The sequence below is a fragment of the Doryrhamphus excisus genome, linkage group LG5 (assembly GCF_037039965.1).
Source record: "Doryrhamphus excisus strain RoL-2023G ecotype Guam linkage group LG5, RoL_Dexc_Guam_v1.1, whole genome shotgun sequence".
NCBI lineage: Eukaryota > Metazoa > Chordata > Actinopteri > Syngnathiformes > Syngnathidae > Doryrhamphus > Doryrhamphus excisus.
In genome coordinates, this window is record NC_136361.1 from 14,577,601 (window position 1) to 14,865,958 (window position 288,358).

General features: G+C 40.5%; 14 protein-coding genes and 1 long non-coding RNA gene across 23 annotated transcripts; 7 read left to right on the top strand and 8 right to left on the bottom strand.

Annotated features, from left to right (window-relative positions):
- The first annotated feature begins 25,261 nt into the window (after window positions 1-25,261).
- rspo1 (R-spondin 1) lies at window positions 25,262-41,598 on the top strand. The gene is made up of 5 exons (XM_078790770.1): window positions 25,262-25,407; window positions 28,944-29,138; window positions 30,747-30,890; window positions 34,275-34,472; window positions 40,573-41,598. Exons 1-5 carry the CDS (start codon window positions 25,311-25,313, stop codon window positions 40,704-40,706), a joined length of 768 nt encoding a protein of 255 aa, XP_078646896.1. The 5' UTR covers window positions 25,262-25,310; the 3' UTR covers window positions 40,707-41,598.
- A 2,260-nt stretch (window positions 41,599-43,858) lies between these two features.
- On the top strand, window positions 43,859-55,812 carry gnl2 (G protein nucleolar 2). The gene is made up of 16 exons (XM_058053152.2): window positions 43,859-44,093; window positions 49,824-49,908; window positions 49,995-50,089; window positions 50,474-50,613; window positions 51,248-51,432; window positions 51,538-51,604; window positions 51,917-52,075; window positions 52,162-52,275; window positions 52,347-52,475; window positions 52,579-52,683; window positions 52,804-52,962; window positions 53,709-53,816; window positions 53,895-54,343; window positions 54,411-54,490; window positions 54,985-55,061; window positions 55,144-55,812. Exons 1-16 carry the CDS (start codon window positions 44,030-44,032, stop codon window positions 55,291-55,293), a joined length of 2,166 nt encoding a protein of 721 aa, XP_057909135.2. The 5' UTR covers window positions 43,859-44,029; the 3' UTR covers window positions 55,294-55,812.
- dnali1 (dynein, axonemal, light intermediate chain 1) lies at window positions 55,514-57,258 on the bottom strand. Its single transcript, XM_058053153.2, has 5 exons — window positions 57,136-57,258; window positions 56,655-56,782; window positions 56,420-56,589; window positions 55,832-56,010; window positions 55,514-55,721 (listed from the first exon to the last, which is right to left on the bottom strand). The coding sequence occupies exons 1-5, from the start codon at window positions 57,214-57,216 to the stop codon at window positions 55,539-55,541; spliced, it is 741 nt and encodes a 246-aa protein (XP_057909136.2). The 5' UTR covers window positions 57,217-57,258; the 3' UTR covers window positions 55,514-55,538.
- A 267-nt stretch (window positions 57,259-57,525) lies between these two features.
- snip1 (Smad nuclear interacting protein) lies at window positions 57,526-60,439 on the top strand. Its single transcript, XM_058053395.2, has 4 exons — window positions 57,526-57,822; window positions 58,494-58,587; window positions 59,388-59,929; window positions 60,011-60,439. Exons 1-4 carry the CDS (start codon window positions 57,677-57,679, stop codon window positions 60,288-60,290), a joined length of 1,062 nt encoding a protein of 353 aa, XP_057909378.2. The 5' UTR covers window positions 57,526-57,676; the 3' UTR covers window positions 60,291-60,439.
- A 1,057-nt stretch (window positions 60,440-61,496) lies between these two features.
- Window positions 61,497-90,660, top strand: LOC131105074 (mitogen-activated protein kinase kinase kinase 5). 2 transcript variants are annotated; one of them, XM_058052813.2, is made up of 28 exons: window positions 61,497-61,952; window positions 62,167-62,306; window positions 63,381-63,568; window positions 63,688-63,856; window positions 64,738-64,844; window positions 64,939-65,109; window positions 65,181-65,293; window positions 65,552-65,711; window positions 65,776-65,926; window positions 66,191-66,295; window positions 66,668-66,720; window positions 68,055-68,150; window positions 68,488-68,572; window positions 69,056-69,189; window positions 69,263-69,390; window positions 69,549-69,685; window positions 69,765-69,870; window positions 69,943-70,100; window positions 70,168-70,366; window positions 70,467-70,632; window positions 71,386-71,551; window positions 71,684-71,869; window positions 71,943-72,048; window positions 72,120-72,333; window positions 72,404-72,510; window positions 89,299-89,393; window positions 89,464-89,540; window positions 89,701-90,660. In XM_058052813.2, exons 1-28 carry the CDS (start codon window positions 61,601-61,603, stop codon window positions 89,795-89,797), a joined length of 3,966 nt encoding a protein of 1,321 aa, XP_057908796.2. In that variant the 5' UTR covers window positions 61,497-61,600; the 3' UTR covers window positions 89,798-90,660. The 2 variants fall into 2 exon arrangements, with proteins under 2 accessions (XP_057908796.2, XP_057908797.2); XM_058052814.2 differs by having other exon boundaries at window positions 66,671-66,720.
- Window positions 89,059-188,548, bottom strand: LOC131105079 (uncharacterized). Of its 2 annotated transcripts, none has more exons than XR_013627407.1 (10): window positions 188,406-188,548; window positions 170,494-170,655; window positions 110,559-110,677; window positions 110,326-110,476; window positions 108,766-108,851; window positions 99,318-99,378; window positions 95,434-95,502; window positions 91,351-91,449; window positions 89,460-89,568; window positions 89,059-89,382 (listed from the first exon to the last, which is right to left on the bottom strand). It is a non-coding gene; the product is annotated as an uncharacterized LOC131105079 (long non-coding RNA). The 2 variants fall into 2 exon arrangements; XR_013627406.1 differs by having other exon boundaries at window positions 110,548-110,677.
- map7d1a (MAP7 domain containing 1a) lies at window positions 97,032-122,104 on the top strand. Of its 3 annotated transcripts, XM_058052818.2 has the most exons (19): window positions 97,032-97,335; window positions 105,487-105,681; window positions 108,309-108,377; window positions 108,732-108,752; window positions 110,352-110,515; window positions 110,607-110,706; window positions 111,321-111,425; window positions 112,127-112,249; window positions 112,325-112,470; window positions 112,540-112,670; window positions 114,533-114,771; window positions 114,859-115,117; window positions 116,044-116,224; window positions 116,882-116,986; window positions 118,793-118,843; window positions 118,915-118,963; window positions 120,295-120,385; window positions 120,494-120,717; window positions 121,579-122,104. In XM_058052818.2, exons 1-19 carry the CDS (start codon window positions 97,305-97,307, stop codon window positions 121,587-121,589), a joined length of 2,295 nt encoding a protein of 764 aa, XP_057908801.2. In that variant the 5' UTR covers window positions 97,032-97,304; the 3' UTR covers window positions 121,590-122,104. The 3 variants fall into 3 exon arrangements, with proteins under 3 accessions (XP_057908801.2, XP_078646898.1, XP_078646899.1); XM_078790772.1 differs by lacking the exon at window positions 108,732-108,752 and having other exon boundaries at window positions 112,127-112,470; XM_078790773.1 differs by lacking the exons at window positions 108,732-108,752; window positions 111,321-111,425 and having other exon boundaries at window positions 112,127-112,470.
- Window positions 162,436-172,454, top strand: thrap3a (thyroid hormone receptor associated protein 3a). The gene is made up of 10 exons (XM_078790771.1): window positions 162,436-162,652; window positions 164,813-165,721; window positions 165,803-166,426; window positions 167,595-167,767; window positions 169,025-169,136; window positions 169,416-169,500; window positions 170,243-170,424; window positions 170,510-170,684; window positions 170,757-170,897; window positions 170,963-172,454. Exons 1-10 carry the CDS (start codon window positions 162,504-162,506, stop codon window positions 171,170-171,172), a joined length of 2,760 nt encoding a protein of 919 aa, XP_078646897.1. The 5' UTR covers window positions 162,436-162,503; the 3' UTR covers window positions 171,173-172,454.
- Window positions 174,432-187,614, top strand: sh3d21 (SH3 domain containing 21). Its single transcript, XM_058052821.2, has 17 exons — window positions 174,432-174,584; window positions 177,325-177,482; window positions 177,568-177,625; window positions 178,941-179,050; window positions 179,309-179,399; window positions 179,477-179,538; window positions 179,621-179,660; window positions 180,734-180,828; window positions 181,157-181,258; window positions 181,451-181,502; window positions 183,993-184,043; window positions 184,243-184,360; window positions 184,782-184,947; window positions 185,948-186,016; window positions 186,116-186,312; window positions 187,030-187,093; window positions 187,177-187,614. Exons 1-17 carry the CDS (start codon window positions 174,581-174,583, stop codon window positions 187,207-187,209), a joined length of 1,470 nt encoding a protein of 489 aa, XP_057908804.2. The 5' UTR covers window positions 174,432-174,580; the 3' UTR covers window positions 187,210-187,614.
- Window positions 188,549-188,554: 6 nt separating the features above from the next.
- eva1ba (eva-1 homolog Ba (C. elegans)) lies at window positions 188,555-204,586 on the bottom strand. Of its 2 annotated transcripts, XM_058052822.2 has the most exons (4): window positions 204,321-204,586; window positions 192,574-192,720; window positions 190,421-190,510; window positions 188,555-189,796 (listed from the first exon to the last, which is right to left on the bottom strand). In XM_058052822.2, exons 3-4 carry the CDS (start codon window positions 190,485-190,487, stop codon window positions 189,366-189,368), a joined length of 498 nt encoding a protein of 165 aa, XP_057908805.2. In that variant the 5' UTR covers window positions 190,488-190,510; window positions 192,574-192,720; window positions 204,321-204,586; the 3' UTR covers window positions 188,555-189,365. The 2 variants fall into 2 exon arrangements, with proteins under 2 accessions (XP_057908805.2, XP_078646900.1); XM_078790774.1 differs by lacking the exons at window positions 192,574-192,720; window positions 204,321-204,586 and adding an exon at window positions 192,382-192,400.
- A 26,265-nt stretch (window positions 204,587-230,851) lies between these two features.
- stk40 (serine/threonine kinase 40) lies at window positions 230,852-247,789 on the bottom strand. Of its 2 annotated transcripts, none has more exons than XM_058053824.2 (11): window positions 247,555-247,789; window positions 243,320-243,446; window positions 242,858-242,943; window positions 241,816-241,959; window positions 240,456-240,680; window positions 239,812-239,864; window positions 237,507-237,622; window positions 235,530-235,674; window positions 235,293-235,412; window positions 235,069-235,153; window positions 230,852-233,818 (listed from the first exon to the last, which is right to left on the bottom strand). In XM_058053824.2, exons 2-11 carry the CDS (start codon window positions 243,435-243,437, stop codon window positions 233,600-233,602), a joined length of 1,311 nt encoding a protein of 436 aa, XP_057909807.1. In that variant the 5' UTR covers window positions 243,438-243,446; window positions 247,555-247,789; the 3' UTR covers window positions 230,852-233,599. The 2 variants fall into 2 exon arrangements, with proteins under 2 accessions (XP_057909807.1, XP_057909808.1); XM_058053825.2 differs by lacking the exon at window positions 247,555-247,789 and adding an exon at window positions 243,565-243,990.
- Window positions 247,790-251,246: 3,457 nt separating this feature from the next.
- oscp1b (organic solute carrier partner 1b) lies at window positions 251,247-257,396 on the bottom strand. Its single transcript, XM_058053199.2, has 10 exons — window positions 257,115-257,396; window positions 256,208-256,362; window positions 255,081-255,248; window positions 254,874-254,954; window positions 254,685-254,788; window positions 253,080-253,208; window positions 252,929-252,998; window positions 252,715-252,857; window positions 252,568-252,631; window positions 251,247-251,484 (listed from the first exon to the last, which is right to left on the bottom strand). The coding sequence occupies exons 1-10, from the start codon at window positions 257,224-257,226 to the stop codon at window positions 251,356-251,358; spliced, it is 1,155 nt and encodes a 384-aa protein (XP_057909182.1). The 5' UTR covers window positions 257,227-257,396; the 3' UTR covers window positions 251,247-251,355.
- A 373-nt stretch (window positions 257,397-257,769) lies between these two features.
- On the bottom strand, window positions 257,770-260,005 carry LOC131105437 (cornifelin homolog). 3 transcript variants are annotated; one of them, XM_058053554.2, is made up of 4 exons: window positions 259,975-260,005; window positions 258,593-258,718; window positions 258,380-258,516; window positions 257,770-258,198 (listed from the first exon to the last, which is right to left on the bottom strand). In XM_058053554.2, exons 2-4 carry the CDS (start codon window positions 258,702-258,704, stop codon window positions 258,100-258,102), a joined length of 348 nt encoding a protein of 115 aa, XP_057909537.2. In that variant the 5' UTR covers window positions 258,705-258,718; window positions 259,975-260,005; the 3' UTR covers window positions 257,770-258,099. The 3 variants fall into 3 exon arrangements, with proteins under 3 accessions (XP_057909537.2, XP_078646901.1, XP_057909536.2); XM_078790775.1 differs by lacking the exon at window positions 259,975-260,005 and adding an exon at window positions 258,818-258,952; XM_058053553.2 differs by lacking the exon at window positions 259,975-260,005 and adding an exon at window positions 258,903-258,922.
- A 221-nt stretch (window positions 260,006-260,226) lies between these two features.
- On the bottom strand, window positions 260,227-264,703 carry mrps15 (mitochondrial ribosomal protein S15). The gene is made up of 8 exons (XM_058053418.2): window positions 264,437-264,703; window positions 263,829-263,897; window positions 263,658-263,733; window positions 263,340-263,388; window positions 261,831-261,915; window positions 261,664-261,722; window positions 261,173-261,364; window positions 260,227-260,435 (listed from the first exon to the last, which is right to left on the bottom strand). The coding sequence occupies exons 1-8, from the start codon at window positions 264,576-264,578 to the stop codon at window positions 260,319-260,321; spliced, it is 789 nt and encodes a 262-aa protein (XP_057909401.2). The 5' UTR covers window positions 264,579-264,703; the 3' UTR covers window positions 260,227-260,318.
- A 265-nt stretch (window positions 264,704-264,968) lies between these two features.
- csf3r (colony stimulating factor 3 receptor) lies at window positions 264,969-282,326 on the bottom strand. The gene is made up of 17 exons (XM_058053261.2): window positions 282,207-282,326; window positions 278,295-278,347; window positions 276,581-276,658; window positions 276,185-276,481; window positions 275,945-276,077; window positions 275,680-275,846; window positions 274,448-274,608; window positions 274,216-274,366; window positions 273,159-273,241; window positions 272,884-273,091; window positions 272,613-272,801; window positions 271,325-271,426; window positions 269,987-270,133; window positions 269,777-269,917; window positions 269,610-269,706; window positions 269,459-269,537; window positions 264,969-266,399 (listed from the first exon to the last, which is right to left on the bottom strand). The coding sequence occupies exons 3-17, from the start codon at window positions 276,648-276,650 to the stop codon at window positions 265,914-265,916; spliced, it is 2,511 nt and encodes an 836-aa protein (XP_057909244.2). The 5' UTR covers window positions 276,651-276,658; window positions 278,295-278,347; window positions 282,207-282,326; the 3' UTR covers window positions 264,969-265,913.
- Between the last annotated feature and the right edge of the window lie 6,032 nt (window positions 282,327-288,358).

The window sequence follows — 288,358 nt, forward strand, 5'->3', positions numbered from 1 at the left end:
TTTTTTCTTTGGAAGGGCAAACAAAGCTTTCTAGTTCTTCCAGAATCTGCACCTATTCAGCTGTATTTCTTTGGATTTCGGTCTTCCCACGAAAACGGTCTGTTTTACTGTATTCCAGCCATGGCCCGCCTACAGGCACCAACGCTGTGGTCACACTTGTGAGTGCTTAAAAGGACTTTTGATTTGTGCCGCTAGCTGCTAACGGTATAAAAGTTGATAATAAACGCTGATGTATCTTTTTAAAATGTCAACTTTTAACATAGAGAGCTTATCTGGCTTACAGCCACGCCCATATAAGGAAGTCCGCTCCTCTGTGACATCACAAAAGGATGCACGTCTTTTGCAACTGAGTGTTGCAAAAGACGCAAACCTCATTATCTGAAACTTTGGCATCGTTTAACATGAGAATACAACATTCTAACTACATTTATAGGTCAGAAAAGTGGAAAAAGCATAGCAGGTTGCCCTTTAAATATGTTAGCAACATACTTAAATTGATTTTACTATGCAAATGCTAAAACAATAGCTAATAGCATCATGACTAGCATGAAAATGAGCAAAGAAGTGTTCCATAAAACTGTATTGAACTATTTTTTTTTTTACTGAGATATAGTCCTATGCTACCTTGCAAACTCAAAAAACACTCACGCATTCCAGCAGTACCTATAAACCGCCACTAGGTGACTCTTTGCTTTGCTTGTCCATTACAGGTATCTTCAAATGGTGAGTAGTTTGCTTTATATTAGTTTATTATATGCTGAGTTTTCGCAGAAATGAATGTAAATAAATGTTTTATGATGGACACAGTTTGACCCTGGAACAGATGAATGCGCTTACATTATTTCCTGTAATAACGATTTAGTGCGTTGATGCTTGCATACAGGAGGTATTTGTGTATTTTCTGCGACAACAAGCTCATATAAGTGTCTAAACACACACACACACTGCCATGTTTATGCTTAGTCAACTGTTTTACCACCTTCATGGAGTACACACACAGAATAACAGATACACGCTCCTGTTGGTAAAACTCCCCGCCGCCCTCTCAGATTTTTTCACCAAAAAAGGAAATGGAAAACTCATAGCTGCTTGGGGTGGGGGGGGGGGTGAGTGTGGGAGAGAGGAAGGAGGATGTTCACATCTGGAGTTGCTCCACGACACTTTCAGCAAGGGCAGGGGGCGGGGGGGTCAGGAACAGCAGCGTTCGTCCGCCATTTTTGGGATTATTGACAGGAGGCCGGCAGGGTCAGCAAGGACAGATGCTAATGTTAGCATGCAGGGCTAACATTACTGCAGTTTAGTAGCAAATGGATCACAGTGACATCACACTTTTCCACGGAGTTAATGCCTTTAACTTTTTTCAATGTTTTATTTTTATTTGATAGATTGACATCTCGACTGCACGGTGGTCAAGTGGTTAGCGCGCAGACCTCACAGCTAGAAGACCCGAGTTCAATTCCACCCTCAGCCATCTCTGTGTGGAGTTTGCATGTTCTCCCCGTGCATGCGTGGGTTTTTTCCGGGTACTCCGGTTTCCTCCCACATTCCAAAAACATGCTAGGTTAATTGGTGACTCCAAATTGTCCATAGGTATGAATGTGAGTGTGAATGGTTGTTTGTCTATATGTGCCCTGTGATTGGCTGGCGACCAGTCCAGGGTGTACCCCGCCTCTCGCCTGAAGACAGAGAAAATGAATGAATGAATGAAGACTAACATCTCTACTCAAAGTCAATTTGTGAAAGGTTATGGGAAAAAGTTGATGGAGTGCTACTAAATATCAAGAAAGTGAACAAAACTACAAAAATAATAGATCATGGTGCAATTTTCCAAGGATTATTATTCCATAGCAAAGTATTAATTACCTTTTAATAATTATTTTGAATGATATATAGGTACTTTATCCAGATCATGCCCATATGTTTCCTGGTTGCATTTATCATCCCAGTTCAAGGTAAGAATAATGACTTTAAATTAGGGATGTCCGGATCCGGTCTTCAGGATCGGGATCGGTGTCTGATCTGAAGAAAACACAAGACCAAAACGCAACATTAATATGCAGACATGTCCGCAGTGTACAATAGTGAATTTAGTTTCACGTTGGATATTAGGCTCCGTAGCTACAGCGGTAGTTCCCCTTCACTTCACTGCAGATCATCAATTATTTATTGGGTTGTATATCATATAACCGAGCGGGTGAGTATTACCATAATGTGAAGGGAGTCGGAACTGCAGGAGGCACGCTTATTAATATTTTCATGCCATTTATCTCATCAACTGACCTCAACACATACAACAATACTTCCGGCCTTCAAAAAACATGGACAACCTACTTTAAATTGTTTGAATTCAAGTTAAAATATTCAGCTGTCACTTTCAAGTACGCTGGTTTCTGTCAGAAAACCTTCTTTATTACTACAATGGTCTCAAATATCTATTTGTGGTTATGTTCTGTGATGGTTTATTACTGCACTTAAATATTACTGTGCAATCAAAAGGTCACACTATAGTTTGTGTGGCTGATCATTGTTCAATTAATACATGTATAGCTCCCTCTTGTGGTCAAATATTTTAGTTACATTGCAGCACGGGTATAATCTGCATGTATTCTGTGCACAGTCTAATGTACTACTGTATACTTGTCACCAGGTACTGTCATTTGATGAAAGGACTTATTGTACTTACATTACAATATTGTGGTACAACCTTCAACTGCAATACCTTTATATTTCTGTGTTATTTTGGAAAATACTTTAACCCTCCCACCCAAAAAACTGCAGAATTGTTAAAAGTGTGGAATATAACTTCAACACATTGTGGACTTTTAACAACTTCTTAGGAATTTCTGGCCGTGCGCTTCTGAATATTTCCGAAAGAGGGCAGCAGAAACACACTTTATTGTTCTCAAATGGGGCTTGTCGATTAAAAAAAAAAAGAAACACTATACATACATTGAGGTAATGAAGTACTTGATCCTGGAGTAAAATTGCCTCCCTACAAATATGACATTTTACCAGTCCATTCATTCATTCATTCATTTTCTACCGCTTATCCTCATGTTACAATGTATTCTAATAGGAGTGTATACAATGCCATGGACACCACCCTTTTATTTAATATATTTTCACCTTTTGTTGACTTAATTACATGTTAAAACCAATGCAATGTAGGTAGAAATATGTTATGTAATTACATATTACTCAGCTTTTAACCAGCAAAATAAATGGACTTTGTTTTTTTAATATTCTGCAGGTCAATAAAAAAATGCACTGAGGGCACTACAGTGGCCCCGAGGTCGGACTTTGGACACCGCTGCTTGTTACGCAATGTGCACGTTTAGCAGCCTTACTTTTATTCATTTCTGAAAACAAACCATCCGTCACCCTTGACCCCAAACTAGAGTTACCCAATGTTTAAATAGTCAGCGTTAATGAGTGACATCACCAAAGGTCTTGATAACAAAACCAGACTATTCACGATTATTAATGCAGACGATATTGTGAGCAAGTGGAAAAATGTCCTTAATGGCTTGCAGAGCATGCGATCATGATCACACTGTGAGCCAGGCCTGGTGTTTGCAAAAAGAAAACATTTCAATATGGATTATTCCCTCAGCAAGTCCTCCGGGTGAACTTGGATTTGGATTTTTTTTTTTTTTTTTGCTTGATAGGAATGACAAAAAGCATCGGGAAATTGTATGAATAGTATAAACAGTCATAATTTAAAATGACGTTAATGGAACAACGTTACAGGTTTGTGTAACAATAAAGTGCAGCCCTGAGCTCATCTCCACGGCAACCAAGCACTACCATAGCACACTCGAGAAAGCCTTAAAAAGTCAATGTGAAGGCTCAAAAACGATAATAGAATCATAAAAGGACGCCTGCACATGTGCTATCATAGTTTTAAATTGTGAACATATAGGTCTGCAACCCGCGGCTCTGGAACCGCATACAGCTCTTTAGCCTCTTTATTTGGTTTATTCATCCACGTACAGTCTTCCCTCGCTACATCTTGGTTCAAACACCGCACCCTCTCTTTATTGGGATTTTCACATAATTAATTACAAAATTACATTTATTAGTATTTTAAAAAAATGCATATTTAAGCAAATAAGAGTTGTCAAGTATAAAAAAGGGTAAATGAAGTAATTAAATGGACTAAAATACAAATACACTGAGAAAAAGCATTTTAGTTAAGTACATTGGCCATTAGGGTACACCCTGGACTGGTGGCCAGCCAATCACAGGGCACATATAGACAAACAACCATTCACACTCACATTCATACCTATGGAAATGGACTCTCCGAGTGGTGGTTGGAGAAGAGGAAGGCCAATGTTGTCTGGTGAGTCAACTCTGAGAAATCATGAAGATGTTCAACTATGTATTTTGCTTGCTGGCTTCCTTTGACATTGTGCCAACTTAATGTAATAGTAATGGTAATGGTTTTATTTCATTTGAACATGCATCAGATTACAATTGAATGCATCACATAATCAGTTCACAGTTCCACATGTCCAAAAGGAGTAGGAAGAAGCAAAGCTTATTAAATCCTACCCCTCCATCTGGTACTTTTACAATCAGTTACTGTTTCATTTGTTCACTTCCTGCTTTCATAATATAGTTTAAGTTTTTAAGTGTCAATATAGTGATATGTATAGCACATCATGACTGGTTCAAGACTCTTCATCCTTGTATTTAGCAAACATCAACTGCTTGTATTGTTTCTTGAATTGGCTCATCGTTGTGCATTGTTTGAGGGTCTTACTCAATCCATTCCATAGTTTGATTCCACATACTGAAATGCTATGGCTTTTTAATGTAGTCCTAGCATATAAGTGTTTCAAATGTAGTTCTTCCCTGAGATCATATTTCTCCTCTCTTGTAGAGAAGTATTGGATGACATTTTTAAGTAATTGGTTATTTTTAGCCTTATGCATTATTTTAGCTGTTTGAAGATGAACTATATCAGCAAGTTGAAGTATTTGTGATTTTAGAAATAAGGAGTTGGTATGTTCTCTGTAGGCGGCATTATGAATATATATATCATTATCATTGCACACGGGGTATGTTATAGTACATACTGTATTTTTCAAATTTCAGAAAAAAAAAACACATCTCTTCAGCAAGTTCAGCAACAAATGGTAACTCTGAATGTGTTTTTTTATTTGGCTTTTACATGCCTTTTTGACACTAAAAACAGCTAAAAAAAATCATATACAGTAGCATGTGTAAATAGTATAAGTAACCACCGGAGTCTGTAATTAACGTCTGTAATTATTTGTGATTTTAGAAATAAGGAGTTAGTATGTTCTCTGTAAGCGGCATTATGAATTATCCTTACTGACCTTTTTTTTTTGCATTTTAGTGAGTGAAGATTGCTCTTGTAGTTATTACCCCATATTTCCACACAATAAGTAAGATATGGTAGAACGAGAGAGAGCAATAAAGAGTGTGGAGTGATTTCATTCTGTTGATCCAAAATCGGCGTAAGAAACATTTCCAAGATATGCCTTAAGATATGCCTTTATTCGTCCCTCAGTGGGGAAATTTGTAAGCTGGTATATTTAGAGAAAGACAGAAAGGCACACTATAAAGTTTGCAAGCCTATCATTAATATAAGAAGATGGCCGCCTTGTTGCCTCAGTGGGTTAAATGATGTCTTAACAAGCCAGCATGGTGTGTGTTCATTGTCAATAATCGTAATGTAAACAGCAAGTTCAACTTCGGGCTTCCCGCCAACCACTCTTTCCAATTGAATGGACCCAGTGTTCGCCAGCCCCCTTAACCCCCCCGCCTCTATAACTGCTGCCATCTCAGCGAGGCGGCTTGTCTTTAGCGTCTTCTATCTGCTGCCCCTTCAATTAGATAAGGACAACAGAGAGGCGCCTTGGCAGGGAGGTGGGTGTTATGGCAAGGCTGCGAGCTGCCACTGCTGAGGTCATGCCTTTTAAGGGAAGTGAGGCACGGCTGCCCCCCCCCCCCCAAGAACCCAGAAACACAAGCGATTAGGTTGGCTGATCTGTCCAAGGTTTACAGGCTGGTGAGGATCAAACGCTCCTGGGAGACCACCTGGAACCTCTCTTGGCAGCAAGAGCCGGCCTGCGGAGGGTTGAGGGGCTCTGGGAAAAGCCACTGTGCCTCATCTCTCTGTGAGAACTCTCCTTTTTTGCATCCGTGCCGCATTCATGTGAAGATGAGTGACCAAGATGAGGAAATGGTTCAAATCCCAAGCATCTGGGTTGGTCTAGACCTCCCACGAAAGATACTGGAGACAACCAACCACTTTACTACTAACCAAGTAAACTACCTTTAGTTTCTGATGTAAACTCTGACCTCAGACATTTCAATTGTTGCATATTTACTATTTTTCAATGATTTTAAATACATGTTCAATAGTAAAGTATAATAGAAATATGTTGTCCAAAATCCTGCCTTAATGCTGGAACTTAGTATTTTAATAAGCCTTGCTGTGAACACACCATTTTGTGTGTCTGTAGCTTTAATGCTAATGAGCTGAGGGTGTGATTCCACTTTTTATATATAGTCATCCATTCATTCATTTTCTACCGCTTATCCTCACGAGGGTCGCGGGGGTGCTGGAGCCTATCCCAGTTGTCTTCAAGCGAGAGGCGGGGTACACCCTGGACTGGTCGGCAGCCAATCACTGGGCACGTACAGACAAACAACCATTCACACTCACATTCATACCTATGGACAATTTGGAGTCGCCAATTAACCTAGCATGTTTTTGGAATGTGGAAGGAAACCGGAGTACCCGGAAAAAAGACACGCATGCACGGGGAGAACATGCAAACTCCACACAGAGATGGCCGAGGGTGGGATTGAACTCGAGTGAGGTCTGCACGCTAACCACTAGACCGCCGTGCAGCCCTATAGTCATCCAGTTTTTCAAAAATTAATTAACAATAGGAGTATAGAATAATAGGAGTGTAACGGGTGACTGTAGGGTTGTTATTTCATCTCCACAGGGCTCTAATAATGTTTTTTTAAAAATCCATATTTAGAGAGTCCTAAACAGGTTGCTGTAACGACAAAACATTCTATTTATTCATACTGAATCCTAATAATAAATGAATTGCTGTGTTTCACGTGACGTCACATCCTGTAGTTCCTGGCCCCACGAGATAGGGGAGGCAATGCATATTCGTAACTATAAGTCATGTAAAGTCAGAGCAAAAATCGTTCAAAGTATCACAGTTGATGCAAATGCCTATTGGTAATGTGGGGGCGGGCTCATCTACCTAGGCGCCAGTCAAAGACAGAAGAATTTTTTCCTTCACTACATCATAAAAATCCATGAGCATTTTTACTGTTAAAACTAAAAAGTCACTTTTGCACATAAACACATTTTTAAATGTCTTAGGCATGGACAAACACGGTATACTTTAAACCAGTTGTTTGTTATGTACAGGTTATTTTCCTAGCCTGCGTTCTACCCTCCGCAACTATCCAGCATTACATCACAGCACAAACCACTTTGACAATTCTTTTTATGACTTTCCATCTTACAAATGTAACTTCAGGCCAACCGGCATATTCAAACTACCCCTGGTGGACCACTTTCCACGGCCATTTTATTTTCACCACCGATTCTGAGGTAGGTGCTTTTTGAGTGCCTTGCCAGAAGAAGTTTGAGGCCAATCGGTGCGCTTTTCAGAATTGACCAAAAGTTGGAAAACGTTACGGACTCTTGCGGCACCTGGCTGAAAATAATGCTTCCTTCCATGGAAAACTGACTAATGGTGAAAACAAGGCATGGTAAAGCGCTGTCAAGGTCAAGTGTAAGTCATTTCAAGCTAATTTTCAACCATACTGAAGGTGGTTTTGAAAGCCAAATGTGTGTCATCTTTGTGGACAATGACCTTTCCTGTTATTATTCCTCCAGATGTTTTCATGGAAAGCACTGATATTAATATCTGGATAAAAACAAAAAAAAATGACAGAACAGTGGAACGTGGGTTTTCATCTTTAATCTGAGTTACAGTTTCCATTAAAATACACAAAATGACAGCAGTTAATGAGGAACGAACCTACCTAACACTACCCTTTACTCATTAGTTCCTCAGTAACTGCTCTAAATGTATGAGCCTTAGTTCGTCAGTAACTACTGTATTTTGTGTACCTTATTGTAACGTAAGACCTTAATCCGTCCAAGGGCTGAAGATACCCAAAAAGCAATCTTTTTCATAATAAATACTATAGGCTAATGTAAATCCAATAAGCCTATTCCAGACACACAAAATATAAACATAAAATACTATAATTCATAAGATGAATAATAGTTTTACTTCCAAAATACATTCATTCATTCATTTTCTACCGCTTTTTCCTCACGAGGGTCGCGGAGGTTGCTGGAGCCTATCCCAGCTGTCTTTGGGCGAGAGGCGGGGTACACCCTGGAGTGGTCGCCAGCCAATCACAGGGCACATATAGACAAACAACCATTCACACTCACATTCATACCTATACATACAATTTGGAGTCGCCAATTAACCTAGCATGTTTTTGCAATGTGGGAGGAAACCGGAGTACCCGGAGAAAACCCACGCATGCACGAGGAGAACATGCAAACTCCAAGGGTGGAATTGAACTCGAGTCTCCTAGCTGTTAGGTCTGCGCGCTAACCACTAGACCACCGTGCCGCCCACTCCATATTTTATGATTACTAAATATACACATATACTCACACACACTAAAAATGATTAATTGATTTCCTGGATGGCATCTGTCTATACTGTCCTAACTATAGGAACTACTGCACCATTCTTCCCAGAGATAGAATTGCTAATGTGTGGATGCTGTGTTTGGGCACTCGATTCTACCGATGAGTTTGTGAGGCTCACCATTTGGCAGTACAAAAACCAGCACATACTGTATTTTTTTAAGCAATAATTTTCATTGAAAACCGTGGCTGACGAAAACCAAGGTTCCACTCGATGTGCCTCTTCTTTAAGCTGGACCTGAGCCGAGAAGAAGAACAACAACTGAACAATAACAAGATTTGGCTCTGAGGCGTCCTCTGCCAACTACAACACTCTTAAGGGTTAGCCAGAGGACAGATAATTTTAGACCGGCTACCCTCAAATTCCCTTTTTTGTTTCTTGATGGATCAGTCATCTAACGGTGGTCTCTCTCTATCTGGGCAGAAGGATTTGGCAACTCTAAGACTGTCTCTGCCGGGTCCCATAAATTTTACTATTGCTGATGTTGATCTGTCCTTTCTTTCCCTGAATACGTCCGCCCGCAGAACCGGCAAGACGCTTGCCTAGTAATGTTGCGTTAAACGTAGGCGCAAATTACAAACTCAGGAACATTCCATCATATGTGCACCATTAAGTTTGGTGTTCATGTATATGAGATTTGTCAGATCATATTTTCTGATCCTGCAATACAGGATAATTCTGACAAATAACAACCATTCAGCAAATTTGTATTTAGGGGTTAAGTGGAACGGTTCTATTGAGAGTCAAACTATTTATTGAACTTTATTGACTCTATTTATTGAACCATCTCTAAAAGAGTCGTTTCAGATGGTTTCAAATCAGGGGCCAGATTGGACATCTGCTCCTAGCTGGAGTACAGACAAAAAAACAAAAGCTTAACTTACAAATGTGTTTGGGTAGTTGTCAAAGCGTGCGCAAGATGCTTTCCAACTCACACCGAAACGCAATTTAAAGCAGGAATGGCAATGTATTATTATTCGTACTTGGATGACACACTCAGACGCAAAAGCTCTTTCGACCCCTTCACATTTCACTTGGCATTTTCCATTTGTTGCTAAAACCCAGGACAGTTACTTGATGTTCTGTATAAGGAGTGCTGAGTACTGCAATTTGGGAAGGGAAATGAAGTTGGGCAACTTTGAGATTCAATCGTCTAGGGTCAGGATGACTGTGTTGCCATTGGACGGTGGGAGTACTGTGACAAAATCCAAGGCCACATAGGACCACGGGCAGGAGGGGACGGGAAACGGGCGCAGAAACCGTGCTGACGCCTGGTGGGAGGCCTTATTTCTTATTTCCGATCTGAGGATAGGCCACCAGATGCATTGGGAAAGGAGGAAGATTGTGTGAGTTACACCGGAATGGCAGGCGAGTTTGGAACTGGGGCCCCAGGAGAGGACCTCAGAACAGAGTTTTGGAATGACATACAGGCGACCAGATAGGCAACTTTGTCCTTGAGGGCCTCTGTCACCTGACTTTCGATGTCCCACTGTAACATCTGGGACTGTCTCCTTCTGAACATTCTCCGAGGGGGGAGAATAGAATCTAGACCAGGGGTCTCAAACTCAATTTACCTGGGGGCCACTGGAGCTAGGGTCTGGGCAAGGCTGGGCCGCATCAGGTTTTCAAAAAAAAAAAAACGCATTTATTAAAAACGGAAAAATATACAAACTTTTTCAGTGCTTTGGTTCCGATTTTCTACAATAAAAGCTCTGATAAAACATTCCACTGTTCTCAAATATCTTAATTTTTATTTTTCTGCACAAAATAAGATGAAAAATAAATAAACAAATCAAGAATAAAGAAAATCAATCAATCAGTAATAAATAAATATAATAATAATAATAAAACGGCAAATAATAAAAACTTAAGAAACCACATATAGTTGGTGGGTAGACAAATAATTTTTTTCAGATTAAAATGAACAAAGCATTATTAGAGCCCTGTAGACATGACAAAACACGACTATAGTCACATTTATACTCTTTTTATTTACAACATATTACACAACTGCAGGGTCTTGAGACACATGCTAACTCGCAAACAAGAGATCTAGCGACCTAAACGGTAGCCTTCAAGTTATTTCCTTTAAACTTAAATAGCCAAAAACTTACCACTTCCACACGGATAGGGAGGATAACTATTAACAGTTATTTAACCTTTAACATGAACATTAATCAAACGTAATAATTTTTTCTGGGTACATGATACCATACAGCGTTCATATCAAACTTGCGCGGGCCGCACTAACATTAAACTTTCATATCAAGGCAGGGGCCTCAAACTAGTGTCCTGCGGGCCTCATTTGGGAGGTTTGAGACCCCTGATCTAGACAAAGCCTCTGACTTGCCATTTGAGAGCCTGGGTGGAAGACAGCAAGAAGTCGGCAACAAGCAGGATGCTATGTTTGGGCACTCAATGTTGTACGATAAGACGGTTTACAAATTACGGGGCAAAATTTAGGCAAAATGTTTATTGAAAAACCAACCTTGTATTGTATCATCATTGTTTATTTGTCTCACTGCCAGCCTTCAACCCTCAAATGTTAAAAAAAAACTATGTGTCCACTTGAGTGAACAGTGCGCAAAGTTTGTTTTTCTAGAGACGTTCACCTCTCACTTCGTAGTTGCTGATGAACTCATTAACCACTGGCTGGAAGAAAAAAAAACATACAGTGACGGATTTGTCGGTGAAAGGAGGCCAGCCTGCTTCACACGGCCGAGGATGTTTCCTGATGATTAACACCCTGGACAGCTCCAAAACATGTGTGGGAGGACAATCATGGTCGTGAGTAAGGTAAACAATATCTCTCAGGGAGGAGAAGCATGTCTATATGTTAAAAAAAAATGAAAGAGTAGAATAAACGTTGTAGAAACAATCTTGTAGTCACACAGCGTATATAAAAAGTAATCTGTCCCATGACAACTCTTTTTTTTTAAATACAACAGACTTGTTGATTTAGCTGTGATTGAGTTGTACCTCTTCATTCAGTTACTTTAGTTGTTTTAATTGCATGGAAGATAAATTGAACAAAAGTCAACTGACAATTCACCTGACATTGAAGCCAGGTCAGATAGTGCATGATATGCTGCTGCTGCATTAAGACACACAGTGTTGTTGTTGTGCTGATCATGCTCTGTTCTGATTAGGATTGCACATGAAGCATCGATGGGAACCTGCTCTGATGTTCCAATTCTCTCGGAATCGTTCATGTGATCAGCCAGCAGCACAACACCAAATAAGAAGGGTGACACAAACCGACAAGAAGCACTTGTGTTCATCTATTTCAACCACAGTGTGTGACAGTGCTTGCTAATTTGGCTGAAATTGTCCATAAAGGAGGATTGTGCAAAGGAGGATGCACCACTCACAGGATTAAACACCTCCGGATTCACTGTGTACAGAGAATGCCCCGTTTATGATGTGCTACTGAACTTCTTTCAACCAATCAGGTAAGCAAAACAATAAATTACGTCAATCTTATACTAACATTGAAGCACCAAACAAATTATACTTTATACTGTGAATAAGGTATATGAATACGGAATACCAGCCAGGAAGTTGACCAGACTCTATGTCAGGGGTCTCAAATACGCGGCCCGCGGGCCAAATGTGGCCCACAGGACACTAGTTTGAGGCCCCCGCCTTGATATGAAAGTTTAATGTTAGTGCGGCCCGCGCAAGTTTGATATGGATGCTGTATGGTATCATGTACCCAGAAAAAATTATTACGTTTGATTAATGTTCATTTTAAAGGTTAAATAACTGTTAATAGTTATCCTCCCTATCCGTGTGGAAGTGGTAAGTTTTTGGCTATTTAAGTTTAAAGGAAATAACTTGAAGGCTACCGTTTAGATCGCTAGCTCTCTAGTTTGCGAGTTAGCATGTGTCTCAAGACCCTGCAGTTGCGCAATATGTTGTAAATAAAAAGAGTATAAATGTGACTATAGTCGTGTTTTGTCATGTCTACAGGGCTCTAATAATGCTTTGTTCATTTTAATCTGAAAAAAATAATTTGTCTACCCACCAACTCTATGTGGTTTCTCAAGTTTTTATTATTTGCCGTTTAGTATTATTATATTTATTTATTTATTACTGATTGATTGATTTTCTTTATTCTTGATTTGTTTATTTATTTTTCATCTTATTTTGTGTGGAAAAATAAAAATTTAAATATTTGAGAACAGTGGAATGTTTTATCAGAGCTTTTCTTGTAGAAAATCGGAACCAAAGCAAAGTTTATTCATTTTTCTGTTTTTAATAAATGTGTTTTTTTTTTTTTTTTTAACCTGATGCGGCCCAGTCTCACCCAGACCCGAGCTCCAGTGGCCCCCAAGTAAATTGAGTTTGAGACCCCAGCTCTATGTTAAGTGTTACTCCATCAACTTCCTCAACACAGGTTAGTCTCACTAACTCACTCCCATGGTTAAGTTAGACTGAGTCTATTCTGCATCACCAACACATTGGAAGTGTTTTTTAGAAGCTTTTTAAAAATACAAATCATTTGTGAACATCCATCCATCTATTTTCTATGCCGCCTTTCCACTGGCTTGCAGCCACACCCATATAAGTCCACTCGTCTGTGACATCACAAAGGGGCAGTTTTATGACGCCTTTTCAAATCGAGCGTTTTCAGCCATCCCAAACTTCTTTCAGGGCTCACTTCCAAATGCGCAAACCTCATTATCTGAAACTTTGGCATCGTTTAACACGATTTATAGGTCAGAAAAGTGGAAAAAGCACAATAAGGCCCCTTTAAGCCGCTTTTCATTTTAAGATAAGGGTTTTCCCTGTACTAACAGCTAGTCCCCTCTTCTCCATATTTTATGTTGTCCATCTATTTGTCTTTAAGACTTTGCTCCACCTGGTCTGAGTGAGCATTGGCCAAAACCCCTGAAAATAAAATCTCTCTCAATACAAATCGTGAGGATCAAACCACAGATGAGTCATTGAAAGTAAATAAAATGCCTCTTACTAAAATACTGACTGCTGCGTTACGTCATTTTTTCAGTCTTGTGGTTTTGAGGACACTGGCTTACGATACATATTTATTATATAAAGCTTAAGTGGTTTTGACGTGGACATGATGGAGTCTCATAGCGTTGACTGCAACATTTAAGGGGCAAACGGCGAGGGGTCACGGTAAGTAAGGTGATACTCAACCTTGTGTACTTGAGGACCTTAATATGGCAAACACATGTTGGCTGCAGCCAGCACTTCTGGGGATGTTGTCGGAAATGGGATCAATCTTGTTTTCCAGGGAAAAGTAAAGCTACAAACACATCTACTATTCACTTCATGGTATAGTGTTTTATGATTTGGGGTTGAATAATGACGTTGAATAATTGTGGTAATGTGCTGTCTGTGTGATGTTTGTGACAAGATTTAGTGTAAAGGTAACCATAGGGGTGTTATTTCATTTCTACAGGGCTCTAATAATGTTAAAGATTTAGAAAGTCGTAAACAGGTATTCTAACTATAAAAACGATAAACATATTCATTTTTTTAACATTGTTTCCTACTTCGCTTAATCCAAAAAGTTCACCAGCTATTTCAGACTGACTCATTGTCTGACTCATTGTCTTTAAAGCATCCATCTTTTGGCACATTATAATAAAAATGGTGCTGTTTTTTTTGACAATTATAGCCGTGTTCATTGCAGGTTTATTAAAAAAAATGAGAGATTTATGCATTCACAGAATCAGATATTGGGTAGAGTTGAAAAAAAAAAACGGAGATACGTAAGTGTATCCTGGATGTTTCTGTTTTTGGCAACGGATTTATTTTGGCAGCTTAGCTTTTGTTATCCAAGCAGAATGGATGCCTCGTCTCACTCGTAGCAGATGTCTGGCCACCAGATGGAGGTCTTGGCTCTAGCACTCGGTCAGCTCCTGGTAGCTGTGGACTGGATTCAGGACATTTGTTCCAGGTGGCGTACGGATGAGCGTTCAGTGTTGGCACAAGATGGAGAATGTCCCACTGACTGGAATAAGTGGCAGTTGTTGAAGACCATGTGGAGTCATCCAGATCTTGACTAGTGGAACAGGTTCCTCCAATGACACCTGTGTCAAGAGGGTTTTCACGATGAGATCTTTATAACCACATTGTCCCGATCAAACAGATATTTATGGTACTATGGGGGCGGCACAGCGGTCTAGAGGTTAGCGCGCAGACCTCACAGCTAGGAGACCAGGGTTCAATTCCACCCTCGGAGTTTGCATGTTCTCCCCGTGTACTCCGGTTTCCTCCCACATTCCAAAAACATGCTAGGTTAATTGGCAACTCCAAATTGTCCATAGGCATGAATGTGAGTGTGAATGGTTGTTTGTCTATATGTGCCCTGTGATTGGCTGGCGACCAGTCCAGGGTGTACCCCGCCTCTCGCCCGAAGACAGCTGGGAAAAGCGGTAGAAAATGGATGAATGACTGGTTGTCTGGGCCTTAGTAGAGTCCTTTCTTCTTCGCAGAGCGTTACCATCCACAGGACTCAAGTTAGTCATGTTCTTCTTTCCGGAGCTACTTCTTGAAGTAAATCCCAGTCTTGAGATTTTAAAACTTTACAGAGGACTGCAATTTTTTTCTGTCCTACATGGCGTGTCCCCAGATATTTCCTTGTCAGCACTCTCAATTATGATTCTGATCTGTTCATTTAAGCTGATACGGTTGTTAACACAACCACATATTGTCCTGACTGTATTTTTTGTTATAGGGTTGTCTTATATTTGGGTTGTATAAGAAAGGTCCTCTCGAAACAGAGGAGGAGGTTTGCGCGATCATTGTCTGCTTACAGTAATGTCCAGTTTCACCTCCAAAGTTTGTTTCATTCACTAACGAGCTGTATTATCATTATTCAGGTGAACCATCAGCCATGATGGACAACCACCACAACGGGGGTCTCAAACAGGGCTCTCAAACTCAATTTACTTGGGGGCCACTGGAGTTAGGGCAGGGGTGGGCAAACTACGGCCCGGGGGCCACATCCGGCCCGCCAAGTGTTTGAATACGGCCCGCCCAATCTTTCCAAAGTATTTCATTTAAACTCAACATACAACCTGGCATCATGGCCTGAGCCAACCTTTTGATGGTTTTATCAATTTCGTTTTTTGACATGGTCTGTTGTTTACAAAGTGTTCCTGAAAAAAGGGACACAAGCACATAATAATAATAATAATAATTATTATTATTATTATTATTATTAGATTATTATAATTATTATTAGAACTACTATTATTATAATTATTATATTAATGCTAATTGTTATATTAATTATATAATATTATTGTTATATTTGCATATTTTACATAATAATATAATAATTATTATTTTAATTTTATTGTAATTATAATATTTTATTATTTTTAAAATATTTAAATATAAATATAAACTGATAAATAATAATAGCAGATTGCATGACAATTTTACAGATACAATAATACCAGGTGGACTGTTACGTGTAAAATATATAGTTTGTCGGTGAAAGGAGGGCCAGCATGCCCCCCCCGTAAATTTTGTCATATCAATGCGGCCCGCGAGTCAAAAAGTTTGCCCACCCCTGGGTTAGGGTTTGGGTGAGACTGGGCCACATCAGGTTTTCAAAAAAAAAAAAAAACGCATTTATTAAAAACAGAAAAATATACAAAAATTTTCACTGCTTTGGTTCCGATTTTCTACAATAAAAGCTCTGATAAAACATTCCACTGTTTTCAAATATCTTAATTTTTATTTTTCTGCACAAAATAAGATGAAAAATAAACAAATCAAGAATAAAGAAAATCAATCAATCAGTAATAAATATAATAATAATAATAATAATAAAACAGCAAATAATAAAAACTTAAGAAACCACATAGTTGGTGGGTAGAGAAATTATTTTTTTCAGATTAAAATTAAAACAAAGCATTATTAGAGCCCTGTAGACATGACAAAACACGACTATAGTCACATTTATACTTTTTTTATTTACAACATATTGCGCAACTGCAGGGTCTTGAGACACATGCTAACTTGCAAACTAGAGAGCTAGCGACCTAAACGGTAGCCTCCAAGTTATTTCCTTTAAACTTAAAAAGCCAAAAACTTACCACTTCCACACGGATAGGGAGGATAACTATTAACAGTTATTTAACCTTTAACATGAACATTAATCAAACGTAATCATTTTTTCTGGGTACATGATACCATACAGCATCCATATCAAACTTGCGCGGGCCGCACTAACATTAAACTTTCATATCAAGGCGGGGGCCTCAAACTAGTGTCCTGCGGACCACATTTGGCCCACGGGCTGCGTGTTTGAGACCCCTGCACTAGATTGTCACGATGGTGTTAACGTGTCTGACTCCAGATGTCTACCAATGACAACCAGGGAAGGAATGCTTCACAGTGTCCAGCAGGTCACTTAACGTCTGTCTCCTCGTTTTCCCAGGAAGCACGGCTGCAGCGGGGAAGAAGCCACAGGTGCTTCGGTGTCACGTCCAATTAGACGGTCACCATCACCGACATGCTTAACCAACGATGAACAGACTGAGACCTCTCGTCACTCATACAGCCGCTATGTCTCTGTGGGGAGAGTGGAGCCTCGTGAGGAGCAATGCAAGGTAGCGTAGTAGAAATTAGGAGGGAAACAGATGCTTGCAAAGCCAAATTCCATACTGTGGGAATATTAATATGCAAGGTGAGCCCAAGTATGCACAATTTATTTGAAAGTGGCAGCAACATAAAAGAAAACAAAACGAACAAACATATCCATCTGACCTAGTTTTCCCATCTGGGAAAAAGAAACTACACATCGAGAAGCAGAGCCTTTGTTCTGACAGTCAACACTAACTGAGACTTTTGGGCAGCAAATTTAATACAAACAGAACAGTGCAAAATGGTGTGCTCTCATAGAAAGTTATCGAAAAAATGCTACTCTTCACTACAGTTAAAAAGCCAGCATTTGGTTTTAATTTTTTTTTGACAATAATATTATATATTGTTATTTTTTTAAAACTAAATAATACATTCAACTTGCAAGCCAGTTTGTATGTTCATTCATTTTCTACCGCTTTTCCTCACGAGGGGGGTGCTGGAGCCTATCCCAGCTGTTTTCGGGCGTGAGGCGGGGTACACCCTGGACTGGTCGCCAGCCAATCCCAGGGCACATATAGACAAACAACCATTCACACTCACATTCATACCTATGGACAATTTGGAGTCGCCAATTAACCTAGCATGTTTTTGGAATGTGGGAGGAAACCGGAGTACCCGGAGAAATCCTATGCACGGGGAGAACATGCAAACTCCACACAGAGATGGTCAAGGGTGGAATTGAACCGTGGTCTCCTAGCTGTGAGGTCTGCGCGCTAGTTCGTATGTTAAAAGTTGAAATACTTGGAAAGCAACTGGCGGGCCGGATTCAAACGCTTGTGGGTCGTATGTGGCCCCTGGACTGTAGTTTACCCACCCTTTTTCTACATGTTGCTGATAGTAACACCTCAGCCTGTTATGCAAGAAATGATGACTTTAATACCACACTTACATGCATAAGCATCTAACAGCTGACTGACTTTAGTTTAGGGCTCCCCCCGGGCTGGTTACTGGCAGACAGTGGATATCCTCCATGACTTAACGGGCTGTAAAATTGATGGAAACAAGCTAGAAAAGACCCCAGAAGCACCACTTTGTCTCTTAAAATGTCAGCTGCCATGTATCACGCATGTCCTCCAACACTGACAAAAGTCCACCGAAGGCATATAATGACATATTAAACCTTCTCATACAACGACTGTGTGCCTGCTGGGCTCAGTCTATGTTTCTGTCATCGCAGGCATTACAATGCTTGGCTGGCAACCACAAAGATCCTTAAAGATTCTGTTTTGGAGACAAGAGGTAATAACAAACAGGCCGTGTTCAAAATAAATCTATCATCGGGAGCAGTAGTTTTTCATGCAGCAGGCTGATAAATGTCACATTGTGAAATAATTAACCCCCACTTAGATAAAAGCTGGTCAATCTCTGCAACAAGTGATTCTGTTATTTTTTGCCAAACAGGCATTAAAGGTTACACATTGAACCTGACTTTTTAATGATGATTGAACAGTAATGTGTCCCTAGTGTCTTTTTATGAGCACCAAACATGAGAAATATCTATCATCACTCTTTGCTCCACTTTTGAAAGAAGAGGCACTGAAATGTTTGCTTTTGAAGCCATGGACATGATACCGCCTCATGCTAACCTAGCATGATGTTAGCACTGTAGCTCACAAAGCTATGCTAGTGCTGCTAACGTTTGTGTCCCACTCCTTAAAGCAGGGGTCTCAAACACGCGGCCCGCAGGCCAAATGTGGCCCGCAGGACACTAGTTTGAGGCCCCCGCCTTGATATGAAAGTTTAATGTTAGTGCAGCCCGCGCAAGTTTGATATGGATGCTGTATGGTATCATGTACCCAGAAAAAATTATTACGTTTGATTAATGTTCATGTTAAAGGTTAAATAACTGTTAATAGTTATCCTCCCTATCTGTGTGGAAGTGGTAAGTTTTTGGCTATTTAAGTTTAAAGGAAATAACTTGAAGGCTACCGTTTAGGTCGCTAGCTCTCTAGTTTGCGAGTTAGCATGTGTCTCAAGACCCTGCAGTTGCGCAATATGTTGTAAATAAAAAGAGTATAAATGTGACTATAGTCGTGTTTTGTCATGTCTACAGGGCTCTAATAATGCTTTGTTCATTTTAATCTGAAAAAAATAATTTGTCTACCCACCAACTATATGTGGTTTCTTAAGTTTTTATTATTTGCCGTTTTATTATTATTATTATATTTATTTATTTATTACTGATTGATTGATTTTCTTTATTCTAGATTTGTTTATTTTTTTCTTTTGTGTAGAAAAATAAAAAGTAAGATATTTGAGAACAGTGGAATGTTTTATCAAAGCTTTTATTGTAGAAAATTGGAACCAAAGCGAAGTTTTTTTTATTTTTTTTTGTTTTTAATAAATGCGTTTTTTTTGTTTTTTTTGGAAAACCTGATGCGGCCCAGTCCCACCCAGACCCTAGCTCCAGTGGCCCCCAAGTAAATTGAGTTTGAGACCCCTGCCTTAAAGTATTATTGTTGGTTAGTATGTGATACTGTCAAGCTCTGCTTTTCGCAGGGATTACATTCCAGCAAATGGCATAAATCTACGAGGAGTAAAGTCCCCCTCGCCCAAAACCTTTGTTTGCTTGACACTCACCTCCAATTTGCAATGAGTAATTATTAATTTAGATTTTGTTTCAGAACACTCCCCTTCTCTTATCAATATGCCTCAGACACATAAAACACATTTTAGGGTATAAAATGTATTGGTACTCACATCTAGATGAACAGATGAAATCGCAGTCACATTAAAGAAGTGCTAATATATGTTTCACGTTTGCATCTCACAGCAACTGCCACGTATCCTCACAATGGTTGCGGGCGAGCTGGAGCCTATCCCAACTGTCTTCGGGCGAGAGGCGGGGTACACCCTGGACTGGTCGCCAGCCAATCACAGGGCACATATAGACAAACAACCATTCACACTCACATTCATACCTATGGACAATTTGGAGTCACCAATTAACCTAGCATGTTTTTGGAATGTGGGAGGAAACCGGAGTACCCGGAGAAAACCCACGCATGCACAGGGAGAACATGCAAACTCCACACAGAGATGGCCGAGGGTGGAATTGAACTCGGGTCTCGTAGCTGTGTGGCCTGCGCGCTAACCACTCTTCCGGATTGGTACATGTATACTGACATTTTACCTGTATTATTACATAAATAACGGGCAGCAAGGTGGACTAGTGGTTAGCGTGCAGACCTCACAGCTAGGAGACCAGGGTTCAATTCCACCCTCGGCCATCTCTGTGTGGAGTTTGCATGTTCTCCCCATGCATGTGTTGGTTTTCTCCGGGTACTCCGGTTTCCTCCCACATTCCAAAAACATGCTAGGTTAATTGGCCACTCCAAATTGTCCATAGGTATGAATGTGAGTGTGAATGGTTGTTTGTCTATATGTGCCCTGTGATTGGCTGGCGACCAGTCCAGGGTGTACCCCACCTCTCGCCCGAAGACAGCTGGGATAGGCTCCAGCAACCCCCGCGACCGTCATGAGGAAAAGCGGTAGAAAATAAATATAAATGACTACCGACTTAGGCTGAGTGAAAAGTATTTTCTGTGGAAAAAAACTGCAAATTTCACAAATGTGCTGGTATATATGGTGACACTTAAGTTAAGTTGTTCAGTGCTGTGTTAAAGTGTATCGGTAAAAAGTGGCACTTCAGTAATGTAGTTTACATGTATACAAGCATTCTTAGCAGTATAGTCAAGTCAAATGTTGACGTACAAGTATTAGTATTTATGCTTACAGGGGTCCAGTGCAGTTCTCTGCTATGTGGGTGCAGACTTTTTGTGGGCGTGGCTTCCATTGCTCCTGGCAGCAGAGAGCATTGGATGCAAATATCACAGCTAACAGTCCACTTGTAACAGTTGGAGGCTGCAGTGCTCCAACCTGGATTTAAAAAGTTAATACTTTTCATTAACTCCAATGGGAATATATTGTTTTTTAACTTCTTTTTTTGTTTAAATTGGAGTATTTCCTTATTGTTTGACTGCTTCTGGAAAAAAAAAACTCAAAAATTTCCATTGATGGCAGAGTTTCTGGCAGCTGTTTAATCAGTGAAAGGATTTTCTTTCCTTAAAGACGCCACCGATCTGCAGTGGACATTGATACAAAGGTGAGCTGATCCATTATTCAGACTTGTTAAACTTGGATAACTTATATTAAGTATTGGTATTTGATTTTGCTAACTATGCCAGTGTGCCTAATGTTGAGGCAAGTGAGGGTTAAAGATTAAAGGGGGAACGGGTGGGTGTATCGGGGTGGTGTATCATGTCGCGGCTCTGTCTTCATACAGCATTATTACACTTGAAGAAATGTCATCATTGGGACTTTTAAAATAAATTTGAACAATTTAACCTGACTGGATTTGACTCCAATGTAGAACATCACTGAAAACAAAGCAGGTAGGAAAGGTCTAAAGTCAGACTCAAATAAATTAGCAATAAATTCCATTACTGATTCTATGGTTATCATCACATCTTTTTTTTTGCCCTCATTGGCACCCTTCTGTGCATTATGTTATTAGAATGAAGTCAAAATATTATAGGGATAAATTCATAATGACAAAAAAATATATACAAGAAAGTTGAAAAAGTTAAAAATAAAAAAACATCAGTAATTTAATTAGAATAATGTAATTAAAGTTAAAGAATGTTGTATTCTAACACGAAAACAAGTCATGAATTTATGAGAATAAAGTCATAATGTTATGAGGAAAAATAATGTCATTTTGTAGCACACAGTTGAAATATTAAAAAAAGAAAATGTTATTTTTTAGTCTGTATATTATGAATAGTCATACCGTACATATTCACTGTCAAATACGATGAGACACAAACAAAACAAAATAAAAATGTCATTTTTAGAAAATTAGAATGGGTAAAAATTGTATAGGAATAAATAGAAAATATAATGGGAATCAACCCATAAAAATAAAAAAATGAAAAAAAATGAAAATAAAAAATCTAATCTAAATAATTCTTAGTATAACTACGTGTGTTGCTTCATAAAATATTAAAGTGGCCCTTACATTTTTTTCATTTTTTTATTGTGTGGCCCTCCTTGGAAAAAGTTTGGACTTATACTTTCAATCACCGGCGCCGCCAGGAATTCCGGGCATCATAACCCCCCCCCCCCTGCTAATCATAGCATTATTATTTAACCTACAGTATTTACTTGGAATTTTTTCCCTTTTACAGCTCCCCTGCTTTCAGTATATTTACAGTATCCGCATGGATAGAAAGCTGTTATATTACAAAATACAATCTATAACCAAATACACAAATTAAAAAAGGAAGAATGTTCAAAATCTGGCAAGAAAAGTGGAGTTTTGTAATGGAACCAATGTTTTTGTAAAAGTGCTCTCTAAAGTTGCAAGAGGATTGCATCAGAGGATTAACTCCATGAATATGATTTGATTTTTCTTTGGCTTTTTGCATCTTTTTGGAAACACTAATCCAAAAGCTGCCCACACGGCAGCCTTTCAGGGATTACGTCACCTGTGGCAGGTTGCCCTAAAACCGCTTTTTAATGACCCGGTGAAAAAAAAAAAAATGCAAAATTTTCATCACTTAAAAGAAGAAGAAAGGACATGTCCTTGGAAAACAGGGCATTTGGTCACCCATTGAATTGCCTCAGTACTTGAATAATTGATGGATCACACTTGGATTTTACAAAGGAGGCAATTTAATCCGCAAGGCTGTGTTTCATAGCCGTAAAGGCTTGCCGGTGCACCCTTAACACGAAAGAGCCTTTTTTTACTGTCACATAAATGAACACACGAAAGTTGACCTCATTCATTGAAGTCATCCAACCTGGAGGTCGTCGGACGTAATTGCTCGTCCCGAGCTGCCTCTGAGCAAAGTGTGTAACGTCGGCATTATAAAAGGGTTTTTTTGGCACGTGTGTTGTGTTATTCAGCTGTTGTTCCCAGCGATCCAAGCGTGTGCTGATTGCCAATTATCTGTCTTTCATGGACGAAACAGGTTCTGCACAGTGGAAGGCTTTCATTGACTTAGTTTTTTTTCTAATTGAAAACTACCATTTGGAGAAGCTACAGTACTCTGTTAGTTCATAATGAATAAAAAATGTTTAACTAATTCCATGTGTCACCATTTTTAATTTGACAATCAAATTGCCTGAGTCACTGTTAGCATTTATTGTAAAAATTAATAGTCGAGAAAGTCAGGAAATTGTGCTATTTTGAATATACCTGAAATCAGGGGTAGTACTTTTAAAATGATAAACTCCCAAAGATCAAATGTCTCCTACAACTATCGAAAATATTCATTCATTCATTCATTTTCTACCGCTTTTTCTCACAGGGGTGGTGGGGGTGCTGGAACCTATCCCAGCTGTCTTTGGGGCGAGAGGTGGGGTACACCCTGGACTGGTGGCCAGCCAATCACAGGGCACATATAGACAAACAACCATTCACACTCACATTCATACCTATGGACAATTTGGAGTCGCCAATTAACCTAGCATATCAATAAAAAATAAATAATATAAATGTCAAACACAGGAAGTGTAAATTTACTGAATATTATCAGTAATTGTTGAGACATGGCGATCGGGTTGGATTCTATAATTGTTGCTTCTTCCTACTCCTTTTTGAACTCTTGAATTGTGCAAAGAATATAAGGATGCGATGTACACCCTGGACTGGTGGCCAGCCAATCACAGGGCACATATAGACAAACAACCATTCACACTCACATTCATACCTATGGACAATTTGGAGTCACCAATTAACCTAGCATGTTTTTGGAATGTGGGAGGAAACCGGAGTACCCGGTTGCACGAGGAGAACATGAAAGATCCACACAGAGATGGCGAAGGGTGGAATTGAACCCTGGTCCCCTAGCTGTGAGTTCTGCGTGCTAACCACTCGTCCGCCGTGCCGCCTCGAAAATATACACATTTACTATATTTATAACAGTACAAGTATTTATGTAGGCCGTATGGTGGGCAAGTGGTTGGCATCGAGGCCACACAGTCAGGAGATCGGGAAGGCCTGGGAATCTCCTCTTAGTCGTGCGTACGTTACTTTTCTCCCGGTTGTCCGGTTTCCTCCCACATTCCAAAAACATGCTAGGTTAATTGGCGACTCTAAATTGTCCATAGGTATGAATATGAGTGTGAATGGTTGTTTGTCTATATGTGCCCTGTGATTGGCTGGCGACCAGTCCAGGGTGTATTATTTTGTTATATGAAATTATCAGCGGTATTCAACAAGAAGAGCATCCGGAATTTAAAGGGCTCAAGTCAAAAATCAGTATGCGGATCAATAAGATCCACTGTGGCGACTCCGTAATCAGGAAAAAAGCCGAAAGAAACGAACAAATTATGGACTCCAAATTGTCCATAGGTATGAATGTGAGTGTGAATGGTTGTTTGTCTATATCTGTCCTGTGATTGGCTGGCGACCAGTCCAGGGTGTACCCCGCTTCTCGCCCACTTTCTCATGCATTACAAACCATTATGAAAAAATAACTTTTTATATGTAATAATAGCCTCTTCTCTCTGTCCTATGCAGGTTTTAGCACAAAGCTACAACATGCAAGCCCTTATTGGAGTTAATAAGATGCACTTGTGAGCTTTGATGATAAAAGAGAAGCCTCCCCAGCAGATTCATGGGTTGAAACGCCAAACGACCTCCATCTACATTTTTCTCTTCAGTAAAACCCAATTCATCTACAACAATACTACCACCAAAGTCCATGGCTTGTCTTGCACCATGTTCACCTGGACCTGCCGCTTCATCGACTGGTCAATGCAGCAACCTCTAGAGTGAAACCCAAAAACAAAAAGCAAGAGCATAGACAAAGCAGCGATCTTCCATCAGTCTCAGCAAAAGTCGATCACAGGATAGGCTACTTGACGGTCACCACCTTCCTCGTCCACAACGGACCCTGCATAGCCAGGAAGCCAACAAGGACTATGCAGCTGGGACTGGTGGCTTTGGCAATGTTGTTCCTCAGCTCCATAGGTCACACCGATGTGGTCAAGCCCTCCAAGGCCAGAAGGCAGAGACGGGGTGAGTAGGTTTTGATAACCTTCTTTGGATTGTTTTTGACTGAATTAGACTCATTCATTCATTCATTTTCTACCGCTTTTTCCTCACGAGGGTCGCGGGGGTGCTGGAGCCTATCCTAGCTGTCTTTGGGCGGGTACACCCTGGACTGGTCGCCAGGCAATCACAGGGCACATATAGACAAACAACCATTCACACTCACATTCATACCTATGGACAATTTGGAGTCACCAATTAACCTAGCATGTTTTTGGAATGTGGGAGGAAACCGGAGTACCCGGAGAAAACCCACGCATGCACGGGGAGAACATGCAAACTCCACACAGAGATGGCCAAGGGTGGAATTGAACCCTGGTCTCCTAGCTGTGAGGTCTGCGCGCTAACCACTAGACCGCCGTGCCGCCCCCTGAATTAGACTATCTTTGAAAAATCTGTTTATTCTATTATTCAATTGAAAAGTGAAAGTGAAACACACCAGTCTTGTCCACCAGAACTTCCACTGGCTTCCTGGCCAATACTGTATACATTATAAAATCCTGCTACTCACTTTGCTACTCACTTACTCACAACCTGACTCCCTTTTATCTCACTGACCTCCTCGATGGTTGCCTTCGCTCCTCTGGCGCCAACCTCCTGTCCCCATCCTCAATGGCCATGCACCGTACCTTGGGAAACACAGCCTTTGGATTGTAGAATTGCTTTCAGATCAATCTGAGTTCCATTTGGAGGTTGGAATGCCTACTGTGTTGTGAATTTTTTACAGTAGAACATAGAACGTAATTTTAGGGGCAGATAGTTTGAAAAATTGCTTAATGGTAGAATTGCTTTTCCACATTATATTATTGAATCTTGCGATAATTATAGATTTGATTTGTATGTATTGAAGAAAAATGTGCTATGGTTTATGCCATACTGCGATACAAGGTGTAGTTTCCTTTTCCTTTTACCTATTTGTACCATATGGGAAGATCCACGATCGGGCTTCACCCCCTCGTGACAGCCTTCTTAGTTTTCGTCTTTTCGTCTTTTCCTCTGTTCCTCGTTCGTGCCCTTATTTTGAATTATTTCCTGTGTTGGTCTGTCCTGTGTTCTGTCACTTTTACTTTCTCTTCTACGTGCACCTGTTTGTAATTTGTTGATTGTATTTAGTTCAGCCGGTGCGTCTTCCTTTTGTCGGTTCATTGTCTTGTGTTGAGTTTGCCATTCTAGTGCGCCATGCTGCTGCATAGTGGAAATAAATACATTTTTACCTGCATTTGGGTCCTAATCTCTGCATCCTGGGGTCGAAACTTAAAACTCTCAAGCTGCACCGTGACAAAGGGTTTCTTATAAGATGTCTGCATTATTCCAGAAGGTTGTGTATTGGCAAGGAGCGAAGACCTGGTTATTTTTTAGAAATTCCCACCAAACTGTCACAGAGGTGCTAATCCAGTATTTATACTTTTAAAGCAATTTTTTCCCGCGTCTCGTAACCTCATGCAAGATTACAGCATCACGTGTCTGCGTGCACACCACAAAAATGTGAATTAAATGTCATTTTCTGTCAGGTATTCACTGTTACGACCTCATAATAGCAAAGACAAAAAAGGCCTCTCGTAGAACGCCATTGCTGCTGAGTTTGGACACAGTAAGACAACTTTTTAAAAGATCCTGAGGGTTACGCTACAAAAAAAGTCAAGTGGTAGACCCAAAAAATGTTTTACTGGCCATGAGCCTGATGATCCAACTGGCTGTCCTTCAAGACACGGAACAATGCTCTACCCAAATGAAGGCCGTTACTGGTGCCGAGTGCTGTTCAATAGCCATCTCACGGCATCTGTGAGAGAAGGGTTTTAAGAAGAAAAATTGTCCTCAAAGGCCTCATCTCCTACAACGGCACAAAACTGCCCATTTGGAAATATCACAAGAGTACTAAACATGGGAAATTAAAGGTGGAGGAAAGTTTTATTCTCACATGAGTAAAAAATGTAACCTTACTAACGTTACTGGCAATGACAAGGAGATCCCACCTGATATGTTTTCCACATGATACAATGGAGGAGCTGCCATCAAGACCTGGGGTGTTTTTTCCTTCAATGGAACAATAGAGCTTCAGGTTGTGCAGGGGCGTCAAACGGCAGAGATGTTGCAATGGGCAACCCTCATGACTGAAGGCCCTTGTCTGTGTGTAATGCAGTAAATTGCTTACTCCGAAATGTTTTTGTCTCATTCTCATTTATTCTTTTTTTTTATTTTGATGCTCTACTTCAGGGGTCTCAAACTCAATTTACTTGGGGGCCACTGGAGTAAACCACTGGACCAAACCACTGGACCAAACTTCGCTTTGGTTCCAATTTTCTACAAGAAAAGCTCTGATAAAACATTCCACTGTTCTCAAATATCTTACTTTTTATTTTTCTACACAAAATAAGATGAAAAATAAATAAACAAAACAAGAATAAAGAAAATCAATCAATCAGTAATAAATAAATAAATATAATAATAATAATACAACTGTAAATAAGAAAAACTTAAGAAACCACATATAGTTGGTGGGTAGACAAATTATTTTTTTCAGATTAAAATTAATTAGACATGACAAAACACGACTATAGTCACATTTATACTCTTTTTATTTACAACATATTGCACAACTGCAGGGTCTTGAGACACATGCTAACTCGCAAACTAGAGAGCTAGCAACCTAAATGGTAGCCTTCAAGTTATTTCCTTTAAACTTAAATAGCCAAAAACTTACCACTTCCACACGGATAAGGAGGATAACTATTAACAGTTATTTAACCTTTAACATGAACATTAATCAAACGTAATAATTTTTTCTGGGTACATGATACCATACAGCATCCATATCAAACTTGCGCGGGCCGCACTAACATTAAACTTTCATATCAAGGCGGGGGCCTCAAACTCGTGTCCTGCTGGCCACATTTGGCCTGCGGGCCGCGTGTTTGAGACCCCTGCTCTACTTGGAACCTCAGGATCCAACAGTGCAAAATGTGAATTCTTGCAATTCTTCAGATTTTGAAGACTTTTGATCAAGAATGTACAGTGAAACAACTGACCATTCATGATACGATGCATCCTACTCCCAAAGAAAAAGTCCATTGGGAGGTTGCCTACAGCCACAGTTGTTCATGCCAATGTTTTTTGACCCTGCACTTATTAGAAACCATGGTGATTATTTACTTTTGTAGACTGTGCACCCGGTGCAACAAAATCAGGGAAAAGAAAAACATTCCTTAACTAAAATTAGCATCGATCTCCTACAGAACATCGAAATCACAAATACCCTAAAGATGGATTTTGTCATACTTTTGTTTAAAAATGGCACCTTAGCTACGGTCTTCCTGCATGCCAAAGACACCCCCAATCCGACCTGTGTGTTTTTATAGCTCAATATGTGGGAATGCCAGTAAAATATCAAGGCAAACAAATCTCCTTGTTAAAGTCTTTCATATCTTTCTGGAAACAATTTCTTTCCTTTTATTTGATGTTGTTGACAAAATGACCTAATTTCTCTTGTGTGCGTTTCTCCATAGTTAGCAGCGAGATGCTGCCATCTTGCCCCAAAGGTTGTGAGCGTTGCTCCGACTACAATGGCTGCATCAAGTGCCAGCCCAAGCTCTTCATCTACTTGGAGCGCAACGACATCCGTCAAGTGGGCGTGTGCCTGGCCTCCTGCCCAATGGGATACTTTGGCATGAGGAACCCGGAAGGCAACAACAGATGTACCCGTGAGGTTTTACTTTACTGTGTGTTTGTTGCCAGTAATTCAGTAAATCCAGTGGGTTTATTCGTCAAATGTCATATTGTTATTGTAAGAAACTCTCCGTTTATCTACAAAAAGTTTGTTATGAAGGCAGCATTCCCGTACTTTGTAGCGGAGGAGAGCCAGCATCCTCAGTCTGTAGTCTGGTTTTGCTTATGTCTGGGCAAGCAGCAGAGGACTGGAACAATATCATGAAACAAAACGCATTGTAGTTTTGAAGATGGTGTCTGTGTTTTTCAATTTGGTCATCACATGCAGGAATTTGTAGAGGCCCAATCCATGTTGGTTTTACTGTTAATTATTACTAGTACTTCTTACTTATAATCCTTATTATCATTTTTAATGATCCTGAGTAGCAATAGTATGATTATTATTACTAATAATCAGTGTTATTTATCTAGATATAATAATAATGACAACAAAATATAGTATGGAGTTTGCATGTTCTCCCCTTGCGTGCATGGGTTTTCTCTGGGTATTCCGGTTTCTTCCCATATCACAAAAATATGCATGTTAACCTAACATGCATTTATTGGTATGCCCATAAGTATGTAATGTGAGTGTGAATGGTTGTTTTAGATGGTGGGATAGGCTCCAGCATGCTCCCATGACCCTAGTGAGGATAAGCAGCATAGAAAATGGGTGGATAGAAGAATAGTATGAAAAATAATATGGATAATAATAATAATAATAATAATAATAATAATAATAATAATAATAATAATAATAATAATAATAATAATAATAATAATAATAATAATATGAGTAATGAGTAATGGGGTTTTTTTCGTACTTCAATATTTTTTTCCAACAGTGCCATTATGTTAAAAATACTGTTGTTTCTTATGTGTAACGTACGCACATGTACTTTTTAGTCTGTGTTAACAGGGAGTTAGAAAAATATGACTTTATAATTACAAACTCATTTGGACAGAGTTTAATATTTATAAAATCAGATTGTTCTCTATGGAGATTATTTGTAATGTTTAATGTCTCTAATGTGTTTAGTTAATGTCATATGTCTTTTTTAATGAGAGACGACACTAGGGGTTTACTTTCACATGGGAATGCGTTTAGAATTTAAATTTCATCAAATGTTTTTTGGGAATGTGGGGGTGTGTTTAGATCCTCTGTCATTTTGGCAAGGAACCACACGCAGTCGATGCTCTTTTAGGTCTGCACACGCAAAAGATGCCAAGAAAACTGCCAACTGGCCCGGAGAAGACAACAGATTCCCAACTTGAGCTGCTGTTTTTCTGGAAAACAACAGTACATTCCGATATTAACACCATAATAAGGGAACTACCCCCCCCCCCCCCATACACACCCACTCAAGTGATGTTTTAAATTAGACAAATGTCAACAAGTTGTTTGTCGAAGGAGCTGGACACACTGGCTCTTCTCGTTCACACCAAAATACAAACACGTGTGTCACACATGTTGTTAGGGGGCTGTAATTCATTGAAGTGTTGCTCACTAACTAAACGGTCAAAGCTGCTTTTAGCCGCCAGTGAGTTCAAATGGTGGACGAGTGACATCATGTCATCCACGTTCTTCTCTTTGTGTCTTCCAGAATGTAAGATAGACAACTGCGACGCCTGCTTCAACCGCAATTTTTGCACAAAATGTAAGGAGGGCTTATACTCCCACAGCGGACGATGTTATGTCAGCTGCCCGGCTGGCCAGAGCACCGCCAACGACACCATGGAGTGTGTGGGTAAGGCACCTTTGACTTTTAAAATGATCCACTGCATCACACTTGCTACACAAGGTGCATTCATGAGGCAAATTGTATCATTCTTGAGTATGCTCAGGACCACCCCTCGTAGGGCCCACGATTCATGTGGGAGGGTCCCATTTGTTGTGAGGCATAAGTCAGCCACTTGTCAGTTAGTGATGGTGTAATGATACAGCTGCTGCCTCTCATGGTAGAATGTGTGGGTTTGATTACAACCTAAGACATTTTTTGAAATGTGTTATTTTGCAAGCTGCACGACGGTCGAGTGGTTAGCGCGCAGACCTCTCAGCTAGGACCCCAGTTCAATCCCACCCTCGGTCATCTCTGTGTGGATTGTTCTCCCCGTGCGTGCGTGGGTTCGGTTTCCTCCCACATTCCAAAAACATGCTAGGTTAATTGGCAACACCAAATTGTCCATAGGTATGAATGTGAGTGTGAATGGTTGTTTGTCTATACAGTGAAGAAAATAAGTATTTGAACACCCTGCTATTTTGCTATTTCTCCCACTTAGAAATCATGGAGGGGTCTGAAATTTTCATCGTAGGTGCATGTCCACTGTGAGAGAGATAAACTAAAAAGAAAAATCCAGAAATCACAATGCATGATTTTTTAACAATTTATTTGTGTGATACAGCTGCTAATAAGTATTTGAACACCTGAGAAAATGAATGTTAATATTTGGTACAGTAGCCTTTGTTTGCTATTACAGAGGTCAAACGTTTCCTGTAGTTTTTCACCAGGTTTGCACACACTGCAGGAGGGATCTTGGCCCACTCCTCCACACAGATCTTCTCTAGATCAGTCAGGTTTCTGGGCTGTCGCTGAGAAACACGGAGTTTGAGCTCCCTCCAAAGATTTTCGATTGGGTTCAGGTCTGGAGACTGGCTGGGCCATGCTAGAACCTTGATATGCTTCTTACGGAGCCACTCCTTGGTTTTCCTGGCTGTGTGCTTCGGGTCGTTGTCGTGTTGGAAGACCCAGCCACGACCCATCTTCAGTGCTCTGACAGAGGGAAGGAGGTTGTTCCCCAAAATCTCACAATACACGGCCCCAGTCATCCTCTCTTTAATGCAGTGCACTCGTCCTGTCCCATGTGCAGAAAAACACCCCCAAAGCATGATGCTACCACCCCCATGCTTCACAGTAGGGATGGTGTTCTTCGGATTGTACTCTTCATTCTTCTTCCTCCAAACACGCTTATTGGAATTATGACCAAAAAGTTCTATTTTGGTCTCATCTGACCATAAAACTTTCTCCCATGACTCCTCTGTATCATCCAAATGGTCATATGCAAACTTAAGACGGGCCTTGACATGTGCTGGTTTAAGCAGGGGAACCTTTCGTGCCATGCATGATTTCACATCATGACGTCTTAGTGTATTGTACCTACAGTAACCTTGGAAACGGTGGTCCCAGCTCTTTTCAGGTCATTGACCAAGTCCTGTCGTGTAGTTCTGGGCTGATTCCTCACCTTTCTTAGAATCATTGAGACCCCACGAGGTGATATCTTGCATGGGGCTCCACTCCGATTGAGATTGACCGTCATGTTTAGCTTCTTCCATTTTCTAATGATAGCTCCAACAGTGGACCTTTTTTCACCAAGCTGCTTGGTAATTGCTCCGTAGCCCTTTCCAGCCTTGTGGAGGTGTACAATTTTGTCTCTGGTGTCTTTGGACAGCTCTTTGGTCTTCGCCATGTTACAAGTTAAAGTCTTACTGATTGTATGGGGTGGACAGGTGTCTTTATGCAGCTAACGACCTCAAACAGGTGCATCTGATTCAGGATGATACATGGAGTGCAGGTGGACTTCTAATGGGCAGACTAACAGGTCTTTCAGGGTCAGAATTCTAGATGATACACAGGTGTTCAAATACTTATTTGCAGCTGTATCACACAAATAAATTGTTAAAAAATCATGCATTGTGATTTCTGGATTTTTCTTTTTAGTTTATCTCTCTCACAGTGGACATGCACCTACGATGAAAATTTCAGACCCCTCCATGATTTCTAAGTGGGAGAAATAGCAAAATAGCAGGGTGTTCAAATACTTATTTTCTTCCCTGTATGTGCCCTGTGATTGGCTGGCGACCAGTCCAGGGTGTACTCCGCCTCTCGCCCAAAGACAGCTGGGATAGGCTCCAGCACCCCCCGCAACCCACGTGAGGATAAGCGGTAGAAAATGAATGAATGTTATTTTGCAGTAAAGATCATTTATTAAAGGGGACCTATTATGCTTTTTCCACTTTTCTAACCTATAAATGTTAGAATGTTGTAATATCGTGTTAAACGATGCAAAAGTTTCAGATAATGAAGTTTAAGTATTTGGAAGTGAAACCTTTAAGTTATGGATGGCTCTGAACACTCAGTTTCACAAAGTTTTTCCTAACACCGACTCACTGTGATGTCACAGTGAGCCAGACCTCCTTTTATGGGCATGCCTGGGTTCGAGCTGTACATGTGTGTGTGCATGCCGTGGGTGGAATAAATTAAAACAGACAATTTTTTAAATCCAAGGAAGTACAGCTGGAATAGGTGCAGATTCTGGAAGACCTAGAAAGCTTTCTGCGTGGGTTATTGTGTGTAGCTGCTCTATATGAGTCCACATCTCAATACAAAGCATTCTGGATGTACTGCAGCTGTTTTACCTACAGTTTGTATTGCCGCGTTCAAGAGTGGTACAGCTCTTGTGGGCCTTGCATGGTTACTCAGACATGAGCACGCCTTCTTCCTTTTTTCCAGGAAACTTAGCCTGTTAATTTCCATAAATTCAAACAAAATTATTGCAGTGCTATCCACGGTTGGCGATATGGACGAGTGACTGCATGAGCTTTCAACCTGGACACATATACTGAAAGTCATGGATGCTCCTGCCAATGATGATAAATAACCCACGAGGTCAGGAAAGGTGCAGTAATGCATGGTTTTATGATGAAGTGATGGTGCATATACCGTAATTGCGCTGAAGTCCAAAAAAATGCTGTTTTTCCTGGAGTGGTTGGAAAAAGCAATCATGTGTCTTTAAATAATGGTATCTCTTGAGACAAATTGTAGGGACTTTCTTAGTGTCTGTCTTTCTCACTTCCTGTTCCTGCCAATCCGGTCCATTCTCCGCTGTGTGGGGCAGTTGCCAAATGAAACAGAAGACTATACAAATGTTTTAGGGACAAAGATGAGTCTTTCTGCTGAGCAACAAGAGATGTGATTAAAAAATGAAAAATCAAAGCAATTGTGTTTGCTAGCTCGCTCAATTGACAGTCGTTAAGTGCAATGTCAAACTTAACTTGAATAGCCATGTTTATTCCTCATGAATGCATTTCAATGACTCATTGACTTTACAGGAACGTATTACTGTTTTCCATGCAGAATGTGAAATGGCCGAGTGGAGCCAGTGGGGGTCATGCACCAAGAAGAACAAAACATGCGGTTTTAAAAAAGGGACGCAGTCTCGGGTGCGGCAGCCTCACAATCCTGTCACCTACTTGGCGGGGCGTCCTTCTCAGAGGTGTGCAGCGCAGACTGAAAGGAGGAAATGCACGGTGGCCAAGATGCCCTGTGTGAGAGGTAAACACATGTTCCACACAATAACAACTTGTAGAACAGTGATTCCCATTCACTGTTTTTACCTAATTGGTCAGAAATTGGCGGCACGGCGGTCGAGTTGTTAGCGCGCAGACCTCACAGCTAGGAGACCAGGGTTCAATTCCCCCCTCGGCCATCTCTGTGTGGAGTTTACATGTTCTCTGGGTACTCCGGTTTCCTCCCACATTCCAAAAACATGCTAGGTTAATTGGTGACTCCAAATTGTCCATAGGTATGAATGTGAGTGTGAATGGTTGTTTGTCTATATGTGCCCTGTGATTGGCTGGCCACCAGTCTAGGGTGCACCCCGCCTCTGAATGAATGAATGGTCAGAAATTCTAACTCATTTATTCCTTTGTTCAGCTATATTTGCCAGTGATGTATAGTGACATGCAAATCAATTAAATGTACTTCTACTTTATGACCATTCATACAACAGAATACGTGTAAAATATGTGCTTTGGCTCGGTAAAGGTTGTGACCCACTGTTGCAGAACATTGTATACCTTCACAGGTCAATGCAGTGCAATGAATTTCTAGTATTTTGGTTACCTTATTTAGCTCAGTGGAAGTGCAAACCATGAGGAACACCTCTTAGTAGGATGAAGTGGAGTTGTACAACCACAACAATAAACATATTGTCCAATGAACTCCTTTCTGAAGTGAGCTTGAATTCCCAGTCGTGAGTCACTAAATCTGCGTGCTGATTGGGTTTGGTTTGGCCAAGCTTGCCAAAAGGATTCCGATGCTCTTGATTTCTCAGCGTGTAAACAATAAACTCGGTGGATTGTGCCAAGAATCATGAGGGAAGCAGAGCTGGACACGAATCATGCATGGCGCGAGAGAACATTCAGTTGTCTCAGTTGCATACCTGCCATTTATCGTCTATATTCACCTGTTATCAGCTTTACTTGCAGCCTATTCATACCTGTCAGTCCTCCAGTTAGCTTCCCCTTCTTGTCTTACTTTTACCCGTCATTCCCGTCAGCTTCCTGTTTAGTTTTGTACAAACCTCCAGCACTGCTTGGATCATGAACTTATTGTTGTGCGACCCTCAATGGGCAATGCTTTCCAAGAGATATATATTTGGCAGATATGTCTGGTACAACGCTCAATGCTAATCATAAAGCACAACTGGAAAATCAACGAAGCGTGGCATAAACAGGCTTTAAAGCTTTCATCTGAACAATTTAGTGGGACAACAATCTAATATTGTGCAAACGTTAATGACTGGAGAGATGTTGCAACAGGTTTGCCTGCATAAACAATAACCAGGGTTTGCATAATCATAACGACATTTACATTTAAGGGCATGGTTTAAATCAGCGGTCTCAAACATGCGGCCCGCGGGCCAAATGTGGCCCGCAGGACACTACTTTGAGGCCCCCCCCTTGATATGAAAGTTTAATGTTAGTGCGGCCCGCGCAAGTTTGATATGGATGCTGTATGGTATCATGTACCTAGAAAAAATTATTACGTTTGATTAATCTTCATGTTAAAGGTTAAATAACTGTTAATAGTTATCCTCCCTATCCGTGTGGAAGTGGTAAGTTTTTGGCTTTTTTAAGTTTAAAGGAATTACTTGGAGGCTACCGTTTAGGTCGCTAGATCCCTAGTTTGCGAGTTAGCATGTGTCTCAAGACCCTGCAGTTGCGCAATATGTTGTAAATAAAAAAAGTATAAATGTGACTATAGTCGTGTTTTGTCATGTCTACAGGGCTCTAATAATGCTTTGTTCATTTTAATCGGAAAAAAATAATTTGTCTACCCACCAACTATATGTGGTTTCTTAAGTTTTTATTATTTGCTGTTTTATTATTATTATTATTATAATTATTTATTACTGATTGATTTTCTTTATTCTTGATTTGTTTATTTATTTTTCATCTTATTTTGTGCAGAAAAATAAAAATTAAGATCTTTGAGAACAGTGGAATGTTTTATCAGAGCTTTTATTGTAGAAAATCGGAACCAAAGCACTGAAAAAGTTTGTATATTTTTCTGTTTTTAATAAATGCCTTTTTTTTGAAAACCTGATGTGGCCTAGTCTCACCCAGACCCGAGCTCCAGTGGCCCGCAAGTAAATTGAGTTTGAGACCCCGGTTTAAATCATTCTGGGTACCGTAACAAGTAATGTAACAAGGGAAAGTCTAAAACTGATTAGCTTTCATTATTTTTTTTCTTGAAACTATAACCTACTATGTTATTATACTACATGATATTATGTAAGAGAGCTCACTCACTGCATTGGTTCAGCACCGAGACGTTTCATAGAACAACGGCAAACAGAGTGAGTCCTCTTGTCAGTCATGTGGTCTCTGTGGGGGAGGTGGGGCTCCTAGCATAAACAAAACAAAAGAGTAATGCAGGTGAAAAGCCAGAATTTCAAGAAATGCTGCATATGATTGACAGACTGTGAGAAAATACATGTCACAAAATTCCGCAACTTTACAGAGTAAAAGATGACATATTAAAGGAATTATGGCATTATTATGATATTTTGTTATGATTCTATATTATCATAACAGTGGTTTATTATGAAGCAGAGATTTACTTCTCTTGCACGGCTTATTAAATGGTGCAGGTGTACCTAATGCTCCAAATGTGATAACCCTTCCATGGAGCAAAGTCAGCTGTTCAGTAAACGGCCACAGCAGGCCCCGTTTTTGAGAAATGAGACGTTCACCTTGGAAAGAATTCCAGTGTGGGGTCGGGAGAACAATTAGCAGTGAAATATTATAAACCCACTCATAAAAACTTCGAAGTGGTTGGCCAGGATGAGGTGTGGGGCGTCCGCTGATGAGAAAAATGACGTCCTTCTTGAGCTTCATGAGGACACACTGCTGCCAAAATGCACAAGAGTGTGGGTGGGGGGGCTGCTGGTGCCCTGAGAGTGATGATGGAGCAGTTGGGGATTGATTGTGGGAGTCATCAGGCTGTGGTATAGCACACCGAGGGCAGGGCTTGTATAACAATGTGTGATTTAGTGCTGTACACATCACCCACACCGCCTTTTGTGAGGTTCCTCTAAGGAGTCTCACGCAAAAACTTCTCTGGACGCCTCATTGCATTTGTCAGGCGGAATTGTTTGGACTGGATGGAGAGGAGGTGCAATCAAGGCAGTCATAAATGGATGGAGATGTAATTAAATCCTTACACAAGAAACCATCACATCCTCCATTAGCATGCATCTACTACCGTTTTCTTGATTTGAATGATGACTTATGTTGTTTTTGGTGACATATGAGTCACTTTGTCAATTGTTTAAAGTTTCAGCATGAAAATGAAAACGCGACGGCGCCCGTTGACCTTTGTGTTGTCTTGTCGACGACATGCTGAACACTGTCCAGCCCTTGTGCGCGTGTGTGCTCCTTTAGCCAAGTTCATAACAAACATCCGTCAGTGTATAGCTAACTAGCCCGCCTAGCATAAACAAAACGGACTACTTTTGAGTGCAGCCTGAGTAATAGACGTCTGTTCATTTCCACTTTCTTCGCGGGGTCGATATGTGACGGGTTAGCTTAGCTTGTGATTGTTGCTGCAAAAATGCATGCTACTTGAGATGTTTGCTCATTATTAATGGTCCCATATTATAGCATTTGTCACCAATGTACAATGGTTGAAGTTGAATGTGTGTTGTTCAAAATCTAGCCTTGATTTAGACCAGGGGTCTCAAACACGTGGCTCGCGGGCCAAATGTGGCCCGCAGGACACTAGTTTGAGGCCCCCGCCTTGATATGAAAGTTTAATGTTAGTGCGGCCCGCGCAAGTTTGATATGGATGTTGTATGGTATCATGTACCCAGAAAAAATTATTACGTTTGATTAATGTTCATGTTAAAGGTTAAATAACTGTTAATAGTTATCCTCCCTATCCGTGTGGAAGTGGTAAGTCTTTTAAGTTTAAAGGCTATTTAAGTTTAAAGGAAATAACTTGGAGGCTACCGTTTAGGTTGCTAGCACTCTAGTTTGCGAGTTAGCATGTGTCTCAAGACCCTGCAGTTGCGCAATATGTTGTAAATAAAAAAAGTATAAATGTGACTATAGTCGTGTTTTGTCATGTCTACAGGGCTCTAATAATGCTTTGATCATTTTAATCTGAAAAAAATAATTTGTCTACTCACCAACTATATGTGGTTTCTTAAGTTTTTATTATTTGCCGTTTTATTTATTATAAAATAAATATATAATATATATATAATATTTATATATTATTTATATATTTATTATTTATATAATATTTTATTATTATTATTATTATATTTATTTATTTATTACTGATTGATTGATTTTCTTTATTCTTGATTTGTTTACTTATTTTTCATCTTATTTTGTGTAGAAAAATAAAAAGTAAGAACCAAAGTTTTTTTTTATTTTTTTGTTTTCAATAAATGCGTTTTTTTTTGGGGGGGGGGGAAACCTGATGCGGCCCAGTCTCACCCAGACCCAAGCTCTAGTGGCCCCCAAGTAAATTGAGTTTGAGACCCCTGATTTAGACAGTTTAAAAGTGTACATTATGTTGTCTTGCGTGTATGTGTCTTTAATGCTAATGCGCTCCAACAGTGTGCGTCTCTACAAAGTGCTATTTTGCACTTTATTCACTTTTTAGATACATAGGCATCCCTCGTTTTTCACCATTAATTGGTTCCAGACCCAAACACGACCAGTCAATTTCAATTTCATAAAATATTTTTGTAACGCATAAAGCCCAGTGAATATGCAATAACACCCTTAGTTATCTTTGCAATTGTTTTGTAGATATAATAATAGAAATTATGATTTAGACTTAAATAAGATAACGTGCTTCGTGGTGGCAATTGTGTAATGTTACTGACACCTAGAGACCAGTATAGTATGTACAGTATGAGTTCATATACAGTATGCAGTGCATAATCACACAGGAGCTGCTGTCGGCCACTTTCTACATTACTAATCTGCTGCTAGCACATTGGCTAACAGTCAACTCTAGCTACTAGCAGACATCACACACATTACTTCCCAGGCCCTGCTTATGTACATATGCCTATATTTTTACTAATAATAGACTCACAAAACTGCAACCATTTATTAATTAAAAAAAATTTTTTTAATGGCGATAGAATGAGGGAACGAGGGACGAGGGATGACTGCACACTGTGATTCTGGACGAAATAGGTGCCATAAATCACATACAATACATAGTAACGCGACACTAGCATAGCTATGTCAGCTACAATGCTAACATTCAACTCACACAGCAACATCATGCTAGGCTAGCCTTGGATAGGGCTGTCAAAAATAACACAGTAATTAATTATTTCATTCATTTTTCTGTGTAACTAACAAATGCGCACTAGAGCAAACACATCTCTCAATTATAACCTGAACACATCAACAATGGATGTATCTCCACTCACACCCGTCACAGCCTCATTCTCATTACAAGAACATGCGATGCATTCAGGCACACTCCCAAATCACACTCACAAATCGCAATAACAGCATTGTAATGTGTGTATGTGTATATGTAAATAAACAGGAAGATGAAGAAAAACTTCTTCTTATCAATCTTCAATAACTTTGTGAGTCTTAATTTTGATGTACAATTATCTACATTTAAGTATACTAGAAAATACAAAGAAAACAAGTAAATGTACCTTAAGTTACGTGATGTCTTTGAATCATTATAACACGGTTGGAAGCCTGCTTTTTTCTTTATAATGTTGTCCTATACACAAGGTGAGCTCTACTTCCTAGCAGCAGGTCAGAGAAGGTATCATGTCCATGCGGTAAGGGTTTTTTTCCTTCATGATATCATGAAAAGCCACAACTTGTTCTTTCAAAGTGGAGCAAACAAGAGAGGGAGATTTTTCTCACGTTTGGTGCTCATAAACAGGCTCTAGAGACACATTAGAAAAAAATAGGTGTACCTTTAATGTGCATTGCTAGTAATAACAATACTGCCAAAAGGGCTGCTAATAGTTTCCTAAGGCTGTATTTACAATCTTTAGTAGGCTTATTAGACATATAACTATAGTCTATTAAATCTAGTAAGTACAGAATGCTCATTTGCAACCTCTGCCTGCCTGATTTTTCCCCATCAGACAAGAAGAACCAAGGTCACGCGAGAGGGAACACACCAGGAGGAAACATCAAAAAAGCCAGTCGAGGCGGAGGGAGAAGGAGTAAAGGCCAAAGCACCGTTGTTGCCAACATCACAAGCAGCTCCGTCACTTAAAGTCCCACGGAAGCGTCACAAAACTAATCCTGGACATATGCTGACATCTTGACAAGCTTGACTGCGACACAGCAAAGGCCCACTTTTAGATGCTGACTCAGCATTCTTGCATAGCAAACACAGACTGGAAGGCCAGAGCTCCCATTGGTTTTGAACAAATTTTGCTCCTTGTTTGTGTCGTCAGAGGTGACGGATGGATTCTTTTCTCTTCAACGTGATCCACAAGGAGCATGAAAGTGGGAGCATATGGAAAGGCACTGGAAGGCATTAGTAGTTGTTCTACACAAGATTTTCTATTCCCTATTTTGTAAGAAGTACACACACATCTACAATGTACTTTAGGCTGAATGAGAAACTGAATACCCAAATATACGCCGTGGCTGCTCAGTTATATGTTTGCAACACAGGGTTTTGATGTTTTTGCACAGTCATGAACATTTATATTTGTTGGTCTTTATTCAGTATTTGACTGCATCGGTTTTTATTTGCATTATTCATTTATGCTAAGGCTTGTGAACACACATAAACAAATATTAGTAAAGCTGTGTATACCGTATCTTATTTGTTTTTGCGGTGAGACCCCAAATAAAGAGGACTCAAACACTTATTCTGGGGCAAGAACCCTATTGGTTTGGGATAGTGTCCAAAATGACGAAGGTGGGTGATTGTCAAGGGCATGGACAACACTCTAGCTAAGCCCCCCCCCCTGGATGAAGCCTAAATTGGTGCAGGCTAAGCGCTCTTATCTTTCAATCCTAGTGACGTCCACTAGTCAAGGTCAAGGGTTAATTAAGTCACACAGAATTTGTGATCCAAGGATTTTCTATTTCAAAACAAGAACTGTTCTGATTTTGAACAAAGCTGTACATGATTGAGGGTAGGTGAAGTCATACCAAAGGACAATTTTATGACCCACTCTCAAATTTTCAGATGCAGTTATGTCTCGAGAAAGAACCCTGTCCATTTTGAAGAATATTTGAGCCAATGTAGTTGAGGCAATATTGGTGAGTGCACTTTATTATTGACAATTTGCATGTTTACAATTTTATACTTAATATTTTACCCACGGTGACTGAGGTGACTGAGGTGAAGACTAGGTCTAGCCTATGCTTTTGTGAATTTGGAACCAGTTTTCAGGCATACAGAAACTAAGAAAACTAATAATTTTGACGTCAAATGAGTTTCTTTTCTGCTCTTGAGCAGTCACACAAACGTTCAGTCACAATGTAATTTTTCCATCACTTTTTGGGAACATCGAAACCAAGAAATGTAATCATTTTGAGGTCAAATTAGTTGTTTTCTTTTCACTTTTGAAGTAATTTCTTCAAGGACCCTGCTAATTTCTGCAGAATATCTGAACTAACATGACTGAAGACAGTAGACATTGAGTTCCTACGCCATGTAGTACATGTTTCTTTTTGCACAATCTTCAATTTTGCTACATCAAAACAGGTGTTCCTTCTCAGTCTTTTCCTGACTCTGTCTCTCGATGGCGCAGGCAATGGCGAAAATGTTTCTGGAGAAATGAATCTCCAGAAGTAATATGTTATAAATTAGCATGACAATACAGCCGTGGTTTTGGTTTTGATTCCTCATACTTCGCATTAGGCTTAATTGTTCCTACAGGTGTGGAATATAGCGAAAGACAGGAGCTTCTGGACACTTTTTTGCTCTATGCAGTGCTTACAGATGGTGAGAAAATGCCTTTAGAATGAGTTATGGCCTCAAATGTCAAGAAACTAGCACTTGGATGCTGTTACAAAGTGACTATTTAAAGTTTTAACAATGAAACAGAATTTGCTTTGTGGCCTCTACAAATGTTTTTTCTCTGTGATAGTACACTTAATCAACTTGGACACTGTGGTGGCTGTCGATCTTTCTATATTTGCAACAGATTTCTTTTGCTCCAATTCAAAGTGGCCTTCATCAGTTGCTTGTCTTTGTTTAGTCGACCCCCTCACCTTGCCGCCGTTCCAGTTTTTTGACTCAAAGCAGAGACTCTGCATGTTGGACAGGCTGACGTATTATCCACAAATGTGCACGTTCACATGCATAGATACGGACCTGTCACGGTGACCCCTGCCTGGATGTGGAGTGATTCCCACTACCTTTTGCCCACAGAAATGCATCTGGAATTTTGTGAGGGCTGTGTGTGGGAGAAAAGACACAAATGTTTTCAAGACAAATTCCTACATCTGTGTATTTGATCGTCTCTGAGAAACTGAGAAGAAGCAACTGTTAAAAATGTATTGTTTACAATGCACATGTGTACAAAAGAGGTTTTGTAGCTGCTGTTGCTATTGTTGTTGTTGTTGGGACGTACGGGTTCAACTGTTTTTTTTACATTGGATCATATTTCTTTTACTTATTTTGGGATCATTTCAGGGAATGTAAATGCTGAGAATTCTAACATCATATAATATCTACAGTATAACATAATATCTTTTACATTTTAATTGCATTACAGTATATTGCTTTTATTGGGTGTAAAAGGAAAACTGCACATCTTTGGAATTTCATCCACAATCCTTATATGAGACATGAAAACACGTTTTCCTCTTTGCTATGCGTTCTAAAGATACAAAAACAGATAAAAAGAGGCATACAAAGACCACTATTAAAACCATATAAAAACCAACATGTTTTATGGTTTTGCATTCATGTTGTGAGCAGGTGGTAACAGCTACATTAATGTAATATTTGCATTATTTTCTCCGTATTTTGAGACATTACCGGAACTTCCTACCTTCCTTGATTTCACATAGAAATGAACGACTACACCTAGCATTAACTTTTCCAAACTCTAAAAACAAAACACAGCAGCAGTTCCAATATGTACAGTAGTTGGCTAGTTGCTAGCTGGCTAGTAGCTAGCTGGTGTGGTGGTGCTAGGTGTCAATAAGCAAGTAATGTAGAAAAAACAAAGACATAGTGTATGTTCATGTCTCACATAAGGATTGTGGATTATGTGCAAAAATCCCATCATTGAATATTTCCCATTATATACCATAATACTAATCTTTATATATTATTGGAAATCTACTTTAATTTTGCCTCATTCAAAACTTGCTGATTTGTATTTAAATAGGATTCGTATCTGTTTATTTACATCCGTGACAGGCCCCATACAAGCGCCTCTCTCTGATTGGCCAGCCTCACCGGCGCGCTTTGATGACGTAATTCCGGCTTCCCTTTCTCTTGGCACGTGTTAGTACAGTTTCGAACAGAGGGGAGGAAAACAACGATTAAACTTTTGGGCACCTTCATTTGGTGCCTCTGTTTTTTTAAATACCACTGAAGGGGTTTCCGTGTAAACAGTCAAGATGGTGAAGCCTCAGTTTAAGGGAAAGATGACGATTAATCCCTCAACCTCCAGCAGCAATCCGGGTAAGATAGCTAAATTAGCCGCACAGTTTGTTTATAGCTAGTCGATTGACGTGCACTTGTCAAACGTTGTGTGCCAACATATATTTATGAAGTGCAACTATAATTTGTTGTTTGTTTACACGTTTGGGTTAGTATCGTGTCGCAGTCGTTTTTAAGATCGATCATTTCGCATATCGTAAAAACACTGACCGGGGTGTTGTGCCGAGTTTTGCATGCCTGCCGGATTTTGCATCCACCTCGCGGGAGCGCGCACGCTCAGTTAAAACCGAAAATATGTGACGCTGCGGGGTTTTTTCGCCACAGGACTTCACGATAATGAAGATATTATACTTTGTGTCTCCTTTATCAGTTACTATGAGATACCTAAAGCACACAGTATATGAAAACTTCGATTTATTGGCTTGGTATTTGTTTGGTATGTCAAGCATTTGACGCATGCGTATCCAGGAATACGGTGAGTGGAGCGGGTTAGACATTTACAATGTAATTGTGGCGCTTTGTAACACATTTCTTCCGCCAATAATATATTTCTGCATAACTAATGACAAATATGAAATGTGGAAGTATTTACCTATTCATTTTGTGGCCAGGAGCTGACGTAATTTCTATGAGGCAGTCGATCTCACCCGTTTGACATACTTTGGACTGTAAAATGACAAATAAAAGTGTTGAACTTGGGGGCTCCACTCATTCATTCATTATGTGGCAACACCATGGTTATTTGGTGAATTTTAAATTCCCCATCAGCAAATATGGGTGCATGCATTTTATGGCAGGGCTGATTTTTGACCTGCCGAGATTTGCATCCACCCCTATTTGGACTGAGATAACTTCTACATGTCTATAGTTCACATGGTTTACTTTAAAGACATCCATCTCTCATGTGGATGTCATCACTTGAACATAAAAGTTCCCATATAGGAAATATGGGTGCATGCATTTTACGGCAGGGCGGATTTTGACCTGCCGAGATTTGCATGCACCCCCTATTTGGACTAAGATAACTTCTACATGTCTATCATTTGAACAAAAAAGTTCCCCAATTGGAAATATGGGCTGCATGCATTCCACAGCGGGTGGATTTTGACCTGCCGAGATTTGCATCCACCCCTACTTGGACCAGGATAACTGCTACATGTCTATAGTTCACGTGATTTACTTTAAATACATCCATCTCTCATGTGGATGTCATCATTTGAAAAAAAAAGTTCCCATATTGGAAATATGGGGTGCATGCATTTTACGGCAGGGCAGATTTTGACCTGCCGAGATTTGCATGCACCCCCTATTTGGGCTGAGATAACTGCTACATGTCTATAGTTCACAGGATTTACTTTAAAGACATCCATCTCTCATGTGGACTTCATCTTTGGACCACAAAAGTTCCCATATTGGAAATATGGGGTGCATGCATTTTACGGCAGGTCAGATTTTTGACCTGCCGAGATTTGCATCCACCCCTATTTGGACTGAGATAACTTCTACATGTCTATAGTTCACATGATTTACTTTGAAGACACCCACCTTTCATGTGGACTTCATCATTTGAACAAAAAAGTTCCCATACAGGAAATATGGGGTGCATGCATTTTACGGCAGGGCGGATTTTGTGCCTGCCGAGATTTGCATGCACCCCCTATTTGGACTAAGATAACTTCTACATGTCTATAATTTGAACAAAAAAGTTCCCCAATTGGAAATATAGGGTGCATGCATTCCACAGCGGGTGGATTTTGACATGCCGAGATTTGCATGCACCCCCTATTTGGACCAGGATAACTGCTACATGTCTATAGTTCACATTATTTACTTTAAAGACATCCATCTCTCATGTGGATGTCATCATTTGAACAAAAAAGTTCCCATATTGGAAATATGGGGTGCATGCATTTTACGGCAGGGCAGATTTTTGACCTGCCGAGATTTGCATCCACCCCTATTTGGACCAGCGTAATTTCTACATGTCTGTAGTTCACATGATTTACTTTAAAGACATCCATCTGTCATGTGGACTTCATCATTTGAACAAAAAAGTTCCCCAATTGGAAATATGGGGTGCATGCATTTTACGGCAGGGCGGATTTTTGACCTGCCGAGATTTGCATGCACCCCCTACTTGGACTAAGATAACTTCTACATGTCTATAGTTCACATTATTTACTTTAAAGACACCCATCTCTCATGTGGACTTCATCTTTGGACCAAAAAAGTTCCCATATTAGAAATATGGGGTGCATGCATTTTACGGCAGGGCAGATTTTTGACCTGCCGAGATTTGCATCCACCCCTATTTGGACTGAGATAACTTCTACATGTCTATAGTTCACATGATTTACTTTAAAGACACCCACCTGTCATGTGGACTTCATCATTTGAACAAAAAAGTTCCCTAACAGCAAATATGGGGTGCATGCATTTTAGGGCAGGGCGGATTTTGTGCCTGCCGAGATTTGCATGCACCCCCTATTTGGACTAAGATAACTTCTACATGCCTATAGTTCACATGGTTTACTTTAAAGACACCCACCTGTCATGTGGACTTCATCTTTGGACCAAAAAAGTTCCCATATTAGAAATATGGGGTGCATGCATTTTACGGCAGGGCGGATATTTGACCTGCCGAGATTTGCATGCACCCCCTATTTGGACTAAGATAACTTCTACATGTCTATAGTTCACAGGATTTACTTTAAGGACATCCATCTCTCATGTGGACTTCATCTTTGGACCAAAAAAGTTCCCATATTGGAAATATGGGGTGCATGCATTTTACGGCAGGTCATATGTTTGACCTGCCAAGATTTGCATGCACCCCCTACTTGGAACAGGATAACTGCTACATGTCTATAGTTCACATGATTTACTTTAAAGACATCCACCTCTCATGTGGACTTCATCATTTGAACAAAAAAGTTCCCTAACAGCAAATATGGGGTGCATGCATTTTACGGCAGGGCGGATTTTGTGCCTGCCGAGATTTGCATGCACCCCCTATTTGGACCAGCGTAACTTCTACATGCCTATAGTTCACATGATTTACTTTAAAGACATCCATCTCTCATGTGGACTTCATCTTTGGACCAACAAAGTTCCCTAACAGCAAATATGGGGTGCATGCATTTTAGGGCAGGGCGGATTTTGTGCCTGCCGAGATTTGCATGCACCCCCTATTTGGACTAAGATAACTTCTACATGCCTATAGTTCACATGATTTACTTTAAAGACATCCATCTCTCATGTGGACTTCATCTTTGGACCAAAAAAGTTCCAATATAGGAAATATGGGGTGCATGCATTTTACGGCAGGGCGGATTTTGGCCTGCTGAAATTTGCATGCACCCCCTGTTGTGTACTTGGTAATGATCTACACCATCCATTGTTTAGACATGTAGAAGTTACGCTGGTCCAAATAGGGGGTGCATGCAAATCTCGGCAGGCACAAAATCCGCCCTGCCGTAAAATGCATGCACCCCATATTTGCTGTTAGGGAACTTTTTTGGTCCAAAGATGAAGTCCACATGAGAGATGGATGTCTTTAAAGTAAATCATGTGAACTATAGACATGTAGAAGTTATCTTAGTCCAAATAGGGGTGCATGCAAATCTCGGCAGGTCAAAAATCTGCCCTGCCGTAAAATGCATGCACCCCATATTTCTAATATGGGAACTTTTTTGGTCCAAAGATGAAGTCCACATGAGAGATGGATGTCTTTAAAGTAAATCATGTGAACTATAGACATGTAGAAGTTATCTTAGTCCAAATAGGGGGTGCATGCAAATCTCGGCAGGTCAAAATCCACCCGTTGTAGAATGCATGCACCCCATATTTGCTATTGGGGAACTTATTTGTTCAAATAATAGACATGTAGAAGTTATCTTTGTCCAAGTAGGGGGTGCATGCAAATCTCGGCAGGTCAAAATCCGCCCTGCCGTAAAATGCATGCACCCCATATTTCCTATATGGGAACTTTTTTGGTCAAATGATGAAGTCCACATGACAGGTGGGTGTCTTTAAAGTAAGCCATGTGAACTACAGACATGTAGAAATTACGCTGGTCCAAATAGGGGGTGCATGCAAATCTCGGCAGGCACAAAATCCGCCCTGCCGTAAAATGCATGCACCCCATATTTGCTGTTAGGGAACTTTTTTGGTCCAAAGATGAAGTCCACATGACAGGTGGGTGTCTTTAAAGTAAATCATGTGAACTATAGACATGTAGAAGTTATCTTAGTCCAACTAGGGGGTGCATGCAAATCTCGGCAGGACAAAAATCTGCCCTGCCATAGAATATTTCCAATATGGAAACTTTTTTTTTCAAATGATGACATCCACATGAGAGGTGGATGTCTTTAAAGTAAATCATGTGAACTATAGATATGTAGAAGTTATACTGGTCCAAGTGGAGGGCGCATGCAAATCTCGGCAGGTCAAAATCCACCCGCTGTAGAATGCATGCACCCCATATTTGCTATTGGGGAACTTTTTTGTTCAAATGATAGACATGTAGAACTCATCTTAGTCCAAATAGGGGTGCATGCAAATCTCGGCAGGTCAAAAATCAGCCCTGCCATAAAATGCATGCACCCATATTTGCTGATGGGGAATTTAAAATTCACCAAATAACCATGGTGTTGCCACATAATGAATGAATGAGTGGAGCCCCCAAGTTCAACACTTTTATTTGTCATTTTACAGTCCAAAGTATGTCAAACGGGTGAGATCGACTGCCTCATAGAAATTACGTCAGCTCCTGGCCACAAAATGAATAGGTAAATACTTCCACATTTCATATTTGTCATTAGTTATGCAGAAATATATTATTGGCGGAAGAAATGTGTTACAAAGCGCCACAATTACATTGTAAATGTCTAACCCGCTCCACTCACCGTATTCCTGGATACGCATGCGTCAAATGCTTGACATACCAAACAAATACCAAGCCAATAAATCGAAGTTTTCATATACTGTGTGCTTTAGGTATCTCATAGTAACTGATAAAGGAGACACAAAGTATAATATCTTCATTATCGTGAAGTCCTGTGGCGAAAAAACCCCGCAGCGTCACATATTTTCGGTTTTAACTGAGCGTGCGCGCTCCCGCGAGGTGGATGCAAAATCCGGCAGGCATGCAAAACTCGGCACAACACCGGTCACAACATTAAAGAGTAACTTAAAGAGCCGAATGAGATGCACCTTAGCAGTCTACAACCACAATGATAGACACAGTGTTACGTCAATTAAGTCTGACTATCAGTATGTCAGTAAATGAATATGAACTTGTTAATTGACGTAATTAACCCTGTAGAACCCTCAATGCTCAAATGGGAGTCCGAAAAAGCTAACCTAGTAGGACCCTTGGGGGGCATTTGGGGCGTAATATACTCGCATTATAAATGAATATTTTTATATGATATTTTCTTCTGAATTGTCCGCAAAAAGCAGATATGTCCTGTGCTTGGGCTCCCCCTGGTGGTGCCAGGCTACATGAAGGACTTTGTAATTCTACTTTAAAACATTTTGGGGGGAAACATTGCACATTTTGTGATTTAGCAATTATAAAAATGAGGAGAGGGGTTTGGACAGAGAGACCTTTAAAACTTAAAAATAATAATCATAAAAACTTAATATCAACAGACTGAAAAGAAAAGGATTCCAAGGTGGTAATCATATGTTGTTGGTGGTCTGCTGGATGAACTGATACATTATACAAGTACGCTTGTGTTTTTATAGATCGGGTGAAAGGTGCTGGAGGCAGCAACATGAGGGACCGAGCCACCATCAAGCGTCTGAATATGTACAGACAAAAACAGAGATGGTAAAGAAGAGACTTCATGTGTTTCTTGTGTACTGAATGTGTAGAAGTGACTGCAATGCCTTTTAATCCATCTTTTTATTCCACAGTAATAACAGAGGAAAAGTCATCAAACCTTTACAGTTCCAGTCCACTGTGAATCCAGGCACGGTGGCCCGAGTGGAACCGAATATTAAGTGGTTTGGTAAGTGTGCTCACACATTTTGTAATGTTGAATTAATTGTATTCATCACAAAATTATAATTCTTAGGCTGGGGTCATTATTCTGCACCCAAGCTAGTACAGTGGAACCTGCTTATCTCAACACCCCTCAGATTGGCATACTAATGTCACCGTCAGTGGTTGTTGTCGCTGAAATTGAAGATTTGTTGGTGACTTTTGGCCAGAAACCATGTAAACAAACTGCCTTAGATTCGGCAATCCTTTGTTGTTGGTCAATAAATAATAAGTGGGCACTTTAATAGTAAGAATAACACGTTGGATCGGGGCTTGAAATATTGATATATCCAGGTTGGTAGGTTGTACTGTAATTGCTATCTCTCTTTAAACTAATCCTGTTGTGTTCCAGCAAACACACGCATTATCAAGCAGACCTCCCTCCAGAAGTTCCAAGAGGAGATGAGCGCCGTGCAAAAAGATCCATATCGTGTGGTGATGCGACCAAGCAAACTACCCATGTCTCTGCTGCATGACCGAGTCAAAGCCCACGTGAGTGCATACCAGGCTAGAGAGCCTCCTCAGTGTGACATAGTGGAACTTCTAAGACCGGTGTCAAACTCAGTCACACAGGGGGCCAAAACTGGCAACACCCGGCCCTGAGTTTGACGCACATGCCCTAAGATTTTTGTTAGAAATAGATGACAAAGTTTTTCCCTTTTCGGGATTCTGATCAACCTCCAATATAAATACAAATAACCCATTCCAGGTTTAAACCCAAATTCATACAGGCAACATTTTAACATTACTAACTTTCTGCCATACTCTCTGCTGTTTTTCCTGTATCGTTGCTTCAGGCATATTTTAATTTCTGTTTTCCATTCTCTGGCTATCACACTTTTTTCGTCTTTGCCATCACTGGTACCCCTCTGTGGTGGTGTCATAAAAAGATAATCTTTTACTGAGCTAAGTTGATTAAAAATTTGACCTTTTTCCGGTAAAATATGTGTGATGGTTTTTTTTCTGACTTTACAAACAGAATGTTGACTTGCACCACTGCATGTATATTTGACTTTCCCACTGTATTTATATTTTTCACTTTCAACACTAATCAAATTAAGCACCTTCTGATAAAAAATAAACCCTTCAAGTATGGTATAAATCATCTTTACTGTTTATTTTGCAGAACTCTAAGGTGCACATTTTAGACACAGAGGCTTTCGAGACAACTTTTGGGCCCAAAGCACAGAGGAAGAGGCCCAGTCTGGTGGTCAGTGATGTGAAGGACCTGTTGGTGCAAGCTGAAGCATCCAGTATGAGCTACAATGCAGACAATGACAAAGACTTGGTGACAGAGGACACAGGGGTCCGGTAAGGCCCATTGAATTAACAGTCATCACTTTTCCACCTCACCTTGCTGGTCCACTCATAATCTGTATACATGAAAGACTTAATGTTATCATTTTTTGACAACAGGGATGTGGCCCGTGAGGAAATTTTCAAAAAGGGTCAGTCCAAGAGGATATGGGGAGAACTTTACAAGGTATTGTTTCCTCTTCTCTTATTTTTGTCCAACCGTAGGCACGCTAGACCAGAGTGGAGACATTTATTTTGATGCCCACCTGGTGCAGTGCAGTTATAGGCTGGTGGATAGGCTCCATCCTACACCCTTGAAGCTAATGAGAAAATTGGGGAATTAATCCACAATATCGGTATGTTGTTGGGGATAGTTGGACACTGAAACAGATGATTCCCATTTTGATTATCCTATGGTAAAAATGTCTTGTTATCAGTGCTTGTGGTTGTACTCTGTTAAGACATTTTATTGTCTGATTTATTTCATTCGTTGCCTAAGGTGATCGACTCATCCGACGTCGTTATCCAAGTGCTGGATGCCCGCGATCCTATGGGAACACGGTCCCAGAACATCGAAGCTTACATCAAGAAGGAGAAGTCCTGGAAGCATCTGATCTTTGTCCTCAACAAGTGTGACCTCATCCCTACATGGGTGACTGTACGTGGTTTGCTTTGGCGTTTCTTCCCCAACGTACTATGAATAGCTGCACTGACGTGTTTCTTTTTTGCCTCGTCTTGAACCAGAAACGCTGGGTGGCAGTGCTGTCCCAGGAGTATCCCACCCTGGCCTTCCATGCCAGCCTCACCAACTCTTTTGGTAAAGGCTCCCTCATTCAGCTCCTCAGACAGTTTGGAAAGGTAAATCCGCATCTTTTCCCAAGAAGCCTTTAAAAAATGTAAAAAAAAAATACATTTTAATGTTCCTGCAGCTCCACACAGATAAGAAACAAATAAGCGTGGGCTTCATCGGTTACCCCAACGTGGGGAAGAGCTCCGTCATCAACACACTGCGCTCAAAGAAAGTCTGCAATGTGGCGCCCATTGCTGGAGAAACAAAGGTAGTGTTTCTTGTCATCAAAAATGAGCACAATAAACTTTGTTAAAAATGACTTTTACCTAAATTCATTTTCTCTTATGAATTCATAACATTGTTTATTCCAGGTGTGGCAATACATTACTCTAATGAGGCGGATCTTCCTTATTGATTGCCCAGGCGTGGTCTACCCCTCAGAAGACAGTGAAACCGATATTGTTCTCAAAGGAGTGGTACGTTTTGTTTTAGTTTCAGTCAAGCTGATTGGAATCATTCACAGGCATGACTTATTTGAAGCTGTGCAGCCTTTTTAATTTCAACTGAAAGCTTCATGGCTTTTTGTCCTCGTGAAGGTTCAAGTGGAGAAGATCAAAAACCCAGAGGAGCACATTGGGGCAGTGCTAGAGCGGGCCAAGCCAGAATACATCCAGAAGACCTACCGTGTCCCCACGTGGACCTCCACGGAGGATTTCCTGGAGAAGTTGGCATTCCGCAGTGGCAAACTTTTGAAGGTTTGAGAAGACAGCGTTTGCCAGTTATCGCAAATAAAATAAATCTATAAAGCTGGTTAATAATTAAAATGTAAAATGGTTTATTAATATGTCCATTAATTCCATTTTAAAATTATATGCTAAAATAATTGTATTGGTCTTACACATGTATTAATTTTGTGACTAAGTTATGTATTTAACATTACAAAATATATATTACGTTTCTTAACATAAGTGTTAACATTTCATTCATTCATTTTCTACCGCTTTTCCTCACGAGGGTCGCGGGGGTGCTGGAGCCTATCCCAGCTGTCTTGGGGCGAGAGGCGGGGTACACCCTAGACTGGTGGCCAGCCAATCACAGGGCACATATAGACAAACAACCATTCACACTCACATTCATACCTATGAACAATTTGGAGTCACCAATTAACCTAGCATGTTTTTGGAATGTGGGAGGAAACTGGAGTACCCGGAGAAAACCCACGCATGCACGGGGAGAACATGCAAACTCCACACAGAGATGGCCGAGGGTGGAATTGAACCCTGGTCTCCTAGCTGTGTTAACATTTAATGATTTCAAATATTCTACAGTTTTGTATATATTTGTAATATGTTTTGTATTATGAACTAAAAATGTAACAAAAACATAGCACAGGGGTCGGGAACCGGATGCAGTCATCAAAACAACCACATCTGGCTTCCGATCCATAGGTTCCCTACCCATGGTCTAGCATATCTTCTGATTGTATTGTTTTCTTGTGCAGGGAGGTGAACCAGATCTCCCCACGGTGTCCAAAATGGTGTTAAATGATTGGCAGAGGGGGCGTATACCTTTCTTTGTGAAGCCCCCAGGGCCCCAAGGAGACCAGGAGGTAAATATTTCATAGATGTTGTGCTTTACCCAATATTTGTCCCATCTTTTATACTGTTAAACCTTTATCTCGTACAAGGAACCGTTGCCAGTAAAAGGCCCCTCAGAGGCAGTCGACAGTCAGACAGAAAACACAGCCCTTATCCCCGCTGTTGAAGATGAAGAGAAGGAGAAACAGAAGGAGCAGCTTAATACAATTGTCTCTAGCGTGCGACAGAACTTCGGCAAGATCAACGTGGCGCCCGAATTCAACGAGGAAGACTTGGTTCCCGTGGAAATGCCCGACCTCGACATCTCCAACTTCTCCGACTCAGAAACTGAAACTGAAGATGATGATGATGAGGAAGAAGAGGTAGAGAAGGAGGAAGAAGGCGCCATTGAGCCAACCGTCAAAGAAGCTCAGGTGGATGAGCCCGCCACGGCTCCCAGCAAGAATTCCCGGCAGGTGATCCGCGAGCTGGACGAGAAGATCGCCAAGTACAAGCAGTTTCTGGACCGGGCAAAAACAAAGCGCTTCTCTGCGATACGGTCAGTCAACTTTTAAACGATTATCTTATTTGGGAGGAGAAACTAACTTGTTTCTCATTTTGGACAGGATACCTAAATCTCTTTCGGACAAAGTGCTGAGTAACATCAAGAAACGAGAAGCCCCCAAGAAGCAAGCACAGAAGAAAGGTACATCATGACGTTTTAAAGCTATCATGATAGGTTGGCCTTTTTCACTGAAGGAAAGCAACTTTAGCAGACTCACTGATAAATTGCTCCTGGTTTTATTTTAAAATGTGTTGCGAAGCCTGTCTTTATTTATTTGTAATTTTTTACACAGTCCCTGACGACATATCCTGAAAAGACTTCAGCAATGTTTAAGTCCCTCTACATTTAAAAAATCAATTTTGTCCACTCGACGACCGATAAACAGTTTCATTTGAACTGATTATTGTTTTCTTTAAAGTACCTTTATAGTATGTTTACTTTTGTCACTACCATAAACAATTGAACGAGTGCCTTATGGAATACTTTGTGGTCATCTATCAGATATTTAGATTTTTTAATTTTTGAGTTAGCCAAAAAAACAATTATTATTAATTAATGATAAAAATAATAATTAAAAATAACAAATACTTTTAATTACTTTAATTATTATTATTATTATTTGTGTTCCACCTCAGCTGTACCCCAGAAAAACAAGAAGAGGAAAGCCGAAGATGACGAACCTGCCCAGCCACCCAAACTGTCATCCAAAGAGGTAAAGCCTTGTCCTTTGCTACTCTCATTTTCCTCTAAATAAATAGAATGTATTCATATGTTCATATTTTTTTCCTCTACAGAGAAGAGCAATGGACCGTGCCAATAAGTCCAAGAAAGTGGGCGTGCGTTATTATGAGACGCACAATGTGAAAAACAGGAACAAGAACAAGAAAAAAGACATTCAGTCACTGCATTCAGAGGGCAGTAAAGCAAAAAGAGCCAAACGCTAAAGTAGAGCAATAAATATACATAAAGGATTTTTAGTCATGCTTTATTATTCAAATGAGTGTTGAACACACTCTTAGGGGAACAATCTTGCCTTAATTTCATCAGTGGTTTAAATGTTGTCATCCTTTGGACGCTTTTATGGAAGTTACTTCTTTGGCATAACCATCCCTTCCAACTGGGCCTAAATGGGAATACAAACCCAAATGTTAAGATAAAGGAAGACGCTAATTGTATCGATTTATATATATTATTTTTCTATCCTCACCTTGAGCTGCTGATTGGTTCTCTTCAGAAAGTGAACCTGCTCCATGTACTTCTTTTCCTGCGCTTCACGCTTTTCCTCTTCCCTCTTCTCAGTGGCAACACACTCTGCTTTTTTTTCATTTAGTTGACGGCTTAGCTCCTGTATCTCGCTCTCCAAATCTTGAATCTAAATGTGTAAAAAAAAAATGGAGGAAAATCTGCTTTATGCATAAAGGCTGCCCTCTGCTGGATATGCAGCAGAAGCACATACAATAATACTAAGGTAGTCTTGCTTACTTTTTGTTGCATGTCCACCTTGCCCTGCTCGGCCTGCAGAGCTTTCCTCATGCCAAACACCACGCTGCTCTCGTACAGCGTTTGGTAGGCTGAGATGGTCATTTGGATCTCATCTCGGACCCGAAGCAGCAGGAGGCCCCTCTCGGCACAGTTGATGGTCACCTGTCGGATGAGCTCCTCTAATATAAGAGGAAAATAGACTGATGTGCTGTTATGGCTCCATTTGGTTCAGATTTACAAGCAACTTTCCCCATCAAAAGTAATGCAAATCCAATTATTAATCTATTTCACATGTACGACGGTGCAATGTATCACATTTTTATCAGTGTAAGTGTAAAAAGAACATAACCAGTGTCATTTTGATGGTCTCACAAATGTGAAAAAATAAGTTAACTGCTGCCAATACGTGGAGCAGATTGATACAGCTCTCTTTAAAATAACCAAACAAGTATACGTTGAGGGGTTATTACACCTCATTTCCATTGAAATGTGCCATGGGATTGCTATGATATGCTGCTATGAGATGTGCCATCCAGTATGAAGAATGTTTTGGGGGGGGGGGTCATTGCAAGGGATTTTTTTGTTTACCAAAGCACTGTGAGTAGAGCTCCCTGCGGATGGGGCAGATGCCCGTTTCCAAGGCGCGCCTCTTCTGCAGTTTCCTGTCCAGAAGCTCCTCCAGGTTGAGGACATCGGCTCGCGTGCACGGTGCAGTGGACACCCGCTGCTGCCACACCTGATTGCCATCCGTCCACTCCCTGCCAAGGACAAACTCATCTGCAATGACTTTGCTTATATTGTATAAAGGATAGAGGTGTGTTACCTGGGTGTAAACATGACATGGAGGATTTCTTCGTTTTGCTGCTTGCTGCCATCAGGTGGTTTGCTTTTAGGGGGAGGGGGCACAGGGGAGTCTACTGGCTGGTGCTGGCTCACTTTAAATGGACGTCCCTGGATAGAGAAACTTTCAACTACTTAGTCTATACCCTAACAAATTATAATTTTTATTACCATAACCAACTGTAAATATGCACTTTTCTATCATGGCAAACTTCATTGTGAAATATAAACTAACTTTGTATATGAAATTCATTTATATAAATTCAATTATATAAAATGAAGTTAATATAGTAGCCAAATGTTAAAAAATAGAGCTACAAGAAGAAATAAACAAAAGGTCACAATAGTTAAGCTGCTTATACTTGCGCATATAATATATTCATGTCGGCACAAACAAATAACATATAATTAATATTTTTCCTGTGCAATTGTATATTTTTGTTTATAAAATGTTATACACTTACCTTTACTGATTTTCTAACACTGCCTTGGTTAGCGAGAACCGGAGTATCATATTTCAGGAGAGACTCTAAGGGCTCAGACATTGTACTTTTTTTATATTGTAAAATGCTTGTATAATTCTTGCAACAGGTGAGCTTTCTATAAGGAAAAAAATTGCGTTGACGTTTTGCGTTGTTATGACAACACCCTCCGAGTGTTCCATTTAATTCGTCCGAGTGGACTCGATAGAGGACGCGGCAAGTTCTAAATTAGAAAAAACACTATCCTTTATTCTTATGATTTTAATGTTCTTGTGATGTTTATTTGTGATATTTTATTCATTGTAGGTGAAATTTCGATTGCATCTGCAAACAAGGCAAACGGAAATTTTTTTAGCAAGGTCTGTGTTGCCGAGACATTTGTCCGCGTAACACCGGAAGCGGAAATAGACGACAAAGTAAGTTCCAACACTTAGCTGCTGGCAAAGTTCGTCGCTTTGTTTTTGTGGAAACGGTGATGTACGCCTAATCTAAACCGCCGCTTATTTCCCTAAATTGACGAGCAATGGCCAAAGAAAAGCGACACAAGAGAAGGGATTCACCGGAAGTGAAAGTTAAGGTGAAACAAGAGAAGCTGAGCCCGGAGAGGCCGCGAAAAACACGCCGCTCACCAAGCAGCAACACAAGTCCACCTAGGAGGAGACCTAGCAGGTGTGTTTTTGTTTCTTTTATTTCTCTTCAGAGTGTTTTTAAAACGTAACTGACACAGTGGCAACAACTTGGCCTTTTCTCGACATCGTTTGTTTGTTTGTTTGCTAGCTTAGCTGTTAGCATTTGTTGCACAACGAACGTGTGGCCCCTAAAGACCTTTAATAAATTTACTGACGTTGAAGGACTGTATGCAACTGAATTCAAATGGCATTTTTCAAACAAAAAATATATAAGTATATCTCAGCCGGCGTGTTACTAGTAGCGGTTTCAACGGACAGATTTAACACAATTACGATTCCGGAATTAATTGTTCATTTGGGCCGAATAAAATAACTGGTGTTATTCACGTACATGTGGTGCGTACACACCATAAAAGCGGTCTCAGACAGGTAATCAACAATTTACATTCATGTTATTAAGATAGACTACACATTCAGTGATAGCTAAACTTTGTCAAATAGCTATATTTCGCTGACAATAAACATAACTAGTGCATTCGTGTGTGTGTGTGTGTCACGTCAGCATAGTTTATATACTCAAAGCAGGAAGAGGTGGGATATAATGCTTGTAATGCACAATGTTCAAATCTTGCCTTGCTGTAGGTCGCTGGAGGAACACAAGGAAGGAAGCTGCAAACAGACCCATAAATTAATTACATTGTTTTGATTTAGGTCACCTGGCAGGACAAGGGACCGACGAGGCAGCAGAAGCCCGCGAAGGAGAAGCCGAAGTCCGCATCGTAATGCTGATGTCAAGTTAAAGCGGGTAATTCAGTTCTAGTTTCCATTCACATAGATTTCACTCAGAAAACTGCAGATAGATGTCAGCCAAGGACAAGCAAATACAATGTTTACATGCACTTAAAAAAACCCAATGTGAATTATTGCACGAATTTGTGTGTTTGAATCTTTTTTTTTTTTTTAACACAAAACACCTGATTAGATTGTGTTTTTCTGTTTAAGGATGGAATTCACACACATTGGCTGTGCAATTGGAAATCAGGTCTTACCGAGGTCCTACCAGATTTTACTTGCAGATGCGTCTAAAAATTAACAATGTTCCGATCAGGGTTTTATGCTGCCAATACCGACCCCGATAATCTATGAGTGAAATCAACCGATACCAATACCGCTCACATACAAGCAGAGTAAATGTTTAAATGTACGACTGGCCACCATGTTTTTTTTTCTTCAAGATTAACTTGTTGTCTCACAAAAAGAAATTTGTTTTGGGTCATTCCCCCATGCTGCAGCTGCAATACACCACTTAAAATATGCAACAAGAAAAAGAATACTTACATGTGCCATGTAAACATAAAAACATGATGCTATAACATGCAAAAGGCAAGATGCTTCCAGTAACTGTAGCACTACAAATATGCAACAATAATAGCTATACATGAATGAATAAACAGCACCTAGCAGGATAATAAATACAAAGATTAAAATAATGATAGAAATAAAATACTTGTCAATAAAAACACAGCCATCAATTAATACATTTAATAAAATGCAATGTGCAGTGCAAATAGTTAAGAACATTTTTATCTTATCTATTGAACACAGGAGCGTGAAGAGCACCGCTCTGCCGGAGATGACCACAGAAGAAGAAACGAGCTGCCGGAGGAAAGGCGTAGCAGGTGGGAATCAGACCGGCCTCAGGAGAGAGACCGCAATGGCGGCCGACGCCGGGAAAGGGACGCAGCATCTTCCCAGCAGGCCGAGCGCCGGCACCATGATGAGCAGCGCAGGGAAAACCGGCGACAGCGTGAGGAAAACCAAGAGTTTGATTTTGGGCAACCCAACAGCGGAGGTAACAGCCCGTCTGCGCCTCCTGCTGACAAGGAGAAACCAAACTTTGGTTTGTCGGGAGCGCTTACGGAAGACACAAACACGTTCCGTGGAGTTGTAATTAAGTACAATGAGCCGCCCGAGGCTCGCATTCCCAAGCGACGGTGGCGGCTGTACCCTTTCAAGAACGACAAGCAACTTCCAGTCATGTACATTCACAGACAGAGTGCCTATCTGATGGGACGACAGCGCAAAATTGCCGACATTCCCATTGATCATCCATCCTGCTCCAAGCAGCATGCAGTATTCCAGTACAGGTATGTCTTTTTACTTAAGTAGAAGTAGTTTTACATGATTTAGAGGTGTGCAACCTACCTTCTTCATGTCTGCTTCTACAGACTTGTGGAGTTCACACGGGCCGACGGCACCACTGGGCGCCGGGTGAGGCCCTACATCATCGACCTGGGCTCGGGCAACGGTACTTACCTAAACAACCAGCGCATTGAGGCACAGCGTTACTACGAGCTCAAAGAGAAGGACGTGCTCAAGTTCGGCTTCAGCAGCCGCGAATATGTCCTCCTGCACGAGTTCTCCGACACCAGCGAGGTGGATGCTAAGCAAGTGGAAGAAGACGACGACGAAGGCCTTGACGAAGTTACTAACGAATCAGCAAGTTAATTTTTTTTTTAATCTGTGGGAACAGTTAACTACAATACTATTGTGTATAGATTGATGTATTCCCTTTTTTAATTTTATCTGATCAGAGGGCTCACAGCGGTAAATGTACATTTACATTTTTGTACTGTAAATAAAGTCTGTGAAGTATTCATCTGCCTCCAGCAACTTTTCCAACTATTCACATCCAAACTAATTTTGTAGTATTTTACTCAGCAGGGCCGCATGATGGTGGTTAGCATGTTGACCTCAGTCAGGAGATCATGGGTTCGTATAACATCGCTGTGTACAGTTCTCCCCGTGCGGATGTGGGTTCTCTCCAGGTACTCCGGCTTTCTCCCAAACACATAATCACTATAAAAATATGAAAACAAATATACAATTCATTTACAAACAACTTTAAAACTATATAAAACTTCAGAGACCAACGTAGCCATGACCGTAGAGGCTAAACAGGATAGAAAATTGGTGGGTTTTATTTGAAATGTACACAATGCAGAAGCCATTACACTGGTTTTGTATTTTATTAACTTGAAATAATCTATACATTCAAACTACATGAAAAGGTTCTGAAAAGTCTTAATGACTGAAATTGTAATGGTTAAAACCAAGCACTTTGTAAAGTCCCATTACTTGGTGTAGCTGTTGGGTCATGTCATTGGATTGCGTAAGCGGCAGGAAGTATGAATGGAATATCCACAGTATGGTGAAATCTCCTTATAAAGCCAGGCACTTGGTGAATGACCATTCTTGTGTTATTTAAATTGACTTTCTTTGTGAATATATAATTGCAGTAATCAAGACCGTCATGACAGCAGAAAAGCGTGCAAAGTAAAAGTACAAAAGAATAAAAAAAGTTATGGACTAGTTTGAGTCTGATTAGTGGAGGTTTCTTTAGTTTGTGGTACTTTGATATACGTACATTGAAAATATCCATTACCAAGTAGAAAAAACAGTACAAATAAAGTAACTACCTTTTTTACTCAAGTACAATATGTTATTAAAGCTCTGTTCGGAAACATTACCTTTTAACTGCCAATAAAACCATAAAAAGGATGCACTTGTTACGTAATCCAGCATTCCTGTTAAAAAAATCAATGAATTGTCTTATTTATTGGTCAAGTAGGTGTGGAGGCGTCCTGGTTCAGGATATGTGACGTCACTTGTGGAAGGGCGGGGTTTCGGGAATGTTTTTGGCTGGAACCTCGATGGGCGGGGACACACCTGGAGAACCACAAACTGTCTACACGAGACAGGACGCCCGTTCGTCTACTTTTAACGTAAAGGTATTTTTTTTTTTATTAAAGGGCAAAATGTACACGACGGAGCGCAGGCGGATGAGCCTCCGCGAGACGAGGAGGCGGGACAACGATTGGTTGTCGTCGGCTGGAAGTTTGTGGCAGGACCCGCTGGCCATAGAGCTCAGCTCTCGAAACGCCAAGCAGCACGTCGTCTCGCCGAGGAGCCGCGGCCGCCCAGTGACAGTGGTCTACATCGCCAACGAGGAGGCGGCGGCGGTGGTGGCGTCTTCCCCAGCCGAAGGGAACTTGCCTCTGGCGTGTCTAAAGGAAGCGTGCTCGGAGACACGCGCCACCTTTAAAAGTATCCCGTTTGAGAGGATCTCCATGGCGACCACAGACGTCCTAGATAGTTTCTACAATGCTGGTGAGTCTTCAATAATTAATATTGACCTGCATTTTAAAGCAACAAAAGGCTTGGAAGGTGTTTCCTCTCTGTTGCCAAAGTGCTTGTTCATGTGGGGGTTCACTTTTGAGCAGTGTGGTTCTACACCTGCACTGTTGACTGTTTCTGCTGTGTGAGCTGGCAAAAAATAAACTTGACCCTGCCAACTTGATCACACTGACCTCTATCCTCACAGACGTTGCCGTGTTTGAGATGAGTGACTCTTTCTGCCAGCCTTCCCTCTTCTACCACCTGGGAGTGAGAGAAAGTTTCAGCATGACAAACAACATCATCCTGTACCACTACAAAGACGACACAGACGTGCAAGCTGTCAAGGTAAGTCTGCATGGAGGCTTTACTGTTTTTTTTGCCTTACATATTATTTCAACCAGTGACTAAATCATGCATGGACCATATCTTTAGAAATGTTATAGGACACATTTTAGCACAAAAGCTTGCTTTTGCTTACTTATTATGACTTTACCCTCATAATATTTCGACTTTATTCCCATGATATAACTTCATTGTGTTTTGTTTGTTTCTCATAATATTACAAATTTAAAAAAACGTTCTTTAATATTTTAACGATTAATATTTAAATTTCATGCTACTAAAATTAAAAATTTCCCCTCAAAATTACAATATAATTCTTGTAAAATATTTTTTCCCCATGCAAAAGTTGAATTTATTCTCATTAAATTACAGCATTTTTTTCATTGCTGCAGGTATTTTTTTCTTTTAATTTAACTGTCACTATATTGACAGTTACTATGGTACCCATTATGTCACTGTATGGTCATATCACCTCGTACTTCGGTACGTGACAAAAATAAAATTATAAAAAAAACTTAAACTATATTCAGAAAGCAGGAAGTGAACAAATGTAACAGTTACTGATTGTAAAAGTACCACATGGAGGGGTAGGATTTAATAAGATTTTTCTTATTCGATTGCAACCTTTTTCTCTTAATATTTTGATTTTATTCTTGTCAAATGACTGCTGATGTTGCCATTTTTGCTGCTCTTTTTAAACTTTTAAAAACTTTTTTTGGTAAAATTATATTTTTACCTCATTTAACAGCCACAGGCCGCAAATGGCCCACATTTCACACTCTGGACACCCCTCTGAAATGTGCTGCATCATAGTGAATAATTCACATTTTCTGGTCTTTATCTACATGAGAAGGTCAAAATATTACAACTCGCGCCACTACAATAAATAATAACATGCAATAATAATACATTTATTTAAATGCATACAATTGACAGACATTTGTAAAGCTTTTTTGTTTGTTATAGTTATTTTGAGATGTAAACCAAGATGGAAAATGAAAATAAATTATTTGACGTATTAATGTCAAGTCTATCGCGTCAAAATAATCCCTCACTGTTTCTGTTCTGGTCCTTCAGGAGCAGTGTGGAAGTTATACATTCCTCCCTTACGTGGTGACGCCTCGGAGCAAGGCGTTTGCCTGTGATGGCGGCGTGATGACCGGCATCAAAGAGCTGATGCAGCCTAGCTTCCAACTGGACTCTCTGCTCACACCTCTGGTGGACAGACTGGTTTACATGCTCAACAACGTACACGTGCAGTCCAGGTCAGGCCTCTCCCAAAATACCATCATCTCACATTACGCCTGCCTAAGCGTGTCGATGTCACCTTTTGTTCTCTCTGGAGAACAAACAGTGGAGTAACATTGTGTCTTTATCCCAACAGCGAGTACTTCCGTGAGTCCATTAGGCACGACATCCGCATGGCCAGGGAGCGGTATAGTGGTCAAGCCTTGAGCGAGGAGCTGAGCCGCATCCAGAAGCGTCTGGACAGCGTGGAGCTGCTCACGCCTGACATTGTCGTCAATTTGCTGCTGTCCTACAGGGACATCCAGGTGAGGACTTCAGACAACACTATGGATTTATTTGCAAGGTTCACACAAACGTTCCAAGGTAAGATTCAGACACTTTGCATCAAAGATTTAGACATTTGGAACAACTAGTTCCTTGAGAGTGCATTTTCATCTTCATTGAGACACAATGGAGCGCACTATTTGCTCCACCAGTAGAGGAGATGTTTATTCAGTTTGGAGGTTTGTCTGATGTTCCCTCACTCTTGGGAAAAACTCATCATTCTGCTAAATAAGTCATGGGAACAGGAGTTAAAAACGTTCAAAAAGACATTCTCTAATACCATTGAAAATAATACAGTAATCCCTTGTGTATTGCAGTTAATTAATAGCAGACCCGACAGTGATAACTGAAGTGGGATTTCTTATTACATTTGGGGGGGTTGATCTGGATGACCATTGGATCCAGGAATTTTTTAAGTGTTAGAGTGCAGCAGTGAAATACAGTCAAATGCCTTTCCCTGATTTGTAGCGTGCACTGTAAATTTAACAGTAGTAACAGTTTTTACAGTATATCAGCATGGTGGAAATGGGGATTCAGTGCCTTGCTCAAGTAAACACAGTAGTGCTAAAGTAAGCTATAGCATCATCTTCTGTGTTGTTGTTAAGTTCTAAAAAAGTTCTAGAACTATAAATATTTCAAAGATAAATCTTAGCCATAGCTATTGAGCTACAGACTGTGACTATCTCTGACTTTAGGTCTTGTTTGATACAAGTTGATGCGTCTGTAAAGTAGACTATGTCCTTAGCAACATTGGGCTTGACTTAACTATCTACAATGCTTCACACTGCAGAGGCCAGATAGACCGGATTGTCATTGCGTCTGTACTGTGTGCTCACTGTCATTGTGATGTGCCACTTCCTAGAACTACGATGCTATGATCAAACTGGTGGAGATGCTGAACAACTTACCTATGTGTCTCGTGGCGAGACATCACAATATCAAGTTTCACTACATATTTGCTCTAAACAGGTACGCATACTATTCCTGTTGCTGTGTGGTGTACAACTGAACTGAAATTGTGAAATTTTTCACATAAAAAAATAATTATTTCTCGTCCAACCAGGAGGAATCAGCCAGGAGATCGTGTCAAAGCTTTGGAGGAAATCCTTCCCATCGTGGAATCTGGAGGCAGAGTGGTGTCGGATGTCTACTGCCTGTGCGGTCGCATCTACAAAGACATGTTCATCACCTCAGGCTTCACTGACCAGCACTGCAGAGATCAGGCCTGCTACTGGTACTATTAGTACTACTTACTAATTTAGCGGTATGATTATTCACCTTACCTGCATCTGGGTGTGTTTGTAGGTATGGAAAAGCCTTTGAGACGGAGCACACGCTTCACTCAGGCATCAACAATGTGGTCCTTCTCATGGCGGCCGGACACGAGTTTGACACCTCCATTGAGCTGCGCAAAATAGGTGCTCAAATGACTACTTTGTCAAACATAAAGTTGCTTCTAACATTCATATAATTTGACATAAATTAGATAATTAATTGAATGTTCATATTCTGTTATGCTTCTCGTAACTGAACTCATACATATGTGGATAAACGTACTGTCCATTCCACACACGACAGGAAGATTCATGAGGTCTAATACAGCTCCAATACTTTTAGCTGTATAATGTACATGAATTACCTCCACTAGCTATTAATGTTAAATGACTGGTTTCCAGGTGTGGCCATAAGCACTCTGCTGGGCCGTAAGGGCAGCTTAGAGAAAATGAAGGACTACTGGGATGTGGGCTTCTACCTCGGCGCCAACATCCTGGCTAATGCACACAGGAAAGTCATCGAGGCTTCAGAGAAACTCTACAAGCTAAAAGCTCCGATATGGTGAGATCATTCTCCATTAGAGCTCCATGAAACATCAGATCTGATTAATTTTCTTCACTGTCAGGTACGTGGCGTCCGTGATGGAGACCTACATTCTGTACCGACAGTTTGCCAAGCCTCCTGAGGTGAGGCCTCCCAAGCAGGACACATTGGACTTCTGGATGGAGCTTCTGTTGCAGTACTGCAAACCCAAAGTCTGCACTGACCAATGCCCGGTGAGACAACTTGTCCTACACAGGGGCTGTTGACCCTTTTTCAGTGTGGTGCTAATAAAGCTAAAGTTTGTGGGTTTGATTCCCGTATGGGCCATCATTGATTTACTATATTGCAATAGTGAAAGCATAATAAAGATGGTAAATATATCTGATGTAAAAGCTAAGTATATTATGTGCTACCGTTTGGCGCTCATCTTGTTAAGCTTTTCTTGCTTTAAGTCAGATGATGAGCCAGAGCTGAAGTGTGAAGCCTTGTTTTTCCAGGTGCTCATTCTGGAGCCCAGTAAAGTCCTTCAGCCTGCTAGCGTGTCTGTGAGTGATGGGGATGAAAGCTGCACTGTCCAGTTGAAGCACGTCACCCCGTTTAAGGTATGCAAACCACGTGATACCCGCCCCTCCTGACAAACAGTCATCTTCTGTCGTTGTCTCGTCTCGGTTCTACCTTTAGGACTTCAAGTTTGCACAATCTAAAAAAGGCCCAACTTTGTTCACTGAGCACATCTTCCAGTACAGTTAACGTTTGGTGCCAAATGTGAGGGTGTGTTCTTTGAGCAAATGCGTTGCGCCTCAGGCTGTTTACTTTCTTTTTTTCATGTGTGTATGTGTGTATGTGTGTATGTGTGTGTGTGTGTGTAGGTGTACGAACTGTACACTACTAAACCTTATGAAGTTGCCCTGTCATGCAACATGGGTGTATTTTTTTCCAAGCCACTGAGATGAACCATGTCATGTTTGTTCCAGCAGAAAGGCTTACATCAGTGGACTTTCCCAGCTGCTGCAATCCGGGGAGTGAGGTATGCTCCAGTGCTGCTGCATGTGCTGACACCTTTCCAAATATGCTGGGGTGTGTTTGAGCCTGCAGCAAAAGCAAGTGGAACCCAAACACTTACATCTGGCTGCTGGTTTGAGGTTGGGTTTCACTTTCACCTATATTTTTAATCTGACTTTAGACATAAAAGCGCTGTCTGTTTTTATAATTGGTGAACACTATTGACAGAAAAATGCAGTTAAGCATCTTTCGGTGGCAATGGAAAACACACACAATGATATGCACTGCAAAAGAGTAAAAAGTAAATGAAGGAGAAGAGAATATAAAATATATTGTTAATGAACTAAAGCGTAGTAAAGCACTTTCTAAAAATAAACACAAGAGCGAAAAAATCTGTAGTAATTTTACAATAATAGAATCAAAATATTAAGAAAACAAAAGTTGTAATTTAGTGAGGGATAAAGGTTTTTTTTTAGAATAATGTAATATGAGGAAAATAAAAATATTTTAGTACACAAGTCGAAATATTAAAGAAACAGACATGTTTTATTAAAAACCTGTAATATGAGGAACAAACAACAAATAAAGTTATCATTTTGGAAAAATTGGGTTGTGAAAAATGAAGAATAAAGTCATAGAATTACATATAATAAAGCCCTATTATGAGTTGAAAATTTACCGAATGGAGCTGTAAATATATCTAAATATTAAGAGAATAAAGGCATATTGAAAAGTAGAAAAAAGTAGCAATTTTAACAGAATAAACTTGTACTTATTACTTACTTATGAGGAAAAATAATGTCATGGAATATTAGATTGTGTTTGGAAAATAAATGTACAAAATTTATTATTACGTACTAATAATTACCTACCTTTTCACATATCCCAAAGCTAATATGCAGTTTTTTCATGAAATATTTCTAACATCTTAGCATATCTGCATGGATAACAAAATATAAAAGTGGCCCTTGCATCCTTTTGTTATTGAGTATGTGGCCGTCAGTGGAAAAGGTGTGGGCACCCCTGCACTAAATGGTGCTTTTGGTACTGCAATGTGCAGTGGTTAAGCTTAAATGCTTTCCATACTGACCTGAATCATACCAGAGGCCACTGAGGGAGCCTGGCCTGGGCCGAATGCCTGTTGAGCAGGCTTTTCCCCCACAGGCCCGTGCCCTCTTTGACCCATCACCGTGGGATCCAGCACTGTGTGTGCAGTAAAATTTCTCTGGGAACACTTTTATAAGCCGCCTCGGTGGAATTAGAAGGGGAAAAAGGCAGATACAAATGGATATAATGATGTGCAACACATTAGTGCATTGTAAAAAAAAAAAAAAAAAACTCTTGTCTGTCCTCTCCAAGTGTGTCAAAGATCGATGAGCGGAGCTGCTTTCTGTATGTCCACTACAACTCTGATGACTTCCAGCTTTGCTTCCCCTCTGAGCTCCACTGCAAAGGGTGAGTGACCCACCAAGCAACTGCCAAAATAGACAGAAGTTAAAAATCCTAATACACACAACTGTTGTCAACGCATTGATTTATTAAGTGGGTCGGTTGAGGGGCTAACCTTGCAGTGGCATCAGCGTTTTTTGTTTGTTTTTGAGTCACACTTCCTTTATGTTTTATGCTGAACATGGATGGGGGGAATATGGTGTTAGTCAATTCTGTACATTTTGGGGCACAGGTTATGGATCATAGCAATAAAAATACTGTATATTCGGACTATTGATACACTTTCATATGCACTTTAAATCCAGTGTGTCATGAATGTTTTTTTCCCCGGTTGTGTCCTCAGTTTCTGTGACATGGTCAACTCTCTGCTCCATCAGGCTGAAGATGCCTCTCAGGACCTCAGCCATGTCACTGAAGGAATACTTGAGGTTGGTCACTTCATTTGATTACATTTTAATTGGTTGTGTTGAATGTGAGTGTGAATGGTTGTTTGTCTATATGTGCCCTGTGATTGGCTGGCGACCAGTCCAGGGTGTACCCTGCCTCTTGCCCGAAGACAGCTGGGATAGGCTCCAGCACCCCCGCGACCCTCTTGAGGATAAGCAGGAGTAAATTAATGAATGAATGAATATTGTAATGACCCTCAGGGATATTATGGGTTGTGCTTTTGCATGTGTTGTTGGGATTCAAAACGTGCAAGGCCCTACTGTTCTACTACAATACTTAAAGTTTGTGCCACCTGCTGGACTTTGTTAGTCACTCCACCTGTTGGCCATGATGTGGCTTGAAATGTGAAAGGAAATGATTGCATCGGTACAGCACAACTGTCACCTTTGCACTAATACATCTGTCTTTTTAAATATCAATTTTGTCATTAACGGAATCCTCTCCATCTTCCTCCTGTGTTGCAGTACGTCTACGAGACCAACGAGAATGGCGACAAAGTGGTTCTCGGCAAAGGGACGTACGGTGTAGTGTATGCTGGGAGAGACATGAGCAACCAAGTACGCATCGCCATCAAGGAGATCCCAGAGAAGGACAGCACGTGAGTGGAACACTCTTCATGGGCCTAGCGCCACTTAAAAACAAACACAACCCAACAATTTATGTCCTGACAGTTATTCCCAGCCTCTCCACGAGGAGATCCGGCTTCACAAGAGGCTGAAGCACAGGAATATTGTCCAGTACCTGGGCTCCGTCAGTCAGGACGGTTTCATCAAGATCTTCATGGAAGAAGTACCAGGAGGTCTGTATCTAAACATGACTTTGAATAAGAAGGACGTTAACTTGAGAGTGAGAGGGATTCATTCAGAACGCCTCACTTCCTTTAAACCAACTTACAGTCCAAATTGCACAACGTAGCGTCAAAAGCGGTGAACTGTTGAAATATTCTCGCCATGGCAGGAAGTTTGTCATCCCTGCTGCGCTCCAAGTGGGGCCCTCTGAAGGACAACGAGGCCACCATCATCTTCTACACCAAGCAGATCCTGGAGGGGCTCAGATATCTCCATGACAATCAGATAGTTCACAGAGACATCAAGGTAAGCACCTCTTTTTGGTGTTGTTTTTTTTTTTTTTTTTTTTACTAAAAGTGTGCTTATATGTATATTTTTGCTGCAGGGTGACAATGTGCTGATCAACACTTATAGTGGAGTTTTAAAGATCTCCGACTTTGGAACCTCCAAGAGGTTAGCTGGGATCAACCCCTGCACGGAGACGTTTGCTGGTAAGATTGTATGTGAGGTGCTAGCATTTGAGTTGACAAAGACAGGGCTGTTTAAAGAATATTTACCGATAGGAACTCTTCAGTATATGGCGCCAGAGATTATAGACCAAGGGCCTCGGGGGTACGGCAAGCCGGCTGACATATGGTCCCTGGGGTGTACCATCATCGAAATGGCAACAGGCAAAACCCCCTTTCATGAGCTGGGAAGTCCACAGGCAGCCATGTTCAAGGTAACAATGGAACAGGCTTAGTGTTCTAAAAAGCCTGGTGGTACTAATCCCAATGCTCCTACCCGAGGTCGGGATGTTTAAGATCCACCCCAAGGTTCCAGAGAGTATGTCAGACAAGGCCAAGAGCTTCATCATGAACTGTTTCGTGCCCGATCCGGACGACAGGGCCACATCCACCGATCTGCTCATGGACACCTTCCTCAGTTCGGCTCCCAGGAAGAAGAACAGGCCGATGCAGGATTCTGACCCTGAAGACGTTTCTGCTGGTGGGAATTTTTGTTTACACTACGATGCATGCACAGTGTGACATCATAACAGGATCTAACGGCATCATAGCAGCAGCTAATTAATAGTTTTGATTTGTAGGCGACTACCAGCGCAGCCTATCAGTGCCAGTCTCCATCCTGGTGGAGGACACAGACTCATACTCGGATTCGATAGACTTGTCCTGCTCCCTGGACTTCAGGAGTACACAGTCTGCTTTCAGAGCACACATCTCCGAGAGCCCACCCATCAACGGACAATTCCTGCCGTGAGTAAACCATGGCGATTTTCAATTTTCCTTCAATATTTTTTATATCTTGTATATAATCAATATACTCCTCGAACATCTACGATATGACAGGAATGCTCTGCTATTTTTAAGTATGATTGTTGCAGTTCTACATAAGAGGGGTACTTTGCTGCTTTTAGGAATCTACTGACGGGAATGCTGCTGTTTGCAAGTAGAATGTATTGCAATAACACAGGTCAATGGTCAAAAACACAGGTTCTTATCCTAGGTTGCCAAAGTGGGGTACACCAATTGTAATATGGGATGCACGAATAAAAATAAAAAACAATTAGCGCCAAATACCCACAATTCCGAGTGCACCTAAACATCTCACGGCGCAGAGAATGTAACAGAAAGTAGACATGGCAGAGCAGTGAAAATTAGGCTTTATAGTTGGTCTATGGGGCTGCACGGCGGTCGAGTGGTTAGCACGCAGACCTCACAGCTAGGAGACCTGAGTTCAATCCCACCCTCGGCCATCTCTGTGTGGAGTTTGCATGTTCTCCTTGTGCATGCGTGGGTTTTCTCCTGGTACTCCGTTTTCCTCCCACATTCCAAAAACATGCTAGGTTAATTGGTGACTCCAAAATGAATTAGTTGGTTTATGTATTATTCTACTTTCTACTGCTCTATTGTGATTAAATTTTCCCCTTCAATTTGTTATGAAATGAATATACAGATTTAAATCATAGCCAACAAAAAAAGTGATGCTCAAATTCCCTTGCTGTCCAGCGTCCCGGAAGAGTCCCCTCTGGACATGAGCAGCCCCGCGTCCACAGACGAAAACATCGGTCTGTTCATGCTGAGGAAGGACAGTGAGAGGAGAGCCACGCTGCACCGAGTGCTCACTGACTACATCTCCAACGTTGTGGCCAACATACAGGAAGCCGTGCCTCAGGTAAGAACGAAGCAGTTGTACTGTCCTTGCAACACAGTAGCTCATCTCGTCAGACTGGTACACCTTCCTCTCGTTTGGATTCAAACACCCAAACAGCGTATCATGAGTGCAAATCACCCTTGTTTTTAACAGTACGGTGAGGGCTCTTCGCTGACGGAGGAACACATCACTAAGCTCATCTGCTGTTTGCGAGACAACATCTGCTCCCCAGACAGGAAGCAGCTGACCAGCAATCTGCTGGACCTCAGAGCAACACTACTTTCCACCGCAGTGCCCCCAAACGGCCTGCAGGCGGTGCTGTTCAGCTTCCAGGACGCAGTATGTGGACTCAAATGCATAACTGAGACACATGGAATCTTTTGCAGATTAGATGTTCTTCCTTTGGTTGCAGGTGAAGAAAGTGTTGAGGCAACAGCAAGTGAAACCTCACTGGATGTTCGCGCTGGACAATCTGCTGAGACAGGCTGTGCAGGATGCCATCACTGTGCTTCTTCCAGGTTATAGCACTTCATCTTCATCAAGTGCTACGCACATGAGGCTGAACACTGTCAACTAACTGATTCCACAGAACTGAAGCTCCAGTTGCAGTCATCATTCGAGACAGAGGACAGCACTCCAGAAGAGCAGCCCCCCGTCCCAAATGGCAACCTGCTCAACGAAACGCCACAATCTGACCAGTCAGAATCTGTGGACGAGGCAGTCTTGGCGACGTCAGATTCACTCCTAGACAGCAACTGTCCCCTCAGCGACGAACTGAGAGACCTCCGAATAGAGACCAGAAGGTGCACACAAAGTGTTTTTTTTTAATGTCCATGCCTTGTTGAGTAACAAAAATATTCTTTATACTTTCAGACTGCTAAGGCTGTTGAGTGACAAGGAGAGAGAATACCAGGACCTCCTGCGGACCTCAGTCCAGCAGAAACAACACCACATTGATGCTCTGAGGAGAGACTCTTCAGGTACGAGATATTTTTTTTAATCATTTTAATGAAGCCCACAAAGGAGTTTGTTGACGCAAAATAACTGATAATCCTGAATAAATAATAAGAATCCTTAATGTAACAATATTCTAGCAGGGTGGGGCCTAGGCCAAGGAGGAACTTTTTATTTATCATTGTGAAGACTAAACAGTGTACATGCTTTCTTCTCTAATGGTTGGTTTGCAGGCGGTGACCACTATAATTATAGTTAAAAATATATAATTTGTATTTAATATGTATTTTGTAGTTTGTTTTTATTTATTTTCCTTATGACATGTATTTTTTATATACAATGTAAAAGGATATAAATACACATTTATTACACTAAATATTTTGGTAAATTGGGTGTTGTTATCACCTTGATTGAAATTAATTGGAAGAAAACAGCACAAAAGGAAAATAATACAATAGTAGCATCTATTGCTAATACGCAGCATTGGAGGGAAACAAACAATAATATAGTGTGCTAGTATGTCATCATTAGTATGTACCGCACACACACTCAAAAGGGGCTCCAGAAGCACCCAAAAATTGCATTAAATGCCACTGTTTGAGGGCGCTGATTTTTGACAAAAAACGTAAGGGGTTAGTATGTCCATTTTTCCATTTTTTCAACTTGATGAAAATGCACTTTTCTGGTCAAAAAAACAGGGGAAACCTCACACACACTCAACAGGGGGCCCAGAAGAGCCCCAAAATGGCATTAAATGCCAAAGTTTGAGGGTGTTGATTTTTGAAAAAAACGTAAGGGGTTAGTATGTCGTTTTTTTTTATTTTTTCAACTTGCTTAAAATGCACTTTTCTGGTCAAAAAAGCAGCTGAAACCTCACACACACTCAACAGGGGGCCCAGAAGAGCCCCAAAATGGCATTAAATGCCAGTTTTAAATTTAGTGATTTTTGAAAAAAAACGTAAGGGGTTAGTATGTCGTTTTTTTTTATTTTTTCAACTTGCTGAAAATGCACTTTTCTGGTCAAAAAAGCAGCTGAAACCTCACACACACTCAACAGGGGGCCCAGAAGAGCCCTAAAATGGCATTAAATGCCAGTTTTAAATTTTGTGATTTTTGAAAAAAACGTAAGGGGTTAGTATGTCCTTTTTTTCCATTTTTTCAACTTGATGAAAATGCACTTTTCTGGTCAAAAAAACAGGGGAAACCTCACACACACTCAAAAGGGGGCCCAGAAGAGCCCCAAAATGGCATTAAATGCCAAAGTTTGAGGGTGTTGATTTTTGAAAAAAACGTAAGGGGTTAGTATGTCGTTTTTTTTTATTTTTTCAACTTGCTGAAAATGCACTTTTCTGGTCAAAAAAGCAGCTGAAACCTCACACACACTCAACAGGGGGCCCAGAAGAGCCCTAAAATGGCATTAAATGCCAGTTTTAAATTTTGTGATTTTTGAAAAAAACGTAAGGGGTTAGTATGTCCTTTTTTTCCATTTTTTCAACTTGATGAAAATGCACTTTTCTGGTCAAAAAAACAGGGGAAACCTCACACACACTCAACAGGGGCCCAGAAGAGCCCCAAAATGGCATTAAATGCCAAAGTTTGAGGGTGTTGATTTTTGAAAAAAACGTAAGGGGTTAGTATGTCGTTTTTTTTTTTTTTTTCAACTTGCTGAAAATGCACTTTTCTGGTCAAAAAAGCAGCTGAAACCTCACACACACTCAACAGGGGGCCCAGAAGAGCCCTAAAATGGCATAAAATGCCAAAGTTTGAGGGTGTTGATTTTTGAAAAAAAAACGTAAGGGGTTAGTATGTCGTTTTTTTTTCAATTTTTTCAACTTCCTGAAAATGCACTTTTCTGGTCAAAAAAACAGCGGAAACCTCACACACACTCAACAGGGGGCCCAGAAGAGCCCTAAAATGGCATAAAATGCCAAAGTTTGAGGGTGTTGATTTTTGAAAAAAACGTAAGGGGTTAGTATGTCGTTTTTTTTTATTTTTTCAACTTGCTGAAAATGCACTTTTCTGGTCAAAAAAGCAGCTGAAACCTCACACACACTCAACAGGGGGCCCAGAAGAGCCCTAAAATGGCATTAAATGCCAGTTTTAAATTTTGTGATTTTTGAAAAAAACGTAAGGGGTTAGTATGTCCTTTTTTTCCATTTTTTCAACTTGATGAAAATGCACTTTTCTGGTCAAAAAAGCAGCTGAAACCTCACACACACTCAACAGGGGGCCCAGAAGAGCCCTAAAATGGCATAAAATGCCAAAGTTTGAGGGTGTTGATTTTTGAAAAAAAAACGTAAGGGGTTAGTATGTCGTTTTTTTTTCAATTTTTTCAACTTCCTGAAAATGCACTTTTCTGGTCAAAAAAACAGCGGAAACCTCACACACACTCAACAGGGGGCCCAGAAGAGCCTCAAGTTGGCATAAAATGCCAACGTTTGAGGGTGTTGATTTTTGAAAAAAATGTAAGGTGTTAGTATGTCGTTTTTTTTAATTTTTTCAACTTGCTGAAAATGCACTTTTCTGGTCAAAAAAACAGGGGAAACCTCACACACACTCAACAGGGGGCCCAGAAGAGCCCCAAAATAGCATTAAATGCCAGTTTTAAATTTTGTGATTTTTGAAAAAAACGTATGTTTTTTTCCATTTTTTTAACTTGCTGAAAATGCACTTTTCTGGTCAAAAAAACAGCGGAAACCTCACACACACTCAACAGGGGGCCCAGAAGAGCCCTAAAATGGCATAAAATGCCAAAGTTTGAGGGTGTTGATTTTTGAAAAATACGTAAGGGGTTAGTATGTCGTTTTTTTTCCCATTTTTTCAACTTGCTGAAAACGCACTTTTCTGGTCAAAAAAACAGCGGAAACCTCACACACACTCAACAGGGGGCCCAGAAGAGCCCCAAAATGGCATTAAATGCCAGTTTTAAATTTTGTGATTTTTGAAAAAAACGTATGTTTTTTTCCATTTTTTTAACTTGCTGAAAATGCACTTTTCTGGTCAAAAAAACAGCGGAAACCTCACACACACTCAACAGGGGGCCCAGAAGAGCCCTAAAATGGCATAAAATGCCAAAGTTTGAGGGTGTTGATTTTTGAAAAAAACGTAAGGGGTTAGTAAGTCGTTTTTTTCCATTTTTTCAACTTGCTGAAAATGCACTTTTCTGGTCAAAAAAACAGGGGAAACCTTACACACACTCAACAGGGGGCCCAGAAGAGCCCCAAGTTGGCATAAAATGCCAACGTTTGAGGGTGTTGATTTTTGAAAAAAACGTAAGGGGTTAGTATGTCGTTTTTTTCCATTTTTTCAACTTGCTGAAAATGCAATTTTCTGGTCAAAAAAACAGCGGAAACCTCACACACACTCAACAGGGGGCCCAGAAGAGCCCCAAAATGGCATTAAATGCCAGTTTTAAATTTTGTGATTTTTGAAAAAAACTTATGTTTTTTTCCATTTTTTTAACTTGCTGAAAATGCACTTTTCTGGTCAAAAAAACAGCGGAAACCTCATACACACTCAACAGGGGGCCCAGAAGAGCCCTAAAATGGCATAAAATGCCAAAGTTTGAGGGTGTTGATTTTTGAAAAAAACGTAAGGGGTTAGTATGTCGTTCTTTTCCATTTTTTCAACTTGCTGAAAATGCACTTTTCTGGTCAAAAAAACAGCGGAAACCTCACACACACTCAACAGGGGGCCCAGAAGAGCCCCAAAATGGCATTAAATGCCAGTTTTAAATTTTGTGATTTTTGAAAAAAACGTATGTTTTTTTCAATTTTTTTAACACACTGAAAATGCACTTTTCTGGTCAAAAAAACAGCGGAAACCTCACACACACTCAACAGGGGGCCCAGAAGAGCCCCCAAATGGCATAAAATGCAAAGTTTGAGGGTGTTGATTTTTGAAAAAAACATGAGGGGTTAGTATGTCGTTTTTTTCCATTTTTTCAACTTGCTGAAAATGCATTTTTCTGGTAAAAAAAAACAGCGGAAACCTCACACACACTCAACAGGGGGCCCAGAAGAGCCCCAAAATGGCATTAAATGCCAGTTTTAAATTTAGTGATTTTTGAAAAAAAACGTAAGGGGTTAGTATGTCGTTTTTTTCCATTTTTTCAACTTGCTTAAAATGCAATTTTCTGGTCAAAAAAACAGCGGAAACCTCACACACACTCAACAGGGGGCCCAGAAGAGCCCTAAAATGGCATAAAATGCCAAAGTTTGAGGGTGTTGATTTTTGAAAAATACGTAAGGGGTTAGTATGTCGTTTTTTTTTCCATTTTTTCAACTTGCTGAAAATGCACTTTTCTGGTCAAAAAAACAGCGGAAACCTCACACACACTCAACAGGGGGCCCAGAAGAGCCCCAAAATGGCATTAAATGCCAGTTTTAAATTTTGTGATTTTTGAAAAAAACTTATGTTTTTTTCCATTTTTTTAACTTGCTGAAAATGCACTTTTCTGGTCAAAAAAACAGCGGAAACCTCACACACACTCAACAGGGGGCCCAGAAGAGCCCTAAAATGGCATAAAATGCCAAAGTTTGAGGGTGTTGATTTTTGAAAAAAATGTAAGGGGTTAGTAAGTCGTTTTTTTCCATTTTTTCAACTTGCTGAAAATGCACTTTTCTGGTCAAAAAAACAGGGGAAACCTCACACACACTCAACAGGGGGCCCAGAAGAGCCCCAAGTTGGCATAAAATGCCAACGTTTGAGAGTGTTGATTTTTGAAAAAAACGTAAGGGGTTAGTATGTCGTTTTTTTCCATTTTTTCAACTTGCTGAAAATGCAATTTTCTGGTCAAAAAAACAGCGGAAACCTCACACACACTCAACAGGGGGCCCAGAAGAGCCCCAAAATGGCATTAAATGCCAGTTTTAAATTTTGTGATTTTTGAAAAAAACGTATGTTTTTTTCCATTTTTTTAACTTGCTGAAAATGCACTTTTCTGGTCAAAAAAACAGCGGAAACCTCACACACACTCAACAGGGGGCCCAGAAGAGCCCCCAAATGGCATAAAATGCAAAGTTTGAGGGTGTTGATTTTTGAAAAAAACATAAGGGGTTAGTATGTCGTTTTTTTCCATTTTTTCAACTTGCTGAAAATGCATTTTTCTGGTAAAAAAAAACAGCGGAAACCTCACACACACTCAACAGGGGGCCCAGAAGAGCCCCAAAATGGCATTGAATGCCAGTTTTAAATTTAGTGATTTTTGAAAAAAAACGTAAGGGGTTAGTATGTCGTTTTTTTCCATTTTTTCAACTTGCTTAAAATGCAATTTTCTGGTCAAAAAAACAGCGGAAACCTCACACACACTCAACAGGGGGCCCAGAAGAGCCCTAAAATGGCATAAAATGCCAAAGTTTGAGGGTGTTGATTTTTGAAAAAAACGTAAGGGGTTAGTAAGTCGTTTTTTTCCATTTTTTCAACTTGCTGAAAATGCACTTTTCTGGTCAAAAAAACAGGGGAAACCTCACACACACTCAACAGGGGGCCCAGAAGAGCCCCAAGTTGGCATAAAATGCCAACGTTTGAGAGTGTTGATTTTTGAAAAAAACGTAAGGGGTTAGTATGTCGTTTTTTTCCATTTTTTCAACTTGCTGAAAATGCAATTTTCTGGTCAAAAAAACAGCGGAAACCTCACACACACTCAACAGGGGGCCCAGAAGAGCCCCAAAATGGCATTAAATGCCAGTTTTAAATTTTGTGATTTTTGAAAAAAACGTATGTTTTTTTCCATTTTTTTAACTTGCTGAAAATGCACTTTTCTGGTCAAAAAAACAGCGGAAACCTCACACACACTCAACAGGGGGCCCAGAAGAGCCCTAAAATGGCATAAAATGCCAAAGTTTGAGGGTGTTGATTTTTGAAAAATACGTAAGGGGTTAGTATGTCGTTTTTTTTTCCATTTTTTCAACTTGCTGAAAACGCACTTTTCTGGTCAAAAAAACAGCGGAAACCTCACACACACTCAACAGGGGGCCCAGAAGAGCCCCAAAATGGCATTAAATGCCAGTTTTAAATTTTGTGATTTTTGAAAAAAACGTATGTTTTTTTTCCATTTTTTTAACTTGCTGAAAATGCACTTTTCTGGTCAAAAAAACAGCGGAAACCTCACACACACTCAACAGGGGGCCCAGAAGAGCCCTAAAATGGCATAAAATGCCAAAGTTTGAGGGTGTTGATTTTTGAAAAAAACGTAAGGGGTTAGTATGTCGTTTTTTTCTATTTTTTCAACTTGCTGAAAATGCACTTTTCTGGTAAAAAAAAAACAGCGGAAACCTCACACACACTCAACAGGGGGCCCAGAAGAGCCCCCAAATGGCATAAAATGCAAAGTTTGAGGGTGTTGATTTTTGAAAAAAACATAAGGGGTTAGTATGTGGTTTTTTTTCCATTTTTTCAACTTGCTGAAAATGCATTTTTCTGGTAAAAAAAACAGCGGAAACCTCACACACACTCAACAGGGGGCCCAGAAGAGCCCCAAAATGGCATTAAATGCCAGTTTTAAATTTTGTGATTTTTGAAAAAAAACGTAAGGGGTTATATGTCGTTTTTTTCCATTTTTTCAACTTGCTGAAAATGCATTTTTCTGGTCAAAAAAACATCGGAAAACTCACACACACTCAACAGGGGGCCCAGAAGAGCCCTAAAATGGCATAAAATGCCAAAGTTTGAGGGTGTTGATTTTTGAAAAAAACGTAAGGGGTTAGTAAGTCGTTTTTTTTCCATTTTTTCAACTTGCTGAAAATGCACTTTTCTGGTCAAAAAAACAGGGGAAACCTCACACACACTCAACAGGGGGCCCAGAAGAGCCCCAAGTTGGCATAAAATGCCGAAGTTTGAGGGTGTTGATTTTTGGAAAAAAACGTAAGGGGTTAGTATGTCGTTTTTTTCCATTTTTTCAACTTGCTGAAAATGCACTTTTCTGGTAAAAAAAAACAGCGGAAACCTCACACACACTCAAAAGGGGGCCCAGAAAGCCCCAAAATGGCATTAAATGCCAGTTTTAAATTTTGTGATTTTTGAAAAAAAACGTAAGGGGTTAGGATGTCGTTTTTTTCCATTTTTTCAACTTGCTGAAAATGCATTTTTCTGGTCAAAAAACAGGGGAAGCCTCACACACACTCAACAGGGGGCCCAGAAGAGCCCCAAAATGGCATTAAATGCCAGTTTTAAATTTTGTGATTTTTGAAAAAAAACGTAAGGGGTTAGTATGTTGTTTTTTTTCAATTTTTTCAACTTGCTGAAAATGCACTTTTCTGGTCAAAAAAACAGCGGAAACCTCACACACACTCAACAGGGGACCCAGAAGAGCCCTAAAATGGCATAAAATGCCAAAGTTTGAGGGTGTTAATTTTTGAAAAAAACGTAAGGGGTTAGTAAGTCGTTTTTTTCCATTTTTTCAACTTGCTGAAAATGCACTTTTCTGGTCAAAAAAACAGGGGAAACCTTACACACACTCAACAGGGGGCCCAGAAGAGCCCCAAGTTGGCATAAAATGCCAACGTTTGAGGGTGTTGATTTTTGAAAAAAACGTAAGGGGTTAGTATGTCGTTTTTTTCCATTTTTTCAACTTGCTGAAAATGCAATTTTCTGGTCAAAAAAACGGCGGAAACCTCACACACACTCAACAGGGGGCCCAGAAGAGCCCTAAAATGGCATAAAATGCCAAAGTTTGAGGGTGTTGATTTTTGAAAAATACGTAAGGGGTTAGTATGTCGTTTTTTTTTCCATTTTTTCAACTTGCTGAAAACGCACTTTTCTGGTCAAAAAAACAGCGGAAACCTCACACACACTCAACAGGGGGCCCAGAAGAGCCCCAAAATGGCATTAAATGCCAGTTTTAAATTTTGTGATTTTTGAAAAAAACGTATGTTTTTTTTCCATTTTTTTAACTTGCTGAAAATGCACTTTTCTGGTCAAAAAAACAGCGGAAACCTCACACACACTCAACAGGGGGCCCAGAAGAGCCCTAAAATGGCATAAAATGCCAAAGTTTGAGGGTGTTGATTTTTGAAAAAAACGTAAGGGGTTAGTATGTCGTTTTTTTCTATTTTTTCAACTTGCTGAAAATGCACTTTTCTGGTAAAAAAAAAACAGCGGAAACCTCACACACACTCAACAGGGGGCCCAGAAGAGCCCCCAAATGGCATAAAATGCAAAGTTTGAGGGTGTTGATTTTTGAAAAAAACATAAGGGGTTAGTATGTGGTTTTTTTTCCATTTTTTCAACTTGCTGAAAATGCATTTTTCTGGTAAAAAAAACAGCGGAAACCTCACACACACTCAACAGGGGGCCCAGAAGAGCCCCAAAATGGCATTAAATGCCAGTTTTAAATTTTGTGATTTTTGAAAAAAAACGTAAGGGGTTATATGTCGTTTTTTTCCATTTTTTCAACTTGCTGAAAATGCATTTTTCTGGTCAAAAAAACATCGGAAAACTCACACACACTCAACAGGGGGCCCAGAAGAGCCCTAAAATGGCATAAAATGCCAAAGTTTGAGGGTGTTGATTTTTGAAAAAAACGTAAGGGGTTAGTAAGTCGTTTTTTTTCCATTTTTTCAACTTGCTGAAAATGCACTTTTCTGGTCAAAAAAACAGGGGAAACCTCACACACACTCAACAGGGGGCCCAGAAGAGCCCCAAGTTGGCATAAAATGCCGAAGTTTGAGGGTGTTGATTTTTGGAAAAAAACGTAAGGGGTTAGTATGTCGTTTTTTTCCATTTTTTCAACTTGCTGAAAATGCACTTTTCTGGTAAAAAAAAACAGCGGAAACCTCACACACACTCAAAAGGGGGCCCAGAAAGCCCCAAAATGGCATTAAATGCCAGTTTTAAATTTTGTGATTTTTGAAAAAAAACGTAAGGGGTTAGGATGTCGTTTTTTTCCATTTTTTCAACTTGCTGAAAATGCATTTTTCTGGTCAAAAAACAGGGGAAGCCTCACACACACTCAACAGGGGGCCCAGAAGAGCCCCAAAATGGCATTAAATGCCAGTTTTAAATTTTGTGATTTTTGAAAAAAAACGTAAGGGGTTAGTATGTTGTTTTTTTTCAATTTTTTCAACTTGCTGAAAATGCACTTTTCTGGTCAAAAAAACAGCGGAAACCTCACACACACTCAACAGGGGACCCAGAAGAGCCCTAAAATGGCATAAAATGCCAAAGTTTGAGGGTGTTAATTTTTGAAAAAAACGTAAGGGGTTAGTAAGTCGTTTTTTTCCATTTTTTCAACTTGCTGAAAATGCACTTTTCTGGTCAAAAAAACAGGGGAAACCTTACACACACTCAACAGGGGGCCCAGAAGAGCCCCAAGTTGGCATAAAATGCCAACGTTTGAGGGTGTTGATTTTTGAAAAAAACGTAAGGGGTTAGTATGTCGTTTTTTTCCATTTTTTCAACTTGCTGAAAATGCAATTTTCTGGTCAAAAAAACGGCGGAAACCTCACACACACTCAACAGGGGGCCCAGAAGAGCCCCAAAATGGCATTAAATGCCAGTTTTAAATTTTGTGATTTTTGAAAAAAACTTATGTTTTTTTCCATTTTTTTAACTTGCTGAAAATGCACTTTTCTGGTCAAAAAAACAGCGGAAACCTCACACACACTCAACAGGGGGCCCAGAAGAGCCCTAAAATGGCATAAAATGCCAAAGTTTGAGGGTGTTGATTTTTGAAAAAAACGTAAGGGGTTAGTATGTCGTTTTTTTCCATTTTTTCAACTTGCTGAAAATGCACTTTTCTGGTCAAAAAAACAGCGGAAACCTCACACACACTCAACAGGGGGCCCAGAAGAGCCCCAAAATGGCATTAAATGCCAGTTTTAAATTTTGTGATTTTTGAAAAAAACGTATGTTTTTTTCAATTTTTTTAACACACTGAAAATGCACTTTTCTGGTCAAAAAAACAGCGGAAACCTCACACACACTCAACAGGGGGCCCAGAAGAGCCCCCAAATGGCATAAAATGCAAAGTTTGAGGGTGTTGATTTTTGAAAAAAACATGAGGGGTTAGTATGTCGTTTTTTTCCATTTTTTCAACTTGCTGAAAATGCATTTTTCTGGTAAAAAAAAACAGCGGAAACCTCACACACACTCAACAGGGGGCCCAGAAGAGCCCCAAGTTGGCATAAAATGCCAACGTTTGAGAGTGTTGATTTTTGAAAAAAACGTAAGGGGTTAGTATGTCGTTTTTTTCCATTTTTTCAACTTGCTGAAAATGCACTTTTCTGGTCAAAAAAACAGCGGAAACCTCACACACACTCAACAGGGGGCCCAGAAGAGCCCCAAAATGGCATTAAATGCCAGTTTTAAATTTTGTGATTTTTGAAAAAAACGTATGTTTTTTTCCATTTTTTTAACTTGCTGAAAATGCACTTTTCTGGTCAAAAAAACAGCGGAAACCTCACACACACTCAACAGGGGGCCCAGAAGAGCCCTAAAATGGCATAAAATGCCAAAGTTTGAGGGTGTTGATTTTTGAAAAAAATGTAAGGGGTTAGTAAGTCGTTTTTTTCCATTTTTTCAACTTGCTGAAAATGCACTTTTCTGGTCAAAAAAACAGGGGAAACCTCACACACACTCAACAGGGGGCCCAGAAGAGCCCCAAGTTGGCATAAAATGCCAACGTTTGAGAGTGTTGATTTTTGAAAAAAACGTAAGGGGTTAGTATGTCGTTTTTTTCCATTTTTTCAACTTGCTGAAAATGCAATTTTCTGGTCAAAAAAACAGCGGAAACCTCACACACACTCAACAGGGGGCCCAGAAGAGCCCCAAAATGGCATTAAATGCCAGTTTTAAATTTTGTGATTTTTGAAAAAAACGTATGTTTTTTTCCATTTTTTTAACTTGCTGAAAATGCACTTTTCTGGTCAAAAAAACAGCGGAAACCTCACACACACTCAACAGGGGGCCCAGAAGAGCCCCCAAATGGCATAAAATGCAAAGTTTGAGGGTGTTGATTTTTGAAAAAAACATAAGGGGTTAGTATGTCGTTTTTTTCCATTTTTTCAACTTGCTGAAAATGCATTTTTCTGGTAAAAAAAAACAGCGGAAACCTCACACACACTCAACAGGGGGCCCAGAAGAGCCCCAAAATGGCATTAAATGCCAGTTTTAAATTTTGTGATTTTTGAAAAAAACGTATGTTTTTTTCCATTTTTTTAACTTGCTGAAAATGCACTTTTCTGGTCAAAAAAAACAGCGGAAACCTCACACACACTCAACAGGGGGCCCAGAAGAGCCCTAAAATGGCATAAAATGCCAAAGTTTGAGGGTGTTGATTTTTGAAAAAAACGTAAGGGGTTAGTATGTCGTTTTTTTCCATTTTTTCAACTTGCTGAAAATGCAATTTTCTGGTCAAAAAAACAGCGGAAACCTCACACACACTCAACAGGGGGCCCAGAAGAGCCCCAAAATGGCATTAAATGCCAGTTTTAAATTTTGGGATTTTTGAAAAAAACGTATGTTTTTTTCCATTTTTTTAACTTGCTGAAAATGCACTTTTCTGGTCAAAAAAACAGCGGAAACCTCACACACACTCAACAGGGGGCCCAGAAGAGCCCTAAAATGGCATAAAATGCCAAAGTTTGAGGGTGTTGATTTTTGAAAAAAACGTAAGGGGTTAGTAAGTCGTTTTTTTCCATTTTTTCAACTTGCTGAAAATGCACTTTTCTGGTCAAAAAAACAGGGGAAACCTCACACACACTCAACAGGGGGCCCAGAAGAGCCCCAAGTTGGCATAAAATGCCAACGTTTGAGAGTGTTGATTTTTGAAAAAAACGTAAGGGGTTAGTATGTCGTTTTTTTCCATTTTTTCCAACTTGCTGAAAATGCAATTTTCTGGTCAAAAAAACAGCGGAAACCTCACACACACTCAACAGGGGGCCCAGAAGAGCCCCAAAATGGCATTAAATGCCAGTTTTAAATTTTGTGATTTTTGAAAAAAACGTATGTTTTTTTCCATTTTTTTAACTTGCTGAAAATGCACTTTTCTGGTCAAAAAAACAGCGGAAACCTCACACACACTCAACAGGGGGCCCAGAAGAGCCCCAAAATGGCATTAAATGCCAGTTTTAAATTTAGTGATTTTTGAAAAAAAACGTAAGGGGTTAGTATGTCGTTTTTTTCCATTTTTTCAACTTGCTTAAAATGCAATTTTCTGGTCAAAAAAACAGCGGAAACCTCACACACACTCAACAGGGGGCCCAGAAGAGCCCTAAAATGGCATAAAATGCCAAAGTTTGAGGGTGTTGATTTTTGAAAAATACGTAAGGGGTTAGTATGTCGTTTTTTTTTCAATTTTTTCAACTTGCTGAAAACGCACTTTTCTGGTCAAAAAAACAGCGGAAACCTCACACACACTCAACAGGGGGCCCAGAAGAGCCCCAAAATGGCATTAAATGCCAGTTTTAAATTTTGTGATTTTTGAAAAAAACGTATGTTTTTTTTCCATTTTTTTAACTTGCTGAAAATGCACTTTTCTGGTCAAAAAAACAGCGGAAACCTCACACACACTCAACAGGGGGCCCAGAAGAGCCCTAAAATGGCATAAAATGCCAAAGTTTGAGGGTGTTGATTTTTGAAAAAAACGTAAGGGGTTAGTAAGTCGTTTTTTTCCATTTTTTCAACTTGCTGAAAATGCACTTTTCTGGTCAAAAAAACAGGGGAAACCTTACACACACTCAACAGGGGGCCCAGAAGAGCCCCAAGTTGGCATAAAATGCCAACGTTTGAGGGTGTTGATTTTTGAAAAAAACGTAAGGGGTTAGTATGTCGTTTTTTTCCATTTTTTCAACTTGCTGAAAATGCAATTTTCTGGTCAAAAAAACAGCGGAAACCTCACACACACTCAACAGGGGGCCCAGAAGAGCCCCAAAATGGCATTAAATGCCAGTTTTAAATTTTGTGATTTTTGAAAAAAACATATGTTTTTTTCCATTTTTTTAACTTGCTGAAAATGCACTTTTCTGGTCAAAAAAACAGCGGAAAACTCACACACACTCAACAGGGGGCCCAGAAGAGCCCCAAGTTGGCATAAAATGCCAACGTTTGAGGGTGTTGATTTTTGAAAAAAACATAAGGGGTTAGTATGTGTTTTTTTTCCATTTTTTCAACTTGCTGAAAATGCATTTTTCTGGTCAAAAAAACAGCGGAAACCTCACACACACTCAACAGGGGGCCCAGAAGAGCCCTAAAATGGCATAAAATGCCAAAGTTTGAGGGTGTTGATTTTTGAAAAAAACGTAAGGGGTTAGTAAGTCGTTTTTTTCCATTTTTTCAACTTGCTGAAAATGCACTTTTCTGGTCAAAAAAACAGGGGAAACCTTACACACACTCAACAGGGGGCCCAGAAGAGCCCCAAGTTGGCATAAAATGCCAACGTTTGAGGGTGTTGATTTTTGAAAAAAACGTAAGGGGTTAGTATGTCGTTTTTTTCAATTTTTTCAACTTGCTGAAAATGCAATTTTCTGGTCAAAAAAACAGCGGAAACCTCACACACACTCAACAGGGGGCCCAGAAGAGTCCCAAAATGGCATTAAATGCCAGTTTTAAATTTTGTGATTTTTGAAAAAAACATATGTTTTTTTCCATTTTTTTAACTTGCTGAAAATGCACTTTTCTGGTCAAAAAAACAGCGGAAAACTCACACACACTCAACAGGGGGCCCAGAAGAGCCCCAAGTTGGCATAAAATGCCAACGTTTGAGGGTGTTGATTTTTGAAAAAAACATAAGGGGTTAGTATGTGTTTTTTTTCCATTTTTTCAACTTGCTGAAAATGCATTTTTCTGGTAAAAAAAACAGCGGAAACCTCACACACACTCAACAGGGGGCCCAGAAGAGCCCCAAAATGGCATTAAATGCCAGTTTTAAATTTTGTGATTTTTGAAAAAAAACGTAAGGGGTTATATGTCGTTTTTTTCCATTTTTTCAACTTGCTGAAAATGCATTTTTCTGGTCAAAAAAACAGCGGAAAACTCACACACACTCAACAGGGGGCCCAGAAGAGCCCTAAAATGGCATAAAATGCCAAAGTTTGAGGGTGTTGATTTTTGAAAAAAACGTAAGGGGTTAGTAAGTCGTTTTTTTCCATTTTTTCAACTTGCTGAAAATGCAATTTTCTGGTCAAAAAAACAGCGGAAACCTCACACACACTCAACAGGGGGCCCAGAAGAGCCCCAAAATGGCATTAAATGCCAGTTTTAAATTTTGTGATTTTTGAAAAAAACGTATGTTTTTTTCCATTTTTTTAACTTGCTGAAAATGCACTTTTCTGGTCAAAAAAACAGCGGAAACCTCACACACACTCAACAGGGGGCCCAGAAGAGCCCCAAAATGGCATTAAATGCCAGTTTTAAATTTAGTGATTTTTTGAAAAAAAACGTAAGGGGTTAGTATGTCGTTTTTTTCCATTTTTTCAACTTGCTTAAAATGCAATTTTCTGGTCAAAAAAACAGCGGAAACCTCACACACACTCAACAGGGGGCCCAGAAGAGCCCTAAAATGGCATAAAATGCCAAAGTTTGAGGGTGTTGATTTTTGAAAAATACGTAAGGGGTTAGTATGTCGTTTTTTTTTCAATTTTTTCAACTTGCTGAAAACGCACTTTTCTGGTCAAAAAAACAGCGGAAACCTCACACACACTCAACAGGGGGCCCAGAAGAGCCCCAAAATGGCATTAAATGCCAGTTTTAAATTTTGTGATTTTTGAAAAAAACTTATGTTTTTTTTCCATTTTTTTAACTTGCTGAAAATGCACTTTTCTGGTCAAAAAAACAGCGGAAACCTCACACACACTCAACAGGGGGCCCAGAAGAGCCCTAAAATGGCATAAAATGCCAAAGTTTGAGGGTGTTGATTTTTGAAAAAAACGTAAGGGGTTAGTAAGTCGTTTTTTTCCATTTTTTCAACTTGCTGAAAATGCACTTTTCTGGTCAAAAAAACAGGGGAAACCTTACACACACTCAACAGGGGGCCCAGAAGAGCCCCAAGTTGGCATAAAATGCCAACGTTTGAGGGTGTTGATTTTTGAAAAAAACGTAAGGGGTTAGTATGTCGTTTTTTTCCATTTTTTCAACTTGCTGAAAATGCAATTTTCTGGTCAAAAAAACAGCGGAAACCTCACACACACTCAACAGGGGGCCCAGAAGAGCCCCAAAATGGCATTAAATGCCAGTTTTAAATTTTGTGATTTTTGAAAAAAACATATGTTTTTTTCCATTTTTTTAACTTGCTGAAAATGCACTTTTCTGGTCAAAAAAACAGCGGAAAACTCACACACACTCAACAGGGGGCCCAGAAGAGCCCCAAGTTGGCATAAAATGCCAACGTTTGAGGGTGTTGATTTTTGAAAAAAAACGTAAGGGGTTAGTTAGTATGTCGTTTTTTTTCAATTTTTTCAACTTGCTGAAAATGCACTTTTCTGGTCAAAAAAACAGCGGAAACCTCACACACACTCAACAGGGGGCCCAGAAGAGCCCCAAAATGGCATTAAATGCCAGTTTTAAATTTTGTGATTTTTGAAAAAAAACGTAAGGGGTTAGTATGTCGTTTTTTTCCATTTTTTCAACTTGCTGAAAATGCATTTTTCTGGTCAAAAAAACAGCGGAAACCTCACACACACTCAACAGGGGGCCCAGAAGAGCCCCAAAATGGCATTAAATGCCAGTTTTAAATTTTGTGATTTTTGAAAAAAAACGTAAGGGGTTAGTATGTCGTTTTTTTCCATTTTTTCAACTTGCTGAAAATGCATTTTTCTGGTCAAAAAAACAGCGGAAAACTCACACACACTCAACAGGGGGCCCAGAAGAGCCCTAAAATGGCATAAAATGCCAAAGTTTGAGGGTGTTGATTTTTGAAAAAAACGTAAGGGGTTAGTAAGTCGTTTTTTTCCATTTTTTCAACTTGCTGAAAATGCACTTTTCTGGTCAAAAAAACAGGGGAAACCTCACACACACTCAACAGGGGGCCCAGAAGAGCCCCAAAATGGCATTAAATGCCAAAGTTTGAGGGTGTTGATTTTTGAAAAAACGTAAGGGGTTAGTATGTAGTTTTTTAAAATTTTTTCAACTTGCTGAAAATGCACTTTTCTGGTCAAAAAAACAGCGGAAACCTCACACACACTCAACAGGGGGCCCAGAAGAGCCCCAAGTTGGCATAAAATGCCAACGTTTGAGGGTGTTGATTTTTGAAAAAAACGTAAGGGGTTAGTAAGTCGTTTTTTTTCCATTTTTTCAACTTGCTGAAAATGCACTTTTCTGGTCAAAAAAACAGGGGAAACCTCACACACACTCAACAGGGGGCCCAGAAGAGCCCCAAAATGGCATAAAATGCCAGTGTTTGAGGGCGCTGATTTTTTGACAAAAATGATAAGGGGTTAGTATGTCGTTTTTTTTTACTTGCTCTAATGCACCTTTCAGGTAAAAAAAAAAAAGACTGTGGAAATCTTACACACACATATATATATATATATATATATATATATATATACATATACACCAAAAATTTAACATAATAATGTAACAAATTAGTTACCGTGTTAATTTTTTACAGCCCTAATATATATTATGTATCTATGACATCATCAGTGTTTTTCGTCTGGCTTACCTACCAGTCAATGATGGCCACCTCCTCGGCTTCAGGCTTTTAGGTTTCTGCCTGACCGGTTTGTGTGAGGGGCGTAACTCACTGGATCACCATCTCAAAACTCAGCTCCAGTACATGAATATTCACAATATCCACAGGCACATGTTTCTAAAGTTTCACTCTTTTTATGAAACTGAATTCATCATGGCCCCCTTGTTTGACTCTGGCAATTCAGGTGACTCCACTCCACAGACGAGATGTGACCCGGACGTAAAGGACATGGTGCGATGGCTGGAGGCCGTCCCTGTGGATCACAACACTGTTGACAAGGTGATTACTGTTTCATACCTTTCCATCTACTTTCTGTTTGTTCTGATCATGTGTCACCCTGTTTACCTAGTTGGTGGCTCACGAGTTCACCTTGGACTGTCTCCTCCACATGGCCTGCAGGGATGACCTCATGTACTCTGGAATAAAGTGAGGAGACTCTACGTGTCTTCCAGCTCTGCACAAAAGATGATAAATACATTTAAAATATAAAGGCCAATATTCATAATCCTAAATGTCCAATTACATGTCTCCGTCCTTTGACTCTAAACCCATCATGGGGTTGTTCTTTCCCCATTTTATTTTCCAGAGGCGGTATGCTGTGTCGCATCTGGGCGGCCATTACGGCTCATAGGAAGTCCCAGCACAACATACATCACCAGGACAGTGATGGCGCTCTCCTTTAACAGGACACTTTCTGTAGTGGACAGGCTGGTCCTGTTACTTTTCACACATTTGAATGTAAAAAAAAACTGAGATGCTGCATTTTATTTTATTTTTTACTATATCCTCAATCCAAAACTTGTATTGAAAATTAAGATTTTTACATCAAATTAATATTTTGTCCAAGAGAGTAAGTTATACATTCATATTTGTTCAATTTACTTCAAAAGTGGTCAGCAGGAACACTTATATGCTTATTTGCTTTTACAGTGCTGTAGTAGAACACACGTGTGTGTGTTCAATAAATTATTAATAATTAAATGACATCTTGTTATAGTATGTTTTGTTGCCTTTATCACAATTACTGTACATGTGCTGTCATACATATACCAGTCAACAGCCCAATTTATCCAGTTATTTATTAAAATTCAAGTCATTCAAGTCCACTGAATAGCTTGAAATAGTATAAAGGTAAGTAGTGAAAGGTTACCCATAACTGAAAAATAATGTACGTATATCTCAGAATTATACAAAAAGTCCTGTTTCAGGGACCACAAAATGGTCAAAACAACTTAAAGCTGTTCTGCAGAAATGGAGGCAGTTGGTGCAACTAAAGTGTTCCAAGTTCTAGAGCAGGGGGTCTCAAACACGAGACCCGCAGGACAAGTGTTAGAGGCCCCCGCCTTGATATGAAAGTTTAATGTTAGTGCGGCCCGCTCAAGTTTGATATGGATGCTGTATGGTATCATGTACCCAGAAAAAAATATTACGTTTGATTAATGTTCATGTTAAAGGTTAAATAACTGTTAATAGTTATCCTCCATATCCGTGTGGAAGTGGTAAGTTTTTGGCTATTTAAGTTTAAAGGAAATAACTTGAAGGCTACCGTTTAGGTCGCTAGCTCTCTAGTTTGCGAGTTAGCATGTGTCTCAAGACCCTGCAGTTGCGCAATATGTTGTAAATAAAAAGAGTATAAATGTGACTATAGTCGTGTTTTGTCATGTCTACAGGGCTCTAATAATGCTTTGTTCATTTTAATCTGAAAAAAATTATTTGTCTACCCACCAACTATATGTGGTTTCTTAAGTTTTTATTATTTGCCGTTTTATTATTATTATTATATTTATTTATTACTGATTGATTTTCTTTATTGATTTGTTTATTTATTTTTCATCTTATTTTGTGTAGAAAAATAAAAAATAATATATTTGAGAACAGTGGAATGTTTTATCAGAGCTTTTCTTGTAGAAAATCGGAACCAAAGCACTGAAAAAGTTTGTATATTTTTCTGGTTTTAATAAATGCTTTTTTGGGGGGGAAAACCTGATGCGGCCCATCCTTGCCCAGACCCTAGCTCCAGTGGCCCCCAGCAAAATTGAGTTTGAGACCCCTGTTCTAGAGTGCTTACTTCAAAACAGTGTTCAGAACACAAAAATTGACAAAATGGGAACAAAAAAGGGAATTGAGAAAGAGAAACAAACCATCTTAACACTTAAAAAATGTAGCTTTTTTTAAAATTTGAATTACATTTTTTACAGTACATTACATATTTATTCTGACAAAAGTAAAATCTTACGTCTGTGTCCAACATTCTTTATCATGTGTCCTTCTTTGGACCACGCCTCACATCTCTGCAGACTTTCATGGAAATCGGTCAAGCAGATTTAGTGTAATCCTGCAAACAAACAAACATCATGAATACATAATCTCCTTGTCTGGACAATTTTTACAATAAATGTGGGCATCATCTACTAATTTTAGCGTTAATTTCTGCACAGAATCTTACTCAAGTCACATGGAAACTATACAGAGTGTGTTAAAGTAGACTCAGCAAGCGTGATTGCAACATGCTGATGGGCTGATGTTTGTGGGATGTCACCCCCACCTTGGGGGGGATTGGGGACACCACGCAACACTGGGAGGCCCACAATCTCTGGGATTACTGAAATCACAGCTCCCATAACACCAGTGGATCTGGACTATGTGACAAAAACTGCTTCCATTGCGGACGAAAATTGTTCTTAAAGGTCCCATGTATTTGTTTTCAGAAGTCTTTGAGTGCCTCTTCTCTCAAGAGTAAAGCTTTCTTTTTCTCAGGTTGGGTGCTGTTAGAGCAGGGGTGTCCAAAGTGTGGACCGCAGTACATTTTATAGATAGAATTGTTTATGAGAAACAAACAAAACAGAATAAAGTTGGAGTTTTTGGAAAATGTTATAGTTGTAATCAAATAAAGTCAAAATATTTAATAAGATGAAAGTTTAAATATTTGGACATTTTATTTTAGAAATGGACAGCAGATATTTGTAAATAAATAAATTAATTTATATTGTGAGGAAAAATAATGTAATTTAAGACAATGAAAAAAGTAATAAGGAGGGGGAAAAAAACAAGAATAGAGATGTCATTTATGGACAAAAATGTGTAGTATTACAAGTATGAAGTCAAAATATTAATACTAATTATGAGAATAAAATTCACAAGAAGAAAGTTGAAACATTTGTAAAATTATATTAAATTGTATGGGGGAAAAAAATTCCAGCAGAAATTTTGATGGGCATGCAACTTGTGCTGTGAACTATTAAATGGTTAAAAATTCAATTATATATGTATATTCTACAACTATGTTTTGTTTTTAGGCTTAAAAATATTTTAAAATGTCAAAGAATGTCAATGTAATGTCAAGTATTTTTTTAAGCTTGTTAAAATAAAAAAAAAACTAATGAAAGTTGAAAATATGTCAATGAGTGACCTATGAAAAAGGCTAAAAATGACTTATGTTCAATTAAATTAAATGGAAAAAATATATATACATATGTTCTATTCAAAATCAGCATTATCAGCATTATGCATTAATATTGTGAAAAACAAGCTAAGGAAAGTCATGTCATGTAAGCAAAGCCGTGCTTACATGAAAAGCAAACATGCTAACTCTTAACATGCTAGCATGTAGCGAGATGGTACTCTACAGCGAAAGCGCCAAGGCGGTCCTACAATATCCCTGCATCACGCCATATCTGTATTAGCCTTTAGATGGGAAGAATACAGCTAAAATGTTAACATGCTAACAGATATCATGCTAGCAACAAAAGTGCAGAAAAAGCATTCCTACATCATGCCATGTGTACGTAGGCCTTTAAACAGGAGTAAAACGGACAAAATTCCAACATGCTAACAGTTAGCATGGTTAGCATGACAGCACTAAGTGGCGAAAGTGCCAAGGCAGTTCCATGGTGTCCACACATCACAGAAAAATATTGTAATCAAATGACAAAAAAGTCCCAAGCTTATAATATTATGGGGAAAAATAATAATAATAATAATAAAATAATTTATATATTATAATATATAATAATATGTATTATAATAATAAAAAATAATAATAATTAGTGGCATTCACCTGCACCACAAAACCTGAAATGCATTTTTTTCTTGTCTGCGTGTGTTCAAAGTGGTCCTTGCGTCCCTTCATTTTTCACTATGTGGCCCTCAGTGGAAAAAGTTTGAATATTTTTGTGCTCGGGCATCATTAAAAAGTCGCTTTTGCATAATAGTGGACCTTTTAAAGTCCAGTTGTACAAGTACTACTCAAGCCAATTCAATTCAAGCTACATTAATATAGTACATGTATTTTATACTAGATATCGCCCTGTTTAAAAGTTTCCCCCACTTTTAAATGAAAGCAGAAGGTCGAGGGGGGGAGTCACCCCCTCCTTCTCATTCACATTTTATTTCCTGCCTTGCTCACTCTTCTTTGTGTGTCGTCATGGAAATGAAAGCAAGTGGCGGTGGTGGGGGGGGTTGCAATGGAGGGAGAAGGGTGCATTGGGAGGTTGGGGGTGTCTATTATTGAAGCAGTAGTTGGTAGATTGGTAGTGGGTCTGTTGTGGAGCAGAAGGGGAGTGGGGTAGCAATACTACGTCAATGACAGGACACCAGTTGATAAACACACACTGCATAACCCCTACCCCCCCCAAAAAAGTCCAACAAATAGCAGAAATCTCCCCAACAACGGCAAAAAAAAGTAGCCAAGTTGGTAACGCTGGTTGCTGCATGCTTTGGAATGCGATGGTACATTATTTACAAACAACAAATGTGTCAATTTAGACTAATTTTAAAAGAACAAATGATTACAAAATAAAAATTTAACAAATTATATCTATATCTATTTTAAAAAATGTCCCCATGAGCTTCTATAGTGGATAAGAAAGGCACACAACAGTAAACATGCTCATAAATCAATCAATAAACTTTGACCCTGCTGAGTGACGACAAAAACACCTCATCACTTTCTAAACAAGCTGAATGATTATTGATTATTGAACAATGGACGACATCGCTTTGCAAACACAACTGTCTCCGATTGATGGCTCAGCGGAACCACGTGATTGCTCATCTATACAGACTCCTCCAAATCCATCATTCCATGCAATTAGACATTAAATTAATGACATATTCTACAATATTATTATTATACTGTAATAATTTATATTTGTAAAATCTTACAAAAAATTACAAAATGACATTTAGTAAGGAAATACAGTCATTTTCTAGGTTTGAAAATAATGTAAATAAAAAAAATGCACAATTAGTGCACTATTCAATGGTTAAAAATTCAATTATATGTGTATATTCTACTGGTAAATCTACAACTATGTTTTATATTTTTAGGCTTAAAAATATTTTTAAATTTCAAAGAATGTATTTTTTAACCTTGTTAAAATTTTTAAAAAACAAATAAAAGTTGAAAATATGTCAATGAGTGACCTATGAAAAGGCTAAAAATGACTTATGTTCAATTAAATGGAATGGAAAAAAAATATATATATATACGTATATATATGTTATATTCAAAATCAGCATTATCAGCATCATGCATTAATATTGTGGAAAAACAAGCAAAAAAAGTTTTGTAATGTACTTCAGTATTGTTCTGGGGTTAAAAATTATATTTTAATTTTATTCAATTGAATGGAAAAAATATATATGTTATATTCAAAATCAGCATTTTCAGCATTATGCATGAATATTGTGAAAAACAAGCTAAAAGTTTTGTAATGTTCTTCAGTATTATTCTGGGGTTAAAAATAATATTTTAATTTAATTTAATTTCAAATTCATTTAATGCGTACCTCATTGTCTCTGGGTACTTTTTCCAGTGTAATCTTAGCAGTAGTACTAGGTGCCACTTCTTCATGGTGTCAGCTGAATCTTCTCAGTGCTGTTCTATCCTTTTGCATCAACAGCCTCATTGAGGATGTGCACTGATGCAACCTCTCTCTCTCTCTCTCTCTCTCTCTCTCTCTCTCTCTCTCTCTCTCTCTCTCTCTCTCTCTCTCTCTCTCTCTCTCTCTCTCTCTCTCTCTCTCTCTCTCTCTCTCTCTCTCTCTCTCTCTCAGTGGGCTGATGACTTGTCTTTACGAGGATTTAACGATTTCCCCTGTTTACTATCACCACTATCATCACTGACCCCCATGTTTTGCATGGTTGTATCTGTGTGTGTGTGTGTGTGTGTTGCAGCTGCAGCTTCAAAATCAAGTCCTTTCATCAACACTGACCATTGGGAATTTGAGGGGGGGGGGCGTTTAACTTCCTGTGTGCAGAGGCATCACACACACAACACATTGATAAAGGCTACAGAAGGTGAAAAAAAGGATCATACCATCATGTTTTGCTTTTTCCTTGGCTTTTCCCTTCTCCAGAGCAGCTTGCTAGAGGCACACCTGTGACGCTTTCAAGTAAAAGATTACTTTATTATCTTCACATCTTAATTTAACTTAATTAAACAGTGGTTAACTTCTTTTTACACCTGTGTGTCAATGAAGAATGGAACATAAATATGCATAGGGTACATTCAGTCATTCATTTCCTACCGCTTATCCTCATGAGAGTTGCAGGGGGGTGCTGGAGCCTATCCCAGCTGTCTTCAGGCAAGGTACACCCTGGACTGGTGGCCAGCCAATCACAGGGCACATATAGACAAACAACCATTCACACTCACATTCATACCTATGGACAATTTGGAGTCACCAATTAACCTAGCATGTTTTTGGAATGTGGGAGGAAACCGGAGTACCCGGAGAAAACCCACACATGCACGGGGAGAACATGCAAACTCCACGCAGAGATGGCCGAGGGTGGAATTGAACTCGAGTCTCCTAGCTGTGAGGCCTGCGTGCTAACCACTTGGTCTTCTTCATGGTCACAAACAGCATTTAAAAGTTTAAAATAGAGTTTTCTACAGTGCTTATCTTCTCTTTACACTTGTATGACAGTGAAGTATGCTCATAGCTGTTTAATTCCACCAAAGCCCACTGCAGTACACTCTGACCATCCCCCCCCTGCCCACTTTTCCAGTTGCAGTGACAGGTGGCTGGGGGGTTTCAAGGGGGATGGGGTGGGGTATCGGGGTCGACCGCAGCTCAACAGCTGCACAAAAGAGCCCCACTGGGGTCCTTTAAGACGGGTGTCCCCCTTCTCTCAAGCGTGCCGATAGGAACCGCCCGCACCACAACCCTCAAATGGGCCCTGCCCCCCACCACCTTGGCAGATGCTCCCCTACAGATCCACAAGTGGTAAATTAGAAGACAGAAGCGTGTTATGTAACGAAGATGCCATCACACTACAGTGTGGATGAGTGCACGCCGGACTAGCTTGTTTTTAACAAACAAACAATGAAAAGGGAAATCAAATGTTGTCTGCACTAAATTTGCATGCATGTGCATATCTATGAAAGCAGCTAATTACTAATTAACTAATATAAGATGCTTTTCATTGTAGAAAATAGAAGTTACAATGTTGTGAGAGGAAAACAAGGGAAAAATCACGTGGAGAAAGCATTAGCTTTCACATAGTTAGCACTTTTGCACATGACAAATCATTAGGTAAAAGTTATTATTATTTTACATATCGACAAGTAAGTTGCAATTAAATTTAAAAGCATTACACTACAAGAATGCAGTTTCCATTCAAACTGAGCAGCCTATGAATGAGTGTTGGCGATGGGAGCAACCATGGGAGGGGGGGAGACCAGGCCATGTATAACATATAACTTTACGGAAAACTACACTCTAAATGACATCTAAATCCTTCAAAACATGTATTGTAGTCTCAGAATAGATTTCATCTACAATGCGTGTTACGTATTGTGAAATAGCAATATAAGATTACACCGCTGCCTCCCTATTTGATAATGGTACAGTCCAGTCAGGCCCGCTGGGGACTGTTGCAGCGAGATCAGCATCAGCTTGAAAGAGCGCTGGAGAGAGAAGACATTCCCTCACTCCTTCTTCCATTTTGGTCCTGAAATTGTTTTACATTTTTTACTAAACTACACCATTCAGTCCATTTCAAGCGTGCGTGGACATTTCCTGCCTGGGTTTGATTGTTTGTTGACCTACCGAGAAGCACCGCGGGAATTGAGTCAAAGTTCCCCCGTCCGGAGTGAGGGATGAGCGGACTGCTGGGCAGCAAGGAGTCGGTGCTTGAATAAACACAAGGAGAGACAGCGAGGGTGCTCTTATCGCCGCCGAAATGGAGCAAACTAAAGTTCCAGCCACAGTGTGTAAGTCTTTATATTTAGTTTTCACTGTCGTCTTCGTAAGATAGTGGTTTTAAATGCACCGGCCACGTTGGTGAAATTCTGTATCGCAAACAAGTGAGGAGTGCTTATGCACGTGCAAAAAAGTTGTTTTTATGTATTTTTACATTCACTATGAATCCAAACGATTTCTCAAAAAAAAAAAAAAACACCATTTGCACTATGAGGTCATCTGTCCCATCCCCCTTCCTTATGTTATCTTCAGCTCCCAAATAATCGTGGTCAAATGCATCTTCTTTCTTGCAACTGGTGTTCAATGAGAAGACATTTTCCTAAATGTGCATCGATTGGAAGCATAAGATGGCAGATGCACCATAAAAATCCCATTGGTTCCATCTTCAAATGTGCAAATACAAACTGGATCTCTGCAAGACGATCTGGTGATTAGGCATGCCTGACTATAGAAAAAGAGGGGAGCAGACTCACAATGTCACCCTATGAAAACAGAAAACTTCCTTCCTGTTGGGAAGCAGTGGTTCAGTCAGCATGTTTTGGCCATAGATCAAGTGAGAGGAGAGGGACTCCACCCAGATGGTGGGAATCTTTAGAGCTTGCCAAACTTTTTCCCAACTCAAGACCAACACTCCAATACTTAAATGTACAAAAGTACTAAATCAATGTCTTTACATTAACATACACTAGTAATTCCCACTTTACATTCCGATTTCTGGACATGAAAAAACCTTCCCGTCAAGCAAGCCTTCTGTTTGTCAGCAGGGAAGAGCAGATCAATAAATTCACAGTCCATGTTTGCTTTTTGTGAGTTGGTCACATCATCAGTAGATTAAGTCATTAAAACTAAATCAAGACCCTTTGCTGGAAGTCATGTACTCCTTAGCCGCCACACAAAAAAGGATGGAAATTTGTAATAACATGCACTTCTACTTTGTTTCCAGTGTTATTATTTTTCTGACAACTACACCACATAGCGGTATCATCATTAACCCCCACATTTCTCACACAAACGTCAAAAGTACTCTAAACAATCCACTGTAAATTAACCAAAGTAGCATGAAATTTAGTACACACCTTTAGGGGACTGACATTGAGAAATATTGGTAGAAAAACATGGCGGATATCTACCAAAACGCATTATAAAGCTTTAGAGAATTTACATTCTTAATAGGATCTCATAAGGAAGTCCAATAACCCCATTTGGTCACACAAAATAACATCTACAGCATCTACTTGGCCATGCCCACAGGCACTCATTACATATTTTATTAGTCACACCGATTAAACATGTTTGTGTTCATAACAATCCTCTGAATCTGTCCTGGTTTTGTGAATTATAACACCCCATGAAATATCTTCTCCTCTTCTCAGCACTTAGTGATACTTTTGATATGCGATGTAGTTTATCCTACTCTATCCATAGCCAACATTTTCTGATTGAAGAGTATCCAGAATGGTCTCTTGTCATGACGTGGCAACAATTGGTGCACTGTGCTCTGCTATAATACTAGAACAATCATCATGCAACTACCGAATCATTTAGGAGCAGTGTTGGCAGACTTACCTAAATCGTTTAACTAGTTCAAGCTGAACCAAAAATTCATTCAGCTGTGCTGATTTTATGAATGATAATTCACCAGAACAGTACATATTAAAGTGTCACAACCGGAAAAACAAAATGCAAGTCTTGTTAATGCTGATTTACACAAAACCAGGACATTTCCAATCTCCAATTAGCAAAAGGTGTTTGAAATTTGGGTTGTCACGTCAATGTACGCTGCAATCTGATGTCATGCAAACATGAGACAAAAAATATAGTGCAACCTTGGTGCTAAGCATTGTAATAGTAATAGTAATAATAATGTAACTAATACTTTCCAGAATGGCAAAAAATTACAGATAAATGTACATTTAAAATTACTTTTATCTTCAATGAAGATGGGATTATTGACAAAGACATGATTTGACACTGAGATCAACACAGGCCCCACCTTCTTGTTTTGCCATGAGTTATTCCTTGACTTCAGGTCTCTGCTTTTCTTTTGGTGAGGCCTGCAAAAATGACACAAAATGGAGTGAAAGAAAGTTGCAGGTTTTGATAAGAAAAGATGAAAAACACTTCTGTTTCTATGTATTAGCAAGCTAATAGGCTGCTAACATGAAAGTTTTTTAATGAAAAAAACACTGTTGGACGAATGCAGTGTAGTAATAACACAAGAAGATGTATTAGCATATTGTATGCTAACTGGAAAATGTATGTAAACACAGGCACCATTGTTAGTATATTATTGACGCCAATTGTAAAACACGCTAACCAAGGTTACACTACATTAAAAATTACTACATTTTAGCAACACGTTTATTATATCTGCATGATCTCTGAAATAGGGTTGGGCCATATTTTGTACCGGTATACCGGTAAAGATAGATTCTCCCAAAAATGAAAATGGCTTATACCGGTTAAGTGATAAACTTATATATAAGATGTCATCGTGTCATCTTTATAAACACTGAACAATCTCCTCTTGAATCTCCGCGTGAATCGAAGTTAGTAGGAGTTAGCTTGTGTAATTGTGTGTGTGCGACTCAGGCTCGTATCATCACATATTTTACGGCTTTAATGTTTTACAGTGCCCGGTGACCACGTGGAAGTTCTACGTGAAAAAAATACGAGAAACACGTTTATTTTTGCTTTTGCATGAACCAAACAAGAGTGTCATGCAAAATATCTTCTTGGAATTGCATTGGTGACTACATCTTCCTTTGTCACCCATGTATTTATCTTCTTTGCATTAGTTTGTATTTAGTATTTACTTAGCATTTAGTTAGACTACTAGTTAGGAAGAACAATACTACATAAGTGTAGGTGACTACACAAATCTCTGCATCATTTCTGCATGAAATTACTTGATAAAATATATTTTTTTCAGGTTATGCCCCGTATCAAGTGGGATATTTCCCAGTAGTCTCAAAGCTGGTGCAGCTTGGCCAATGTCAAAGTAACTGTGTCGTTCTTATTAACATTTAAACAGGAAGAGTGCACGTGGTACACAGATGTATTGTTAGAAGGCATCTGTTTCTCATCATCCTGTCTTTTCTTTGTGTGGTTTTTGTCTTTTCACATGCATGTATGTATCAATACAAGATACTATATTATGTCATCGTCAAAGATCACGTATGTAAAGTCACTCAACAATTGCTCATGCTGTTTCCCATCACAGAAATGTTGGGACATGGCCACTGACAACTACCATGTTTGCCAGGCTTTCATGTGAGCATACAAGAATCCGGATAATGATAGCCTTTGGGGTTAATTATGCGTTGAAGCGACATGATATAACCGCTTCAAGAAGCGCCACTATGCACTTTATCCACTTTTTACATTTTAATAAATGCAATATATCACATACAACAACACAACATGAAGGACCGGGACAGGAGGACACAGGTTAGAAATACTAGCATGGCATGGCATTACACAGGCTTTGGGATTTCTGAAGTGGCCACCATTTTAACAAAAACAATCCACCGAGCTAACGAGACATCCTCCAATTTATTTATTCTAAAACAAAGACTCGGTTAGAACTGATTAGGGAAGAAGGACAAAGTAGCCAAAAACATACCACTGCCACACTAAATGAGAGGATAACTTTTTTCACTATGTCATGTCAGACTCTTCATCTATGGCTGACTTAATGTAGGTAATGTCTCTTCAATGAAACATTACTGATGCACAATAGTGACCAGAAGACAATATTCAATATTGTTACTAATAACAAGCCAAACTGCAATCATTTCTTAATTTTAAACTATTGTATCTACACACATTGTGGGCTTTATGTGTATTTCATCAGACTGAAACTTATTTTCTTACCACTGCCACACTAAATGAGAGGATAACTTTTTTTTTTTACTATGTCATGTCGGACTCTTCATCTATGGCTGACTTAATGTAGGTAATGTCTCTCAATGAAACATTACTGATGCATAATAGTGACCAGAAGACAATATTGAATATTCTTTTTACAAATAACAAGCCAAACTGTGATAATTTCTTAATTTTAAACTATTGTATCTACACACATTGTGAGCTTTATGTGTATTTTATCAGACTGAAACTTATTGAACTGAATTTTTTTTGGTGCTGTGGTTTATTGTTAAATCGGAATACTCTTGCTATATCCACAAAATCGTGTTTGCTTATTTTTTTTTGATCAAACTAACAACTCATGAGTATATTGTGCAGCTTGTGTGCTGTTTTCACACGGCTATGTCATGTCTGCATGTAGTATTGAACACTCAGCTACTCTGGACCTTTAAACAAATGAGCAGGCCCGGTCTGGCTTGGAGTCAATGCTTGCTGTTTACACTGCGCTTCCTGTGTGTCTGGGCCCCTTTGCCCCCACCCTTACGTCACCCTTTTGAGGGTGCATGAGGGACACAGCGTGGTAGAGGAGGGTGAGGAGGTGGGAAGCGAGCGATGAGGTAGTTCATTAGTCCTGCCTGGTTTCATTTCAAATGACATGCAGATCCTACTTGTGTTTCCTAAGTTTCTCTCATTTATTTGCGTTTTTAATGAGCATTTTTAAATAATTATTTTCTTATGTAAAATTTGGGCTGGTCTGAAAGCAGTAGCTGCAGTACTAGCATTAGTCATGCTAGTTTAAAACAAAATAGCAAAGCTCTGAGTTTTACTTTTAAGATGTGTAGCTAAGCCTGTTTTTTAATTTTTTTTTTTTTTTGTTCTGCACATCATATTATCAACTTTTATGCATTCTTTCTTACTGTCTTCCCTCTCTTGGCCTCATGAATATGACATGTCTTGTCCAGTTGCAATATATTTTTAATTTATTCGCCTTCTAGCTGGGAAAATAGCCTGACAGTGCTTTTAGATTATACTCTTGGACACGTTTTTAACTCATTTGCACTGGGATTTCTATTGCTTATTCATTAATATGCATATTTTGTGCTGCTGGTTATGAATGTTGGAAGGTTGAAGTGTTGCTGTGAGCGCTACATAACGCAGTGGGTATTTATAGCCTACCCAGGCAAAATAATAGGCTGTGAAATTGGATTTGCGCAAAATCACATTCTGTGTGGCAGCATTAGAAGTTGTTCCAGTTTTAACATTTTTAACATTTTCTCTGCATTGCCCAAATCAAGGTGACCTGCTGAAATGCTTTCTGGGTTGTTTTTTTTTGCTGATCACCTGCTGGTTCTCAACCTGCTAGTGTGCACACTGTGCTCATGCATGCATGCATGCAAGTGTACACCCGCCTCTGCAGGGTACTCTGTTTCTGTTTCTGCTCTTTGAAATTGGAAATGGGTGCATCTGAGTGCTTCAGGCATCGTCCTTCTGAGGTACCTGCAGCTGGGGGAGGGGGGGCTCAGAGTGAACTGAGAAGGCACTGATGAACAGTTTCCTGAACTTCTGATGTAGTTCCTGGGCAAAAGCAGGAATGGAGCATGTTGCTTTCAGCACTAAGATGCACTAAAGTGTTTTTCCATGTCCACCATTCTGGACTGAGTAAATGTGCATCAGTTTGTGAGAATGAATCATAAGAAACAAAATGTCACAGGAGGTCGAATGGCTCTCGGCTGCAGTGACTTCTCCCTCAGGGGAAGTCCGATTGCTGGAGTGTAAATAAAGCGGGCGTGCGACAACAGAACTGACAGTTCAGTTCATGGGTTGCTGATTTCATCATCCTATTTAGTACACCTGAACAAACGGTGGCAGAGTGTTCTCTTCAAAGCACCGCTCTCATTTGTGTCAACCTCGGAATTATTCCCTAAAGGAAATAAACCGTCATTTCACATGCTTTGTAGTAAATTGGAGTCATGAAGTGGATGCTAATTTCACATTTTGAGGTCTTATACAGCTATTGTGTTTTGATCTGACAAATCTTAAGTACCTTTGATCAGACTGTGTTACATAAAACTCCATGTAACAATATGATGATAGTATTACATTTTAAAATCAAAACCAATGCATTGCACATCTTCACGATGACATTGTTATGGCTTTACTCTCCGTCTAATGTTCAAGCTGCTCCTTTGTCTGGTAGCACAGACTGCATAAATCAGCCCTCATTTCAGTCTCTCTTGCCAAGCAGCATCAGCAGTCCTTTCCCTTAGCTTCCATCCCTGTCTTCCTTGGAGTTTCATTGGTATTCATTGCAAGACCCATCCTAGCACCAGAAGTATGTGTTGCAGGGCTGGGAATCTCAGGTTACGGCATGATTTACAATAACTTCTCCATTTGCTTTTTCTTCTTCTGTACCTTACATTTTTTCTGCCTCTAGTGCAGTAAAAGTTTATAGCAGCTATATTCTAATAATAACAATAAAACACAGCCAACATAAAGTTAAATGTTGCAAAATGTGCAGAAAATTATTAATTCCCATCCTTTACAGCTTTCATTCTTAGTGTTTAGTGCTGTGTTTTGGCTGTGCTCCGTCGCCAAGCAGAGACCACAACAAAGGCTGGCCCCCTGTCAGAGTACTTCACCGCCTGAGGAATCCTTACTTAATAGTGTCGTGCTTTGACACACAGTCTCATTCCCCAGCTGCCTGGTAGATCGCCATGACGTAGCTTTTTTGCTCACGCCTTGATGAGCTCAGACAACCTTTTCTCTTCAGGCCTTCTGGACATGTCAATGAATGAGTCTAATCATCTGGAATTAAAGGTCTCATAATATACAGTACTGTTCTTCAACGGAATCTAGCCTTGATGCAATATGTAGCTGACTGATGGATAGTTAATCATTGTTTTACGATGTGTAGGGAAGCCTCCTTTCAGCTGTCCTGATTATATATTTTTTCTTACATTCGATGCTTCATACAGTCATGCTGTTCCTGAAGTCATACAATTAAAAAAACAAAAGTAAAAAAGTCTCAATCGCTATCGCCAAAGGAGGGGGTTCAAATATGGGTTTACCTTGCCATGGACAAGCTATAGTAGTCTGGTGCTTGTGTTTCTACCAGAAAATTACAGTAACATTAGTGACCAGAATATAGAATTTGAATATGTTTTATATATGTTCATTCATTCATTCATTTTCTACCGCTTATCCTCACAAGGGTCGGAAGGTGCTGGAGCCTATCCCAGCTGTCTTCAGGCGAGAGGTGGGGTACACCCTGGACTGGTCGCCAGCCAATCACAGGGCACATATAGACAAACAACCATTCACACTCACATTCATACCTATGGACAATTTGGAGTCGCCAATTAACCTAGCATGTTTTTGGAATGAAGAACATGCAAACTCCACACAGAGATGGCCGAGGGTGGAATCGAACCGGGTCACCTCGCTGTGTGGCCTGCGTGCTAACCACTCGGCCGTTTTATATATGTATTGTAGTTAATTTAGCATCATCACATACACATGAAAGCACATGCATGTGGTGTCCAATCATTAGGATTGTTATGCGCAAGATTTTTTTCATTAATATTTTTTTCCATATTTTCTTATGAAGAGGCAGAGATTGATCACTGCAAATAAGTTTTGAGTGCATCAGCTTTTTAGTCAGCATGTTCGGACAACGTGTTCATATTCATAGTTCCTTTTCGAGGAGTTGAGTGTGCCATGCAAATAGTATTTGTAGTTGGCACAAAGAGATAATGGACTACTTCTGAAGTCTTCTAGCTTGCCATTGGTTGCAAGTTTTTCAATAGCACAGCAATGGTGTAGTAAATCTTCAGTGCGTCTCAACATCCGTGACAGTCGCCTACTGTCTGTGCCGGCAATAATTTACAGCGTGTTGCTGCAGTATTTACCCTGCGAGACTAAGCAGGAGAACCCGGTGCCAGAATGGGAACAAGGGCTTGAGGGTGCAGAGTGGACAAAGCCAAGTGTCCCCTCCGACGAGGGCCTTTGTTGGGCCGTCAAAGCCGGGCCAAACTAATGTTTGAGTTGGACATTGAAGTCCAAGCGGCCTGCCAAATAGTGAGTCATGGTTCGGAGTGACAATCCAACCTCTGGGGAGGTATTAGTTTGATTCAGCTAGAAGAAAGCCAAGCATTCTTCTCTTCATGCCTGTTAGACATAGTTTCTTCAAGAGCTTACATCACTGAATGGAATGAGGATTGACTGGTTGTGTTTCCTGCTTTTACATCGACATTTACCTGTTGTTTTCCTTCTCTGCCGCTCTGTTGGACCAGCTCCCCATGAAGTCCTGAACAGAAAAACAACTAGACCTGACCCAGAGGGGGCTAGCAGTCCCCAGAAGACCGCTCGGGGGATGGAATCGCCGGCAAGGAAAGACGCCGAGCGGAGACTGACCACCCCGACTAAAGCCGACGTGATCCCTGCATCTCCGGCGTCGCCGGCTTCACCTGCCCCCAGGTCCAAAAGAGGTAAAGTTCATCCGGTTCTCTGGAAATCATAATGGACTGGGCTGAGGTTTGATAATGCAGGCTCTTAGCCGTTCACTTTGCTGGAGTTAGCTCAGCTCTCTTGAGGCAACGCTGGTGCTTTAGTGAGGGAATAAATAAGTGAGCGCATTTGCTTTCAGACCTGCAGCCAAATCCAATAGAGCTGCTATACTCAATTGCTGGAAGAGAAAGCATCTTGAAGTCGAGATGTCCGTCCAGTGTCGACATGTACCACACACCTGCCGTGAATGCACTTGAAATAGGAATCACGGTTTAGTGACTGATGCTGATAATTCCCACCTTGAACCCTCCCTAGAAGCCATTAGCCCTCAGCTAATTATGAACTTGAAGAAGCACGTTTGAGTGTTTCGGGAATGTAAGCTTCTTTTCTTCCCCCTCCGGTCTTTTCATTTATCCAATAATCCATTCGCCGTGGTCTCAGACCGGCTTGAGGTGTTTTATCTTCCTATTCGGAGAAATAAATTGGTTAAATTCTTCCGATTCATTTAAAAATGACCTGCTTGTCCTCGTTAATTGTGGTCTTTTGCAGTCTCCAGAGGAGTTTTGAAGGGTTTAAGGGGGGAGCACTTTGCAGCCCCCTTAATTAGGCAAAGTGAATAGTCAGGCTATTAGCAGGATGAGATTGTTTTTGTGGTCTGATTACTTGCTATGGTCTGACAGCAGTGAATGGTTTCCAGTCATATTGTATTGTTTGTATCCATGGAAATAATTACTGCGGGAAAAGTGTTGTCGTTATTCTATTCTACTGAGTTTAGACAACCTCTCCTTGTATCCTGTAGTGGTGTCCAAGGAGGCGTCGATGGGGCGTTCGCGTGCACTGCGTTTTCCGAGTGTTCTGTGTGCTTTATTATGGCAACACCGGCACTTTGATAAATGATTTGATTAATAATTTGAGAAAGGTTCCTTGTTAACAGGGAACAGTCCAGGTTGAAGGAGTTCATTTATGTATTTCATTCATCATTTATATGTATTTTGAATTGTTTTCTGCATGTAAAAGTATAATTATTCTCTCTAAAATGTGATTTTGCTCAAATTTCTTGGTGATTGGATTAATTGGATTTACATTATTTCCGTAGGAACAAACGGCTTTGGTTTAGAAATGTATTAACGACTAAAACCAAAGTTCCTCTGTACCATAACAGCCAAAGCCTACACCTTCACTAGCTGTGATATATCCAAAGCTTTGTGCATGTGATGTTATGATGTCACTTGGAACAAGATGGTGCATGTGCAGCTATCCACAGTCCTATAAATATCAAAGTGGGTCAGGGGTATTTTTTTTTCTTTTCTTTTCTCGGGGAGGCCGCCTTGCGTATTGCTTACAGTTCACACTTCCCCCTGTTAGGTAGATGCTGCAGATGTTATTTGATGTGAAGCATCTGGCTTGTGATGACTGAGCTATAGGTGGGTGGGGGATATCCCACTAAGGGAAAAATAGCCTCTGGTATTTTGCTAACTAATAAAGCAGTATGTTGCATATCTGCTGATCTGTGTATAGTTTTATATTTCTTTGCAGGAATTTGATTATTACTATAGCATTGCTTATTATAATGTGCATGGCGTCCATTTACTGTAGCGAGCCATGAACCATGGCAAAAGTTATTCAATTATAAAATCAATAATATACTTTGATAACAAGCTCACTTGCTGGCTACACCTATTAGCAGCCCCACTGGCACTGACGGGAGGTTTCATTCCTTCCTCTATAGAACCAACACGCCCAGGTGTTGAGACAGAGGTACTGAGTAAACCAACCCTTTTGTCATCCAGTTTGGTAGAGAGAAAGTACGAAAACCAACTTCCAAGCACATGTCAATTTACCGAAGCTGGCAAAATTATTGAGTTAGTTTTTATATATCATGCAATTTATTGATTTATTGGTTATTGTGACGGGCCCAATAACAAGTGATGACATGAATAACAAGTTGGTGCAAGAAGCAAAGACACTGCTAAAGATTTGGAGTGCATGAGAAAGTAGAAAGGAAAACGTAAACAAAATGACAACATTTGACCGGATGGTGATTTAGTAACAAGAATGTTACACAACACGGGAGCAATAGACCTGCTATTGTAATAGCAGTAATATTACTAGTAGTAATACTAGAATATTACTATTAGTAATATTACTAATAATATTATTAGTATAATATTACTCCGCCAGAATTTATACCATTGATGTGAGTTCATTGTAAACAACAGGACACGAAGTGTAACACGCATGACTTTCATACACTCATTTCAAAGCACGTGCAAAGTTGCTGGATGCTAATTACTCACAATGCTTCAAATGTAGCTACTGTCATATTTTGGGGTTTAATAAACCATGTCAGGAGGTTGCCTACAGCCACAGCTGTTAATTGCTTTTGTAGACCAGGCACTCGCCGATTATAGAGACTGGGTGGTAAATTTAATATATTAGTTAATTGGAGCATTTATGGTGTACTGAAACACTTTTTAGGACTATATAATATGTGTTTATTACAATAGTACATACTGTACTATTCTGGTAGTAACAGTATTATATTATATATATATTATATAGTATACAATATTTCCTTAACATTGTTGTCCTGTGCTTGTCATGGCAGACATCATGAAGTCAGATGAGAGGCAGCAGCTGGCCAAAGAGCGCAGAGAGGAGAAAGCCAAATATCTGGGTAAGCTGAAACAGAGGTGCTTCATAAACAAGACACGGCATGAGTGCTCCCACTAGTGATTGGGGGGAAAGAGGTTTTGGGACAGGACTTGGAAAACCACTACTAGAGACACACTAGTATCGAACGCCTGCATGCACGCCCACATTCTTTTATGCTTCCTTTGCATGAGCTCAACCCTGTTCCGAGTTTGTGCCAGGTTTTCTAATTTCCAATTTATCCCCCCAAAAGATCAGACTATTGTTGTGAGCGGCAAGCGGTTTTGTTTAAACATGCAGCAACACCGCACTGCACTGCTTTGCATGATTGACACTTGCTTGTCTTCTCTCTCGCCTCCCCCACCAACCCCATCTGCAGAAGAACTCAGCAAGCTACAAGGTAAGCCACTCACCTTGTATTCATGTGAACGTGGTGATGGTGGTGGTGGTCCATTCCAGTTCATTTGGATCCATGTTCAGTTCAGTCCATGTTCAGTTTCTGGGCAATACATCAACAATGAGAAAGGAACTCGAGAATCCCAAGACATTAAAATGGATTTCATCTGGTGGTCTCATTGTAGTCATGTGCAAATAGCCCCTAAATTTAAGACATTGTCAAGTTCTTTGAGAATAATCAGAGGTATAAATTAATAATACCAGCATGGAAGAGGAAATCAATACAACCTCAACAGATGACTTCTACAGAATGAGATTTTACTATATAGGATGTGAATATGTGAGGCCAGGGGTAGCTTAGCTTAAGGTTATTCAGGTGATAAGCATGTGGGGGACTTGTTTTGCAAACAAGAGGCGTCTAGCCAGCAGAGTCATATTACAGTCAGTCTTACATTAATGTGTATCTTAGCAGAAATACATATGTATGTTAGTGTATTATTAGAACTAACATTAGTGGAATGATGGACACAAAATATTTCAGAAGTGCAATAACAATCCATATTTTCCCGACACTGCAAGCACCAGATGACTATTGGAATGTTATTCCTTTAAGTTTTGATGATATTGCCCAGCCGTTTAACCCTTTCACTCACATTTAAATGTAATCTTTCTTCATCGTGAACATCTTCCGTAGACCCATCACTCAGCCATCATTATAAAAGATATCAAATAATATTTTTTTATGTGAACTCCAGATTGCTATGGTAATTTCTGTGAGATTAAAATACAAAAATAACAACTCCAATTAAAATGTGGGCTTTTATGGGAAAGTCCAAAATGGGTCGCCGTCGGATTAATAACTTCCATTATGATTCGGAGCTAAAAATAACACGGAGGACCTAACTGACATAAAACTTCCATGAATTTGAGCTTACAGGAGTCGAAGGCATGTTGCGACGCCAAAAGATCATAACAACCTCTAAATGTAAGTAAGGGTGCGCTCATACAGGAACACATGTATGGGTGTCCAACCTGGACGGGTGGTGTCATTAATGCATTAATGATCATTCTTGCTGATATTATTGATAGATGCACTCTAAAATACAACTAAATCAGCAATGATGCACAAGTACAAAGCAGTTTGAGTGCACCCTAAGGATTCTGCGCTTTGTCATCGAATACAGTTGTGTTGTTGTGGAGAAAATACGGTGCGGATCAATCTAATTGGAGGATGTGTGGGGGGGAGAAGTGGGCAGGGCGCACCAGATGGGACCCATCTAATACCCTCAGTCAAGACTGGGATGAAAGAAGCTTGTGTTTACGATATCAGCTTAAAGGCAGATCTAAGAAGACTTATCTTACCCAGTCAACATGTTTCACATCGAGACTCGATAAACAAGAATAGAAAGGCATTCTGTGCTGGGGAGGGCATCAAAACTTCATCTCGTGTCATTTCATGACTTTACTGTGGTGAAATACGATCAAGTTGACCTGCCAATGCATCAAATATAATTCTCATGTGTATGGAGTGGAAAAAGGATATTACCTCAATTATTATATCGCGGCACACGTCTCACCTGGCTTTCCCTCTCTGTGGTCTTAGCGGCTAAGAAGAGTCAGTGGCTGGAGAAGGAAGAGAAGGCACGGCAGCTGAGGGAGCAACAGCTGGAGGAGCGACGCAGGAAGCTGGAGGAACAACGCATCATGGCCGAAAAGCGCCGGGCCGCCCTGGAGGAGAGACAGAAGCAGAAGCTCGAGAAGAACAAAGTATGTAACACTTTAACTTTATTTGTACTTACATTTGACCCACTGTATAAATCATGGGATTTATAGTTAATGTGGCAACTACTCTTTCCAGGAACGCTATGAGGCTGCCATCCACCGCTCAACCAAGAAGACGTGGGCCGAAATCCGCCAGCAAAGATGGTCCTGGGCCGGGAATCAGAATCAGAAGGAGAGTGAGTATCCGAGAAATATACAGTCAAATATGGCTGATGCTGTACTGGAATAGAAAGGCTTGCAATGCCTGTGTTGGAAGTCAAAGATGCCTTTTAGCCAATATTGAATTTTCCAATCCATTAAGCTGCTATATTGCAGCAGTTGCAGTAAGATGGTGCCCCCAGCTACAAGCAAATTATGGTCCTACAACAATGCCAGGACTGTAGAAGCACGATTGACATTCCCGAGGGTCCATGTCTCTTGTTATCATCTCAGGCCATATGCAAGGGGAATTAACGACAATCTCGCCCTTTCGTGCTCGCTCAATGATGATGAGCGTAAATAAACTGGAAGCGGCCGCTTGGGATTTGTTGAAAGATGCTCTCATGATTGGAGAATCATTAACTTGGTCACGTCATACCTCCAAGACAAGGTTGTTTTTAGTCAGCACGAGTTAGTTTTTGTGTACTATTCAGAAGTCCATTAACAATTCTGTGAATTTTAACAGATCAGATTTGCCGTCTGAATACTAGATGACAGCCCGTCTGCTATAATATAGTTTTCCCTCGTTCCACATCCGCTTCCTGTCAACTCTGTGTGTGAACGTGTGTATGCCGCTCTCTTGGCTTCTCAGGCAGATGCTCTGTTTCCACCGTCAACCTGCCCAAACACGTGGACTCAGTCATAAACAAGCGACTCTCCAAGTCCTCTGCCACGCTCTGGAACTCCCCCAGCAGAAGTAAGGCTACAAGTGGAATGACCAACCCTACCGACCTCCCCCACCCCCACGTTGAATTTAAAATGTGTCCATCACTCCTCCACCACCACCAGCGCCCGCCAACACTTCAAACATCAGTGTCGCCATTTTGTTGTCCTTCCACCGTGCTTCTGAAACCCTTTTTCTTTTGTAAGGTTTTGTGGTTTGATGCACGGCCTCTGCATGATTGCACATTAAGTTGCATATTGTGCTTATTTATTGTTGTGTTGTCTTGTGATTGGTTCATTTTCTGTGGGGGTTTCATTACTGGTGTCCATTGCTCTATTTTTGGATTGCGGGCCATAAATGACTTATACTTTGACTCGACCTTTCTTCATGCTTCAGTTGAGAGCATCATTTTTGTTACCAAGGTGTGCCTGGAAGAACTTTCAGAGGTTAGCGACTGAGTCAGCATTTTGGTGAACGTAGCTAATATATTCCGAGGATGAAGAAGAGCTGCTGGTAAAAAATAGATGTGTCTTGTCGCAGCAGCACACACATCTTTCACACCGTGGTACCCGAGTGCTAGTGCAGGTTGCTTTACCAAAAATAAATGCTGATACTTGCAATGCGGACAACGGTATGGTTGAAAATGTGCTGACTCACCATTTAGACAGGCGTCTTCACAGTTATTGTGTTTTTTTTTTGAGTGCGACAGTTAATCCTTTTCTCTCAACTCGCAGCCCGCAACCTCACGCTGAGCCCATGGGAGAGCAGCATCGTGGACCGCTTGATGACGCCCACCTTGTCGTTCCTGGCTCGGAGCCGCAGTGCCGCCAGTGTGCTCCCCAATGGAAAAGACGGGCGTAAGTCGCAACCACAACAGCTGTCCGAAAGCACATCTAATCAGTTGCAACTTTGTAACAAAACATCTTCTTTAGAGTCTCCGCTGTGCCCCCGCTCGTCCTCCGCCAGCCCGCTGACGCTGTGCGCCCATCAGCCCCACCACCGCTGCTCCGAACGCTGGAGGGTGACGTCCAGCACGCCTGATATCCCTCAGCGCCAACACAGACGCAGCTCCACACCCGTACGTTACACAAAGCCCAAACACATAGTTGTCAAATGTTTTACATTGTGTTGGACCGTCTTGCACCAGGTGGACAGGACCAAAAAAGAGAAGAAGGACAAGGAACGGGAGAATGAGAAAGAGAAAAATGCTCTGACAAAGGAGAAATTCCTCAAGAAGAGGCAGTCTCTTCCCAGTATGAGACACAGACCAGACCTGAGGTAACACACATACCCAATTATCTTTTTAAGACATTATTTATATTCATTCAACACAAGATTGGCTTGAGAACGAGTTACAGTGCGGTGTGTAACAAACTACATGCTTTGTGCTCAATATTGGCTACACTTGTTGATCGCTTGACTCTCGCTACTATCATTAATGCTAGAGATGCTATTTTAACGTCTACTTGGAAGTTGGAAGAGGGGGTGGTCGATCAACAATCAAAACAGGCTACTGCTGGCCGAACCACACCAAAATAACATAAACAAACTCAACACGCACATAATTGATCATCTGAATGCGACAGTAATAACTAAACAATGTGGTGGTCTTATTAATAAGGGTGGAACTCCGGGTATTCCGGTTTCCTCCCAGGAAGTCCTCCCTGGAGTTTGCATGTTCTTCATTCCAAAAACATGCTAGGTTAATTGGAGACTCCAAAGGCAAAGGTCCATAGGTATGAATGTGAGTGTGAATGGTTGTTTGTCAATATGTGCCCTCTGATTGGCTGGCGACCAGTCCAGGGTGTACCCCACCTCTTGTCCAAAGACAGCTGGGATAGGCTCCAGCATACCCCTGTGACCCTCGTGGGGATAAGCGGCTCAGAAGGTGGATGGATGGTTTGCAAGTTAGCAATATCACTTAGAAACATCAATGAAAGCTTTTTTGAAAAAAATTAAACATCCTAGTACCTTAAATAAATGGTCTGTATGAGATTCATTCATTCATTCATTCATTTTCTACCGCTTATCCTCACGAGGGTCGCGGGGGTGCTGGAGCTTATCCCAGCTGTCTTCGGGCAAGAGGCTGGGTACACTCTGGACTAGCCAATCACAGGGCACATACAGACAAACAACCATTCACACTCACATTCATACCTATGGACAATTTGGAGTCACCAATTAACCTAGCATGTTTTTGGAATGTGGGAGGAAACCGGAGTACCCGGAGAAAACCCACGCATGCACGGAAATAACATGCAAACTCCACACAGAGATGGCCGAGGCCGGAATTGAACCCTGGTCTCCTAGCTGTGAGGTCTACGCGCTAACCACATGATCACCGTGCAGCCCCGGTCTGTATGCGATATAAAACACAAGTTATGAAGAAAACAGTGCCATCTGGTGGTGCACTAATAGTTAAAACCATGTACATTTCTACTAGAATGAGAGCATATTTGTCACAGTGTTGACCTCAGATTCCCTCTCATTACACTGTTGTGCAGTAATCACATGTTTCATGGCCAGTGGAGGTAAAGAGAGGAAAGCCCCCATTGGAGTGGTCATCTCGTCTTTCATCCTCAGGCCACACAATAAATGACAGCTGTGGGGTGCAATGGGAGGAGAAAAAAAAGTCAGCAAACAGAACAAAGAGCATGAGTGAGCTGTCAGTGCCAGAGGCCTAAAGTGAGTGAGCGTAATGATGTAATCCCTAATGGTTTGCATGGAGGATAATGCACTTCCATGGATGATGTAATGGTTGAGTGCTTTAGCTAACTTTCTTCAGGATATGTCTTCAAAAACAAAGAAAAACTAAGCGTCACTCTGTATGAAGTGCCTCATTCTATTTTATTTATTTAATGTGAACTCGGGCTGCGTGGTGTTCAAGTGGTTAGCATGCAGGCCTCACAGCTAGGAGACCCGAGTTCAATTCCACCCTCGGCCATCTCTTTGCATGTTCTCCCCAAGCATGCGTGGGTTTTCTTCGGGTACTCCGGTTTCCTCCCACATTCCAAAAATATGTTTACATGTTTACCCCGCCTCTCGCCTGGGATAGGCTCCTGCACCCCGCGACCCTCGTGAGGATAAGCGGTAGAAAATGAATGGATGAATGAATAATGTGAACTCCATTTGTGGTACAGTCCGAGCCCGCTATCAAGACCGCGGCCATCATCACCGGTCACGCTCAAAGGCAGGCCCGCCTCCCCGAGCCCTGCCAGTTCCCCGAAACCTCCATCTGCACGCAGCAGCCCATCGACCCCGAAAGGTCGGCCCAGGAGGGCGAGGACCCCCGCCAGGGTGGACCACCGCACCTCCTCACCCGTCCCGCTGGAGAGAGTGAGGGAGCCTCGCAGATCGGCCACCCCTGACAACAGCCGCTGTGAGTCCAACAATTCCTGAAGAACCCGCATTAACGTAAACCACCTCATGAAAACTTTCCATTGCATCATCGTTTATCCTCTTCCAGGTTCCCCTGTGGTTCCTGCTGTACAACCTGCTTCCAACATCTCAGATTCGTCCGCAGCCGCTGCATCGCCCAAGCCACCCAGGAAAGATGCTCCTTCATTTCGGGTATCTTCCCCTGCACCCTCCCCGTCCGCCAAGCCCATGGCAGGCACCAACGACCCAGAGGAGGCCGCACGCATCCTGGCTGAAAAGCGGCGGCAGGCTCGCGAGCAAAGAGAGCGGGAGGAACAGGAACGACGTGAACAGGAGGAAAAGGAGAGGTCAGTTCTATCAAGTGATTTTATGGGTTTACAAAATAATTAATCATGAACGAATCATTTGCAATGATATCTGAAAATTGTTACTGTTTTATTGAAAGGAAGATAAGACTAAGGATTTTATATACATGTATATTGAAATGTTAAATTAAAGTAAAAGACAACACGTCTGAAAATCTACTTACTGAACACTAGACTTAGAATATTTGAATCACACTAACTGTGTTTTTATGAGCAACACGGGGTTGCATTCAAAGACACAACGTAACATTAAGTTTAATTCACGTTTTGAGTTTTTTTCTACAGAGATTTCCGATCATACTTAAATTCATCACATTACGTGTTACAAAGTGACAGATAAGAATATCCACTTGGTTTTTGGCATAAAAAAGACATTGTGATGTCCGGCGTATCCCTGAATGCATCTCGTAGTCATCTTGTGACAATGAGGAAGTGTCATTCCAAGACTAGAGTATGTGGTGTTGGAATTGCATTGTTGTTGATGTGTTCAGGTTCAGAATAAGGCCTAAATTGAATTAATATGAATAAAATTAAACAGCGGGCTGCACGGCGGTTGGGTGGTTAGCGCGCAGTCCTCACAGCTAGGAGACCGTAGTTCAATTCCATTGTCGGCCATCTCTGTGTGGAGTTTGTTTGTCTATATGTGCCCTGTGATTGGCTGGCGACCAGTCCAGGGTGTACCCCGCATCTTGTCGGAAGACAGCTGGGATAGGCTCCAGCACCCCCGCAACCCTTGTGAGGATAAGCGGTAGAAAATGAATGAATGAATTACTTAATTAGTTAAACAGTTATGCATGTTTGATGCTCATAAACAGGGACACATTAATAGTCACATAGGGAACCATAGTAGGGAAATAATGTTTTTTGTCTCAATCTTGTTTTCATCTCAATTCCCATGTTTTCCTCAGAATCCTAAAAGAGGAGCGACTGGCAAGGGAGGCAGAGGAAGGGCGGCGCCGCGAGGAGGAGGCCCGCACTATCGCCGAGGAGCAGCAGAGGCTGAACGAAACCCGACGGCTACAGGAAGAGAAGGAGGCCCAGGAGCGGGCCAAAATCGAGCACGAGGAGAATCTTCGTATGCAGAAACAGGTATGAGCATCAAGCACCAGTGCCCCCCCCGCCAGTGTGCTTATGTGGGGTTCAGTAGGGTTTCTTTAATATGCAAGGACATGCTTACATTTGTAAAGTGCCTTTACAGTTTCTATACACTCCAAACATCACAAACATGGATTTATAATTCATTTAAATAAACAGGAAGATAAAGACAAACGTCACATTGTGATTATTAATTCGGATGTACAATTTGCTACATTTAAGTATGCTGGAAAATACCCTGAAAATAACCTCAAATTTTTACCTCAATAATTTACCTCAAATTAGCCTGATTTAATTTGATTGACATAATCCTGTCCCGTCATTATCTTTCTATTCATTATATACAGTAAAGGATCCTATTCCTTGAATCCAGAGTTTAACCTTTGAGCTTTGTCGCCCTCTAGTGGCCATTCGCATTATTGACATTTCTGGTTTAAATTATTTTGTCTAAGTGTTGCGTTGCATGGTCATAAAGGTTCAAATGAGTTGTTTTTCCGAACAAAAATATCGCCTCTGTGGTGTGCTGGAGAGCGATAATTGCAGGGAGCAGCCACACCCGGAGCGTGGCATGCCGACTTGGCCCCAAAGTGTTTGCTCCCTTCTTCTGCTTCTTCTGCCGTTAAAAAAAAAAACTGTGGTTGTGATTTGAAGAAAGAAGAAGCCGAGGCTAAAGCTCGCGAGGAGGCGGAGAAGCAGCGTCTGGAGAGGGAGAAACACTTCCAGAAGGAGGAGCAGGAGAGGCTGGAGAGGAAGAAGGTAGGAGCGTCCTTTGTTTTTGTTAACCGTTGCACTGCTGCAGCTGACAACCATTTCATGAGGGGAAACTGACATTGAACATTACACAAGTATGCTGGCTCTTTTCCAAAAACTTAAAAACAAGCTCCCTGCAGTCCCTCGGTGGTGGTATTACATTCTCTGGACACGTTCTCTCTCCCGTGTCCCTGGAACTTAGATGAATGATGTTCCAGGCTTATCCGGGATTGGGTGTCTGCATGCCATGATTTAATAGAGCTTGATACGAGCGTGTGTGCAGTTAAATATAAAACACACTAGTAGGGGGAAACTGGTCATCTGAGGTTGTTTGCTTATGCTGGCTCTGTAGTGCAAAAGGCACTGATGCATGCAACAATGCCAGATTCTATGTCAAGATGGTTCTCTAAGCAAACATACCCAATACTCATTTTTCACAAGATATAACAATATGAAATAAATGTACAAATTGCATGTGTCACTGTTATACAAGAGTAACCGTTCTCAATATTAGGTAGGGATGTTGCCATCAGGGTTTTATGCTACTGATGAGTGAAATCGGCCGATACCAAAACCGATCACACAGATGAAGTTCATTCATTCATTCATTTTCTACCATTTATCCTCACGAGAGTCGCAAAGGTGCTGGAGCCTATCCCAGCTGTCTTCGGGCGAGAGGCGGGGTACACCCTGGACTGGTGGCCAGCCAATCACAGGGCACATATAGACAAACAACCATTCACACTCACATTCATAGCTATGGACAATTTGGAGTCGCCAAACCGGAGAAAACCCACGCATGCATAGGGAGAACATGCAAACACCAAATCCGTACTGAAGTAGTATTCATCCCCAAATTTTTTCCACACTCGAAGTACAGCGGGTTGTAACCATTGCCCGACGGTTGATCACATAGCGAGCCTCGAAAACTCAAGGGCTCCCACGTGTCCCTCCCCTAATGCCTCCCTCCTCCAAATGCCCCACCAATCTAAAGATTGTTTAAAGCGCCACCATAGTGAGGCATCTTTTATGCCAGGAGTCATGAAAAAAATCGAGAAAAAAAAAGCAAAACATGCAGTTTGATACTCGCTGACCTGAGAATGAAGACCCAAAGAAAATGTAACTCCCACCCCCTTTAGTTGTCTTTTCAGGCTTGCTGAGACAATGTCTTGTAATTTGTTTGTCATGAAATGCGAGTCCTTTGCCCTCTTTCGGAAAAAAATTCCACTAAAATCCAAAGAAAAAGCAAAACATGCAAAACTAAGGTCTTGGAAATTGTGACAATGAAGACACTAAATCCTAAGACAAAAAAAGACAAATGCTTTGAGGCTTGTTCATATGACGATTAGCGTTTCCCCCCCACCCCAAAAATTACATTTTATGTTCCTAAAAAACCTGCACATAAACAACAGAACCAATGTTGTAATAGCAGTAAAGCATAGTGCAGCACAGCAAGTGGAACAACCCACAGCTGTGTGCTTGATTGCTCAGGACGTCTCCGTTGGAACTACTGCCATCTTGTGGCGTTAATAAAAACTACATTAGGAGCTGTTAATGGGGTTTTTTTTTTTTTTAACTTGGCTGTTTTTTTGCTAGTATTTAGGGCGATTTAGAATAGCATTGCCGACATTGGTGGTTCCACTGTGGCATGAAAGCAAAGAGTAATGTAGTCATGACTTTTTGACAGTTCTAGCTCCTGCTGCCAACCCATAATAATAACAATAAAGATGTTTTATGAAGCGGATAAGAGTTGTATTCCATGTATTCTATAAACAACCAGCGAGATGTGATATTTATGACTTTTTTCCCCAGCGCCTGGAGGAGATCATGAAGAGAACACGCAAGACAGATGGAGGCGACAAGGTACGCTGAATCTTATGGATTATTAACTCACAATAATATCTACAATAAAAAATATGACATTTTCTTTACAGAAAGAGTCAAAATCTCAAGTCAGCGACAAAGAAGCAGAAAGCAGCAAAGGTGAGTTTTGACCAGGAAGTGAATTGAACTTGATATTCTTTAACACCATCACACAATGCGAGACTGGCACTATCACACATTCCCTCTTATTTAGCAGACGGCCGTCTGTCATCCAGCTTGTAGTTGGTTTTTTTGGTTTCATTTATTTCGATTTTATTATTCTACCCGTGCCTCTCATATCCTGCACAGCTGCAATTTGTGTTCTCCTCTGCACAATGGGACCCATGTGTGCTGTTTTTTTTTTTTTTCGTCCTCACTACCGGCCGGGACTGTGGGACGGGCTTAGGAAACATTCAATGAGAAGAGGACTCACAAAGTTTTGCGTTTCTTTTGTAAACGGCAAGCTAAAACGGATCTCTAAACTGTGGATGTCACTTCCTGTCTGCCTCCTGCAGCTCCCCCAGCATATTTATAGCGTATTATTTATGTCTTAAATCAGGGGTCTCAAACACGCGGCCCGTGGGCCAAATGTGGCCCGTAGGACACTAGTTTGAGGCCCCCGCCTTGATATGAAAGTTTAATGTTAGTGCGGCCCGCGCAAGTTTGATATGGATGCTGTATGGTATCATGTACCCAGAAAAAATTATTACGTTTGATTAATGTTCATGTTAAAGGTTAAATAACTGTTAATAGTTATCCTCCCTATCCGTGTGGAAGTGGTAAGTTTTTGGCTTTTTAAGTTTAAAGGAAATAACTTGAAGGCTACCGTTTAGGTCGCTAGCTCTCTAGTTTGCGAGTTAGCATGTGTCTCAAGACCCTGCAGTTGCGTAATATGTTGTAACTAAAAAGAGTATAAATGTGACTATAGTCGTGTTTTGTCATGTCTACAGGGCTCTAATAATGCTTTGTTCATTTTAATCTGAAAAAAATAATTTGTCTACCCACCAACTATATGTGGTTTCTTAAGTTTTTATTATTTGCCGTTTTATTATTATTATTATTATATTTATTTATTACTGATTGATTGATTTTCTTTATTCTTGATTTGTTTATTTATTTTTCATCTTATTTTGTGTAGAAAAATAAAAAAACAAGATATTTGAGAACAGTGGAATGTTTTATCAGAGCTTTTATTGTAGAAAATTGGAAGCAAAGCGACGTTTTTTAAATTTTTTTGTTTTTAATGAATGCGGCTTTTTTGGGGGGGAAAACCTGATGCGGCCCAGTCTCACCCAGACCCGAGTTCCAGTGGCCCCCAAATAAATTGAGTTTGAGACCCCTGTCTTAAATGGTTTATTTACTATTGTTATGTCTACTATATTGGGTAATATCATGTAAATTTTGCAGATAAAGTATTTTATGTGACAAACAGTCTGGCCTTTTTGTTCCAGAATCTGCTCACTGTCAGCCGAGGTCAGAGGTCAACGTGGTCGCCAACAACAATAACAAGACAGAACATGGACAGAGCGGCGTGAGACAAAGGTCAAAGTCAAACCCCTTCCTTGTTGTCAAGCGATGTGAACCCTGTAAAGCTCTAATACAGGAGAACCCCAAAACCTTTAACAAATATGACTTGGTCTTGGTTTACAGCCCCCCAATCCAAACGGTGAATGGAGTCCAGCTCGGCGGGAGACACGAGAATGGCTTGTCCACTAAAGGAGACGCGACCAGCTTAGAGGACATCATCATCAACGCCGCCAACGGGGCACGGGGCAAGTCCGAGACCAATATGGCTCCTGAGGACATCCTGGGTTTCGAGAGTGATGAGACCTTCATGAAGAAGGCGGGGCCACTGAAACCTCAGCATGTCGCAGGTAATATAAAAGTACAAAATGACCAACGATTGCGCAATACTTGATTCTCAATTTTCTGTGAGATGCATGATTGCTTTTTTTTTTTTTTTAGCTCTCTGGCTTTCATGTTGTTTTCACCTCTAAATGCACAATACTTGCACACAATGCTATATACTGATAGCATAAGCAATGTAGTAGGACAATCCTGCGCAACATAACTAGCTTTCGAGGTTAATAACGGCATGTAATGGGAATTTTTCTTATTGCATAAAGCTGGAAAACTTTATACGTTTAATCTTGCACAATGAGACAAAAAAATATAAAAATAGTAGCACAGGCAACACAACAGGCGGTGCGAGTGTTGACATGTCCAGCCTTTTGTGTGCATGGTTGTTGCAGTAGAAGAGTTATCTTACACAAACATACACACACAGTCACGTACATCGTACATCGCTCAAGATCGGCTGACTCGGAGCCCGGAATTCCTCTGATGGCAAAAGCGATGAGGAGACTCTATCCACGGTCGCAGGGGGCTTAGAAACCGGACTCTTCTCGCAATTAAGCACCCCCCCCCCCTCTTCTAGCCACATGCATATCTTCACCTGTTAGCCTGACGACAAGCCAGCAGAGGAGCGTTTTATTGAGAGGCCCATCTGTCTTTTCCCAAAATCGTATTTCAGTTGGCATCTGCTCATCACTCCCGGCGGATCTTCACTTGTCCAATAAAACCCCAACTATCCCTCTTCTCGCTTTTCACTCGTATAAGTGCGGACACGTGAGATGGCTTTGACCCCGGCGCTATTCCTAAAGATACCGAGTGCTGACACAAATTCAAACCACTCTCTAAAACGTTTGCACATTTTTTTTTTTTCCCCCTCACAGAAGTGCTGTGATGGCACGGCGGTCCCGCGTCAATACGTCTCTGGCCTCACATGGGGAAGCCTACCGTGTTCTGACCCCTCGGTATACGTCTGTGAAGATGAATGAAGCGGAGGGCGGGGTCACAGATGAGGAGCACCGCCTGACAGGATGCGAGAAATAATTGCGTGCACCTTATTCCACGATGACGGTATCGTCCTTTGTACGGGACAGTACTGCTAATGCTACACAAGTAATGCACACATGAACAAAAGGAAGGACAGACATTATGAGGTAGAAAAAAAACACTCAAGCGATTTCCTGTATAAACATGTTCATAGCTACTATGAATGAGTGTACACATACGATAGGGCAAATACACATAAACAGATTCCTATTTAAAAGCATTGGATCTTTTTCTTTTTCATGACAAATGTGCATGGTTTTGCTCATTTGCATCTGGACTGATCCAGATGTGTGTGTAAATGTTATAAATATATTTTGACGTGTGCTGTAAGGTGCTAGGGAAGTCTTATTAAAAAAGCAAACTGTCCAGTCTGTGGTGTTACTTGTTTGGAGGACAAGCTAACACACAAAAAAGTATTTCCAAACTTCCTATAAAATCAATTTCATTAAAAAAAAAGACAAATTAACGGGATAAATGAAGATTTAAGGTTACTTTTACCTTCACTGAAGACATGATTCTTGATGTGAAGCTTCCCAACGACACGATATGACAGTGAGATCAAGTTATTCCTCTTCAACACCACCTTCCTGTTTTGCCATGAGTTATTTCTTAATCTTATAATAACATGTGACAAAACAGGAAGGTGTTGAACTTGCTGCCGTAACACGTCTTTGGGAACAGTCACACATCTTCATTCATTCATTCATTTTCCTCATGAGGGTCGCGGGGGTGCTGGAGCCTATCCCAGCCCTCTTTGGGCAAGAGGCCCTATGGACAATTTGTAGTTAACCTAGCATGTTTTTGGAATGTGGGAGGAAACCGGAGTACCCGGAGAAAACCCACGCATGCACGGGGAGAACATGCAAACTCCACACAGAGATGGCCAAGGGTGGAATTGAACCCTGGTCTCCTAGCTGTGAGGTCTGCGCGCTAACCACTAACCACACATCTGCAATGAAGGTAAAATGTTCATTTATACCTTTCATTCGTCATTTATAAACATTTACAATTGTTTTACGCATGTAAAAAAAAATACTGTTGGTTAATATTTTAGATTTGGATTTACATTTTTTCTATGGCAAAAATGAACTTGGTTTTCCTCTAATATTTTTGGCTAATGAATAACAAAAAACTGATGCTCCACTGTATCACAATCATTCCTCGACACTACGGCCTATTACTAGTGGGTTTTTGGGGCCCACATTAAGCATATTCAAGCATAAAAATGGCTGAATGAACAAAAATGCAAATATAAGGCATTCGGAAGAAGCACTCAAATACAAGTTGTTTATATCTGGTACCGGTCACTAGGTGTCAGCAATGTTGCATTGATGAGGCAATGACGACTTGCTGTGTGACTTCTGATGCTAACATGTGGTCTATATTAATTCACGTACCACAGTTGGGTCGGGAACCATTCATTCATTCATTTTCTACCGCTTTTCCTCACGAGAGTCGCGGGAGATGCTGGAGCCTATCCCAGCTGTCTTCGGGCGTGAGGCAGGGTACACCCTGGACTGATCACCAGCCAATCACAGGGCACATATAGACAAACAACCATTCACACTCACATTCATACCTATGGACAATTTGGAGTCGCCAATTAACCTAGCATGTTTTTGGAATGTGGGAGGAAACCGGAGTACCCGGAGAAAACCCACGTATACACGGGGAGAACATGCAAACTCCACACAGAGATGGCCGAGGGTGGAATTGAACCCTGGTCTCCTCGCTGTGAGGTCTGCGTGCTAACCACTAGACAAGGGATGACTGTACATTTATTTACATTCATTAATTTTCTACCGCTTATCCTCACGAGGGTCACGGGCGTGCTGGAGCCTATCCCAGCTGTCTTCGGGCAAGAGGTGGGGTACACCCTGGACTGGTTGCCAGCCACTGTACATTTGTGTAAAAATGACATTCACTATACAGGATGTATGTATTAGTCATAACAAAGCTTTCTTGGCTTTTTCACAATACTGTAGACATCAGTATACACGTACAGTAGTATACATTTTATTGTAGTAGTACTGCACAGTGGAAGCAGTTGCTGCCAGTCAATCAGTGGCAGCGAGTGTTTGCATACATGCTGTGACAGCTGAATTGCATTAGATATTACTGATGATGCCCCCTCTTAGGAAGTGCCAGTGTGTGCTATTTTTGGACTTATGTGATTGACAAGACTTAACTGGCCTCCTACCGTATGTGAAGGATGCATACAAGCTAATAGCAAACATATGGAGGAGCTTTTATGCGTTCAAATTATCTGATGCAGAAAGCCGGCGTACTCCATTTCCACTTGGAACCACAACAGACTGTTTTTTTTTTTTTACAAAGACATCACTCTGTAGCGCTCGCACACTTCCGTGAACAAGATGTAAAGCAGTGGCCAACGCTTTTCCATCACATGACCTCAGTCATGCAGTGCTGGCTGTCCTGGCCAGAGGGTGCTGCTGATGGACAGCGTATCCTGTTGCCGGTTTGATGCCACCAATGCGTCAACAAATCTAAACAGCCAAATGACTTATTTTTAAATGCATAATCTTCTTGGTTTCTAGGGCTTGGTGGTGGTGGTGGGGTCGATCAAGCTAATGCACTTTAGGGGGGGGGGGGACTGAGGATTAGAGGACACTATTTTTAGGGAGGTGTCAGCAAAGCAGTGCCGGGGTTTTCGGAATATGTTCATGCAGGATGAAGGCCGGAACAATAATAAAAGAGTGGAATTTCTGTAGGAGGCGGGATATGGGGGGGGGGGGGGGGGGTCAACCAAAAGACACTGATGTTCAAAGGGTTTGTTTGACTGATAGAATAAGACTTGACTTGACATAATACAGATATCAGACCGCGTGTCGAATAATACACACATAATCAGCCCCATAAGTCAATGTCAATATGGCTTATTTTAATAATTATTATACTCCTTCACTTAAAAGCCACAGTTTGTACCATATTTTGTACTACTTTATACTATATGACAACAAAATGTGGTATTTTAACGTATCTTTTACTCTGTTTACTTGTTTTTATTCAACTCAACTTTTCTGTAAAGTGTCTGAGTATTTTGAAAAGCGGCATACAAATAAAATGTATTATTATTATTATTATTATTATAATTAAAATAAGTCCAGGCTTTTCCACAAATATTCCGGACCTCAAAAAGGAGGTTTTTATGTCAAAGACATCATTGCTAATGTTAGCATAGCATACTAGTCTTGTGGCAATGACAGAAAAGCTAATGTTAGCATTGATTCTAGCATCATGCATAAAGCAGTCTGAACAGGTCTACAACGTAGGGGGACCAGCACAGGAAAACCAGCATAGACCAGCATACATTGTGTTTTCATGCTGGTAGCTGGTCTATGCTGGTCTTGAGGACCATACCAACACGGAAAACAAAACAGACCAAGCATACCAGCACGAAAACACACAATATGCTGGCACACAAACAGCGATGTTAGCATTGATGCTAGCCGTGAAACAAAACAATGTCCAGGTTGGTCTACCAATATTATCATTGCAATATAACACAAGCTGTCTAGATGTGGTCTAGCTGGACTAGACCGTGAAAGGTGTCTGTGCCGAGACACAAATCTTACAAACCGCGATAACAGAAAGACTATTTATGCTAGTGCTAACTAGCAACACAACACAATGCTGGACTGCCATTAAAAGGTGTCCGCGTTTGTCCACAAATCTTATAGACTGCAAAAGTAGGTGAGTGCATTGTTGTGGCAAGGATGCTAATGCTAGCATTGACACTAACACTAATGCCAACACAACACAACACAAAGAGTCCGGTTTTAAGACCATAAGTACAGGTGACTGGGACTGGAGAGAAATGCTAATGTTAGCATTTACACCAGTGCTAACAGTCTACTTTTAAATGGTTTTGGTGACCTTAGTAGGTGACTGGGTGTCATTGCGGCACTTATGCTAGTGCTAACAGAACGCATGGTGTCCGGGCTGGTCTACCAATATTATAAAAACAACTTTTGAAATATTATTTCAAAAGTCGCTAACGTTTTTGGTGATACCAGGAATTATGGTAATGCTAGGATTGACGCTAACGCCAACACAACACAAGGCTATAAAAATGATAGACCACAAACAAAGATGGTCATTGCCGTCATGACCAGGATCAGGTCTTGTCACTATTACGGATCGCAAATGTAGGTGACGACGGAGATACTAGTACTGCGCCATTTGAAGTATTTTAAAGATGTTAGTTTAAGGTCACGTTCTTACATAGTGCTTCTTTAACTGGTGTGACACTTGACTTTAAACTTGACCACAATTAGTCACGCCTTTCTCTTGGTCAAAACTGGCATCTGTCCAGTCCAGTCCAGTCGTCCCCGAAATAGCTGGCGTCACATGCGCCCCTTAGTGTTCACCTAAAATATTTATGGTTGTATTACCTGCTCAGCCTCTTTTCCCACCCTGACAGTATTTCCTCTAAAGCAGGGGTCTCAAACACGCAGCCCGCGGGCCAAATGTGGCCCGCAGGACACTAGTTTGAGGCCCCCGCCTTCATATGAAAGTTTAATGTTAGTGCGGCCCGCGCAAGTTTGATATGGATGCTGTATGGTATCATGTACACAGAAAAAATTATTACGTTTGATTAATGTTCATGTTAAAGGTTAAATAACTGTTAATAGTTATCCTCCCTATTCGTGTGGAAGTGGTAAGTTTTTGGCTTTTTTTAAGTTTAAAGGAAATAACTTGAAGGCTATCGTTTAGGTCGCTAGCTCTCTAGTTTGCGAGTTAGCATGTGTCTCAAGACCCTGCAGTTGCGCAATATGTTGTAAATAAAAAAAGTATAAATGTGACTATAGTCGTGTTTTGTCATGTCTACAGGGCTCTAATAATGCTTTGTTCATTTTAATCTGAAAAAAATTATTTGTCTACCCACCAACTATATGTGGTTTCTTAAGTTTGTATTATTTGGTGTTTTATTATTATATTTATTTATTGATGATCTGATTGATTGATTTTCTTTATTCTTGATTTGTTTATTTATTTTTGTAAGTCTCACCCAGACCTGAGCTCCAGTGGCCCCCAAGTAAATTGAGTTTGAGACCCCTTGTGTAAAGAATGCAAACTCGCAGTTTTGGGGTTATGGGGTGGTGTAGTGGGGTGGCGTCCAGACCAAAGAGGCCCACTCAAGATAAGACCACCACCTCTGGGGTTCTGTGAAGATGGCACAGCCATCAAAGGCTGAGAGCTCAACCTCTGCTCAGTGTTTATGCTCACGCCCTCTTGAACGCCACATGAAGCAGAGCGTATCTGCTCAGCAACAGGCAGTCGTGGTGGGTTTGTGGGGCGGGTGGGTGGATAGGGGTGCACAGCTGCTCTCAGATGACACTACATTAATGAAAGGCCACAGGACCTTTCTGGATCCCCGGCAGAGCTGACAGAAGCTCTCAGTTATTTCCATGGGATGTCTAGCTAGGAGGAGATGCCCCCAAGGGGCCACAAGCCATCCAGGGTGGTCACTGTCGGTCAGCTGCCGGGTGATTGTCACAACCTGACGGATGAAGACTCCCAAGTGTTCGATGTTCCATCAAACTTGGGTATTTTGGGGGTCTGACCTCAGTGGGCGCACTCTAAAGCTGCAACAGTGGCTGTTTCAATAAAAGGGCGCTCAGAGAAAGCGGCAACAGATTTATTGGCTCAGACGCCATTTACTTTATGGTCGCACTTGCTTGGTGAATGATCAGTATTACAATTCCTTTGTTAAGTGTGATTAAAAATGAAAGCAGGCTAACTGTGTCACTACCAAACGCTGTTTTTTTATTGTGGGGTTATGACCTAATCTTATACACTTTGTCATGTTATCCTGTTTTTTTAACATAACTGTAGTGGTGTTGGTTGTTTACAAAAAATGTTTTATTTTGATTTGCCTTTTCGTATTTCGAAGCTCAGCTAAACGGCTAAAGTTGTGTCCATCTCCCACAATTCTCAAGTGAGACATGAACACATATGTCTTTCTTTTCTGTGCATTCTAAACATAAAAACAGCTACAAAGAGGACCTTTCATTACCGCACGTAATGGGATACACCTGTGCTGCCTACAAAGACGGCAATTAAAACACCTCCAAAAACCTCCAACAAGGTTTTATGGTTTTATATATACATGCTACGGTACATTCATGATAACATGCATTGCCTATTTTGTCCTGTAGCTCCAGTAAAAGGCTGAAAGTTGTATTTAATTGTCCAAGCACTAAGTAATAATAAGTAATAATCATAACAAACATGTAAAAGAATAAAAGTACACCCAATATCATATAAAAAAATTTGCATTGACTCTCCTCCCAGAGTGTGCACACTCAGTATTTTCATTACAAGTTTTGCAGCAATGCTCCACATAACAACATAGAAACAAACACCAATGTTAACTTTATGGTAGTAAAGGCATAAGGCAATGAAAGTGTGGCGGTGATGTGTTGCAAGCGAGTGTGGTAAAGCTAGTTGCAAGTCGGCTAGTAGCTAGCTGGTGTACTGTGGCGACGTATCAATACAAGTTTAAATGCTGTAGCTTGGTTAATATACACGTCACATAAGGTTTTTCCCCAAAGGCTTTATAGATGCATGTCATTCCATGCATTCGAAACTTGTGTGGAGTTTGCACGTTCTCCCCGTGCGTTTTCTCCGGGTACTCCGGTTTCCTCCCACATTCCAAAAACATGCTAGGTTAATTGATGACTCCAAATTGTCCATAGGTATGAATGTGAGCGTGAATGGTTGTTTGTCTATATGTGCCCTGTGATTGGCTGGCTACCCTGCCTCTTGCCCAAAGTCAGCTGGGATAGGCTCCAGCATACACCTGCAACCCTTGTGAGTATAAGCAGTATCGAAAAAGAATGGATGGACGATAAAATTAAGACAAAAGGACTTTTCAAAGACAATGCACAGAGCTTTTAAGAAAGATCTTGGAGTGGAGAGAGCATACATGAAAATGAGTGTTGTTTATGAAAATTAAGTATAAAGCATATGAAAACATTCAAAATATTTACATGAAGTTCTATGTTCTAAGTGCTGCCCAAACAAAAGAAGAGAAATCAGCCACGGATGACAAAGAGTCTGCAAAATGCCTGTAAGAAGAAAAACATACATAGAAGTTTTCATTCAGTCATTCATTTTGTACAGCTTATCCTCATGAGGGTCGCGGGGGTTGCTGGAGCCTATCCCAGCTGTCTTCGGGCGAGAGGCGGGGTACACCCTGGACTGGTCGCCATCCAATCACAGGGCACATATATATATATATATATATATATATATATATTATATATTATATATTTCTACACTGCTTATACTCACAAGGGTCACAGGGGTATGCTGGAGCCTATCCCAGCTGACTTTACATATAGACAAACAACCATTCACACTCACATTCATACCTATGGACAATTTGGAGTCACCAATTAACCTAGCATGTTTTTGGAATGTGGGAGGAAACCGGAGTACCCGGAGAAAACCCACACGGAGATGGCCGAGGGTGGAATTGAACTCAGTTCTCCTAGCTGTGAGGTCTGAGCACATAGAAGTTTTATTATTGAAAAACTAAAGAAGCAGAAAAAAATATAAGATGTATAAAAACAACTATATAAAACTATAAAAAGTTTTTATGTGTGTAAGATTTGGTTTTTTTTATAGTGAATTACTAGACCCCCAAGTTCAAGTCCACCCTCTGCCATCTCTGTGTGGAGTGTGCATGTTCACAATAAATGAAACCATGACCAAAATAGCAGAGCTGGCAACAGTGCATGCTAACAATAGTGGGAACTTGAATGTTGCGGCTTTGAGTTCACAAAAAAAAGTTGAAAGAATCCCAAAAGAATGTGAACGTCAGACACAGCTGATCTTCAAAATGTCCACGTCAACTACACCAGTAGAAAACTACAAAACCAACTCTACTTTTACAAGCATTCAGCCATGTTTCCGTTCCCTCCGTGGCATCAAAGCTAACATTCCCACTGGGCAACAAGCAACCGCAAACATCTCAATCTCATTCAGCGGGACAACATCGCTAGCTATCAGCACTGAAACAACCAGCAGCTTCAATTTTGCCATCTTGCATTCACGGCTATTTTCAGGTCCTGGGAGACTTCGGCATTAATCCGAGCAACAACCTCGCTGCCAGCAGCAGTTGAAGACCTTCGAGACGCTCAGGAAACAAGAGCTCTTGGAGGTAACGGGAGCCGTCCAATCAGACATGATACGAGATGTCGATGACAGTTACTTATGATTCGTCTTGGAGTGACACCCCAACAATGACTCGGGTCTTTTCCATTCTGACTTTGAACCTCACATTTCCTCATGGAGAAGATTTATAACATACAACAACTCACTGTTGCTCCTGGGAGGGACATTGAACATATCATTCATTCATTCATTTTCTACCGCTTTTCCTCACGAGGGTCGCGGGGGTGCTGGAGCCTATCCCAGCTGTCTTCGGGCGAGAGGCGGGGTACACCCTGAACTGGTCGCCAGCCAATCACAGGGCACATATAGACAAACAACCATTCACACTCACATTCATACCTATGGACAATTTGGAGTCGCCAATTAACCTAGCATGTTTTTGGAATGTGGGAGGAAACCGGAGTACCCGGAGAAAACCCATGCATGCACGGGGAGAACATGCAAACTCCACACAGAGATGGCTGAGGGTGGAATTGAACCCTGGTCTCCTAGCTGTGAGGTCTGCGCGCTAACCACTAGACCGCCGTGCTGCCAATATTGAACATATTTCTTATTTATTAGCAAATGTTTTACATTTAAAGGACGTCTGCATTGTTTCAAAAGTAGTGACTGATTATGTGACAACAAGAACGCTTGGGAGGGCAAGATGATCTCAAGTCAAGATGAGGATCTCGAGTGTAGCGTCCGCACACTCCGACAAAGGCCCGGAGTTGTCAACGCCGTCGTAATGAAAGCATTCCGGTGAACGGCATAGTCAGTATGAGTGACTCATCGCTTCGGGTCAAAGACCAAGCAAAGGAAGGGGGAGTGTTTGTGGAATGTTTGTGAAACTGAGACTGAAAGAACATATTTACATGAATGCCAGGTGAGAATGTCTCAACAAAACACCTGCACATGACAGCATCTGCAATGATGTCATTAGCAGTTAGCTCCTTCACTTATAAAATAAACCATTATGATGGATCCCAGGAGAACTACAAGTGTTGATTCTCAAATTGGTCATTGGTTGGAGTCCATGACTTGCTAGCTAGCTAGCTCACAGTGGCAAGATCTTGGGTGCCCCATAATTTCATAAAATCATAGTAATGGTAATGGTTTTATTTCATTTGAACATGCATCAGATTACAATTGAATGCATCACATAATCAGTTCACAGTTCCACATGTCCAAAAGGAGTAGGAAGAAGCAAAGCTTATTAAATCCTACCCCTCCATCTGGTACTTTTTACAATCAGTAACATTTGTTCACTTCCTGCTTTTAATTTTATTTTTGTCACGTACCAAAGTACGAGGTCATATGACCATCCAATGGGTACCATAGTAACTGTCAATATAGTGATATGTATAGCACATCAAATCAAATCAACTTTATTTGTAGAGCACTTTGACTGCAAAGACGTGCCCCCCGACTCCGACAGACGACCGGACCCCCACATTAAAGGGACGAACCCCCAGCCGGCCGGGTCGACGGAACCCAAGGATGGCACCCCCTCAGCAGACCCGACACAGCCCCCAGTGTGGAGGAACCCCCTGAGGAAACACTTGAGTTAAAAGCTAAAGACTAAAAGCATAAAATAGGACTAAAATGATAAAAACAAAAGAAAAGTTAAAAAATATTACTTAAAAGCCTGATTAAAAAGGTGTGTCTTTCTTCTTTTTTTTTTTTTTTAAATATCAACAGTCTCCGCAGTCCTGAGGCTCTCCGGCAGGCTGTTCCACAGGTGGGGGCCTTTGTGGCTAAATGCTGCCTCACCGTGGGTTTTAGTTCTGGGTTTTGGTATTGTTAAAAGGCCAGTGCCGGAGAACCGCAGGGTCCGCGGGGGGGTTGATATGGTAAAAGCAGATCCAGAACCAGAAGCCAGTGAACCTCCACCATGTTTGACCATGGGGACTGTGTTCTTTTCTGAGAAGGCCTCATTTGGTTTTGAGTCCACAGTACAATGACGTGCTTGACCAGAAAGCTCTACTTCGGTCTCATCTGTCTGCAGGACAGGAGGAAGGAATTTGGCTTTTCAAGGCAAGTGTTGGCAAACTCAAACCTGGCTTTTTATGGGTCTGCATCAGCAGTGTGGTCGTCCTGTGTCTGCAAATAAATCCATGACTTAATGCAATGCAAGCCATTTTAAGTACAACCCCACAAAGTGGGTTCATTTGGACTGTTTAGACCAGGGGTCTCAAACTCAATTTACCTGGGGGCCACTGGAGCTAGGGTCTGGGTGAGACTGGGCCGCATCAGGTTTTCCAAAAAAAAACCCAAAAAAAGCGAATTTATTAAAAACAGAAAAATATCCAAACTTTTTCAGTGCTTTGGTTCCGATTTTCTACAATAAAAGCTCTGATAAAACATTCCACTGTTCTCAAATATCTTAATTTTTATTTTTCTACACAAAATAAGATGAGAAATAAATAAACAAATCAAAAATAAAGAAAAATCAATCAGTAATAAATAAATATAATAATAATAATAATAATAAAACAGCAAATAATAAAAACTTAAGAAACCACATATAGTTGGTGGGTAGACAAATTATTTTTTTCAGATTAAAATGAACAAAGCATTATTAGAGCCCTGTAGACATGACAAAACACAACTATAGTCACATTTATACTCTTTTTATTTACAACATATTGCGCAACTGCAGGGTCTTGAGACACATGCTAACTCGCAAACTAGAGAGCTAGCGACCTAAACGGTAGCCTTCAAGTTATTTCCTTTAAACTTAAATAGCTAAAAACTTACCACTTCCACACGGATAGGGAGGATAACTATTAACAGTTATTTAACTTTTAACATGAACATTAATCAAACGTAATAATTTTTTCTGGGTACATGATACCATACAGCATCCATATCAAACTTGCGCGGGCCGCACTAACATTAAACTTTCATATCAAGGCGGGGGCCTCAAACTAGTGTCCTGCGGGCCACATTTGGCCCGCGGGCCGCATGTTTGAGACCCTTGGTTTAGACCTTGACCTTGAAGATGTTTGTTTGTTTCTTTCGGCTTTTTCCTGGTTACGGAGTCGCCACAGCGGATCTTTTAGATCCGCATACTGACTTTTTGGCTCGAGTCTTTTATATTCCTGACGAATACCGATGGTGCTTAATCGTGGAGATTCGAACCTGCAGCATCTTCTCCAAAATCCAGAAGGCTACCACTACACCATGGCGGGATCGGATGATTTAAGATGTATTATTAGAAAATTTTAATCTAAGTTAATTTCTATGACAGGTCTGAAGTATTTAGGTTGAAATGGTTCTAACCGGTTCTAAACGGTTCTCTGTGGTTCTAATCCTGGTTTACACTAATCTACCAACCATTTCTTCTTCTAAAGATGATCATTGTCAGGATTTATTGCACAGTCTTGCCTTTGGGGATATCGCACACAGCTGCTTCGCAGTCACACAATTGGAAAGTACCCTTCTTAGACGTTTTCATGTTCTGGTTTGTGGGAGAGGACACAAAGGTCGGGTCTTTGCTTTCATGCTGACTGTGCATTTTTCACTCTCAGATCTAATTGTCTCACAAACTCACATTCCAGCACACATTATTATGACAGTATTTCTTCTCAAGGGACAGCACTAAGTCAACTTCGGAGTCAGTGTGCCACTTGTATAGTTCAATTCCTTTCGAAATGGAAATCAAGAATAAAGAAAATCAATCAATCAGTAATAAATAAATAAATATAATAATAATAATAAAACGGCAAATAATAAAAACTTAAGAAACCACATATAGTTGGTGGGTAGACAAATTATTTTTTTCAGATAAAATTAACAAAGCATTATTAGAGTCCTGTAGACATGACAAAACACGACTATAGTCACATTTATACTCTTTTTATTTACAACATATTGCGCAACTGCAGGGTCTTGAGACACATGCTAACTCGCAAACTAGAGAGCTAGCGACCTAAACGGTAGCCTTCAAGTTATTTCCTTTAAACTTAAATAGCCAAAAACATACCACTTCCACACGGCTAGGGAGAATAACTATTAACAGTTATTTAACCTTTAATATGAACATTAATCAAACGTAATAATTTTTTCTGGGTACATGATACCATACAGCATCCATATCAAACTTGCGTGGGCCGCACTAACATTAAACTTTCATATCAAGGCGGGGGCCTCAAACTAGTGTCCTGCGGGCCACATTTGGCCCACGGGCCGCGTGTTTGAGACCCCTGACCTATACTAAATCTGATTAATCTATGATACTAAATCTATAGCTGCTGACAAATCTGTACTACACTAAAGTCTAGTTTAGTTTATCTTCTATAGTATTGTCCCTTGGGAAGGTATACTGACATAAAAAGCTCCACTACAGATATAGTGTACTATATAGTACAGTATAAAACATCTCTGTCCTGACAGCACAGTACATATTGTTAGAGCAAAGTTACCACCCACGCATAAACAGTAATTTCCCTCTGCATGGTTACCTTAGAGAAAACTGATTCTAAATCAGAAACCTCAGAGGTTCCACTGTAATTTAATTGGCTACAGATGCGACGTGCATCAAGCGCACCTCCGGCGCTTACTGTGTCCGCTCACAGTGTGTCTTCAGGAAGGTAAAAGAGGAAAAGAGGAAGAAAACGCCAGCTTTTTTGAAAGTGGATCTTAGAGCAACACACGAAGCAACAACACTGATCTCATCTGTATGTTGTGAACATAAAAAGACAGATGGATACAATATTAGTTATTATAACCACATGGCTTACACAAGATATACGTTTTACATGATGTCCATTTGCTATTATTTTGGGGAGGATATTGGACACTGCAGCCCCCCCCCCAGTCATTTTAAATAAGTGTCAGAATTCTACTAAGTATGTCTTGTCCTCAAAACACTGTGTGTGGTTGTTTAATGAACATAAACATAAACACAGTCCAGCCTTATGATGGTGATACTTCATAGGCTGATTTTTAAATGATAACTGTTCAATTCAAACTTTATACTTTAAGATTATATAATGGCAAATGAACATAAAATAGCATAAAGGCTTGGTAAATAAAGGAGTGTAAATTTAAATTCATTTAAGTTCATTCATTAATTCATTTTATACCGCTTATCGGGTGCTGGAACCTATCCCAGCTGTACACCCTGGACTGGTCGCCAGCCAATCACAGGGCACATATAGATATACCTATGGACAATTTAGAGTCACCAATTAACCTAGCATGTTTTTGGAATGTGGGAGGAAAACAGAGTACCCGGAGAAAACCCACGCATGCACGGGGAGAACATGCAAACTCCACACCTGAATAACCCTGATTGGAGCATCCCTAGCTTTATGTTTTATTTTTAATATGTGGAGCTACAACACTGTCCTCCATGAAGTGGTGGGCGTATACATGGGTAGGATCATCTAGCTCAGGGGTCTCAAACACGCGGCCCGCGGGCCAAATGTGGCCCGCAGGACACTAGTTTGAGGCCCCCGCCTTGATATGAAAGTTTAATGTTATTGCGGCCCATGCAAGTTTGATATGGATGCTGTATGGTATCATGTACCCAGAAAAAAATATTACGTTTGATTAATGTTCATGTTAAAGGTTAAATAACTGTTGATAGTTATCCTCCCTATCCGTGTGGAAGTGGTAAGTTTTTGGCTATTTAAGTTTAAAGGAAATAACTTGAAGGCTACCGTTTAGGTCGCTAGCTCTCTAGTTTGCGAGTTAGCATGTGTCTCAAGACCCTGCAGTTGCGCAATATGTTGTAAATAAAAAAAGCATAAATGTGACTATAGTCGTGTTTTGTCATGTCTACAGGGCTCTAATAATGCTTTGTTCATTTTAATCTGAAAAAAATAATTTGTCTACCCACCAACTATATGTGGTTTCTTAAGTTTTTATCATTTGCTGTTTTATTATTATTATTATATTTATTTATTTATTACTGATTGATTGATTTTCTTTATTCTTGATTTGTTTATTTATTTTTCATCTTATTTTGTGCAGAAAAATAAAAATTAAGATATTTGAGAACAGTGGAATGTTTTATCAGAGCTTTTCGTGTAGAAAATCGGAACAAAAGCAAAGTTGATTCATTTTTCTGTTTTTAATAAATGCGTTTTTTTTTTTTTCGAGAAAACCTGATGCGGCCCAGCCTCGCCCAGACCCTAGCTCCAGTGGCCCCCAAGTAAATTGAGGTGATCTGTCATTGAAGAAGGTTTTTCCTTTGCCCCGTCATGAAACCTCAAAAATTGTTTTTGAATGTCTCTTCTTTCCAAAGCAAATTATGTCAGGTCTTTTAATGTTTGGTGCTCATAAACAGGATATTATGCCTAAAAAAGTCAAGGTACCATTTCTTTCTTGAGGACCAAACCACTGACGTCCTGACAACTGTAGACAAGTTTGAATTTATATGTCACAGCAAGCTTGCGGAGGTCTGTGGAAACATCTCATGAAACTCCACAGCAGGCTTCTGACAGGGAGTCATCTATCTGCTCCCTGCCTCTGTCAGCGCTCATCCCATCTCTCCCATGTTGTCACGGTCTCATGTTAGGGGTGGTTTGATCTGCCTTTCGGGCAGCTGACCCCCACGCACCCTGAGGTTCGCAGAAGAAGAATCTCCGCTGCATCATCACATCTAAAGCCCCCCCGTGCCCCGTTTTGCATAGTAAGACTGGGTCAGGTTACCTAATCACAACAAGTGGCTCACATGGAGACTTTGAAGACTTGCCAAATAAGGAAATGGTTGCCTGCAGAGAACAAGATGGTCCTGCTTCTCTAAAGGTGCTTTGGATTTATTTCACTAGCTTGCATAACACCAAAATAAAGCCAAACTGGAACATATAAAAGGTCATTTTTGTTTTGACAATTAGTATGACCACACGGAGAGTGTTGAGCATTGCAATTTTTTTTTTTTTTAATTAATCGAACTTTCAGGCCGGATTGTCGCGTGCAAACCTTTTTTTTTCGTCGATGGTGCACAAAGCACGGCAGGAAGCACAGCATGTTCCCGCTTGAGTCACCCTGACAAATCAACACCAAATGCCTTCCAGTAGCTTCACGTTTATTGCAGGTAAACAGAGTGGTGGGGTTTGGTTTTTGACAGAAAACATGGACATTAAACATCAAGAGCTCGAAGCTAATTGTTACCAAGCGACGTGGCGTCAGAGAGTATGGGAAAAATGATTCCCATGCTTGCAGTGATGTTTACCCACACTCTGATTAAAAAAGGAGTGATTGTGGCCTTTTTTTGCACAAAAGCATATTGTCTCCCAGGCAAAAGGAGTAGACGTGTAGTCCTCGACATGTGTTCTTCATCTGGTGTGAAAATGGCACTATGTCAACATTATGTAGAGAGGACCGCTCAAGGAGGAGAGTTCTTGGATTCTCTAACGAGGTTTGATCGTAAACCACAAATTCCCCAAAGACTGATCACGACAATGTCTGACTTGTGTGAGTCTGTAGGAAGCTCTGGAATTAAAAAAAAAGAAAACAAAAACCCGTCTAGGCAAAAAGACTTCTCTTCTTTAAATTGAGATGAGATTTTACCATTACTTTTAACATGACCTCATTAATTTGTTCCAGAAGGTCCAACTCAAACCAAAACGGACTCTAACCAAAACAAATTTTCCCATAGAAAATAACATTTCGGTCAATGTACACTTTATTTTTGGTAAGTATAATTTTGTTCAGGGGCGGCACGACGGTCCAGTGGTTAGCGCGCAGACCTCACAGCTCGGAGACCAGGGTTCAATTCCACCCTCGGCCATCTCTGTGTGGAGTTTGCATGTTCTCCCTGTGCATGTGAATGAATGAGAAATTTGAATTGAGCCAACTATTGGGATTTTGGATATTAGCTCAATTGATGTTTTAAAACCCAAAGAAATTGAGTTGCACTGGTTTAATTTAGGCTGCACGGTATCCTAGGGGTTACCGCGCAGGCCACGCAGGTAGGAGACCCGAGTTCGATTCCACACTCGGCCATCTCTGTGTGGAGTTTGCATGTTTTCCCCGGGTACTCCGGTTTCCTCCCACATTCCAAAAACATGCTAGGTTAATTGGCGACTCCAAATTGTCCATAGGTATGAATGTGAGTGTGAATGGTTGTTTGTCTATATGTGCCCTGTGATTGGCTGGCGACCAGTCCAGGGTGTACCCCGCCTCTCGCCCAAAGACAGCTGGGATAGGCTCCAGCACCCCCCCACCGCGACCCTCGTGAGGAAAAGCGGTAGAAAATGAATGAATGAATGAATCGTTTAGTTCAATAATGAGATGGGAATAACAACTGTTGAAAGGTGACGGGCCATAAAAAAACGCAGCTGAAATGGAATTTGAAAAAGTCTCCACCCCAGTATTCCAAAACAGTGAGCATGGACCAAAAGTAAAATATCAGTTTTCATGTAGACATGGCCTTATTGGAAACAGTACTTTAACTACAGTTGGCAGAGACTCTTTTTTTCTAACCTTTACACCAATGATTATGAGTTGGATGGCGTTCTGAGAAAAAAAAAGCCTGTATAGGTCATGTTTGTGTGGCCTTCTCATGACCCCGATTTAATTTTATCATTGAAAGCTTGAAGCTACTTTATGAGAGGAAGGACTCTTAGAGTAGCCAGTGAGGTTATGAAGGTGTAGTGTGTCGCTATGGCTATTCCTGAAAGCTTCAAGCTCTCTCGAGCCTTAAAGCCTCACTCTTGCTCCATCTGTCCATCAACAGGCTTCACTTCCTGGCCAGAGAGGTGCCACATTCACAACAATGGCGGCTCTGCGTTACTTCCTGTACAACAAGAAAAGTATACACATGCCACGTGCATGTGTCTGAAGAGCAGAAAGAATTTTTTTTAAAAAAGGGAGGGGAAATGCCACTTCACCCAAAATCTGGAGTGCAACCAAGAGCCACAGAAGTAGACCTGTGGAGACGTCTAGTAGAGAAGAACACAGCAGAACAGTAGTCCTATTGAAAACCAAACCATTTTTCCCTGGCACCCGTCTGAATGGGTTGAAAATGAGATCGTGTTTTTTTTCCACAGAAATGCCAAAAGAAATTTACATGAAGGCAGAAAGGAAAGTATTTTTCCTCCAACCTAGTAGAACACTGACTTGACCGTAAAAATACAAAGACAAACAAGCTTGACCACACTCCAGTCAATGGAGTTGGTCGGCTATGTGGTCTCCAGATCGCCACTTGCTTGAGACTGAGTCACTGACTAAAGACAAAGAGTCAAATGTGGGAATGGTTGGTCTTATTTGCTGAATGCTACGTTGTCATGCACAACAAACATATCATATACCGTAAATTCCGGACTGAACAGACGCCACACCCACTAAATATAAAGAGAAACATTATGGGCTGTACTTGTCTATAAACTTCAAGCGTCCATGTTGTAACATGGGATATCTACACAGCAAGGTACTATAAACCTTGCAATCCGAGCCACACTCGTTAAAGCTGATGAGACTTGCGCTTGAGCTACTGCGGCCCAAGCAGAAGCTGTAGTAATTCTACATTTGATCAAACTTACTTCAGATTTGTCAGATCAAAACACGATCACTGCATAAGACTTCAAAACGTAAGGCATCATGGGAACTGTAATATTTGGAGCCATCATTTGAAGATGCAGTGTTCAAAGGGTGTGATAAAGGCACCATAGTACAAAAACAATGATGTTTTGCATCAATAAATTTAAGGATTTTTGCATTTAATTAATGGACATTTTAATGACTAATGAAAACACACACACTGAATGCTGGTAAAATAAGTGTAAGAGGTAAAAAAACAATATATGAATATTTTGTCACACACCTACTCAAAATAATCCACCATGTCAAAAAACATGTATGCTAGCTCATTTAATTAATGTATAGTTCCATCTGCAAGTAATTAATAACCCTCGCCTTGCATAATATAGATTACGGTCACCTTGCACAACAGTAATAGCCAAAAAGACTCAACATAAGTCACAAAGTCAAAGACCTCGGTCCTCGCACCTGTCATGCGCAACAGACATATATATACCGTACATTCCGGACTATTGAGCACACCTGAACAGAAGCCACACCCACTAAATGTAAAGTAAAACATTATGGGCTGCACTTGTCTATAAGCTTCAAGCGTCCATGTTGTAACATGGGATATCTACACAGCAAGACACTATAAACCTTGCAATCCGACCCACACTCGTTAAAGCGGATGAGACTTGCGCTTGAGCTTCTGCGGCCCAAGCAGAAGCTGTAGTAATTCTACATTTGATCAAACTTACTTAAGATTTGTCAGATCAAAACACAATAATTGCATAAGACTTCAAAACATAAGGCATCATGGGAATTGTAATATTTGGAGCCATAAATTAGCCGCATCATTTGAAGATGGAGTGTTCAAAGGGTGTGATGAAGGCACCATTTTAATTGACATTTTAATGACTAATGAAAAAAACACACTGAATGCTGGTAAAATATGTGTAAAAGGTAAAAAAACAATAAATTAATATTTTGTCACACACCTACTCAAAATAATCCACCATGTCAAAAAGCATGTATGCTTGTTAGGGTCATTTAGTTCCATTGGCAAGTTATTAATAACCGCCACATTGAATAATAGAAATAACCAGAAAAACTTCACATAATCCACAAAATTAAAAAAGCCATGGTGTGAATGCTAAATATGTCATGATTCCTTCTGCGAGTTATGAATAATTGGAATCTTGCACAATTTGCATCAATTTGCATCATGCACTAGTTTCACTCCCTTCTATCAGTATGACTTTTCAACATCCTGCTATTAGTCATATGAATAAATCAGATTTAAAGTGCTGAAGTCAACGGTTCTAATTTTGGATGATTCATCCAATATTACGTAGATCTTCCATGGCTATTGAAGACTGGAAGAAAGACAAAGAAAAAAGAAGATGGAAAGCTGGCATAAGACGCACAGGGTGCTTATGGGGCGTTTTGTTAATGTGAAGGCGAGTCAGTCAACAGATCCTGTCAGCTGAGTCTATGCGCTTGCACTTTATATTATATACTCTGGCAAATCCATTCAAATCACACAAGCATCCTGTTTGGCTCGGGCCACTCGAGGAGTGGGCCTGTGGCTTGGTTGTTGGCTGCTTCCAATGCTTCTGCAGATGCATGGGAAGTTTCAAACGTTGTGTTCATTCACCAGCTACTGCAGTTACTGCAGCTTTACAGTTTTGGCACAGCTGCTGACTTTGTAGATGTTGGACTGAGTCATGCTGCGAGAGAAGTAGAAATGTAAAACGCGTGTGTGAAGGAAGATACCTGTATGTACCTTTTCGCGCCAGAGTTCCACCGGATTAATGAGGGCAAAAACAAGCAAGACTCAGTTATGCTCTCAGGTCGTGTTTGCGACAAAGCCAAAGCAAATGGAACAGCAACACACTGAAGTTGTGTTGTTGACCATGGAAGAAGTCTGAACGGAGCCAATAACTGTTGTAAAGCACAAAACAGGAAAGAACCTGCACTAAGATTTGAGAATGTCGTCTGAAGACATACGGTCCTCCTCCTTCTTACAGTTTTTCTCGATTGTTTACACACAATTTGTGATGCCTGAGACACAATGACCAACAACATATAACCAATGCACCAACTCCATGAACCAAGTCTGCTAAACTATAAGCACAATTCCTGCTTTACACTCAGACTGCAGATCTACAACACACTTTTTTCAAAACAATACACACAATTCTTTGCGGTTTGGCACAGTTTTCATGAAGTAAACTTCTTGTTTTCACAAAGAACACAATGCCACTCAAAACAGTCAAATTAATATTCCTATTATTCATCACATGGCTAAACACACAATGTTACCATGTTCTGCCAACTTGAAATTAACAAAATTCTTATATTGTAAGTAGCACGTCTGTTTTATGATGACTTCATGGAATAAAACATTTCAAGGAAAAAAGAGGTTGTGCTACCCCTGATGCATAAGTGACTGACGTAACAGCAGCCTGCACAGCGCTGTCTTGTCAAATGCACCGTGTATGTGACAAGACAAATTTGCAAAGTAACTTTAGATACAAAGCAAAATAGAGGCGAGTCAAAAAAAAAAAAAAAAAAAAAAACTATTCAAAACTATTTTGCAAGAAGTGTCACACTGAACACAAAAAGGCCCGAGTCATGATGAATATGATGTAATCACGGTGTTTTACACTGAGCACATCAGTGTTCAACTGGTTCATATAGATGTTTGTTCATATAGTGGCTTGTGTGCGTCATTTGGAGACAAAACACCATTTTGACAAGAATGAAGACTGTTTTGGATGTAAAGTTTCATTTTGCAGGAGAATTGAGGGGTTTTCAGAAATGTGTGAGTGATTTTTGGATTTGTGTGTAGAGTTCTGAGAATATGAGGCATCCTTTCAGAAAATGTGTTTAAACAATCGAGAAAAACTGTAACAACCTTTGGGACAGCAGGACCCTGTACCGGTCATCCCTGTTGTTGGCTCCGATGTTACTCATCTTCTTCTTCAAAATTCCCCACAGATTCTCTGGGGTTCTTGTCAGTTGAATTTGCAAGCCAGTCCAGCACAGTAATACTGTTGTCAGTGAACAAGTTACTACTGGTTTTGGTGACTTTGGAGTCAGAATCTCCAAATAGGTTTTCAGCAGATGGAAGCATGAAGTGATGCAAGATCTCCTGGTAGACAGGAGATAAAACAAGAGTGAACCAACACCAGCAGATGACATGGCACTCCAAATCATCACAGTCCAATGCCTCTCCAGTCTTCATCCAGACCCTAGGACCTTGGACCACTGGCCAACAGTTCAATTATTTTTATCCAAAGACATTTATTACCAAACTGAGCAATTACATACCAAGTACTTTGAGACTGAGTAACCAAGTACTGTCAGAGTATTATAATATTATGAAACAAATGAAAAAACTGGATTTTGGGGTTTTCTTGAGCTGTATGCCATTAAAAATCAAGGACAAAAAAAATAGGTTTTGAATAGTTCACTGCATGCACAATGAACCTACAATACGTATATGAAGGTTCAAAAATATGAATTGGGCTGCACGGTGGTCAGTGGTTAGCGCGCCGACCACACAGCTAGGAGACCCGAGTTCAATCCCACCTTCGGCCATCTCTGTGTGGAGTTTGCATGTTCTCTCTGTGCATGCGTGGGTTTTCTCCGGGTACTCCGGTTTCCTCCCACATTCCAAAAACATGCTAGGTTAATTGGTGACTCCAAATTGTCCATAGGTATGAATGTGAGTGTGAATGGTTGTTTGTCTATATGTGCCCTGTGATTGGCTGGTGACCAGTCCAGGGTGTTTCCCGCCTTTTGCCCAAATAGGCTCCAGCACCCCCATGACCCTCGTGAGGATAAGTGGTACAAAATGAATGAATGAAAAATTTGAATTGAGACAAATGTTGTGATTTTGGATATTAGCTCAATTGATGTTTGAAAACCCAAAGAAATTGAGTTGCAGTGGTTAATTTATGCTGCACGGCGAACTAGTGGTTACCAGCGCAGGCCACGCAGGTAGGAGACCCGAGTTTGATTCCACCCTCGGCCATCTCTGTGTGGAGTTTGCATGTTCTCCCCGGGTTTTCTCCGGTTTCCTCCCACATTCCAAAAACATGCTAGGTTAATTGGTGACTCCAAATTGTCTGTAGGTATGAATGTGAGTGTGAATGGTTGTTTGTCCAGGGTGTACCCCGCCTCTTGCCCGAAGACAGCTGGGATAGGCTGGTAGAAAATGAATGAATGAATGAATGAATGAATGGTTTAATTTAGGTGAACCATGCCCTCTTGTACCATGGGAATTTCCCTGAACACTGACTTTTCCCCATGAATAATGTATTTTTATTTTACCATTTCAAGGTCAATAGCTAAGGTTTTGATACTATCATGTTACACTATGGCAACATGAATAAAGCATGAATATATGAATGCATAGATATGCTCAATTTTGTGATTGTGTCTGAAAATCATAGTTTACTGAGCGATATCCATCGAAGTGGGATCTAAAAGAAAATATAATTGAAGCTTCTTTTGGTTCTTTCATCCAGCTAAATCAATGTTGACTGTCCAAATAAAGCTCAGCTCAGTCAGCAGGAGGTAAAGACTGAAAGTTGAGTATAGCTCCCAGAGCAGCAGGCCAATAGAGGCATCCTGTACGGCGTCATGACCAGATGTATCAACTGGTGTAGTGCCATGCCATACACATTTAGAGCAAGCTGTGTTTGCTGATGTTCTTCATGACTCACTGCGGTACGCCAACATTTTCGGGTTGCGCTCTATTTAGAGACTTTTGGTGATAGTTAAAAGCTTTTTTTTTTTATTCATCATGCCAGTGTGGATTTTATTGATTTGTTTGTTGTTTTCTCTTTTTGTGTGGTGTGTGTTTTTTTTTTTTTTTTACATTCCCTGTTATGGTCTGAGAGTTGATATGATGGCATCTGCTTGCATTTAACTCAACAAAAGTTCACTTTAATGCATTTCCAGAGTGTTGCTATGAAAAAAAATGGGGTGCCCACGCCAAACAATGAGAACAAACAAGCAGAGATTAATTACCCCAGACAAAAGTGTATTGTTCTAGTCAATTCATCAAAATTTAGGCTCCTTGTCAATTGAAACAACAACCCTTTGAGTATTTTTTTTCCCACAAAATAATCCAGTGTTGGTCATACACAGTTTTAACAAGAATTAACAGGCAGCACAGCAGTGTTTGGTTACAGGACTTAGACCTCCTGAAACTTAAAGTACACTCCATAAGGTTTATTGCTACACTGATTGATAATAACGAACACCATCCTCCGCATAAATTACAGCAACAAACAGTTACACTATTATTACAGTTAAAGATCAGGTTTTGTTATTCATTTGGTCCGAAAGGTCATGGTAATTTTCCCAATTTTTCCAAAATCCAATTAAATAATAACAAACATCCCAGCTGACTTCGGGAGAGAGGCGGGGTACACCCTGGACTGTTCGCCAGCCAATCACAGGGCACATATAGACAAACAACCATTCACACTCACATTCATACCTATGGACAATTTGGAGTCGCCAATTAACCTAGCATGTTTTTGGAATGTGGGAGGAAACCGGAGTACCCGGGGAAAACCCACGCACAAAAACATGCAAACTCCACACAGAGATGCCCAAGCGGAGAATCGAAACCAGGTCTTTCTGATCTCCTGGCCACCATGCTAACCACTCGTCAAAACAATGCAAAATATTTAAATTCCCGTACACTGGCAACAAAGATTGATGGGAACATAATGGAATGAGGTTCCCAATGCTGGCAAGGTTATCGCATTAAGTACAGAGGAACCTCGGTTAGCTTCTGCCCCAGTTAGCGTGTAAAAATTGCCTCGGTTTCTGTACATTTTATGGTTAGCATACATTATGGTGCGCGTTACTGGACTGCCTGATTCCATTTGTGCTCTTGTGTATTTTTATCCCAAACATTACTGTTAGCATCCTTAGCTAGCTAACAAAATGTCAACAGGAAGTCAGCTACGTCATCTGTCCATGATGTCATTAGCTTTTATAGTTGAACATTTAAGGTTACTTTTACCTTCATTGAAGACACGACTGTTCCCAAAAGGCACAATGTAGCAGCTAGACCAGGGGTGGGCAAACTACGGCCCGGGGGCCACATCCGGCCCGCCAAGTGTTTGAATACGGCCCGCCCAATCTTTCCAAATTATTTCATTTAAACTCAACATACAACCTGGCATCATGGCCTGAGCCAACCTTTTGATGGTTTTATCAATTTCGTTTTTTGACATGGTCTGTTGTTTACAAAGTGCTCCTGAAAAAAGGGACACAAGCACATAATAATAATAATAATAATTATTATTATTAGATTATTATAATTATTATTAGAACTATTATGATCATTATAATTCTTATATTAATGCTAATTATTATATTAATTATATATAATATTATTGTTATATTTGCATATTTTACATAATAATAATAATAATTATTATTATTTTAATTTTATTGTAATTATTATAATATTTTATTATTTTTAAAATATGTTAATATAAATATAAAATAATAAATAATGATGTCTTTATCTTATATATCCTATATCTTTGATATTTAAAGTCAATTAACATATGTTAACATATTAACATATGTTTTTAACATGGAGGAGAAGGGGGTACATGCCTTTAGGTCAAATGTCTGAAGGGGTAGGTGACTGTAAAAGTTTGGGAACCACTGATATCGCTTTCATTCATCGCTTACATGTATTTAAATCCATTTCCAATTGTTTATAATCGTGAAACTACACAAACACCATCCGTGTTAACATTTTTGGCATTCTGGATTGGATTAATTGGATTTAATTTTTTTCTTATGGGAAAAATTAACTCTGTTAGCATCCGTTGTGGTTATAGTCGAACATTCTGGAACAAATTAATGACGCTAACCAGGGTTCCACTGTAGTACATAGTACTGTAGTGTAGTTCATTCATTTTCTACCGCTTTTTTCTCACGAGGGTCGCTGGGGGTGCTGGAGCCTATCCCAGCTGTCTTTTGGGCGAGAGGCAGGGTACAATTAGGAGTCACCAATTAACCTAGCATGTTTTTGGAATGTGGGAGGAAATCGGACTACCTGAAGAAAACCCACGCATGCACGGGTAGAACATGCAAACTCCACACAGAGATGGCCGAGGGTGGAATTGAACCCTGGTCTCCTAGCTGTGAGGTCTGCGCGCTAACCACTCGACCACCGTGCAGCCCCACTGTAGTACAAAAACTTGTAATTTGGTACCTCCATTGTCTGTTTTCTCTGGACTCTAAAACACTTTTAGTTTGTTGGCATGTGAATTAAAATGCTATGTGATGCAACTATGAGCCTCAAGTTTCAATGCCTTTTTAATGACGGTCATCAATCAGGGACTGATTAAGACTGGATTTAGGACTTTTGTCCAAGCCAGGTCCAATTGTTATGAGTGCTAAATGAAAAAGACGTGTGACATCCACAGTCCAACTGCTAGTCTATTTGAATTAAGAGTCTCAACTTGAAGACACCCGCAGCTGTTTGGACATAAAACGTTAAGCACCTATTTAATTTAGCTTGCAGAGGCAATCATTTTGGCAACAATGCTTACCACTTGAGCATGACAATAAAAAATTAAGCAAGTCAAATGTTTTTTTTTCTTATTATTTTGTTCATAGCCTGGTTTTGTTCTCAATTTCCCGGTGATGGGTTGGAAGGCTAAATGTAAGCGAAACCGCTGACAGACTCTACCCCTTACTGACAGCTCTGGGAGGACGGGACCGCAAAGGTTGGCTGGATTTGCGCAGGCACTAATTTTACCCCTGGCGGACCACAGATCAAGGCTAAGGAATGTCATATGAATATATGTCAATGTTTGTACAAACGTCAGGAATCAATGTCACGACCAGGACCACCCCATCCAAAAAGTCTTGATGTAGAACTGCAATAGATAATTCTTTTTATTGGTGTAACAGATCGTAAACGAGCAGCCTTGTGCGGAGTGGCAGTCTCAGCTGCCGCCATAAAGTCCATCCTCTATGGCATCCCTCAGGCTGGCCCTGAGGGATGGCCCTTTTGGGGCTGGAGAAGGTGCAGCTGTGATGGAAGCTAAAGTGTTTTTCCATATGCATCATAAACTCCCGTGTGCATATCACGTACATAAGCAAATTCATGCGGCAGAAAGTCTTTCCATACAAGTCAACATATGAATGTTTTGAAATGTTTACAAGAGTCAAAGTTAATGCCATATATCAACAAAAAGTTCTTCACAGGACGGGGCTCTTGAATGTTGGAATACAGTCTTTCCCAGACATCCAGGTCCGCAGTCTGATAGAATATCAAACCTGAGAGGCTGGAAAAGCAACGTCATAGTGATTGACCAACAAGATCTGGTTCCAGTGTCCGGCAGGCATTTGGGAAGATGCCTCAAAAGGTGTAGTGTGACCTCTACTTAGTTCAGGTCATTTATTAGTCATGACTGGCGACAGCACCTGCTGCCAAGCTCCAGATGAAGCTGTCATAAATCTGATCGTATTAAGAGGAAAATGGCAGCGACACAAGCCTGGCCGTTTTGCTCGGAGCAGCCGGGGGAGGGCAGTTCACGGGGGTCACGCATTTGGCTTTACACTTCCAACACAACCATTTCCACTTACTAGAGTAGTCCCCGAGGTTCTGATTGAACAGAACCTCGTTTGGGGAGACCTTTAGCCCGCCTGTTGCAAACAATCCCCCTACTTAAAACTCTGAGGGACCACCCTTGACGGGTAGGAGGAGCAGCATGCACAATGCTGACATGCTGCATTGTAGTGCTACTCCATTTAGATCTAGACTGTTGGCAGAGACACTAAATAGGGGATTAAGACCCAAACTTAGTTGAGAGAAGAAGATCAGTAAGCAAAACCGATCCCAAGAGAAAAGAGTCGCATCAAGCTGGATTTTCCTGCATGGAAAAACTGCCAAGGACATTGTGGCAAGGATCCGGGAGCAAGAAACAGGCACATCTATCATTTGGAAGAAAATGAACATAGATCAAGTGTCTAATGTGTACCCTTAAAGTGAAAGGTCAGATTTCAGTTTTAAATATAATTCATTTAGTTTAATTTGCTTAGCAATACGGCGGTCGAGCGTCACAGCTAGGAGACCAGGGTTCAATTCCACCCTCTGCCATCTCTGTGTGGAGTTTGCATGTTCTCCCCGTGCATGCGTGGGTTTTCTCGGGGTACTCCTCTTTCCTCCCACATTCCAAAAACATGCTAGGTTAACTACAAATTGTCCATAGGGTTGCACGGTAGACAAGTGGTTAGCACACAGGCCTCACAGCTAGGAGACCCGGGTTCAATTCCTTCCTCGGCCATCTCTGTGTGGAGTTTGCATGTTCTCCCCGTGCATGCGTGGGTTTTCTCCGAGTACTCCGGTTTCCTCCCACATTCCAAAAACATGCTAGGTTAACTCCAAATTGTCCATAGGGGCCTCTTGCCCAAAGACAGCTGGGATAGGCTCCAGCACCCCCGCGACCCTCATGAGGAAAAAGCGGTAGAAAATGAATGAATGAAGATGTGTGACTGTTCCCAAAGACGTGTTATGGCAGCGAGGTCAACTCCTTCCTGTTTTGTCACATGTTATTATGAGATTAAGAAATAACTCATGGCAAAACAGGAAGGTGGTGTTGAAGAGGAATAAGTTGATTTGATTGCATGTTCTCCCCTTGCATGCGTGGGTTTTCTCCGGGTACTCCGGTTTTCTCCCACATTCCAAAAACATGCTAGGTTAATTGGTGACTCCAAATTGTCCATAGGTATGAATGTGAGTGTGAATGGTTGTTTGTCTATATGTGCCCTGTGGTTGGCTGGTGACCGCCTCTCACCCGAAGACAGCTGGGATAGGCGACCCTCGTGAGGAAAAGCGGTAGAAAATGAATGAATGAATGAATGTACTACAGTGGAACCTTGGTTAGCATTATTAATTTGTTCCAGAATGTCCGCTATAACCACAACAGATGCTAACAGAGTTAATTTTCCCCATAAGAAAAAATGTAATCCAATTAATCCAATCCAGAATGCCAAAAATGTTAACACAAATGGTGTTTGTGTAGTTTCACGATTATAAGCAAAAAAGCGATAAGACTTTAAACAAAGATCCTGTCCCATTGTGTTCGAAGTGATTTCATACAGGACCTCAGATGCTGGTGTTGATGGCATCCAATGATCTGATATCGCTGTGTGAAAGTTTACACAGTTGGAGCAATAATCGCTGGATCCTGTTTAAAAGTTAACATGCATAAATGCCGGAATTTGGTTCGGTATCATCACTAGTCAAATACTAGTCGAGGTCCTACAATAAAACGATTTGTTAAAAGGTAATAATAAAATCCTTTCATTTAAACCGGCAATCTTTGGAAATAATCACGAGGATACTACAAGGAGGTCAAAGTGCAAATTATATTGGACATGCCAGCAGCATGTTTGGGACACACTGTCCTGGCTATTTGGTTTCAAGGAATTGTGCCCTCGTAAAGCTCTGCTCTACTTTTAACTCCTCATTTGCCTGCTAATCAAACAGGGCTTTTGCTCATAATCAACTGCTGTGACGGGACCGGTCGTCTTTGGTTCCCACTTTTCTTGCTGACTTGGTAGATTGATGGGCAAGGCCTGCAGAAACATCTAGAAGGTGATAATAGACTCTGGGCAGCGAGGTCACGGAACCATCTGGAGCCACCAAGGGGCAGCTGTCTTGCGCGCTCATCCCCGCACCCTCTGTTGGGCCGAGTTGTGTTGACAACAAAGAGGACAAGTGAGAGATCGGTGTTATTTTAAAGTGCGTTAAATGACTCTGTGTTTGTGGTGACGCTAAGGGACCATGACGATGGAGGTGGCATGAAGGTCTCTGCTATGTTGCCAAATCTAGTTCTTTATTGGGTGGGAAAGCTGGACCTGCATTCACATACCAAAATGAACTTCATGTTAACCTCAAAAATACAAGGACCGTAAACACTTTCTGAGTTTGGCAGTGATGAAGGAAAGGGAGAAATGCTAAGGGATTTAAAGCTTGGTGTTATTGACCTTGAAAGTCAATAGGCTGAACTATTGGAGATGAACTGAAACTCCAGGCAGAAGGGCAAAGTTAATGGCTGCACAAACAAATCTGAATTTGGAAAATTTACATAAAAATTACTGTATTGTCATTGACGAATAAATGGACAAATAACCCGGAAAGATTATGTGGTTAACATTGGGTGCCAATTTAGATGTCAACTCATTTGCATATACTGTAGTCTTCTTCGATTTGGTTTTAGTTACATTTATGACTACGACTATGCTGTTTACATTCAGGAGGTGTAACGTTTTGTCAGAATTTGGTCAATATTTTCATACATATTTTGGATGCAGCAAAATAGCTGATTGTTGCAAATAAGCTGATTTCAGAAATCACAGCAACTGAAACCTACTGTAAGTTCTATCGTTTCTAATAATTTATTTCGTCTTTGTGTTAAATCGTTGCATGTCACAAAATGGCAATGCGCAAACGGGCTGAAATTGACATCAGATCATGTTTTATACACAACAGACAACAGAATTCAACACTGGTTCCCCTATTTATTCAATGTGTTTACAGTATATTTAACTCTGTTTTTGTTTGTTTGTGTTCATTCAATAATTCATTTTCTACCGCTTATCCTCATGAGGGTCGCGGGGGTGCTGGAGCCTATCCCAGCTGTCTTCAGGCGACAGGCAGGGTACACCCTGGACTGGTCGCCAGCCAATCACAGGGCACATATAGACAAACAACCATTCACACTCACATTCATACCTATGGACAATTTGGAGTCACCAATTAACCTAGCATGTTTTTGGAATGTGGGAGGAAACCGGAGTACCCGGAGAAAACCCACGCATGCACGGGGAGAACATGCAAACTCCACACAGAGATAGCTGAGGGTGGAATCGAACTCGGGTATCCTAGCTGTGTGGCGTGCGTGCAAACCACTTGACCAGAAGCTTGTTTGTGTTTAAATAACTGAAAAAGTTCTGAATGGATTTGGATGCAATTTACAGGAATTGTTAGAAATGGCATATCAAAGAACTGATTCAATTTAGGGGGTGATCCCGATCACTGTCTGGATGCAGCAAAAAAAAGATTCTTTAACATTGCAAGATTTTGGCATTTGTGCATATAACTCCATCAAAAATGGTCAAGGGGAAGTTTCCAACAGGTTCTACAAAATATCAAAAACTGAAATTTTTGTCATAGGAAGACAACAAATGAAGCTATAAACATGCAACAAACAACATTCTAGATAGCTAAGACACTGCGGAATCTGGAGTGTATCTTTGTTATATCTTCAAATGCTATGGCTCTAGATCCAAATACATAAAACAATTCTTCTCAACAAGACAAGGGAAATATGATCTGAAGGATAAATTAAACCTAATAAACTTATATGCAAGGACAACACCTTCACATCTTCAGCATTTCAGTATGTGGAATCAATGCACTAAAATTAGCGATTTTCCAGAAACAGTACATGCAGATGATGTTTAAAAAAGTTTCAAAAAGAAGTGGAAACCTGAACCGCTGTGTACTAACCACTTCCACACTGACTATTAACCCCTTCGTTTTGGGCGAGTACATTGTTTGTACTCACTCATTATCAAGTCATAATTCTGTCAACTATTTTGTCAGTTATTATCACAGTCATTAAGTCTGTAGTTTCCTTAAAGTAAGCATAAACCGAGAGTATTATTGCATTATATTATAATTATTATTACAAATGGCAAAAAGTACATTTAGAAAACAGGAGGTCAACAAATGTATTGCAACTGCCGTGAAACTGATCAGGAGTAGGATTAAATAAGCATTGCTTATTCCTGTTCCTTTATTGACATGCAAAACTGAATTGTGCTATGTGATGTGCTCCACTGTAACTTGTGTGCATGAAATATGAATTAGTTAATTTACTCCTGTTAAACACCATGACACCTTTGAAGAACAATTTTATTTCTTTATTCTATTTTTTTGAAAACAATCGACTATTGTCTTCTGGGCTAGAATTCTAAAAGGACTCACACGGTGAAGAGTGATTCAACTTGCAGCCGTTTTGGTCCATCTGGTTGTTGTTACTGTAAATGACCAATCAGAGATAATGTTATGCAAAAGTGAGTTGCAAAGGATCCCCCACACAGCCAGCCATTCTCCCTGCAAGACAACTGCTAAAATAAGAGTCAAAGATGCAGTAGCAACATCCTCCTCAAACAAAAGAGTTGAGTTATGAGGAGCGATGTTGAAGGCACATTAGCGAGGAGATGGACACCTCTCACAACAGGCGACAAGGACACCAAGTAGTGGAGGGGGGCTGGGTCGGGGGGGGGGGGGGGGGTGATATGAACTCATTTATCTAGACACAGAAGGTGGTGTCAAGGGGACTTGCTGAAAATAGATAGCCCTGCATTGTGTCAGTGCTATCCAGACGGCAGGGGGGTTAACAGTTCGGAGGAATGTATGGGAAGGAGTCAAAAGTCAAAAACTGTAGATGCGGGAATATGAATCAAAACAAGGTAATGGTAATGGTTTTATTTCATTTGAACATGCATCAGATTACAATTGAATGCATCACATAATCAGTTCACAGTTCCACATGTCCAAAAGGAGTAGGAAGAAGCAAAGCTTATTAAATCCTACCCCTCCATCTGCTACTTTTACAATCAGTTACATTTGTTCACTTCCTGCTTTCCATAATACAATTTAAGTTTGTTTTTTTTAAATAATGTACCTCGTACCGAAGTACGAGGTGATATGAGCATCCAATGACATAATGGGTACCATAGTAAGTGTCAATATAGTGATATATATAGCACATCATGACTGGTTCAAGACTCTTCATCCTTGTATTTAGCAAACATCAACTGCTTGTATTGTTTCTTGAACTGGCTCATCGTTGTGCATTGTTTGAGGGTCTTACTCAATCCATTCCATAGTTTGATTCCACATACTGAAATGCTATGGCTTTTTTTTAACGTAGTCCTAGCATATATGTAAGTGTTTCAAATGTAGTTCTTCCACGATGACGAACATTTTGGTGAGGTGACTTGAGCTTTAACGAAGGCCTTGTTCATATTGCTAGTATCAAACGGATGTAAACAAACCTAGCAATTTATCAGTCACGGTATGTCCAATGCAAATATACATCGCACCCATTGGAGCATTAGAGAATTAATGCCTGCAAAGACAGCTTTCAATACAACGTCTTGCACTGTAAACACAATTGTAATGACTAATTAAGTACAGAGCATGGTGGTCTCACTTGGTGTGGCAATTAAGAGTCACTCTGTAAATTTTGTGCACTTCCTAGCAATTAATGAGGTAAACAGCAATAAACAAATGTCAGCAGACTTTGTCAGAGTTTAATCGTTAGTCGACGTGTTTTATAAGGGTTTTCAAAATGTGAGGTGAAAAAAAAAAACGTTTTCAAACCAGCCAAGTTAACCTCAGTTACATTTAAAGGGAAAAACAATTAAATTTTTAGTTTAAATAATAAGAGAAAACAGAGGTTAAATTTAAAGGAAAAACAATTAAACTTTTAGTTTCAATAGTAAGAGACAAAACAAAGGAGCAGAAAAAGTTTTCATTGTGAAAACAATGTAGTAGATTATTATTTCTCATTAGGATTGAAACGCAATCATCGCTACAATCAAGCCACTGTGTTGGCCGCTGTGTGCGGCAGACATAACATAAACACAATATAAAGAACATTCCACAAGAAGAAAAATAAAGTGCAGCCGAACTCAATGCCCTGGACTGAATGGAGTAATTAAAAAGGAAACGAGCCAAGACAACGAGAAGATAAGAAATCCCAGAAGCGAGCCTTGAGTGACTCCCGTGCTCTTGATGAACTGAATGATGAACTGAATTTACAGTCTCTTTCAAACACTTTTAAAGATGTTAAGTGTATCCAAGTACGACTGTTTTACTGGACTCCTTCAGGGTTGATCTCCTGCAGCATTTCAACTGATGTCAACCACTAAGTCTTAGATGTTTGGATGAAAAGACCGAATGTTAATGACACAAATCCCTTATCAGTGTCAATATAACCACCATTTAAAGATGAAAGCTTCCATGCCAAAATTTATTCTTGGTATTTTAGAAAATGCCATGAATGACAGAAAACAGCACTTCCTAATACGACAGTCCTTCGCTGCAACAGTGGAACCCCTAACTAAGACTGGGGTGTCCAAAGTGAGGCCCGACTGCTTATTGTTTATTGGTCCAAGGCGTATTCGAAAATAAAATCAAACATTAAAACTTTAAAAAAACAACAGCAAGAATGTGAGGAAAAAGAGGAAAGTAATGAGAAAAGGTTGAAATGTTGATATGTTCTACATACAGTGGAACCTTGGTTAGCATTAATTTGTTCCAGACTCTAACCAAAATCAATGTTAACCGAAACAAGTTATGTGACCAGATGGATGCTGGAGCGTTACAGGGAAGATGACTTCTGTGATGCTAAAAATATCGCATAATGCGATAAAGTCTTTCTTTTGTCATGCATTTACTGTCTAATCCTCACGAGAGCCTTGTCGCCAGAGCGTGTGCACCACTGTGGAAGCCTGTCCAGTCTTTGCTTACAGCAGGGGTCATTTAATGATAACTGTTCTGATTGCCATTTAGCTAGTTAAATGCTAACCAGGAAGGACATTTTGTGATTAAAAAAATATTTTAAAAACACAGTTGGACTCACGCAGTGTATTAACAACACAACAAGAAACATGAAATGTTGTACAGTAACTGAAGAATACATGCAAATCGGGGCAAAATTAAAATAATAAAATGTTTGACGTGAACTGAAAAAACTGAAAACTTCTTAGAATGCCGTATTTTTCTGAATATAAGTGTCATGAGTCAAAAAATGTGTAATGAAGACGAATAAAACATAGTATACAAGTCTCACTGGACTACATGTCATATTTATTTCATAAAATTCAAGACCAAGAACAGACATTTCATCTGGCAAGTTACCACATACTTTGTTTGGTGTAACTTTGAGAAATCAGATTTTAAAATTTTGATTTTCTTGGAACTTATCATCATGACTCACGATTGTTTCTTGAGGAAATCATGCATATTTCAGAATGACCAAGTCCTAGCGTATGCAGTTTGCAGTGTAGTCGTTAATATCCCACAACTGCAGTCAATTAACAGCTATGCTTTCATCTGATGTCTGGGAACCGTGTTAGTTTTTGCCGCTAGCACACACCACAAAAAAAAAAAACAGGTAAGGTTGCGGATTTCTGGCTTCCGGACCTTTTTATATGCGCCCAGCGTTTAAGTTAACTGAAGCTTCACGAATTAACACTTAACAGTAAACAGCACCATTCCAATCTACAGCAATAATTGTTATATTTCGACCATAACACATTTACATTTTTAAACACTTTTGTTCAAACAATTAACAAAATGAAGCACTCACAATGTATTATTATAGACAGAGCATTAAAATAGCAGTCATAGCCAGACTAATAAAGAGGGTTCAAACCTGTTTCAAAGGTCAAGTTTGAGCACTCTTCAGCTCCAATTTCACGCACTTTACAGCTATGGTCGGTTACATAGGGTATTTATACATGCTCAAAGCATTTATATTATACTTTACTACAAAGCATAACACATTCAAGGGTGTGGTAATATGATACAAACAAATAAAAGAACATAAGGGAAAAAGAAACAGGAAGTTAAACAGGTATTATGCACATTTGATGCTGCAAAAACAAAACAAAAAAATGGTCGGCTGGAAAGAAGGTGTGCCCGAGGCACCGCCTCCTCCTCCTCCTCACTGTTGCGCGCATGCACGCACACACACACACCCATGCTACCATAAGTCAGACAGGCGTGCATGCAGATAAGCAGACTAGACTAGAACTAGAACTCCTGAGGGTCTTTGGTGGGCCAATGTGACAGGACGACACTGACATAAGACATTGACCGGTAAGTGTCTTTTATTGCGGTGGGATGATTTAGAGAAGAATGTGCGGTTCTTCTAATTTTAGCAGCATCACTCGTGCCAATATAGCAGCCGTGCAGCGATATGTCGGGAGAAAACTGCTGGAGATGTGCGGAGCCAGAGTGGTTTGACTGGGATTTATTCTTGAAGCGTTGTGGTTAAGAGGAGTGAGAATGTAAAGTGTAGTATAACACAATGGATGCTCACAAGAGGAACTACAAAGTGCTTTATAGTCTAACTTTATCAGTCTACAGCACAGTCAAGTATAGTGGCAAGAATTGTCTTTTGCATTGGGTTTTACAGGAGAGTATTTTGGGATACCACTGACGTAAAAGTATATCATGTACTGTTGGGATACAGCAACAGTCCACAGTGATGCGTTTGGATTTACCAATGTTGCCAGTCTTGCGGTGCTCTTAATTGTTTCTGTAATGGTCTGAGGTCCTGTTGGGGTCGGTCATACAAAAACCATATGTGTCAGCAACACTGAGACTGAAGAAACGGAAAATAACTGACATTTTTAGATTATGTTTTTGCAGCTTGAACATTTGAGAATTTATGGCTATGCATTGTTAATCTAATCTAGTGTAGGTAATCAGTGCATGTTTATTTGTAAAGTGACATTACCAACTGCTTGGCATGCATTTGCTATGGTTTTTGCTAGTCTAATCAATATTAAGTGTCAATATAACAAAAATCAGCACAGGAAGCGCTAAAATATGTTAAAAGCAGAAACCTGTTGAAAGCAATATGCCCGAAAATCCATATTCCGGGTGATTCTCCCAGAGAGTGAGCCGTCACTTCGAGGGACATGATGCACAGACTAGAGTGGTTTACAGCTATAATTAAATAAAACTAAATAAAAATATACTAAATAAAAAACCAAGTAAAAATATACTGTAACATATTGCCACCCTCGGCCATCTCTGTGTGGAGTTTGCATGTTCTCTCCGTGCATGCGTGGGTTTTCTCCGGGTACTCCGGTTTCCTCCCACATTCCAAAAACATGCTAGGTTAATTGGCGACTCCAAATTGTCCATAGGTATGAATATGAGTGTGAATGGTTGTTTGTCTATATGTGCCCTGGCTGGCGACCAGTCCAGGGTGTACCCCGCCTCCTGCCCCAAGACAGCTGGGATAGGCTCCAGCACCCCCGCGACCCTCGTGAGGAAAAGCGGTAGAAAACGAATGAATGTAACACACTGAAGAATCTACTATTTTATTCTGGTCTGTTGTGTACAAAACACAATCTAATGTAGGACTGCAACGATTATTTGAAAACTTACTAGATTACAAAAAATAGTTTTTTTTCTTCTTCTTACGTTCCCAAGACGCATACAAAGATTGAAGAGTAGCAAGGCAACAAAAGAAAATGTAAAACAGAGAGAAAATTTGGCTAAATAGCTAGTTGATCACCGTGACATATATCCATTGTATTACTCTTCAAGCAGCAAAAATATGTTTTTTTGCAAGTATTATTCGAAAAAAATTTAAGTCGAATACTCCATTACTTAAGTATTCAAGAGTGACATTCAAAACTATGTCAGAAAGACAATGAAAGAAATTATCCAAAATGATAGTGGAACTTAACTTCTAACAACTGCTGTGATATTGGAAGTATTACACCTCCCATTTTGCTGCATAAGAACATTTAAAGCATTCATTCATTCATTTTCTGCCGCTTTTTACTCACGAGGGTCGCGGGGGGTGCCGGCCCTTGGACTGGTCGCCAGCCAATCACAGGGCACATATAGACAAACAACCATTCACACTCACATTCATACCTATGGATAATTTGGAGTGGCCAATTAACCTAGCATGTTTTTGGAATGTGGGAGGAAACCGGAGTACCCAGAGAAAACCCACGCATGCACGGGGAGAACATGCAAACTCCACACTCCAGATGGCCGAGAGTGGAATTGAACCCTGGTCTCCTAGCTGTGAGGTCTGCGCGCTAACCACTTGACCGCCGTGTCACGTTTAAAGCATTCATTTTCTACCGCTTTTTCCTCACGAGGGTCACGGGGGTGCTGGAGCCTATCCCAGCTGTCTTCGGGCGAGAGGCGGGGTACACCCTGGACTGGTGGCCAGCCAATCACAGGGCACATATAGACAAACAACCATTCACACTCACATTCATACCTATGGACAATTTGGAGTGGCCAATTAACCTAGCATGTTTTTGGAATGTGGGAGGAAACCGGAGTACCCGGAGAAAACCCATGCATGCACAGGCAGAACATGCAAACTCCACACAGAGATGGCAGAGGGTGGAATTGAACCCTGGTCTCCTAGCTGTGAGGTCTGCGCGCTAACCACCTGAGCACCGTGCCACGTTTAAAGCTGTGGTTCTCAATTATTTTCTCTCACGCCAAATTAAAAGAATTAAAAAAATAAATTCAGACACATGTGCTAGCTAGCTATGGTGCTGAATTACACGGGCGACGTGTTGAACCTTATCGCTCTCTTTGCATGACACGTCTAGGTTGCGTCATCAACATGCATTATTTCGACAGAGCCTCCAAAATGCGCAATGTGAGCTAAATTTAAAGTTACTACTGCTACCGTTCCTATTTACCAGACACGTGTCCTTTTGTTATATACAGCATGCCATCCGCGGTAGACTACAAAGGCAAATGCAAATAGCAACTGTGCACAGTGTATTATTTCAAGTATAAGGCTATAATTCATCACTGGCCGGCCGGTTCTCAAAGACCTCGAAGACTGACCAAAATAGAGAGGAGTGACTTCAGCTGATGGATGGCTTTCTTCTCATGTGCAAAGGTGGCGATGACAGGGAAGCGACTCAAAGCCAGAATGCCTCCGTGACATTCGTGTGTGTGTGTGTTTTAAGTCACACAACCACGTCCATCAAGCACATGATAAAAAGGGGGGTGGTAATGCGGTGTTAAAGAAGGTTTGAATGGAACTGTTCAGAAAGTTAGAAGCAGATAAAAATAAACTTAGACGCTCAAATCTCCACAAGATTCAATGAAAGGACAAACTGCAGGCGGTGAAGCAGTTTGTTTTCATTTAATAAAGCAGGAAGTAGCGTGGCTTATCTTCTCTGAGGCTCAGTTGTCCATCATAACAGAATAAGTATGCCTTTAAGGGTCGTATTATTGTTGCGTTTCAATAAATCAGCAATCGCCCCCAATTGACAGTTGCCGAAGGAAGGCGTCCCCGGGAGTACATAAGGAAAGCAAATGTGATTCCAGCTGCCCCTGACTGTGGCATCCCGGGCCCTTAATGGACTGGACTGTTTGTTCTCTGGCACTTTGAGCCATGTATCAAGTTGCCAGTTCCATTGTTGATGACTGCTGCTGTTACAAGAAATAAAACAGGTGAAGGGGTCCTACAGCTATTATGGAGACTTTATGATTAGGGAACTTTATGTGGGAATTATTTGAATGTGCAGTATTCAGGTACTTTGTCTAGTAGGGATGAGATCGAGAGGAGTCAGTTGAGGTGGCTCGGGCATCTAGTCCGGATGCCTCCCGGACGCCTCCCTGGTGAGGTGTTCCGGGCATGCCCAGCCGGGAAAAGGCCCCGGGGCAGACCTAGGACAAGCTGGAGGGACTATGTCTCACAGCTGGCCTGGGAATGCCTTGGTGTCCTCTCGGTGGAGCTGGAGGAGGTGGCCGGGGACCAGGAAGTCTGGGCTTCCCTACTAAGACTGCTGCCCCTGCGACCCGGACCCGGATAAGCGGAGGAAAATGGATGGATGGATAGTAGGGATGATGGCTGTTTTTTTTTTTTTTTTTAAAAGTACTGTAGTTGATTTTGAATCCTGCTTGCCAAGTTGTATGTCAAATATCAATATCAAAGCATTGTATACATTTGATGAAGTATTTAGTGATCTTTGCCCTATATTCTGTCTGATTTTGCATGTAGAACATCAGAATGCGACAACAGTACGCGTTTGTGAGGAAATCCATTGTTGACTGATAAAAAAAAAAAGATCCAAACACTCTGCAGACTCTCCTCAAAGAAGCTAAAATCTTGGGTGATTAGGCTGCCGACTGTGTGCTGCAAGGCAGCAACAGCTGCAAATGGTTATCAAATCGAGACCATCGAAACAGATGCCGTGACTCTGGAAGCTAGATTTAAGCTGTAGAGGAAGACATTATGGTTTGGATAAATATACTGTAGTACATATTCTGCAAATGCACTTGAAAAAAAATGTTCACAATTCTCAAAAATCCCCAATTCATGATGAAGTTGACAAATTCAATTTGCACCGATGGGAAATTCAAGTTCAAGTTCTCAACTAACCATACATATTATATTGTATTCAAAGAGCACATAACCGATTTGAACCCAGACCCTTCTTCCTGTGAGGTGACTGTCCTAACCACTAGGCCTGCTAAATGTGGCGTAGAAAGGAAAGGATTCTAAATGCAATTGGCAATCTAATCTGCCTTTTACACAATTCCTTTTGACTGCGGTCCAGATGTTTCAAGAGAACTACAGAAAATCTTGAAGTTACAATCTCCAAATAGAAAAAAAATCTATTTATTTTTGCTACTTTATGGTCATTGAAATGTGCAAAGTAAGCCAATTCAGTCCTTAAGGAAATGACTTACTGGAAGATACTAATAACAAACAACCAGGAACAAAGAGAGTAGGGTGTTTTGATATAAAACGGTAGCAACTGGGACCACCAAGTTGTATTATGAATACCAAAATGTGCATCTATAGAACATGAACCACAAGCCAGTGCAACATGGTAAACTAACTATTGCAAAAACATTTTTGTTCATATTTGGATAGCTGAAGTAAAACTACTTCCTCAGACAAACAAAGCAGCCATTATTGGAGACGCAGTTGCCACATATTCTACAAATGCGCTTGAAATTTTTTTTCACAATTCTCAAAAATCCCCAATTCATGATGACGTATAAATTGACAAATTTAATTTGCACCGATGAGAAATTATCAAGTTCTCAATTAACCAAACATTCATTCATTCATTCATTCATTAATTTTCTACTGCTTTTTCCTCACGAGGGTCGCGGGGGTGCTGGAGCCTATCCCAGCTGTCTTTGGGCGAGAGGCGGGGTACACCCTGGACTGGTCGCCAGCCAGGGCACATATAGACAAACAACCATTCACACTCATATTCATACCTATGGACAATTTGGAGTCGCCAATTAACCTAGCATGTTTTTGGAATGTGGGAGGAAACCGGAGTCAGCCAATCACAGGGCACATATAGACAAACAACCAGGAACAAAGAGAGTAGGGTGTTTTGATATAAAACGGTAGCAACTGGGACCACCAAGTTGTATTATGAATACCAAAATGTGCATCTATAGAACATGAACCACAAGCCAGTGCAACATGGTAAACTAACTATTGCAAAAACAACAAAAAAAAAAAACAACATTTTTGTTCATCTTTTGATAGCTGAAGTAAAACAACAAAGCCGCCATTATTGGAGACGCAGTTGCCTTTCACAAGCACCCGGTTTAATGTGGTGTAAAAACCACATTTGACAGCAGTACGTTTGTTTTTTTTAACATGCTTTAGTTACATTCTTAAAATAATTACCATTGTCACAGTTAATATACATTTTAAGCGTAACCCTGCCAATTCTGTTCTGGCTTCAGATTTATGTTTGGCAAAGAAATTCCAGACCGTAGCCTGCTAACAATGGTTGTGCAGAGACAGACTTCATTCCTCACATCCGTTTTTGGACATGGTGTAATTTTCTGCAAGAGAGACAATTGTGTATGCGGAGTGGTGGTCACGTGACCAAAGGGAAGCCTGCCCCCCTATGCAAATGAGGAGTGACTACATAAAAACGGCCAGTGTTTCATGCCTGACTCTACATGTTGCCTTCGTCCTGCTCATTCAGCAGTTTTGAAATTGGAAGTTTGTTTCTTGATTGTTCGTTTATGTTGGATATTTTTCCCTTTTTTTTTTCTTTTTTTTACTATGAACTCATACTCACATCCTCCATTGATCCCATTCAAGCTGTGCTAGTAGTGTTCAAAGTCTATTTCATATTTATTGTCCATGGCATGTTTTTTTTTTTTTTTTTTTTTTTAAAGCTTTGACTGAAATGGAATACTTTTCTTCTACGAGAGTGTGAGGTGGTGCTGCCGTCCGCAGGGATGTCCAGAGCCGTGAGGTCGGCCTCTCGGTCGCCAAGCCACTCCAGGTCCAGGTCAAGATCGCGGTCACGATCGCACTCGAGATCCCGGTCCACTTCTCAGTCCAGGAGAAGTCATTCCCGATCTCGCTCAAGAAAACATCGCTACAGGTAGATGTCATCAACATTCGTCTCACTGATTTTAAAATGACTTGACTTGACTGTTGTGGTGGTTGAAGTGGTGTATCAGTTTGATTCCGCATCAAATTGTTTCTATTTAACAGAGGTAGCACAATCATACTTTTGCTATAGATGGAGATGATTTCTTAAAATACCTTCCTTATAAAACCTGGAAATGTACACAGTATAAACTGTAGTACTAACAGTAGTAGTATTTAATGAATATTGATGGAGATCACATTGAAGGAAACCATAGATCTCATCCACAGTTTCTGCAATGTGTAGACACACCATAGCTATACACTGATTGGCTAGTCCTTATTACCGGCAAGCATAGAGTCAAAAAGTCTTTCAAATAGAACCCTCCTCCCGTTTGGCCCACGTGACACAGCTTGTCTGAAACTGCAACTCAAGTTCAGTGTGCAAGGCAGCTCAGTGTGCTGCCTTTTAAATCTTTTGGTGCTCCAATGAAAAAAAGGACTATGTAAGTAGTGTATACTTTTTCTTTCTGGGGATGAGCAAATATGTTTGTGATATATTTTATGTTTTGTGCATGTGGCATTACAGTTTTGAATGACTTTGTATTAAGTTAGCATACATATGTACGTATATGTACGTTTGGAGGGGTCAGCCATAGTCTTAACTTTATATATGTTTTTTTTGTCAAGCCTGTTTTGTGCATTGTAAAATCTGAGACGAAAATCTCTTAAAACATAAAATGTTGCTGTCGACATCTATAAAATGTTCATGTCCGCTGCAGATGAAAAACATTCAGAACATCAAATATACCAGCGGGAGGGAGTGGTGGCATTGTACCAAAAAAAAAAAACACATTTGAAGAACATAACATGCTGTACTATCTTATGGCTATAAACTGCAGAAGACTGAGTGTTATGTGTTGAGGCAAGCATAGTACAATAAGAGGAACACCAGAGCCACCGTGTGGACGAGGGAATTACTACAAGTTAAAGTAAATAAACTTAAGAGACTACTGTGAAACAGTGATATTTTAATACTTTTGTTTTTGCTTCCATTTTTCACGAGCTGAACTCAAAGGTCTGATTCTTTCTCTAATGGTAATTGTTTTATTTCATTTGAACATGTACCAGATTACAATTGAATGCATCACATAATCAGTTCACAGTTCCACATGTCCAAAAGGAGTAGGAAGAAGCAAAGCTTATTAAATCCTACCCCTCCATCTGGTACTTTTACAATCAGTAACTGTTACATTTGTTCACTTCCTGCTTTCCATAATACAGCTTAAGGTTGTTGTTTTTTTTTAATAATGCACCTCGTACTTCGGTATGAGGTGCATTATTATATGACCATCCAATGACATAATGGGTACCATAGTAACTGTCAATATAGTGATATGTATAGCACATAGATTTTCTAATGTGCAGTTAAACTGTATTCTGCAGCCATGGAGCCTGACATCCATGGGCAAGAACTGAAGAGATACTGACTTAGCGAAGCACGTTACAGAAAATAATACTTGCAGAAATGATCATGTATGTTGCATGCAATGAAGGAGAATAACAACTGAACAAACTACTATCGAATCTTCCAGAAACCCCAACTGAGTTTAAGTGGGCACGTCCAGGGATACAAATGAATGTCTGAATCCAACAAAAATCCTTATTAATCTCATAATTAGCGACACGGTGGTCGAGTGGTTAGCGCGCAGCTGGGAGACCAGGGTTCAATTCCACCCTCGGCCATCTCTGTGTGGAGTTTGCATGTTCTCCCCGTGCATGTGTGAGTTTTTTCCGGGTACTCCGGTTTCCTCCCACATTCCAAAAACATGCTAGGTTAATTGGTGACTCCAAATTGTCCATAGGTATGAATGTGAGTGTGAATGGTTGTTTGTCTATATGTGCCCTGTGATTGGCTGGCCACCAGTCCAGGGTGTATCCAACCTCTTGCCCAAAGACAGCTGGGATAGGCTCCAGTACCCCGCGCGACCCTCGTGAGGAAAAGCGGTAGAGAATGAATAATAATAATAATAAGAATAATTATTATTATTATTGTTATATTATTATTATAGTTTTTATTATTAACAACTATATATGAATCAGAACACACCTGTTACTAAAGCCAGTATCATTAATGACAAAGGCTTTTAATCATATTTTTGTTTTCTTTTAGCTCTAGATCTCGGTCTCGATCACGGTCACGTTCAAGATCTCAATCTCCACTTTATAACCGTGAGAAGAAATACTTCAAAGGATACCAGAACAATCGGGAGTTCCGGGGCTACCACCGTGGCTTCCGGAGGCCGTACAACTTCCGAGGCAGAGGACGGGGCTACTTCCCACGTGGACGGTACCAGCGTGGAGGTGGTGGTGGAGGTGGCGGCGGCGGGAGAGGCTATCATAATAACAATAACAACAGTAATCATTTCCGTGGCAACTGGAAGAATTACAAACAGAATCCACAGAAGCAACAAAAGCCGCACAATCAAAACCAGTACAGAGGGCGCCCCCATCTCCAGAAATTCTCCGGCAGCCCTTCTCCGGGGCACTCTCGCCAGTCGGACCGATCCATTTCTCCATTATCCAGGCAATCACAGCATTCTAATGCTTCCTCTCACTCCTCTTCTCCCAAAAGTAGGCCAACCTTGTTACCGGCTAATGAAAATTCTAAGACCGTGAAAGAGGATATTTTGGACTCCAAGGAGATCCAGAAACAAGGGGCTGATGGAGACCAAATAGAGGCGGGAGACGCCAAAGAAGGTCAAAGCGGTGAAGGACGTGAGCGAGACTGGGAAGGTTTGACGGACTGTACCAACAGTCCAAAGAGAGCCAGTCCTGCAAATACTGCTGTTGTTGTTGCTCTTGCTCTGGACCAGCAAAACTCTGACCTGGCGTGCAAGTCCCCTCAAAACATAAATGACACCAGCAATGGCTCCCCCTCCTGGCAGACTGTGTGTAATTCATCCTCTACAGAAAACCTTTCACAAGAAGCGCTAAATCAAATGCTGTCCAGCCTTGACATCTTCAACAGTGAGGAATACCGAGATGGGGATAAAACTGCCATCACCATTGCTTTCAGAAAGTAAGACCGGTTTTATTCTTTAGCCTCTTATCCCTCAAATTGCATGCCCGATGATCTTGACCTTTCTTTATCTTCCTTTAGGTTTTTGAAGGAGCACAATAAAACATCTAAATCCACTCGAGGAAATGACAGGTGCAAAGATGCAAACACAAAAGTTACAGATAAAGTCAATATTAACGGTCAAGCACCTCCTAGTATTACTGGACCGTTATCAAAGCGCTACAAAGAAGACACTGATGGTGAAGTGCCTCCAGATCATTTGTTGACAGCTTCTTGTATGTCTGACAAGGAAGACAAGGAGGTGATAACCAAGCCTCATTTAAAGTCTGTTCAAAAAGACAAGCACAATGGGGATGACTCCTGTACTAAGTCCAAGGTCTCTCAGCCTGTGTTTGATGAGTGCTTGGACAAATGGCGCAGTCTTGTAGCTGACGGTGAGGTGAACACCACGAGAGATGAGATGTACGCCAATCACAAGTCAGCTGCTGTGACCGCCGCCATCGCTCGGCGGGAAATGGTGGGGGATTTTGAAGAATCGGGTTGCAAACCCAGGAAGATGTCTAAATGTGCCTCCATGTCATCTCCCACGCCGCCACTGAGGCAGATGCTGATGGTCACGGGAGAGGACAAGTCTCTGTTGTCCATCAGAAAACCAGAGACAAAGATTAACGTCAGAATGGATTTCCTTGGGGACAGCTTGATAGGGTAAGCTATTACGGCGGCAACTTCACTTCCTTGGTCTTGCATCACGGATTTGAACGGTTCGATCATCACTACTTGACTATATCATGTTTATCCAGAAATTAAGTACAGTAAGGATATGCATATTAGTAATGGTTTTATTTCATTTGAACATGCATCAGATTACAATTGAATGCATCACATAATCAGTTCACAGTTCCACATGTCCAAAAGGAGTAGGAAGAAGCAAAGCTTATTAAATCCTACCCCTCCATCTGGTACTTTTACAATCAGTAAAGGTTGCATTTGTTCACTTCCTGCTTTCATAATATAATTTAAGTGTTTTTTTTTTACTTTAGGTTATTTATTTATTTTTAATGTAATTTTTAATTTTTTAATTTTACATTTTTTTTAATTTAAATGTTTAATTTTTTTGTTTAAAGATCCAAATGAACACTCACAAAGTGAACATAACATCAGACAACATACTGATGTGTACCATACAAGACCTCCAACTCCTACTCCTATTCTCCATCCTCTTTTTTTTTTTTCTCATCTGGTACTTTTACAATCAGTAACTGTTACATTTGTTCACCTCCTGCTTTCCTAATATAGTTTAAGTTTTTTTATTTATTTATTTTATTTTTGTCCCGAACCGAAGTACGAGGTGATATGACCATACAATGACATAATCGGTACCATATTTAACCAAATGTTGTGTATTATTGGCCTAAACAATGCATTGCCAAGTATAAAGGCATACTAAATGAAGGAAAATATAAGGCCTAGGTACATGTATTATACAGTACAGGAAGTTATTCAGTATCCTCTGCACTGATTGGCTCATCTTAACACAGCACCCACCCACATGTCTCTCACATGTGCTTCCTACATTGTTGCACAGCAGAAAGTATCTTTGCTCTTCAGTAATATAAACTCCACAATGGCTTCTAAACATGCCGTCAAATTTTTGTCATATTTTCTATTACAATACAATAGAGTATTATGTTTACTATATTTGGTTTATTTCATGTCTACATGTTAAAATTTAGAAATGTTTAAACAGATTTTCTATGCCCTAAGTACAATAATATTGTATTTTTAAACATTGATTCATATATCACGGTCAGGGCTGGAACCAAATATTGATAAACAAGAGATTACAGTACTGACTAATTCTGTCCAATTTCAGAACTTCAGAGATTTTAGCTCAGGAGCGACAGCTGTCTCAGGACCTGGTTCAGTCTTCAAAGAGGGGTCAGGAGTTTCACTCCATCTTTCAACATGTTCAGGCCGGTCCACCGCAGAGAACTCCCTCTGAACTTTTTGCTCAGCACATTGTTGCTATCCTGCACCACATCAGAGGTGAGTCCGAGAGGAACATAAACCTAAATGCTCCTAAAGCAGGTGTGGGCAAACATCGGCCCAGGGGCCACATCCGGCCTGCCAAGCACTTGAATCTGGCCCTCTTGTATTTAATTTAAACTTTTAACATACAAGCTGGCAATTTGACTTGCAAGTAGTCAACTTCAGTCAATCTGAGACAACCTTCGGATGGTTTAAGTAGCTTTTCGCTACTTAACTAGTCAACAAATATGTGACACACAACTTAAACCTACCCACTGCACTGCCTGGGTACTAAAAGAGACATTGTCAGAACCCATCGACAATGGAGTCTCCAAAGTTTGCCATGCCCGAGCACCAAATCAAATCAACTTTATTTGTAGAGCACTTTTCCTGCAAAGACATGCAACACAAAGTGCTTTACAGAATTAAAAACAATTACCACAATTAAAAGGAAAAACAATTACTAAGAAAGCCCCCCCCCCTCCATACTAGACACACACACACACACACAATCACACACAGTAGGGAGACATGGCATTGCCCTGAGGATCAAGGAAACTCCACCTTTGGGGCCGTCCACACTGGGAGGAGCCGCAGGCTGTGCCATCGGGGTGACCAGCACCCGGGCTCCCCGACAGATGACCGGACCCCCACATTAAAAAGGGATGAACCCCCAGCCGGCCGGGTCGACGGGACCCAAGGATGACACCCCCTCAGCAGACCCGACATAGCCCCCAGTGTGGAGGATCCCCCCTGAGGAAACACTGGAGTTAAAAGCTAAAGACTAAAAGCATAAAATAGGACTAAAAAGATAAAAACATAAGAAAAGTTTAAAAATATTAGTTAAAATGTGTGTCTTTAATTTTCTTTTAAAAATATCAACAGTCTCCGCAGTCCTGAGGCTCTCCGGCAGGCTGTTCCACAGGTGGGGGCCATAGTGGCTAAATGCTGCCTCACCGTGGGTTTTTGTTCTGGGTTTTGGAGTTTTTAACCTTGACTGTTAAAGACCCAGTTGAGAAAAGCCAAATGTTGCTGGGCCAAAATGGGGAAACAAAGTGGTGCTATTTTTTGGTTCTTAGAGTATTATAACCAGCATAGAAGTGGCATATCATAAAAAATTAGTGGAAACGAATCAAATCAAAAGATATAATCAAAACAACACTGACCTGTGAATAGTGTTCTTTATTGAATATTATCTCTAGAATCACATATGGATGGAAAAGGACAAAGAATTAATGAAGAATCAAATAAAAAAAACTATCCCTCTTGATGCAGCTCAGCACTTTGCATCGTCGAGAATGACTCTTAACGAGCGCTTCACCGTGTACCAAAGGCAAGCCGCGCAGAAGGAAACCATGAAGCCAAGGCAAAGTCCAGAGATTCACAGGTAGAGTCACCTGGTGAGGGACCCCCCCCCCTCTCTCTCACCTTGAGTGTGCTGTGTGGCGTCACCTCCTCATATTTTAACAACTTTCAGGTATTTTTCTCCATTTGTCTACCTGACAAATCCACTGTCTGCCTTTTATATGTTTTCATTCTGAGTGGAGGTCAATTTTTTCATTCTTTGTCCTGCTGGATGTTGTCTTTCGTGATTCGGCGTGTCTTAACAAAACACTTCACAAACACGCCATCCTTTCTTAACTGTTCCGTTGTGTCTTCCATACAGGAGAATTGACGTTTCACCAAGTGCTTTTAAGAAACACACTCAGGTTTTTGAGGAAATGAAAAGCTCAGAAGATGGCACTTACAAGGTGACTGAATATTTTGCACTATGAACTATAATGGGATCAAAAAAATCAAAACAAACAAGCAAACCAGTGAGCAAGCCGGGTGCCTATATAGAGTGCTCTCCCTTGAACCGAAGCCTGCCCTGAAAGGGAGATGCAAGTCAAGTCAAAGCAAAACTATGGCATTGTGACTTGGTTGTCAGTTGGTTATTATGTTGGCACAAAAGCCTGACCGAGGCTCACGCGCTAAAATAAACGTCAAACGTGGATGCTGCTGTGCCCGAGCTGTTCAAAAGGACTAATTGTCTTTGTAAGTATCCTTCAAGAAACAAACAACGGAAATAACCGTTGAGCAGCTTAATCAAATGGATAAACTTAAGAGAAGTGTCTTAGCACCGATGCATTAACATTATTTACGTTGGTTTCTTATGTACGCTAGTTGAATTATTGGCCTGAATGTTTAATTACCATGAATGCAACACACCAATGTGGCTCCAACCTGTGGGAAATTTAACAAATTTTTGTTTAAAAGAACCATGTTGACTTCCTTACAATGCAAACCAACAAAACAATGATATTTGAATGAAGACCATCAGTATGAAAAGTCAACATTTGACAAAAACATTCTAAAATTTTATTCATACCGATACTTCATTGCAATAAAGGCTTTTTTAATTCACAAAGCAACTTGGCAGACGAAGTAGTAGTATCTGCACACTTAGTCCAAAAGTCTGTCCACGACATTGTGTTGTGTTTTTCTGTTCAGAACGTTGGGGAAAAAATGAAGGCTGACCCAATGGACCTACGCTTGGATATTGAGCGCCGTAAAAAATATTGCAGCCGCGAAACAGATTACATCCATGATCAAGATGCTGGGGTTTCCCCGGACTCTCATAACAATAGAGAGAGATCTGCGGAAAAGTTGTCCTACAGCAACAGGAAACCAAAGTATGTGCAAACTGTGCTGTATATATATAATTATATATATACACAAAAGGATTTGGAATTTGCACGTACCATTTCTCCCTTGTAGGATCAGCGAGAGTAAGGGCTCTCGATCCAGGTCGTCCTCATCTTCGTCGTCCTCGAAGTCTCAAATGGATGAATTCCCGAAGTCTGATCTCAAAGATGAAGGCTTTAACAGAGTTTGTCTGAGTCCAAACAAGTCACTTGGATCTGCTGAGAAAGAAACAACATGGAGAGGATTTGTAAGTCAAAGTCTGTGAAACACTTTAAAATCAGAGCTACAGGAAGTCACATGTCTATTTGTTGAATTGTAGCAAGTACGATTCCGTGGAAGTGGGTGGAAGAGAGGGAATCACCAGGAAGACGATTCACATTGCAATGAAGACGTGGCCAAACAACCCAAACATGAAGACTGGGATCCAGAATATCCTCCAAAGAGCAGAACATACTACTTGGTAGGATCACTTTAATTTCAATCATTTAAGCCAATTCATGTAACTACCTTTATTATTTTTCACAGCACGACGACAGAGACAGTGAGGCAGACTCTAATTGGACGGAAATTCGAGGGCGAGGACGTGGCAGCTTCACCCATGGACGAGCAAGATTTATCATACGCAAAACCAACGCCAACCCAAACGTCCAATGCTCCAAATGGGCCCACAATAAGTTCAACGAGGTTAACGGAGAAGAGAAAAGTGGAGAACAGGAAGACGGGTCGGGACCATAAAGATGGAAATACTCAAGGGTCAACACTGACATCTTAAGAATCTTAAACTGTCGTCTTCTGAGTGGACTACTGTTTCACATGCTTCCTGTACTCATGCTGTACCTCTAGATCTTCTAGACTTTTAATTTTTTGAAGTGCCAATCACATTTGTGCCTCAAAGTAATGTTTTACGCAATCAGCACGCTGTCCTTATTATGATCGTACAAAACAAAACAGACTATGTGAAGGGGGACCAAACTGTAAGCATCAGATTTACAATAGGATAGCATAAAGCAAACGATTTGAGCTTTTATTATGCTAGTCACATTGTTACATTTTTGGATTTATCTTCTTCACATGATGTGCTTTAGCTAGCGAGCTGTAGGAAAACACGTTAAATATATACATCACTTTGTTTGTTGACAGAAGTTTTGTGTTGCGTAAGAGAACTTAGATTTTAGTCATTGTGTGCTAATGTGTCAACAATGTCTACAGGTGGAGGATGAGGTAAATTAATACTGCAAAAACATCAGGAATTTTTTTTATATATTTTGGAGGGGGAAACTAAGTACAGCTATAAAAACGTAGCGTCTTAACATCATTTGTTTACATCTGTTTATGTCATTCGAGTGTACCAGAAGACTTGGGATGCATACATTAAAATCATTCATTCATTTTCGCTTTTCCTCACAAGGGTCACGGGGGAGGGGGGGTGCTGGAGCCTATCCCAGCTGTCTTGTCTTTTGGGTGAGAGGTGGGGTACACCCTGGACTGGTCGCCAGCCAATCACAGGGCACATATAGACAAACAACCATTCACACTCACATTCATACCTATGGACAATTTGGAGTCGCCAATTAACCTAGCATGTTTTTGGAATGTGGGAGGAAACCGGAGTACCCGGAGAAAACCCACACATGCACGGGGAGAACATGCAAACTCCACACAGAGATGGCCGAGGGTGGAATTGAACCCTGGTCTCCTAGCTGGGCGGTCTGTGCGCTAACCACACGACCGCCGTGCAGCCCGGTCAAAAATGTGTATACAAAAAAAAAGTGAATGATGCAGTAATACTGATACAAAGTGATGTGCTGTGATAATGCTGGAGTTATGAAACAATATTCATTAAGGTACGGTAGTATTTGTGTGATTTGTTTTTGTCAAAATAAACAAATAAATGGCTTTTTCATTGCCAATTGTTCCACCACCTGTATGTCAGCCATTTTGGGAATTTGCTATGTTTTTCACGTGTGTATCTCGTGTTCTTGGAGGACATGCTAATTAATTAAATGATGACACAGTTGGATCGAGTTTGTCTTCTTCGGTCACAACAGGTTGGGCAAAATATTATGCTGTTTCAATGAAAAGAAGACCAATATCTTATTTAACAAACAGTAAATGGTGTTTTGTATAATTACATAACCTTTGAAAAATATAGTATATATATATACGTATATATACACACACACATGTTGTACACAATGGTTTTGCATTTCCACTATATTGACAACAACACTGGGATCGATATTTTTGATATTTAGATTGACCTGCACATTGACCAATTCAAATATTGCAAACTATACACAAGTAGCTCTGACATAAATATTCACATCACTTCCGCTTACAAGCACACATACAGTGTGTCACACATGCACACACCCACATACAGTTCGTTTTTGCTGAATTTTTGGCGCAGTTTATATTATTAGTCTGACAGCTGCAGGAAGGAAGGACCTGCGATATCGCTCCTTCACATACTTTGGCTGTATCATTCTGTCACTAATGGAGCTCCATAGTGCAGTGAGTGTGTGTTGGGAGGGGTGTGGGAGTCATGGAGGACAGCTTGGCTGTCATCATCCGCTTGCCCAGCTACTCCATCTGTTCTAGAGGACATTCTAGGACAGAGCTGGCCTTCTTAGGCCTTGTCCAGACGTTGTAGGGTAAAACCATATAGTATTTCCCCCTCTCTGTTAATGAAAAAGATGGGACTCCACACAGCCTTGTATTTAAAAAAAAAAGCATAATGCAGTGGATAATAGCGAGGAGTGTGACATTCGGTAATTCTCGCACCATTCCTCCAGGAGGACGACTTCCATTTCAGAGTTCTCCCACCATATGAAAGTACGTCCCCGTCTGACCCAAAAACAGCATCGGCGCCAGTTACAAGGAATATCCCTTGGCGGTGGAAGTTATTTGAGGGAAAATGTTACTTAAACTTAAAGTGCTTCTTCAACGTGAAGCAAAAAAAAAAAAGTTCCCCTGCTGTACTGTACATATCGAGGAAAGTTCAATACGACTAATGCGCATACAAAAAATAGGATCCTCGGAAAACAAATTCAGCCACCCCACACAACCAACACTGCTCAGAACATCCGCAAAGCATGACAATGTCATTTTTTTCATAATTTCTATTGCTGACTATTGCTTTCTAAATACTATCACTTAGTCAAGCCTTTTGTTACATTCTGAACTACAAAATAGGTAACAATTATGTACTATGATTCATGTTGATATTGATATCGGATCAATATCAATATTGACTGCAGTATTGGTATTATACAGGAAGTGAAAAAAATATATAGGAACACCCCTACAAAATAAGGTGCACTACCAGTAGAGGCATGATGTCCAAGCAGCATTATTATTCCGTGTGAAACTGGTATGGAAACAGGAATTCAGAACATTCAGAGAGAAATTCTCTCATCCCAAACACAAATAATATTTTAGGAATAAAACATCATCCCTTTCCCAAACTTTCCCACCATGGCAACCGAAGCCGACCTGTTATACGTGGAAATAAATACAACACACCGGCCCTCAAAACTCTAATCTACAAACAATGGATGATGTCAGAGTCGTCACCTTTAATGCACATAAGCCCTTCCTCCATGATCTCATCAACATGATGTTTTCCCCGCAGTTGCCATGTGACAATTATGTAATACTGTCTTGCGTTAGTTGCCAGTTCTTCTTTCTAGCTGTTAGCTGTTTTGTTTTTTTTACAGAACAGCATTCATAGTAACTCCCCTTAGGCATGACTGAAACTTTCATCATGTTTGCATTAAGAACACCCATTAAGAAAAGAAACATTGTATATTATTTTTCATGCTAAATTGCTCAGATCATTATGTTTACAACAATGCATCTTCTACATAAGCAAGGTAAACATTTATGAGGCTACTTAACTGTACTATTATAAACCAGCCTTACCTGTTTGTCTCTGCCCTTAACTCGCTCCTCCCCTCCCTCCTTCCTCCTTCCCTCCTTGCCGTGTTGACTTGCAATGACAAGCTTCAGGAAATGTTGCTGAGTGTTAATGTTTGACAAGTAGGAAAAAAGACACTGGCTGCTACTGCTTCACTTCTGTAGTGTCGTGGAAAGGGTTTAGAGGTTCATACAGCTGACTGAGATAGACTTGAGTCAGACACAATGGGTGAGTTTCCCTATTGCTTCTTAAAGATACAGATGAAATATATTTTCTTTTGGTTTGCTAGGGATCATAGGGGTAACTGCTAAGTCGAGACAACATGAAGATCTGTGTTCTAACTTGCCATTCAGCAATCACTATGACGCTGCATGTCACTTAAGTGCGACAAAAGGATATTGGTCAAAATGTCTAGACAATGATGTGCAGTCAGGGAATGCAGGTGAGGCTCATGAAAAAAAATAAAAAAAATAACATTTATTTTAATATACGTCCATGTGTTTCATCTATTGTAAAAGTATTTTTATATGATTCAAATAATTTTTACCAGGGCTGTCAATGGATTAATTAATGGATAAATATTTAATTGCGATTGATCACATTTTGTTCATCGGTAACATGTAATTAATCACAATTAATCAGATAGAAAAACCAATCAACATCAGACTGGACAATATGTTTGCCATTTGTGTTTATTAAATATTCAGTTTTTTTAAACAGCGCTATGCAAAACGGACCTCAATAAAGCTTGGTAAAGTAAACTGTCCATCACTCAAATATTATATTTTGTTAGGTGATTCGCTTGAAGATACAATTGTGATTAACATGGTACCTTGATTAACGTCGACCCCACACATTTTTCAGTTAACATCCACAATTTGGGCAATCATTTTGTCTTGGTTTGTGTTGACGACGAAATGACAACGCTCCCAAACGACTTTACACCTTGTCAAATACTGTTAATGTCTAGTGCTCGACAATATTATGCACAATGCGCATTGTTCTCGCATGGGTATGCATTGTCACCACCACTTACTGCATCCGTGAAGCAGTTATGCCATGCAACAGCAGGCATTACGCTTAGCTTCATTAATTCCATTATTTGCAAGAGACCTACTTGGGAATTGTGCCAAGAGGTGGTGGAAAAGTTAACCCATTCATGTGAATGAGACACACAGAGCCATGCTTTCAAAGGCATCACGTAATAACGACGAAATGTACTAGTTTCATACTTGTATCCGGCAAAAATGCTTTATCCGTTACGGATACTTGTTGAAAACGAGTAACTGCACCCATATACTGCAGTGAAGTCAGGCTTTATACTTCACATCCAAACACTCTTTTAGAGAGACATACACACACACACACACACACACACACTCTTTTATTCTGTCATCTTTGACAAACACAGCCGTTCAAGCACAAATGCTAATAAATCACTAATCATGAATTCTTTTGTGAGCCTTTACTGCCATCTCATTCAGCGCTGTGAATGTGCTTGTCCGCTTCCGCCTTTGTCCTCACATACTAAGGTGACAAACCCAAAATAGCTGTCTTTTGCTATGCCTGCCAATAACTTGCCTGTCATACCCAACATTTTTTTTACTCACTGCTGAGTAATGGCTATTATCTAAAATAGTTGGGACACTTGTATGCTGAGGTACCACTGTATTAATTACAATTAAAATTATTAAATTATAATTATTATAAATAAATATTAAAGTGAGATTTGAATGGTAGGTAATCTGAGGCTCTCGAATTGAGAAACAGTAAAAATTGAGGGAATGGACTTTGTAGAGCATTAACTTAGATCCTATGAGAAAAACTTACTGACTGCAGATAGTCTGTAAGAGCAGTAGGAGGTGATGAGGAGGACTTGGTTGCGAGATAGATTCCAGTGCCATCAATAATGAAAACGAATACCAAATAACAAAAAATATTCCCAAGGGGAACAAGATAAATTGTACAAAGTAGAGGACTGAGGACTGAACCTTGGGGAACAACCATGAATGATTGGTGAGCATGAAGATTTTACATTATGTCCTTCAATAAATAGCGAATGATTGGACATGTAAGAATTGAACCACTGTAGATCTGTGCCGGAGACCTGCGCTAAGCTGCGCTAAGGAAAAGAATGGAGAGAAGGCCAAAGTCTTCTGCAAGGAAGAAGTCATTGGTGATATGGATGAGCACTGTTTCAGTACTTTGCTGGACTGGAAGGGCTCAAACAAATTATTTGTGAGTAGATGGTCCCGCCGTTGAGCAGCTATTCTACGCTCAAGTATCTTGAAAATGAACAGAAAATTTGATATGGTCGGTAGTTATTAACTATTACAACTCAACTCACAGCGACAGTAGATGTTCTTCTTGATAGTGCCATCTGACAGGGCTTTGAGGCTATACGTACCGTTCAAAATACCCTAGTCTTTGTCCATTTCTACTCACTGCTGCATTTTCTCAAACTATGGTGTGGGCCAAGGGTCAAACAGGATATTCGCACATTAATCACGTACCAAAAATAAGGTACAACTAAAGACATTTCCATTAACTCATTATTTATGCATTAACTTTGATAGCCAAAGTAAAATTTGCACTTTTCCTAATGAAGTACTTTGCATGTCGTGCTCATTTCTGTTTCTCAGCATGTAGCTAGCTAGTCTAAAGTGTATAGTGTGTGATGGCATTATTTTTTCTAATTCATCAATAAACAGAAAGGACAAGTCATAAAAGGTGAAGCAGACAGTATTCTGACAGTTCTGAAGGGGGGCATGCCCATAAATCACCAGCCATGAACACATCACTCATCACACATCACTGTGTCCACATATTCCTTCCTAATCTTCCACTGCAAAGAAAGTTTAGTTATGCAATGTCATGAAACATTGCTGAGCTGAATTAAGACACCGGCCTTTGCAGAGAGTCTAATCAAAGAATCACATTTTCTGCCCCATTTGCGGATGCGTTTCAGAGGTGCTGGTGCTCATGGACTTCAAGGGCACAATGGGTGATGAGCTCACCATACGGACGGGTGATGTGGTGAAAAACGTCACCAAGGCCAGTGAGGATGGCTGGCTGGGGGGTGAACTGAGGGGGATGCGCGGCATCTTTCCGGCCAGCTTTGTCAAGGTGTGTTTGTGGGGGAAAAGCACTGTACTGTGTCCTGTTATTTTTCTGCAGCCATGTTGACCTATTTGTGCTTTTATCATTCAAGGAGGTGCCTTTTAATTTGACGGGGAACAGCAAGAGGGAACCGCGAAGCATCCGAACAAGTACATGAATATATTCTCTGCATTGCTTCCTTCTCTTCAGCCCATCCATCCGTCTGTTCTGGTCAGTGTAGGGGTCATTCCAATACATCCAATAGACCTTACTTCAAATCCTCAAACATCTCTGATGGTGTCAGAAGTTGGCTCAATAGCAGTGAGCCTGTCTGTGGGTACCCACTTTGAAGGACTCCTCTATCTGGCTGCCATGCTCCAGAGCATAGTCAACACAACAAACGCAGGTTCAAAGTATGGTTAAGGTTCCTCACGGTCAATGAGAAAGGCCTTAGGCTTTAGATCAGTGGTTCTCAAACTTTTTTTTGCAGCGCCGAGTTTACCAAGCCTTCAAAAAACTGTTTTTCTGCAGTACACAAAACCACATGGCTGCCCCCTGCAGCGCGAAGAAGTGGATCAAACATTTTAATGAGCTTTTTGGGTATGGTGGAGACAGGGATCTGACCATTTCCAAGCCTGGTGACGTCAAAATATGAAAATTATGGTACATGGTGTATAATTTACGTGTTGTCTGTAACCATTTTCAAGCTACAACCATTTGAAATAGTAATGTCAAAACTGAGTATTTTCTTGAAAAAACTCCGGAGCCTAAAGCGTTAATATTGAAACGTGTTAGGTCAAGATAATAAAATTAACAGACTATAATATGATTTATAAATATCTTAATTTAATAGATAGGTCTCTCCTGCTCAATTTAAAACACAATAAATTCAGGGTCCAGGTTACAGGGGTCTTTTAACTTTCATCACTATTAGAGCTGTCAACGATTTGTGTTTTATTTATGACTGTCAACATTTCAATTAAACACTTTTATTTACCACAGAGATCACTCAAACAATTTAGCCATTGTCTTTATGATATTTTTTGGTTTATATAAAGACAAAGTCTAAAATTCAGCTGTGAGGTGAGGTACATTGGTGCCCTGACCTGGATGAGAGTTGAGTTTTGGGGGAAGAGTGTAATAGATGCCAGCTGTGCTGATCTATGTTGGTAAACCACACTGAATTAGGAGTATTAGGTGTACAGGTGAATTACATTGGTGCCATAAACTGGATGAAAGTGAGTTTTAGCGGGGTGAGTATAACGGGGATGTAAGTTGGTAAACCTCGCCCCCTCAAACCTTGAGTGTCATGCTGGACATTGAGAGTCTGGGCTTTTAGTTTGATGGATTGCACTCTCCACTGTAATTCTGTGGACCCTGGTTCAAGCCTGGACAGAAATTGGGGCTGGCTGAACTAGGAGGGTTACACCAATATCGGTCAACAATATTTTGGAGCATACCTAATAAAAATGTGTCTCTCTACAGCAAAGAGGATGAAACACGTGAGAACATGTGAGGTGGTGTTCCCATACAACCCGATGAATAACGATGAGCTGCAGCTGGTCGTCGGGGAGACGGTAGAAATCCTCAGCGAGGTGAGGCTTAGCTATACGAGCAGATGAATCCTGAGCACAATAAGTAAATAAATATAACATAATTCGGTAGCGTGTTTACTCATCAAGATTTACTGTTTGGCAATTACAATCCACAGAAAGTAGACCCTGAGGGTTTACTAGGACATGTGAGACAATTGCATACTGATTATAAGCTGTGCTAAGTTTCAGGTTGGAGCAGTGTTAGGAAACTTGTTAGCTTGACAACGTAGCTATTTGTTTGTCTCTTCAACATGACAGATTGAAGATGGGTGGTGGATGGGGATTAAGAATGGCAGAGTGGGGGCGTTTCCATCCAACTTTGTACAAGAAATCTTTGTCAGCCCGAAAGGTGAGAACATCTATGTGATTTGTCAAAAATAACCTGGAAAAGCACTACACTGACTGACACGTATTATGTCTTTAAAGATGGCAAACACAATGACAGCAAGGCCAGACCAAAACTCAGTGACGCCATTTTCAGCAAAGAGGTATCCTCAGACAAAAATGACCTTTTGTTGCTTCATGTCATGATGGCTGTTTTGACTTAATCCATCTTGCTTTTTTAAAAAGGCATCACAACGAGCAACGGTACGCAGCAAAGCAAAAAACGGTATGTTAACCTATTTTAATGCTTTCAATCGAAAATGATACTCAGACAATTGCTTGTCAATGGAGGATGACAAAAGCAGATAGACAAGTCTATTTATAGCTATGACAACAATTGACAAGGGGAAAATCCTACACTGGAATTGTTGCGGGTGAGGTCGAACAGAATAGACTATGATTAATAAACCTTATGGGAGGTTGTACATCGTTCTCTGTTGAGTCAGACTTCTTACAGGGATCTGAGTATACAACTTTTATCACGTCAGCTGCACCTGGCTGGTCCACACCTAGTTCAACTGAAACATTATGGCAGTAGATAGTCTCTGCTATGCAATGATCACTGATAAGGTGTGATGAAATTAGGTTGAAAGTTGCAACCACGTACTGTATGAACAGCTGTATTCAAACTAGAGACATGATTATTGATTATTAGTGAACAACTATTTTGGGATCAATTGTTTTTTTTATGTAAATATCCTTTGATTTTAGCCTCAAAAATGTATTTTCTTAATTTCCTTAGTCTGCCATGAAAGCTGACCTGTTATATTTGTATTAAACAAATACAACATACAAAACATGATATTAGGGCGGCACGGAGGATGAGTGGTTAGCACGCAGACCTTACAGCTAGAAGACCAGGGTTCAATCCCACCCTCGGCCATCTCTATGTGGAGTTTGCATGTTCTCCCTGTGCATGCGTGGGTTTTCACCGGGTACTCCGGTTTCCTCCCACATTCCAAAAACATGCTAGGTTAATTGGCGACTCCAAATTGTCCATAGGTATGAAGGTGAGTGTGAATGGTTGTTTGTCTATATGTGAAAATGAATGAATGAAAACATGATATTCACATCATCTTTGACTTTGGATAAGAGTGACTGAATTTTTTCACCTCTTTTCTATGAGGACATGTTGCAGACCAAACAACTTAATGTTCATGTTTGGTTCCTATTGATTTGTTCAGTCTCTGGCCTGATTACTTGATTAATCAAAACAACACGCTTCAGATTAAACAAAAATATCAAGAAAAACCATAAAGCAAGCTATCCATTTTATAACAATCTTTGTTCAATCCTCAGTGGTGGAGTGTTGCCAAGTCATGTTTGACTACAAGGCCAAAGCGGAAGACGAGCTGGAACTGAAGACTGGAGACGTCGTCGTCATACTGAGAAAGGTCTAAAGCCCAGACTTAACTGTACTGCCATTGTATGTTTTCTCTTGCCTTTCAATTCCATTTGTATGGTGTCATTTTGTTCAAACCAGCACAACCAGTCGTACCTCTTTCAGGGAAATGTTCTGACAGCATACACAGGTCCAATCATGTTATCTTGAATAAGGGGATACATTTGAGAAATAGCTAAAGAGATTAACTGATAGTGGCGGACAAGGGTTCAGTCTTGATTGAGGTGTTATCTCTTGAGAAAGCAATTTAGCATCCCAAAGGAAGCAGTGTTGCTGCCTTTGAGATAAACGACTGAGTGACTTTCCTGTCCATCAAAAAGGAAACAGAAGATGATGGCTGGTGGGAGGGCGAGCTGAACGGACGCTGTGGATTCTTCCCTGATAACTTCGTCATGGTGATACCGCCAATGGACAGTCTAAAGGTTTGTGGATGCTTTCTTGTGTTTGTTCTAAACAGTATGTCAGGAGGCACTTAGTTGTTCCTGGCTCAGTATGCAGTGACTCAGGGGGTTTTCGGTGTTTTGGAAGAACTCACTAAAAAGTCCCTCGATTGGAAAGAGTTGAATGTCAAAACGTGTTGACTTAAAATTAACTACAGGTCTGTTCTTCTCCAGGATGGCAACAAGAGCCTACCACCTGCACGCAACATCACCAAGCCCGTCTCAGGTAACCAATGGAATGGAATGTGATGAAACAATGTGGCACTTGGACATATTTATATTAGAAGGTTCTCTTGCTGTACAGCGGGGTAATTATATGATTGCAATGGGTTGGTTTTGGTGATCAGCTATGAGCATATTTACTCAATCAAACATGGCAGAAATGTCAGTGAAAAGAGCCCATCGGAGTCAAACATTTCCTGCTCTATTTTTGTAAGTATCTGTAGTAAACAGAAATTAAATGTGGAACGGAGAGGAGCAAAGTACATGTAGGCATAACTTGGAGATGGACTTATCCCAATGGAGGCATCCTCTTTCGGATTGTGCCCCTTCCGTCTGACAACATTCATATGTCAACCAAATTGTGGAAAGAAGAACTTCCTTTTCCTACATTCTAATACGAGAAAGCAAGTTAATTTCAGCTAGCTTACAATGCTGTCATTAGGATAGACCTATTTATGCAGCTGGACAAGCAGACAAACTTGCTGAAGCCTGACACCTTTCCAACATTACTCGTGAGAAAGAGTCAGAAGAGTATGCAGTTTATCAGTGTCTGCAAAAATGCTAAAGCTACTTAGCGTTGAGAGACGTCTTGAAGTAACCACTTTTCTTAAGAAACTTCAGACCGTCCAATCGCTACTTCCGGATCGGATTCGAGATCCAACATATATGTTAAAAGCCCACATTTTCACAAGATAAATCACTGTTTATTATCAACTCCGATAAAGTTAGCGGCACAAACCAGAACTCTCGATGCACTACAGTACAGCGGGATGGTGCCAGGACATAAAGGCACGGTCACAGGAGTGAATTATGCGTTCAAAACAAACTTTGAACTTTGTTGAAAATGTTAAAACACGAGGGAAATGTGTCTGAGGAAAGTGTTTGGTGAGGGTCTTAAAACAGTCTTATCCTCACGAGGGTCGCGGGCGTGCTGGAGCCTATCCCAGCTGTCTTCAGGCAAAAGGAGGGGTACACCCTGTACTGGCCGCCAGCCAATCACAGGGCACATATAGACAAACAACTATTCACACTCACATTCATACCTATGGACAATTTGGAGTCACCAATTAACCTAGCATGTTTTTGGAATGTGGGAGGAAACCGGAGTACCCGGGGAAAACCCACGCACGGTGAGAACATGCAAATTCCTTGCAGAGATGCCGTGCAGCCTATAACATATACATTAATTATAAAAAAATTATGTTGACTACTTCACGGATTTCACTTGCGGGCTATTTTGGAAAACTACCCTGCGCGATAAACAAGAATTGCTGTTCATTGGCTAGCAGGATAGTACCGAAAGTACACAATCAATGTCAATGAAAATCCGAAGATGCAGACAATAATTTGTCTCCATTTAGCCAAACAGCTGCAAAATTTGGCCCACCCTTTAAGGGGAATGACGAGCCATAATATTTTGAGCCAATTTGTTTGGTTCCAAGAAAAACATGCTTTCCATGTATGCTAACATTCTGACCACCACCAACAGTATATAGTCTCCCAGAAGTCACTGACTGAAAAACATCATATTTGCGTCATGTTTTGTACTGCCGCCACAATTACACAGCTCTTCCAGAGGAAGTCTTAAAAGTAAACAGGGGGATGGTGAGATGGTGGTCATGTGACACTGTTTGGGAGTCTTGGAAACAGGGAGGTTGTGCGGTGAAGGAGGGTGCCTCTTGTCACAGACATTTCTACAAGCAGAGCAAGGAGCAGCTCCAGTGTTGTCACTTGCTACTCTGTGTGGTTTTTTTTACTTGGGAGGAAATGCACAATGCTCTAAATTCTCGAGGTGGGCTTCCTGTGCTGCTCATTTGCTGCGACGTTGCCATACGCCTCATATAAAGTAAGTGTTTTATAATTGCACTTTTTTTGGATTCATAAGCAAAATGTAAATGGGGCACTGGATCCATAATTAACAGAACCAAAAATAGGTTTACTTGGCATTGGTAGTCTTAATAGTGACTGTCCCTACTTGAACTTGTGGAGACCCTTGGGAGCTGTGACTATAACAATTGGTACCAGATGTGACTCTGGCTTGTTTTGCCCTTGTTTACGTGTTTTTAAACTAAATAGATTTTGAAATAGACACTATATAGTATTGGTAATGGTTTTATTTCATTTGAACATGCATCAGATTACAATTGAATGCATCACATAATCAGTTCACAGTTCCACATGTCCAAAAGGAGTAGGAAGAAGCAAAGCTTATTAAATCCTACCCCTCCATCTGGTACTTTTACAATCAGTAACTCTACAAATGTCCTGAACTGATTTGTCCCAGTCTTGTACTGAGAAGAATAATTCCACCTGTAGGAAGTGTCATAGCATGGATACACTGTAGCTCAATTTCCATAGCTGACGTCATGACAAAAGCGCCTCTGCTGGTTGTGACCAAGTTGTTCACTCCATTTTGCCTCAATTGCTTTTAAAAAGGTTTTGTTTTCTTCAAAAAAAATAATATTAAAAAGTCATTTGCTGCTATATTTTCCAGCAAAAGAAGAGAGCCCAGCAATGGACAAAGGTGTTCCAACGAAGGCAAAAGGTAGTAACAGGTTTTTGCTTCCATTCTAACTAGGGGTGTCCCAATCGAATATTGATATTGAACAATATTCAAAACTGCAATATTGGATCGGAAATCGAAAAAGTTCTATGCGGACACCTCTAATTCTAACATCAGTACAACATAATGAGTGCAAAAAGCATTACATAAAGAATAACCTGATAATGTCCCCTCCCCACAGATGACAAAAACGAGCTTAAGGACATGCGAAGCCATCCTCCAACCAAAGTCAAGCTTCCAAGCATCAACAAAATCAGCCCACCTGCAGTCAAAGACAAACCTGCTAAACTATCACCAAAGTGAGAACAAAAGCATTTTTATTCTAACTTTCTATAAAAGAAAAAAAAAGGTAAAGGTCATTAAGAAAATGCCAGGAAGCCTCCTGCTTGGCACCAGGAGCAAAAGCCCTTCAAAAGTCAAAGTTTTGGTTGCCATAGTATCCTCAAAAAGAAGAATGCCAGGATGCCCGACCTTTAATGGCAAACAGTGGAAAGTCTAGGATGAGTCAGATCGGGCTTAAACAGACGAGAACAGCCTACTTCCTGTTTCCTGTGTGAGCACACTTTCAGGCTCAGAAAACAAAAACAGGCCCGTTTTAAATGGGCTCCTTCAAGATTGTTTTGAAGCATAGATGTTTATACATTTAAAATGGGGTTAATTTAGGTTCTGGAACAAGATGCTAACATACACCCACTATGACAACCTTGTGTTTATTACCAGAGCCAATGGTGAGCCAGCTCCAACGTCACCAAAAGGCCCTGAGCAGAAAGACACCAACCATTTTGATGGCGTTGACATGGACAGCGACAAGCTGAACCATCCGACGGTGAACCGGGCCAAACCCCCCCAGAGGAGACCCCCATCGGGCGGGGTGATTGGGACACAAGTAATTCCAACTCAGCGACACGCTTTGATTCATAATGGAATTAATGTTTTTATGCTGAGTCAGCGTTTACCAAACATAACCTTTACAACAATGAGGCGATGCCTTGCTTCTACTTTGCATGCTTGCACATTTTGTCATATGGAAGATAGATAGCCTGGTTATACAATGGGACCTAGAAAAGCTCTTCCAAATTCCATTCATGTATGGTGGTCAACAACAAAAGCTAACCTCGGATCAAACCCAGCAAGTGACTTAACAACTAACAATAAGTACTTACAAACAGCACAATGTTCCTGTCATATAGAGGATCTTTGACTTTGGCTTTCAGGTTGTAACAAAACAACAAGCCAAACAGCTCTGAGTTAACCCAAAATAGCCCGCAATAAATGAAATCGTGAAATCTGTGAAGTTGGCAACATAATTTTTTTTTTACAATTAATACACTGCATGTTTTAACTAGGGATGTCAATCAATATAAATATAGCGTTCAAAAAATTCCGTCAGCATTCCAAATATTTGTGCCTATTCATGTGGCTGGCCTGAATGTTTTGCTAATGCTAAAAACTTTTGAGGTGCATTATTAGGGATGCTGGGATATTAGAGATTCATTCATTCATTCATTTTCTACCGCTTATCCTCACATGGGTCGCAAGGGTGCTGGAGCCTATCCCAGCTGCCTTCGGGCGAGAGGCGGGGTACACCCTGGACTGGTCGCCAGCCAATCACAGGGCACATATAGACAAACAACCATTCACACTCACATTCACACCTACGGACAATTTGGAGTCGCCAATTAACCTAGCATGTTTTTGGAATGTGGGAGGAAACAGGAGTATCCGGAGAAAAGCCACGCATGCACAGGGAGAACATGCAAACTCCACACAGATGGCCGAGGGTGGGATTGAACTCGGGTCTCCTAGCTGTGATATTAGGGATTAGTAGGCAATATTATTAGGAATGTTGAAAGTGAACATGATCAATTGCTAAATGTCCTCTGCAGACCCTGACTGACTCTGACCCAGAGCTGACAAAAAAAGTCCAGAATGACAAACTGCCCGGCTTGCAAAAGGTGAGGAACTTATTCTTGATGAGCTGTAAGATGATTTAGAAGTATTTAACACCAAGATGATGTGGTGTTCTACCAAAATGTGTTTCTTTTTAAAATCAGGGTGCAGAGCATCTCAAGCCATTACCAGCAAAGCTGGACCACCGGCCCAAGACGCCGCCTCCAGTTCGACCATCGCCGCCCCGGGTGGTGGTGGACGGTCGAAAGGTGGCCCACAAAGACGAGCTGACGCTGGAAAACTTACAGGCTGAAATTAAGGATCTGCGGATGGCGTTGGAGCTTCTACAGACACGACATGAGTGAGCGAAGTTGACGTTTTATAATACGACCACTTGTTTACAATGCGTCCATTTGTCCCATAAAAGTACAGTTGACCCTTTGAAGCAGTGATGGTAATAATAGATTGATCATTGAGAAGTATTTTTCTTGGGTGTGTCACATTCTAAAATGTTCTACAAGTGTAAAACAAAGCTAACGTCAGTATCAATAACGAATAACACATATATATATATATATATATATATATATAAAATATTTTGCACACGTTTTCAAACTTGAGGGGACAGCTTGCGAAAAATGTTCTTTTTTTTTTTTACTTCATACATTCAGATTAAAAGGTTTGGGATGAGTAGAAATTGCCAAAAAAACGTGCTATAGAACAAAGGTGTCCAAAAATCTTCCACCAAGGACTTTTTGGCCTTGTTCTCCTTCCAGTCGTTGATGTTCTCCCTCAGATTCCAAAGTCTTTCAAATTTGGAAATAATGCTTAAAATAACCAAAATACTGTACATTTTACATGTTATGAATATGCCTGTTACTTTACATATAAAACCATTTTAATGGGCTTTGTAGGCAGAATAGGTGTGTCCCATTACATGCATTAATTAGCTGCTACTTAGCTGTTTTTATACCTTCAACACAAGTACCACCTGTATTCTATTATGAATGTATTGTAAATATGTATATATAAAAGATATATATAATTTTTAAATGCACCTTTTTGTGTCTTTTATCAGACGCGACATCCAAGAAGTGAAAGAAGAACTGGAGAAGGAGAGAACCAAACGACTGGCATTGCAGGTCAGTGTACCATCAAAAATGACCACAGTAAAAGAAATACATAAAAATGAATACTAAAGTTGTTTGTGTTTTTTTCCATGCAGGAAGAAGTGCATACGTTGACTTTGAAACATTAAATAAGGACTGCATCATTGAAATCAGCTGTAATTAATTCTGCTGGCACACAAAGGGCTACATTAAAACGCACTCCAACTTTTTAAAAATATGTTCTGAATGCTGGAAAAGGTTGGATTATTAGTATCTTGCTGTATATATCACTTCGTATTCTTCAGTTTGTTAGTTTTTTTTTAAATATACATATATTTATCTCCTTTGTTTTTAACATTTAGTCCATGTGTACCGCAGCAGAATATTACGTATTACATATAAACAAGAGTAAAGAATGTCATGGCTTTTGAACAAGGTGTTTATTATATATGGCTAATACTGTTTTGTTTTTCGACGCAAGAATGTTGTACTACCAAAAATCCACTTGGGGGTGCCATTTAGCTATTAAAGATCATCTTTAGTTTTTCCTGTGACTGCTGAATTGATGAACATCTTTGCAGCATGGATGGGTCGACCAAGGCAAATTCGGTTCCTTGCATTGGTGAGGTGTGTCCAGAGTGAGCCCACATGTGCTGCCCACCTTGGAACACATCTGGAAAACATCTGGTAGCTGTCTCGTAGAAATAGAGGACCATGAGGACGTACTATTTTTAAAACAACCATCGTATTTAGAGACATTTTTATTCCAGGAGCAGGGGGTGGGAGAAGGGTCATCCACTAAATCTAGGATTTTCACAGACATGAGAAAAAAATGAATGCAAGATGTCAGGGAGTTCAGAATAAAAAAAAAATGAAATAATGACAAAGAGCAGCTTGTCACAGATTCATGAGTGTGGCTTCATGGGAATTTACTCCAGGGCTTGCTTTGGGGGACATTTTAGACACGAGAGGGGGGAAATATGATTTAAATGCCACTCGAGAACAGACTATTTCCGCAATTCTTCCACAGTAATTTCATTAATGTACGTTTTCCTGTAATGCCCATCACATTAACTTTCTAGTCACATCCTCAAGCTTGATAAAGAGAAAACATGCAATGAGGGTAAACCCCAAAAAATAACATTAGCATAGTAGCATTGGGTAGCCATTCACCTGAATTTAGTTATGGCTAATTAGCCGTCAGTGTAGCCGGTGTAGTGTCTTCGAGCTACATGCTAACGGTACCAAAGTGGTTCATAATAGCTTCGTTTATGTCGTGTTCACAAACTCCAACGTAAGACATTAGGGTCAATATGAATACATGTTCCTTAGAAACTTTTCTTACTTGTTTGGGGTCCACTTGTCGTGCACGTCTGCCGTGTGATGGCTTCCACTAGCTTGTTGAGGACATACAAATGTTTGTAGAAGTGCATTCACAAATCAACAAAGTAGCTGGTGAAAGCTTAACCCTGATTGGTCAGTTTTCCCAACAAGCTGGCCTCTTATTGGTTGAAGCGAGATCCACCGAGCTCTTCATATAAAAAGAGTATATGATGGAAAAATGACACATTGTTCTTTATAAGAGATATTTATGTACAAAATACACAAATACATGGAATGCAAGTAATAAAAACACATAAAACTACACTATCCTTCCCTGGGGGCGTGCATGTGACACAATTATAGGTTCCAGCTATTGTTCTGTGCGGTATTTTCTTAAAAAATACTGCCCTCTATTTTTAAGGAAATTACTAAAATCCTATGGCATCTCATACTGCTTCCTTTCAGAAGTCTAGTAAAAACATTTTTCTCACGCAAGTGGCAGTTTTGTTGTTATTCCCACATATTTTATTATCTAGTTTATTTTTTTCCTGTGAAGAATCAACAGCAGATTATTTGAGCTTAATTATTTAATACTTTAATTTCCTTTTTGGTGAAAATAATTCAGAAAATATGTCATTTAATAGCAACCTGACTGTGATAACTATATTTTATTTGTAACATCATGTGCTGTGGAATTGTTATTTAATCATTGTAATTTCCTTTACAGGGGCACGACAGTTTCACCTAGATGAGAACCTTCATTGCAACATAGAGTACATTCTAAATAGTGTCCATATGAATGCTTTCATTTCATACTCAATACATAACACATTAAGTGCCACACTCAAAGCTTCAAGTGTCATCAGCTCCATTCATTCTGCAGTCTTTTAAGACACCTTTTGGTTTTCATTGTCAGTATTGTAACGTAGCAAGTGCAATGTCACAGTTAAACACACCACAGTGGGCCTTCAAGTCATGTGGCTTAGTAGTAATGCACTCTTCCAATGGTCCCCGTTCCTGAGCCCAAAATATCTGGTTGTCCGTTCCTCCATATCTCCCGTATGATCCTCTCCCGCTCCTCCAGCCGCTGTGCTCTTTCCAGCTCGTCGGCCGAAGTGAACACGTTCAGCGTCCCGTCGGAATGGTTGCTGCTGTGGTTGCAGACGGGGATCTCGGTGGCGAGTAGCGAAGCCGGCGCTTCCACGTCGTGAGACCTCTCATCGTCGTCTTCGTCATCGCTGTCCTCGTCGTCCTCGATGTCTTTCGGCTGCTTTTTCTCCGGAGCGGCGGCGGCAGACGAGGACAGGTTTGTGCGTGGCTTGCAGGAGATGCGGATGACCAGCAGGCAGAGGGTCAGCACCAGGCCGAAACACACGCCCAGCACGAAGTAAAGCCCGAAGGTCTCTGGGTTTGCTGGGTGAACAAGTACAATCATTTTATAGACACTTTCTTTGTGGAAAAATAGGCCTCTAAAGTAGCGCGCAGACTTCACAGCTAGGAGACCAGGGTTGAATTCCACCCTCAGCCATCTCTGTGTGGAGTTTGCATGTTCTCCCCGTGCATGCGTGGGTTTTCTCCGGGTACTCCGGTTTCCTCCCACATTCCAAAAACATGCTAGGTTAATTGGTGACTCCAAATTGTCCATAGGTATGAATGTGAGTGTGAATGGTTGTTTGTCTATATGTGCCCTGTGATTGGCTGGCGACCAGCCCAGGGTGTACCCCGCCTCTCGCCCGAAGACAGCTGGGATAGGCTCCAGCACCCCCCGCGACCCTTGTGAGGAAAAAGCGGTAGAAAATGAATGAATGAGGCCTCTAAAGTTGCTTTTTCTTTGGCTTATCTGAGTCCCAACCATACACTGTATGATCTCATCTAAAACCTCTGCATTTATTTTACCACCAACTAGACATATAAAACTAAAATTAATGAATTATTAATGAAATAACTTTAACAATTTGTTTTTGAATAGGTTAGCATATATTGAGCAATAATTTACTTACATGACTAAATCAGTGTTGGATACTACATCTGACTTACCTTTAATGTGTGCATAAGCAGCTATGCTGTTACTCAGGAGGTCCATTTCTTTCTTCTTCACATCCATAGTGGCTTTCGTGTCCTTCAAAGCTGCAACAGATAAATCACACGCACCCTTATGTCGGGAATGACTTTTAAACATCCATGCTTTTCCAGTGTGGAGAGAATTCCGTGCAGCACTTGGATGTCGAACCCACGAAACCGCAGCGGTTCTTCACATGCCTTGCGGGTGGGCGGGATGACGCCTACCGAGTATCACACAAAAGCGCCTCTGTGTGCCTCTTTTTCGCGCCCACTTCATCTGGGGGTCGTCATAATGCATCTGGCACATGGTACGCTGCTACTGCCTTTCCGTCTCAGAGGTCGGGGTCAATTTTGCATGCACTCGACTAGGAACTCTTTCTGATGGGATCGGCAGAAACCCTTGTGAGGCATGTTTGTACAGTGTGGACATTTTTGTCCTTGACAACTAAGACCCTTGATGACTTTTGACCTTACAGACCTTACAAGACCACCAGCACATTGAGATACAGTCCCTCGTTTATAGTGGTTCATTAGTTCCAGACCCTGTTTAGCCCTAAAACAGATATAGCTTATGGTGGCATGCCTAACACAACCTTTAGGGGTCCCAAAAATGTAAATTCCAGTCATTGGTGTCATGGGGGTATGCTGGAGCCTATCCCAGCTGACTTCATTCACCCTGGACTGGTCGCCAGCCAATCACAGTACTGAAAAGCCAATAGAAACATAAAACAAACCAATAGAAAATAAAAGGGGGTGCTTATTCATTCATTCATTTTCGCGGGGGTGCTGGAGCCTATCCCAGCTGTCTTCGGGCGAGAGGCAGGGTACACCCTGTACTGGTCGCCAGCCAATCACAGGGCACATATAGACCATTTTTTATGTCACATCACCAAAAAAATGCGACTTTTTAATATGAACAAAAAGTGTCTGAGAAGTGACATGAGTGCGCAAAAGGACAACATCAAACGCAAAAATTGCAAAAAAAAAAAAAAAATCAGATACTGGTCACATACAGTTTGAACAAGAAATAAATAAATGGGAACTGATCTGCAGTGGGGGGCAGCACGGTGGTCCAGTGGTTAGCGCGCAGACCTCACAGCTAGGAGGACCAGGGTTCGACTCTACCCTCGGTCATCTCTGTGTGGAGTTTGCATGTTCTCCCCGTGCATGCGTGGGTTTTCTCCGGGTACTCCGGTTTCCTCCCACATTCCAAAAACATGCTAGGTTAATTGGTGACTCCAAATTGTCCATAGGTATGAATGTGAGTGTGAATGGTTGTTTGTCTATATGTGCCCTGGGATTGGCTGGCGACCAGTCCAGGGTGTAGGCTGGACTGGGATAGGCTCCAGCACCCCCGACCCTCGTGAGGATAAGTGGTAGAAAATTAATGAATGAACCTTCACACTGCAGATCATTCATTCATTCATTTTCTACCTCTTTTCCTCACGAGGGTCGCGGGGGACGCTGGAGCCTATCCCAGCTGTCTTCAGGTGAGAGGCGGGGTACACCCTGCACTGGTCGCCAGCCAGCCAATCACAGGGCAACATATAGACAAACAACCATTCACACTCACATTCATACCTATGGACAATTTGGAGTCACCAATTAACCTAGCATGTTTTTTTGGAATGTGGGAGGAAACCGGAGTACCCGGAGAAAACCCACGAATGCACGGGGAGAACATGCAAACTCCACACAGAGATGGGAGGTGCTTATAACCAGAATAATTCCCAGATGATCACCAACATGGGCCTCGTCTTGTGGCTGGCGGCGCAAAAAAAAAAAACATCTTGAGAAATGATGACGTACTGGCAAGTCGTCCCGCACTAACCTGCCGGCTCTCTTAAGTGGAACCACATGTCATCGTGCCCACACATAGGTAACATGGATAGCTTTAAATTGCACTAACCGCATGTTTATGTCTGTCCAAATCTCACCTTCTGGTGACCTCAGTGAAGGGTCTCTGTCATGATGTCAATGCCTCTGTGATTTATACCTTATTTGACTGTTTTGGGAAAATTCAGCCACAAAAAAAACCACACATGTCGACCATATGTCATGTAGATTTAGGAGTCACGAGTGAAGCAAAAACAACGTTCTTGTAAACAGAATGGAGATGAGGTACTTACCACGGAATTAAACTGCAAAGTGGGTCTTCAGTCCGAGTTCATGGTGTGGAGAATGGATGTGATGTGAAACAATCACGCTCCTTTACTTTGTCCTTCTCGATTTGGAACAAGCTTTGCGATCTTTGGTCCTCAGTTCATTTGGACACCCTGAGACATGAGCAAACACACAACATACACACACAGACGTCAAGCCACATTAGATCCAAAGTCACTGAGGCGTCTGCAATGCAAACAACAGTCGGCCTATTGGAGTAAGAGGACCAGAGGGAACACTTTCACTGCAAAAAAAAAATTGGCGCTTTTGGTTTGCTTTTACGTGCATCATACACGGCTCTCGTGTTCATCATCTTCCTTCTGAGATGACAGCCGTGCAGACCAATTTGATGCAGTCAGCGAAATATGGTCCGAGCGCTGGCAGACTGACCCCGAACCAATGCCGGCGGCACTCATATGTCTATTTTACAACATGTACATGTGATGCTGAGCATGTGCACTCAACTTCTTTGGTGGATCATGGCGAGGCCTACCCTGAGGGGACTGGATGGTTTTGCTAGCTCAGTTTCTGGGTGTTGGCAATATTCTTATACTCCTAGAAAATCCTTAAGTAGAACAACAATGTGAGGGGTGTACTAACTTTTGTGAGATAACCTTAAACTGCATTACTGAAAGCAGGAAGTGAACAAATGTAACAGTTACTGATTGTAAAAGAAACAAAAAATTATGCAAATTTTAGCCGTCTGATTTCCCCATTTTCTCTTAAACGTGATGCAGTTGATGTTTGCTAAATACAAGGATGAAGAGTCTTGAACCAGTCATGATGTGCTATACATATCACTACATTGACACTTACTATGGTACCCATTATGTAATTGGATGGTTATATCACCTTGTACTTCGGTACGAGGTGCATTATTAAAAAAAAAACAAAAAAAAAAACTTAAGCTGTATTATGGAAAGCAGGAAGTGAACAAATGTAATGCATTTATGCATGGAAATGTACCGATTATGTCATTGTATGGTCATATCACCTCGTACTTCGGTACATGACAAAAATAAAATAAAAAATAAATAAATTAATTAAAAAAAACTTAAACTATATTAAGAAAGCAGGAAGTGAACAAATGTAACAGTTACTGATTGTAAAAGTACTGGATGGAGGGGTAGGATTTAATAAGCTTTACTTCTTCCTACTCCTTTTGGACATGTGGAACTGTGAACTGATTATGTGATGCATTCAATTGTAATCTGATGCACGTTGAAATGAAATAAAACCATTACCATAATGGATATTGGTTGCCATATTTCTTTAATGGCTAGTTTGTTTATTAGATGTTTATTTGTGTTCAAACATGAATGACTTTAAAACATCCTTTCTTTCACCTCTATTGTCATCAAAAGCGGAGAAACCATCCCTCAGCTAGTCCAGTCTACTTCAATTCTTTGCTGGATATTTAACAACCTGTCACATTTGGCCCTGAGGAACTCCAAACATTCCAATAACTGGCTGTTAAACTTGGCCTAAGATCACTGCAAAACCCCTAAAACTTTCTACTGCAAGTGACCTTAATAACACTGAACAGAAGCCAACTACCCGGGACACTCTATACCCCCTAAACCAGGGGCCTCAAACACACAGCCCGCGGGCCAAATGTGGCCCACAGGACACTAGTTTGAGGCCCCCGCCTTGATATGAAAGTTTAATGTTAGTGCGGCCCGCGCAAGTTTGATATGGATGCTGTATGGTATCATGTACCCAGTTTCTTAAGTTTTTATTATTTGCCGTTTTATTATTATTATTATATTTATTTATTTATTACTGATTGATTGATTGATTTTCTTTATTCTTGATTTTTTAAATTTATTTTTCATCTTATTTTGTGTAGAAAAATAAAAAGTAAGATATTTGAGAACAGTGGAATGTTTTATCAGAGCTTTTCTTCTAGAAAATTGCAACCAAAGCGACGTTTTTTTAAATTTTTTTGTTATTAATAAATGTGTTTTTTTGGGGGGGGGGGCCTGATGCGGCCTAGTCTCACCCAGACCCTAGCTCCAGTGGCCCCCAAGTAAATTGAGTTTGAGACCCCTGCCCTAAACTTTGCAGTATATACTAGACAATATAAGACTCTTCAGTAAAAATACCCAAAAGTACCCAAAAGACCATGACACCATACATTTAAAATTGACCTTGAAAAGTCTCAAACCTGAGGGGGTGTTGGTTGCTTCTAAGTAGGTGGGCTGTGAAAAATGTCGCACTTTGACCTTCTTACAACTTGTACCCCTAAAAAAAGGCCCAGCTGCCAGCTACATATTTTTTTAGCAGCACTTGGGTGCTTTTTAAGGGTTAGAGGTTGATCTCAACTCAGCTTGTAGTCAAGACAACATAAACCAAGGCTGTGTCTCAAACCGCATACTTCCATCATAGATTTAAAGGGAACCTCTTATGCCTTTTCCACTCTTCTGACCTATAAATGTAGTTAGAATGTTGTATTCTCCTGTATTCTCCAAATAATGAGCTTTGCGCATATGGAAGTGAGCCTTGAAAGAAGTTTGGGATGGCTCAAAACGCTCAGTTTCAAAAGGTGTGGTAAAAATTCCCCTTTGTGATGTCACAGAGGGGCAGACTTATGTGAATGGGAATGCTTGGAGGCGGGCCGTGGGTGGAATAAATTAAAACAGACCAATCAAAGGAAATACAGCTGGAATAGGTGCAGATTCTGAAAAATCTAATTTTCTGTGCGGGTTATTGTGTGTAGCTGCTCTATAGGAGACCATAACTCAATACAAAGGGTCGAAAAATTAGCATACTATGCATATTATGCACACCTTGTACTTAAGTATGAAAGTGCACAAATTGAGACACAGAAAAGGCACAATATGTCCCCTTTAAATTGCATTTTTTATGTCACATCACCAAAAAAATGCGACCTTTTAATGTGAATGAAAAGTGTCTGGGAAGTGACAGGCGTGCGCAAAAGCACAACATCAAATGCAAAAATTCAGATACAGGTCACATACAGCAAAAAATATGAGCAAAAAATTTTAAAAATGGGAACTGAAATGCAGTGTGAAAGTTCATTCATTCATTAATTTTCTCCCGCTTATCATCACAAGGGTCACTGGGGTGCTGGAGCCTATCCCAGCTGTCTTCGGGCGAGAGGCAGGGTGCACCCTGGACTGGTCGCCAGCCAATCACAGGGCACATATAGACAAACAACCATTCACACTCACATTCATACCTATGGACAATTTGGAGTCACCAATTAACCTAGCATGTTTTTGGAATGTGGGAGGAAACCAGAGTACCCGGAGAAAACCCACGCATGCACGAGGAGAACATGCAAACTCCACACAGAGATGGCCGAGGGTGGAATTGAACCATGGTCTCCTAGCTGTGAGGTCTGCGCGCTAACCACTCGTGCAGCCCCCAGTGTGAAGGTATCCTGATTTAAATTTGATGAATTATATGATTTTTCAGTCATATTACATGGATGAAAAAATAACCGCCACAGGAAGTACGCTGTCAAGAAAAACATGCGTGGGTTTTCTTCGGGTACTCCGGTTTCCTCCCACATTCCAAAAACATGCTAGGTTAATTGGTGACTCCAAATTGTCCATAGGTATGAATGTGAGTGTGAATGGTTGTTTGTCTATATGTGCCCTGTGATTGGCTGGCGACCAGTCCAGGGTGTACCCCGCCTCTCGCCCAAAGACAGATGGGATAGGCTCCAGCACCCCCTGGGACCATTGTGAGGAAAAAGCGGTAGAAAATGAATGTCCGACTGGTGTCAAGCAATACAGTTTGGTTTTCCACTGTGTACTATTTGTACTGCAGGGTTTGCTAGTAATAAAACATTATGGATTACAGCAGAGTTAATTTGCATGAAATAATGTCTTCCTTGTTACATCCATTTGTGAAAGTTTACCCATCAGAACTTCACAGTGTACCTGTATTCAAAACTTATCTTATGGCTTCACGTATTCCTAGACAAAAAACGGAACTGAGTTTCTGCTATCTGTTGCACTTACTTCCTTGTTTTTCAATTACTTCTCCAGTCCCCCACAGAGCTAAATGTCCTCCCACTAATCCACTCTCTGTCAGCCAAGCATCCTTTCACTGAGATCTTTGCTTTTGACTCCAGGGTAATAAAGTAAATAGCTATAGTATCTGAGTAATCAAGGTCAAAGTTAACACTTGCACACCTTATGCTGGAATGTGGACAACCTGATCTCCATCGGGACTCCTTGGGGGATCCATTTAGAGCCCCATCTAAAGTAAATACTAATTACACCACACTTGTTGTGTTATTGTTTCGTTGCGAGGGGAATTATTAACAGACCTCCCTAAAACAAATTTCAAGCGTGCCAAGTTTGCGTTCCTCTCACAAACATTCGCCGTTTTTACAACAACCTCGTCGTTTTTAACAAAGGCGTCACACAGCAGTAAAACCCTTTAGCGCACACTCTATAGCACGCATTGTTATGGAGTGCTGAGCGCCGCAAAACCGCTGTGCCAAAAAAACAGTGCGCTCGTCTGTGGCACTGTGGGAAGATCTTAACACAAATATTTCTGCAGTGGTTGGGTATATTTGACTCTTGAAAGCAGCTTTCATATCCAGACTGGAAGAGTTGTAATGAGTTCTCCCATGATATTAATATCTTGTCCTATTTTTGGTCCCGGCCAGGCTTATAATTGTGTCTTTCCTGGCGTCATATCCTGAGGTGTAACAATGAAGCATCCTCTTCCTGTGTTTTTCTGATGGTCATTTAGCCTGGTCTTGACAGGATAAATAAAACATTTTATCACATACTACAGTATTAATTGGCCCTGTACCCTAGAAACCGCCCATGAATGATACGGGAAAAGGCCGAAATGATACTGTGTCAAAGCCCAGGGCAGTGATACTGATAAAATATAGAGTTTAACCATGTCCAGTATCAGCCCCCGTAGCTGTCCACTCAGAGCGCGCTGCTCTGGTATCGTGCCTGTGAAACAACCAATCAGAGAACAGCGCACGAGTGCTTAGTGACTAGTGCTTCTCCAGTCACCAAAAAACCCAAACTTGATTATTCATTCATTCATTTTCTACCGCTTTTTTAATGGAACTTTAATTGTCAGACATTGATAAGATAAGACTGTTGATAAAATATTATTGTTGAAATATTTTTGCAATTATTGTGTTTACACTGTTTAGATATAATACATGTAATAAACTGAACATTTTCTGGAAACAAAATGTACTTTTGATTAAATAGTACGTGATAATAAGCTCATGATTAAATAGTATGTGATAATAAGATTGGGTGGCACAGCGGTCTAGTGGTTAGCGCGCAGACCTCACAGCTAGGAGACCAGGGTTCAATTGCACCCTCGGGCATCTCTATGTGGAGTTTGAATGTTCTCCCCGTGCATGCGTGGGTTTTCTCCGGGTACTCCGGTTTCCTCCCACATTCCAAAAACATGCTAGGTTAATTGGCGACTCCAAATTGTCCATAGGTATGAATGTGAGTGTGAATGTTTGTTTGGTGACCAGTCCAGGGTGTACCCCGCCTCTCGCCCAAAGACAGCTGGGATAGGCTCCAGCACCCCCGCGACCCTCGTGAGGAAAAAGCGGTAGAAAATGAATGAATGAATAATAAGATCATCACATGGTTTGTCTGGTATCAGGCCCAGTATCATGCCCCCGCGTGCCAGTATCAGCCCGAGACCGAAGGTGATAACCTATAATTATCATAGTTGAAAAAAAACTGCCAATACTAATATTAATAATACACAGAGAATGTTCCGACGACAATTCTATTTCTGTCTGAGCATTGTTCGAATGGAGGATGTCAGTTCCAAACTATCATCTTGTGCGATTATTTTCTTATCATCCTAAAACAACAATGGACTTTCCTTTTGGAAATAAGATTCCCGGATCATCCAAGTCCAGTTTCATAAGTGGAGGATGTCTGGTGTCTACAGATGTAATCTCAATGATTTATCCACAGCGCTCCGAACAGCAGCACAAAAACTGCGGTAAAGCAATGAAGAACTTTGGAATTTATGTAGAGAGTTGAAACATTTGATATACGCACTGATGAAATAATAACAAGGGAGCACAGCACCGTCCGTGTTGTTTCCTGCTTTTAATGACACAGAACGGATATTTTTAGCACCTGGAATTTCAATACAAGCCGCAAACTGCTTTTTTCGGTGGTTTGGCGGTGGCTGGCTGGCAGACTAAAAATAGATTTTAATTAGTCACAATTGTTGTTTTTGGTGTCGGATATGAGAAGCTGCCATTAGAATTTACAGTATCCTGCGTCTCTGCAAGTAGTTCATTAAAAAGTTCCTGCGGCTCAGCATTTTTAGAATAAGCAGGTCAGAAAGTGGAAATGTTAAAATGTGAAACTCCTCGGAGGAGCTGAGATGGAGGACAACATCTCTGTGGAAACGTGAAGCTCAGTAAGGTGAAGGTAACCTCTAATGGAAGCCACAACAAACAAACTTTCTTTGGTCCTTAGGACAGCAAGAAGGACCTCCTTGTCAAGGTCTTTCCAGGGTCTCTAATGTTTAGCTGTAGCATTTGGACACAAGACAGGCCTGTGGTTGACCCCCACGTTCCAAACCAGACTTAGGTCACTGAGAACTTTCGAAAAAAATCCTACGGTTTGATTTAGTGAGAGCGATTGGAACATTGTGAAACAACCACATAGAGTTTTGGAGCACACCACAGATAATAGGAAGGCTACATTGAGTATTACAGTACATTTCATATCCATTCATATACTGTGTACAGTGGTACCTTTAAAATTGAACACAACTGTTGTAGAGTGAAACATGTAATTCCAACGGAATTTTCTGGAAAAATACGCACAAAATGTTGGACTTGGAACTGTCATCACAAGAGACTTTATCAAAGTCTAACAATGTTTAAAGTTTCAAAGTCTATCAAAAACCTAAATTTCTACTGGTTCACTTCCTTTTACGCTTGTATGTCAGGGCATAAATTCATTGTTATTTTGTGACTATTACTCTCAATGTGAAATTTTGACATTCTGTTTCATACCGGGTAAATGAATGCATCCCATAGTTGTCATGTTATTGTAAATGAATTAAAAGTGCCTCTGCTGGTTGCAGCCAAGTAGTGCACTTCATGCTTCAAGATACAATCTGGCATGGAACTATGCCTTTATCTTTAAAGAGATGTATTGTTTTTACCTTTTAATTAGAGCTGTTAATCGAGTAAAATATTTAATCATGATTAATCAATTTTTTTTATCTATAGTTAACTCATGATTAATCACATGTAATCACAGATCTAAATATGTTTTGATCTATAAAAGTAGGGATGTAAATACTGTATCTTTGTGGTAAACAATTCTATGATAACTACATAAAATTTCATGAATGAATTAATAAATGAATTAAAAGTGCCTCTGCTGGTTGCAGCCAAGTAGTGCACTTCATGCTTCAAGATACAATCTGGCATGGAACTATACCTTTATCTTTAAAGAGATGTATTGTTTTTACCTTTTAATTAGAGCTGTTAATCGAGTAAAATATTTAATCATGATTAATCACATTTTAAATCTATAATTAACTCATGATTAATCACATCTAATCACAGATCTAAAGACGTTTTGATCTATAAAAAGTAGGAATGTAAATACTGTATCTTTGTGGTAAACAATTCTATGATAACTACATAAAATTTCATGAATGAATTAATAAATGAATTAAAAGTGCCTCTGCTGGTTGCAGCCAAGTAGTGCTCTATCATGCTTCAAGATACAATTATTCACCAATCACGTGATCATTACATTACATTATGACGCCCTATCTGACATGGAGCTATACCTTTATCTTTAAAGAGTTGCATTGTTTTTACCTTTTAATTAGAGCTGTTAATTGATTAAAATATTTAATTACGATTAATCACATTTTGTATGTAGTTAACTCATGATTAATCACATTTAATCACAGATATAAATAAGTAAATACTGTATCTTTGGTATCTGTGGTAAACAATTCGATACAAAACTATGATAACTACATCAAATTTTATGTAAAGGGGTATCGGTTTTGGAAATATGGGCCATTATTTTATGTGGTACGCTTTTGGAAAACATATGGAAGTGATTGGTGTTTGATTCTCCGCTGTTTATTGTTTGCCCTGCTGTAAAAATGTTCAAGGCATGTTAAAAAGAAGATGCGGTTGTCATGTTTAAGACTTTGGTCCAAATGCTCAGCTCTATTAATATTTGTACTACTTCCACTGTTCATAACTTAAGCTCTCAGCTTTGTGTTCCCAGCTGCATGTTCAAAAAGCAAAATGCAACTTGTGCTAAATTCCCTCTGTAGTGGCTCTCAAACGAAGCCCTGCGTGTTTGTGCAGCACTCCCGAACGCTTCCAGGACATGATCCTTACGTTTGATGTTGAATCTAAAAGAACTTTGTGTGTTTGGTCACGTGTTGATGATGTGTTTGACTTTGGCCACACTTTTTTTTTTTTTTGACGTGCACTCAATGAACAACAGAACCAATGAGTAAACACAGACCTGGGCCAGCACTGGCATTAACAAGACTTTTCAATAAAAGATAGACTTATAAATTCAACGCCAGTGTGACGCCAGGCCTGGATGACTCCCAGCGTATCCTCATGTTTCGGAGGGGGGGGGGCTACCACAGTGTAATGCTTGTCCCGTAGAGAGCGTGTTCAGTGAGCCCTGGCAGGTAATGGGAGGGTAATGGAGATATGCCACGGCGCTGGGGGTTAGGGCAAGTGGTTAATAGCGGCCAGATGTGCTCCTGATGTGAAGCAGCATCACTTTGCTTTAGTATGTAAATCACGTGCAGATATCCCAAGTCGCATTTCTTTATACCGATGTTATCACACTATGTACAAGCTGCTCACTCCAATGCATGCAATCTTATTGAAAGCATTTATTTGATGATATTCCACTCCTGTGATTGGCTGGCGACCAGTCCTGGGTGCAGCCCCCAGTGTGAAGGTATCCTGATTTAAAATGCTATTGATTCCAAGATGGGCGGCACGGTGGACTAGTGGTTAGCGTGCAGAGCACAGCTTGGAGACCAGGGTTCAATTCCACCCTCGGCCATCTCTGTGTGGAGTTTGCATGTTCTCCCCGCGCATGCGTGGGTTTTCTCGGGGTACTCCGGTTTCCTCCCACATTCCAAAAACATGCTAGGTTAACTCCAAATTGTCCATAGGTATGAATGTGAGTGTGAATGGTTGTTTGTCTATATGTGCCTTGTGATTGGCTGGCGACCAGTCCAGGGTGTACCCCACCTCTCGCCCTGACATCAGCTGGGATAAGCTCCGACATACCCCCGCAACCCAAATGAGGATAAACGCTATCGAAAATGGACAGATGGCTACAACATTTCACTCTTACTCCCCAATCGTCAAAAAAGCATAAGCTCACATCGATCTTGTACGCCACCCAGCACCACACGCTGTATCAATTACACGACCGCCGCCTATTAGCCTGTGACACACAACACGTGTTTGCCTTTTTCCATGACTGGTTTTTCTATGCCGTTTTTCAAACATTCCTGATGTTTTGACATGGAATACCAACGTTTTAGCAAAAGAGCATTGCCTGCAGGGGAATTACATCAGGAACTGTCACACTTCACTGTCATAGCAGGGATGTATTAGGGCACTTGTCAAAGCAGCTGTCATTGAATATGGGAAAACGTTATGGACACATGATGTTTGTGGTCTAATATTGAAATGCAAGGGGTAAAACATTTACAAGTTGGGATGTGAATCAAACAACTCACGATTAAATCAGATTTATCCAGTAAAGTTTTGATTCACAATCAATACTCTTTTAGTAACAAACGATGCCAATTCCAGATGAAGTACATTTCTCTATAAGCTAGATAAACATTCATTCATTCATTCATTTTCTAACGCTTTTTCCTCATGAGGGCCGTGGGGGTGCTGGAGCCTATCCCAGCTGTCTTCGGGCGAGAGGCGGGGTACACCCTGGACTGGTCACCAGCCAATCACAGGGCACATATAGACAAACAACCATTCACACTCACATTCATACCTATGGACAATTTGGAGTCACCAATTAACCTAGCATGTTTTTGGAATGTGGGAGGAAACCGGAGAACCCCGGAGAAAACCCACGCATGCATGCGGAGAACATGCAAACTCCACACAAAGATGGCCGAGGGTGGAATTGAACCCTGGTCTTCTAGCTGTGAGGTCTGTGCGCTAACCACTTGTGCAGCCCCCAGTGTGAAGGTATCCTGATTTAAAATACTATTGATTCCAAGATGAGCGGCACGGTGGTCTAGTGGTTAGTGCGCAGAGCACAGCTAAGAGACCAGGGTTCAATTCCACCCTCGGTCATCTCTATGTGGAGTTTGCATGTTCTCCCCGTGCATGTGTGGGTTTTCTCCGGGTACTCCGGTTTCCTCCCACATTCCAAAAACATGCTAGGTTAATTAGCAACTCCAAATTGTCCATAGGTATGAATGTGAGTGTGAATGGTTGTTTGTCTATATGTGCCCTGTGATTGGCTGCCGACCAGTCCAGGGTGTACCCCGCCTCTCGCCCGAAGACAGCTGGGATAGTCTCCAGCATCCCCCGCAACCCCCGCGCCCTGCCACCCTCTCTGAATATTCAGAACTCCTATTTCCATGCCACGGTGGAATTGATCCTTAAAACCTAATTCTGACTCTGACCTCCCTGGGATCTCTACTTTGTAAAACTGCCACCAAAGGAGTCTAAACCAGAACCCGAGACCAAGAAGAGCAGTTAACAACCATCCTAGGGACAGATAAAGACAAAGCGTACTGATGAAATGAGTCGGTGGTTGTGGTTGAGGAAAGTCTGAATAGCTCGGAGAGGTCGTGCAGAAGTCAACCGCGGCCTTGGAGGGGGGGGGGGGGGTCAGTAAAACAAGCATTAACACTTAATCCTATGTTATCAGGGTTATCTGATTGACTGGAGGAGCTTAAGTGCGCTCAATTGAAGGGGACCCCTGAGAGCAGTGCTGTCCCTCATGTCTCTTTCTGCCTGATAAGAAGTGCTAAACGCTAATATCCCTATGGAGGTAGATGGACAGTCATTATAATGGAGGAGTTGCATGTACATTTGACTGTTTTTGTGATTTGTTTGCATTAAAGTGATTATCCACAAACCGGTTGGCCACCAATGAGCAGCTGAACAGGAAAGCTTACATCCTGGCTCAAATATATATGCTGCATCAGCTCATTTTTAGAACAACTTGCATGGTGCAAACATAGTCTTAGCAGCAACCTCCATGTGCAATACTAAGGGCTCTAAATGCAATATACTAAGTTCTATGTGAAGTATTTCTATAATGCCTCATATTAACTCTCTAACAAGATCTCAGTGTATAGATTGGTCATATATCTAATCTCATCATATTATCTACATACTGTATTGTATATAACTCTGGGAAAAACTGTTGATTTTTGTTAATACTTGGGTTGTTTATATTGTTTATTTTTCTATATTGTGTATTTTGTACTGCTTAACTGTCTCTGTACTCTTGTTGCGTTGCAATAAATAGACATTGTTGGGATGGCTTTGCATGCTTGGTAAAATAGCAAAAGTGAAAGTGTAAGGTAGGGTTATAGAAAGGTTATCTTGCTGAACAAGGATGCATAAACTGCTTATCAATGAAGATGTCCCGCATTCATGCACTGCTATTGTTATTGAATGAAATACAATACAGTAGAATACATGCAAACTCACCAGTCTAGTCACAACAAATCATGTCCAAGTCTCACGCTTCACTCCACACAGAGTACATCAGGCAGGTTTCCTCTGAAATCTACCATAAAGAATGGTGTGTATGAAGAGGGAGAGAGGCAGGCATTCATCACACACAAGCAGCCCGGGATGGTCTCTTGCTGCTGTGGTTTAAGTCCTGTAAAAAGAGTGTGAGTCTGTGTGAGACTGGGAAGAGGTGGTAACTTCCCCTCCAAGTTGGAGGAGGCTGACTAACACACTCGCTCTCTCTCTCTCTCTTTTTCCCGGCTCCAGTTCACAAGAAGCAGGAAAAAGCTGTCATACTATGCCCCCCCCCTGCTCTTTTTCCAACAGCAAAAAGAAGGAACAGCCTAAAATGGTCAAGATTGTAAAGGAAGGGGAGGGAGAAGGCAACGTGTGTGTGTGAGTGTGTGTGTGTGTGTGTGAAAGTGGGAGGTGTGGCTACCAGGTCCAGGAAAATGGGTTTGTTTTTCCAACAAATAAACAATAGGTGATTAGATGTGTATGTAAAGATGCATGATATCGCAACCATCCGTGTTGCTCCTATAATGACTGACATGCAGACGGGGGCCATTGACTCCAAGAACAGTGGACTTAAAACAGAAACACAAGCCACAGCAAAAAAAAGGAATATTACATGAGTGACAATTTTAATATCACTTTTATAGGTCCCAAAAATGTGTTCGCTCTGCCCCCTTCTTATGAAAAAGTGACTTTATAAATGATGTTTTAACAGTAATAGTGTTCCTAGAGCCTAAATGTGCACTAAATGTGCTAGGTGCTGGAGCCTATCCCAGCCGTCTTCGGGCGAGAGGCGGGGTACACTGGACTGGTCGCCAGCCAATCACAGGGCACATATAGACAAACAACCATTCACACTCACATTCATACCTATGGACAATTTGGAGTCACCAATTAACCTAGCATGTTTTTGGAATGTGGGAGGAAACCGGAGTACCCGGAGAAAATCCATGTGGTTAATCATGATTAATTAATTTTAAAACTATGATGAATCTGATTAAAATGTTTAATCATTTGACAAACTTAGTTCATTCATTCATTTTCTACCACTTATCCTCACAAGGGGTCACAGGGGTGCTGGAGGCTATCCCAGCTGTCTTCGGGCAAGAGGCGGGGTACACCCTGGACTGGTCGCCAGCCAATCACAGGGCACACATAGACAAACAACCATTCACACTCACATTCATACCTATGGACAATTTGGAGTCACCAATTAACCTAGCATGTTTTTGGAATGTGGGAGGAAACCGGAGTACCCGGAGAAAATCCATGTGGTTAATCATGATTAATTAATTTTAAAACTATGATGAATCTGATTAAAATGTTTAATCATTTGACAAACTTAGTTAACTCATTCATTTTCTACCACTTATCCTCACGAGGGGTCACAGGGGTGCTGGAGGCTATCCCAGCTGTCTTCGGGCGAGAGGCGGGGTACACCCTGGACTGGTCGCCAGCCAATCACAGGGCACATATAGACAAACAACCATTCACACTCACATTCATACCTATGGACAATTTGGAGTCGCCAATTAACCTAGCATGTTTTTGGAATGTGGGAGGAAACCGGAGTACCTGGAGAAAACCCATGTGATTAATCATGATTACTTCATTTTAAAACTTATGAATCTGATTAAAATGTTTAATCATTTGACAAACTTAGTTAAAAAATGAAATTTTTAACCTGTGCTGACAATTTGGAGTCACAAATTAACCTAGCATGCTTTGGAATGTGGGAGGAAACCGGAAGAAAACCCACGCATGCACGGGGAGAACATGCAAACTCCACACAGAGATGGCCGAGGGTGGGATTGAACTCGGGTCTTCTAGCTGTGAGGTCTGCGCACTAACCACTTGACAGACGTGCAGCCCAAAATATGACAAAAATAAGAGATTTGGAGAGTTCCTTGTTGTGTTTTTCTTGACAGCGTACTTCCTATGGTGGTTATTTTTTGATCCATGTGATATGACTGAAACCTAGTGACCAGTAAGGAATACTACATATTATGTCTTTGAATGCATTTTCTGAATTCCTTTGTAATTTTGTGAACAGGTTTGGCTGAGAGATGGCCGAGGGTGGGATTGAACTCGGGTCTTCTAGCTGTGAGGTCTGCGCGCTAACCACTCGACCGCCGTGCCGCCCTAGCACTAAATGTGAGAGAAAAAAATAAATAAATAAAACCTTTTTTTTCTCCATCACTTGCTTGCTTTACTTTTCAAAGACTAGCCATGTTTGTGTTAAAAAAAGGCTTCGCTATACATCATAAATAAAGCCAAGAGCACTAGCAACTATACATTTGTCCATCCAGAGCTGAAAGTTTGATCATTTAGTTTTTATCCTGTGAATAGATTAACCTAGCATGATGTTGTGGTTAAAATGTGACCGCACTGTTAGTAGCATTAGCTCACACAGCTACGCTAGTGTTGCTAATCTATGTGATGTTATGTTGCTGTATACGATATATGTACATCTATGTTGGAAAAGTGCAGATTTACAGTGTATGTGTAAAAAGTGGATAAAATACAGAATAACTCACACACTCGGAAACCAAAGCTCCCAACACAATTGCAATACACTACTGTTGGACCTCTGACAAATATTCAAAATTGTATTCTTCAGATTAAATAATGTTTTTACTCACCATTTACATGACCTATGACCATTGAGGTGTCTCAATACTTTTGTAGTTTTCAGTGCCTCAATTGTGCACGTCATCAGTTTGACTTAAAAGCTGCTAAAAATGCTTAAAATAGAACTATCTATTCCAACAATCAATAATGTACCACTGGTGATGATGTACATGAAGCAGTAGATGTACTGCTACTAATTCAACATGCTGGAAGCCACCATCAATCACTTATGCAAAGACTAAAGCGATTCAGATGTCGGAAGGTTTCAATTTAGTTCGTCTCATTAGTGGTTTGGTACGAGCTTGTTTTGCTATGTGAGACATAAAACTACGAGACATGATGTCCTACATGCTGCAAACTATCAGTGAGTTACGCATTAGGCTCCTTCTTTGTGTCATCTCAGCTGTAAATCTTGGGAAAGGAACTATGATGTGGAAGCTCACCTTGTTATAAACGTATACTCTCAAAATAGGAAAAAAATGGGAATGTAGGCAGGGAGTGCATACATGTGATGAAAACAAGGGAAGCCTTTAGGGGAGTGCATACATTTGATCCACAGAGTGATTTGGGGGGTGCATACATTTGATTAAAAAGAATATATATTAGGGTGGGGCATACATTTGATGTAAAAAGAAGTGTTTTAGGGAGTGCATACATATGATTAAAAAAGAGTGTTTTATGGAGTGCATACATTTGATGTAAAAAAAAGTGTTTTAGGGGAGTGCATACATTTGATTAAAAAGAGTGTTTTATGGAGTGCATACATTTGATGTAAAAAAAAGTGTTTTAGGGGAGTGCATGCATTTGATTAAAAAGAGTGTTTTAGGGAGTGCATACATTTGATGTAAAAAAGTGTTTTAGGGGAGTGCATACATTTAATCCACAAAGCGATTTAGGGAATTCATACATTTGGTTAAAAAAATTGTTTTAAGGAGTGCATACATTTGATCCAAAAAGCGATTAAGGGAGTGCATACATTTGATAAAACAAGAGTATTTTAGGGAGTGCATACATTTGATAAAAAAAGAGTGTTTTAGGGGAGTGTATACAATTGATCCACAAAGCAATTTAGGGAGTGCAAACATTTGATAAAAACAAGGGGAGCCTTTCAGGAAGTGCCTACATTTGATTAAAAAGAGTGTTTTAGGGAGTGCATACATTTGATAAAAAAGAGTGTTTTAGGGGAGTGCATACAATTGATCCACAAAGCAATTTAGGAAGTGCATACATTTGATGAAAACAAGGGAAGCCTTTAGGGAGTGCATACATTTAATTAAAAAGAGTGTTTTAGAGACTGCATACATTTGATTAAAAAAGAGTGTTTTAGGGGAGTGCATACAATTGATCCACAAAGCAATTTAAGGAATGCATACATTCGATTTAAAAGAGTGTTTTAGGGAGTGCATACATTTAATAAAAAAGTCTTTTAGGGGAGTGCATACATTTGATCCAAAAAGCGATTTAGGGAGTGCATATATTTGATGAAAACAAGGGAAGCATTTAGGAGAGTGCATACATTTGATAAAAAAGTGTTCAGTGGAGTGCATACAATTGATCCACAAAGCAATTTAGGGAGTGCATACATTTGATAAAAATTAATGTTTTAAGGGAGTGCATACATTTGATTAAAAAGAGTGGTTTATGGAGTGCCTACATTTGATTAAAAAGAGTGTTTTAGGGGAGTGCATACAATTGATCCACAAAGCAATTTAGGGAGTGCATACAATTGATGAAAACAAGGGAAGCCTCTAGGGAGTGCATACATTTGATTAAAAAAAAGAGTGTCTTAGGGAGTGCATACATTTGTGAAAAAAGAGTGTTCAGGGGAGTGCATACATTTGATTAAAAAGAGTGTTTTAGGGGAGTGCATACATTTTATTAAAAAGAGTGTTTTAGCGGAGTGCATACATTTGATTAAAAAGAGTATTTTAAAGAGTGCAAACATTTGATCCAAAAAGCGATTTAGGGAGTGTACATTTCTTGAAAACAAGGGAAGTTTTTAGGCCGTGCATACGTTCTCTGGTTCAAGCCAAAGCAGAAAATGATGCATGGTGCTTTTACTGTCACTTACTTGGTTGTGGTTCAATTCCTGTTTCCTGCAGAAGGAAGAAAGGTGATAATTAGTATGAACAAGCAATGAAAACGTTGTAATTACAAGGCACCGTCTGCTGTTGAGTTTTCCTGGATTATGCTTCACAAAAAGGTACTTCTTACTGTAAATACTTATCACACACACCCTGATAAGCAGTTCCGGAGTGTTCGTGAAGTAAAACGAGGGCTAGATGATTGTTGTGGGTCTGTGTACAGGTGAGGGACTGAATGAGAGATTTGAACAAGATAGTGCTCGCTCACCAGGCTGAAGAACAAAAGGCCGCCATGTTTAACCCGTGATAATATTTGCAGGGCTTTTCATGAGTCGCCCACTCATTCTCCAAACATTGCTTGTTGTTTTGCACTGTGGAGAGACTGTATGAGGAAACCCCAGGGTGAGGAAAGCCCTGACAAAAGGAGGGATTGTCTGGCGTAGATACAGCATCACGACAAAAAAATGTCAGATTGACAGGAAATTAAATACTCACGAGAACAAAAACTCCAATGTATGACTCATTTGTGTTGAAAAAAATGTGAGTCGGGCTTCCTGAGAGAATTCGCCAATCTGTCTTAAATCAGAAACACACGCTGCTATCAAACTGCAAACATGTGTTGCAGAACCTTGGCTTGTGTCAAGTGACAATGAAGTTTATGAAAAAGCCAATTTGGAGTGACAAGGAAAAGGAGAACAAAATGTATCTTTCACCTTGGCACCAACAAACATGGTGAAGAATGTCCTTGGAAAACGGTCCATGGCTCTCATCTCCACACCTTAGCTCCAGCACAAGAAACCACATGTCTTCGGCCCTTGTGCCCCTCCCACCTTCCCCACCCGTAAAAATCACAGCGGAGGCATCTGCCAACAGCTCTTTATGAGACAGATGAGATCTCGGAGCAGGGAACTCCCGTACGCGGAATCTTGTGTTGCAATCTTAAACTCTTCTCCATCTGCATGTTGGAGTGATCAATCACATTAACACAAGTGTCCATTATTCATTCATTCATTCATTTTCTACCGCTTTTCCTCACGAGGGTCGCGGAGGGTGCTGGAGCCTATCCTAGCTGTCTTCAGCCGAGAGGCGGCGTACACCCTTGACTGGTGGCCAGCCAATCGCAGGGCACATATAGACAAACAACCATTCACACTCACATTCATACCTATGGACAATTTGGAGTCGCCAATTAACCTAGCATGTTTTTGGAATGTGGGAGGAAACCGGAGTACCCGGAGAAAACCCACGTATGCACGGGGAGAACATGCAAACTCCACACAGAGATGGCCGAGGGTGGAATTGAACCCTGGTCTCCTAGCTAACCACATGACCGCCGTGCCGCCAGTGTCCATTATTTCTTTGGTAAAAATCAGTTTGTTGAGTACAGACTAGCATTTTAAATCTAATCTAAATCTAAATCTCCTGTCTTACATGGGATGGTTGGACAAACCAATGGATGGATGGTTGATTGGGTGGTACACCGTCAAGACAAATGGCCGGTTATAGAGGAGAATGATTAGATGGATGGCAGGATGGGTGATTGGATGAAAGATATTAAATGGATGGTCAGAGGAATAATTAAACATATAGCTAATCAGATGGAACTCTGACTAGATAGATGGACATTGGATAGGAGCGCTAATTAGGTCAGCGGATGAATGGAAAAAGGATGAGATGGATGAATGGATGGGTGGGTGGCTGGATAACAAGAAGGATAGATGGATGGATGATTAAGATTCATGGATGGTTGGAAGAATGTTGTTGTGGCTCAATGGATGGATGATCACATGGATTGATGGAAGAATGTTTAAATGGATGGATGAAAGCATGATTAGATGGCTGAATGGATCAATGATGGGTAATTAGATTGATGGATGCCTGGATGATGGATAGATGTATGGAAGAAAAATGGATGGCAGTGTGAAAGAATGATTACATAAATTACGATTTGGACAGATGAATGGGTAATTAGGTTGATGGATGATGGAAGGATTGGTGAATGTGAAAGAATGATTAGATGGATGGATGTTTGGATGAAAGATTATAAAGGTGATAAATGGATGGGTGGCTACTGTATATTATTAGATGGCTTTCCCCTTAAACTACATTAAAATGGTGTCTTTAATGTTAAAATTAAAAACAACGGGTGTCTCTTAGGTGTAGACCGGGGGTCTCAAACTCAATTTACTTGGGGGCCACTGGAGCTCGGGTCAACTGCAGGGTCTTGAGACACATGCTAACTCGCAAACTAGAGAGCTAGTGACCTAAATGGTAGCCTTCAAGTTATTTCCTTTAAACTTAAATAACCAAAAACTTACCACTTCCACACGGATATGGAGGATAACTATTAACAGTTATTTAACCTTTAACATGAACATTAATCAAATGTAATAATTTTTTCTGGGTACATGATACCATACAGCATCCATAGCCGCACTAACATTAAATTTTCATATCAAGGCGGGGGCTTCAAACTAGTGTCCTGCGGGCCACATTTGGCCCGTGGGCCGCATGTTTGAGACCCCTGGTGTAGACGATGATACCACTGTGTGTGCTATTTGTATGAATGTTCTGGTCCGTGTGGAACCGTGGTTCTATAGGAGCAAATGATGGGCCCCCTCTTTCACGCTAAAGTATACAGCCCACAATAACCAGGGACAAAGATGCATTTATGGTTTCCTTCATGTAAATGCTCAAATTCAGAGCAGCCTTTCTATTTCAGGACGGCGAGTAAAAACATTGGACGTATAAAGTTTCAGTCTGAAAGTTTGACAAAAGAGCATTATTATGGGAAAAGAGTGATTACTGATGATATGCAACACTATAAAGCAGTGGTCTCAAACCAATTTGCGGCCCGCAAGATGCTAGTTTGAGGCCCCTACCTTGATACCAAAGTTTAATGTTGAAATGACAGCTTAAAGCTGTGTGCACACCGGACACAATTAACATGATTTTGCCCCGCCCGTACTGTTACCCTACCCTGTTACCCCTACGCCCTGTTTTGCTTTGGATTAGCAATGAAGCTAAAGGCTTATGACGCTGGGTACAAATAAATGCAGGGAATGATTTGGAATAAAACGGAAAATACACGTCAAGATAAAGCATCTCATAAAAACATGTTAAAGTTACGACGCTGCTCCCAGATGGAACTGAGTACGATGCTAACTTGCTAATTGGGTAAAATGATTACGTTTCATTCATGTTCATGTTAAAGGTTAAATAACTGTTAATACTGTACATTTGAATCTGAAAAAAATAATTTCTCTACCAACTGTATGTGGTTTCTTACGTTTTTCTTATTTGCTGTTTTGTTATTATTTTACTTATTTATTACTGATTGATTGATTTATTGTCTTTATTCTTAATTTGTTTATTTTTTTTATCTTATTTTGTGTATAGAAAAATAAAAATCAAGATATTTGAGAACAGTGGAATGTTTTATCAGATATTTTGGTGTGGAAAACCGGAACCAAAGTACTGAAAAAGTGTAGGGTATAGCAGAAGCAAAAGCATTAAAAAAAAATTTTCATTGATTTTTTTTTCCAGTTTTTAATAAATGCGTTTTGTTTTTTTTTTTTTTTTTAAACCTGATGCGGCCCGGCTTCACCCAGAACCTAGCTCCGGTGGCCCCCAGGTAAATTAAGTTTGAGACCCCATGCTATAAAGCATTACGCATACTTTTGCAACAAAAACATCTGAAATAAAAGTAGCTGTGTTGGACGACAATTAAATGAAAGTGGAGCTGGCAGTTGGCGTGTTTGGACGGTTGCAGCAGAGAATATTACAGGGCCCCGGCCACCACCGCTAACACTTACACAGTGTCAAATTGGAGGCTGACACCAAAAAACAGCCAAGGTAGCAATTATGGTTTTGATAAAGGCATCGCTCCCAGAAGCAAACTGGAGCCAGGAGGTTTGTTTGTGTGTGCTCAACAAACTCACATAAACACTGAAGACACAGAAAGACATCCAAAAAGGAGGCCAAGAGCAGCTGCTGACTATGAGTGTCCCTCGGTTTTAGCCACCATATTTAGGCTTCATTGCCCTCGTCCATCAAGCCTCTGGTACACATGCGTTCAACTGTTTAACAAAACACACAAACAACAATGACAACTCTTCATTTGTCATGCAAAAAGGCGGCAGAATAGGAATTGTCAACACAATTTGTAAATGGCAAACCTTATTTAGGGCTGCACGGCGGTTGAATTAAGCATTTTCAAGCCAAACCTGTTCACAAAATTACAAAGGAATTCAGAAGATGCATTCAAAGACGTAATATGTAGTATTCCATACTGGTCACTAGGTGTCAATTACACGGGGCTTAAACTTCAGGGGGGGCAGGAAGCAGATGCCTGGCGAATTCAATGTTATAAAAGTGTGCACAAAGTGGTGTTTTTGTACATCAATTTCACAATTTAGGGAATATTTCAGCATTAATATTACAATTTTCTATTTGATCTTGTATGAAGTTGTTATGATAATACTTAAAGCAGCTATACCACTGCTGCCAGTTCTATCTTTTTACACCAAAAACCAGCGCAAAAATATTTTGTTTTGCAAGTAGTTGTGCCACGACACGTTGCGGTTGAAATTTCGTGGCTTCACTCAATTTGAGTTTTTCAAAATAAATGAATAAATTATTGCTGTTTTACGGTTGACTGCAGCCTATTATTAGTCAGGAATATGCACGAATTAAACATTTTCAAGCCAAACCTGTTAACAAAATTACAAAGGAATTCAGAAGATGCATTCAAAAAAACAATATGTAGTATTCCATACTGGTCACTAGGTGTCAGTCATATCACATGGATGAAAAAATAACCACCACAGGAAGTACGCTGTCAAGAAAAACACAACAAGGAACTCTCCAAATCTCTTATTTTTGTCAAATATGTCATATTTTTGGCTGTACGGCGATCAAGTGGTTAGCGCGCAGACCTCACAGCTAGGAGACCCGAGTTCAATCCCACCCTCGGCCATCTCTGTGTGGAGTTTGCATGGGTTTTCTTCCGCTTTCCTCCCACATTCCAAAAACATGCTAGGTTAATTGGCGACTCCAAATTGTCCATAGGTATGAATGTGAGTGTGAATGGTTGTTTGTCTATATGTGCCCTGTGATTGGCTGGCGACCAGTCCAGGGTGTACTCCGCCTCTGGCCCAAAGACAGCTGGGATAGGCTCCAGCACCCCCCGCGACCCTCGTGAGGAAAAGCGGTAGAACATGAATGAATGAATGAAATCTGTGACTTGAATCTCGTGGTCTCCTATGAACGAGTCTCTTCGTTTGCTTTGCTTCCTTTGTGCATTGTTAAGCAGACCTCGTGCTCTCATCCCAATATTCACGCTAGAATCAACATCAAATTTACCGTGACATCGGAGCCTCTTCACAGTTGAAGAGGAGCTTGTTGACGCAATATCATCTACCTCGTGCCTCCGGCCTCAAGCGCATGTCATGACTCTGTTCTGGCATAAAGTCCGATGGCTGTGATCATCTTGTGATGTCATCCTTCTCTTGTAGAACAAAAGATCTTTTTTTTCTGTATTACATGAAGGGTTCATGAAGTGCACAGAAAAAAAAAAGATTTTTTTTTTTTTTAACATGGGAAATTGGCAATACCTACTTACCCACAAGTACCCCAAGAGTGTCCAGAGAACCATAATAGACACACTACGCTTTTAACTTCCTCAAAACTCCTGCAATCAGCATAAATACATCCAGAGAGCAAAGTGAGCATCTACTATCCCACACAGTAGAACTAAAAATACAAGCTGGTATTTACGACTGCTGAGAGCAAGTTGATGTGAAATCTGGCCTGTGCATAATAACACATCAGAGGGACGAGGACAACTGCCAATCTGCTTCCTACTAGTCTAACTATCTGGCTTTTTTTCTCTCTCACAAACTGTAGGAGTGTGCATGAGGGTTGTAATGGGCTTAATAGCATGGTTGCACGCTCAGCTGCTGATGCGAACCGCTGAGCCGAGCCTGGGTTCTGGCTGTTAGTCGAAGTGCAAGTTTACCTGACAGCACATTTCTCTGAGGACAGGACCCGACAGGCCAGCGAGCCTGGAGAGGAACCAGATGTGAGTTTCAGACGTGTACAAAAAAAGTCATCATTTTCAAAAAAAGCAACACGGCCTTGGGTGTCAAATACGCTTAAATGGAGATGGGTGGGTCATAAAAAACAATAAGAAACACTTGTTTGGATCTCTTATGCATCTGTCATACTCAGAGTTTTATATAAAAATACTACTAGGAAACTAAACTCCAAACATGTATGTTGCTTAAATACAAATACAGGCAAAAATGGTGGTACTGTATTCCCTCGTTAATCCCGGTTAATTTGTTACAGACCTGACCGTGATAAGTGAATACCTGCAAAGTAGGAGTCCACATTTAAAAATAGATTTATATATGTGTACAACCTTTAAAATACAGTATACCGCAAGAGGCGGGGTACACCCTGGACTGGTCGCCAGCCAATCACAGGGCACATATAGACAAACAACCATTCACACTCACATTCATACCTATGGACAATTTGGAGTCGCCAATTAACCTAGCATGTTTTTGGAATGTGGGAGGAAACTGGAAGAAAACCCACGCATGCACGGGGAGAACATGCAAACGCCACACAGAGATGGCCAAGGGTGTGATTGAACTCGGGTCTCCTAGCTGTGAGGTCTGCGCGTTAACCACTCGATCGCCGTGCATCCCAAAATATGACCTATTAGACAAAAATAAGAGACTCACATTTGAAGAGTTCCTTTGTGTTGTGTTTCTCTTGACAGCGTACTTCCTGTGATGGTTATTTTTTCATCCATGTGATATGACTGACACCTAGTGACCAGTATGGAATACTACATATTGGTTATTTGAATGCATCTTCTGAATTCCTTTGTAATTTCGTTAACAGGTTTGGCTTGAAAATACTTAATTCATGCATATTTTGACTAATATTAGGCTGCAGCAGTAATTTATTCATTTATTTTGAAAAACTCAAATTGAGTGAAGCCACGAAATTTGAACCGCAACGTGGCGTGGCACAAGTACTTGCAAAACAAAATATTGCTGGTTTTTGGCGTAAAAAGATATAACTGGCAGCAGTGGTATAGCTGCTTTAAGTATGATCATAACAACTTCATACAAGATCAAATAGAAAATCGTAATATAAATGCTGAAATATTCCCAAAATTGTGAAATTGATGTACAAAAACAGCCCTTTGTGCACACTTTTATAACATTGAATTCGCCAGTCATCTGCTTCCTGCCCCCCCTGAAGTTTAAGCCCCGTGTAATCGTTCAACACGAGTGGACTTCCTGTCGCCACCCTGCCAACCCAATCTTCCCTCCCACCAGGCAATCTGCTTCTGCTGGGAATTGTTGACTTATGGTCTCGTGAAACAACACTTTAGGGGTCGGAGTTATCCATCTGCACTGGTCCACCGACTGGTCCATTGCCCGTGTAGCGGAACAACCCCCCCCCCAGTTTTGGTCAACAAGCATACGCACTTGTGATAACAACTTGGCTAGCTCTTTATCAGATAATAATTCACTCAACAGCATCAAAGACAGTGAAGGAACACCTTGAAATGGTGGAAGAATGAATGACACAGTACAGGTCTCATATATGACCTTTGCATATTCATTCATTTTCTACCGCTTATCCTCACGAGGGTCGCGGGGATACTGGAGCCTATCCCAGCTGTCTTCGAGCGTTAGGCGTGGTACACCCGGGAGGGCACATATAGACAAACAACCATTCACACTCACATTCATACCTATGGACAATTTGGAGTCGCCAATTAACCTAGCATGTTTTTGGAATGTGGGAGGAAACCGGAGTACCCGGAGAAAACCCACGCATGCACGGGGAGAACATGCAAACTCCACACAGAGATGGCCGAGGGTGGAATTGAACCCTCGTCTCCTAGCTGTGAGGTCTGCGCGCTAACCACTCGACCGGCGTGCCGCCCTACCTTTGCATATTTGAACAGAAAAACCAATGGTGTGACATCTGTTTGGTTACAGTCAAAAGAAAACTGCACGTTTCAAACATTGGTCATCTGTCAGCATCTCAGTCTTCACAACGCCAACCCAGCCCCGACCTGCTTGCTTCCATGCTGAAGTGTTCAATGATTTACGCCAACCCCATGAGCAGTCGGGGCAAGAGCTGACATGCAAGAGACACTTTTTCCTCATCATTTCCAAAGCACCGCAACATCCAGTGAGTTAATGCATCCCCCGAGCCGTGTCGGGGATATATTTACACCAAAAGGAGAGCTTGTGAAATATTTCATGCATTTTTGGCCTGTGCACCAAAAATCTGTCTCTATAAGCTCTTCACAGTTATAAAACAGCATAGTTGCATATTTAGGGCTAAAATGTCAAGTCATTAGGTAAGCACACTCTTGACACGCATAACCTGCACCTTTTTGGCCCTGTAAACAGTGGAAACTGGTAGCTTAGAGTCCAGTAGGTAGTCCGAGGGGGAACGTTAAGAGTAGATTGAGCCTTGGGGAACGTAAGTGGACTCCTACTGTACCCCTACCTCTGACAGTAAAATACAACTGGAATCTAATCTTCAACAAGGGGATTATGGTCAAAGGAGACTAGTCAAAGACTGGAGTGCTCTGTTGTTTATGAAGACCTGCAAAAAAGCTAGTCAAATATAAACGAAATAAGGGGTCCCCAACCGCCTAATGATAAAATGATTAAAAAAATAAATACATTTTTAAATAACTGCAGTAAATTTTATGCAATTTTTTGCCATCTGATTTTCCCATTTTCTCTTAAACATGATGCAGTTGATGTTTGCTAAATACATGGATGAAGAGTCTTGAACCAGTCATGATGTGCTATACATATCACTATATTGACACTTACTATGGTACCCATTATGTCATTGGATGGTCATATCAAAAAAAAAACCTTAAACTGTATTATGGAAAGCAGGAAGTGAACAAATGTAACAGTTACTGATTGTAAAAGTACGAGATGGAGGGGTAGGATTTAATAAGCTTTGCTTCTTCCTACTCCTTTTGGACATGTGGAACTGTGAACTGATTATGTGATGCATTCAATTGTAATCTGATGCATGTTCAAATGAAATAAAACCATTACCATTGAATAAGCTTCCAAAAAATTCAGTTTGTCTCAATGGGAACGAAGAGTGAGATGATGTATGGAGCTCTACTGTAATGTGAGTAATAGTAAAGCCCTGCGATTTCTAAAACACACATTTGGCATTCGTCTTACAAACTGAATGTTTTTACAGGCTCTACAAGCGCTTACTTCACATGCATCAGGCCCCTCCTGTGACGCGGGGGCGAATAAAGCATGACTCCCTCGCCTCTGGAGCCATCTGCCTTGCTTGTTATCGTTATTTGCTGTGTCGCAGTGTTTATATGAAGGCTGTATGCTTGATGGAATAGATGGGCAAAGACTCCATCAATCAAGCCCCCCAAGAAGTTTGGTGTGGTTCGATACCATCGTTTGTACGCCCTAACGGGCTTGCATGATTTGTTAAAGAGATATGGCCCGTGTGGACTGAAAACTATTAGGCATCACCTCCAAGAGATTGACATTCCATTGCTGCAGCTGGAAGCGGTGTGATCCTATCCCACCTCCCCCCTACAGGGACGTTCCCCCTCTTGCTTTCCTGGATTGGAACCCTGTAACATGAGAATGAAACAGGTGTTTAAAACGGGAAATTAGATGCAAAAAAAAGTCAAAATATTCTTTTTTGAGGTTTGCCTAGTGAAATAGTCGATAAACGCCTGTGTTTTTAAAACCGCTGGAATGGAAGAAATATCCCACTTGGAAGTTACCTAATGTGGAAAAAAACCCAGTAATGGTTCCACAATGTTTCCCCACAATGTACCACCTCAATTTGTTAGCAACCATGTTTGCAAACGCCACTTACCATCACAGTTTAGCTTTGAATATGCATCTTAAACTCGCAGGCATGTCTAAACTCCCCTAAACTTGTTCTAGTCTACTGCTTTCTTAAGTCGGGGTGACTCATGGTTCTGTCACCCAACCCCCAGAAATAGAACTTTGTTTGGTGTATGAAGGTTGGATGTTTATCCCGGGGTCGGTCGTGGTGAGTGAGTTCATGCAAGGACGTAGCCGAGGGGAAAATAAACAGCTGGAAGTCTTTGGCTTCAGGGCAATTTAACTTGTGTGACTTAAAAAGCGATTACATGTGCAAGTGTGTATGGAGAATAATAAACATGACCTGAGGGAGATATATGTAAACACGGAGGACACTTAGTCAGGGTTTTTCAACTCGGCTGCATAAATCTCTAATAAACATTCTAATAGACCTTCTTCATATATAATGATATTCAACGTATAATGCCACTGAGATCCAAGCTCAAATCAGTATTTTAGCCTACCTCAGGAGACTTCAGTATGAATAACTTTCGTTCATTCATGATCTACGCCGCTTAATCCAGGTTGTAGGGGAATGCTGGAGAATGTCTATTTTGACTTTGGGCAATTTGGACTTTTTGGACTTTGGGCATGCAAAATGAGATTTGATCCTAATGGTGAAAGTTAGACCCTGGAAAAACAGTACTGGAATTATAGGTTATCACATGGTTTTGCCAGGTATCATGCCCCCGAGTGTCAGTATCAGCCCGAGACCGAAGGTCGAGGTATTCTAGGGTACAGGGCCAATTAATATTGTAGTATGTGATAATTAATTTTATCACATACTACAGTATTAATTGGCCCTGTACCCTAGAAACCGCGCATGAATGATACAGGAAAAGGCCGAAATGATACTGTGTCAAAGCCCAGGGCAGTGATACTGATAAAATATAGAGTTTAACCACACTATAAATATTCCTAGTGCTTCTCCAGTCACCAAAAAACCCAAACTTGATTAATGGAACTTTAATTGTCAGACATTGATAAGATAAGACTGTTGATAAAATATTATTGTTGAAATATTTTTGCAATTATTGTGTTTACACTGTTTAGATATAATACATGTAATAAACTGAACATTTTCTGGAAACAAAATGGTCTTTTGATTAAATAGTACGTGATAATAAGCTCATGAGTAAATAGTATGTGATAATAAGATCATCACATGGTTTGTCTGGTATCAGGCCCAGTATCATGCCCCCCTGGACATGGTTAAAATATTTTATAAGTATCACTGCCCTGGGCTTTGACACAGTATCATTTCGGCCTTTTCCCGTATCATTCATGGGCGGTTTCTAGGGTACAGGGCCAATTAATACTGTAGTATGTGATAATTAATTGTATTGGACCCTAAAAGGTAGGCCCTACCACAGTATCAATGACCAGACACAATTTTCAATCAATTGGAGTATATAAGATACTAATCTTTTGTACCTTATTCAAATACACATTTGTCTCGTCTGTCTTGTTTCCATGGTAAAAAAAAAAAAGTGATTTCAAAGTGACAGCGTCCAATCAAGCACTCAGAAAGGGCGCTGCTGCACAGTTGAAAAAGTGCTCTCAAAGAGCAACTCTCAACCGTCCCTTTGGTGTCTGAACTCAATTAAGACAGGAAGAGATGCTATCTGTGTAATATTCAGGCGCCTGAAACTGTTTCTTTATCCATGTTATTTCAGCACACACACTTGCGTCATTTCCAGGAAAAATAAAACGATATAGCTTTGAGCCACAATTTCCTGAAATACATTCATTATCTTCGGGAAATGCGAGCCTGTCAGGTATATCACGGCTACTTCGAGGTGACCGTGTGAAGACTGAAGTACAGACTTCAAACTTTGTGTGCTCTGTAAACGATCACTGTCACTGCAAATGATTCCTATTAGCCTTACTGTACATTTAGTCAACACGAGTACATTGACTGATAGCAGAGTGTGAACGCAGGCAGTAGATTTTATTACACACTCAGCCTGAGCAGATGCAAAACGTAAACAAAGTATATCTGAGGAATCCAAAGCATGTGTTGCTTTATCGTCACTCCCTTACAGCATCTATTAGCTTTCACTATCAGGACTGATTGGATTCTTGGTATTGGGCTATAAGAAGGTTGCAACGCCATAGTCAAACACTGGTCATGGTAAAGTTTTTCTTTAAAGAAGAAAGAATTGTTCATGTGACAAAAGCAGGAGGTATGCAGTGCATTACAGTGAGACCGAGCAGGTCAGTGAATTTATGTGAGGTATTTGACGTAAAGGTCATTTTAAGAAATGTTGGTAATATGCAGTCAATGGATACTTCATCAGGGACGATGGGATACGATACTAGTCGGGCCCTATGACTTCTGCATTAACAGAATTGTGGAATTGGCCAATAAAAAACAGTTAAATGCAGAATGAAATGCTGTCATTATGAGAAGTAATTATATATATTTTATATTTTACATTTTATATTTTATATTTTATATTTTATATTTTATTCATTCATTCATTTTCTACCGCTTTTCCTCACGAGGGTCGCGGGGGTGCTGGAGCCTATCCCAGCTGTCTCCGGGCGAGAGGACTGGTCACCAGCCAATCACAGGGCACATATAGACAAACAACCATTCACACTCACATTCATACCTATGGACAATTTGGAGTCGCCAATTAATATATTTTATATTTTATATTTTATATTTTATATTTTATATTTTATATTTTATATTTTATATTTTATATTTTATATTTTATATTTTATATAATAATTATTTCCACTATGGACTGCTCACATCACAAACACCAACCAACAAACTCTCTCAAACTAAACATGTCAAAATAACGACCTGAAACACTTTAAAACACAGCGTGAATGGAAGCTAGCAAATTTAGCTTAGTTTAGCAGAGCATGCCAGTGCGCCTGTGTGAATGACTGAGGTTGTATAAGTGTGTTTACACCGTGTTGTGTTTTACCACTTGGTAATGCAAACTCTGCATGAAGCAGCTCTGAATGATAAATAAGGATGAGAGGAATGTTTATTTTTGCTCCCAGCTCTTGTTAACCGTCAAACACACAACACACTTCTGGCCTTCACAATAAGAGAGCACTATTTTCCACATACTGTTTAACTGTGGAAACAAAATAAGGGAGTCATAAAAAATATTTTCCATTAATTAATGAATAAAGGTATATCTAATCTAATCTAATTGGAACTGCATTGGTGACTACATCTTCCTTAACCATGAGAATTCCAGTTTGTTGAGGAGTTTCTAGCAATGTGACATCTCATTAAAAAAGGTAGCCAAGCTACATTGGTTTCTGAAATATTGGGAAAAATTGCCAAATGATGTATTGTATTAGAGCTGCAACAATTAATCAATGGTTAATTAATTACTAAATTAATCGACAACTATTTTGGTAATAATTTTTTTTAATCCTCTCATTTCAGCTTCTTAAATGTGACATCCATGAACGCAGACCTATTATCTTTGTGTTTTAGCCAAAACAAGCTATCACACATATCAGCTTTGACTTTGGAAAACAGTAACAGTAATTTTTGTCCCTTTTTTTCATATATTGCAGACCCAACCACTAACTGTAGGTGTTTGGTCCAAAAATTGGTACGCAAAAATGATCAACAGAATTCTTTTCAGGGTTTTTATAGACTCAGAATCTTATGAGTATAGACTGATGCATTCGAGACAGCTGGGAAAATAGGAACTATCCTAGTCGTATAACCACCACAATGGGCGACAATTTAGAAAATGTTACTGTCCAGGATAAACGACGACTGCATCACAATAAAGTCTGGGCTACATCGTTTTTTTCCCTGACTTTGCAAGTAGTTTCTTGTTGGAAGACACTCCACTTTTCCGTAATCCAGTTTGATCCACAAGGACCAGTGGTTCTCAATTATTTTCTGCCATGCCCTCGCTGGGGGACAGATATGTACGATTGAGAAACTGATATTTACTGTACTTTACACACTGAACTTAAAACTGAAGCCAGCAAAATGGCGAGTAGTAAAGCATACAAGCGTATTCAAGTGTCAAATTGCATGCTGAATATTCATTCATTCATTCATTTTCTACCGCTTTTCCTCACGAGGGTGCTGGAGCCTATCCCAGCTGTCTTCGTGTGAGAGGCTGGGTACACCCTGGACTGGTCGCCAGCCAATCACAGGGCACATATAGACAAACAACCATTCACACTCACATTCATACCTATGGACAATTTGGAGTCGCCAATTAACCTAGCATGTTTTTGGAATGTGGGAGGAAACCGGAGTACCCGGAGAAAACCCACGCATGCACGGGGAGAACATGCAAACTCCACACAGAGATGGCCAAGGTTGGAATTGAACCCTGGTCTCCTAGCTGTGAGGTCTGTGTGCTAACCACTAGGCCGCCGTGCTGCCCCTCATGCTGAATATGACAAATTCATACATGTCGGCAGTAACACCAAAAGTCCTCCCTGCCCGGCCCACTATTTGAGAAGCACTGCCCAGTGACCAATGCCAAGACCTCCTGACCCAACTCAAAATTCTTAGCATTAAAACGCAGAGTGCCTCCAAGCAAGAACATAATACATTCTGACAAACACATTTCCTGTAAGCTTTTAATGTTACAGTCCCACACATACACAAATACAGAGCAGCAAACCAAACCATAAACCCAATTGGGACATCGCCCAAACCAAAGCCTGCAGGAATTCACATGTTAAACCAGTAGTTTGGTCCAGACTTGTAGATTCTTGGCACCACTGGGTGATTTTTTAGAAAGTGGCACTCCACCCTATGCCTCACTGAGGCTAAAACACCACAAGACTATGTGGGGTATGTTTGTCGTCCCGCTCAAGACCTAGACCGCCTCATGCTGACTGGACCGTGCCACAGTCTGCAATGAGAGGCCAGTCTGGAATGACTCGGGAAGCCTTTAATGACCACGTCTAAGTGCATCCTGCTTTCTGTGGGAAATGTGATGGCTACGACGGAACAGAAAAATAGAGAGTCTCAATTGTAAGTTGGCTTTTGTTGCTGACGGTGGAATTTTAGTGGTGGGTGTTGTTCTGACACAAACAGCAATTTACGTATCGTGAAATGAATACTGCTCAAATGCTTGTTTTGGATTTTGGGGGCAAAGATGAAAGGCATTTCCCAGCCTGAACGGCTAATGAAAAGAGAAATGTTAAAATGTTTAAAGAGCACAAATTGGAAGGGGTGACCTCTCTCTTGCTTTGATAGGAGATTAAACGGGATGCGGTACCACTCTTTGATTGGAGGAAACATTTACAACTGATTCAAAGGATGAGCAACTCAGCCGCCCACACCAAAGATGAGCTTTTGATGCGGCAGCGAGAGGAAAGCCAAAGGCTGTTTTGCTATCAGCAGATGAAACAGTGGGAGGCACTGGAGAAAAAGTATTGTGTATATTGTTTATTTTGCGGTGGAATTAAACCTGGTGGTTCCCTAACAGGTGGGCTGTATTTCTCCTCATATGATGTATATACAGTTCATCTGTTGCATTGTAGAACGTAAGTACTGATGTATCCGTATTGAAAGTACTGACAAATCCGAAGATCATGTGTTGCTGTTAACATTCATTCATTCATTCATTTTCTACCGCTTATCCTCAGAAGGGTCGCTGGGGGTGTTGGAGCCTATCCCAGCTGTCTTCAGGCGAGAGGCGGCGTATACCCTGGACCGGTCGCCAGCCAATTACAGGGCACATATAGACAAACAACCATTCACACTCACATTCATACCTATGGACAATTTGGAGTCACCAATTAACCTAGCATGTTTTTGGAATGTGGGAGAAAACCCACGCATGCGCGGGGAGAACATGCAAACTCCACACAGAGATGGCCGAAAGTGGAATTGAACCCAGGTCTCCTAGCTGTGAGGTCTGCGCGCTAACCACTTGATCACCATGCAGCCTGCTGTTAACATTTGAATGCTTAAGACAAACACAAACGCTTCTTGATTTTGGTGTTGATTAATGAAAGATTCTTTGGTCTCACTTAAGAAGGTACACAAAAATACATGAGTAAAATGTATCAATTTAGAGTACTTAATGTGGAACTAATGAAGTACTAATGAGGAACTACTGAGTAGAGTCGTTACTGAGGAACTTATGAAGAAATAACGATGAATTAAAGTAGTGGTTAGGGTTGGGTAGGTTTGTTCCTCATTAACTACTGTTATTTTGTGGAAACCTCATATTACAAATATACAACATAAGGTGGCCAGAAATATTTCAGTATTGAACTAAGTAAACATTTTTCTCAATCAGAAATCACTCCACACTCTTTATTGCTCTCTGGTTCTACCATATCTTACTTATTGTGTGGAAATATGGGGTAATAACTATAAAAGCAATCTTCCGCTAAATGTACGGCAAAAAAGGTCAGTAAGGATAATTCATAATGCCGCCTACAGAGAACATACTAACTCCTTATTTCTAAATTCACAAATACTTAAACTTGCTGATATAGTTCATCTTCAAACAGCTAAAATTATGCATAAAGCTAAAATTAAGCAATTGGTTAAAAATGTCATCCAATACTTCTCTACAAGAGAGGAGAAATATGATCTCAGGGAAGAACTACATTTGAAACACTTATATGCTAGGACTACGTTAAAAAGCCATAGCATTTCAGTATGTGGAATCAAACTATGGAATGGATTGAGTAAGACCCTCAAACAATGCACAACGATGAGCCAATTCAAGAAACAATACAAGCAGTTGATGTTTGCTAAATACAAGGATGAAGAGTCTTGAACCAGTCATGATGTGCTATATATATCACTATATTGACACTTACTATGGTACCCATTATGTCATTGGAAGGTGCATTATTAAAAAAAAAAAAAAAAAAACCTAAACTGTATTATGGAAAGCAGGAAGTGAACAAATGTAACAGTTACTGATTGTAAAAGTACCAGATGGAGGGGTAGGATTTAATAAGCTTTGCTTCTTCCTACTCCTTTTGGACATGTGGAACTGAGAACTGATTATGTGATGCATTCAATTGTAATCTGATGCATGTTCAAATGAAATAAAACCATTACTAGTACCATTATTGTGAAGTGTTACCACATCTTTGTGTTCTGATTAGAAGCAGAATACAGCAATAAAATACCAACAGGAAGTGCAGCTGCACTTACAGTATATGGAAGAACATACTTCGACCTAAATCTCTCCGACTTAACAACTAGTTCCTGGGACCTAGCTCCCCAGGTGCAGGATCACAAACATCACAGCCTATCATTCTGACTTGACTTTTATGACTCCATCCAATTTAGGGTCACATTTTAACAGCAACGTCATGCCAGGTTTGCTTATTTGAAAAAAAACCAAAATGATCAAACTTACAGATCCCACATCTGTAGCTGACTGACAGATAGTTGGCAGACCTCCAGTATGAAACAGTACCTTATACCTGCTTTTACCTGTGGACAAACATCAATATTGCCCCTGTAATGAGCCACATTGGTTTCATTTAGAGCATGGATAGTCCTGCAGTAAACAAATGAAATAAAATGTGCACATTACCACAATCCACTGGAGACATCTGTGGGCAGAGGAAGCGTGGGTCTAGGAAAGAGCTGCTGTCACTGTTGGTAGTAATGACTCTCAGCTGTCGTCCACTCAGCACCGTCAGCATGGAGACACTTGAAGAAAGTTCGCCAGCACCTGTCCACACCAATGATCCTTGAGCTCTCTTGTCCATTTAAATGGCTGAAACAGAAAGGATGCTTGCAGGTATGGAGTGGATGTTTCCAGTTCACTTGAGTCATGCTGTCTGTCTCCTTCAACTGGAAATGGACTGAGAAGGTGGACCTCCGCCAAGGCCAGTTGACATCAGGCAACTAGCCCTAGTGTTGACGTTCAAATATTTCCATCTTTATGGTTCAGATCCATCCCGTCTTTCTGTTCTTCACTTTTGTTTTCTCTGTTGACCTGGTTGAACTTATTATTGGCCCATTTGGAGCATTGAACGTTTGGCATTTGCTTTGTGTATAGGGGTGTAAGAAAATATTGTTTCGGCGATATATCGTGATACTTCATTCCACGATACTGTATCGATATTAAAAAGTATGATATAGGTTATCACATGGCTTATCACTGGGCCTGATACCAGACAAACCATGTGATGATCTTATTATCACATACTACTATTTAATAATGATCTTATTATCACATACTATTTAATCAAAAGACCATTTTGTTTCCAGAAAATGTTCAGTTTATTACATGTATTATATCTAAACAGTGTAAACACAATAATTGCAAAAATATTTCAACAATAATATTTTATCAACAGTCTTATCTTATCAATGTCTGACAATTAAAGTTCCATTAATCAAGTTTGGGTTTTTTGGTGAGTGGAGAAGCACTAGGCACTAAGCACTCGTGCGCTGTTCTCTGATTGGTTGTTTCACGGGCACGATACCAGAGCAGCGCGCTCTAAGTGGACAGCTGATACTGGACATGGTTAAACTCTATATTTTATCAGTATGACTGCCCTGGGCTTTGACACAGTATCATTTCGGCCTTTTCCCGTATCATTCATGGGCGGTTTGTAGGGTACAGGGCCAATTAATACTGTAGTATGTGATAATAAGTAGTATGCATCCCTGTGGTTATGTTTGGGTTGTACAGCCATGTTTTCATTGCAATGTCTTCCTGGTGATTCCCCCTCCCCCAGAAATCAGGAAGGCGGCAAACACTTTCTTACACCACGGTATATGGCATCTATTATGCGTGGACGAACTAAATTATTGAAAACTAGTACATATTCAACATATGCTACTGTACAGTGAACTGTACTGAATATTTTCACGCTTCATCTCTGACTTTATAAAGAACAGGAAATCAAAGTCTCATTTTGAGAGACAACACAGCTGGTCTTTTTAATCTGAGGGCAGACTGAAGAAAAACATAAGCTCAGCCTACAGGAGCTCTGTCACATCTACGCCTGCCAAACATCAGTCTAATCAAGTCAGAACCGTGCCCATGCAAATGTTACACACACACACACACACACACACAGTTCCTTGTTCACCTTGCGATGGACTGTTCTTGTGGAGCTCACACATCAGACAAGAGCTCGCATTGATGGGGGTCGCCCTCCTCCCAATAGGACCACCAGATGTTCAGAGTTAGCGGGCAACACTCATCCTATTTTGGATTTCCTCCATTCGCTCATGATTGATGGGTCGTGGGAGTGCAAGACAATTTGGGCAATGTCCGAGGGTATTTTAAACTTGTTTCCAATTTTCAAGGTCCAAAAATATCAACAGATACAAATGCTGTTTAGTTTAAATTGTGAAAATGAAGAGACAGTGAAGTGTCTGAGATGTTGCTGTATAATATATGAAGACACACATTGTTAATACTTTGACATTTTCTGAGTTTTTCTTGCCTCAAAAGTTGACTCAGTTCATCAAAACTTGCATGACAACAATCTCTTACATTTTGAGAAACTTTTTCGGGATACATTTTCCCCCAAAATTATGCTCTGAAGCTAAAAAATAGGGTTTTGTAAAGCTATGTGTGACCAAAACATGTACAGTGTCGTATGTAACTTAACATGTAAAACTGCATAGAATGATAGTGGGGATGGTACCAATGTCCCAGAGATGTCATCTTTCAGAGAGGAACGTTGGGGCAAATAAATGTCATTGGCTGCATAAGAAGACAAGGTCAGAGGAGACAGGAAGCAGCTGCAAACAATCCAAAGCGCCTCCGAGTGATGACTTTCAGATGATTAGGAGAGAGAGAGGGGGTGAAGCCGTACGACTGCACTCCATCCTCAGGGTGATATATAATACGTGATAGCTGTGGAGTTCACATCACAGCCAATTACACTGAGCGTAATGGCGACTGAAAGACAACAGGAAGTTTGCATTACATTCAAATTTGGTAGGACTGTCATGGTGGATGAAGACTGATGGTCATTTAAACACAAAACAAATTGTGAGTTGCAATTAAACATCATATTTATTTTGTTGCCTATCAGTGCCGAGTGCAAAGGATGCTAATATGCATGACAGGAGCCTATTTCTTTTTAGGACATGCAACAAAAAAGCTTGTCAAAAATCCTCTACACTGGTGTTGTGCTGTTTTTAAGGGCCGACTGCAAAAAGGCATGTCAAATATCCTTTTATTTGGCAGGCACCGACTGCAAATGCAGGGCATCCATCCATCTTCGATGCTGGAGTCTATCCCAAATGACTATGAGTGAGAGGCGGGGTACGCCAGCCAATCACAGGGCACATTTAGACAAACCATTCACCTATGGATAATTTAGAGTCACCGATGAACCTAACATGCATGTTGTAAACAAATATTTCTAAATGACAGAAGCACTGCTGCAAAAATGCTTGTTAAAGATTTCCCTCAGTGCTTCAGCTGGGTTTGAATTTTTAATGGACTTCATTGGGCCTTTTTCACATGCTGTCTCTCTCCAACATGAAGGAACTAGTAGCCAAGAATGCAACATGAGTCTTTTTGTTTTTTAAAATGAACAGATGTTTTCCTGCTCAGCTGCTTTCGTGGCCATGACAGCTTGCCAATATGCATTTTAATGCAAATCACATTGCTGTTAAACTAATCTTTAAGGGAATGGACACAGTCAGTTGCAACTTTATATTGTGTATAAACACATAAAGAGTAAAAGGCTTCTTGGCAGTATGTTTTGTCAAATTAGCATTTTAGAGGCGAAGGGTTTAGCTTGTTTTCATGCTAGCTAGCAAATGTTTGCTAACACAACACACCCATGAGTTAAAAAGTTAACTGGAGAGTACAAATCAGACAGACATACACTTGTCTTTGCTTATTTACTACATACCTTATGTTCATTGGCATCTTGAAAATTCCCAATATTTTCGTGTCCTTTAGGATCCCCCATGTACAATACGGCAGGTACTGCTCAGGGCTTCGTGACGTCACGATGACGACATCCACCGCTCTTTTCTCGTTTTCTCCACGTTAGCAGTATCAAGCTAGCTAAGAGTACAAACTAGCAGTAACTTCCAAGTCGAAGATTTGTTTGTATTCACTCCAAATCAGTGTTGTAATACAGCATACAACGTTCTTACAGTAGGCTTGTGTATGTTTTATAAAAAATAATAATAAAATAAAACATGAGCTAGTTCCGGAATCTACAGGTGCTATACCGGAAGTGCGTTTGGCTATTGCGCCCATTTATTGCAGTGGCCAAACCGAAGAACTGCAATTACAAATAAAGATGACAATTAATTATATTGCTACAAAACAGCAGCAACGCACACACACACACACACACAACCTCTAAAATAATAGCAGCATATTTGGACATCCCTGTTTTTTTCTTTTGTCATTCAGTTGGATGTCATCGGAATGCATGGAGCTCCCCAGAGAAATGATGCAAGAACATGGCAGATGTGTGACTTGCACTTCTTTCACACGCAACTTTGCTTCAGTTTTTGATGCCTGAGTCCAATCATCCTCAAGGACAGCTGCGTGGAGTTAACATCTGCATGGCGTTGACCCCCCCTGAGACCTATGGACCTTTCCTGCTCATACTCAACCTTGCTTTTTCTTGAGGATTAAATAAATTCAATATATAAACATTACAATACTGTCAATTTCATTTATTTATTCATCCATTTAAACATTCTAAATAGCACTAAAAGTTTTGCACTTTCTAAAGAATTTTTCGGTCTTGCCTGCTACTTATGTTAATAGCACCACCCCCTGGTCAATAATATATATTACACCCAAACAACCACACCAACAAGGCCGCTTGTTTTCCATATCAAAGTTTATTGCTGACATGCATGTAGAGTTTTTGATGAAGTAGAAAAATATGATTTTTTTTTATACAAAGGTGTTCTTTCCCCCCCCCCCCCAACTGTACAATAATGTCATTGAAATCTGTATGAAGATGCCCATTTATGACCACCTACTTCCAACATAAGTCAACTGTTGGTTTGTCAAATGTCAAACCACACCGCTGTTTCCGCTTGAAACTAGTCTGCAATACATATGGAATATACCCTAGACTTTAAAAGCAGGAAGGCTGGTGGGGGAGAGCTGGCAAATAGAATGTTGCTACTAAACTAGGCGGGGAAATATTCACACAATTTGGCTATAGTGGAGGGAAATGTCTGAACAACTTTTTGATACCATTTTTTGCTACTAAAATAGTGGCGGGGACAACCTTGCTTGTTCTAAAATCATGCAACGCATCACCACACACTACTTTCATGCTTTTCAAACCACAGTACGGCCTTAGAAACAACTCTGCTAGACAAAAACAACAAATCCCGCTAATTACTCATTTTGTGGCCTTTTCCACTTAATATCATCATTCTGTGTTAATTAAAAACAGGCTTTTCTTATGGAATATGCATGACTACGACAATACTGATGGATGTCCATTCAAGTTACGTCTTTATATGGGATTACTTTTTTGGGGGAGGGGATGTGGCGCAGTCATGCTAGGGGATATTTACATGCTGATCGAAAGAGCCACAATCGTTGTGGTGTGTGAGGGGGAAAGGGAAAATATATATTTTTTAAAAGTACTGTGTGAAACAAAAAAGGGTCAATTGTTTGATTAAAAAAACAGCAATGCATACGTCTGATAGGAATTAATTTCAATAACAAAAAAGATAAATTGTGTAAAAAAAAAAATTTATTAATTACTTCAGAGGAAAAAAAAATTGTGAAAGTTAAAAAAAAATTTTTTTAATTCAAAACCAAAAAAAACTTTAAAAAATCTGGATTATGTAAAAAAAAAAAAAAACTATGCATGTGGTATTTGTATTTATAAAAAAGCTTATTTATTAAAAACCCCACAAAAAAACGATATCCTTAAGTATAAGAGTTAAGCTTAACAAAAACTAAGATAGCTAAATTGCGCTATAAAAAAATAACCAAAAAAAAGCATATGCACAGATCATAAGTCAAGTTAGGGTAGCTTAAATTGGTGGCAATATGGCAAGAAATGGCCGCTACTTTTTGTCATGATTGTAGCTGAAAGCATCAACACGTCTACCTCTTGGTTTTAAGTGAACAATAAATAAATCTCATTACACCAGGATGACGTGGAAGGGAAAATGGAGGATATAAATAGTGAGGAATTGAGGTGGGGGATGGGGGGTTGTGGTGTACAATAGGCCTAACAGTCGCTGCTGGTGCTTGGCTTTGACAGGGCTTGAAAAACAAAAACTACACATGAAAGAAGAAAAAAAAAAAAAGGAGGAATTCACCACAATACAGGGCAATTATAAACTTAGTAAACCTGTGAAAAAAAAATTACAGTATGAATCAGCGAGCACCTAAAACAGTGGGATAATAATATTAATAATAATAATAATAATACATGCATGTACAGAAAGACGACTCACAGGGGGATGAAAACATTGCTCGGTGTTGGTCTTGGCTTTTTCACAGTGTGCCAGATAAACATTTTTAAAAAATGGCACTTTTCCACTGCACGGTACCAAGTCTGCTCCACTGACGCCAGACATACCAGGTAAATTGGTGGACTTTGGAGGATACAAGGTGACACGCTAACATTAGCTTACCCTGTTACTGTGTTCCCATCGGCCAAGAAGCAACTGCCAGGACCATCCCCAAACTTGACTTGAGTCGGTGTTGTGCAGTGGAAAAGCATCCCAAAAAAAAAAAAAAAGACATGAGAATAGCTTAAAGACGGCTGCCGAGGTCAACGGCTTGGTAGGCCTTGGCTGGAAACACACACACGCGCATGTCAAAGTCTCATTCACATTCACACTACAGGTAAAACGGTCCCTGGAAGTCGGTACTGGAACAAAAGACCCGAGTACCAGTTCCGTGGCTTTTTAGGACAATGATTTTTGGCGATGGCACCCAAGAGCAAATGTTCATGGTGTCATATCGGGGTGGGTTAGAGTGGGGTCTTGGCATGGTGACTTCCAGGTTCCACATGCTAGCTGCCTGCTGCTAGAAAAAAAAACGAAAAAAAAACAAGATGTCTGCGACAACGTGTTCTCTGCGTGCTCGTAGACACGCTTTAATGTTGTCCCGCTTCCAAATGGGCTTAAAATGCTACTCCGAGATCAATATGATTAAAAGGAATAAAAAAAGGAAAGCTTATTCCGTTTTCCTGTTTTCCCAAGCATCACATACATGACAGGAACATGGATGCTTGATGTCACTGGTGTGGTCTCAGAACAGTGAGCGTGGTTTACCAACAGAGAAGAGAAGACGAGAGAGGTAGATTGACTTTTTTTCCCAAAACAGAGGAAGGAAAGGAGAAGAGGAAGGAAGATTGAATGGAGGTCTGCCGTGAGGTTATAGAGGAAGGGGCTGCTACATGATTCTGATCCTGTATTGCTCAGGAGAACCAACATGGACAGGAGAGAGGAGGTGTGGCGGGGTCCACAGTGACGAGATGGGGGGGGCAAGCGACCTTTGGTTCCCGGGTCTTCTCTGTCTGTCTTTGCAGTTTGTTCACTTGCACTATCGTGCCCCACCAAAGCCCACCTACACATGAGGGCTGTACCCTGGACAAAATTCCACCCCTTGTTAGTTACATTTTTCCTCAGTGAGAGTTTCGGGGGGGGGGGGTTTGTCGAGAGCTACTTGCGCAGGAAACGTTGCGCTAGGATGGCGGCGTCCAGCGGGCTGATGGGTTGTGCATCGTGGCCCAGCCGCCTGACCGGGGGGAGGCTGCCAAACTGGCGCTTGGTGAGGAAGCTCTTGGCCTCGTGGATAGTGTTCTTCTCCTCAGCCAGCAGGAGCTGCTGACGCATGTAGTTCTCAAACTCGTACTGTGAGGACTCCTCTGTTACCTTGGCCTGGAGGAAGGAAAGAAGTTTCAGGAAACTGAAAATGGAAAAACTAAACGGGAATATGACATAAAATCCTCACCATTTCATGCTTCAAATTTCACCCTCTCTTGACAGTGAAAGTTTGAGAGCAAATATTTGAATAAGTCACTGCTCTTTTATTAGTTTACTATGGCCTATCAGTTAAAAAACTATGCATGTATACAAATTTGATGTATTTTTGAACTAAATTAAGCATTTTCAAGCATAAAATGACTAACTGAAGTGAAATACAAGCATAAGGAAAATGGATGGAAGGACACATGATATATAGAGTTCAAACTGGTCACAAGGTGTCAGTAATGTTACAATGAAACAGAAGCTACCGCAGGATGAAACCTGAAGTAAAAAGGGAACAACAAGGAACTCCCAATGCTACCAAGTGAGCGTCTACATCAGGTCTTATTTTCTCTTATCTCTATATTGGGTAACAACAGAATCAAGGTGAATATAGGGATGTTATTTAATGTCTAATGGGCTCTAATGTTAAAACCCATATTTAGGTCGTAAATAGATTTTCTATGGGCGGCACGGCGGTTGAGTGGTTAGCGCGCAGACCTCACAGCTAGAAGACCAGAGTTCAATTCCACCCTCGGCCATCTGTGTGTGGAGTTTGCATGTTCTCCCCATGCATGCGTGGGTTTTCTCTGGGTACTCCGGTTTCCTCCCACATTCCAAAAACATGCTAGGTTAATTAGTGACTCCAAATTGTCCATAGGTATGAATGCGAGTGTGAATGGTTGTTTGTCTATATGTGCCCTGTGATTGGCTGGCGACCAGTTCAGGGTGTCCCCCGCCTCTCGCCCAAAGACAGCTGGGATAGGCTCCAGCACACCCCGCGACCCTCGTGAGGAAAAGCGGTAGAAAATGAATGAATGAATAGATTTTCTATGTTGTCACTACAACAATACTCAATCCTACGATGCAAATATCCACCTATCACGTCCGGGCCTGGAACCAATTTACTACAATAAATTAGGAATTACTACAATATTGTATCACTTAACCCGAGAATAGGCAATGGGAGAATTGCATATATGCCTGTACTCATACATGTATAACCACCTGTTTGTTATACTGTAAACTCGACATTTGCTCCAAAAACAATAATGCATCAAAATCATCATCATTATATATAAATCATCATTATTATAACCCTCTTAAGTGGCTAAATAAGATGTCAAATATTAGAGACAGCGCAAATCTTGGATGCATCATACCTCTTGTAGATGCTCTGGGTGGTTGACCTGGTCATCAATGTCCGGCACCACCTGCAGGGGGCCACTTAGTGATGAAACTGATTGCCTGTGGTTCAGAACAATAAAAATAAGCATTAACACTGCTTTGGAGACAACTGTAAAAAGGATATACACACAAACCCGTTTTACAATACATGATGAGATTCAATGTAACGCTTGAGGCATCCAGCAGGTGGAGCACCTACCATGAGGCAATGATGTCACTGAGGGACTCCAGCACCTCCCCTGCAGTCAGCCTCTGCTGAGGGTCCAGCACTAGCAGCTTGCGGATCAAGCACACAGTGTTCTCAGACACACGGCCATCTCTGCAGAAAGCACAGGAGAGATTACAGTCATCAGCTTGTACTACAAATAATCAGTACAGATCAACATAAGGGCCTGGTGGGATCTCCATTGCCATGTAAAAAAGGTTGAGCACTCACTCTGGGATGGAGTACTCTGCGGCCTTGATCTTGCGGAAGAGCTCTTGAGGTATGCTGTCGTAGAAGGGGAACTGGCCGTACAGCATGGTGAACAGAACCACACCGAGAGCCCACATGTCACTTGGCTTACCACGGTATGGACGACCTGGAAACAAGATGGAACTTCCGTCAGTCTTAGTCTTGTGATGTAACATAATGACAACAACATCACGAGACCGTTCATGAATTTGCGGTGTTGCTATTGCACCAATTAATTCCATTACTGAGACGTGACAGATTACCATCACACATGGCATGTACAACATGATTGAGCGAGAGATTGGCTTTTTTGTTCTTGCAAAATGGAAAAATCAAACAAAAAAGCAGAAAGTAACAAGAAAAGTGTAGGGGTCTGAAAAAAAAAAATGACATTTTACACAAACCTGGCACCTGCAGAATGTACACTTGCTGGCCATGTGGACAATGCCCCATTAGTAATGTAATTGTCTGTGAATGTACGTGTAGCTTAGTACGTGTGTGTACAAGATGTAGTACTTTCATATAATACATAGCTCCAGAGAGATTTAGGCCTTATTAATATGTAGGAGTGCACATAAAATTTCACATTGCTTCTAAAAAATATTTCTGTGCTACTAACAGTTTTCATTTCGAAGTGAAAAGGCTTAGAGTACAGCCTTGTAAAATAGTATAGTTTAAAACCTTCCATACAAATGCATGGAAAACCTGTTTAAGACATTATATATGTTTCTTTTTAACATTAGAGGCAACTAAACATGAAATAACACTCCTATAGTCACCTTTACATTCTTTAATGCGTCTTCGTAATACTTGTGTGCACCTTCCGGAACCGGGGTGTCAGCTTAGGACAACAAGCACTATGAAAAGTGCATGAATGGAGAGTGTAATTTTACAAGAATCAAGTGTTTACATTTTAGTAAGAATTTTAATCACAACTTAATTCTCATTAAATTAAGACCACAAAGATTCTTTCTTGTAACATCACTTTGTTGTAAATCTAATTTACAATAAGTTTGATACAAATGAACGCATCCATCCAACAAAGGTAAAAAGACTGCATGCTTTTTTTTTGTTTTTAGTGCAAGGACAACTTTGACCCTCAGTGACTCAAGGTGATCAGAAAGCGCCTGTCAAGGCAGTGAGTGTAATGATTAACAGGATGAGCAAAGGCAAACAGTTGACTTTGCGTACATTACACTTCCAAGAACTCTCCACAACATCAGTAAGTGGCATTACTAAACAAAGAGGAACGGTGAGAGTGGGGTAAACTACGAGCACAGTTAATGTGGATGCTTTAACATTGTACTGGTAAGCTCGGGGTCGGAGTGGGGGGGGGGGGGGGGGGGATTTTTGGTTGGTGTTGTTACAGCTAAAAGCAGCCTGCTGAATCCTGTGACACACGCGCACTGACAGGAGATAGGAGGGGGGTAGATGGGAGTAGCTTCCCTCCAGTGAGTCATCAGTGTGTGACTCACTGACGCTCGCTTTTAATTGAGTGCCAGTCACGTTATGCTGACATGCACACGCACGGCTATATCTACGAGCCTTTCAGAGGCTGATGGTGAAGACACTTTGTTAGCGAGCACAAATGAAGTAGTGTCAATCATCTGGCGGTGTTGCAGGACTCCTGGCTCATCAACAACTTTCCCACTGTAAAAACTGAATGATTAAATAGCGGCTTCCTCTTTTCACAGACAAAGTAGCTTCCTCTGCAGACGCACAACAATCAACTGCTGCAGAAAGCTAAGGGGGAATTGAGGCTAATTCATGTTTCCCTGAGTCCAACATTGGACATAACATAACCTCTTTGGTGCCTTGTTACTGAGGCAAAATACTCCGAACACCAGGCTGCCGAGCGTTATGCAACACTTCTCAACAGGATCACACAAATGCACCTTCTCACACCAGTGCACACACATGGTCCAATGTGTTTCAAAGATTTTAAAACTTCTCACTCACCGCTTAACACATCGGGGCTGATGTAGGCCGGACTTCCTCTCTGGTCTTTGAGCAGGTCGTCCTCACTCACCAGGTGCTTTCCTAAGCAGAAGTTGGTGATGGTAATTCGGTGCGTCCTGCAAAGCACAACAAACACATAATAAGTCCACACCATAACTATTCTGGCCTCAGTAAGGTTCCATTATTGAGACATGACAGATGACCGTCACTGTATAGCGTCAGCCATGAGAGAGTGAAACCAATGCCTCCCATTCTGTCTGCATGCAAGTGTTAAGTGTTGTAAGGCAAATGCCTTATTTGTCCTTCTCCCCCCGCTCCATTTTAAACCCTTTAAGTTTGGAATACAATAAATGAACTGGAGGCTACTAGTTAGCTCACTAGTATGCTAATGGTTAAAGCCATTGCTGTTGCTTGTGTTCCTGCAGTGATCTCGTAGCCTGCACATTACAGTTGAGCAATGTGGTGTAAACAAAGAATAAAAGGAGTATAAATATGACTATAGTGGCGTTATTTCATGTCTACAAGGCTCTAATAAAAAAGGTTAAAAAAACATTTTAAAAGTCAAACAGGTTTTCTATTCTCCAACTACCAAAGGTAAGAATGACATCATCATCAAAGCCCGAGCAGCAACATGTGATCAATAGACAATGTTGAAGACAACAGATCATGCTATTAAATGGTAAAGTGAGTGCAAACTTCTGCTTGGAATTGTAGTTGGTGAAGTAACAATGCTGCACTGTATGGTACTGTAGGGCCGTGATCCATTGAAGGAGAAATGCAGAATCGAAGAAGAAGAAAAAAAAAGAGGAACTTGAACACTTTCGACAAACATATGAGTCAACTTCAACTTGCGGCTGAGGATGATTGTTGATTACTAAGCTGCATGGCGATGAGCTGGCAAGCCAATTTTGTATTTCTAAAGCTCACAAAGATGCAAAACATGTCCACAGGCACGCAATTTCAAGTGTCGATGCACACAGCGGCAAGTGGCACATGTTGCATGCCTTTCTGGTTTGCATCCTTCAGTCACATCTGCTTTCTAAAAAAAAAAAAAGGTCAACAACTTCCCACTCCTTTCTCTCACTTTCACACCACGTTCCCCGCATACCCTCAATTTCTAGTTCCAGATCACAGCTACTTTTGCACACCTCAAATTCATCTCACACGAGTGGCCTTGCAATGTGCCAGAGGAACATGATGCAGCCTCCTCAAGGACCCTCACTCGGCATAAAAGCTTCCTTTGTGGAGTGTCCTCTGCTCTTTTATCTGTGTGCATCACGACTTTTTTTCTATTCTTGCACTGCAGACAAACCCAAACTACATATAGTCAATGACTTCTGGACAATTAGTTGTAAAAAATATACCGTATGTATGTTCTGACGCCTAATTCATTGTTATACATAGGAGTATCTATGAATGAAAACAAAAAGGAGTGAATAACACAAGCAGCATTCATGCACAGTGTATCTATGAATGATTAAGCACGCATTTAAAATGCAGGAAGTCAATACAGTGCCCAATGTCAGCAATGTTGGAAAATTGATTTATGGCATCCTGCTTTCCTGGCCGTCGCCAGAGGAAATCGCATCATCACTGCATGAACTACTGAGCTCGTCGATGGCAGCCGATGACAAAAAGCAAGTGGAGAGGGGGAGATCAGTGTGCTACTACTTTATTGGAGTGAATCCTTTACATCATACATGCGAGTGCGAAGTATGATGAATGGTGGAGACGGGAAAAGTGGAAAAAGGATGTGACAAAAGTGGACAAAGGAGCAGGAAAATGGAGGGTGGACGTAAAAGGAGGAGGGTAGATAAATAATGACTGTGTGTGTGTGTGTGTATACATGCATGACGTGCACTGCCGTGTGAGTCAGCTCTGAGCTATGGACCCTTTTGCAGGCCTCTCCTTGTCTCCGGCGGGGACGGAGTGTTCCACTCATGTGCTTTGTTGCCGCCACCCTCACGACTAAAGCGTCATTTCATCACCACTGCTGCTGTCAGTGAGCTCTGATGTCTGATACAAGACAGTCAATGCGGTACAATGATAAACCCTCACACGACATGTTATTCCAATATCACCTAGCTGCAATGACTCACCCCATGCTTACAGGAAGCAGAAGAGAATGAGGCTTTGGGTTTTTAGGACTGATCCCCCCGCTTCTCAGCATAAGAATGGCATGTCCAGCCAACAGCATGGGATATGCAGGCCGACGCTCAAGAGCGATGACTTACAGGCAGGCTAAAATGTACTCTAACCTGTACGGCACCTCTGTCTAATGAGGAACTTATTTTTGAAATCTTACCGTTTGTTCAGCACCATGTTGCCCAGTTTGAGGTCTCTGTGCACCATGTTCTTCTGCAGGCAGGAAATGTGTTGTTAATAGCTAGATATTGATTCATTAAGGCATTATTTTGTTACTTTATACAGCGGAACATCATGCATGCAATTTGACTCTTTAAAATGCTTTTAAGCTGCACAGTTGTTCATGAAACCTCAGATCAGTGAGCATTAAAAGGATTAACACTGTAGTGGACCACAGTCATTGTGCAAAATGGATGTCCCGATCCACAGTTTTTGGCTTCAGATAAAATTTTTTCCAATCCCGATCCTTAAAAGAAACATTTTCTTACAAATGTGAATTTGTGGAATTTAATTTCTTGAAGATTGAACCGGGACATCCCTACATTTTGGTGACACTTCTTCTAAAATCAGGTCAGAAGAGGTGTAGACACCTGAAGTTACTCCAGTGTCACCATATATTTCACTTGGGAATGCTTAAAAAGTTGTTTTAGAAATATTTTTTCCCGTGGTTAATTTCTTTTTACACTAGTATGACAGACGAATTGATTAAAAGTGAGATGTGTGCCGTACGCAAAACACGCTCCTATTTACACCTGCATGAGATATTCATAATTCAAATTCAATGTCATGACTGTCAAGGCTCACCTTGTGCAGGGCCTCCACCACGCGCACTACGTCATAGAAGATTATTATGGCCTCGCGCTCGCCCAGCCGCTTCTCCTTGATGACGTAATGCTGGAGGTTGATGAGGTCAGCCGTCTTGTCGCTGAAGTCGTGGGCGCACAGGCAGTCGAGCACAAGGCAAATGCGCTTCTTCATCTTGCGCACCTTGTTGGCCTCCATGTCCTCGACTATTTCGTAGGCTCGATCCTGGCGAAGGAGGAATGGGCAGAAAGGTGCGTAATGAAGCAACAGTTGCTATGTTAAATGGCAGTGCATGGCGCTGATGAGACAATACTATGACATGATTATCATCCTTCCATTAGGTGGAGGCAGCTTACTTGGCAGACCCATTGTGTATATTGCTCCATTTCCCCGTACCAGCTTCTGATAGCATAGTCTCATTGATTTCTCTATCACGTACATATGGGTTTTCTTTTTTTAGACCCAGTCGGCACACCTCTGAAAGCTTCTATTATTATGGGGACGGCCCAGCGTAGATGCAACTGTAATCCAATCAATATCGCGGAGCTAAATGAATCAGCACGGCCGTGCGGAGCTGACAGGATGCAAGAGAGCACAAAGAGAGGGATGGAACAATAACAAAGTTAGAGGAGGAGGAGGAGGAGGCGGTGGAAGCCACTGGGAAATACAGGTGAGGGAGGTACGGTTGAGTGTGAATGGATGAGGCTGTGAACATTGAATGGCTTTTAATGGTAGGTCCTTCTTCTCTTGAAAAACATCAACATGTAAATGCTCTAATTATAGCTAGGGTGTTTATCTAAAACACAAAAGAGGTGTAATCATAACAATTTTACCAACAATTAGAGTACATGAAAAAGTGAAAGTCAGCGCGCTTTGACCATGTGGTCATTGATTAACGGGTATATTGCACAACAAAGCAGCAAAAGAACCAATGTTGCAATAGCGGTGAGGAGCAAACCGCTCAATCTGCATCAATACCATTGATGGGGTTCATTGTAAACAAGAGTACGGCAATTGTAACAGGCACATATTTTTACCCACCAGCAACATCTTAAAGCGCATTCAGCGAAAGATAACACATGCTACTTCAAAAAAGGTAGCCACTGCTATCTAGTGGTGTTGAAAAGAAAGGTTTCAGACAGCCCCAACTGTTGACGGAAATGACCCTGCCAATTATTTGCTTTTGTAGACCATACGGCCACTATGGAGGACTAGGTGGTTAATTAAATAGAGTCATGAATTGGAGCATTTGTGGTACAAGCCTGTATTAGTACAATACTGACCCTGCACTAATTAAAGAACAAGGCTGTGTGTTATCTGTGCATCTTCCAATGGAAAAAAGCATAGTTTCTTAGCCAACCTGGAAGAGGCCGTGATGGTGCACCACCCCATCCTGGTTGTGCAGCAGAGACAGGAGGGAATACTCGGTGTGCAACAGCATCTTCCCCTGCCTCTCCTCCTGAGTCTCGCCAGCAGAGTCCACTCGCTCCTCTAGTGTCAAGATCTGTAAACAAAAGAAGAAGAAAAAAAAACTCCATAAGAGGTTGTTTGGGGGCAGCTTTAACAGTTTACTGCCAGTGAAGACGCTCATCAGTCTTGTCACTAAACCTTTTAATATCACAGAGGAATGCTGACTAGAGCCCTTGCTGACCCCGGGAAGCCAGACAGTCACTTGAAGTGCGTCACCAAGGTAACTGGATGCATATTGCCATCCTATAATGTGGCCTCCAAATGATGCAAGCTGATGATTCGATCCCACCCACACACACACTCTTGATGCCTGCCTTTGGTGGTGAACTGTTTATGACAAATGTAAATAGATACTTTTTGATTGTAGGTAGAGTTAATGTCAATAACATTTACAAAATCCACTACGTCTTTACAACTCAGTGAGCATCTGTGGAGGAGCAACTGTTTTTGTTCTTTGTCTATTTCGTGCTGCTCTGTTAAGAGCATGACAGCAGACAGTTCCTCCTTACACCACCCGTCCCCCACAAGCCTACCAGCCAGGGTGAGTTGGCCCCGCTGTCCTTAGCTGGCAATAATAATGGATAAAAACAGAGTGATTTCTACTTCGGACAGCGCTGGCAGGCGACTCAGCCAGCGATATGAGGGGCAGCTTTGACTCACCACACAGAAATTGGGGTTAAAAGTTGACATTCCAGGTACAGCACTACCCCCTCCACCCTTCGCTTGTGTAACAGACATTGGATAGCCCCCATAAACAGAGTGTGCAGACTGGTTTGTTTGTGCCAGACAGTGGAGGACCATAAAATGAACACACCCAAAAGGAAGGTCAAAAGTTTGCATGTCCACTCGTGAACTCTAGCTTTGAATGACATTTCATCTTCTTGTCAAAGCATGTGTCAGTGCCAAAGCACAAAACTGCCTGCTTGACTTACTTTGAGCTGATAGAAGTCGTCGGTGCCATCTTTTCTGGCCAGACACTGCACTATACTGGGCACTGGTGAGTTGCCCAGACGAGGCCCTGCAAGGAAGGGAAAAAAAGGACAGCTGCATGACCAAAAGGTAGGCAATGTACAGAGTGAGTGCTCTTGCTGCAGCTCAAACAAAAGTGTGTGCGGGTGCCCAGTAACATCCCACGTGTGATGTTTAGTTTAGCAGATGGCTCGTAGAAGAAAAACAGTTCAAGACAAACGTTAAGGGGGGGACTTCACCTTGCGCACAGACCCCTCTCTCTAGCCCATGTCATGGGGATCAGCAAAATTCTTTACATTCTTGTCACAGGCATGCACGCACACACACACACACTTCTTACTTTACTTGTACTGAGGCAAAAAAAAATCAAAACAGGCAGACTTTTGTTAAAAAAAAAGGGGGGGGGGGAGTTGTAACTTCTTTACCTAGGATAAACGGTCCAGCTCGCTTGGCGTTACTGCCAGATATCCCAGGACACTGCAGCTTGCTGGCTCTGCCCGACGTCTCTCCGGCCCCCCTCTCCGATGCACGCCGTTTGGACATACTGGAGCTCTGCAGGGAGGTGGTGCAAATAAATAAATAAATAAATAGGATGTATTTAGCATGGAGCAAAAGGAAGATACACAATCCTACAAAAACATCTATGGCGAGGAAAACGACAATCCAATACCAGGAGCTTTAAGCTGCAGTGCTGGTTGAAGGAGTGCTTGAATGTGAAAAGGAGGTAAAATGCAGGGCAGCTCCTCCCGACCTATTTGAATGTCCCTCCCACACGTTTACCAACACATCAGTGCCAATGTGAGGCCATTAGAGCTCCCATTCAAAATAATGGTTGCTGGTGTCAAGGATGACACCTCAAATGTCAACCCCCCCCTCCTCCCTCTAGAACAAACACTTACAAGCTACCACAATCTACAATTTCCATGGAAATGCACAAAAAACACACACTTTCAATTTCCTCTGAGCAGTGAGGCACATATGCACTCTAAGCTTTTCCTGCTGGCTTTAGAAAAATCCTTCCTCTCTTAATCTGCGCGTTTTATCTCAAAATCTGCACAGGCGGCTTATCTGGACAGACCTTCCTATGACATGCGTGTAGCGACAAGGCCACTGCAACAATAAGAGACACTGTGATAGCATGACACATCGTGACTTTAGCCCGCACCCACCTCCCAGAAGTCAAGATGTATGCTTTGTTTATCGACGCAAAGCCAGTTCCCCATGTGATGAAACCACGCCGGTTTTAACCGACAAGGATGATGACTCACCGCTTTCGACTTCCATTGCCTTTGGACGGCAGTGTTTAAATGCTCAGGTGATGACACCATTAGGAGGACAAAATGCGCCCGCAGGCGTGCAACATGTGTGAGAAAGCCAACAGTGTATGTGAAGTAAACCCAGCACTGTGGATGTTGCATTTCCTCATATAGTGGCTATATGAGTGGCAGTAGGGTTCGGTAGCCTAGACTCTGATTTTAGTTTCAAGCACTGGTGTGCAGGCGGGAATAAGAGTAAATTGAGTTTCACATTTAACAACCTAGAGCTTCCGTTTAAAAAATGCAACGAGTCTTGCAAGAAACACAAATTAAATTGTTTTTTTTCCTGCAATCTTTAAGGCCATCAAAACTGTATTGTGCACCACTCGCCAACTGGCACCTTCGGGCCCAGAGCGGAGGCAGGACGGTTGGCAGCCACGGATTCTCACTTCCATGAGGCTTTTTGTGATCCCAGACAGCAGACCGTGTCATCGTCGTGTGTCTCTCGCCCATCTGTCTCAGTCTCCGCCGCTACTAGTCATCACCCACTGAGTCTGATGAAGCGGAGGCTTTTCTTGACAAGGCTCTATGGCGCAAGGCACACTGACACAAAGTCACGCTGCCCAAAGTAAGAGATGATCAGCACTTTTTATTAAACGAGGCAGGAAATATCAGCCTCCTATGTTCCCAAGAAGAGATTAAATGAAAGCATTTGATAAAGAAAACACAAAAGTTACAGCACATCGTGTATCAGTTAAGTAAAAACACATATGACAACAAGTACTACTGGAATAATGAATAACTCTAAACACATAACTTTAACAACGTTTTACAAAACAAGTGTTGCGAGGCATGCCGGGAAGCACACCCAATGACGCTGTGTGATAGTTGACAAGTGAAGCCTATATTCTGAAAAACCTGTTCATGTTCTGCAGTTTAGAATCTGTGCTGTTAAGGCAGATTTAAAAGACTGGAGGATCGTCTTTTTTTTTTTATACTTTAAATCCTTTTTTCTACCTCAGGTACAGTCCCAGGTAAATTGAGTTTGAGTCCCCCACATTAGACTGTGTACCTCTGGTTGTGGTCAGTAGTGTTTGACCCCTTGCAAGCTGCAAATTGTTGTAAATTTCCGACTATTATGCGCACCTAACAAATCTAAAAGATATTTTTTTTGTTTATATATAGGCCACATATACAGTCCACATTGGAACATGGGATATTAATACAGAAAGACACACAATAACCTTGCAATGCTACCTAAACTCGGGGTTCCCAAGCATCACTCATTAGCTCTGGGGATGAGGCGTGAGATGCCCCCATCAAAGTTTAACAGCTGCTGCAGTAATTCTACACTTTATCAAACGACAATACTTTTGTACACTGCACTTTTTTCAGATCAAAACACTATCGCCACAAGAGATTTCAAAACATGATATTAGCGACAACTTCTGAAATTCATGACTTCCTGACTCTAAGTCATAGGAAGTGTAGTTGTTTTCGCCGTGAATTAGTCACATCATTGTTTATGCCACAGGGTTCAAAGTGTGTGGGGGGGAAAAAAGTTGCAGTTTATAGACCACAATATATGGTAAACGTATCCATGCACCTTGGACAAGTGTAAATGATTCATTGAGAGAGGAGCAGCAGCAACAAAACGAGGCAAGAAGGACCTCCAAGCTGTTGTTCGTCCATTTACTAAACACCACAGCACTTCTAAAAAGCACCAACCCCTGACACACGTAAAAAGCAAAAGGTCAAGGCGGCCGACTAACACACGCTGACCTAAATGACATCAGCGCGATGATGGCATACATACAGCTATGCCCTTTCTGGCACAGGCAAGAACAGAGACAGTCTGTGATGGTATCACTCCAAAGCGATAGGAGAAGTGTGCTGCCGGTTGCCCACGGGACATGCTGGCTCCCTTAAATAGTATTGCAGCAAACCAAGCGCATAAGGTGTCCGACTAGATCCACCCACAGGATCTTCATGCCACATGTCTGGCTCTGCAGGAACAGCCAAAATGAAAAAAATGTTGAATGGACGGCACTGCATCGAGGAGGCGGAATGAAGCACACTGAAAAGTGTGCACTACTTAGACTACAGCTACACGACCATTATTATCGTGCTTACGATATTATTGTACAGCGTTAGCTTACAGGAAGTGAACTGATAACCTGTCATTGCTGAGAAATGGAGAAGTCGGAAGATTAAATAATCCGTTTCTTCCCACTCCTTCTTGGGCACGTTGCATTGTTGCAAACTGGAATAATATTATGCTCCTAAATACATTAAATTATGACTAAGCTGAGTCACAACATGAAATACAGAATGATGAGGAATTCCTATGACAAATGGCTTATTATTGCGGTTGTTGATTAAAACTATTTGATATGATAGAAATGTACTACCACCATCATTAGGCCTTCTAATTGCATTTACACTTAAAGATGCCTTTTTCTTAAACACTTACAAAAATAAGTTAAACTTGTTACACTTACGGCCAAAAATGGTTCCCAGCTAAAGCTTTTTTTTTCTCCACTTTCACAATCAGGTGCGTGGAATATATGGAATGCAGCCTCTTAGTCAATAGTCAGCTAGGATAGGCTCCAGCCTTGTAGCAGGTACAACAAATCGGCAAATAACATGCACACCCTGAATGTGCTGCCAGTTTTTTTTCCCAGTGTTTCATTATTAAGGATCTTTCTTTTATTAATAAATGCTACTGGATGCTTCACATACATGTTGGGGGGTTGAGTACCCCTTCAGAATCACCCATGGAATGCCGCGGTTTGATGCTAGTGCAACAATAAGCAAGAACAAGAGAATAATTGAGCTTTATCCAATTAATCCAATTGCTTAGTGGATCTCATTAGATTGTGAAGGTGTTATTAATGAACAATAATAATAATATCCGGTAATACTTGAGTGTTTTTAACTGCACATGCAGTCCACTTAACATTTACCACACCACTTAGTCGTAAAATCGACTTTGTCAAACACTGTTGGGGTCGTCTATAAATATTATGTAACAATATAGTAAGATTAATGCAAAGAAGAGGACTCCATCAGGACATTAGTAGTATTACTAGTGCTAGTAGTAGTAGTAGCAGTAGTAGTAGTAGTAGTAGCAGCAGCAGCAGCAGCAGCAGCAGCAGCAAACACACCGGCCACACAAAGAGGACACATACACGACACAAGTTTTCCGTGCAAACTCAACTAAGCTGCGCTTGGCTAAAACCATACCTAATTTAACTCTCTTAGCAATGAAGGACTTGTGGGCATACATTGAAATGTTTGTTTGACGGTGAGAGTGAAGACAAAGTCAGGTGAGAGGCCATTTAAACAAAAGTATTTCCAGCTGGCTAGCATAGCCACCGAAGCTAGCTAGCAACGTAGCTCACCTCAAGCCGAAACCTGCCGGGGTTAAAAGTCTTGCGTCGTCCCCTCACAACGTCCACATTTCTCGGAAGACAGCCGTGGATTAGGTGCGTGTGTGGAACTTCTTCGGTTCTGTCGGGGTTCTGGAAAGGCTTTTTTTAGGATGTGTGGCTGAAATGAGCAATTAAGGAAAAGCCTCCTCTCTCCACTGATCGCATCTTTCCACAGCGACAGCGCCACCTGACAACGGAAGTGACGCACATTACTTTTGTGATTGACAGCCGGGTTCGACCAATCATTAACGGCCTCTAGCTGTAGATGACATTTTTTCCAGTTGACGTAATGGAACAAGACAGGGTGACGTCACTGCGTAAAACGATTACAAGTCCATTGCTTATGTTCCACACATACAGCATAAAAAATGCAATAAAATTTATAATAGTTTTATTGTTGGTGGCACAACTGCCTTTAACATCGTATCCTTCCACACATTTTAATTAATAATTGTCAACTATGTGCAAGAACTATTGCATGATTGGCTCATTTTTTTATTGGCTTGCAGGACATTGTAGAAATAAAATTAATGAGGAAAAAGGAAGCAGCAAAAGGCACAATGTAAAGCAGAAAAGGCTGACATGTTAATACTAATAACTAATAATAATACATTTTTCTTTATGTATTTGACCACATACTTTTAGTTTTTCAATAAAGGTTTGGACACTTCTGGGCTAGCTATCGACTATTTCCTAATTCTAACTTACATGTGGTACTTGTACAATATGTTTATTACTGTGTTAGTGTTGTAGTTTTATTGTAAGTGTGAACTTGCAGGAAGTGAGCTGATTACTAATTGCCAAGAAGTGCTAAGAGTAAATAAGCTTTTTTTCCGGCTGCGTTGCATTGTTGTAAAATGTTGCTGTATTTCTTACTGTAAATGTCATTCAGCAAAATAAACTATGACTATGAACACACCATTGAGTACAGGTTGTACAAACACAGAACAAAGACTTAATACTCTATTTGTTTAGTATGACAAATTATTACAATGATAAAGACTGAATGGCACTCAATATGCTCAGGCTCTTTAATGGGTTAACTATTTTCCCATAAGGTTACAATAGGTCATCTGTGCAAGTGTGAGGTTATCATAAACTCCACATGTTCAATTCTATAATTCAATTCTATCAACACACACACACACTTATTAATATAGCCAATTCCGACATCAGTGAGCTAAAAATTCCAACCACAGCCACAAGAAAGAGCAATTTAAACGGCATGGACTTATTTAAGTCACATTGGTCTTCCTGTCTTGACTCAGCAGTGCGTTAGCCCCCCCCCCCCTTAGCCCATGAAACAGTTGGCAGGCTATATAGCATCTGTAGTCTCTTGCATGACCACACCTTTTTAAAAGAGGAAATTAATTCATGCGTCACGCAGAAGCTATGGTAGCAGATAACATCCACTGAAAGCATTGTTCAAATATGCAATGGTTGGTTTTGATTGTCTTTCGGGGTAGCTTTTCTAAATTGTATCTTCCCTGCTTGGCCAAGGCCATTAAGATTACTTCAATACCTGCACATACAATCAGAGTATTATGTATTTTATTGTGATAATGCACCACCTTCATTATTTGGTATGCATGCTTAAAAACACTCAAAAAAACATAAAATATCTTGGGAAAATATAAAAGTTTCTAATTATTAATCAATTTATGGTGAATACATGAAATGAATACCAAGTTAAGGTGTTAATTTCCTACTAATTCCAAAATAAACAGCAATTATATCAGAATAAAAATATTCAGCAATGTGTGTAAGTCTAGTTGTACTTCAAGATCAACAGCACCCTCTACTGCCTATTCAGTTATTCGTGTATCACCACTCATAACACGGGTCCAAATCAGAATTTTTAATATATTTCAACTGATAATTACACAGCATCATAATACACAAATTCAGTTGGTTCTCTTTGTAACCATGTGTGAAGTTCCATGAGATAACTGCTGTTGTGATTTGTCACTATATAAATAAAGTTGAATTGAAATTTAATATTTAAAAAATACATTCGGATGAATAAACTGTCCTATACATATTTACATATTAAATAAGAGTTCCTGGGCTGCAAGTCCATCATGATTAAAATTTTACAACTTAAAGGGGACCCATTATGGTTTTTCCACTTTTCTGACCTATAAATGTTGTATGAATGTTTCAATGTATGAAGGTTTGCACATTTGGAAGTGACGTTACTTGTTCATGTTGAAGAGTCAGATGTGCAAGCTGTAACCTATTTAATTTATCAGTGTCCTAAATATGTTCTATTTATTCTCCACATTATTATTTATTACACAGGAGCCAGGCAACGACATTTCGTTGGCAATTTCACTGCTGTGTTATTGTGCAATGACAATAAAAAAAAGGTCTATGTCTTTGTTTTGTGTACGTAAGCTGTTGTCTGTGTAGCATTATAGTGTTAATACAGGAAGTATCTTACCTGCATGCATGCAAATTATAAGATCACCAACGTATGGAGTTGCTAATAGCCTTTTTCACCACAATTTGTGGATCTACCAGTTTTTTAAACACCGTTTGTCCCGCAAAAAACGTTTAATGACTCAATTTACACTATTATTATCAAGTCTCATATCGCCAAAATTAAGAATGTTGGCTTCGGCAGTAGTCCGGAAGTCCTCGGGAGTGATTGAGAATGTGACCAATCACAGCGGAGTAGGCGTGCTCGAAGGCGGGTCGTGGGTGGAATAAATAAAAACAGACCATTGTGGAAAGCCTGAATAGATGCCGATTGTGGAAGATCTAGAAAGCTTTCTGCGCAGGTTATCATGAGTAGCTCTCTATGGGAGTCCACAACCGAAAAATGAGCATAATACGTCCCTTTTAAGAGTCATCCCTGAGACGCCACCACAAAGTGAACTTTTCTACTACAGGGAAGCTTAAAACCACGTTTGTAAAGAGCACTTGGGTCCATTCCCTTGCACTGCGTCCTTTAAAATACAGAAGAGGTTAGCAAGAGTTTGATTCTTTAACATAAAATGATGGACTACAACCCTAAAAATGATGCGGCCAGCATCTTGAATGAATACCAAGAACACTGTAAATGCCTTGACTAATGGCAGAATCTTCTATAGTTAATGTATGGCATTACTGGAGTTGCTGATTCGGAGTGAATGAAAAAACATTGCACAGCTGCAAAAAAACGCAACATTTTAGCTGTGGCTGTAGGTAACCTCCTAATGTTTTTATGTATTTGCAGCATCACGAGTGGTTAGCACCCAGCAGTTTCATCTACCTCTATATGTGCTTTAAAATGGTTCCCAGCTTGTTGGTGTTAGACCTGTCATTTGTAATGAACTCATTGGCAGTATTAATGCTCCCTAGCGCTATTACAACGTTGGTCATGTTGCTGATGAGTTGTGTAATATCCTGCTTTTGAAAAAAAAAACTACTGTTTTCCTCTGACATTCTCATGCACTCACCATTGAAGATAAAAATAATGTTATATGAATTACCAATTTTCAGAAACAATAGTCTCTCCAATTATGGCCTGCTTCCAACTAACATCTTTGAGGGGACTAAACAACTCCAGCATTTACGGTATGCATGAGATGGGCAAAATGGTGCATGTCAAACTGCCAGTGTATCTGCAAGTCTCTGCATACATTGTACCATACAGGCCTACACCTGTTTGGAGGTTTTCTGGTCTACACAGGTTGCAGCAACGTGTCGTGCTGATGTAGACAACAAAGCATCGCCATTGGGGCCACCCTTAGGAGTGAATCTTGTGTGGGAAAGGGGGCCAAGCGGTCACAGGCCATCCATCATGGCCAGGAGGTCGTCTCCTTTGCTGCTGGCACTTGGGGGTTGGTCCCGTGACGCCCGAGGCTCACTGAACTCGCCCATGATTTTGGCCAGCTCCGCATTGGCCGTTTGGTCCTGTGGAACAAAGAGTTGCCAATGAGGAATGTTTAATTATATGACGCTAGCGGACTTCTGAAGTTTGTCTAATGTTTTCCAAAGGAAAGCAATGTCAAGTGAATTAATCTATTACGGGGTCAAACTGTTGCCTTTACAAAAACCTGTGTTGGCATAAAAAGAGTGTTTGGAACTATAACAACGTAAAAATCAGTTGAACAGCATTGTCATTTTTCCTACAAAAATGGCAAAAAATGTGAATTAATGGAAGAGAGACAGATCTTAAAAATGTAGGTTTTGCCTCTGGAGTAATTTGGAGTGGTCTAAATCTTCCGATTTGGAGTGGTCTAAATCTTCCGGCTCCATCCATCAGTTTTCTATACCGCTTATCCTCATGAGAGTCGCGGGCGTATGCTGGAGCCTATCCTAGCTGACTTCGGGCAAGAGGCGGGGAACACACTGGACTGGTCGCCAGCCAATCACAGGGCACATATAGACAAACAACCATTCACACTCACATTCATATCTATGGACAATTTGGAGTTGGGGGAGGAAATCTCCTTTCTGTTCTTTTTCTCTTATTATTATGACTAAGCCAGATTGTACTGAGCATCATTGACAGAGACTCGTGTACTGACGATTCCTCTCATAAATACTGAGCTCAGTCTTGCAAAATCTGTCTAAGTCACACGGTTATTAGTATTGGAATAGAGGTTTTGTCAAACTTTTAAGGCATTCAACTGAACAGGAAGCAACACTCTTATGATGGCAACAGTTTGACCCATAAATTGATTCACTCCATTATTTCATATGGTAAAATTGTTCTGAGTTATCAGCAAACAGTAGGTCTTAATGTTTCATTTACAGTTGTTTAAAAACACTTTCTCTTGCAATTTAAAGCCAATGTGTCTGCAAATGTTTAACCAGTATGTATAAAGTAGGCTCTTTATGCATGCTTTCCTATTTAGATGAAACTAAAAATCTCCTTTTAGCTCTCAAGATGGATTTTGCAAGTGACAAATGATGTTATTGATATTTTGATCTGTCCGTTGATATTCAAAGATGTGATTACTAATCCCATTCTAGTTCTCTCAAAAGCTGTACCTTTGTAGCTTGGATGTTTATGAATCCATACGACAGCTCATCTGGTCTCGACATTAACGCCTCTCTGTGACAGCAAACAATTTGGAATAATTTGTAATAAATGACAGTACTTAATGATACACACACAAAAGAAGAAACAACACCCACTCTTCCTCCTCGTCTGTAGCAAAGAGGTTGACACGGAAGTTACTGTCCAGATTCCCAGGTGGTTTCTGGACTTCTAAGCCTCCCATGAGCTTGGCTAAGAGATTGAGCTCCTCTTTGGCCAGCGGGTTGGGAGCAGTATTGACCTGGGTCAACACATCAAGCTTTAATACACCAACATAGCAACATGTACCTTAAAAGAAAGAACCTCTTTCACCTTTGTGTGCTGAGCAGAGTTCTTCAGTGTACCTGACATGTGAGTTTCTACCGGACGGCACACGCTGTACCTGTATGTATGTGAGTCATGATCACAAACAATGGACGTTTTTCACAGGAAAGTCAGCATTGTGTGTTTGGGGAACTCTTACATGTTTGTGCCTAGTTTGGTGACCCTGTCTCCGAAAAGCTCACAGGATCCTTCACAGAGAGCAGCAGCATAGTTTCCACCGTTGTTGAACTGCAGCCTGCTTGACTCTTCGCCATTACAGCTGAACATCCTGAAATGTCCACATTCAATTAATACAATTATAAATAACATTTCTCATTTATTAACAAGTATATTGTACAACACAGCAGCAATATAAAAGAGCAGCGGATTAGTTCATTGGAAGCAGACGATAATTGGAAAGTTTGCTATTTCCGAAATATGAAAACTCATTCTACGCCACACGTTTTATTACTTCAATAATGCTTTGGAGTGAATGGGAAAGTGGAAAGGAAAGCATAGCTCTCTCATAGCTCTATTAACAAGTAGAGTCGTTCATCGCTCCATTGTGGTTCGAACATTGGTCCCTCTATCCATTCATTTTCGATACCGATATATTATCCTCATGAGGGTCGCTGGCATGCTGGAGACTATCCCAGCTGTCTTGGGGCAAGAGGCGGGGTACACCCTGGACTGGTCGCCAGCCAATCACTGGGCACATATAGACAAACAACCATCCACACTCACATTCATACCTATGGACAATTTGGAGTCACCAATTAACCTAGCATGTTTTTGGAATGTGGGAGTGTGAGCGTAAGTTTGCTGATATGATGCCCTGTGATTGGCTGTACCCCGCCTCTCGCCCAAAGTCAGCCAGGATAGGCTCCAGCATACCCCCGCGACTGTAATCAGGATAAGTGGTATAGAAAATGGATGATGTCTCATCATAATAATAATAATAACAACAATACTCTAACTGAAACTCAACTCTGAGACGTCCGAAAGACATTTATTGAAACACACAAGCATTATTCAATATTCTTCAATGGCTCATTTTCTCTTATTATAATTATATTGGGTAATATGAGGGTAAAAGTGACTATGGGGTGTTATTTCATGTCTACGGGGCTCTATGAATGGTAAAAATTAGGGTAACAATATAATTACGTAATAGATATAATAGTAAAAGTCATACACAGGTTTTCTATGTTCTACATACTACAAAATTTTATGTTTATTAACAGTGAATCCTTTTTCACAGAAATGCACATATAGTGGTCGGGTCTGGAGCCATCCCAAATTTCCTTCATGGCTCACTTCCAAATGTGCAACCCTGAAACTTTTGCATCGTTTAACACGTAAGTACAACATTCTAACGACACATATGTCAAAAAAGAGGAAAAAGCCCAATAGGCCCCCTTTAAGCATGTCCAAAACAAACCATTACAATTACTTGAAATTATACACATTGTTCTTTGTATTATCTGTCTGCTTTCTCTACAGCCTATCTATCCTACGCTATCCTAATTTCTTCATGTTGCATCCTCAGCAGGTCTTTTGCAAACAACCTTCCATTTAAAGATACCTCAACATACAACTTGTCTAAAGTTAGAATCCAAAGGCTAAGAAAGAAGAGTAATGCAATTAGTTTCACATGGGCCTACTTAAGCTTGAGATTACACTCTGAAGATAGATTGTTGGGATCGTGAAATGTATTAATAAGATTCTGTTTACCAGGATAAGAATATTTAGGTGTTAACATCACCTTATCAAGCCTGGGGTTTGTGTGCCGTAGGGTACGGGGCCGCTGGTGGGAAGTACAAATCGACCGTTGGAGTTCTGCACTTTATCCTTGAGGAAAATAGACACCTGGCATGGAACAACACAAAGTCTCATAAGCAAAACAAGACGTGTGCTTGGTGTGTTTTTTTTTCCCAACCATGTACAGACTCACTCTGATGTGCATATCCTGGAAGAAGATTAGAAGTGTTTGTCTAATCAGCTGGAATTCACCGCTAAGTAACGGCGTGTACATCTGAAAGAGAGCAAATGACCTGACACTACTTTATACTACTTTTACTTTAAACCTAATTTGCTTCCAGACAGAACAACATCCTCCCACACCCAGCAATCTAATTTTATCGGGATAGTGACGTCACACCTCAATGATCTGCTGGTATGTCTCGTCCACTTGGCTCAGGATGCAAGGAGTGTCTTTGACAAATTCCTTGATTGCATCCATGTGGTTGAAGGACACCAGTAGGATATCCTTGGGGCGGGGACAGAGGAGCACCTGGTATTTGAAGGCCATGGTCATCAAGTCATAGAGCTGGAAGTAAAGCATGATGCAATTAGCAACCAGCCAGCAGAGGGAGCCAAATCAAATTATATCTAATGTAGGCAATCAGTGTCAGATGCTGTAATGTAATTCAGATCTGATCCAGATTGGCCATTTGGTACAATTAAATGTAATTTTGGTGTGATTCTAATAAATCTAATACATTTCCATTGATCATTTTTGTGTGATTTTGTTATTAACACATTCAACTATAAGAATTTAATCAGAATATTTAATCTAGGATATGTGCTTTTAGTGTTTGTGAGCAGTGTAGTATTGTGTGGTGGTCACTACGTGTCACAAGCTCCACACATAATGCCACTTATCATCGCGGTGGTATGCTGGAGCCTATCCCAACTGATTTCAGGCCAGACGCGGGGTACACCCTGGACTGGTTGCCAGCCAATCACAGGGCACATATAGACAAACAACCATTCACACTCACATTCATACCTATGGACAATTTGGAGTCGCCAATTAACCTAGCATGTTTTGGAATGTGGGAGTGAAACCAAAGCACCCAGAGAAAACCCACGGATGCACGAGGAGAACACACAGAGATGCGCAAAAGCAGAATCGAGCCCAGGTCTTCCAAATCTCGTGACTGTGTATCCAACATGCTAACCACTCATTGTTTGTTACCGTAATCCAGTTAAAACTCCAAATCATGTGTGATTTGAATAAAGCTTGCTATGAGTAGACAGGGTCAAAATCAGTAATGTGAACGCCAACTATGTGCATTTTCTTGCAATTTAAATGGAACTGAAAAATCCTGTTTTCATGTTTGGAGACATACAATGATTATTATGAGTTGATAGCACACGTGTCTGTCATTTCTCATCAGATACGTTTGCACTTTGTTGGGTTTCTGGGATCATATTACAGTTTCATTTTAGTATTAAAAGTATGTATGTTAAACGACTAAAGGTAACATATTATCAGCACACTACCTTGTCCATGCTGGCTTGGTTGAGCCTCATGATGGAGGCGTGTGCCAGCCTGTCAAAGACTGTGCGCAGTGCCTTCTTGGAGTAAAGCTCCTGCGGCTTGAAGAGCTCCTCCAGAAACTTTTTGTTGAACATGGTGGTGATGATATCATTCATAACTAGTCCAGTAGGGGCAAAGCACAGATATGATTAGCAGAGGTACATGGCAAGCAGGTGGATGAGAATTCTGAAGTGAAGGAGAAAGTGCTATGCGATTTCAGAATTAGAAATGCAGTGGTTAAGGAGGTAGGGGTCGCTAGTTCAATCCTTGTTTCTGCCAGACTACCTCTGGGCAGCTGTTACCACCACCAGTTTGTGACTAAAGCTAGTTTCTCATAAAACAACGTTAAGTTTCCAATTTAAAAATGTAAAACATTTCTAAATATAATACAAGACTGTGGGACTTGGTGCAAAACTTGTTTTTTTGTACAAATCAATGCCTGACACTTGCCTGGTACTTACAGCAGTTGAGTAAATAAACACCCCTGACCCCCTTATATGTGGAAATATATAGCATAGTATGTGTTTAAAAGCCTGACCGTCACCTTTTTCTTGAGGATACACAAGTTTTCCAAACAGTGAGCATCAAAGCTCTCTTTGAATTAGCAAGATATGCTATATATGCTGTATATAGTAAATTGTGTGTACCGTATAAGCGTGCACGCTATTGTAATAATACCGCTGTCTAATAATACCTCCTTTAATTAATTAAAAAAAACGTGATTACACAGCGTCCACATTCATTACATCAAAATTCAAAAGTTTGCTAATCAACAGGTGTCATAATAAAGCGTTTCTATGAATGAAAGGTATGTTTACATGTTCATAGCAGTAGCATTGACTGTAAGTGTTGCTAAGCTAGTCAGCTAACCTTTCCTGGCTTTGTCAGCGGGGATATTTTGAGCTCGTAGCCGCTGGTCCAGGATATAAAGCATTTCTCCGCCGAGGTTTATAAAGAGCAAAGGTAGAGTCCTTGACGACATGTTTGAATCTGGAATGTCTAACTCCTCTCTTGAAAAAGAGAGCTATCTTCAAATGCTGCTAGCTAGCTTTTGACCGCTCGGTGACGTGATGATGGTTGCTAATGCCTCCACTGGTTGCCAGGCCACTGAGAAATCAGCCAATCAGGGCGCTCAACGTCATTCACACGGAAGTTGAATCAGATCAGAAATTTCGAACCGATTCAGTTTACATTCACATTAGCTAGTCTGCGTAATAGTCATACATATTGTATGTTTTTCCATATATAGCTTTTCCTACATGTTTCTTTTTATTTACATGAAAAAAATAAGCGTTTAGGTGTAAACAAATGTCCATCCAAACATTATCTGTACTGCTTTACCTGCCATTAACCCAAAATAAACAAAGATCATGAAGTTGTCATCATTACTCTCCAACATCTATTTGAACTACTGTTTTAATTGATGCTGATCCGTATAAAAATGCATAATCTGTATAAAAATGAATATGCACACTGCATGAAAAAAACAAAAACCCATTCATCCACGAATCACCACCGACATCTCCAGGTTACTTCACCAATAAGCGTTTCACAACCTATGTTTCTACTTCCTGTGTGGCGAGAACCTCATCAGTCTTCATCAGGACCAGCGCAGACTGACGCTCTTCTGGGAAGTGTGTCAAGGTTACAAGAGTCAGTTAAAATTCACTTAAATCCAAATTTAATCCTGATTACACATTTGGCAGCAATGTAATACCAATTCATGTTCAGATTCTCAAATTACATCCAATTAAGTTAAAAGTACGATCATGAGAATGCCAAGTTTAATACAGATTTGATCGATAGTGAAAGCGAAGCTGCGAAAAACAAACAATGGACAAAAACAGTGGATCTTTTAAACTTCTCCATTTCGGATGCGTATTTCTCTGGCCATCCTGCACAATTCACACATCCCGCAGAAAAAGGACATGAGGGCGTCGTTGCAAACTGTTCCCTGTGAATGGACACAATTTAATGACAAAATCTATAACAACATGACAGCCATACATCTGAGGAAGTGTGATGCAGCTTAGCTTTCTTAACAATTCCACTGTTGCTAAATGATGTGGGTTCTTTTCACAAGAGTTCCTGAAATCAAAGAAACCAAAGGATGTTAACACATAACTTCCACAAACCTCGATGCCATATGTGAGCCTCATGTGAGTCCTCATAGCCGTTAAGCCTCCAGGGACAAAACCCAAGCAGCAGTGCTCTCCGTACTTGTCTGCTGTGTAGCAGGCCAATCCGGTGGGGCAAATGCAGCCAAAAGCACCTGAGCCCAGAAAGGACAATATGTTTATTGCATGGCCAGCATGTTTAAAATATGTCTTAAATGAGTAAATGCTTACAAATCAACCAATCACTGCAGCAGGAGCAGAGGCCTGTGCTCCACTGTCCTGTGTGCACATTGGTTCCATAGCCGCCGGCACCTGGTTGGTTGGTCACCACTGGGTTTGACATGTGGCCTGTTGGTTCTGATGTTTCAAAGCAGTCTAGTTAGGAACACTGACGCTATTCTTTACAGCAGACTGCAAAATTAAAGTATTTTATTTATTTGACAGAAAAAAAACAACCTGAATCTGAATCTTGCCACATCTTGTAAATCCCACTTAAGAGGTAGATAATATGCCTAAATCAGGGGTCTCAAACTCAATTTACCTGGGGGCCACTGGAGCTAGGGTCTGGGCAAGGCTGGGCCACATCAGGTTTTCCAAAAAAAAAAAAAAACGCATTTATTAAAAACAGAAAAATATACAAACTTTTTCAGTGCTTTGGTTCCAATTTTCTACAATAAAAGCTCTGATAAAACATTCCACTGTTCTCAAATATCTTAATTTTTTTCTGCACAAAATAAGATGAAAAATAAATAAACAAATCAAGAATAAAGAAAATCAATCAATCAGTAATAAATAAATATAATAATAAAACAGCAAATAATAAAAACTTAAGAAACCACATATAGCTGGTGGGTAGACAAATGATTTTTTTCAGATTAAAATTAACAAAGCATTATTAGAGCCCTGTAGACATGACAAAACACGACTATAGTCACATTTATACTTTTTTTTATTTACAACATATTGCGCAACTGCAGGGTATTGAGACACATGCTAACTCGCAAACTAGAGAGCTAGCGACCTAAACGGTAGCCTTCAAGTTATTTCCTTTAAACTTAAATAGCCAAAAACTTACCACTTCCACACGGATAGGGAGGATAACTATTAACAGTTATTTAACCTTTAACATGAACATTAATCAAACATAATAATTTTTTCTGGGTACATGATACCATACAGCATCCATATCAAACTTGCGCGGGCCGCACTAACATTAAACTTTTATATCAAGGCGGGGGCCTCAAACTAGTGTTTGGGCCGCGTGTTTGAGACCCCTGGCCTAAAAGATGAAGCCTGGTGTTATTCACTCAGTTACCCCTCCTGCAAACCTTTTTCATTATATTATATACCCTAACCCTAACCGGCTCCTTAAACCTCAACAATGTATGTTTTTACCACCTTCAGTTATGTTTGCCATATAATAAATGTGCTCCCATCCCCTTGGACTAGAAATAATAAGCTTTGAAGGACTTTTCTGCATGGCATTCTACAGTAAGAAGTACTACAGTACAATCAAGCATCATGCCACAGTGTTTACTATGTTTACTATTATGCATTCTTGTCTTACTTAAACAGAATATTCTGCACAATTAAGCACGAAAACAGTCACTTACCAGAAGAGCGTCAGTCTGCGCTGGTCCTGATCAAGACTGATGAGTTTCTCGCCACACAGGAAGTAGAAACATAGGTTGTGAAGCGCTTATTGGTGAAGTAACCTGGCGCTGGAGATGTCGGTGCTGATTCGTGGATGAATGGGTTTTTGTTTTTTTTTCATGCAGTGTGCATATTCATTTTTATACAGATTATGCATTCTTATACGGATCACCATCAATTAATTTTAACTGTAGTTAAAATAGATGTTGGAGAATAATGATAACAACTTCATGATCTATGTTTATTTTGGGTTAATGGCAGGTAAAGCAGTACAGATAATGTTTGGATGGACATTTGTTTACATCTACAGGCTTTTAACTTCTGTCTGAACAGTAGCGGGGGCGGGGGCGGCGGCGGCATCTGAACTCTGCTTCAGTTTCAGCTTCTGCTCGGCTTTCTGCTTCTGCACTGCCTGGAAGACCTGAGAGAAAATGTTTGACACCGTGAGGTTTGAGTCGAATACTACGCCTTCTGCACTGACGCAAATCACAGGAAGTGAGTATGTGATGTCATACTTGGTGTCAGCGAGAAATACAAGGCCATCAGCCTCTTTAATAGTTGCATTTTTTAAACTTTAACCATTATTAAGAGCAATAATGGGTTACATTCAAGGACATCATGTCATTTTCACATGTTTTGAGTGTACTTTCTGAGATTTCACAACATACTTCTGCAGTAAGAGTGATGTTACTAAGTGAGGACAATACCTACGTATTGCTTTTGCCTACGTATTTGATTTAAACCACATCCACATGCATAATACAGATGTTACGATGTTCGCAGTGTCCGTGAATGCATCTTGTGGTTGTTCCCATGCTGAGCAATCTTGAGATGTGTTTGTGAGTTGGAGATACATGTACGTATATATTTGATGTTCAGGTCAAGAATAAAGTTCTAAAAGAGCATCAGACAGGCATGGACAAACACAGCTCATTAGCATTAAAGCTACAGACACACAAAACAACATGTTCCTATTGTGGCTTACTAAAAGCACATAAACTGTCTACATTTCCAAATCAAAGCAAGATTTTGGCCCACAGGCTTCCAATATATTATTGTGGCACCTCGTTCAACAATACTGTAATGTGGGGAAAAAAGGGGGTAAGGGGAGCCAAAATGTAGCATTTAGTGACCTTCAATCATTCGTGAGTGACACACCTTAATGCAAAAGGCCTTTTTGGCCACCCAGCGGCGAGTTGCTTTCCTGTAGTACTCTGGGGGGAACGTGTAGGTGATGCCCAGCTGCTCGCAGACCTTCTCAAAGGCCTCATAGCGAACCAGCCTCAGGTTCTTCAACAGCTTTTTCCTCCTGTCAATGGCCATGAGCATGCGTCTCTTATTGGATTTGTCCTGGAATGTTAAGACAGTCATGACGTTAAGGTATGAACATGTGTAGAACATGTGAAGGGGTTGAAAGATCATCATGCTTAAATGCACAGGAAACTACAGCTTCAACTGCTGATCTCATCGAGACGCTTCAGTATGTACATTTTCCAACCACAGCCATATTGTGTTTGTGGTGTGATCGACACAGGATATCCTGTAGTTCACGTGTGTGCTGACGGCACGGGCGCATTTGCGCATTAAATTTCTGATGAATCGCATCACGTGTAATTGCATCATGTTGATTCAACTCTTTATGGCCTCACCTTGTGATGTTTGAGCAAATGCTCCTGGAGGTTCCGGATTCTTGCTGTGAGAATGGCCACTGCACGCACACACACACACACACACACACACACACACACACACAATAGATGGGGTCGGTGCATGTGAGATTCACAAGGCTCTTGCGTAGGAGTGACGATCAACTCACCCTGGACCTCCACTGAGGTGCGGTCGTTCTCATGGCGCCGCACTTTGCTGATCAGCTGCTCCGTTTTCAGCTGGAGCTTTTCACTCTGAGGGGAGAAATGTACATAATCGGCATAGCAAAGAAAGAGCTAGCATGGAACAGCTTCTAATAATTGTGTTAACACTCTTACACGTATAAAAGGGAAAGCAACTGCAACTTTTCAGATTTTTGTTGCTTATTATTTCTTTCAATTACAGTATATTGTGTAATTGTTGTTTTTCTATTATATAAGGTGAAGGTACTTCAATACCTGGCGTGAGGAAAGGAGTGCATTCAATATATATTGTATTCCTCCTGTCTATTCCTCCTGTATTCCTCCTTGAGTGTATTCAATATATACTTCAATATATTCAGTAGGTTGCCTGTGCATGAGTACATCAATTGCTCTGCTTATTTCTTTAGTATAAGATAGGGGTGTCACCAGTTCACGAGAGAAGACACACGAAACTGGATCTATGACAACGAGACGAGATGTTACATTTAAGAAAAGCACAATGAAAAAATACTATATGACTCTATATTGCAATCTACTAATTTAATTTCCACTACGTTACACCCTTCTGCACTCTGTGTGTATGCCACTGGCCCCGCCTCCGCCCAGTGAGACGAAGAGACTGTGTGACTGACAAAAGGGCTCAGTAGGTTCATAATGTTGTTCTATGGAACAAAAGTGGCAAGGTGCTGTGGCTTGAGGCCGGCAATATTATCCAGTTCATTTTCATGGACTGTATGATTGATTCATTCATGTATTAATATTCCACGTCTAGTCCTCATGAGACATTTTTTTTCTGAACAAGAAATCTTGTTAGGTTTTAATCTCGCAAGATCTTCTGACACAAGATCTTGTTTGCATGCTAGTGTGCTCATGCATGAAGCTTGCATAAGCTTTGTAGATAATCCTGAATCATTGTGATTACCTCTGAGTTACCCTTTAAGCCAGGGGTGGGCAAATATTTTGACACGTGGGCCGCACTGAGTTAATAAAATTGTCCGTGGGGCCAAAACATATATTTAACACACACAAACACACTATTTTATGCTTATAATTTTCCTTGAATTATTTGTCTAATTTTATCTGTAGCAGTGTTATACTATCAGTTGTATGTTCTCATGTCCATTTTTTCAGGAGCACTTTAAACATCACACCACATCAAACTATGTAATTTACTTTTACAGTTTTTTTTTTTACTAAATAAGGCATCCGACCTGAAAGTCATGTTGCCAGTTTGTATGTTAAAAGTTGAAATACTTAGAAAGCAACTGGCGGGCCGGATTCAAACGCTTGGTGGGCCGTATGTGGCCCCCGGGCCGTAGTTTGCCCACCCCTGCTCTAAGTGGAGGGATTAATTATTGTATTGATTGTAATGTCCAAATTAGGTGTCTGAGCCCGCGCTCTAGCCTGAGAAAGTCTGCTGCAGATCATCAGCTGCTATCATAATCTGGCAGTAATGTGTCATTGGTGGTACTTACATGATTGGCCAGCTCCAACGAAAGAAGTCTTTTGACAATGTCGTCTGTCCTGTGGTGAAAAAATAAGTCCATGCAATAATCAGCAATAAAAAATAATAATTAAAGGTTCCATTTTACTTGTATAAAAAGTCTAAAATTAGACTAGTTTTATAGTTTCAAAAGTTTCAAAAATTCTAAATGCATATAAATGATGATTGAAAGGATAGCTCAACATTGACTTTTAACTTAATAGAAGACATACAGTAATTCTTAACGACTGTTCCCAAAAACAATAAGTGGCAGCGAGATCAACCACCACCACGGTCTCTTTGTGTTTACGTTTGAGCGAGGGGTACAGCCGCATAATCCATCTTTAGCATTGTCGGAGGAAGGTCGCTGAGTTGACTCTGAGGACCTGGAGGGCAGGAAAAAAAGTTTAAAAGGTATAAGCTGTCCCAAAATAAAACAAAACTAAAATGCTACGAGTGATATTTGAAAATCATAACATACCTGTGACCTTTTTCTTGGCCATGCGCGCATAATGCCGGACTAATGTTGGAGAGGAAAAGCTACCAGACACTGTGGAAAGACAAAATTCATATTCATGTATGTTGCATTGTATGTGTAAATTGGAAATTTTGTTTGTCATTATAGACACATGAGCAACCAAAAAGATAGAATCCCTTTGTGGGATTGGTTATACAATAAAATACCAATATATATAATATAATATAAAAAAAACAATACAAAAACTAAAAACAAAAAGTATTAACTTAAGTGTGTAGTATTGTGGTTGGCTGTTAACACATTTGTCCTCCTTAAGTAAAATATTAAAATATAATTTTAATCAATGCATAAAAATAAACTGAGCATTACAATCTTTTTAAGGCAGAATTGTTATGTCTTAGATAGAATTTGCTTGTACGGTTGGGACAAGGTAAAGGATGTTTGCACATGCGCAGTTAGCTGTTAATAGAAGCTAGTTTGCGAGCTAACGATGCTACTTGCCTTCTAACTAGCAGTGATTAATCATAACAGTTGCAAGACAAGAATGTGTCAATTGGGTTAATACTACACTATATGTGTTTAAATAATAAATGTTTATCCATTAAACATACCGCAGCTGACTTTAGGTGCCGACCACAACGCAGAGCAGCCCTTCAGTGGCGACGCAGACACAGCGGGGCACAGGGCGCCACTTTCTCGCAGAACACCCGCCGAGGACTTTAAAATAGTCCGCAGGGTTATGTTTGTAAACATGCCTTCTGGGTTAATCAAAAAATGACAAGTGTAAGAGACGTGACGAAATGAATACACTCGCCCCCTAGATGTGCGTCGCCATTTTGGATAGACCTAACTAGTTGCTCTCGAGTCGACCGAGGGAATGGCAAACGATCCCAGAACACATTGATCAGTTGTGATACAATATACAGTATCTCCCCACGCAGTTTGTCATTATGTAGACTGAATAGCTATAATGTATGCTAATATGAGCAATACATAAATGTACCTTCCCTACAAAGTAAATAATGGGTAATTTGGCGATATAATTTAATTTTTTCACATTGTTGTTCTTCCCGAAATGATTGTGTACCACAAAAATGGTGTTTTTTGTGGGTTCAGTTATGTAAAAAAAAGTTCAAATGAGGTAAAATGCTTTATTTAAAAAAAACCTTTGAAGGAAACATAAAAAAAAACATTTAAAAAGTGCCAGCAGTTTTTCATGGAACGGCTGGCAACGCCCCTGTGATATAGAATGTACATCAATGTAAACCACTGAGTGATTCTTTCATTGATTCTACCAGGATTACACACCAGAACACAATACATATTACATATAAAGTAAATGAAAATGGTCTTTGACTTGTATGCTGCTTTTTTTTTTACCTTTAAGGTACTCAAATCACTTTGACACTATTACCACATTTACCTACTGATCATACAGCATCAAGAGCAAGTTAAAAATGTGGTGGTGGGCGGTCAATATATAGACCAACGCAATTATACACACTGCAACAAAATGAAAACACAACACATCCATCGCAACTTAACGCATCATCAACAACATGAACAAGTAAGCGCTAAACATAACACATCATTTAAAACTGTTACAGTATTTCCAAATGCCCCTGCAACAACAATATGAACAATAAAACATTGCATATCAAGAGTCTGTTAACTCCTCTTTGTTTACTACTTTGACAACCTCCTCAACATATTTTGCAATCAAAAAACAGGGCAAAAAGAGTACCACAAGCTACCCAGCATGCCTTGCGGTGGGGGAATACATGGGTATTTTTATGGCATGTAGGTGGGTCAACATGTGTTGACATGTTGTGTTGTTTGGATGACTTTTTTGTACAAGATGCAAATTGTATCTGAGTATTTTGGCGACTAAAGCCTGCCACAATAGCGCTGCAAGTCTTGTTGCCGGCTACGCTTTCCATGATAAATGTTTAAAAAAAAAGACATTTTGAAATGTCCAGTGGCCTAGATTAAGAAGCTTGGCGGGCCTGATGTGGCCTGCAGGCCGCAGTTTGCCCACCCCTGCACTCAACAGAGCCCACCAGCGGTACTTGTACCACAGTTTGCAATTCAATGAGTCTCATTCATGGCTAATGAGCTTAAAAAAGGGAAGTCATCCCAATGAATTGCTGGCTCCGCCTCTTCTTCTTCTTCTTCTTCTTCAGGACACCCACACGGTCCAAAAAAGCACTGTTCCCCATGGGAGCCGTCACATGCCAGGTTCTGGTAGCGCTTCGGACTTTGGAGTTCTTCCGATGCCAACAGAGGCTGCGTTGACTCTGAGCGCAGGTACACGTGGGCGTGTTGCTGGGGTGGAGAGTTCGGAGTGGGAAAGATGACGGTAGCATAAGGGACGGAGTCACTGTTTGAAGACGAGAAGGTGGGAAGGAAAGGGGAGCCGCAAATGGACTCTCCGAGGTCACTCGTGTCATCTTGCCTGTTAGACCAAGAGTTATCATCGTCTTCTTTGTTTTGTTTCATGGGGAGTTCCAGGAAACTCAGGTGAGACAGGTATACTGGATTAGGCTCGTCGCGGTCCCAAGGAGATATGACATCCTGCAAAAAGAAAGATTAGATAATTTAGGTTGAATGCATGTTTTATTTGATATTAGCATTACATTGATATATACTCGGCGGCACGGCGGTCTAGTGGTTAGCGCGCAGACCTCACAGCTAGGTGCATGCATGGGTTTTCTCCGGGTATTCCGGTTTCCTCCCACATTCTAAAAACATGCTAGGTTAATTGGTGACTCCAAATTGTCCATAGGTATGAATGTGAGTGTGAATGGTTGTTTGTCTATATGTGCCCTGTGATTGGCTGGCGACCAGTCCAGGGTGTACCCCGCCTCATGCCCGAAGACAGGAGGCTCCAGCACTCCCTGCAACCCTCATGAGGAAAAGCGGTAGAAAATGAATGAATGAATGAATGAATGAATGATATATACTCAACAAAAAATATAAACGCAACACTTTTGTTTTTGCTCCCATTTTTCATGAGATGGACTTCAAGATCTAAAATTAATTCCAGATACACAATATTACCATTTCTCTCAAAAATGGTGCCTCATCAAGATGCTCATCAGACATACCTTAGACTGTCCACAATAAAAGGCCACCCTGAAATGTGCATTTTTTAAAATTTATTGAGGGTCTGGGGACTCAGAACCAGTCAGTATCTAGTGTGACCACCATTTACCTCATGTGCAACACATCTTCTTTGCATAGACTTTATCAAATTGTCAATTGTGGCCTGTGGAATGTTGGTCCACTTCTCGTCAATGGCTGTGCAAAGTTGCTGGATATCAATGGGAACTGGTACACGCTGTCGTATACGCCAGTCAAGCATATCCCAAACAGACTAAATGGGTGACATGTCCGGTGAGTATGCTGGCCATGCAAGAACTGGGACATTTTCAGCTTCCAGGAATTGTGTACAGATCCTTGCAAAATGGGGCATTATCTTGCTGAAACGTGAGGTGATGTTCATGGATGTATGACACAACAATAAGGTACACCTGTGGACTAATCGAGGTGTCAGATCAGTATCTTGATGTGGCACATCAGTGAGGTGGGATGGATTGTCTCAGCAAAGCAAAAATGCTCATTATCAAACATTTAGATTTGTGAACAACATTTGAAAGAAATGGTAATATGTATGAGTATGGTTCATATTGCTGACAATAAGTCGGACCCATTTGGACTCCGCCAGGGCTGCCCTTTATCACCGATTCTGTTCACTACTTTTATGGACAGAATTTCTAAGCGCAAAGAGGGCCTTGAGGGGTTCCGGTTTAGTGGCTGCAGAATTGAGTTTCTGCTTTTTTGCAGATGATGTGGTACTGCTGGCTTCATTGAGCCGTGACCTTCAACTCTCACTGGATCGGTTCGCAGCCGAGTGTAAAGTACTTGGGATGAGAATCAGCACCTCGAAGTCCAAGTTCATGGTTATTGCTCAGAAAAGGGTGGAGTGCCATCTCCGTGTGTGGAGAAGTTTAAGAACCTCAAGGTGTTGTTCACAAGATCCGTTGTGGTGAAGAAGGAGCTGAGTCGAAAGGCGAAGCTCTCAATTTATCTGTCAATCGACATTCATACCCTCACCTATTGCTATGAGCTTTGGGTAGTGACCGAAACAACAAGATTGTGGGTACAAGTGGCAAAAATGAGTTTTAAGGTGAAAAGCACTGCCAGATGAGAAGGACCCTGGGATCTGGTTAGGATGCCTTTTCAGTGCATGTCTGACTGCTTATCCTCACAAGAGTCGTGGGGGTGCTGGAGCCTATCCCAGCTGTCTTTGGGCGAGAGGCGGGGTACACCCTGGACTAGTGGCCAGCCAATCACAGGGCACATATAGACAAACAACCATTCACACTCACATTCATACCTATGGACAATTTGGAGTCGCCAATTAACCTAGCATGTTTTTGGAATGTGGGAGGAAACCGGAGTACCCGGAGAAAACCCACGCATGCACGGGGAGAACATGCAAACTCCACACAGAGATCTCCGAGAGTGGAATCAAACTTGGGTCTCCTAGTGCAGTCCTGGATGGAATATGTTATCTATAAATTATACAGTATATGCATTAACAAATTCAATAGACCAGCTAACATAAAAAGGAGAAAAGTAAATGAGAATAGTTAATGTAAATACATATGAATAACAATAATAATCAGAAATCACTCCACACTCTTTATTGCTCTCTGGTTCTACCATATCTTACTTATTGTGTGGAATTATGGGGTAATAACTATAAAAGCAATCTTCACTCGCTAAATGTACTGCAAAAAAGGTCAGTAAGGATAATTCATAATGGCGCCTACAGAGAACATACTAACTCCTTATTTCTAAAATCACAAATACTTAAACTTGCTGATATAGTTCATCTTCAAACAGCTAAAATAATGCATAAGGCTAAAATTAAGCAATTAGCTAAAAATGTCATCCAATACTTCTCTACAAGAGAGGAGAAATATGATCTCAGGGAAGAACTACATTTGAAACACTTATATGCTAGGACTACGTTAAAAAGCCATAGCATTTCAGTATGTGGAATCAAACTATGGGATGGATTGAGTAAGACCCTCAAACAATGCACAACGATGAGCCAATTCAAGAAACAATACAAGCAGTTGATGTTTGCTAAATACAAGGATGAAGAGTCTTGAACCAGTCATGATGTGCTATACATATCACTATATTGACACTTACTATGGTACCCATTATGTCATTGGATGCTCATATCACCTCGTACTTTGGTACGAGGTGCATTATTAAAAAAAAAACAAAAAAACAAAAAAAATGTTTTATGGAAAGCAGGAAGTGAACAAATGTAACAGTTACTGATTGTAAAAATACCAGATGGAGGGGTAGGATTTAATAAGCTTTGCTTCTTCCTACTCCTTTTGGATATGTGGAACTGTGAACTGATTATGTGATGCATTCAATTGTAATCTGATGCACGTTCAAATGAAATAAAACCAGTACCATTATCAATAATGGCACTTTCGCATGAAAGAAAATAGAAATCCATAACTTCTACATACTGCTGTATTAACCACATACATTAGGTGGTGGTCTAATACATTTCTTCAGTATGTTTATACATTTTGTATTACCTGTGTGGATTCAGAAGTCCAACTTTTGATGCTGCTATTTGCAGGATCAGGTACAATGGGCCAAAAGCGCACCTTTAGCCTGGAAAAAGAAGAGAATGAAGAAGAATCCCACTGGTACTTTCCATCACGGCCGACTGAGCCATGGTCTTACCTGCTTTCTTTGGTGTAACAAGCCACAACCATAAAAATGAACAGCAGAGCTAAAACCACCCCAGGCAACACTACCATCAACACGACAGCCACCCGATCTGAGGAGGAAGAATTTACAGTACATTTTCTTTTATAGTAGAATCTCTGCAAATGCAAAGTGATACCAACCTATTCCTTTGACGTCAAAATGAACCATCGACCCGTTTCGGCTCCCGCCGTCCGTGCTAACCATCAACACGGCATCATAAACAGACAAAGCGTTGAGGCCTGTCAGGACCAGTCGTCTCTCTTCCAGGTCTCCAATTGCCACTAAAATAACAGTAGCACATTTATAGCTGAGATATAAATAAAATAAATTTTCATTGAAAATGTACTTACCATGGACTCTTCTTGCCTCGTCCCAGTAAAACAATTTGTAGCTTCGAATAATCCCGTTGCGTTGGTCCAAAGGTATTTCATTCCAGGTGAGTTCCACGTGAGACTGCCAGTTTACTTGAATAGTTACATGTGGAACCAAAGATGGTGCTAGAAAAAGATTATTGCAGTCAGTAGACGATACATTCATCCGCTTTCTATGCTGCTTATCCTCACTAGGGTTAAGGGTATGCTGGAGCCTATCCCATCTGTCTTCAGGCGAGAGGCGGGGTACACTCCCGGACCGGTCGCCAGCCAATCACAGGGCACATATAGACAAACAACCATTCACACTCACATTCATACCTATGGACAATTTGGAGTCGCCAATTAACCTAGCATGTTTTTGGAATGGCTGCACGGCGACCAAGTGGTTAGCACACAGGCCTCACAGCTGGGAGACCCGGATTCAATTCTTTCCTCGGCCATCTCTGTGTGGAGTTTGCATGTTCTCCCCGTGCATGCATGGGTTTTCTCCGGGTACTCCGGTTTCCTCCCACATTCCAAAAACATGCTAGGTTAATTGGCGACTCCAAATTGCCCATAGGGTTGCACAGTGGTCAAGTGGTTAGCACACAGGCCTCACAGCTAGGAGACCCGGATTCAATTCCTTCCTCGGCTATCTCTGTGTGGAGTTTGCATGTTCTCCCTGTGCATGTGTGGGTTTTCTCCAGGTACTCCGCTAGGATAAGCGGTAGAAAATTTTGGAATGTGGGAGAAAACTGGAGTAGCCGGAGATTCGAACCCCTGGTATCCGGGTTGTGTGGCCAACATGTTAACCACTTGGGGCACCGTGCGACCCCATAAATGTCATAATACTTTTCTACAAGAGGAGAAACACGATGAAAACTAAACTTGAAACACTGATATGCAAGAACAACAATACAAACTAACAGCATTTCAGTATGTGGAATCAAATTATGGAACAGATTGAGTAAGGAACTTAAACAATGCACAAGGATGGACACCATATAAAAACAATCCGTTCTGTATTGTGCAATTTTTTTGTCAGTGTTTTTTTTTGAATGTGTTCATACAGTAGGTATGAATGTGAGTGTGAATGGTTTTGTCTATATGTGCCCTGTGATTGGTGCATGAGGCTAAGCTGCATAAAAAACTGATGAATGGATGGATGTATTTTAATGCTTTTCTTGCTAAAAGGCCAACAAAACAATTACTTTTCCAGCCACAAGAGGGCCCTGTTCTACCACCCAACGGATACTCCTCACCCCTCTGCTTCACTTCACACAAAAGCAAAGCACTTCCCTCTTTATGACACCTCGTCCTCCTTTACTTACTCACCCTTCTGCAGCGAGTAGGCATTAACAGTCTGAGGCCGACCGATCCCGTCTTTAAATCTGGGATACACAGAGATCCCGTAGGGCTTGTACGGCTCAAAGCTTCCTGTGGATGAGAGCAAGGAGGAGGAGGAGGGGGTTGAGAGTGTATCAGCGCCCCGTAAGCTCCTAACAGGGGGTAAAAGGCAGGTCATGTACGAGATGAAGACCTTATATATAAGAGAGGGCAATTGCCAGGGAGGGAGATGAAGAATAGGGATATATGATGGATGGTAACATAACATAGGATGGCCTTTTTGCTACACGCTGCTTATTATTTCATCCGGCCTGGACTGGTTTTTGGTAACTTCTTTATTACTGGTCACCATCGGCCACTTTCCCCCCTGTGTAATAGTCTATGCCAATGATTTTCTAACTGTCAGAAGACTCCAAGTGTGAACTGAAGGCATAGTAACTTGAAAAAAATAAAGAAAAGCATTGTTTTGCCGGGAGATAATTAGAGAGAGACTTCGAAAAGTTAATGTTTTAACTTTAATAATGCAATGGAGTGCATGAGAAAGTAGCTCTACTTGACCACATAGCCATTTATTATTATGTACACTATTAGCAACTGAACCATTCATTCATTCATTTTCGACCGTTTTTCCTCACGAGGGTCGCGGGGGGGCTGGAGCCTATCCCAGCTGTCTTCGGGCGTAAGGCGGGGTACACCCTGGACTGGTCGCCAGCCAATCGCAGGGCACATATAGACAAACAACCATTCACACTCACATTCATACCTATGGACAATTTGGAGTCGCCAATTAACCTAGCACGGTGGGATAGTGGTTAGCGCGCATACCTCACAGCAGGGTTCAATTCCACCCTCGGCCATCTCTGTGTGGAGTTTGCATGTTCTCCCCGTGCATGCGTGGGTTTTCTCCGGGTACTCCAGTTTCCTCCCACATTCCAAAAACATGCTAGGTTAATTGGCGACTCCAAATTGTCCATAGGTATGAATGTGAGTGTGAATGGTTGTTTGTCTATGTGTGCCCTGTGATTGGCTGGCCACCAGTCCAGGGTGTACCCCGCCTCTCACCCAAAGACAGCTGGGATAGGCTCCAGCACCCCCGCGACCCTCGTGAGGAAAAAAGCGGTAGAAAATGAATGAATAAATGTGACAGAGTGAACTCACGAAATTAGAAAACTCTGCATTTCTTGGTTTTGTGTAAGGCAAAGGTTGGAAAAATTCGGTTACTGTTGTGGTTATGGTGAGGCAATTTAGTGGTTGTCTGAGCGGAAGAAACACCCACCTGTTATGACGATGCTCGACATATTCCGACCAGCCAGCTCAAACTGAACAAGGGAGAGGTCGTTCTGTAACAGAGGTCTCCATTCCACCACATAATCAACAAGAATGCCTGACGTGATCTTCTTCCACTGGACCAGAATGGATCTGTTATCAAGAGCGACTGCGCTGACGTTCAATATCGCCTCATGTGCTAAAAGACATATGTTGTCACTACAAGCATCAGCATCAACAACGACACACTTTTTTTGAACCACTCTGGGAAAAAAAGAAACCTTTGGGATGGTAGATTCTGACTTGCGTAGGGGAGGATTTCCCTGCTGCATTCACTGCAATGACGTACACTTTCCTTGCTCTTTGGGGAACCTGGAAGGTGCAATGTCTCTCTGCGGTAGCGCAGAGCGTTCCCCTCTTACTCACCACTTTTTGCACAGAGACAACATAAGACACATTTCGTCCGTTGGCTCTGAACCGTTGTGACGGCTGAAACAAAGGATTCAAACTATTTTAATGGCACATCTATTTCATCTACAACTACTACTATGTGTACCTTCCAAAACAAAAGCATTTGGAGCTGTTTGTGCACGTGATCCCTTGCCACTCTCATCCATGTGTCCAGGAGTCCTGTAGGAGCTGAGAAAAATAACATGTTTGTTAACTACTTAGGTAATGTGGTAAGGTTTACAGACTATTAGGTACGAGATACACTAAAAAACAATAACCATTTTCCTACATGCTAACCACTCCACCAACGTGCTGCTTGTTGATTTTTATTTTTTTAATTTTCCAACAATTTCAATTTTTTTTTTTAAAATATTGTAACATTATTCCAATTTTTTTGCCTTTATTCTCTTAACATTGTAATTTTTTTGCAACACAATTTCCCAAAATGACAACTTTATTTTGTTTGTTTCTCATATTCCAATGATATTAAAGTATTTTTTTCTTTTTTAATTAAATTATTACATTTTTAATTGCATTTAATTAATTAACTTTAATGTATTTAATCAATTAAAATTAACTAAATTAAATTTTTATGAATGGGCCAACAAAAAAAAGACATGAGCCACAAATGGCTCACGGGCTTCACTTTGGATACCCCTGGATGAGGCCTACCTATTTTTTTGCAACACAAATTCCCAAAATGATAACTTTATTTTGTTTAGTTTGTTTCTCATATTCCAACTATATAAAAGTATTTTTTTCTTTTTTAATTAAATTATTAAAATTTTAATTAAATTCTATTAATTAAATTTAATTAATTTCATCAATTAAAATTAATTAAATTAAATTAATTTTTTATAAATGGGCCAACAAAAAAAGACTTGAGCCACAAATGGCTCACGGGCTTCACTTTGGATACCCCTGGATGAGGCCTACCTCTCTGATTTTTTTGCAACCCAATTTCCCAAAATGACAACTTTATTTTGTTTTGTTTGTTTCTCATATTCCAACTATATAAAAGTATTTTTTAATTCAATTATTAATTGTTTAATTAAATTTAATTAATTTAATCAATTAAAATTAATTACATTAAATTACATTTTTATGAATGGGCCACAAATGGCTGACGGGCTTCACTTTGGATACCCCTGGATGAGGCCTACCTCTCTCCATGGTCATTGCAGATTGGCTGTTGCTCCATTCACTCCAGGGACTTTGTTGGTATTGAACTCTGATCTGGGCCACGTACTGCATCCCGTGTAGCAGATGACACCGATCCACAGGCTTCTTGGACACCACCCGAGGCGCCAGGGTCTGAAATGTCATTCATCCCGGCTTAAAACTAGTACGCTATAAGAAATGAGAACTACATGGCTTATAAAGAGTTGGACTTGCTGGTGGTTGGTTCCATTGGCTGCTATCCGCTGTCTTGAGTCTGACTTCAAGGCTCACATAGTCCTTCATCCAGTGCTGGTGCTGTGATAAGTCCCATCTTAGCCGGAGGCAGCCAAACTGCACCACTTGGATCTTTACAATCTTTGGTGGGTCAAACTTAGCTGAAAAAGAAAGTCAATCCAGAGATAGAAGCAACGTTTGCTGTTTGTTAGTTAGCAGGATAAGGGAAAACTATACAACCGATTTTCAATTGATCTTATTTATTAAGTAAATAATAATGAATAAATAATACTTATTTATCACGTAAAGAAATCAGGAGGGGGGGATCACTTTATATACAGACCCACCAACCACCAGTACGAGTCTGGAGTTTTTGATTACTCGCGATAAAATGTTTTAATTGACAGTAAAACACCAGGAATTTGGTGGAATTGGAAATTGGTTGGATTATCCAGCATTGGCCCTGGCTGACAGCACACATCATAAATAAATTGAAAATTAACAGTTAATCCGTATGCTGATCGGAATGGGAATCGGCAACATTAAGCCCTGATTGGAGCATCCCTGATAGGAACTTTTTGTCTTACATTACACTTTTTGCTAGTTTTTTTATACACATATTTTAACGTTCTTTTTGCTATTTTTTTCTGGTGTCTTTATTTTCCCAATATTTTGAATTTATTATCAAAATATTATATTTATATTTATATTTATATTTATATTTATATTTATATTTATATTTATATTTATATTTATATTTATATTTATATTTATATTTATATTTATATTTATATTTATATTTATATTTATATTTATATTTATATTTATATTTATATATATTTATTTATTTATTTAAATAAAAATTTACATTTTTATTAAATTAGTAAATTGCAAATGTATTCTTCTTTACTTGTTTCTCATAATATTACAAAATATAGTATATAATATATTTTTAAATTACATATTTTAACTTTAACTTTATATTTTTATTTAATATTTCATTTTTTTCTCAAAAATAATTATCCTCTTATTTTGTCTTTATTGTCATAAAATTGCTGGTCTTTTTTTTTTACCACTTTCCCTTTTGTTGTTTTTTTGTTTAGTTTTCTTGTTTAATTGTATTTTTTTTACAATATGCCGCAGGCCAATAAAGAACAGCCACAGGCCACACTTTGAACGCCACTGCTATGAATCAATGTACAACACAAAGCCCCATTCCCCAACATGATTACCTGAACTGATAGGCTCCAAAGTGAGCTGCGGCGAACTCGCTTCTCCCAGCTGATTCACAGCTTTTACATATATTTCCATTTCTGAGAATAACACAAAGCCAGTGCGAGGGATGGTATATCTCTGGACCCCGGGTGGCAGATCGTAAGTGTGGTTCTGGTTTAAACTCCTGAAATGAGGAACATATAAAAAAGTTGTGCAAGCCCAAAGGAATACTGACTGACATTCCGCAGAAACAGCCTCAGGGTATTCCCAAGGAATATTTACCCTATGTGGGTGTGGAGGGTGTACTTTGTGGGCAGGTGGGTCGCTTCCAGGCTGGCTTTCCAGTTACAGGTCAGGCTTCTGTGGGTGGAAAGGTTGGTCTGACAACTTAGGTTCTGTGGCACTGAAGGAGGATCTATGGAGAAATACAATACATAATGTATGTGAACAACTGATATAAATACATGCCGCCATTTTTATTTTATTACACCTCTCAAAACTGGATTCATAACGGTTCCTCACATCCAGCTCGGATTTCCACCCCTCCGATGATCTGCATGGGCGAGGTCAGGATGCAACATGTGAGGATGGCCCTGGTGCGTTGGAAACTGGGGATGACCACTCGATAGGTTCTGTTGCTCCGATTGACCGTGGGTATGCCGGGAAGGACCACGTCGTCCAGTCGCCACTCCACATCACCCGTGTGTCCAGTGAGGAGGGGGCAGTCATTTGTGATTACGCAAGTGGCTTCCACAGGCGACCCCATCGCCACCACGGAACTGTCGGCGTGGACACTCGCGCATGGTTGACCGTCACTCTCTGAGATGAGGAGAATAAAATGCGTCATTTGTAAAACTCGCAAAATCATGAAAGCTGGATCTTTGTTTTATTTTTCATACCCATGACAACGAAACTTACCGCTTCGCACCGAGTACACATCCGCTACTACGCCCAGCATGACCACCACTGACATCCATGTGGCCGCCATGATGGCACCTGACAAGCACCAAAAGATGTTTTCATTCATTCATTCATTTTCTACCGCTTATACTCACTAAGGTCACAGGCGTGCTGGAGCCTATCCCAGCTGTCTTCGGGCGAGAAGCGAGGTACACCCTAGACTGGTCGCCAGCCAATCACAGGGCACATATAGACAAACAACCATTCACACTCACATTCATACCTATGGACAATTTGGAGTCACCAATTAACCTAGCATGTTTTTGGAATGTGGGAGGAAACCGGAGTACCCGGAGAAAACCCATGTGATTAATCATTCATTCATTCATTAATTTTCTACCGCTTTTTCCTCACGAGGGTCGCGGGGGGTGCTGGAGCCTATCCCAGCTGTCTTTGGGCGAGAGGAGGGGTACACCCTGGACTGGTCGCCAGCCAATCACAGGCAATAGGTATAGACAAACAACCATTCACACTCTCATTCATACCTATGGACAATTTGGAGTCACCAATTAACCTAGCATGTTTTTGGAATGTGGGAGGAAACCGGCGTACCCGGAGAAAACCCACGCATGCACGGGGAGAACATGCAAACTCCACACAGAGATGGCCGAGGGTGGAATTGAACCCTGGTCTCCTAGCTGTGAGGTCTGCGCGCTAACCACTAGATCATCATTCATTAATTTTAAAACTGTGATAAATCTGATAAAAACGTTTAATCATTAGAAAAACTTGGTTCATTCATTCATTTTCTACCGTTTTTTCCTCACGAGGGTCGCGGGGGGTGCTGGAGCCTATCCCAGCTGTCTTCGGGCGAGAGGCGGGGTCCACCCTGGACTGGTCGCCAGCCAATCACGGGCACATATAGGAGTCGCCAATTAACCTAGCATGTTTTTGGAATGTGGGAGGAAACCGGAGTACCCGGAGGAAACCCATGTAATTAATCATGATTAATTAATTTTGAAACTGTGATAAATCTGATAAAAATGTTTAATCATTTGAAAAACTTAGCTCATTCATTCAACATACAACATGCAAACTCCACACAGAGATGGCCGGGGGTGGAATTGAACCCTGGTCTCCTAGCTGTGAGGTCTGCGTGCTAACCACTCGCCGCCGTGCAGCCTGCAGCATGTTTTCATTAAATTCAATTGAATTCATTTATACAGCACAGTGCCAAATCACAACAGCAGTTTTCTCATGGCAATTTACACATGAAGGTCACAAATGAAAACAGAGAATCAACGGAAACCTCACATGAGGCCACGGAGGCAAGGAAAAACTCCCTTGGGGGAAGAAACCTTGGACAGAACCCAGGCTTTGTGGGATGGCAAGGCCATCTAGGACAGTAATATCACTTAAAATCCTGGATCTGAGTTTAGAATTGAAGAATTATCTTGCTACTCAATTGTGTTGATGTTATTTACACAACAATGTCTGTGTTTTGACTCACTTTTAGTGGACAGTAAATCTACTCTGCTGTCCTCTAAAGTATATGGAAGTTTACTGTCTGTAGTATTGCCTCTGGAGAAGATAAGCTACATCAGCATATGTTGTGTAATTTTCAGTTGCAAGATGATATTGTGCTATCACAGAAGTAATGTAACATATCAAAATAAATTGCGCCTGTAAAGTCACATCACCATCAACATATTGCTTCTTAGAGTGAACTCACCATTCCACAAACATCAAATCTTCACTGAAATCGGGAGTTTTCTTGTGTCAGCACTGGTTTAAAGGGAAAAAAAAAACACAAAGATGATGAGAAACACCAAGTAAAAAGTAGAAAAACACTTTTCTTTCATATTTCAACTGTATGCTACTAAAATGTGATTGTTTTTCCTTATGTAATTACTGATATTTTTCCATTTTTGATGAAAAACACCAAGTAAAAAGTAGAAAAACACTTTTCTTTTTCATATTTCAACCGTATGCTACTAAAATGTGATTGTTTTTCCTTATAAATGTACTGATATTTTTCCATTTTTGATGAAAAACACCAAGTAAAAAGTAGAAAAACACTTTTCTTTCATATTTCAACTGTATGCTACTAAAATGTGATTGTTTTTCCTTATGTAATTACTGATATTTTTCCATTTTTGATGAGAAACACCAAGTAAAAAGTAGAAAAACACTTTTCTTTCATATTTCAACCGTATGCTACTAAAATGTGATTGTTTTTCCTTATTAAAATTACAGATATTTTTCCATTTTTGATGAGAAACACCAAGTACAAAGTAGAAAAACACTCTTCTTTCATATTTCAACTGTATGCTTCTAAAATGTGATTGTTTTTCCTTATTAAAATTACTGATATTTTTCAATTTTTGATGAGAAACACCAAGTAAAAAGTAGAAAAACACTTTTCTTTCATATTTTAACCGTATGCTACTAAAATGTGATTGTTTTTCCTTATAAATGTACTGATATTTTTCCATTTTTGATGAGAAACACCAAGTAAAAAGTAGAAAAACACTTTTCTTTCATATTTCAACCGTATGCTACTAAAATGTGATTGTTTTTCCTTATTAAAATTACAGATATTTTTCCATTTTTGATGATAAACACCAAGTACAAAGTAGAAAAACACTCTTCTTTCATATTTCAACTGTATGCTACTAAAATGTGATTGTTTTTCCTTATAAATGTACTGATATTTTTCCATTTTTGATGAGAAACACCAAGTAAAAAGTAGAAAAACACTTTTCTTTCATATTTCAACCGTATGCTACTAAAATGTGATTGTTTTTCCTTATTAAAATTACTGATATTTTTCCATTTTTGTTCTGCTGTTGCTTTTTGAATTTTCCAACTACTTCCACTTCCATCCATCGATTTTCTATGCCGCTTATCTTCACCAGAGTCTCAGATATGCTGGAGCCTATCCCAGCTGTTTTCGGGCAAGAATCAGGGTTTAGATGGAAATTAGCCACTTGCTATAATCTTGCATATTAACATGAAAATATTGATTAGTATAAATAAATAAATAAACAAATAAAAAAAACAAATAAATAAAAGCACAATTCTGCACCATAAAATTAATTAATTTTAAAAGTGTAACTGTATATAATTTTACCATAGGCAAATCTACATAGCATGTAGCTTAAAGCATAACATAATTTTGTTATAATGCACTGTACAATAGCAATTAAGCTTATGTTACTCGTTCTTTACAGTAGTTATGTTATATATAATAATACAGAATTATTAACACATACGTACCATATTATAGTCTTGGCTGCTTGGTCTACAGGCTAGGACACCCGTGTTTGATTCCCGACTCGGGCACTTCTGTATGTAGTTTGCATGTTCATTGGGTACTCCAGTTTCCTCCCAAAAACGTGCTAGGTTAATTGGTGACTTCAAATTGTCCATAGCTGGGATAGGCTCCAGCATACATGTGACCCTTGTGAGGATAAGCGGTACAAAAATGGATATTATACCCTCTATTTTAAAATTTGTACTAAAAACATGGCCTGTATTGGTTTTATAATGGTGACAGTTCGACCCTTGAACAGATAAATGCAACTTATGGGGAAAAAAATGCAACTTAGAAGTCAAGCAGCATCATGGAACGGATTGTCGACTTTCCGTTGTATTACAATTCACTATTTTTCTGAATCACACAAACTATGGCAGCAAAATCACAACAAAAAAATGAGGGTTTTTACTTTAAATATTAGTCACTCGCGGTCCACAATAAGTCACGCCACAGAATTGGTATTTCTTATCAGCCTTGTGCAATAAAGACCAACCAAAATGCAATTGGGATTGTCTGATTACTTCCAGCAGGTAGTGTAGCCTGAGGTGCTAATATGAAGCAATAGTGTATTTTTTGTTTTGAAAGCAAGCTAATTTGAAAAAGAAGAACACTTAATTACACAACACCATTGTATGGTATGAATGCATAATAGTGAGTCAATGGTTGTACTACAGCTGCCATATGTTTCCTTTCCCCTGCTGCTGTTTGCAGTGGCAGAGATATGGGTTGGGGTGTTGGGGGGGGGGTGGGGGGGGGGGCAATCAGCTCAGCTATTAATTGACCAGAGTCGTCAATTTTCAAATCCACCCCCCCGAAAAAGGCAGGTATTTGTGATAAATGTTACAATTATAGGAAATATTATAATAACAAGGAGGCACGGCAGTCGAGTGGTTAGCGCGCAGACCTCACAGCTAGGACACCAGGGTTCAATTCCACCCTCGGCCATCTCTGTGTGGAGTTTGCATGTTCCAAAAACATGCTAGGTTAATTGGTGACTCCAAATTGTCCATAGGTATGAATGTGAGTGTGAATGGTTGTTTGTCTATATGTGCCCTGTGATTGGCTGGCGACCAGTCCGGGGTGTACCCTGCCTCTCGCCCGAAGACAGCTGGGATAGGCTCCAGCACCCCCGCGACCCTTGTGAGGAAAAGTGGTAGAAAATTAATGAATGAATTATAATAACAATAAATAATATAAGAATTAATAAACAATTCTGAGTGTCCTCAACTTATTGCCTGTGCGTGCCACCCCCACCTTCCCCTCCATATGAGCCAGTGGCTGTTTGAGGAGGGACACTTCGTAACCACACTTTCAGGATTTGGCAACATCCTTGACACATCGTACCATTACACACTTCACACCACTTCCCCTTTTTTTTATTTCTCACTAGTACTCTGAAGAAGGAATTAGGAGATACGTATATTCACTTTTTTTTGGTGCATAAAGCTGATTTTGCTGAACATTTAGAAAAGAAGAGTCCTAACTTTTTCAACTGAGAGCTCCATACAGAAAATGTGAAAGATGTACGGGATCGCTTTGATACATTTGGTGCATTAGAGACGCTAAAAACCATTAGCCTAGGGATTCTTGACCTGGGAGCCACATTTTCCAGTGGTCATGAAGTGGCAACAAATTAGTAGTTTTAATTAAGTCAAACCAAACAAATGTATTACATTCATCTACTTAGTCATTTATCAAGGCATTTTATCAAGCGAATGAGGAAGAACATAATAACTGCGTACATACAAATAATGCATAACTTTAAATTCAGTATCAAAATTGCACTCAATAAGATCACAACATGGGCTGCATGGCGGTCTCGTGGTTAGCACGCAGATCTCACAGCGAGGAGACCAGAGTTCAATTTCACCCTCGGCCATCTCTCATGTGGCCTCATGCCCGAAGACAGCTGGGATAGGCTCCACAAAATGGCCCCTGTGCTGCACTTTGGACACCCACTGACAAATTGACCTTTTAAGTCAGCAGCCGTATTCTTCCCACTTACTTAAAAAACAAGGAACTTTACTAGTTCCCCCTTTTTTTTAAACTGCTGAAAAGAGCGTAAACATGACGTGCACGTAATGATCTATCCAAACACCCCCCCCCCAAAAAAAAACCTCTTCTCTTGTTTTACATGCATATAATAGTAATATTTCACTTGGGAGGCTTTAAAATATTAAATGTAGGCTTGTTCTTGCTGCTGAAAAAAAGGACAATTCTAATGTATGTGAAAGGGATCATACCTCATAGTGAAGCTTCAAAAGAGTATGAAACATATTGAAGACAAAACAGAGATGTTATCAGAGTTGCTGGCCTTGCACTCACCACATGCAGCAGCTGTAGAAGCCCAGATCACACCGGTCGAGACGCGAGGAGGCTCAAAGCGTCCCCGTTTGGACCACGCATGTTTGTGAAGCAGCAAGGACGCTTGTTTGAAAGGAGTGAAACTTTCAAGGAAGAGGCCTCTGGGAGGAGGAAGAGAAGGAGGAGGAGGGGGAGGAGGAGGGTGGTGTTGTACAAATTCAAAAATTCATTTTCAGTGTGGACATTTTTTAAGGTCATAAAATACACTTGGTATCCATTATACTACATTTACCTGCGCAATCATGACTCAGATGCATTTGGCTTTCAAATAAACCCAAATTGCCCCAATCATGCAAAAAAAACCCTATAAAAATAGATAATATATTAAAACTAGAAAATTCCTGTGGAAATTTTGATGGGCATGATGGGCAACCTGTGCTGTAAACCTCAGGCCCGGTGTCTGCTGTGCCACGCCGCTGGACAATGTTGTGTGTACATTACATGAGGAATTTATCAAAAAAAGCAAACATGCTAACTCTTAGCACGCTAGCATCTAGCAACCCCTAGCATCTAGCATCTAGGGCACTCTATAGCGAAAGTGTCAAGGCGGCCCTACAATATCCCTGCATCACATCATGTCTGTATTAGCCTTTAGATGTGTGTATTTGCTTTTAGACATGAGTAAATTAGCTAAAATGCTAAAATGCTAACATGCTAACGGTTATCAAGCTAGCACCTAGCAAGAGAGCCTCAAGTACCGAAAGTGCCAAGGCTGTCCTATAACATCCCTACATCATGCCATGTGTGTATTAGCCTTTATACATGAGTAAACTGGCTAAAATTTTAACATGCTAACAGTTAGCAGTTGTAACATCTAGCAAGAAAACACTAAGTCCCAAAGTGTTAAGGCAGTCCCATAGTGTCCCTACATCATATCATGTGTGTATTTGCCTTTTGACATGAGTAAATTAACTAAATGCTGACATGCAAATGGTTATCATGTTGGTACCTAGCAAGAGAGCCTCAAGTACCAAAAGTGCCAAGGCTGTCCTATAACGTCCCTGCATAATGCCACGTGTGTATTTGCCTTTAGACATGAGTAAATTAGCTAAAATGCTAACATGCTAACAGTTAGCATGGTAGCATCTAGCAAAAAAGCACCAAGTCCCAAAAATATTAAGGCAGTCCTCTAGTGTCCCTTTATCATGCCATGTGTGTATTTGCCTTTATACATGAGTAAACTGGCTAAAATTTTAACATGCTAACAGTTAGCAGGGTAACATCTAGCAAGAAAACACTAAGTCCCAAAGTGTTAAGGCAGTCCCATAGTGTCCCTACATCATATCATGTGTGTATTTGCCTTTTGACATGAGTAAATTAACTAAATGCTGACATGCTAATGGTTATCATGTTGGTACCTAGCAAGAGAGCCTCAAGTACCGAAAGTGCCAAGGATGTCCTATAACGTCCCTGCATAATGCCACATGTGTATTTGTCTTTAGACATGAGTAAATTAGCTAAAATGCCCAAAAGTCTTAAGGCAGTCCCATAGTGTCCCTACATCATATCATGTGTGTATTTGCCTTTTGACATGAGTAAATTAACTAAATGCTGACATGCTAATGGTTATCATGTTGGTACCTAGCAAGAGAGCCTCAAGTATCGAAAGTGCCAAGGATGCCCTATAACGTCCCTGCATAATGCCACATGTGTATTTGTCTTTAGACATGAGTAAATTAGCTAAAATGCCCAAAAGTCTTAAGGCAGTCCTATAGTGTCCCTACATCATGCCATGTGTGTATTAGCCTTTATACATGAGTAAACTGGCTAAAATTTTAACATGCTAACAGTTAGCAGGGTAACATCTAGCAAGAAAACACCAAGTCCCAAAGTGTTAAGGCAGTCCCATAGTGTCCCTACATCATGTCATGTGTGTATTTGCCTTTAGACATGAGTAAATTAACTAAAATGCTGACATGCTAACAGTTAGCATGGTAGCATCTAGCAAGAAAGCACCAAGTCCCAAAAGTATTAAGGCAGTCCTATAGTGTCCCTACATCATGCCATGTGTGTATTTGCCTTTAGACATGAGTAAATTAGCTCAAATGCAAACATGCTAGCAATTAGCATGCTAGCACCTAGCAACATAGTATCAAGTAGTGAAAGTGGCCAGGAACCCTTATGACATCTGCACATGATGTCATGTGTTGTTTTACAATTGAATGCAGCACTTGCATTGTCATGCAGTACTAAAGGGCAGAGGGGTACTGAGGTGCGGGTCGATACCAAACTATCGATTCCTGACATGATGATAACACAGCTTAATGCTGTAAGATGGATTCTATGAAAACGTTGATATTTTGATACTCCAGTCATTTGAGTTGACTGCAGTCACTGTACTTAATTAGAAAGATAGAATGTTTAAAATCTCCCAGATAGATGAGATGTTTGGAATCAGATGGGAAGGGAATCATTGTTATCGCACACGACAACAGTTGTATTAAAAGGGAGCGGAAAGGCATAAAATTAGGCCCCCCTGCTTATTAAATTGTATGAATATTTTCATGTATTTTGAGTATGTAAATGTATTAGCTGCCATATGCCTGCACATAATGATTCCACGGGCCTTTTTCCCCCAAGGAATGATGAATAGTTAGTTAAACTGCTTTGACCCTGACCTTGGAATCGGCAGCATCCAAGAACCTGATTGGTGTTTTGTTTTTGAGTCTTTGTGAGCACGGCACTAGAACAAGCTATTAAATAAGACTATAAACTGTGCCTTGACCCCCCCCCAGCCCCTGAAGGGCACTTGAAACGACTTGCCACATCCTGTTTATTAGCTAATTAAATTGTATTTCAAATGGTGACACTTTGAATCGGCTGCATCCACTGCTATGTTTTGTAAAAAAAGCAGATCATGTGATGCAAGACGCGTTTTTTTTAAAATTAAAGGCAACGAAAGAAAAAAAAAAGAGGGGTGAGTAGGCACTAATTAAAATACATTAACAAGTGATCATGCAATGGCGTATTTGGCTTGATCCTCTCCGCTAATCAGCAGTAAATGGAAGACACGCTTTTCCATCCGTTGGGCATTTCACGCTGCATTTAAGCAAGCGTAGAAATTAGCCCTGAAGCTGACGTACAAGCGATGAAGCCGCCTTCGATTAGCATCCTTGTTACTGTACTTTGTAATAAAAAGGCTGCCTTCTCTCTGCCAATGTGACTGAACTCGGATTAGTCACCGATGGAAGGATCAGTCCGGCGTTATGAAGCCGACAACTCCATCAAAGCCGAATAATATGTTGGTGACGTCTTTCATCAGGATCGGGGTTTTATGCTGCTGAAACCGATCCCGATAATTCAAACCAATAAGCCAATACCAATACCAAGACCAAGACCAAGACCAATACTGACCACATACATGCACCGTAAATAAGAAATCACAGCACTGTATTTGTTAATAATAAATCACCACATGGTCGAAAAAAGCTATGGTTTCCAGCTTTCTCATGCACTCCAAATCATTAAGATAATTAAAAAGTGACTCGTTATTATAGGTTATCACATGCCTGATACCAGACAAACCATGTGATGATCTTATTATCACATACTACAGTATTAATTGGCCGTGTACCCTAGAAACCGCCCATGAATGATACGGTAAAAAAGGCCGAAATGATACTGTGTCAAAGCCCAGGGCAGTGATACTGATAAAATATAGAGTTTAACCATGTCCAGTATCAGCCCCCGTAGCTGTCCACTGGTATCGTGCCTGTGAAACAACCAATCAGAGAACAGCACACGAGTGCTTAGTGCCTAGTGCTTCTCCAGTCACCAAAAAACCCAAACTTGATTAATGGAACTTTAATTGTCAGACATTGATAAGATAAGACTGTTGATAAAATATTATTGTTGAAATATTTTTGCAATTATTGTGTTTACACTGTTTAGATATAATACATGTAATAAACTGAACATTTTCTGGAAACAAAATGGTCTTTTGATTAAATAGTACGTGATAATAAGCTCATGATTAAATAGCATGTGATAATAAGTGCCAGTATCAGGTCTCGGGCTGATACTGACACTTGGGGGCATGATACCTGGCCTGATACCAGACAAACCATGTGATAACCTATAAGTATAACAACCTTTCTTATCTTTCTCCAATAATCTCCTGCCGTTCAAAACGCGTATTTGCTGAAAGTGTGGCAATGTGCAACTTTCTGTTCCTCTTCTCCTCCCGTGGATTATTATTAGCATGCACATACACATGCAACAGTCTCGCAGTACACTTTGAAACATTGTTCTTTAATATTTTACTTTCACTTTGAAACACTGTTCTTTAATATTTTAATGTCATATGACATTAATGTAATTGCAAATAACGGAGTCCAGTACGGTAGGTGATATTGTGACATGATAGAAACCAGAAAGAATCAGTGTCCATATTGGCATCAAATAGTCAAAATGGATTGCGATTGAAAGCAAAACTAAACAGCATCAAACCTGACCACTTTTGTTGAAATAATTATTCCACACTTGGGATTTTTTATGACAAAAAAGCTGTTAAGAGAAAAAGAAAGTGATGAGAAGCGTCACGTCGCTTTTGATCAAAGGTAGAAGGGTTTGTTATTTTTTTTAGTGGTTCTTTTCTTTTTCGAATTGTGTGATAATTAAGAATATTTGAGAAAATGTTTTGTCCTTACACGTTAGCATTAACAGTGGCTAACTTTTTACACTTGTATAAGAGTTAAGACTTTTAAAGCATTGTCAGCACAGGTTAAAAATTACATTTTTTAACTAAGTTTGTCAAATGATTAAACATTTTAATCAGATTCATCACAGTTTTAAAATTAATTAATCATGATTAATCACATGGGTTTTCTCCAGGTACTCCGGATTCCTTTCATATTCTAAAAACATGTTTTGGAGACCAAATTGTCCATAGGTATGAATGTGAGTGTGAATGGTTCACCTGAAGACAGCTGGGATAGGCTCCAGCACCCCGCAACCCTTGTGAGGATAAGCGGCAGAAATTGAATGAATGAACTAAGTTTGTCAAATGATTAAACATTTTAATCAGATTCATCACAGTTTTAATCATTAATCATTAATCATGATTAATCACATGGGTTTTCTCCGGGTACTCTGGGTTCCTAAACATTCCAAAAACATGTTTTTGGAGACCAAATTGTCCATAGGTATGAATGTGAGTGTGAATGGTTGTTTGTCTATATGTGCCCTGTGATTGGCTAGCAAGGAGTCCAGGATGTACCCTGACAGCTGGGATAGGCTCCAGCATAATTTCAATGAGCAATAACGAATCATCATGATAATGATAATTCATTAGTGCCTGTTGCCAGTCATGAGTAAACTCATGTGTTACATTGGATGTTCACGCTTGAAGACGCTTAATGTTTTTTCATACAAATGATGAGTGTGGAGGAGGAGGAGGAGGAGGAGGAGGAGGCTCTGCAGGGTCAGCCAAGCTCGGACTAGCGCTGGTGCTCCTTACATGCACCCAATCCACTCCTATCTAGTAGCTGTCACACGCTGGCTGCAAAATGGAATTGACTATTGATTTCCCCCTCCCCTTAGCACAGGTCACTTCTGAGCTGCCTAGAGAGGGTTGAGGAGAGGTTGGGGGAACGAACGCACGGTCCTGACAACACACACCAACGCAGACACACACATTGCTGTGAGAGGTTGGTGGAGAGTATGGGTGTTGCTTAAAAAGTGTTACAACATCTGTAAGCTGAGGGAGAAAAATACTCTCACAGGATGTCACCGTGCAAGAGAGGAATGTTTGTGACCATTTATAACAACAGTACAGGTGTACCTAATGCACTGGTCGGTTGCTGTGTATGTCATGAGAACAGCCAATGTTGTGTCACATATAACATATGATTTTGTGCCACAACCCAATCTACAATGTATTTGTAGACTAGACAAAATAACATAATTTGTCTCATATTATTTATCCTGAAGTCATTTAATAATAATAATAATAATAATAATAATAATAATAATAATAATAATAATAATAATAATAATAATAATAATAATAATAATTATTATTATAATTATTATCGTTATTATTATTATTATTATTATTATTATTATTATTATTATTATTATTATTATTATTATTATTATTATATCCGAGTTCA

What these genes read in the sequence shown, in the direction of transcription:
- rspo1 (XM_078790770.1), top strand. Translation starts at nt 25,311, where the DNA reads ATGCAGCTGGGACTGGTGGCTTTGGCAATGTTGTTCCTCAGCTCCATA. An exon ending in GGCCAGAAGGCAGAGACGGG is followed by an intron (nt 25,408 to 28,943) that starts GTGAGTAGGTTT and finishes GTTTCTCCATAG; the next exon opens with TTAGCAGCGAGATGCTGCCA. An exon ending in CGACACCATGGAGTGTGTGG is followed by an intron (nt 30,891 to 34,274) that starts GTAAGGCACCTT and finishes TTTTCCATGCAG; the next exon opens with AATGTGAAATGGCCGAGTGG.
- gnl2 (XM_058053152.2), top strand. Translation starts at nt 44,030, where the DNA reads ATGGTGAAGCCTCAGTTTAAGGGAAAGATGACGATTAATCCCTCAACC. An exon ending in ACAGAGGACACAGGGGTCCG is followed by an intron (nt 51,433 to 51,537) that starts GTAAGGCCCATT and finishes TTTTGACAACAG; the next exon opens with GGATGTGGCCCGTGAGGAAA. An exon ending in TATGGGGAGAACTTTACAAG is followed by an intron (nt 51,605 to 51,916) that starts GTATTGTTTCCT and finishes TCGTTGCCTAAG; the next exon opens with GTGATCGACTCATCCGACGT.
- dnali1 (XM_058053153.2), bottom strand. Translation starts at nt 57,216, where the DNA reads ATGTCTGAGCCCTTAGAGTCTCTCCTGAAATATGATACTCCGGTTCTC. An exon ending in CATGTCATGTTTACACCCAG is followed by an intron (nt 56,590 to 56,654) that starts GTAACACACCTC and finishes TGTCCTTGGCAG; the next exon opens with GGAGTGGACGGATGGCAATC. An exon ending in AGGTGGACATGCAACAAAAA is followed by an intron (nt 55,722 to 55,831) that starts GTAAGCAAGACT and finishes TTACACATTTAG; the next exon opens with ATTCAAGATTTGGAGAGCGA.
- snip1 (XM_058053395.2), top strand. Translation starts at nt 57,677, where the DNA reads ATGGCCAAAGAAAAGCGACACAAGAGAAGGGATTCACCGGAAGTGAAA. An exon ending in CTGATGTCAAGTTAAAGCGG is followed by an intron (nt 58,588 to 59,387) that starts GTAATTCAGTTC and finishes TATTGAACACAG; the next exon opens with GAGCGTGAAGAGCACCGCTC. An exon ending in CATGCAGTATTCCAGTACAG is followed by an intron (nt 59,930 to 60,010) that starts GTATGTCTTTTT and finishes CTGCTTCTACAG; the next exon opens with ACTTGTGGAGTTCACACGGG.
- LOC131105074 (XM_058052813.2), top strand. Translation starts at nt 61,601, where the DNA reads ATGTACACGACGGAGCGCAGGCGGATGAGCCTCCGCGAGACGAGGAGG. An exon ending in ATCCCAGAGAAGGACAGCAC is followed by an intron (nt 69,190 to 69,262) that starts GTGAGTGGAACA and finishes ATGTCCTGACAG; the next exon opens with TTATTCCCAGCCTCTCCACG. An exon ending in ATCAACGGACAATTCCTGCC is followed by an intron (nt 70,633 to 71,385) that starts GTGAGTAAACCA and finishes CTTGCTGTCCAG; the next exon opens with CGTCCCGGAAGAGTCCCCTC.
- map7d1a (XM_078790772.1), top strand. Translation starts at nt 97,305, where the DNA reads ATGGAGCAAACTAAAGTTCCAGCCACAGTGT. An exon ending in TGCCCCCAGGTCCAAAAGAG is followed by an intron (nt 105,682 to 108,308) that starts GTAAAGTTCATC and finishes TTGTCATGGCAG; the next exon opens with ACATCATGAAGTCAGATGAG. An exon ending in AGAAGCTCGAGAAGAACAAA is followed by an intron (nt 110,516 to 110,606) that starts GTATGTAACACT and finishes TACTCTTTCCAG; the next exon opens with GAACGCTATGAGGCTGCCAT.
- thrap3a (XM_078790771.1), top strand. Translation starts at nt 162,504, where the DNA reads ATGTCCAGAGCCGTGAGGTCGGCCTCTCGGTCGCCAAGCCACTCCAGG. An exon ending in ATCACCATTGCTTTCAGAAA is followed by an intron (nt 165,722 to 165,802) that starts GTAAGACCGGTT and finishes ATCTTCCTTTAG; the next exon opens with GTTTTTGAAGGAGCACAATA. An exon ending in CTTGGGGACAGCTTGATAGG is followed by an intron (nt 166,427 to 167,594) that starts GTAAGCTATTAC and finishes GTCCAATTTCAG; the next exon opens with AACTTCAGAGATTTTAGCTC.
- sh3d21 (XM_058052821.2), top strand. An exon ending in ACCGCGAAGCATCCGAACAA is followed by an intron (nt 177,626 to 178,940) that starts GTACATGAATAT and finishes GTCTCTCTACAG; the next exon opens with CAAAGAGGATGAAACACGTG. An exon ending in TGTTCCAACGAAGGCAAAAG is followed by an intron (nt 184,044 to 184,242) that starts GTAGTAACAGGT and finishes CCCTCCCCACAG; the next exon opens with ATGACAAAAACGAGCTTAAG.
- eva1ba (XM_058052822.2), bottom strand. Translation starts at nt 190,487, where the DNA reads ATGGATGTGAAGAAGAAAGAAATGGACCTCCTGAGTAACAGCATAGCT. An exon ending in TGCTTATGCACACATTAAAG is followed by an intron (nt 189,797 to 190,420) that starts GTAAGTCAGATG and finishes TTGTTCACCCAG; the next exon opens with CAAACCCAGAGACCTTCGGG.
- stk40 (XM_058053824.2), bottom strand. Translation starts at nt 243,437, where the DNA reads ATGTCCAAACGGCGTGCATCGGAGAGGGGGGCCGGAGAGACGTCGGGC. An exon ending in AGCTGGACCGTTTATCCTAG is followed by an intron (nt 242,944 to 243,319) that starts GTAAAGAAGTTA and finishes CCTTCCTTGCAG; the next exon opens with GGCCTCGTCTGGGCAACTCA. An exon ending in ACCATCACGGCCTCTTCCAG is followed by an intron (nt 240,681 to 241,815) that starts GTTGGCTAAGAA and finishes CTCCTTCGCCAG; the next exon opens with GATCGAGCCTACGAAATAGT.
- oscp1b (XM_058053199.2), bottom strand. Translation starts at nt 257,226, where the DNA reads ATGTCGTCAAGGACTCTACCTTTGCTCTTTATAAACCTCGGCGGAGAA. An exon ending in ACCAAGCCAGCATGGACAAG is followed by an intron (nt 255,249 to 256,207) that starts GTAGTGTGCTGA and finishes CTTTACTTCCAG; the next exon opens with CTCTATGACTTGATGACCAT. An exon ending in ACCAAACTAGGCACAAACAT is followed by an intron (nt 252,999 to 253,079) that starts GTAAGAGTTCCC and finishes ACATACATACAG; the next exon opens with GTACAGCGTGTGCCGTCCGG.
- LOC131105437 (XM_078790775.1), bottom strand. Translation starts at nt 258,839, where the DNA reads ATGTGGCAAGATTCAGATTCAG. An exon ending in CTGCAGTGATTGGTTGATTT is followed by an intron (nt 258,517 to 258,592) that starts GTAAGCATTTAC and finishes TTCTGGGCTCAG; the next exon opens with GTGCTTTTGGCTGCATTTGC. An exon ending in GGCTCACATATGGCATCGAG is followed by an intron (nt 258,199 to 258,379) that starts GTTTGTGGAAGT and finishes GTCCATTCACAG; the next exon opens with GGAACAGTTTGCAACGACGC.
- mrps15 (XM_058053418.2), bottom strand. Translation starts at nt 264,578, where the DNA reads ATGTTTACAAACATAACCCTGCGGACTATTTTAAAGTCCTCGGCGGGT. An exon ending in GGCACCTAAAGTCAGCTGCG is followed by an intron (nt 263,898 to 264,436) that starts GTATGTTTAATG and finishes GTCTTTCCACAG; the next exon opens with TGTCTGGTAGCTTTTCCTCT. An exon ending in CACCTCAGTGGAGGTCCAGG is followed by an intron (nt 261,723 to 261,830) that starts GTGAGTTGATCG and finishes GTGTGCGTGCAG; the next exon opens with TGGCCATTCTCACAGCAAGA.
- csf3r (XM_058053261.2), bottom strand. Translation starts at nt 276,650, where the DNA reads ATGGCGGCCACATGGATGTCAGTGGTGGTCATGCTGGGCGTAGTAGCG. An exon ending in TTTGGAGCCTATCAGTTCAG is followed by an intron (nt 274,609 to 275,679) that starts GTAATCATGTTG and finishes TTTCTTTTTCAG; the next exon opens with CTAAGTTTGACCCACCAAAG. An exon ending in GGACTTCTGAATCCACACAG is followed by an intron (nt 266,400 to 269,458) that starts GTAATACAAAAT and finishes TTCTTTTTGCAG; the next exon opens with GATGTCATATCTCCTTGGGA.